Source organism: Zosterops lateralis, assembly GCF_965231275.1.
Source record: "Zosterops lateralis genome assembly, chromosome: Z".
NCBI classification, from domain to species: domain Eukaryota; kingdom Metazoa; phylum Chordata; class Aves; order Passeriformes; family Zosteropidae; genus Zosterops; species Zosterops lateralis.
In genome coordinates this window covers 43,505,110-43,748,902 of record NC_139800.1, presented here as the reverse complement: position 1 = coordinate 43,748,902, position 243,793 = coordinate 43,505,110, and the positions used below count along the sequence as shown (strand labels likewise).

The window sequence follows — 243,793 nt, the reverse complement described above, 5'->3', positions numbered from 1 at the left end:
TCCAGGATCTTGGAGCTCATGAGAACCAAAGTAATATTAACAACACCAATAATATTAACACTACTAATACTAATGATATACTCAGGCCGTGGGAACCCACGCCACAGGAAAAGGCACTCTTAGCGGGGGAGCTGTTAACTGTCGAGGGCAGAAACAGAGGCCAGAGCGGGGGCAACGGAGAGGGCTCCCATCCTGTCGGCACGACACCCCGGACCTCCTTTGCACGCCCTCCCCTCTGGAGGAGACGCCCGGGCGGAACGGGGCTGGTCCGGCGCTCCGTGGCCCCCGTCCCGGATGGTGCGGAGCCACGGCCGGCGATGAGACAGCGGGTCCGAAGGCACCGGGGCATCCAGAGATCACCGAGGCTGCCGGGGCAGCCCCACCGCCCCGCCCCGCCCCGCCCCCGCCCCGGCGGGCAGGAGGGTCCCCGGCGGGCGGCGGGGCCGGTCCGGGTGCCGAGGCCGCGGCGCGGGGGATCCTCGAGAGGCATCTAAAAAAATCGTTTCCTTCCGGAGCGGCGGCGGCGGCCGTCAGTTCTCCGGCGCGGCTGGGGCGGCGGCGGCGGCGCCCTCCGGGGTGAGGCGCTCGGCAGCCGCGGAGCCGGGCGGGCGCTGCGCGGGGCCGGGGCGGTGGAGCCGAGCGGTGGGAGGGGCGGGGAGGGACCAGCCGCGGCGGGGACGAGGTGCCAGCGGAGCGGAGGCGCCGCCGCCCGCGCTCCCGCCCGCAGAAGTTTGACTGGGGAGCGGCGCAGCCGCCCGGGCCGCCGAGGCGGGGCGGGGACCCGCGGCCGGAGACGCCGCGCCCGAGGCCGCCGCGGGACGGGGGTCGCCTCCAGCGGGACGCCGGCGGCGGCAGCGCCGCTCCGAGAGCCGCCCCGCCCGCGACATGGCTGCGCGATCCCGGAGACCCTGGCTGAGCGTGGTGCTGGGGCTGGTGCTGGGTTTCACCGCCGCCTCCTGGCTCATCGCCCCTAGAGTGGCCGAGCTCAGCGAGAAGAAGCGGCGCGGCGCCAGCCTCTGCTCCTACTACGGGCGAGCGGCGGGGCCGGGGGCGGCCCGGGGCGCGGCGGCGGCGGGCGGGCAGCAGGCGCCGGCGGGGGCAGCGGCCGTGCTGGGCGGCACGAGTTTCAGGAGCAGCCCCTGGGAGCTGCCGCCCGCGGCGGCCGAGGGCACGGTCTCCGGCCCCGCTGCCGGCGGGGAAGGGGAGCCGGAGGAGGAGGACGAAGGCGGCGAGAAGCGGAGCGGCCGGCCTGGCGGCAGCCACAACGGGAGCGGGGACTGGGGGGGCGCCCAGGGCTGCGCCAAGCCCCGCAACTTCCTCTACGTGGGGGTGATGACGGCCCAGAAGTACCTGGGCAGTCGGGCGGTGGCGGCGCAGCGGACGTGGGCGCCCTCGGTGCCGGGCCGCGTGGAATTCTTCTCCAGCCAGGGCTCCGCCGCGCCCCCCGGGATGCCCCCGCTGCCTGTCGTCGCGCTGCCGGGAGTGGACGACTCTTACCCGCCGCAAAAGAAGTCCTTCATGATGATCAAGTACATGCACGACCACTACTTGGACAAGTACGAGTGGTTCATGCGGGCGGACGACGACGTCTACATAAAAGGTGACCGGGGTGCATCCTGCCCGCGGGAGGCAGGGAGGAAGGGGAGCGGTGTCTGCGTGCGTGGCGGAGTTCCACAGTGGGTCGGGAAGAGATTCGGTTCGCGCCTGGGACGGGGAAAGCATGGGGTTCTTTGACCTCCCGCTGCCCCGCCGGCGTTTGCTTCCATCCCCGGTGTGCGGGGCATGGGGAGCCGCCCCATCCCTGAGGGAATCCCGACGTGCCCGGGGCGGGCCGTTTCTGCGGAGGCCGCGACTCTTTGGGGAGCCAGAACTGCGGGTTGGACCACACCGGGCACGGCGAGCGGTCCCCTGCATGGGCGAGTGGTCCGGTGCCGCCGTCCCCGCCCTCGCTGCTGTGGCGATCCTCCGGACGAGCCTCCGCTTTGGGCCGGCGGGGCCGTGCAGGATCCACGACCTGCGGGGTGTCTGGCGATCTCCCCTCGCCCCGGGAGCGGTGCTGCTGTCAGCGTTATCAGCTCTCCGCCTGCCTCCACCCCGGGCTGGGCGAGCGCAGAGTGAAGCTGCTGCTGAGTGCAGCGGGTGCCTCCGGGCAGCACCAGCCGTGCTCCCTTGCGAGTTTCATAGCACGGTTAGGACGTGATGTTCTGCACCCTGCTTCCTTTTGGTCTGCTCTCGGGGCTGGCCGCGTTCGTGCTGTGTCCCGCGCTGAAGAAACGGAAGGTGAAGTTGAAAGCATAAGTCCAGGTTGTGGGCTTGCTTGCTTACACTGTTGTGAGTTCGTTGGTGGTGGCTATACCCTTCCCTGTTTGTCACTTAATTTTGAGTCGTTTAATAGGCTATCTGCTCATCAGCTGTCATTCACCTGTCAAATATTTGCAGATGTCCACATGTATATATGTATATGCATTCAGTCACAAATGTAAAGTTGTGTTTTCTTTGACCTCATTTCGAAGTTGTACTGAACCTGTCTTTAATTGATTACATGGTCCCAAATTAAACTTGTCCAGAAACTTTTAATTTCAAATAAATATTAAACAGTTTCCTAAAATAACTAGCTAAGGTATTTGGAGGAAACTGTATAAGCTTTGTAGCACTGGAACTATTTGAAACTAGCAAGAGTTTTACTTTATTTCCAAGGATTAGTTCTGTAATCAAACATGTTTTTCTTAGTTAATTTATCTTTGCTCTGGTATTTTCAAAAAATAATCGTATTAAAATCTTACCTAATATTTCCCATCCACTCAATTTCCTCTCCAGCCTGGAGCTATATTGTCCAAATTGTTCAACTTTAGGGACTTTTATGCTAGCGAGTGCTTTCCATCAGTATTGTTTGAACGGAACAAAGTTCACTTTTAAAAATTAAGTTTTGACCATGTTCCAGCTTTTGGCTGTAAGGAAAATGTCATTGTAATGTTAATTTAAAACAACCTATGAACTTTTCCAAGAATATTTTCTGTGAGGTGTAGGATATTGTTTTGGAGGTGATTTCCTCTGACAGTCTCAAGTACTTGTTATATTTTTTATAAAATCTTGAAGTACAGGTGGCTGGCAGAGTAGTCAGAGACATAATAGTGATCTTGTCTTTTTGTCAGGTGAAAAATTGGAGGAGTTTCTTCGCTCACTGAACAGCAGTAAACCTCTGTATTTGGGGCAGACTGGTCTGGGTAATATTGAAGAACTTGGAAAACTGGGGCTGGAGCCTGGAGAAAATTTCTGCATGGGAGGGCCAGGAATGATCTTCAGCCGAGAGGTTCTCCGGAGGATGGTGCCACATATAGGTGAATGCCTTCGAGAAATGTACACCACTCATGAGGACGTGGAAGTGGGCAGGTGTGTCCGCAGGTTTGGAGGAACTCAGTGCGTTTGGTCCTATGAGGTAAGTGACAGTGTAAATTGTAGCGTACTTTTTGTTCACAGAGTTTTTCATCTTGCAAGGTAAGTAGCTGTATCTGTAATCTCTTTCCACCTTACTTATCTTGCAGTGCTTGCATCAGAATGCGAACTGCAGATTCTAAGGAAAAAAGAGAGGAAAACATTCACGACATACTGCTGTAATCATATTTTTTCTACTTGCGTTGCGTCTTATAGTTTTTGTTGGTAACAATTACTGCAGCTATGTTGTAAGCGTTGCTATGCTGTAATTTGCTACAGCATTACCTAGAGAGTTTCAAAACAATCCTTGATAGGCAACTGTTGTATTTGATATACATACTGTTCAGGACAGGTTGTTTTAGGCAGATATTTTCAAGTTTGGATAAGCATGAGTCATATTTGCTTGATCTGCATCACAGTATCATAAAATATATTCTGGCATTTGAAGAATTGCCTGTATTTTCTTAATTACTCAGATGTATTTTATTCAAGTTCATTATTGACAAAAGCAGAAAGAGGTGTTTGGTTGGTTTTTTTTTTTTTTTTTTTTTTTTTTTTTTTTTTTTTTTTTGTACAGAAATGAAATTTGTTACACTGCCTTTCTAAGATACAACTTTAATAGCATTTTTTTTAGCATAGAACATAGTGTTAAAATGGATTAAGAACACGTGCAGTGTAACAAATTTTCCTATGCTGAAGTAATTTTAGGAACAAATTACTTCATTCAGTAGTAGCATTTTCTAAAGTTATAGAGATCTGTTGCAGTACCCAAAAAAATTATCTCCAATGCCATAACTAAAATTCATGCTGATTTCTCTGGAATTATTGTGGTTATTTGCATGACCATCTTTGTAGATAAAAATAGGCTGAGCATACAACTACAAGAAAGGGTAAAGGGTGAAACCTAATATGATGAATATTATTTCACTTATTTTGACCAATTCTTTAGTATTATTATGTGCTTGCTTTTGTGGCACTCCCTCATTAATCAGGAAAAATCCATTTTAATGGGCCACAGAAAGAGATTATGTGTTATTTAGTGTCAAAAAGTCAGAAAAAATAATTAATTTTGTGTAATTTCATTTTAACGAAAGAAAATACTACATGCTTCGTACTAATTAGGTAGAAATCTTAGAGGCAAATCCTTTTTACTTCACAACAGGGAGATGCTTTTTGAGATGATTTCATTATATGTTGTAAATGCCTCTGTGAGATAATACACATCTCTATGAGATAATGTGTTGCTCTGGCAGAGCAGGGAAGGCATTTATGGTGTTGATGAAAATCCATGCAGAACTATATGGGACCAGTGGTTTCTAATCAGACATCCAAATTCTATGGTATGTTGGCAGCCTAACCTTACACACTGATGTGTTTGGGCTTTGTCTGTACAAAGCTATTTTCCAATCCTTTTGTGCAGGTGATGCTTGCGGTCTGTTTCAGGTGACAGCATTAAGATTCTGCCTTGGCAGTTGTATGATGGAAGGGATTTTTGGTTTTGTTTTTATGGCTTGTCTTGAGAAATCTGTGGAAGGGAAGGAAACTGATAGTATTGTTACAATGGTTATAATTTATTTTGATGTTGAATGTCAGGACATGTTGGCATCAGGCACTGATCTTAAGGGGGATGGAACAAAAAAATACAGTTTTAGAGACTGGTTTGTATGACTGCCCCGAAGTTCAGCTTTCCATGGTAAGATTGAGGCCTGAAAACAAACTTTTTGAAAAAAACTCATGCTTGTATGGGATCTGGAATAGAGAGACACCAGACTTAGTTGTCAGCTGCTCTTGAAGGACCTAGGTCTATGTGATAAAGAATAGAAGAAAAAAGTGTTGAGCATTGCAATAGCCCCTACTAATTTCTGGCCAGTATTTCTGTCTGATTCTGAAGAATCTTTGACTCTGTTGCCAATGCAGAAGCTGCTTGGGAAATGCAGATGATTAAGACAAAGCTGCTTAGGATGTTATCCCAGCATTAAACCTATTTAGATGGGAAGGAGGGAAATGGGGTGTCTGGAAAGAGAAGCTGCATTTGTGCTTTGACATGGTTTGTGCTTTGCAACAGAATGATACTCTACCTGAGTGGATCGGTTGCAGATTGCTACATTATTTGGTGAAAAGAGTGATTTTTTTTTTTTTCCCCTGGGGCATTGAAACTGTTTCTGTGTGCTTTTTCACTCCTGTGTTAGATCAGAAACACTCTCTGTGTGCTAGAAGGGGAATATTCCTTCAGATACATGTGTACAAAGTCTAAGATTGGGGCCAGGACTTCCTGTGTAACCAGTTGCACTTTCGTCCTGAAGTCCTCTTATTCTATGTAGTATTAAACTGAGTCCCGTTGAGCTGCAAGATTATTGTGAACTTAGTTGATTTTGATAAGATGGATAATTTGTATTTATGATGATAATTTGTATTTATAATTTGTATTTATGATGGATAATTTTGTATGTATTGGTAAAGACCAATGTAAACTGGAAACAATTACATTAAAATTCATAGGAGCTTTGTAGCTCCAGAAGAGTTGAACACTGTTGCCTTATTTTTTACTAGATTTCTTTTCTAAAAACTGGACTGGAAAGTCGAAGACTTGCTGAGAAAACCTGAAATGCTTGATTTTTGTTGTGTGGCTCAGCTGGTGGAGTTGACTGGCTGCCTGTCAGAGTTTGTTCTGCTGCTGCTTAGGGTTATCCAGTAAGCATATGGTAGCTTATATGCATAATATGCTTGCTGACAAGAAGAGGGTAACAACTTTGACATTTAAAATTTTTAAAGTTTTTTGTTGTTGTTGTTGTTGTTGTAAGAATGAATTTAAAAAAAGAAATTTATGAGGCTGAAGTGAGCCATTCTTACATTTTGAGCTTTCTAGAGTTAAATTCTAATTCTTCTGGATTTGAAGCCAGGGCTAAAGATTGGGTCTCCCACATACCAAGTGACTCACAGCTGAGGAGATGAGCCTCTCTCTCTGCATCTGATGATGGAGCTCCACTCTAAATAAAGAATTAGTTGTTAGATTGCTGACGGAGTGAATCTAATGACAATGTTTTTAGAGTCCTTGCAAAAAATGGAGGACAGAAGGAGGAGGGCACTCAGGTTAGTGTCTCTTTTTGGTTGCTGTCCTATTCTGCTGGACTTGTGCAGCCTGGTGTGGAGCTGAAAAAGAGGCAGGATCCACTTTTCTGAGCATGAGCATCAGGAGAAAAAGAGGTGGTTATAGCTAGAAAAGTGTCAAACTGCTGTATTGACAGCAGCTTAGATTCAAATTGTCTGGAAGCAACAGCTGAATGGTAGCCTGAATCACAACCATTTCCTTGCTTCATGAGAAGGTATCTGCTAGGAGTGTATTTTGGATGGATTGTTTTCTTTCTACAGAAGATCCACCCTTATTCTAGTTTATTTTTTCGATTATGTTTTAATTTATCCTTAGTTTTGATAATGCCGTAATTATTGAGGTATAATAAACCTGACAAATTTGTCCAAAGTATCTCTGTAAAAAGTCTCTTAGCTTTTGTAAGGTCATGGCATCTTCTGCTTCCCCAGATCAGAAAGTAAGGATTAAAAGGGCCTTTTGATTTGTTTTCAGAATCCATATTTCAAACTATCACTCTCTCCCACTAATTTTGAAGCCTTCAAATGTTTTTATTTTAAAGGAATGAAGAAATCAACTTGATTTTAGTTAGTCATATATTTTCTATTCTTTTGAAAACAAAAATATAGTTTAAAAGCTGAGATGCTGTGTACTTCCTCATTTTGCTGTTTAAGAGGGACTTTAGTATAGAGGATGAGTTGAAATAAAGGGCTGATTGCTTTATCTCTCTTTACTTCCCCCCTTTTGTTAAAATATATTTTGGGTTTCAGAAGACCATTTTGTAATTTAAAACCTGAGGTTTGAACAGATCAAATAGCGTAGTTCCATAAAATGACTAAATAAAATGCTATGTATGAAATAAGTGGCTGTAACAATTTAAGAAGATATTTTCAGGGTGTAAATACTATCAAAGAATGCGGGTTTTTTAGAAAATGAAAAGTGTTGAATGCAGCATAAAACATTTAAAAAAATTCATTGGTGTATTTGTAACATATATTCAAATGATTGCAAAGCTTTTCTTTTTATAGCCTTTTTCCTCTTTTTATGGATGAAAATCACATCACATATCTTAAGACAGAAGAGATCCATACAGATTATCAAGTCCAGTGCTTGCTATGTTCACTTTAGAGTTAAAAACTGTATTCCTCCAAAGGATCCTGTACAGGATATGTCCTATCCTATTGATCCTTTGGTATTGTGAAGGTTGATGTTGAAAGAAAATATGGTACTTTGTACACACAAATAGTCCACATAAATGATATATGTATTTTTCCATTTGTTTTTTTTTGCCCTTTATTTCCAAAGTTCAAGGACAACCATATACACAGTCTCATTATTGCAACATTCTTTTAGTAAAAAAAGCTCTCTATTATCCTATTTGTTATTGATTCCCAGTAGTTGCAGTAAATATTGCAGTAAATTTCATGGGAAAATGCCTCTTTGGATCAAGCTGTGTACTCAGAAACTTTTCCTTTACAGTGCATTGGTATTTTGACTGTCTCTGGTGGTACTAAAACTTTGTAAACCATTTAATGTGTCTTCCTCTAAAAATACTTTATATTTTCTGTTTTAATTTAAGTTTTCCTTCCTGATGTATTTTAATCTCTCATTTGATGCTTTATCTCTCTCCTTGGTGAAGATCAGTACTAAGCTTTGAGTTCAACCTTGCACCAAACAGAAGCATTAGAGATGTGTGTGCCTTTGATGATGATAGGATAGTATTTTGCTCATTTTGTGTACTGGAATGATCAGTCTTGAAGCAGCAGTGCCCACCTCCACTTAAGCTGTTGAATTTGGACATCATCATTAGGTAGTTACATAAATGCAGCCAATACTTAAAAAAAACCTCATGAAAGCATAGAGTGAGCTATCAATGATCCTAGAATAAAAATGCGCAGAAGAGTGGACCCTTGCAGTAGGGATCCCTGAGGCTATATGAAGAGAAGTCAGGTGATCCCAGAGGCCTTAGAACTTTTTTGCATAAATGGACGTTTTCTGATACAGGATTGCTTAACTGTTACCAATATCTAGGTGATTAATGATGTTAACTGTACTTTTCAGATTTCTGTATGTGGTTCTCACCTGGTTAGAAATGTGGTTCTCACCTGGTTAGAAAAATGAGTTCTATTTTCATACTATTGTAGTATAGTGTTTCTGTGTGTATATGATGCAAATAACTGTAGGTCCTTTCTTGCATAACCTGTTGCTGTAACCATGGTGCTAAATCGGGTCATTACTCTTGCCCTGTGTGGCTCTGTCTGGTCCTCACTTGAGCTGCTAGACCTGATTGTGCTGTGCAGACTTTCTCTGCCTCTCTACATAACCTCCTGTCATTAATTTACTCTATTATGTGGGGAATTTGGGGACACTGCCTGAGGGCACTGCCTCTCTTGGGTTCATGAACCCTGGGGGCTCCTTGTCATCTTAGCCCTTCTTGATCCTGCCATGGTCAGCTTGGCTGGGAAGTTGAGGAACGTCATGGTGAGAAAGCAGTCATCCCTGGTACTTGCATGTTTCTGACTCATAAGTGTTTCTTTGTGTGGCTCAGCACAAGAACAAGAGCTGGAGATACCATTTTTTGGTGTCTTTATTGTGACAGATGGCATTCCCATAGCTACCACAGAGATGTGCAGGAGATCACACAAGCCTATGGCTTTGGTCCACTGTGTGAGGGCATCTGATCTTTGGACCCAAGATCTAAGAGGGCCATTGCTCTAATTGAGTGTTACGGTCTCTTACGCTTCTGTCTTGGTTTCAAGTTCAGCATCCTGTGTTTTCCTCTCTTCCCCAAGAGGAAATATTACTTGTGCCTTTTTGGAGTTTTACAGCTGTGTATTTGTGACACCTGGTGCTGAGTTACCAAGTTGCTGAAAGACTCTAGGGCATCATTTTCATGTTCCTGGTGTGAAGAATGTGTGGCTACACCTTCCTTCCAATGTGTTTTTATCCAACAGCAGCCCTTTATGTGGAGGACTAAGTGGTCTAGGTAACAGCTTTTGTTTCACTTGCAAATGTTTGAATATTCTTAAAGCACGCATTTCAAAAATTTTCCTCTTTAAGAGTAAGCTCTTGTTTCATTTACCAAAGCATCCCACAGACAAGATGAAAAAAGGTTTCTAAATTATTAGAAATGTGTCTTTAGTTCTGCGTATGGGTATCTTGAACCATGTCTCAGTGTCTCTGAATATTTAAAACTGACCATGTTTGACTTTTTGCCCTCAAGTTTGCTGTCATTATCTTGGAAATACTTCCTCAAGATTTTTGTGCTATTTAATATATATGGATGGTACTTTCATAGATGTGTAGTGCAGAAGTCTAGGTATTCAAGTGTTTAAATTGTCTGTCATGAGCTGATGCAATTGTGGCACAATTATTGTGAGAGATATTTCATTTAAACCCACCAGATCATCAGTCTTTACAGTGCCCTATTACTGTACAAGGAATAAACTTGATTTTTAAAATGAGAGTAACAGATGAATAACTGCATTAGTGTCAGCTTTAACTGAATTCGGGAAACAAAGCAAGATGAAACTCTTGTTTACTTTTTTCCCTGAAAGTTTTCTGTATCTTAAAATCAAGTAAACCTAACCACACAGGAAGCATTAGTTTGTATAGATGTTTCCAGACTTACCTATGCTTTCAAAGTTTTGACTTTCCTGTAAGTTCTAAAATAACTATGTTTCTTTGCACATGCACAGATCTGATCATGGTAATTGGTCATGTTTGACTGACAGTTTTGCTAAACAGTCCTACTTCAGCCTTTCTGAAGATGGTTAGTTGAAATGAGATAGTAGAGACTTACTTAAAGTGTGTTTAGGCTTCTCAAAGACACATATATTCCACAAGTTGTTTCCTTCTGCTCCCTCCTGACCTCTAGGGTAGATTGGTTTTGTTACTTATTCTGAGCTATTCTTTCTATCTCTTCTCATCCCAACTTAGAAAAATCTCACAGAGCTAACGTTTTCCTGACTTTGACTTTCTAACTTCAGGTCTTTTGAGATCAAAAGGCATACTTCTACTGTAACAGGAAATGCTCACAAAAGAGAGAGGCTGGAAGTTGTAAACAAAGGGAGTTACAAAAATTATTTGAAATAAAAGCTAATTAAATGTACTCTTGAAACTTAATGGCATATTACAGTACGATATGTCTTTTTTTAGAAGAATACATTTTGTAGCTACTCTTCTTTGGGAAGAGTATCTTTCTTGGGAGTTTTCAGGTAGACAACTAGGCATAAAACGTGACTGGATCATTTGAAGTTTTCTTGCTTTATTTTACAGTTCTCATTACCAAAGCACTTGCCAGCTCTTTTCAGTTCTTAGGTGAGAAGGCATATATTAACTCATTGTCAGCATATGCTGCTGTACCATATTCTCTCCAATATTTTTTTATTTAGTTACTTCATTGCATTGCATAACACAAAATACTTGAAGAATACCTCATATATTAAAATTGTAGCAAGAATTGCCAGCTTTGAGGAGTTTATTCCATCAGACCAGTGCTGGATGCTGATTTAAGCTCAAGATGAGTGCCAGGTTGGTCACTTTTTAGTGCATATTTGGATCTGGGGAGCAAATAAATGTGTAGTTCCACCCGCACTGCAATATTTTTAGCTTCTGGTATTACTCTAAGCAAAGATTTTTGGCGTGCCTGTAAGAAATCCTTTAAAGCATTCATATACTTTTGAAAAAAAAGAACATCTTGAACTAGAGGTATAATTTTAGGAAATTCTGGAGGAGGATAAGCTGCCTGGTAGCTGATACAGACTTCTTGAATGCTGTTTTATGTATGATTTAGTCTTAAAATGAACCTAGGAAAGGAGTTAGCTTTTTTAAAATGTAGTGGTGTTGAGATACATTTCCATTATCTTTTATGTAGTACTCTTGAGATACACTTTCAACACATTATTTGAAGTTTTACCTTTAGTAAAATGAACACTTAAAGATATTTTAAAAAAGTTTTAAAATAAGTCTTCTGGAGTATGTTGGTTTAACCATACAGTTGAATACTGTAAACTAAAACCAGAGGTTCTGACTGGATAGATTGTCTATTTGGTTTTAATTTTTAGTTTGTGATATTTTATTTAGAAACTTGAAACTGTTCATTTTAATAAGTTTAAAATAGGATGGTAAGCTTTTTGTTTGGTTGGTTTGGGATTTTTTTTTTCGTGTGCGTGTACTTGTTACTTTGAAGGACTTTATGCTTTCAGGAGTGCTTTAAAGTGCTTTTCAGTGCTTTTAAAATATTTGAGTCCCTAAACTCTTTTGCTTTTTTAAAAAATTACTATTTTTTACAAACATTCAATGGCAAGTTAACATCTGAAGGACAAAAATCTGATCACCGGGGACACAGCTTGTTTTAACTTTGTATTTGGTAGTATAAGAGAGATGCTTGTTCATGGAATCCTTTCTGGGTACAGCATTTGTGAACAAGCTCCTCATGGTGTATGAACAAATGCATTGAAGAAATGCAGCATTTCTTTTATGGTATATGTGGCTGCAATGCAGTGGAAATATATGTATCCTTTGCTGCTACATGAGACATACACTGTAATTCTGCATGCACGGAAATGTGCAGATATACATATGCATATGTGTAAAGCTTGTGCGTAGGTGACAACCAAGCTTTCTGGGGCATCAGTGAAAGTCCTTTGGAGAATGAGCTGTGCTTCTAAGTCGTTAGTGCAGTCTGTCTACTGTAAAGCTTAAGAATTTAGCTTTCAGATTGTTCTATCTTTCCAGTTAGATCTGTGTCTTTCTGTTCTGTGTATATGTATTTTTTTGCCTTCAATTTAACATAGTTTATTTAGCCTTCCTTGAAAGTATTTTCTTTACTGCTGCAGATTGTAGTGCACCTTTCCTCATAATGACTGTTCATCACAGAAAGGGCCCATCTTGTGGACCAACTCTTATCCTACTAGAATTGCACAAGTTCACATTGTTGACATGTGACATGACAAAACGCAATTAATTTTTATGCCATTTTTTATCGGTTTGGGGCAAAACTTTAATTGGAAAGTGCAGTGAATTCCAGAAGTCAGGGAATTTAGCTATAGCAAACATAGCTGATGACTAAGCTTTTAGGAAAGTGCTTAACTCGGCATGTGAAACAGTTTTGTTATGTTCTTTTAATATATTTAATTGTTCCTTTTAAATAATCTGTTAGGTATGAATCTGTCCTGCTAAAAGGAAGGGAAGCAAATGCTAGTATTCTGCATTCTTCTGTGCTGTATTTTTGTGGTTTCTTTTTTATTCATTTGGTAGGGGGAAAAACTGCACCTAACTGAGGGTAGTTGACTACAATAGAAAATATGGTCAAATGGTACAAAATAATTTTGAATAATATAATACTTAGGGGTCCAAGAGGGCCATATAAGTGTATATGCAATTCTTTTGTGAAATTTAATGCTTGAGTCTTGCTTAGAGTTATGGAGTGTGTCTGTTACATCCTTGCAAAAATTGATTATTGTTTTTACTTTCAAGAAAGAATTCTGTACTAAAACTGTGCACTGGGCATTGCTCCATCTTTGCCATAGAAGTTGGTGCTCATGTCCCCTCTTCCAAATCTGTTAGCCTTAGTTTTTAGTCTGTGAAGTCCAAGAATAAACACATTTCTGTTCTTAAATTCCTAGCTATGGTGTGGTGCTGGCATGTATGCTTGAACGTGGCAACTCTATCATTGGAGTGAATTATAAAAGATATATAGTCTTTGTGGGGCAGAGAGCCTTGAATGAGCTAAGATTGTCCTTCTTTTTGCAGTATGCTTATCAACTCGTCCAGCCTGAGCTTTCTAACTCATGGCTGGAAAAATGTTTTGAACAGTTATTATTTTGGCTGTAGTCCTCCTAGAAAAACTGACTGCCCATGTCTTGGAAGGGTGAACGCTTTAATGGGTAAAACACTGGATGGTTGAGCCAGACTGTTGTGGTGAATGGAGGTAAATCCTGTTTGTGACTGATTGCTAGCAGTGTTCCCACAGGCTTGATTTTGGTGCTGGTCCTGTTTAACTTCTTTATTGATGGTCTGGACATGGGGATTGAAGGCACCCTCAGTAAATTTGTAGACTACACAAAGCTGTGTGGAAGTGTTGATCTGCTCGAGGGTAGGAAGGCTCTACAGAGACCTGGACAGACTTGGTAAATGGGCCAAGGACATGAGGCTCATTAAGGCAAAAAAATGCTGGGTTCTGCATTTTAGTCTCAGCAAACCCAGGCAGTGCTACAGGCTAGGGGAGAATTGGCTTAGGAGGTGCTCAGCAAAAAGGGACTTGGGGGTCCTTGTTGAGACCCAGCTGAGAGTGAGCCGGTGTGTGCCCAGGTGGCCAAGAAGGCCAATGGCATCTGGGCCTGAACCAAGAATAGTGAGGCCAGCAGGACAAGGGGAGTGATCATCCTCCTGTACTTGGCATTGCTGAGGCTGCACCGTAAGTCCAGTTTTGGCCCCCTCCACACCTGCAGGACATTGAGGTGCTGGAGCTTGTCCAGTGAAAGTCAGCAAGGCTCCTGAAAGGACTAGAAAACACGTCTTATGATGAATGGCTGAGGAAGTTGCATTTGTTTAATCACAGGACGAGGAAGCCTCTGCATCTCCTGGAAGGAGGCTGTAGTGAGGTGGAGGTCGGTCTCTTCTACTGTGCCTGCAGTGAGAGGATCAGAGGGTATGGCCTTCAGCTGAGACAGGAGAATCAGATTAGATATTAGAAAAAAGTTATCACTGTTAGGGTGTTCAGGCATTTGAATAGGTTATCCTGTGAGGTGGTGAGATTGCTTCTCTGGAGGTGCTTGAGACACATCTGGGTATGATGCTGAGTGGTGTGCTTTATGGGTTACAGTGCTGGGTGGATGGTTGAACTTGGAGGTCTTTTCCAACCATGAAAATTCTGATTGTGTGAATGCTCAAAGCAGGGGAAGGAAATACTGGAAGGAGGTGGGTTGGAATGACAGACTGACTTGCTTTTGAGTTTGGCAAGTTAGAAAACAGCTACTACTAATCAGCTGCTTGTGACTGGGTTTCATTCACACAAGTAGGACTTCTTTTGTGAGTTTTTGCCTGAAGATAGGATGTGCTGTTAGTGTTCTCTCTCTCTGTGTAGATGTTTCCATATATATATGTTGTGGAGGTATTTATTTATATTTTTAAGTATAATGCAGGTTATTGGCATTTGTCTTTTTACTCCACTTTGGGGAGCGAATAATGGTAAAGACCATTAAATACTTGTCAGTTTGTTACCAACTTTTTCTGGGGACTGTTTATTACTATAGCAATTGTTGTGCCAAGAACTATCTGGTAATATAGGCCCCTCATCCCCATTTGAGAACACAGCATTAGAATATTGTTATGTTTCTGTTAAATATGCAGTTATTTTCTATAGTATTCACTTACTGCCTGTATTTTAATAGTGTGTTGAGGGATGTGAAAGTACTTAATCATCCACACTGACCAGAATAGGAGTTCCATTATCTATGTATAGTGTTGATAAAATGCTGGTAAAATTTTGTTAGTTCAGAAGGGGAAAAATCTAACTGAGGACCTCAGAATAATCATGTTAAAATATGTTCCTGAATGTAGGAACAGTCAAATTTTTCATAGTTCTGAATCCTGGTGGTACCTTCTTTTTTATATGAAAATATGCTTCAGAAGTAGCATTCCTGCAGGGCAAGTCCAGAACTGCAGGAGCTTATTGCACATCTCAATTTAAAAGAACTTTGCTGTTGCTTATTGGAATGTTTAGTTTAGTACTAAACTCATAGTTTTAGTAAAACACTTTATTGTTAATTTTTCATTGCTAAACATAATTTGAGGATCTACTGCTTTCCTTGGAAATGGCCTCCAAAAAGGTTTTTTTGAAGGTTCTGTCATAAATCTGTGACATGGCCAACAGAAACAAAACGATCTGATGTTTTTACTAGTTTTAATAGCCATGTTACCTTCAGTGTAAGTACACTCTGTATTCTTTCCAACTTGAAATAAAAAAAAATGTGATGCCCTGAGTTGGGGGAAGACAGGGATTTTTTTTTTCCTTGTTGAGTTTTACTTGGTTATTTCTGTCTGATCATAATTATATTAGTCAGTTTGGTCCAACCTTCTCTGCAAAGGAGATACTAGCCTGTACAAATGAAGTAACTTTTTGCCCTTGTCGTATCCATAATGACCATGTAGATAGGTAACAAAAATAATTGCTGGGTTAAGTATTTAGTTATATGGGAAAAGAAGCTGTAGTGAGTATTATAAAAATGGAATTGTAAAGAGTTGCTCTGTTACGTTTTTATAAACAGTTGAAAGAAAATTTTTAATGTTTCATCGTACTCATTGTTTGCTGGGGAAAAATATGTAACAATGAGAGGTGTTAAACAGAGTTTTTGGCATCTGTTAATCAATACAGATAATAAACCAGTAATTCTCTTGTAATTAACAGATTGAAATTTCCATTCATTCACAGACTCTGAGGAGGTATTTAAGATACCTTCTACACATCCTACAATTACTTTTTTATAAACACATTGAGCTCTGTCTAAAATAATAGGATTTTCCATTTTAGTTGTACTGTGCCTCTGGAATATTGTATAAATGCAGTTTCCTCAATAAGTAGCACTTCAAACTTATTTGAGGCAAATATGCAGCCTTTTTTTCTTCAATGAGCTGTTATTTACTTTAAAAAGCTCTTGGTTTTTTCCCCTTGTATCTATGTTGATAAGGTACTACTGAGCTTTACTTTGATGAGGTATAAGGATTCACAATCCTCTTGTTCCCTTAATCACCCTTCCTTTCATTTGCCTCAGTTTCTTTTTTTATTTATTTAAAAGTATGATCAGGAATATGTATGGTACTATGTGTGGGAACTTACGTGTAACTTCTACTGTGTCTCTGGATTCCATTTATCATTTTTAAGGCTTTGTCACTCTGTGAATTCATCACCATTTTTCAGTTGGTTAGTACTGCCAGGTCAGTGTCATCTTTGGCTCTTTTCACCTACTGAACTTCTGACTGGCAGAACATTCCAGTTGTGTTAAAATTTACTAGTATAGTAGTTGCATTGTTTAATCCTGTTGCTATTGGAAAACTGTGCCATCCTAAACATCATGTTGCTATATCAGCCAAAAACAGCCTTTTCTTGTGTAAAGGGAATGTTCTTGGTTCCCTCTGTGACCTCCACAGCAAAGGCAGATGCTATGGTAGTATGAGCTTAAAGTCATACTTCAGTAGTCTTAAGCTGCACCAATGGAATTATAGGTTGGAATTAGGAAAAGGTTTTTTACAGAAACAATGATAAAGTACTGGAATGGTCTGCCTGGAGGGAGAGGTGGTGGAGTCACCGTCCCTGGATGTGTTTAAAAAAAGATTGGATGTGGCACTTGATGCCATAGTTTGTTTGAGGTTTTAGGCTTGGGTTGGACTCTGTGATCTTGAAGTTCTCTTCCAACCTACATATTCTGTGTGATTCTGTGTGAGAGGGAATGTATTGTGTGACCATGTCCCATGTGGAAAATGCCAGCTGTTGTGTCCAGTTTACTTGTACCTCCCGGCAGGCCAATAGTTAGTGAACAAGAAAGGTTTCATTTCATAAACAGCTAAGTTGCATTATGGTACTTGTTGAGGGCTTTAATTCCAACTAAAGGAAGTAATTCAGTGCCTTTTAGAAGGAAGTCACCTTTTGGTTTTTCAACTTTATCCTCTGTCATTTGCCACTTTCTTTTCTGCTGTTCATTGTTAGTTAAATGACTCCAAGTAAACATGATCAGAAACCCCCAAAGGATTATCTTTGAACACTGGACTTCCTTTTTCAAATCTATTACGTGAATCTAAAGCTGAGCATCTATAGAAGACAAACATACAGTAATTCCCATTTTGCTCTGCACCCTTTGTAGCGAGAAAAAATAAATGAATACTGGAGTCTGCTGACAGAGTTGATGTTTCTGGTTAAAGCATGTTGACTGTGTAATACAGGTCCTTTTGTGCTAAGAAGTTGTACCTAATTTAGAAAAAAATCCTGTATGTACTGTTCATGAATGCATTCATTCAGAAGAATTGAAGTGGAAGATTCCAATTAATTGTTTATGATAAAGGTTGAAAAAGCATGTATATGTGTGGACACACAGGTGTGTGTGTATGTAGATATGTATATATATATGACAAACACTAAAAGGGTGTGCCACTGCTTTGCAATTTAACAGCTTGAGGTGATTTCCTTGAAATACCTAAAATAATATACAAAATCTTAAAAGAGTTTTTTGGCTAGGTTGGCAGTTATTTTCTTGTGGAAACAAGACTTGCATAAATGCATGGATTTTTTCCAGTCTTGATGCTTCTTCAGAGCTTTTAAACTTCAGTAATAAGTAGTAAGTATACATGTGTTAAATCTTATGTGCGCCTTTATTCCTTAGGCAGTTTAGTTCATGCCTATGTGTTAAGGTTGGCATCAGTCCTGCAACTGATACCAATCAAATGGCTCAGTCATTGCAGTGTAGAAGCAGTCTGGTCCTGCCAGCTCTGGCAGCTTTCTTGGAAGAGAGTTGTCAACTTTTGCAGAACTTAGCTTTTCCTAAGTAAATAAATTAATGCAAGTTGTAGACCTAAAACTGCCTTTGGCGTCTGCATGCAGTGATCTGTGTTACATGCTGATATATCCTTTGGTATGAAAAGATATGTTTTCAGTGCCTTTTTGACATTCAAAGGATAAGAAGAGCCATAAAACTTGAGGAAGCTCTGAGGGCCCTTAGTACGTGCAGGTGTTAAAGCTCCTGTCGATGAAGGGTGTTCTGAGCTGAGGTGAAATCAGTCCACATTCTCTCTTTGTCCTGATAGAAATCACTATCTTTTTATGTCCTTCACTTACAGCTGTAGCAAGGAGCCTGTGGCTTGTACGAGAGAGGCGGCCCTTGGATTTGTCGTAGTCTGCAGCAGCTTTTTTGTGTTCTGCTTTTGGGTGACAGAAAACCATGTAGGGGCAGGAAACTGACCAATGCATTTGGTTTAAGAGGACTCATTTCTCGTCTGGGGAGAATTTGTCTCCTCTCCTACCTTGCTGCACTTACTCTCTGTATGCATCTCTTTAGCCTACTTTGTGGGAAGTCTCTTCAATTTAGAGTTCGATTAAATGTATGTCACACACTGAATATAGACTTATTTTCTGCCATAAAATTGCTTCCTTGCTCAGAGCTTACATTCCCTTCATCTGCTGTCTCTTTCTATGGATTTGCCCTTTGTGTTTTGTTGCCACTTGGTCTTGTTTGCAGTAAAATTTTTCCTCTGACTGTTGCCTCTACTTTTGAAATGACATGAAAGTCTATAAAACCATACAAAATTGCTCTGTGGTACTGTGGAAGTGAAACTGTTTCAGTAAAAGCTGTGATCTGTCTATGAAAAGAAAAAAATCTTGCTAATGAAATAGATGTGCAAGGCACACATTTTAAAGGAATGATGTGGGCTGTTAATGTTTTTTTCAGTGGTTTGAACACACATACAAAGGGGAGATGTCATTTTCAGTGCATGAAACATTAATCACTTTTGGAGGTTATTAAGGAGAGAGTATGTTTTTTCTGTAGCTTTTTTTACACCAAGGTCTCAGAAAAATAGTTTTTAAGTAAGCTGCTTTCTTCAGTCAATAAATATGTCCATAGACACTTCTCAGCTATATTGTCTTCCTCAAATCTTCAGCTTTTTAAATTAATATATGTATTTCAGAATACTGCCACCATTTCCAGAGAAAGTCTTACCATTTTTTAAAGGTTTTGTAGTTTTGTAGGAAGCTGACAACTGGAAGGTAATTCTCTGAGGTTGGGTGGAGTATAGGCTAATGTTGTGTCAATCTGGTGCACTCTATGCTGAATTGAAAGGGTGAGAGACACCAAGTTGTTTTTCCTCACACAGTGATAATGGCATTGAAGATGGTGTTCTTCCTTCTTTCTTGCTACCCCATAGTGCTGAGCAGCTGAATGCCATTACCTGAGGTGTTGCTTTGACATCAGACAGATTTTAAGATAAACTCAATTTTCTTGGGGCTTCCTGTGCACCTATGTCTTGAGTATTTTTTTATTGTTTCTATTATTATTTATCTTCAGTACCTTTTTTCAGTGGCAAAAGGTTGTGTAAAATGCTGCTGAACTCATAAGACCAAATTTTTTATACTTACCCTTTTTGTTCACTCATTATCCTTAGTTCTTCAGCTCTTAAATATTAATGACACATAGCATTCTTTGTTACAAATTTTCAAAACCTGGACAATGTAATCTTCATGGGACACATCTTCAAAGTTTTGCCTAATAAGAGGGCAGTAATAGCTTTTAGAAAGCATTTTTAATGTTTAATAATTTCATACACATTAATACCATAATGTTCTCCAGATGGTGAAATCACAAAGCAATAAAAATGCTTTCACCGTGGTAATGCGTGTGTCTCCCTGAATGCCTGCAGCCATGTTCTCTGTTCTAAATCTTTCAGATGCAATCAGTTAAATGTGGTTAGTTCTCAAAATTAGTTGGATGGGAGACTTATGGAAGACATTAGGTGATTGAAAGAAATGATCTTGGCAGTACGTGGTGCATTTCTCACTTTCTTTAATCCACACTTGGGAATGCCTGCAGACCTGCAGTGAAGAGTGAAGCTCCTGGGGTACTGCTTGCTGAGATACTTCCTCTAGAAGAGCTATCAATCGTGGTTCGGGCAACTAATGACCCAAAGAAATCCCATGTTAATCTGCTTGACAATCTTCATCTAACTTTTTCTGTTTTATGGTCAGCCTACATAAATCTCTTTGAAAATTGTTGCAGTATTGCCACACATTATTAACAATGTTAATTTTATAGCTAGATGGATTCTTGTCCTGTTCAAGAGCCGAACTGTTCAGGGTTCTACAGAAGTGATTAGAAAATATTCCAGTGTTTAAATGGTTTATGGTCTTCATCGAGGTGACTTTTTACTCTGTGTCTGCATTGTAAATAATCAGTAGTAGGCAAAGCTGAATTGTTTGTTTGGATTGTGATCTGCTGGTGCGTGCTGTTGGTCTCGCTGCAGAGTTTCTAAAACAGGATTGTGAAGTGTTTCTGAAATGCAGGTACAGAAAAAAATACACCCTTCAAGAGGGTATATGCTCTCAAGGCCAGGTACTGGCAAAGCCCTGCAGTGTTAAAGAGCTGGAAGGGATGGAGCTTCACATGCCTGGCTTGGACATCTGCACAATCATCACTGAAGATGGGAGGCAAGATTGTGGAATGTTTTTATTAGGCAAAATGAGGATACCTGAACAGATGCTCAACTGAAAAATTTTCTATGAGTTCTGAAGAGATAAAAAAGAGGGCAACATGCAACAGTCTTACCAGTCTCCTGTATAGGGAGAGATAGATGTGACAAAGTGAGCGTGAAAAAGGAAAGTGGACAGAAAGGAAAAATGTGCTCATCTACAGAGACCTAAGACCAAATATATCCAGTCTGGGGTAACATGTATAGTCTTGTGATAGGGTCTTGAAGTTGAGGACTTTGAACAAAGTGCTGTTAGAGCTGAAAACAGAGGGAGGCTTTCTGTGTTTGTGAATGATTTGTTTCCAGCTAAGGAAATATGTTTGGGGCTCTTGTAGGTAAATGAAGAAAGGATAAATTGGAAGAACTACTAAATGCTAATAATGTCAAAATGTAGTGGTAGTGATGATGGGATGTTTCAAGCAAAATTAGTGTTGCAATAGTTCAGACATGATATATATTTATGGAAGAAGCTAATGTGCTCTCACTCTTTGAAAGATCCTGTTCATTGAGGGTTCATGCCAAACTTAAAGGACACTTGAGTCAACTGCAGTTTTAATAACAAAAAGGCTTCTCCTTAAACAGCTTTTAAAAAGTGATTTTTTTTTTACAGTTCTCCTGGTTAGTTTAATTTCCTTTATTTGTTTTATAATTAATTTTTATTTTTATAGCTTATGTGATAGACACAAATCAACACAAAATTAATAAAGATTTACAAAAGGCAATGATTGATATGTGCAAGAGTGAGAGTAATTTTAGGTGTATGAACCTATATTTATAGGAATTTGCTACAATTGCTTGTTTGGTTTTTGTTGTTGGTTTTTGGGTTTGGTTTTGGTTTTTTGTTTGCTTGTTTGTTTCCTTTTATTGGTTTTTTTTTTGTGTTGTGTTATTTTTTTCCCCTGGTTTAATGGACTAGTGCCAGTACTCAGGCATCCTTGGTCTGTAATTTCTTGGGACAATAAATCCTCAGTCTTTCACTATTATCTAGATTACCAACAGGAAGTCGCATCAGTCTGTGCATTAGGCTGATGTTGTTGTTCATCACCTTCACTTTCAGAATGCACCACTGTGTCTTGCTTCCTAGTTGGGTGCTGGACTGAAACACTGAGTTCCAGCACCTGCTTGCCTCATGAGCTAAGTCAGACAGGACAGTGTCTGTCCTGTTAGGTCTACACCTGATTAGGTTAATTTTCTGTAAAAGTTTTGGTATGGGTCCAGTCTGAGTGTGCAACAGGGGAAAAGTATAAAAATGTCAGCTTTTATGACTCCCTATCAACTTAGGGTAATCATTTATAAGTGGAAGTTAGCCCATATTAAATACCTGTCAGGCTCATGTTTTCCCTCAGGTGGTTTTCAGGTGCTGGATAAAACTGGACCTCTTCTTCCACAGTCTAAATGCGTAATCCAAGTCAAGAGCACCTCTGTGCAGAGACTCTGGTACCAACCATTTCAAACAGGCTTCTCAGACCACAGGGTGCAATATGGTGTTTGTAGCCAGGATTTTCAAATTAATGGGATTTTTTTCTTTTCTTCATTGAATGCTTCCCATCTTGCATGAGATACGTTTTGTTTTCAGTCAATCTATTCTCTTCCTATGAAGAATGTCAATAGAAAAATATAAAAGAACTGGAAAATATGTTCCTGTTTATTTTGTTAGATTTACTGTTTTGCCGCTTGGCAGTCTCATAATCGAATTTCAGTCACCTTCTGATTCTACTTACTGATTTTTTTGACACATCTTTTTTTTTAAACCAGTGTGTATGTTATGCTATGTACTATCATTTCATAAAGGCTTTCAGCTGAAATTTGTACTTCATTTCTATCAACAGTTATTTTCAGTAAACTTATGGGAAAGCAGCTCAGTTTTTACTGTGCTACATTCTAGAATAAGTGTTCTAGAATGTAGCATAGTGTTCTGCCAGTGTGAGCTAAAGGTAAAATTTTGATGCTTGGCAGATGTGGTTTTTGCAGACTATTGTGTGCTGCACAGAGGTAGTTGGCAAACCAACTTCAGAACAGCTGTTGTTGAGAAGTCTTTAGTTTACAGATTTACAGTGTTTTTAGTAGTTTGCCTAAAGATAGTTGCTTTAAATATATCAATTGTGTGTGATTTATCATAATCAATTTTAGTAATTCCTCTCTGCGTACAGTTAATAAAATGTAATTTCCTTTAAATATTTGCTAGACAGATGATGTTAATTTGTCTGTTCTCCATCCCAGCAATTCAAGAGCATTATAATGGAAATAGCCACCCAACATGAAAGCAAATTACTATATCCTAAACCAAAAAGCCTATAAAGCCAAGTAGAGACAAATTAGTTGTGATTTTTCCCTATTGTTATAGTCCACAACACTTCCATTATGCCTGTTCATCTATCAAGGAAAGCTCTTTGGGAGGAAGCACTGTGAGGAAACTCTCCATCAGCACATCTGTCAGTTTAGGAAGTGGTAGGATACATCATCAGCTGTCTGAGGAATGCAAAGGAAAAGGCAAGAGCCTTCTTTTTGGCAGCTGGAGAGGGGAAGGAATGTGTTTTGCCTTTCTAGGCATGCCAGGTGTAGACTGGTATGTGGTAGTTTTTCCTCCTTTTTGCCCGTGCATTGGCATCATCTGAGACCCTCATTGCTCACAGGAGAGTCGTTACAATCTGGACAGTCTTTCACTTGCTGTAACACAGGAGGAAAATTAAGTATTCCTTTGTGAAGGAACTGGGGAGGACCATGAAATAGAGGCTTTTCTGAATGCATTTTTCTTTATTCTCTGACATTGCAACTCCCTGGCTTTGCCAATCAAAAAAAGGCAGGTATGATTTGCCTTGAAAATTGTCAGCTCCATAAGAATTAGGATTTTATTTTTTGGTTCCAAACTATATCTGCATCATATACATCCTAGATACTTTAAAATATTGAAAATGGCATTTCTGTCCCTGACTGACTTTCAGTTGAATATTTTTACAGACATTTATTGTGCCATTTTGTCACACAAAGTGTAGGGGAATCAGGATATCCTTTAAATGCAGAGCATACATATTTTCCTCGATGTTTGAATACTCTGAGAACTTTTCTGCTTCATGATTGCATTATCAGAACCGATTAATTTGAAGTTTTATTTCCACCTTTTATTTGTAGTCTATACTAATGGTAACCATGTTACCAGCATACTTCCTTTGACAAGGAAGTATGTAAGCCAATGTAATTTAAAAGAGGCAAGATTTCTCTGTTGAGCAGTAACAGTTATTTTATTCTGTCCAGGTGCAAGAAGAACATGAATGTATATATAATGAACATGCTATTTATGGAAAAGTACTTCTGTGACTGCATATGTAAATATCTATTATGTCATTTCTTCATTGACTTTTTGTTCCAAACTTCTTTTCCATAGATTTTGTACTGGTCATGACATTTTGTTCTTCCTGAAAAAGTTGTAGTCCAACACTTTTTCCCCAAGATAGTGAGACCCTGTAAAAAAAACCCTCTGTATGGATGACAAACTGCATTGAAGAGTTTAGTACCACATGAGTAGTGTCTTGATTTCAGCAGCTTTACTGATAGACTAGGCTTTACTATGTGACCATGTGCTACTTTTACGAAGAGGAATCCTTCAACCTTTTAATAAAATATACTTTGTTCAAAGACAAGCAGCGCATGGTAATTGCCTTACTCAAACCCCTAGCATTCATGAGTTTTACTACTGTGGAATGACAATGTGCTTTGGATGCTATTTTTTATTATTTCTTCTGATCCCTGGGACAAAGTGCTGTAATTTTTCCCATCTGTTGTTGTGTTTCTTTTGGTTCTTAAATACTAAGTGTTCTTCCACTGTGCCTAACACTTTTCATAGCAGTTTCCCAGGATCTTTAAATATTTGATACAGAATCTTTTATTATAACAAGAATTGAACAAGAATGAATTTATCAGCTTTCTCTCTACAATTTATCAGGTTAATTCACTGGCAGTAGTTTAGCTATTATAATTAGATTAGTTTGATTTTGCAGTGCAGTTCATAGTTAGTAAGTATCATGTGCTTTTTTTTCCTGTGCCATCTCTGAAAGAGTTGTCATTATGATTGTGTTCTCTGAGAAGGTTGCAAAAATGGCTATTCTCATACTACTTTCAATTACAGAATTTAAAAAGACTGAAAGTAAAAACCTATTTAAGAAACTTTTTTCTGTATTGTTCTACCTGTTCTCAGCTTTTAACCTTCTTGGTACTTTGCTTACATACGCTTTGAAGTTTGCTTTCTGTGTCCATGCTTATGTTCTTATGTTGTAAGAGTTCTGCTGCTTCTTCTTAGTTACGTTGTTTTGTTTCAGTGTGCAAAGAAACTTGCTTTTTAATGTTTTTTAAAGTAGAGGAATACATAAATCTAATTAATTTGTTTACATTGTTGCTGGAGAAGATGGAAATACTTTATAGCAATTTCAAGTGTTAAAAAAAATGGAAATTTTTCCTGTAAAGACTGAAGGTGATCTTTATGTCAATATTCTTTGTGTTCAGAAAGTAATTACAAGTGCAAATAATTTTCTTTCTCTACATGAAAAAAGGGGAAGATCAAAGTTTGAGAGAAGCCCTCTTTCTTCCCAGAAAGCAGTTCATGTTTAAATTGGTTTCAAGGCATGTTATTTGCAGTATCTACTTAGCCTTTGGCTGTAACAGTCATGTTTTTGTTGCTTTAATTTGCATACACAAAGTGAATTTTATTTCAGTCCATTACTATGGCATAAGGGTAGGATATATTAGAAAAATGCACTTTAAATATTTGATTTCAAGTGAGACAGTTCTTATTTATTGCAGGAAATTTAGTAAAGCTATATGACAAAAACAATAGCAAGGATAATCTGTTTATTATATGTTTTCTCCCAGTGATTAAATAGTTTCAGGCAATCCTAATTGTGAAAGCTGCTTTTCAATGTTGAGTTTGGAAAAAAAAAACCAACAACCAAACATTAAAAAGAGTGTTTTCTGTAATTTTATGAATTTCTCCCTTTGCAAATTTATTTTTCTCAATATTTTGTCAATATTTATTTATACTAACAAAGTTTTTGAATAAACTCCTCCTTCATTCTGCATTTCTCTCAGTATTAAAACACTATTGGTTAATATCTGCTTGGAATTAAACTTCAGGCTCATAATAGGTGTGGAGATCTGACAACATAATGTAAACTGGTGATGATAATTTTCAGGTTCTAAGAAATGTCTAAGATTTTTGTTTTTTTTCTTATTCAAGCTTATATTGAAAGTTACACTTGTCAGTACTTGACAAAATTTACATGCTTGATATTTTCTCCAAGGTCTGAACTACTGATTTGTTTGTGAGTATTTTTAGGATTTTTTTTTTTTTTTTTTTTTTTTTTTTTTTTTTTTTTTTTGTTATTATTATGCTGGATTTGTACTTCATTATCTGTCATGCTACAGCAGATTATATAGTTCTCATGGAGGCATGATGATAATTAATAATTTATAGTCCTTGAAAAAGAATTGTAATATTTGTATTTGATAATGATAGTGCAGTGCCGTTTTTTACATTTCCAGGAAGCATATTTCTTCTGACATCTCTTTTAAATTTTTGTTTGATATTGTAATGGAAATTTCCACTTTCCAACAAATACCTAAAGGAACATAGATTTATTTGTTCAGTTTAAGTCTATATGCAGAAGGCAGTTAGTCCAATGTATTCTCTGTTAATTTCCTTGACCACAAAATCGCATTAAATACTGCTGGGGTTAGTCAGAGGATCATGGCTTGGTGAGGGCCCTGCAGGACTGGTTGGTCTACAGAAGTAAAATGTTGGAGAGGGAAAAATAAATGTTATGCTTATCAGCTTGTATCATGAGTAGTAATATGGCTGTAGGTAGTAAATTAATGTGGTAAAAAGTGGTTTTACCTGTACCTGAAAGCAGGTTTGGTTCATCTGCCTGTGGTAGATGAATGGGGAAAACAGTAAAATAGTAAGAAAAAAGATGGAGAAGGCTTGGATTGTAATCCTGTTTGAATGGAAGTACTCAGGGTTAAGGAATATGTGGAAAAAGTGGATAAAAAGATGCACTTTTTTTTTCCTTTACCAGAAAAGAAGTAATCAGTAGAGGTCTATTCTGTCAGTTACAAGTGCAGGCCTGTCATTTACTATTTAACAAGAAAAGGAAATTTATATTTTCAGTTGTAGCAATTCAATATTAATCTTATTTAGTAATGTAAATTATTTTATAAGAAGAAGTATATAACAAAATGCACACTTTAAATATTTGATATCATGTTAGTTTTCAGTTTTAAAATTCATTGGGTTTTGGTGACTAGACAGTAGGTAGTACGTAGGAACTAATTTTGATTTAGTTCAAAAAAGACAATAAAATGCTGAACTGTCAAGGATGCTGCCTGATGCTGGGGAGATCCGTCCGTATTATTCCTTACTTGAGTGAAATGTCGTAACATCAGTTCTATCTTTTCAAGTATAGATGATTCTCCTGCACAAATATATCATGGTATAAAAATATTTGTACATTAATAGGCATGTTTCTTTAAGTACATTTACTCTTGCTAAAGATAGCTATGGACCAGGACAGGAAGTAATTTGAAAAAAAAAAAAAAAAAGTAGGAAAAAATGGGTTATCTTCATAGTTTCAAATATTTGTAGCATTAAAGTTATGGCATTAGAATTTCCCAAGATATTTAGAAAAATTGAAGTTTCAGCATTCTTAAACCATAAGCAGACAGAAAATAAATGTGATTTAAGTTTGAAAAAGGCAGAATGATATAAGTTAGTAGCTTAAATACTGTTTTAAATTAGAGTGGAGTCTTGTACAAAATACATGAAAATGTCTAATTTTCTGTAATGGTTTTAAATGGCATACATTGTTGGGTTGTGTTGATTGGATGTTTCTTTATAGTTTTCATAAACTTTGTTCAAGCATGAGACAGGATTATAGTATTTTTCCTGTGCTCTTATGCCCAACAGACCCACTGTTTCATATTTTTATCTCAAATATTGCTAGTGTTCTCTAAGTAAAAAGTAGTGTCAGTTGTATAAACTCTTTGACTTGGAACATTTTATTGATATTAAATTGCAGCATTATTTTGTCTTTAAGAAGTTGGTCAGACTTCTCTTTGTCAGATTGGATTTAAATCATAGACTCAGGGGTATTTTTCTGTCCATTTTGTCGTCTTTTTTTCTTCGCATTGTAGAGAAAACATGTAGTTAATTCACAAGACTATTAGGATGTACAGCTAGCAAAAATGGTTGTCATTATATGCAGCAAACTCAAGTGTTTTAAAATACGACAATGCAAAGTTGTCATCAGAATGAAAGACTTCCTGTCAGAACCATGTTACCTGTCAGTAATATATATTGACAGTTAATCGTCTTAGGGTGTGGTTATGCAGTGTTGATGATCAGATATCAGACTCATGACTGTTCTTGCTGTTTTGAAGACATGTGAGCTTCACTTCCCCTTCCCCCCATGAGAATATCCTATCCCCTGTCCCTCATATCCCCTAGCACCCCAGTTACATTCTTAAATCCTATTGACAGGATCCCAAGTGTATGATTTCTGTATGAATATTTCCTCTATCAAAGCTTCATACCTTATTACTCAGAAATAATAGTGTTGTTTATATAAATAATAAAAGATTTAAGAAAGATGCCTGCATATTTTTATCATATGTAGTGAGTACCATGAAAAAAAAAAAAAAGCGAACAGGATGGTTCATAAGAACTACATTTTTCTTGTTACAGGAGCAAAATCTCCAAGCCTCAAATAATGTGTGTACTTTGATATATGATATATGCAGAAAAACCTCACTTGATTGGTGTGGTGCTCCAAAGATAGTTCTTTTTCCTCTCTAAAGGAGAAGAAAAAAACCTGCTACACTACCCGGAAAGAAATTTTCAGGCACAATTTACCACACTAATGTACTGTACAGGCTGAAATCTGTTATAACTTGATTTCAGACACAAGTCTGGTGAAGATTGAGTGAGCAAGAACGCTGACTCTGTAGATGAGTCAGATCGCCTCTTTATGGAAATCTTTGTGTTACTTAAATTTATGTATGTGTTTTACAAATTAGTCTGAGGAAGTGAAGACTAAGAAGGGCTTTAAATACAGAAAACATCAATTTTGATCAAAATTTGAGTTGTGTGCATTTAATAAGAAGAGATTAATTAGTTGAAATTGAGTTACTAGAAAAGCTTATGTTTGAAGCTCTTTCAGTGAGCACATCAAGTGTGGTTTCTCTTTTTCAGAGCTGAACCTATTTTAAATTGTTCAAAAGGGCTTATCTGTTATTGACATCAATGTTTGTTCCAGGTGGATATTGTAAGTGCCAGCTGTTGCATTTTTAAGTACAGATGGCTGATCCAACTTCATCATTACTAAATGCTTTGACATTGTCCTCTGTTGTCTTTTGGTGACTGGTTAGCTGTTAGAGACAGCAAATGTCTGTATATGTATTGATTATAAATTACTGTCTGTAATGAAACTTACAGTAAGGGATCTTTCTTAACTGCATACATACACAGAAGCAGGAGTGTGAGTCTTGTACTAAGTGCTGCCATGTATTTCAGACTTATATTTTAAATCACACAAATGTTGAACACACAAATGTTTTAAGACATGACTCTACTGAAGTAGTTTACTTAGTATGCTTTTTTAAAGCTTTTTGCAAATTGGAAGTTATTTGAAAGTTATTGAAAGGTGTTCTATCCATTCTAATCACTTTCTGAAAAGAAAATCAAAAATATATTAAAAGTAACAGTATTTTAAGTTGCTTCAAAAAGGATGGAGTGATCTGTTACAAACTCCCTGTTGATTAAATATAGCCTAGTTACTGAGGATTACTCGGGTTGATTCCATTTTTTTTATATCTCCTATACAACAGGGATCTACATCATCTCTTGAAATAAAGCAGATGCTACATAGCTGTACAAATTACTGTAGCTGTAGCAGCAGCCTCCCTCTAGAGTGTGTTGAGACAGAAGAATGAAATGAAGGCACTGCTGTGAAACAATACACTTCTGAGATCAGTAAAAAACTTACGAGATTTATCTCCCTTTAAATGGATTGCTTCTGGTATATAAGCCAGTTAAAATAATCCTTCAGCATAAAAGGACCATTTAATGAAATGTGGTCAGGTAATATGACTTATAATAAATGTTTGATGTGAAAACATAAAGGGAACATAAAAATGTTTCAAAACCCAATGGAGCTGATTTTTACTTTTGTGTCTCATATAATAAAATTAGGAAAGCTGTGTCCACAAGTGTGCTTGTTTAAAAAACTGCCATTTGCTGTTAAGGAGCTGATGTACTTTTATAGGCTTGGAAGAGTAATAGAGTGATGTGACTGGAAGAGTCATGAAGGGACTGTGCAATATGTTATTGCAGGAATTTCTAATTGAATTTGTGATAATGAATTTCTAATTGAATTTGTGACCATGATCCTAATCAAGGCTAGATATTTACATCACCTGCTGCTCAGTCTAGAGATTACTTCCAGTATGGGATTTGGCTCCCTAGTAGCCAGTTTAGGTGTCTACCAAATTCTGGGACAAATTAGTGTGAAAAGGCTTGTGTTGTATTCTTGGCATTTTTGAGCCCTGCACTAGATTCAGTTATTGTGGTGTGTTGCTAAATTACTGTCAGTAGAGCAAAAGGAAGCAACTTAGTGTACTTAGAAATCCTTCTTAAACTGTTCTTTGAAACTTGATTCTGGAAGCTTCTGAATTAGTTTGCTTTCTAAAATGATTCTTCATTTGGCAGTGAAATAAAAGCATATATACAAAGCAAATGAAATCTATTAAAAACAATTAAGGTTGCTTTGTCAAGCACTTAAAACTTGAAGCACCAGGATGCAATTTAAATGCATCTTACTTGTGTTAAAATAGAATTTCTAATTATAGACTTGCATGTAGGTGTTCTTTCAGTGGAAAAATGTAAAATTTTGCTTTGAAGGATTTTAATAAAATTGTCACAAGCTGGTGGAGCATTCATTGCTGAACAGTTACATTTACCTTGGTAAGGCAGCACATCGGATTTCTTTTGTCTCTATTAGACATTTCATAACAAATTACAACCATCTTGTTATGTAGACTATAAAAACAGGCTTTAATAACATGCTTTCTGAATAGGTTTAGGTAACTTAAAAATGCCTTTGTGGACTAATTGTCTAATGATGTTTCAAATTAAAACATTAAATCTATCAGCCGTGGTTTGTGGACCACTGATTATTTTGTAGTCAGCTGCATCTTTGAATAAAATAGAGAATTTGTATCACATCATCTAAAGTTGATCTTTTATCTCTTCACTTCCTGTGTCATGTGATGAATCATTATATATTTCTTGACTTTGAATTTTTGAACACATTATAGCTTTGACAGCTCATAAATGTAAAATTACTTCTACAGAAGTATAACAGGCACTCTTTGCTGACAGTGTCAAACTGAAGTGCTGCAGGTCTCTGCATCTCAAAAGATAACTGACTACAATCTGCTTCGTCACTTCTGTTTGCATTCAATTCTACTGAGTTGCCCTTCAGATAATGCTTTACAAGCTAGAGGAAATTGAGTATTGGTTATAACAGTAGAGTATTCTCAAATAGCTGGAACTATTCCTTCATAAAACAGTATCTTCAGACATGTGTACATTTATTTTATTTCATTTGAGGGCTTTGTCTCTGTCCAACCTAGAACTGTAAAACAATAAAATTTTGTTGTTATAAGAAAAGTGTTCAGCAGGTTGAAAATACATTCTTCTGCTTCTTTGCATGGGAGATAAATTTAAAAATAATTGGCCAAATTAGGTTTACTTTTGTCCTGTGTTTTATTTTATTTTATTTTATTTAGTTGTTGTTGTTGTTGTTTTTGTGGGGTTTTTGGTGGGTTTTTTGTTTGTTTGTTTTTTGGGTTTGGTTTTTTAAAATTTGTTTTGTTTTTTGTTTTTTTTTTTTGTCCAGCAAACTTTAGAAACATGCAATGCTAAAGGAGAAAATTGTTCTTATTCATACATTCTGTGGAGGACTGTACAATAGCTTTTCCAGCTAGATGATGTGACATGTGTTGCACTGTTAGAATGAGTTAGAATAGAGAGCCAGTGATATTTTTGAGGAGTTAACAATTTTTGTGTTATTGGATTAAAGTTTAGGTATAGATGTTTCATTTAAGTAGGTGTCACATTCAGCATAGCTGAATTACTTGCTTTTGGCTGCATTAGTAAAAATGAATTAAGAAAGTATTGCAGACTAACATTACTGTGAAACAAGTGAAAACGCATGTATATTTTTTATAGTTTTATAGCTTTTGATGTATAACCTTTTATAAAAATCTATATGCTGAACTGGAATCAATGCATTTTAAAGCTGTTTGTTTTAGCAGTACAGTATTTAAGACATTCATCTCTGTGTCTAAGCATCAAATTTCAGTATTACAGTCCCCTAATCTTTTGCTTGCTAAATCAGTAAGCAGTAATCACCTTGGGAATACTTCCATGTTCTTATGAGAACGTTGTGTGTCTGTTTTATTATTTCACATACTCACTTTCCTTCATGATCTCACGGTGATGCAGCTTTTTAAAGGATTGTTTTGGCTACAGTTAAGAATTTAATTTTTCTAAGTCTTGCACAAATGCAAGCTACTTTATTGTATAATCAAAGAATACTTTGCATTGGAAGGGAGCTTTAAAGGCCATCTACTTCAGCTTCCCTGCAATGACAAGGGACATCTTCACAACTAGGTCAGGAGCCCCATCCAGACTGACCTGGAAGGTTTTCAGGGAGAGGGCATCTACCACCTCTCTGGGCAACATCCTCCAGTATTTCACCACCCTATTGTGACAAACATCTTCCTTACATGTAGCCTAAATTTACCTTCTTTTAGTTTAAAACTGTTACTCTTTGTTGTATCTCCACAAGCTGTGCTTAAAAAGTCTGTGCCTGTCTTTCTTGTAAATCTCATTTAGATACTGGAAGGCCACAATGAAGTGGTCCCAGAGTTCTTTCTTCTCCAGGCTGAACAACCCAACTTTCTCAGCCTTAAGCTATTGGAAAGGTGTTCCATCTGGTTGTTTCTGTGGCTTTCCTCTGGATTCACTCCAGCAGTTCCAAGTCCTTCCTGTGCTGGGACCCCAGAGCTGGATGCAGGGTTCCAGCTGGGGCCTCACCAGAGCAGAGCAGAGGGGCAGAATCCCCTCTCTCCCCTGCTGCCCACCCTGCTCTGGATGCAGCCCAGGACACATTTGGCTTTCTGGGCTGGGAGTGCCCATGACTGGGTCATGTCCAGCCTCTCACCCACCACTTGGTCAGGCAGGTCTTGCCCTTGATGAAGTTGTGCTGGCTGTCTCAAGTCACCGTTCTGTCCTCCATGTGCCTTAGCATAGCCTCTAGAGGGATCATCCCAGACACCGAGAGGAAGCTGACAGGTTGGTAGTTCCCAGGATCCTCTTTGCTACCTTTTCTAAAAATGAGTACAGTTTTTCTCAGTTTTTTTTTTCACCAGAGTCTTCACCTGACTGCCATGGCTTTTCAGGTATAATGGAGAGGGGCTTGGTAACTGTGTGGAATCACAGAGTTGTTTATTTGGAAAAGACCTGTAAGATCATTGAGTCCAGCCGTAAACCCAACACTGCTAAGTCCACCATCTTTACATAATTGGACACCTTCTCTATGTTCTTCCTTGAAAACCTGGTCTTGCCTTCACCACATCTGCATTTGCTTTGTGCCCTTTAGTTTGACCAGCTGGTCTGTGCTCATCCATGCTGGTCTGTGGGCTTGTTTGCCTGATTTCTTGCTCCCGGGGATTGCACTCTATGGAATGTGTTCTTTAAGATCTGCCAGGCCTGTTCTGCATCCTGGTCCCTGATGGCAGATTCCCTGGGGTCCTATTGACTAGCTCCTTTAGAGGATGGAAATTTGCTTTTGTGGAGTTCAAGACTTTCTTTCCTCTCCATCTCGCCCTCAGGTCTGCAAACTTCACCAGTGCATCTCTACTTCACTCCAGGCTTGTCTCCAGTCTTGGTGCTCCCAAGTGGTCCACTTGCACTGGTGACCACCAGGTCCAGCCTTTTATGCCCTCTGGTAGGAGAATTGATTGCATTTCTTAAGAAGTTATCCTCCATGCATTCCAGAAGTCTCCTGGATTGCTCACCATGCAACCTCTACAGTAGATTCAAGGTGGTTGAAATACCCCAGCAGGACAAGATCCTGCAAGCCCTTGATTGATTTAGATTTATTTCCACATTAATTATTGATATTTTTAAAATTAGATTGCAATCTAGAAGTTATGTGTTGATTTAGTACTAACATAATGTTACTAATGAAGACAACAAACCATGATTTTTTGACATTCGAAGTATCCGATTATGCCTTATGCTCAGCTCTATCTTTTTATTGTTCTCGTTACTTGATGTCTATCTTAGATGTTCAAGTGAAACAGTTCTTTAATAAAAAAAAAAGCAAAAAGTGATAGAGAACTTGCAGATTTCAGTGACTTATCTTCCATTACTAAAATGAATTGACTTGTGCAGTCTTGAGAAAACAATCCAGATATTTTTGTGGCAGTACATGTGTGTTCTGTTTGGCAGTCTGAATGCTGGAAACATGAAGCAACCATTTTGTAAATATTTAGCACTCTTACCACCATTTTGAAATGAAGGAATCAAGGAAATAGCTTGTGAAATCTGAAGGATAAAATAGCCTTAAACCAAGCAATTTTGGCAGGAAAATGCAAGAAAGTAAACACGTACTTCCTGTGACCAAAGTATTTAACCATCTTAGATATGTATATTTATCTGCCTATTTACCTATCTATGCATGTATATATCTGTGTATGTACAGTGGCTCTTATTAAAATAAATGATTTTACACTAGAGGTCCTAAGAGCTTCTGCTCTAAAGAAAGAAAATATTTCTTTTTCATATATCTCCAAATCTTAAAACAGATACTAAAATATTGGTTCCTAATTTTTCTAGACTTCTGTGGAGAAGAATATATTTTTATATTGTGATTAGGAATACTTGGGTATATAAAGATATGCATGCCTAATATCTATTAATGTTTAATGCTACTATACATTTTCTCCTAGGTCAGTATTTCTTAGCTTCACTGATTTCAAGACACTCATCATATTTGTCTGACTTTTTTCTAAGGGAATTTCTTTGAAGTAAGTGATCAAAAAAACCCCCAAACCTAAAAACCAAAGCCAACCAAGCAAACAACAACAACAACAAAACCCCAAACCACAACAACAAACCAAAAAAATCCACCCAAACAGCACCCCAAAAGCAACAACAAAAAACACAATCCCCCACCCCCCCCCAAAAAAAAAATAATAATAATAATAAAAAAAAAAAAAATATATATATATATATATATATATCTCCAGCTTCTGTGCTGCAGAGATTATGAGGGTTTTTTTTCTTTGAGGCAAATCTCCTCTAAGATTTCTTTGTGTTGTCCTGTTATTTCAGAAAGCTGACAACAATGCATTACAATAATTGAGTTCTTCTGGTGGCACATTCTGACTCACCTACATTTTTGGCAAGACAAATATAATTATGTTAAGTTGGAAGGATGATACCTGATGTCCCATTTGCAAAACCTCGTATCTGTCCTGTTTGAAAATGTCGTGTCTTGGATGAGCACTATGGAATTCTTTCTGTTCTCCCACAAACTCTGCTTGCATTGAAATTTTCTGGGCATCTCATTGTTTTAAACAATATTTTTAGAAGAATTATGGAAGATGAATATTCATGTCAAATGCAATGCTAATTAGTAATATGCTGGCATTTTATGCTGTCTGTTAAAAAGTGTGCTCGGATATATTTCATTATTAATAGAGGAAAAAAATCCTGATGACTGGATATTCCTTGAGCTGAAAAGAGAATCCCAACCAGTTTATTTTGGATGATGGCTGATCTATTGAGCTAATATGGCAATTATTTCCTGGATTGTGAAGATAACTAAACTTTCTATAATGTCTAACTTAAACAATCTCAGCATAGTCCTAGGTTTAATGATACACAAATCTTTTTTGGTGTGTGCATAATGGCCATCAGTGATTTTAAGAATTATGTGGCAACAATACAACGTTTGCAGAACTGTAATTGATTTGGCTTCCTTGTTGGGAATCCTGAAGTTATTCATCATCTGCAAAAATCATGCCTCAGCTGTTCTTGTGTTCACTTGAGGCAAACATGAGAGTTTTGGTAAGTCATCTACTATGTGAAGTAGACTTTCCCATGAGGACAAGCAATTTTCCAAACAGTGCAAATTGGTATTTATAACAACAGGATTTTTTTTACACTTTCTTCCTCTTTAAACAATTCAGGCCTCCATTTGTGTTGTGGGAAGTGTGAAACATACTGGTATTTCAGCCAGTACAAGTAGCTGATAACCCATTGCTGCATTTGAAGATGTGTGATAGGCACAGAGGGCAAAAACTGTTCATATGTGGAAACACAGCCATCGCTTTCCCCTTTCTCCTCACCTTTTAAGAATTGATTTCTGTGGCAAGTTCTAAGTAAGTCCCACTCATGTATTTGTAATTAATTACAAACATGCTGCTAGCAGTGTGTGTGGCAGGATGCTCATCTCCAAGCAAAAACTGAGAGAACCTCTGAGATGTCTGGAGGCCTTTCTCCCAAGGAGAAGTGCTAGGGGAGGAGTGCAGTGTGGCCCTGAGGTTGTCATGAGTGTCCAGGCTTTGCTCCAGAGGCTCAAGCAAGTACCTGTGAAAGATGCAGGCTGAGGCCAGGCAGAATCAGAAGCCTATGTGGTACTGGACAGGCTGAAGAGGAAACAGAGGAGGCCTTTTGTGACTAGTCCCTGATGGTTGATGCTACTCTGAGTAAGGTGCCACAGATCCTGGTGACCCACAAGAGCAAGAACTTTTGTGCACTCTACACTCTCCTGGATGAGGTGAGAATATAATCAGTGTGGCCAGCAGGTCAAGGGAGGTGATTCTCTCTGGTGAAACCCCACCTGAAGCCCTGCATCCAGCTGTGGGATCCCAGCACAGAAAGGACATGGACCTGTTGGAGTGAGTCTAGAGGAGGCCACCAAGATGATCAGAGGGACACAGCACCTTTACTGCAAAGAAAAGCTGTAAGAATTGGGATTGTTCGGCCTGGGAGTACTGACTTCGAGTACGTCAAAGGAGTCTGCGAGGAAGATGGAAAGAGACTGTTTGCAAGGGCATATAGTAACAGGGCAAAGGGGACTAGTTTTAGACTGAAAGAGAGGGCAGGTTTAGATTAGATACTAAGAATTCTTTACTGTAGGGGTGGTGAGGCACTGGCCCAGGTTGCCAGAGAAGTTGAAGAAGTCCCATCCCTGGCAATATTCAAGGCCAGGCTGGATGGGGCTTTGAGCAACCTGGTCTAGTGGAAGGCATTCTTGACCATGACAAGGAAATTGGTCTGGATGGTCTTCAAGGTACCTTCCAATCCAAAACATTCTTTGATTCTAGAATATCCTAACCCTTGAAGATGCCAATGAGCAACCTCTAGAAGGAGAAACCACACCCACAGCACACGTTAGAAACCATAAAAAGAAATGATGAGTGCTCATTGTGAGTATCTCTCTGCAAAGGACTGACCCTTTTGTCAGCCTGGTAGGCATTTACCTGAAGTTTGCTGCCTTCCAGGTGCTATGGCTTGGGATGTGGTCACAAGACACCACAACCTAGTAGAAACAGAGGTTGTTGTGCTTTGTTCTTCTCTCACATAGAATGAATGACACAGCAAACCAGGACTTGGGCAGAATCAAACAACATGGTGAAATTCTGGCTGTATGATTGAAAGGGATTAGTGATCAGGTTACCTGCTGCTCTCTTTACCAGTAAGAGGAAGAAGTGTAGGCAGGAAATGTTAGAGCAGCAGCAGGACCAAGGTCTGAGCACTTGACTGTGCTTGCTGTGGTTGGCTACCAAGAAGCACTTTACACAATGCCCAGATTGGCTTTTCTCTCCCATGGCAGACTTTGGCAAGCCAAAGGCCTTCTTGGAGCCTGCATGTGATGGAACCATGAACAAAATGCATGGGGCAGAGACTTTGGCCTCTGTTACTTATCTCCATTTGGATATTGACCCATTGACTGCAGTATTTTCTCTTTAGTTGCTGCTGTCCAGCCAATTTCTTGTCCGTAGAATAGTTCATGCAGAAAATCTGTGTCTCTCTCCAGTTTCTTGGCAAGGATGTTGTGTAGAACTGTATCAGAGGTCTGCAGAAGTCTAGGGAGATACTGTTACTCTTGCCTTATCCAGCAACACAAGTCACTCTGTTGCAGATGGCAAGCAGATTAGTCTGGCACAGTTTCCACTGGTGAAGCCAAGTCGGCTGACTCATATCACCTCTGTGTCTACCATATGCCTTGGCATAGCTTCCAAGAGGATCTGTTCCATGATCTTACTGGGCTTAGGATATTTCTGAGGATCTCCATTTTACTCCTTTTAAAAATGAGTGCAATGTGTCTCTGTTTTTGTCACAGAGCACTTCATCTGGCTGCCAGGACTACTCAAATATGCTTGAGAATGGATAGGTGTCTACATCAGCCATTTCCTTCAAGAACCTGAGGTTCATCCTATTGAATTCTGTAGTCTTCTGCATGTTTGAGTTCCTCCAATGATCTTACAATGATAAAGAGGAATCGACTCGCCCTGTTCCTGCCTTAAACTTCTGAGACTTGAGAGTGTGGGGGGAGTACCTGCCTAGGAAAATGAAGGCTCTTGCTCTGTATTTGCAGCATCCTGTTTTTTCTTTCCCCTTCTTCCTCCTCCCTACTCTGCTTGGTTAGCATCTGGTAATCTGGATTGATTCAGGACACAAATAGTTTTCATTTTTTTTCTGTTTCTCTCCATCCCACCACTTCCCTTACCCTCTATTAAATTTTATGAGCTAGCCTTAGCCTTTAACTTCTTTCAGATCTGCTTGAATACAGCCTGCTTTTGTTCTTGGATTTGGGATAAGTAAATTGTAGATTTAACTAACATTACTTCATGCTGCTGAACACCGCAGTGATGCAGTCTTTGTCTGCAGCAGTGCTGCCAGCTTTTGTAGCCTGCTTTGGTGGAATGTTGCAAAAAATGTTATAAAGATATTAACTTCAAAACATTTTTGATGTGATATCCAATAACAGATTGGAGATAGAAGTTCTTAGTGCATTAGAATTTCAAAAGTGAATTTTGCACCCTCCTGGTCTTAGACTCTTGTTTGCTTCTGTGATTCACAGTGAAATATTTTCTGTAGTGTATCAGTATTGTTGGCATTACTACAGTCCTGTGTATTTTCAGAGCAAATCTTCTTGCTGTAAGTCTATCCATCATTTCTTCAGTGCTGATGATAATCACTAAATAAGATATAAACACAATCTTGAAAGATTTCCTCTTGAATTTATAAACTGATGCCATTTTAAGATGCTTACTTTCTGCCACCTGCTACCACTTTTCACTTGATATAAAATTTTTCTGTTTATTAGGACAAGCCAAATGTGTTGGGAGTTCCTTAGCAAAAGGATGTTAAGTGTCAAAAAGACAGAATTACAGTAGACATTTTTAGGCCTTTATCTGTATATCTTTAACGGGCTTGTGATTTTTGTGAAACAGCTATTGATTTTACACTAGACACTTGGTGAATGTATAAAAGATAGTAAAAAGACACACTGTCTAGACAGCTGTTTTTGTCCTTAAGCATTGCATTTTTTCATTGGCAGATCTTAATTAAACAGAAAGTTTAAATTTTGCCATGATAAAGGCCTGAACGGTCACAGCCAAAATTTTCACTTTTATTTGGAATCCTTTTTATTTAGTCTGTTGTGAAGTCATTTATCTCAAAATCTTTGTTATATTCTGATAGATGAAAAACAGCAAATAAGAATTCAAGATGTGTAAAACCTGACAAATAGATGCCTGTTAATATTAAATTCTACCCAAGCTGTAAGTGATGCTGAAAGGCTGTTAAAAATTGCCACTGTGAGTTATACTGTAATATTTTACTGTGTTTTAAAGGCATGCAGTTCAGGATATAATTATACAATTTATAAAAATGTGTCAAGGAGTATGCTGTGCCTGGTTAGCCACATCATTTGTGAGAAATTTTCTATTTTGTACTTGCTATGGCTATATATTTAAACTTGATTATGCTGTATGGTTTTAAAGGGAAATGGGTATATTTTTAATGACCTAATAATAAATAATTTAAAATTTCAATTAAGTGGAATTCAGCTGAAATTTCAAGGAATCATATATTAAAGGCAGTGTTTTCTTAGCATAAGGATGTACTGACTAAGTAGGATTATCACACTCTACAAATCTCTTGGAAGGCTCAAGACTTTAGGTGGCACAGCATAAGGAGAGTTAGGTGGAAAGTTTAAAGCAGGGGCAAAGATAGCTTGTTACTGGTTGTAAGCCCTAAAAAATATGCTTACTAAGGTCTTGATATGATCATTCTGTACCGGTTGATGTGTTTAAGTGGACTTGGCAATGTGGGGGTAACAGTTTAACGTGATGATCTGAAATGTCTTTTTCAACTAAATTCTATGATTTTATGAAATACTATAGATGCGATATAAAGTAGGCTGCAGAGTTACGAATGAACTACTTTAAATTTTAGGCAAACTAGTTATGTTGCAAAGACAAATGAAACAGCAGTGTGGTCTGGTACGAAGGAATAAAATCCTAATGAGTTAAGATTGTATTATGTTATAAAAAAAGAAGTTTGGGAACTCAATAAAGTGCAGGTGACATGTTGCCTTTGAGCTTGAAAGAACATTTGCTAATGGTATTTTTAAATCTGCTCTTGCATTAGAAAAAAAGGGCAAAGTAAAGAACAAAAATGGTACTAAAAGATAGGACACTCCTTCCTCTTCTTCCTTTATTTTTTAAAATAAAATGTGGGGTGGATGGAAGAACTCTTGATGCATCTTCATTTCCATACTGTAAATTGGTAGTAATAGCATAATAATTTATTGCCTAAAAAAAAGAGGAAATAGAGTGTTGGAAGAAAAGAAATACTGATGAGACCCTTTAAGTAAAGTTCTATTAAAAAAATCTTTTTTTTTAATCTGCAGAGCATCATGGCTCTTTTTATATGATCAGTTGTTTGTATTTGGCAGTGATCCTTAAGTTCTGCAGAAAAATAATAGCCTCCCAATTGCATTTCTAATGAAAACTGTTGTGACTGTGCGTTACCTTTGGTTTCCACATTACTCTGCTAGGATCACTGTTTTTCTACTTTGAATCTGGACAGAAGCTCAGAGATGATGGGGTGAAGTCTGAGAACTGTATCCACTAGCACCAGGATCCTCAGTAATGGAGAAGCTCTGTTTGCCTGAAAAGACAAAGAATGTGGCCTGGAAACTTAGTGAAAAACTCTGAAAGCAGTATCAGGATTGAAAAATGGGAACCTTATTTTAAGGGCTTTTGCTGGAAGAAATAAATTTTTGATGCAACAGATTTGAGAGGATTTAATAAATGCTGCTGAGTGGAGATAATCTTATTTTTCATAGTAATTTTGGAGATGGATAGTGCCTATCTTGGCTCTCAACCTGGACTAAATTTGCAATACTTTCAGCTAGGAAAGCTTTTGGTCTACTATCTGAGCAGCCTTTCCATGGAATCTGTGAAAAAAGATACAGCGAACACCCAAATGCTTTTTCTGAGTCACATTACCCAATCACCAAATCAAAGCACCAAATGCTTTTGAGTCACACTTAAAGGTAATTTCTTTCTGAGGCTTGTGTCTCTGAAGGATTGTGAGTTAAAGTCATTTCTTCGTATAATCATAATCCTCATCCGCATGGTTTTCAGTTGGAAAAGTCAACACTGGGTTTAGGGATTACATCTGAAATACTGCAAAATTGTTTCAGTGAGCTAAATTTTGTAATATTTGAGCTTTCAGTTCTTGTGTGTAGCTCATTCATATCCGTGAATAGAAAGAAAAAAATAAAAATCAAGTGATCTCTTTACATCTGAGGAATGAATACCTACATGAGAAGTATAGCTGATGAAAACAATGAAGCACAGCATTGAATCACAGTTACGATCTGAGAACAACAGCTGTATAAACTCAGATTCAAAATAAATTCTAATATTATGTTTAGAATGAGGAGACCCAAAGCATTTTAATCACTTGCAGCTGAGATGTAAGCCACAGAGAGGCTTATAATGCTAAAGTAGACGTTACCATTTTCCAGCCTTGGACTCTTCCCAAGGTTCAATGAGTTTCTTAACAGAAAAAATAGTCAGAAAAATTCACCCTCTCTTGTGAAGTGGCACATAAATAGTGTTGGGAGACTTTTTTCCCCCAACAACTGCAATTCTAATATTTTGATCCAGTATGTGACTATTTTAAGCAAGTCTCAATTTGGTCAACTGGAAGTATGTGTGGGAAATTGACAGTAGCATACTTCTGTTGGCTGGAGTCACAGTGGTTGTTGACTGACTAGACAGTGTTTTTCCAGCAACATTGATCAACTGGTATTTCCTTAGCACTTAATATTTTGTATTAAATCATAGTGCTGGGATTTAAAGCAAAGTATCTAACACAAATGTCATGTTTTCACTAGAGTAGTGGGTCTTTGGGAAGTTTGTATTTTAGACTCGTGAAGAAAAATCAAATTGCAGGAACTGATCAGCTTGGATCATTATGATATAAAAATTTCAGTAGATCTTTCCTGCTCTGTTTAAAAGGAGTGCTCAGCATACTGTGAAGAACTGAAAAGTACTTAAATATATTTTGTGGGCCAGAACAGGGCATGTGTTGTGTTTTTTTTTCCAGTCAAGTAGCTTAGCTATGAGTATGCAGACTCTGGTTTATAGTGTGTGGTTTTCATTTTTTGGTGAGTTCACGTAATTTTCACTTAGTTAATTGAGCTAGTGGTAGAGTCATCTTCTGCTCCTAAATCAGGAAGTTGTGACATTTTTGTTTCTTGAGTTCTCAAATGAATTGGCATTTGGAAACTAATTTCAGCATTAGGTAAAAAGAATGTAGTGTGCCAAAATAAGCTTTCAGTCAAACAAGGTGTATCATTCAGTCTAAAACTAAATACAGCCATGGTCTGCATTTGACGTTTTCCTTTGGGGAAAATGAAAAAAAAGCCGTCACCTCAGACCCTGGAAAGTTGATGGAATGGCTTTTACCATGGATGGCTCATCCTGGAGGCCATGTCTAAGCATATGGAAGACAAGAAGGTGATCAGGAGTAGTCAGCAGAGATTTGTTAAGGCAACCTGATTGCCTTCTATGGTGGGACAACTGATAGATGAGGGGGGAGAGCAGTGGTTGTTGCCTACCTGGACTTCAGCAAGGCTTTTGACAGTCTCCCACAATGCCCTATAAACAAACCCAGAAGTGCAGGCTGGACCAGTAGAGGGTGAAATGGGTTGATAAATCACTGAGTGGCAGAGCTCAGAGAGTAATGATCAGTGACACAGAGTCTAGTTGGAGGCCTGTCACTAGTGGTGGCCTTCAAAGGTTGAAGCTTAGTCCAATATTGTGACATCTTTTAAGAGGATGTAGCAATGTTGGATGCCAGAGAATCTGGTTATTTAAATTGAGGTGGCAGGAAATGATTCCATTTTTGTGCATGAAAATAGGATAGTCAGATTAAAACAATTACATTTGTAAGGTTTTGAAGAACTATTATAATTTTATGTAGCCATTTATGTGTAAAGTTTTGTAAATTGTCTTTAATCTCTAGTCTACTCCCTTTGATGAGAAGACATATTATGGAAACAATAATAATTGGATATTAAAACATCCAACTCCTGTAACATTGCAACTATTTTTGATACTAGAATTCTGTTCTGACAGCCTTGAGGTGATAATAGTAATTATTGGAAGACTGAGCAACTGCATGTGTAGTGCCTATCTTTACTGCTACTGATTGTTAGTGGTTTGCTTCTGTGCACTTGAGAACTGAGTTTTATGGTTACTTCTGTGAAGCAACTCCACATTCTGATAACTGACTCTGCTTTGGCAGAAAGAGAAAGAGTGCTTGCCACAGATAGGATTAGTAAAACCTCAGGATTATACAGAGAGAGATGGAAGCAGGTACATTGTAGAATTTTTAGCTTGATTGTAGTACGATTAGGTTTCAAGCTTCTTTCAGCTCTTAAAAGCTTGTGGGCTTTCCCCAGTCAGCCACAGCCTCTCCTGCTTTTAGCTGGAATGATCTGTGCTCACTGGTCCCTAAATCAACTGAAAATCCATTGTAATCTGGGAAGTAGAATTATTTTATCACTTAAGTAATTGGGGCATATTCAGGAAAGACATCAACGAAAGATCTTTAATCCTTCATTGATATTTGTGCAGGGCAGTCTTAATTGTGTGAATTGTCCATTGAGCACTTTCAAATGGAGATGTACTGTAAAAATTGGCCACTCAAAGACAACTTTAGAAATTACCGCTTCACCATCAATCTTTTGGGAACCACATCCTGCTGTTTTCTATGGACTTTTGTGAAGTTATTCTGTAGTTTCCTGACAGTATGCACCTTAAAACAAGGTTGGCCTAGTTATATGGAAAATTGGAAGTCACTGTTTTAATCCAAAAGTTCGAGTTAGCATATGCTGTTTCCTCTTGTTCAAGCCATGTCACAGGTCAGTGTACTGAAAGATGAACATGGAGTATGGCAATCAGAACACAATTTGAATATTTTAACTGCAATATTTGGCTTTGATATCATGGCAAGTTAATAAGAGGTCAGTATTTTGAAACACTAAGACCTGGTTAAAGCAAATCTATGACCTGAAATATGGAAAAAATATTCAGGTAGTCATGTGATTCTTGGTATCTTATCAAACCACAATAACTCTTCAAGTATAATTTCAGAATGTTTGTCTTTGTTTATTTATTTCTTAATTTGGAATTTTATGCTTTACTTGTGTATATGCAGCACAAAACTGCAGTATATTCTTCTTTGTTACAATACAGCTTTTTATAGAAACATCTACACATGTTGTAGAGATTTTTTTTTTGTGATCTCTGCCAAGGAGAAACAAAAGAGGTTTGTTTTTTTTTTTTAATTTTTAAATCTGTGGCCTTCTATAGTTACTCAAGGCTTGTCTGACAGCAGATACTTCACAGCTGTTGGCTTCTTTTGCAGAAACCTCAACACTAAACATCAACTCTCTTATGTTTAGCACAAAAACTGAGGTCTGGATTCTCTGTGGGATGAACATATGCTAAAGGCTGTGATGTGAATTCTCTCCTATGTGTCTAGGTCAGCAAAATACCCTAATCACCTGATCTAAGGTGCTTGCTTTGTTACGGTTCATGTCTGAAGGCATTTATATTGGCAGACCTTAGTAGCTGTCATTCATAATTGAGGCTGTTTGGATTTAATAGTGTGTTTCAATTATGCAAATTTTGCATTACTTTTAATGCCAAACCTGTCACAGTAAGATTTCAGGCATATCACTCTCTTAGTGTTTTATCTGACTGACTTATCATACTGAGGCAGGGAGAAAGCAGGGAAATTTTTGATATTGCAGTTCTTGTTTTGTTTTCCTTAAGCTCTTTGTCCTTTTGATGAATTGTGCGGTGAACATAGGAAAACTTGTTGGAAAACTTGCAGGAAAACTTTTCCACAAGTTGGGAAAACTTGTTCTTTATGATGTTAGAAGCCCAAGAGAGTCACTTCTATGGTCAGAGTAATTTTATTTTTTTTAATGAAGGTGTCTTTCTTGAAACCTTGTAATTAAAGTCTGATGAGAAAACAATAACTCCAAATATGTCCCTCATCTTTCTTGAGTATGTTATTAGTTGGCACAGACCTCCATACAGTTAGGTGTACAAGGGCAACTAGTCACTAAGGTCAAAGATGATAGCTTTTGGCATTGGAATGCAAGTCCTAAAGTGCAGAAAAGAGGAAGAAGAAAGGTAGGAAATAGAGTAACAGTTTTCTGCAAGGTATGAGGCAGAAGACTTTTGAGAAGTTTTTCCAGTAGGGTAAGGTAAAGAAAGAAGTATTCAAAATAATGGGATGACTGTGCAAGTTCAGCATGACATTATGGACCTTTAAACCTGGTCTTTGATACATTTCGTCAAGTCTTGCAGAAGTTGTTTGTAATGTACTTGTTTTTCTTTCAAAACTGAATTTTGTTACTCTTCTAGCAGTGTGTTTCTCTGTTACTTATTACCTAGGTTAAAGTTATTAATATTTTAAAAACTTTTTGAATCTGAAACTTCTCTCAAGAATGTGAAACACACACCTTAGGTTTCCTATATTTACAGCTACTCCTGTTGCTATTTAAACAATTACTCCTGTTTTTTGTTGGGAAGACTTATATTTTTCATTTGAATCTCTTCCATGGTGCATTTTATGAAGTTCTTAATAACTGTCTCTATCAACTAGTTACAGCTTTTTAGAGAAGCAGCCTATAAAGCAATGACTTTTTAAGTGACAGCCTTGCAGCTGTGTCTTGTGACCCATGTGTCTGTTAATGGCTTTGGTAATACTAGAAAAGTTGTATGTGTATATCAGAAGTGAAGGAAAAACTAGTGAAATAAAAAGAGGAAGAACACTGAATTTCATTCATTATGTATGAAGACAATAATTAAGTAACAGTGAGTGAAAAGTAGCAAATTTGCATTTTAAAATTGTAAGCATAAAAATACTAACTCGGGGAAGAGGAGGATCAAAAGGAAGCAGTTTTCTCTAGGTGAATAGCAATTTCCTGCATGTGATTTCTTGATTTTACTCTGAAATATTAAAAAATTATTTTATTCAATGATAAAAAATTAATTTTTACTCAACTGAATTTTGAAATGCTGTATGATTATTTTGACCTTAAAACATCGTGCTTATAGAGAATAAATCTCTTGTTAACATGTCTTGCACTTTCGCTTGCTGGATGACATTGGATACCCCTAAACAGTGCAAAGCTTCTGCCAGGAAAAGACCATGAAGTTTGTCCAAAAAACACAGATCCAAAGCAGGCTGTTTTCCAAAATCTGTGACATTTTTGCATAAAAACCAGGAAACTCACATGAGCCAAAATTATTCTCATCTTGAATACTGAAGGCAATTTTAACTAGAGGAGACGCTTCAAATTGGAAAATAGTATATTTTGTCTTTTACTAAGTAATATTTGCCTTGATGTTAAAGGACAGATATTTCCAATGTGATTTCATAATCACAGTACTTCAACACAGTGCATAGCTACTACTATTAATTTCATTTGATTAGATTATTTTTAGTTTCACCATGGAATGGAATTTAGAAACGTGGCTTTTTCTATCACTTTTAATTTTAGTACGTGCTAGAGAGTGAGATATTAGAGCATGCAAATTTTAAATCCAGCTGAGGACATTGGCAAATTACTATATTGTAGAAGCAGATGGAAAATTGATCTTTCATTCAGCTCAATAAAATAAAAAGTTAAACCTTAATGATAATCCTGCCTGCTGCTGCTGTTGTATCAACAATTATGCTACAGCTATGCCAATGACATTTTTCATGGAGCAGTGTGTCAGTGACTTCTGTCCAGTGACAAATTGTCCTTACTTCACTCTTACAGAGATATTTCTCTAGAAATAAAGAAGTTAATTTTTATTAGACATTTTCTTGCTTGGAATATTTTTTTCCTTTTTTGTAGTTAGTCATTGCATATATCAAGGGATTGCTTTGATTTTTAACAATTGTTTGTAGCATTTGTAACAAATTTTATTGCTAAAAGTTTTGGGAATGACTGCACTATTTATTATAAATGTGGGAAATTTCATCATTTTTAGAAAGTATAAACCATGTTACTAATAAGTTCCATTATTTGATTTAACTGATTTATATCAATAATATCTACATATTGATTTTTATTTTTTTTACTAGATATAAGCTTTTTTTAGCGTTTCTGCAATTGAAAATGAAAAATGGGTATTGATGGGACTGAAGACTAATGAAAATTAATTTCTTTCCAGAATCTTAGTGTTTCCAGTTGGCCTTTGGATTTTGATTTTCACTTTTCCCATGGATCAAACACTTCTGCAGAAGAGCAGTCTTTTCTTACAGAGCAATAAGATTTTTTTTTTCCATTCCTTCTAAAAGGTCTCTCATTTGTCAGCCTTTCATCCCTTTTTTTTAATCCCAGGGACTGGCCCAGCACCTGGGGTGCCTGATTTGATTCTCTAGAATTCAGTGAGATGTCTATTGGGACTAGGATTGCGAGAGGGTGCTACGTGAATAGTATTCACATTTACTTGATTAGATGGATACATAATCTTCTTTTGTGGCTCTGTTGGGTATAATTGGTATAGATACTTGGGCTTTGCAAACTCTGACAAATTCATTTTCAGGAATCTTACACACATCTGCTCTCATTTGTCTGGGATGTGAGCATTTTCTTCTGCTGCAAGAATGGTATTTTCCTTTTCCTGTAATCCCTCTGTGTTTCTTAAGTTCAGCCCTGTGTCTTCAGAGTTATTCCATTTTAAATTATTTCAAGGTAACTTGAAGTTTAAATTATTTCAAGGTGTCTCTTGTGTTTTCTAGATAATTAAGGATATAGATGTTACATGATTAGTATAGCAACTATTATATATTGTTTCTCAGCTGGGGTTTTCCCTTTTTTAAAAATTTCTTTTGGATGCTCCCTGAATGAGTAAAAGATGTGATTATTTTAGCTGAATTAGAAAATAATTTAATCTTAATGATGTTTCATAATTTTCAAATACCGTTTCTTGAATATTAGTGGCTTAATTCCTATTTGGCTAACTCCTCAGTAAGGAGAAGATTTTGCAGAAAAATATGTGAAAACATTGTTAAGTATAACTCAGTAATCCTCTTATATAATCTTGCTGGAGCTTAACTTAACTGTGTCCCTCTGACACAATTGTATAATTACTACTTTTTGAGCAATCCTTTCTGAGGATTTAGATCAGTGCAAAACTGTGTTTCTTGCAGAGCAATACAATACATGTTTCAAAACTATAACGATATTCCAATTCCATTCAAATACCTTGGTATATAAGTTCTTTTGTACTGCAGACTTCAGGATAGTAGAGAGCTCCATGAAGTAGCTAGGATAACAGAGGTGACAGCGTGAAGTTTGTGTGCAGTAATGTAGCCTGCATCACATGAGTTTTGGTAAGTTATTGGAGGGTATCATAGAATGCACTGTAATTGTAAGCCAGAAATGTCCAGTTATGTTTGGGGCTGGTGCAGTATAAAACCAGAATTATAGTAAAGTACGGCAAGAACCTGAGCAGTCGAGAGAAAATAAGATAACCATTTATATTCCTTATTTCTGTGATGTATAGTAATTAACTCCTGTGATCTTCTTTCACAATCAATTTCAGCACGGAGAGAAATCCTGAGATCCTTCTTCTTTCCCCTTTGTTGCCAGCACTACGGAAAGGTGTAGGAGACTGCTTTTCAAGCAGTTGTGTCTGTAATTATGCTGGTCCATTTATAATGAAGGCATGAAAATCAATGTGTTCACATCTGGCTTAATAAGAGTCCTGGTAAATCTTACGAATTATCAAGTGATCCCCTCAAATCTTCCTTTTACTTCAGGACACACAGTTGCAGTTGCAGAGACATCCACTGCCATGTTTCCGCCTGTGTTAGATCCAGGGCAAGATTAGACTTCATTAAGTTACTACAAGGAACAAGATGTTTTAATCTTGATAACCAGTTCCTGAGGTTTAATTTTATTGCTCAGAACACAAGCATAATATTTAAGTTTGTCTTTAATCACTTAAGTCCTTTTGTCCTCTAGAAGATGCTGATATACTTGTAGTAACTGGCAGCCGCTAGACCATGCTAAACTTTTTTCTCAAAAGCATCATGTTGGAATTGGGGTATTGCGTCATACAAAAATTTTGTTTTCCTTTAAGATTGAGCAAAGTGAGGCAAGTTTTAGTAGCACTTTATGTTTCCTTTTTCCTTGGGTAATTTTTAAAAGATTTTTCCCCTCAATGAACTCATTTGTTATTGAACTAAAGCCTCAGTTTAATGTAATGTTTTTAGAAGCAAAAGACTTCAGAGAAGCCTTACTGTTAATAACTGACTGTCTGATCTATTTATTCTTCCTCTAAAAAATGCATATCATGGACTGGAGCTTCTGCATCTGAAACTGCTGATTAGATCCATCAGTTCTGTAATTGCTGAAAAGGTGAAGTTTAAAACTGCAGGCTGTGAGTGTCTTCTTCAGGGCCTTTTACTGACTGCCTGGAACTTAATAATTTTACGTATGTACTATCTGTACAGCCCAACAGTATTTTCTGCTTAGATTCTGCAACAAGTGGCTCTTGGAGCTTTACTCATGATTGTATATGCAACATAATATTAAACATGACTAATGGATTGGTATCACAGAATGTGAGTTTTCTATGATACATTTCTCTGCTGATTGTTGAAGATGTCTGTATTTATTCCAAATGGGTTGCACTCAGAAGAGAAAAACATTTAGTAACGTTACTTTGCCCCCTTTTGGGTCCAAGTCCCAAAATAAATGAAATAAGTAGTATCTTCTTTCAGGATAAACACAAACTTTCTGAAAACATCCTAACTTTTTATTGCTATTACTTTTACTATTATTTTATGGTAATCAGTCTTATTTTCCATCCAAGCACCCATGTTGTGAAGTTTTCTCTGAGACCACACAACCTGTTCACAGACATGTTTAGATTGGGAATTGCATGGCTTTTCAAGTAACAGTGGTTTAGTGCTGTTTTCTCAGCACTAAATCACAAATATGTCTCTATCAACAATAGCAAATCACAAATATGTCTCTATCAACAATAGCAGTTCAGTGGTAGCGGAAGGAGATCTACTGCTACAGGCACCCATCTACTCTAATGAACACACAATTACACATTTTACTTACTCAAGAAGTTACACTGTGCTGTCAAGAGTCAGTTACCTGTCCTGAGAACTAGTACAAAATCAGGCTTCTGAAATTAGCTGAGCTCCAGATCTAAAGAGAAAAAAAAAATAAAATATTTGTGGTTTTTAATGTATGTTTAAGGAGAGAGGAATTGATGGTAAAAGAGGTGGCAGCTAGGTAATATGAAACATGAACACCAAGACCAGAAAAGTCTTTTAGTGAAGCATAAAACTTTGGACAATATTGTTCAGCCTTTCCAGGCAAGTGCATTAATATATTTCTACTTGATCATATAAATTCATATGGACTTTGGAGGCTGACTATACATCACAGTAAATTAAATAGTTTCTTGTTTTGTAGTTCGGTCTTTCTCTACTTTGCTGTGTTAAAAAATGTATATGCACATATGTTCATGTACAAAGCAAATGTAAAGTATATGCTGGTGTTGTATTCTTCATTATATTAGATTTGGTTCCTTTGATATCTTTCATGAGATTCAATGTAGTCTGTAAGATGCTAATTTACCATTTGAGTCCAGAGGTAGTGAGAGTCATAATTTTCCCCCTGGAGTTGAAGTTATTTTTATTTTTTTTAAATATAAAAAAAAATCTAGAGAATTTTGTTCTGTTCAGTACATTACCTTGATGCAAATTTTTTTTGTTCAAATTACTTTTAAATTGTTTGCCTGTGTAGGTGCTTTTTAAAAAAACAGCTTTTGGAGCCAGTAAATTGATCATGTGTCTGCAGGCTTACTAGTTCAAAACAGCTGTGTAAGGATGCTCTTTTTAGCAATCTCCTACTGACTTTGGTGGTCAAGGGAAGGAAAAGCAGTTTGCAGAAGCATTTGAACGCAACCATTTCACTGTTATAGACAGGCAGCACTTCAGAGTATTCTGATGTTTGACAGGGATGTTTGGCACTAGAGACATTAGTATTTTTAGCATACCTCTTTGTGGCACAAGCTTTGTTTTGTGGAAAAGGATTGGAAGATAAATGTATCTTTACAGGTGCTCTTACTGAAAAGGCTAAAGAGCCATTAATTTTATTATTTCTTTAGTAAAGTGTATTAAAAGTAAAAATAATAATAATTTCATTCTAGAGAAACTGCTGGCAAAGTTAAGGGTAAAATACATCTGGGTATCTGTGGCATGACATAAAATCTTCATATTATAATTATAATTGCCGTGGTCATCCAGTACAGAATCACAGAATGGTCTGGATGGAGAGGACCTTAAAGGTCTTCTGCCCTGTCATGGGCAGGGATGCCATTCACTGAAAAGGTTGCTTAGAGCCACATGCAGTCTAGCCTAGAGCGCTGTCAGGAATTGGGCCCTCTCCAGTTCTCTGGGCAACTTGTTCCAGTGCCTCACCTCACCACCCTCACAATATCTTCCTAATTTCTTTTCTTAATTTCTAATTTAAATCTCTCCCTCCTTAGTTTAAAACCATTCCCTCTTGTCCTATCACACTCTGCCTGTGTAAAAAGTTGCTTTTTCTTTACAAAGAAAGGGGAATACTTTAAATACTAGCAGATCCTTGCTGTAAGGTCTCCCTTGAGCCTTCTCTTCACCAGGCTGAAGTACCAACAGCTGTCTCAGCCTGTGTTTGTTCAAGAGGTGCTCCAGCCCTCTAGTCATCTTCATAGCCTCCTCTGGACCCTCCTCTAAGAAATCCATGTCTTTCTTGTGCTGGAGGCCCTTATGCTAAACACAGCAGTCCAGGTAAGGTCCACAAGGGCAGAGTAGAGGGGAAGGATTGCCTTGCTGGGCTGCAAGTGCACACCATTGGCTCATCTAGAATAATCTCAAGTCCTTCTCCACAGGACTGCTCTAAGTTCTACTTCCAGTCTCTACTCATGACTCTGATTGCCCTGAACCAGGCAGAGAATCTTGAATGTGGATTTGTTGAATTTCATGACATTGTCATGGGCCTGTTTCTCAAGTTTTTCCAGATCCCTCTGGATGACATTCCATCATTCTGTTATGTCAACAGCACCACTCAGCTTCATGTCATCTGCAAACCTGCTGAGTGTGCACTCAATCCCACTGCCTTTTTCATTGATGTAGATATTGCAGAGCACCCATCCCAAGAGAGAGCCCTGAGGGACATCACTTCCACTGGCCTGCATCTGGATATAGAGCTTTATACCACATCTGTCTGGCTGTGTCCATCCAGCCAGTTCCTTATTCCCCAAATAGTTTACCTTTCAAATGTATGTTAAAGGATTTAGAGAAATCTAGGTAAGATTATATTAGTTGATCTTCCCTTTGTTGGCTGTTGCAGTTCCTCAGTCACCGAAGGCCACTACGTCAGAGGTTAGTCAGGCAAAATTGGGGCCTATTAAAAGCTTTTTTGGCTGTCTTGGATCACTTCCTTATCTTGTATGTACCTTAACAGGCTTCTGTAAGAATCTACCCTGTGATCTTCCCAGGCTCACTGTCACTGGACAGTGACCGGTCTGTAGTCATTGGGTCTCCCTTTATGTTTTTTAAAAGTAGAGGTGGCTGCCATGACTTGTCAGATATGATTGAGAGGTGTTGCAGGCTTGGCAACAACCTTAGCCAGGACCCTGGGATGCATCTCATCAGACCTCACAGACTTGTGGGTGTTCGTTTTCCTCACGTGGTCCCAAACCTGTTCTTTGTTTACAGTGAGAGAGATTTCACTCCCCCGATACCCACTTAGACGTTCGTGGGCTGGAGAGAAGTGAGAAGCCTGAAGTGGTTTAATGAAGTCAGTGAAGACTGAGGTAAACCCCAGCCTTCTCCATATCCATTGTCACCAGTTCTGCCTTCATGTTTACTGAGATTGTATATTCTCCTTGGCCTTTCTTTCCTGACCAACACCCTTAGCAGAATCCTCACTTGGTGTTCTTCACATCTCTTGCGAAGTCCCATTATATCTGTGCCTTAGCTTTTGTTATCCCATCCCGACCTATCTGAACCATATCCCTCTACCTTTCCAGGTACCTGCTTTTACTGGCTGTGCATTTCTTTCTTATTCCTCAGTTTTCCTTTGTACCTTACAGGTTTCCAGTTTGTGTTGCTTGATTTCCTGAACATCAGGATGGAGGGTTTTTGTGCTCTAAGAGAAGTGTCCTTAAAAATTGCCAGTTCTTATCAGCTGCTTCGTCCCTAAGGATAATTTGCCAAGGGATCTCACCCACTAATTCTTTGAGCACCTGGAATTCTACTCTTTCCAAATTTTGGGTCTTGACTTTGCTCTTTGCTAGGCCTGTGTTCCTCAGGATCACAAACTCATCAAGGGTGTGGCCACCCAGACTACTCTGGACTTAAAGCCTCTAATGAGCTCATCATGTATGAAGAAGTGAAGAAAAGTGAAAATTAAAAGCTAGAATTTCTACTTGGTGCTCATGTTTCAGGATGTAATTTCTAAATTTAATCTTTAGGTCTTTGTAAAACTTAGAAAAAAATTGCTCCGTGACTGAGATAAAGGACAAAATCATAACTAAAAATTAATGACAAATAATTAATTATTGGGATGAAATAGTTCTCTCTAATGTTTTTTAACATAGGTTTGTGCATAAACTTAATTTGTGTATCAAAAAATGGAGTATTTCTAGTGCCTTAATATTATCTAAACCTAACTTCTTGTGTGTAGTTGATTGCTGTAAAAATACATACTCTCATATGACAGACTCTGCCATTGCAAATACCCATCCATTTTTTTAATTTTTAAGGAAAAAATGGGGTTTTCTCGGTGTGAAAAGACCAGCCTGTCTTTTAACATTATGTCTAATGAATACACAGTCTATTTATCTAAACCAAAAATAACTGAAATGCAAAATCAACCAGACTCTACTATGGTAGTTGTGGTTGCTGAATTTAACATTGCCTTAGCATGAGTGCAGTGATTTCTATATTTAATCATTTGTAAATTAGATCTACATTTCTCAAGCTAGAAATTCAGAGCTAGTGCATCCTTAGGGTCTTAATCTGTTTTTATTCCTTCTCTTGTTAAAGTGGAAAATTTTATGGGTCTATTGTGAGAGGGACAAAGGTATTAATGTGTGCGAGGTGTTCTTTTAGCTATGCTCATTGCAGAAGAGCATAGGAAAAACTAATCATTTTTAGTTGAGAACATAATTTATGGGTTACACTGTAAAACATAAGGATAAAAAAAAAAGTAGTATTTTTTCATCCTATTTTTTCAACAACCACAGTACCTTTTGTGCTTTCATTAAAATGTGAGCCCTTTAGGAGAATTGTATACCCAAGATTGTATTCTGTGAATACCTGTGATCCAAATTAAGGAACCTGCATACTCTTATTTCCTTGTGATCTTATGGAATGTTGGATTTGCTACTGCAGTCCTTAAAATATAGTATAAAATATTTGTCATTTAAGAGGTCTTGTTTTGCACAGTAATTTTTCCTAGAGGATAGCAGAAAGCAACATCACATTCACTCAGTTTTTGCTGGATTTTAAGTATCTATTTTCTGCTTTCAGCTTTGCTAAAGCAGTTCTCAAGTATTTTGATACGATCAAACAGTGTTTTGTTTAGTTGGCATGACCTTTCCCTTGTCTGGCTTCTCTTCTTCTACAGAAAGCATTTATTCTGAGGTAGGCATTGACAATTTTCATGCTGAAACTTAACGATCAAGAGTTGGCTAAACTTATATTCCAAGGGAGGAAGGGGTGAGCTAAGTGTTCCTTATTAGTAGTGTTTTATGATAATACACACCACTGTGCAAGTGGCATGACAGCAGCCAGGTGGCTGTATTGGCCTTTCGTCTACAGCAAAACCAGCATCAATCCCAATGTGCAAATCACAGATGGATTTCTGAAGTATTGTGTGGCCTGAGCATGCAGACAACATCCACAGCATGGTTTTTTGTGCACTTTTCTTTACAGGTTTTTCTATCCAGTTAATAAGATATTGGAAATTAAATAAAATATTGGAAATTTTGTCAGTATACCAGACAAAATCAAGTTGATTTGTATGATTCTTTACGCAGGATTAGGTAGTCTTTTAATCACTAAAGAGCAGAGAAGGTGCTGTATCAGCATATAATATTCAAGATGGTAAACATAATGTTATTGATAAAGTATCTGGTTTATATTTTCTTAACAATAGAGCAAATATAAGTGGTATATTTAGTAGCTTCTACACTGGGCTATCTTACTTTTCACTTGACTTTGGTTTCCTGCACTTTGCTGTTAATATGACATTTATCTTTACATTTTAAATTGAAGAAATATTTCTAGCATTTTTAATAAATAGTTTTACAGTAAATTATATTGTAAATATTTAAATGAGTATGCTTCCTTAAAATACTTTTAAAAAAAGTCTATGATTAGTAGCTTTCCTGTCAGGGATTGGTGTGTGTTCAAGCTGCTTATCTCAGCTCTTAGTTGGATTCCTTAAATTTATAGGATCAAAACAACCACCGTATTAATGGCAAGTAATGTAGAAGTATTTAAGACTTGTAACAAAGTGTATTGCAAGAAACTTGGTGGTTCAGCCTCTCCTCCATCCACCTCACTATCTGCTTATGCAGCCCATATTTCATCAGCTTTTCTCTTAGGATCGTTTATAAGATAGTGTTAAAAGCTTTTCTAATGTCAAGATAGACAATATCAATTACTCTTCTGTTGTCTGGCACTATCATTGGTAGCTGCTTCTTAACTGAAGATGAAGTTTGACAAAAGAACTTTTCTCAATATTTTTTGAAAATAATGCAAAGTGAGAAATGATAGAGTATGAGAGTCACTGTCATGGAGGGCTATTGAGAGAGCTGGTAGACTATAGCTACCAGATAGGCTTTTTTTCCTGGGAAATAAAAATGGAATGTAGGAAGTTCAGTCTGGTAAAAAAGAATGAATCAGTGAAGATTGAAAAAATAAATATTCAAGAGAAACTTCAGGAAGAATCAACTCTAAGATTGTTAGTGAGTAACTTTTGTTTCACAGCCAGCCAGCACAGAGGAATGAGTTGAACTCAGAATCCCAGAAACATTGATGTATCTGATCCAACCACCCTGTTTAAACAGGGGAGCTGTTTTCCTGGGACCACACTGACATCACTTTGTAGATCTTCAAAGTTGAAGACTCCACCAAGTCCATGGGTACCTTGCTCAGGTGCTCAGTCACTCTCACAGCAAAGAGTGTTTTACAAAGTTCATGCAGCATCTCTTATATTTCAGTTTGGACCCGCTGTCTCTGGTCCTACGACTGGGCACCAGGGAAAAGACCTGATCGTATTTTTTATTATCCCTTCATTTCAGGTATACCTTCACCACCACCTCTTCAGGGATTTGCATTAAAAATGTCTTTGTGCCATTACATACTGTAGTTGCACATTCGGATAATTTGAGTGGTCAATCAATGTCACTGTACTAGGAGAGCAGTCCCATCCTGTTCTGGTCCAGCTTAAGTTACTCTGAGTCAGAAGCTATGTCTGCTCACTGGAAGCATCAAAGTAATGACATTGAAGCATTAATATTATGAAATGGCTTAGTAGAGTTCAGTTGGCTTACCTTCTGCTTGGAAAGATATCAGAATTAGACCAAGGTAAGCAGTGGGTACGCAGTTAGAGGTGAGTGAATTGTGAAGGGGAAAGGAGAGAAAGGGCCATTATGTTTGATGGTAGATAACTATTAATTTAGTTAAGTAGGACAGAAAAATTACTCTCTGATAAGTTATTCTGAACAATGACAGAATCAAAACAGTTAAATGTAGGAAGAAGGAAGAGTGTGTAATGACTAGAGAAGAAACACAAGTTTTAAAATGAGGGAGCTAATTACAGTGTCAGTTTATTGGATATCTTGTAAGTGATACATGTTTTAAATAAAATATAAGGCAAGTATTTGATTGTTTTAAATGTAGTTACATTTTTGGGTACATTGCAGTTAGTTTTTTTGGTAAATCAAATAAATTTTAACAGTGTTTCAATATTATGAGATATATTAGAACAGCATAACTTAGTACTGAATGAAAATAGAATTAGCAATTTATTTTTTTATTTAAGATGAACCCATTTTTCAGGATTACTGCTTTAAAAGCAGCTTGTTGTCCACTGTGTACACAGTGCAACGTAAATTTCTGACACATTCTGGATGGGCAAATCTTCATGGCTGTTCTTGGATTTACATCAGAATTTGAAGTAGTGACTCTCTTCAAATATTCTGATTTTTGTAATGAGGCATTGGCTCACTTTGTTGTAATTCAGCTCTACAGAGCCATACTTTGTTCATTCAGCAGTTTAGTCCCTTGCCTGCCAAGAAGATCCTGATGAGTTCCAGTTTTCCTTTTGAAGAACAGAAGCACTTGAATACTGCAAAACAAACATGCTTTCAAATTGATTTTCACTAACGGCTGCCAGGTTGTCTGTTTTCCTTTGTCCACTTCATGATGAAATAGAATGTATTTATACAGAAGACTTTCTTTGGTTACTTAGATAGATGCAGGTAATATTTAAGAAATGGCTTCTCCATTTTACCACATCTGTTCAACTTTGTTTTGAACAGGAGTGGTTATTTCTATCCAAGCACTGTCACTTCAGACAGTATTCCAGGCAAGTTTTGTTTTTCACAGAGCACATATAAAACCCCTGGAATTCTTGGTCCTAGCAATCCAAAATCATTGTATTGGTTGATAGTCATGCAGATTTCATACTGTCGTGTTTTGTAGTGTTGCTGAGGAGAAATCTGTGAATCAGTGAGGTTGGTAGCTAAATCTACTGTGAAACTTGAAGCTTTGGCAATTTTAAGGCAACATAGTATTTTAATACCGCTTTATCACATAGTAAAGTTTTATATTAACTAGTAGGAAACCCAGAACTTTGTATTAGTTAAGTAAATGCACACATTGGGTCAATAAATAGAGGTCAGTGTGAATAAACATTAATTTCAATGAACCTTATCTTCCAGTCCTTTATCCAGTTATCTGAGCAAGTACATTTACTTCATGAATCATGTGTAATTCAGTAACATTTTCTTTATAAGTTATTTTAGTGCTTTGATTATACTAAGTACACTTGGATTCTTTCATGTATATTGTCAAGAGGATCTAGCAGTAGATAAGAAAACAAACAGAACAGCTAAAATTATTAAAACAATGGTGTGCTTTTCCTCCCCAATTTCTCTGAACCAAAACTGTAAGGAGTTTTTAACATCATATTATGGTGACTGGCTTGCTCCTTGCTTCCAGCCATTGCATTAGAAAAGAATTCATGAACCACTTCAGTCTCAGAGTACAGTAATCACTAACACAGTGAGCTCTATCTTCATGATATCACAAACAGAAATATGGCTTTATTCCCAGAAGCAGCATTGTATTTTGAAAACAAGATATTGTGCCTTCCCTTAGAGAAAAATGCTTTTGTGTATTAAATAATTATGGCAACTATATTGAACTTCATTTTCAGTATCAAGTTTCTTGTTAATACTGTTTTTCATACCATCTGTAGAAGTATATATTATGCCTTAGATTTTGTCACCATGGGATGACGTTTCCACAAGGAAAAAACACCCAAACTTTTAAATTTAAGTAATTTCTATTGTGTTTTGTTCTTACAAGTGGTACTTAGGAATAATCATATTTTTAAGACATAGAATTCTGGTTTCATAATTCTGAGATTGTAGGTGATAGGTGATCAGATGTATTTAAAATGGTAGGTGATTTGATTCAACAAAAAATGTTTTCTCTTTTGAAGCCATGCTAATGCTCTGGGTATTTTGCGTGCTGTTTGTTTCAATCTGCTAATTTATTACATTTCTGTCCAAGAAATTGGGCTGTTAACTCTTTTTGCTATAGAATATGTGGTCTCTTTATCCATTCTGTCATATAAACGCAGGGTATTTCTCATACCTAATAACATTTTATAATCCTTTCCTTGTTTTGTGTGTGTTCAGCTGCAGTATATCAGCTATGTCTACACTGACTTCCGATACTGTTTTTGGTTTAACATATTTGAAAATCTTTAAGGCCTCTGTGTGTTCTCCTATATGTTCTAATTCTGTGGGCTGTTTTGGGACTTCATGCCCCTCCCTGCTTTTGCTCTTTGTCTGGTTAATCAAATCATACTTCCTATCCATCTCTAAATTATCCTTATTGTTTATTTTATTGGTTTTTGGCACTTGGTTGTTTTTATTTTTTTCTTCTTTCCCCTGTGTAAAAACAAAGAATTTTTTTTTTCCTCTGGACCTTGTTCATTTGAAGGTGATTCTTTACTGCAGTGTGCAGTACTTCAAGTGCAATTGGTGTTGGAATTGTCACACTACGTTTCTTTTATCAGAGACTGATATCAGGGAAGAGCTTTATAAAGTATTTTTTCAAGTTCCCTTTTTCCATTATTTTCATATTTAAACTGGATATTACTTCCGCTATTACTCTGCATTTATTCTGACTTTTCACTATTATTTTTTCTGTGGGTTTTTTTTATTTATTCTTGCCTGTATTTTTGTCAGTCTTTAGGACCTTGTCAGTATTCTGTGTCTTCTGATTTCTCCTCTCCTCTTTATCTTGTGGTTTGGTATATTTTCTTTCTAGCTCCTTTAAAAAAATTGCGAGTTTATATTATGGTACTGTTTCTCGTGATCTGCATCAACTTACATTATTTTCAATGTGTCAGTCTTCTCTGATACTGTTCATATATACCCCTACAATTCTGAACTGTGTAGCAAAAATAAAAGAAAGAGCTTTTCATTGACAATCTGATTCCTGTCTATTTTGCCTCCCGTTTCATATAGGGTGAGGAAGTTTTTCTGTAGTATTAAAAGGTTTATCATTCTCCATGCTGACTTCACCTATATTCTTATGCTCTTTCTTACTTCAGTGTTTGCCTAAATTCTATGTAGTCAACAATCTCCTGTCACTTCATTTCATATTATTTGTCAAGAACTATTCTAATTTCACTTTTCTATCCTTTTATCAAGTTCTTTATTTCTACCTACAATTCCTCTCGTTGAAGTGAATGAAGACATTGAAGCCTGTTCTGGAATCAGGGACTGTATGGTCTTCCCTCTGTAAAGTCCTGAAAAGTATGCATTTCCTTTTCAGAACTGTTTTTTAATATGTGTACTTCAGTGTTTTTCTGACTTACTACCTTTAGGAAGACAGAAGGCTTTTTTTTTATGATTGTTTTGCTGTTATTGTTTGCGGGGGTTTGTTGGTTTTTTTCGTGTTGTTTCCTAGGAGAATAACATTTTAGCTAAATCTGCTTCTATGTTTTTTCCACTCTACTGATATTCCTCCCATCAGGAAGCGATTGTAGACTTTTCGCACATCTTTTGTGCATCTTTGACACTTACATGTTATGTAACACTGAGATTTGATAATTTGTTAAACCTAAATTCTAGTCACTGATTGTTTATTAATCTGCTTGTTTCAACAGGAACTGGAATTTCAGTCAAGCTTTGTAGTAGGTTATTGCAGGGCTGCTTTTTTGAGGGGGGTTGATTTTATTTTTTTGACTGCTTGCCATAAACAATAATAGTTCCAAGTGTTAAATGCTTTCATTTGTGCTGCCTCCCTTGTAGCAATTATCAGTGTAGGTTGCAAACACTGTCTTATAATCTGTAAAATGTTTATTTGCTGTAAAGTGTAAATTACAGTGAAATGGTACTTTTACAATTAAAATATATTTTGATTAAAAAAAATACCCTGCTACTCACACTAGTAGCTCTTCAGGTGGTTTATGTTAGTGCTAATTTTTTTTTTTTTTAATCCTAGCTCTGACTCATCAAAAAATATTTTCTGGCTGCTTGTTTCTTTGAAGATGTAGGTATAAGAGGATTCACAGTGCTGTGCTTCTCTGAGAGACAGAGGGATTTGGTTTTTTTGGCTGCCTCATTAAGCATTTCATTCCACACCTTCTTTTGAGTTGTCTCTTTAATCAGCTCCAACACACTGCTACTTTTTGAAACAAAAGTACAAAAATATTGGCATTTTTTCTTCCAATGGCTTAATCAAGGGCATGTTCTTTCCATCTAGAAACAAGTCAAGAAATAATAAATATCGGACTCAAAGTTGGTTTTTCCAGATACAAATTGAAAAGGACCATTCCTGAGGATTTTAAAGAAGCGCTGAAAAAGTTTGTCATTGACTCTACAGCAATGTCTTAGCACAGTCTTCTGTCATACCTGATCTAGTTTATTATCCTGTGCAAGATAACATAATCTGTGAGTAACCTAGACAAAACTAAAAATATATAATTATACAAACTGAATACATTGATAATGATATGTGGTTTATTGAGAACTTATTGAAGCAATTAAAAATGCCTAAAATTTTGTGGATGTAAGCATAAAGCAAAAATGTCCTATTATTTAATCTCCTGTTCTCTCCAGGACATCTAGATTGCTGAAATATTTTTGATACTTAATGCAGTACACAATACAGCATTATATTGCTCAAACTTTAAAAAAAAAAATCATCTGAGTTTCAAAGATGTACTTGAAATCTCTTTAATTAGAAATGAATGTCTCAAAAATATGCATATTCCACTAAAATGTTTTGAATTTGACTTGACACAGTTTAGGGAAAGCTATTTAATGACACGAGGATTTAACAGTTTTTTAAAGGCTTCGTAACTTTTCTGAAGATTTTTTTTTTCCAAATTGCTATTATCTTCAAGTTTTAGTAGCAAAGTGCTTTATACGGAGGCTTTCATTGAATGTAAAAAAATCTCATAGAATATATTCAAGGGAATTTTTTTTTAAAGCTTGCTTTTTTTGTGTGTTTTGTGCAGATATTAACTTTAAATGTCAGATTTAGTTTTCTTAGCTGAATGTTAAGATGCAGCTAGATTCATTGGTTATTTTGTATGATTATTGTAAAGTAGCTTAGTTGGTGGCTGCGAGGTGTGAAATGGTAGGCATGGGGGTCAGTACTGAAACAACTACCACATTGTTCAACCACGTAAACAGTGTCAAAGTAGATGCCTGATCAAAATTTTACGAAGTTGATGTCTAGACTGGGCTCAACCTCCTTTTGTCCAGCATACTGCTTTAGTTGGAACACGACAGTTCTTCTAATTTAATTATTTCCTCCCTGGAGCTTTCTGTTTCATTATATAGTGTTTTAGACTTTCTCTCTGAGTAAAACATTTAGGTATGAATATTTTGTTATTTACTATTTCATTACTACTTTATTATTTACTCTTTCTGCCCTCTTTACTTGGTCTGTCTACATTTTTTTGCATTGGGAAAATTAATCCATTTTTTCCACACTACTAGGTTTACTAGGATACAACAACTTTATTTTACAGCCCTCTTTTTTTGGATTCTCAAATTATTTGTATTTTTGAACCTGAAACTCAGTGGCATGGGATTTAATTAATTAGTTATTTAGTCTGTAGTTGAGTTGAGTTGTTTCTTAAATACATGTCAGCCCCCATCAAATGTAGAGGAAAACTTCTTGTGGCTAATTTGGTGTTTGGTGAATATCTTGAAAAATAAAACACTTGAGATTTTTACATCTTTTTAAAGACTGTATTAGCACACAGAAGACACACTCGAGATTTTATGGCAGCTATATTACCATTATCATGAAAAGAGTATAAAAGCAGCAGAGTTAAATGCTGGAGAATAATTAATTCGTCTGACTCTTGGATTGAATTTTAAAACAAAGTGAAACAACAATTTAAAGCTTCCATTTTGAGGCTTTTTCAAGCTGGCTTCATATTTTCTAAATTTATGTCCTTGTAGTTCTTCCTTCACTATTTTCTTTCCCTTGATCTTGCTGGGGTGTTTTTTTGTTGTTTGTTTTGATTTGAGTTGTTTTTTGTTCGTTTGGTTTTTTGGTTTTTGTTTTTTTCTTCTCCTAACACTGAAAAAAATAAGAAATCCTACACTTGAAAACATTGTTCCCAAAAACCTGGGAAAAAAGTATCCTTATTAATTAGCAGAAATGGAATAGTTTTGTATTTTGCTTTATAATTTGTTTTCTGGGTAGTGTGGTTGAAGTATTTCAGAACATCATTAATTCAGAATGACATTTTTTATTACTTTTCTGTGGAATTGCCTGTTAGAAAGAGTTGTATTGTCCTTCATTTATGGTAAGACAAAACTACCATATATTAAAATTGTATTAGTTTTCACTTCAGAAGAGTCTTTTTACTATTGTATTTAAATATCCTTACTTGAAGAGTGATTTGATATTAGAGTGGATATAAGAGTGTCTATATCAAAACAAAACATGATGTATGAAGTTTGTACTGTGGACTTTATCTCCTTGGGGCATTCTGTTTGGTCTTTAAATTTTCATTCAAATTTTATGGTATATAAAAATTTAATTTTCGTTTTCTTTTTAAGATAGTGTTTCAGTTTCAAAAAAGTTGAAAATGTTGAAAAGTTGAAGTTGAAAATGTAGTCTTTCAGGAAGAGTGTAGTTTTAGGGTTTTTTAAAATCAGATATTTAAATTTTTATTTCTATCAGATATTTGATGTACTGAAGTTATGTGCACAGAGATTATAGAAGAAGATGCATTTTGCCAAATAATTTATTTCATTGTTCTTTGCTAGTGAGCTGTACCCTGAATAGATTCAGAAATAAATTGAATTTCATGGCCTTCCACTGCATAGTACAGCATTGCTTTACTTGTTGATGGTTAGTGACAGAAGTATTTCTGCTTTATATTAATGTTTTGAAAGGACATATGTTTAATTTATAATTACTTTGGAGAAATAAACTCTTTTCCTGAAAATCAAATTTTTTCTAGCATTTGGATGACTATTGGTGCTATTAAAAAACTCCTCTTTTGTGTCTATATTCATTTAAGGTATTAAATACTTCCAGCATTGTAGTTTTGGTGCTCTCTGTACAGTGTCTAGCACATGGGCCATTGGTTAACTATGACAGGCTGCATAAGTATTTAGGGTTTCCACCTGTCCTTATTTCTATAGAGGCAGCATAAAGCAGCACATTTGCACAGAATTGATTTAAGGACAAAATATTTAGAAAAAGATGGAAAATTCAATAACATGAATAAAATACATTGATATATCTTGCATCAGAAAGTTTCAAATTAAATTACAGTATTAGAAAAAAAAAGAAAGTGCCTTTATAATACTTTTTTAAAAAAATATTATCTGTTAGTTTGTCTGGTATCTTAAATAGAAAGCAATTTATAAAGCACTCATATCTCTACTATTGCTTGGTTGAAAAATATGAAAAATAGGCACATATACATGAATTTGATTGTGCACCAGAGGAAGTCTGTTGCTTGTTGTTTCATGCCATGAAATAATTCTGAAAATTCCAATGAACTTTAGAGGAAAAAAAGGAAAAATTATTTCTTTCCTTTTAAAATAATTTGAATTAATATGTTTGTATTTTTATTATTTATAATTTTCCCCAGCTTAATATCTATCCAAATAACAAAATATGTTCCCACTTTTATCAGACTGTTTATTTTTAGTACAGGCAATTTCCTTCCAGTTTCCACTGTTGGTTCTGCTGGTTTTGGCAGAGGTGAAACCCCAAACCCTTTCTTCATATCATTGTGTGAAATTAATTTTCAAATTTGCATTAAGATTTCTGTAACTATTTTTTAATGCAACCCATTAGTCTTGACCATCAGGCTAACAGATAGTAAGCATTAAATTTTATAATTCTGACTTGAATTTGACAGAGTTTGAAGTAAATGCAAGCTAATATTTTTTTTCTCTTAGCAGTTGAGGCTCCTCTTTTGACTCGTATTTCTGAAACTAAGACCCAGGTCTTCTTACGTATTTTTAACCTTTTTCAAAATGTCAGAGCTTGACTTCATATCCTGCAAGTCAGAAATGTGTGTTTAAGGATGGTGGGTCAGGTGGTGTTGATTGTATTGAGTTGTCTTTGGGAAGAGAACATGGATACACATTATCCCTGTACATGGCAGGTTGGGCTGAGTGGAGGGGCGTGCGATGCTCACTGTCTTTTTTTTTTTTTTCTTTCTTGTCTTGATACGCATTGAATTTCTGACTACTGAGACTGTAAGCAGCACATTATCTCTGGAACCGTTTAAGCAGTTTAAACCCCCTGTACACGCCACACCTTCATTTTGTGGCCGGGCAAAGCCCTAACAAAGTGAGCAGAAGGAGACATGAGCCACTGCTTGATGTCCTGACTGTCCTTGCAGAACAGCTCAGGATATCTGCAACTCACCACTTTTCTCCTGGATTTTCTCGAAACCTTAAAGGAATAGGACTCCTTTTTTAGAAAGAAAAAACCTGAGTGATTGGTGTTAATGCTTATTCGCCAGCAAAGCATTCATTCTTGCACTGAAAAAAGGAAAAGAAATGGTCAGTAAACACTGTGCAATAAAATAATTTATTACTCTTAGCTCTTTCAAAGTACACAGATTCATTTATGTGGTTGAGCCCCATACACAAAGTAGCACCAAGAAGGTAAATTGTTTGTCCCATAAGCCAAATGAGAAATAAAGAAGTTCTCTATATTAAATAATTTCAAGGTGCCCTTGTAGATGCAGAAGGGGCATTTAGGTATATTGGTTCACAGTGTTAACAATGTCTGGAGTATGTGCTTTTTAAGGGATAAGCTGTGGGATTTTAAGCACTTTCTGTTTTCAGCAGTTATAATTAAAGGTTTTTAATATTAATTACAGTTACTTTTATTCAAACCTAACTTTATTTTTAAGAATGCATTTTTTCAATTTAGTCTGGTCTGGTCACACTTTTTTCTCTCACAGACTAAATGTGGAGTCTGAATTGAGTCTCCTTAAAAAATATTCATAGCTCTGTGGAAATGAATTGAGGAGTCAAAGAAAATTTCAGTAAAAGAAAAGGGACCAAAACATTAAGATATGACAGGGAAAAAAAAAAAAAAAAGGTAAAAAAAAGGCACACGCAAAGGCAGCATTCTGCTAAAGAGAATTGTAGTAACTTCAGTGTCAATTACAAATAATAGCAATAGATGATTTGTTCATAGTAGGTTTGATAAAAAAAATATATTTATTTTTCCTTGGTGTAAAGGCAAATAATACCTTTCTTATTAAGATTTTTATTTCAGTTTGAATGATTTCAATAACCTAGCTGCCTCAGGATAACAGAAAATCTGCTCTTGCTTTCTTTCTCAAAGTACAGATGATAATTTCCAGTTCCCTGTTTTCTCCTAGGAAAATTGAATTTAATCGTGATTTATTCTACAGAACCTTTAAAAACTCAGTTATAAAATTCAAATGGAGGTTTTTTTAATAAATAGTATTTGTAACCATGGATTTTAAAAGACACTTGACAGATATTTCTGGTTTAATGCTGAAATAAAGAATCAGATTCTGTATTTTCTTACAGCCAATGACTATGAATCCTGCAAGAAAAGTGTTATAATAATGAAAAGAGTCACAGGAAAATCAAGTATAGGAATAGAGTGAAAATGTCCCCGCAGTCAATAACTTTACATTTTAATCTACCTTTCTTCACCACTTTGATTTGGAGATCAGCTAGCTTGTGCAGCTTGGCAGATTCCTCCTTTTATTTACACGTTGAGAAACACTAACTTTTTTCCCCCAACTTTATATGTATTTGTATTTTAAATGTTCTTTGATGACAGTTGCTAGGGGTTTTTTTCAGTTCCTACATCAACTTCCTCTGTAATAGTCTAAATTATTTGGAAGCAAGCTTGGGAAGATGTACTTAATTTTTGTCTGATGATTACTTATAATAATGAGAAGGTGCAAGATTAGATAGTGTCTTGTTTTTTACATATACTTCTTTTATTTACTTTTTTCTTGCTTTTGAGGAATCCTGCTGAATACTTGACAATAGGGGTATGCTTTTAAAAAAGACTTTACAATAGCTGTGAAAAAAAAGAAAAAAATCATGACTTCCATTGTGTTTGGACAGTGCCCAGTTCTCTAGTGTTCCAAACTTGGAAGATCTCTAGATGTAACCAAAATTATGCAGTCACAGGTCTAGATTCAGAGGATATGGGGCTGCTTTGCAGAGCTGCTGTTTGCCAGAGGTTGCAGAGCAGCATTTGTTAGCCTGCATACATTTTAAAAAGTTCAGTCCTTCAGTAGGGGTAAGAAAATCCAAGGAACATATATTTTATGACCTTACTTTGGAAATTCTGATTAGCTGCAAAATTAACAAAACTCCTGTGTCTTAACTGTCAACGGGCTAGGAAATACAGTTCTGTTGTTTGTTGTGGGATTGATCAAAGTAAAATGGTAAGAGTTTTGGTATGAGGAAAATTATTAGAGTCAGATGTTTAAGAAGCCAAGGGACATCTGAAAGTTCGAGAAGAGCAGTCTGTCAGACATGGGCAGAATCCACATTTAGATGTGACACTTAGTCAGAATAATAAAGTTTCAGAAATTAACAGTCAAATCTGAAAGTTTTGGTGATGCCATGTTGCATCGTTTGTGTTCATTCAACAGACTTTGATTTTCAATCCTAACTTTTTTGCATGACTGTCCATGTGCAATATATTGGTTTCAGCCATTCATATTATCTGCAGGTAAAGATTTTACTGTAATTTAATATCTCTCAGTTTAATCCCCAGAAGTTACTATATGTTTCCTTCTGCTTTTTAGGAATGTTATTGTTAATTAACATTTTAAAATTTTTATTTTCTTATATGTGGTAGAAGTTTTAATTTTATTTTTAGCACTAAGCTGATTCAGCAAATAGCTTGTAAGGACTGTATGTATTTATGTACATATGTATATATACATGGTGTGCATATATATGTGTGTATATAAGTGTAGTAGTTTGCCAGCTTCTAGAATGAAGTTGGTTACTGGTGTACCACACAGCAGTTTAGTACAGAAAATGGAAAAACAACTTTACAGTTAAAAGGGAAGGGCTGTTTTATGCTACAGCATATGTTGATTCAGCTTGGAGTTGGGATTGGGGTACTGATTTTGCTAGATTTAAAAGGGAGAGGGCATGAAAGGAATGAATCTGCTTTTTAATTAAGTCTGCTGTGTAGCTGGATTAGATGCACTGTAAATGCACAGATACCGATGTAGAAATTGAATGTTGGGATTCAATCTGAACATAATCTCTGATGATGTTTACTGCTGGTACAACTTAGCCGGGCTTTAGTGGCATACTTGATCCTTAATTCCTGACCTTGACAACTGTTTCTGAAAAATATATGATTTTTCAACATTTTCCTTCTGCAGCCAGTTTTGCTACATGAGCATTGACTGAATGGGACTTGAGGATGAGAAGAAATTGTTACACTGTGGATACATCCATCTACATATCATCTCACTAAAAATGCTTTGAAGTTTCTATTGAAAATAAGATTTTCAGTATTCAGATTCAGGTTCAGGGTTAATAAGTAAGACCAGAGCAGTAAGAGAACCAGCAAAGTGTGTTTCCCTAAAGAACTATTGCAAATACTGTATGTGTATCTCTGTGTATATAGGTATACATATTATTAATTAAAATTAGCCATTGTTTATACCATGTTCAAGACAAATTATGCATCTTAAAACTGACTCTTTGATTCCTTGTTACATACTTGCTTCAATAAATCAAATATGCAGTTATTACCTTTTAATATTGTTTCTGCATAAAGATATGATGATGTTCAGCACTGATATGACAAGCATTTGCTCGTATGGAAAGAGCATAAGGAACAACTCATTAGGGATGCAAGAGCCTGTGTTCAATGAAGCTGTATCTCAGGCTTCACCATTTCTGAAAGCAAAAACTGAAGTAGTTGCCTCTCTGTCAAACTTGTACCTAATGTGTATTGATGGTGAAGGACCATTAGCACAGAGAATTCAGCTATTAGTTGTTTTCTGTAGGGGTAGGTGTAGGATTTTTGCAGGCATCCCTGTAACACAACTGCAACACAGAGGTGATTATGAGACTGACACTAAGTCTGGTGGACAGGATAGTGAGGAATTTCCATGAAGCTCAAAGATTCAAGGAAGACAATAGTAACATTCTTTTTCATACTTTCTGTTGAGACATTTTGTAGAAATTCAAAGTATAGAAACTTTCATTAAATTTGATTGGTATTTACAGAACTGTGTGGAAACCTTGCATTTCCCTATTTGATTAAATATGAATATTGTTTAAGGAAAAGCAGTTTGCATAAAATCTAGGGTGAAGTTGACTGTACATGTCAGAGAAAAACCTGTCAGATCTTTTCTTTGAAGGCCGGTGCTGTGAGTGTGTCAAATCAGCACCAGTTATATGTTAGCTTGTGATAAAACTACTGGCAATTTTCTGTAACGTACTAAAGTGGTTGCTGCTTTTCTGGCCTTCTGAAGAATTATGATTGATGTCTGCTTTTTTTCCCAGAAAAATAAGTGCCTGTCTGTGCCCTTCATAACCCTGTGGTTAATGCCCTGTAAGTTGCTCCTCATGAGAGGTCGCTCTGTGTTGGTGCTGCTAGCCCATCAGCAGTTACGAGGGAGTTAGAGAAACTCTGCCACAAGAACTGAGGCTTCAACCCCCGGCAGCAGAATACTCTGTCTAGCTTCAAGTAATGGCACCAAAGTAAACCCAAACCCACTTATTTCAGATAAGTGGTAGCATCTCTTCTGTCAGCTGAATCCTGCATTTTTTTATTAAATAGGACCCATTTCAGCAATCATGCTGCATAAGCCCCTTTGATGCTTTGTTGTTTTGGGCTCTGCATATTGCCCCAGAGATGACTGAAAAAACCTGTCTGCTATTCTAGGCATCATGTTAAAATAGCTGTCATGGGTGTATTGCTGGTTGTGCAGGTCACCCTTGAAATGCTGTAATGTGGAGTGTCTGTGTTCCTCACAGAGTATTAAGGAATTTTAGAGAAAAGTGATAAAAAATTCCTGTGTATTTTCTGCATGGAGAAATGATAGTGTGTTTGTGTTTCGAGTCAGAAGAAACCAGTCTTAAATTCCAGTCAAATCTTGGTCAAGGATCAATTCCAAAGTCAGTGTCAAGCCTGTACATACTTCATGACTGAGCTAAACTGAAATGTTGATTTTTGTTCATTATTTTTTCTGAATCACTTTTTATGAGTGAACTATATGAGATTGCATGGCTCTAACGTCTGAATTACATTTATTTTTATGTTCAGAATAGCCTGCATATTCTCAGGAGAGGTGAAGGTATTTGGTGACATATCAGAGGATTAGAATTCATTTCATGGTGGCTGTCAAGCCTTTGAAATTTGATTTTGTTCTGCAAATACAGGTAAAATACGCTAACATCAAAAGAATATTTCAGTGAAAATTGTTTAGAGGTTTGACTGTATCTGTATTGCATCAAGTAAGTAATGACTATTTTACTGCCCAGTACCTGGCACTTTTTTTCCACTATTACTGTCTGCGGATGTAGGTCTGATTATCTGGGGGTTTCCCTACCCATGGATATGTACACAAAAGACTAGAAGAGAAGGAATATAAGATCTCTATTAACTGTGACTTATTTTGAGCTAGGCAACATATGAGTTTGAGGTATTAATTCTGCATTTAGATTCTTTACATAGTTATTTTTTCAATTGCATTATTATAGTACCATTAATTACCATTAATTTCTGTTTAAATATTAATATATACATAAAAACCTCCTCCACTTACACTTGATCTCCTTTTGCCACATTGCCTACCATGTTTCTTATAGCATCAAGAAACTTATTTGGGATTTTAAAAATTGGCAATGTTTTGTTAAATAGAGTTGAAATGTCACATACCATAGCATTCCATATCTGCAGGAAAACCAAACAGTAAGACAGAAAATTAATTTATTTAGCAACTCAGCTGGTATTCAAGGGTTTAGAAGTTGTCTCTCATGTAATTCGGTTTCCCTAATTTAGATGTTTAAAATCAGTGTAGTTCTGCAAGTAGCTTTTACTGTACCCTGGTTCAACAGCAAGTGTATACCTTTGTCTCAGAGTCAGGGGAGCCTCTGATGTTGGAATGGCCAGAGGAGGAGTAACTTGCTCATCTGCTGATGGAAGGGAGGATTTGGACACAGGTGGTCAGGCTAAGGCTGCCTGGACTCAAATCAGCCTAAAATGCAGTGCCACTGCAACCTGCTGTGTGTAATGCATTTACATAGACTGCTTGACTGTTTTACCACTTTTATCACTCCTGAGAGTTTGCATTTTTCAGTTTGTAGTTACCATATGGATTTACCACAATAGATAAATTTGCTGTGAATAGGTCAAAATGCTTAAGGGAGTTTGTTGGTTTTGATACAGATGATACAGGTTTTATTGTTCAGTTAGACCTAAGTAAAGATCATTTATTCAGGCCATGTCCTGTTGATTCAGCCAGACTCTGATTCAGTGAGTGTTACATGCTCAGGCCTCTGAAATCCGAACTTAAATTTCCACATGAAACAGGTTTGTCTGAAGCTATACAGACTAGCTGAATTTCTAAATTTCTTTCACAGATCTTCATGAACTGTCAAATGTTTGAATATTTTAAATGCAGTATCTTATTACTGAAACAAGGATTATTTTTAACTTTTTCACTGTTTTCAGTTGGAAGGGATCATAACCTTCGTGTGAACCTGTGGTAACTTGGGCACTGTAATGCTTATTCACATACTGAATTATAAAAGTATCACAGCACCTTTCTCAAACTACTGTACGTATCTCTTACAAAAAACCAAGCATTGGCCTCTTAATTGAATTTAATCAAGAATCTTGTAGGATATCTTAAAAAGAATGAAAGTAAATCACTGGAAGTTCCAAGTAAAGTCAATTTAAAATAAAAGAAATAAAGTATCCAGGGGTTTGCTAGATGCTTGTGTTTCTCTAGTCATCTACAAAATCCTTTGCATGAAATGAAATTTGGAATGCTACTTTGTATGAACTCTTGGTCAGTAATTGTAGAATTATAAATGGTTGGGTTTATATTCTTTTCATTTATTCAAGCTTCTACAATTCTGAAAGGCACAGACAAAACTGAGAATAAATGAAAAGTGTACACTTCTTCGCATTTCATTTCTGCCTTTTCAATCTGCTTCTCAGATAGATCAGGGATTCCTGCTCCACTGAATTAAAATGCTGTGCTCTAGAAAGAATTTTGATGGTATAAAAGCAACACAGTTTTATTTTTTCATAGCAAGCTGAAATGAGATTTTCTTTAAATATAGCTGAACTGCATACAGAGTGCCTACGATGTTGCATCATACTTTCATTATCTATTAAAAAGGCTGGTGAGCTCCATATTAATTTGATTGCTACATTAAAATTGTATTTTGGTATTTGCAATCGCAGTACTGGGTAAAACTCCTTAAATGATCCACAAAAAGGAGCATGTTTCTGCGTGCTGTTACAGAACAGATTAAAAAAAATTTGTGAATATATGTTTTCTCAACCTCAATTGTATTTGTTGTCAGGTTATTGCAAGTCTTTGCAATACATTTAAGAGATTTCAGGATAATTGGATAGACTCTTGCTTTTTAAATTTATGTCCCAAAATGTAGTTTTACAGAATTGTGTTCGATTTGATTTTTAAGAATTAGCTATGAGAAGATGTTTTCCTGATACAATTTCACAATTTTAGGAAAGTGTAACAGAAACTAAAAAGATAGTTGCTATATTATATATAGTATACTTAATGTATTTAATGAAACTTGTGCAGTATTTCAACTACTATGGGATATTTATTTCTTTTAAGGGAATATTTGTCTTTTTTGAGTTTTCTTTACTAATATTCAGTAGCAGAGCAAAACTAATAACTGGTGTTCCTGTAAGTGTTTCTCCCTACAGCATCTAGATCGTAGCAAAGTTTCCTCTGCTTATTTTTTTGCTTAGTTGTGGTTTTGTTGAGGTTTTTTTTTTTGTATATTGCATGTTGTCCATAGAAAATTCTAGATGAAAAAGAAATGTTCATAGAAGAAGAGAATATGCAACATGGCAATGAATCTTTGAATGTTTATAATCCTTGTAAAATCAGTCATACCATCTAAATAATAATTCTGTGTACTACATGGGCAAAAGAGAAAGGGAGGATGAGTCTGGATACTTTAGAAAATATACAGGCATACAGTATTCTAGTTAAGAATATGTGCAGTTTGAAGCTTTTCTATTATAGATAACAAATAGAGCTCAACATCCTAGAGGCAAACATGTATGGGCACTGACAGTTTGAATAATTATCTTCACACCATGCTTAACATTTCATATTGTTTTAATGTAGAATGTAGTTTGTTGATTTGGTTGTGGGGTTTTGTTGGTTGGTTGGTTTGGTTTTTTTTGGTGTTGTTTTGTTTTGGGTTGTGTTTTTTGTTGGTTGGTTTTTGTTTTGATTTGTTCTTTTTTATTAAATCAGACCACATGCCTAAAATTCTTATCTAGAATTGCAGGAATGAAATTCTGGACAAGCTGTGGAGCTGGGAGCAAAACTTAGCTCCTTCCAAGGCAGAATTTAATTGTAAATGCCAAAGACATGCAGTCATCAGGCTTTTAAAATACTCTTGGGCGTGACCATGTGAACAGTGCTGGAGGTCTGGACATTTTAGTTATTTGAAGGCTTTGATTTTTTTAGAAGGACAGAAAGAAATATTATGGAGGGTTAACTTTTTAAATGTATTTTGGTGTCAACTGCTATTGTGTATCCAAGAATAATCACTGATATTAAGTACAATACAGATTGAAACATTTTCTGGGTTTTTGTCCTTTTTTTTTTTCCTTTATTAGTTAGTGTATGTAAAATTTTTCTTCATTGAAACACACCAAATAATGTAATGATTTCCCCCTAAAACTTAAGCATTGTCACATATTTGTGAAGAACCATCTGCATGTGGTCAGACTAATAAAGAAGAGGAAACTGGACCTTTGAAAAAACTTACAGCAAAGCTGATCTTACCATATTACTCCATTCCCCACCTCTTCTTAAGTGAGAACCAGTCTAAACATAAAACATCAGTGAATTAAGCTAAAAGTTCGCATTATAATTAATCTTTGCTTACTACCCAGAAAAAAAAATAATATTTGATTTATGCTAAGAAATATTAGTGTGGAAGTGCAAAAGGCAGTGAAATAGAATCAGGATAGTGTAATCTATACTTGAATGTGATAGAAGCCATACAAAACTGTTTCATTTTATTTCTTCAGTTGTTGCTTTTCAGCCTAATTAATCAGTCTCTGATTAATGAAGGGCTTGTGAAAGTCAGTATTCTTCAGTACACTACCTCTTCATTAAGTGTGTTTCTTGACATGTTAATCAGTTCATGAAAGGAACTTTGCCCAAGTGACTTGGCAGTTTTGCAGTCTAGAATATTAGCCCTTGGAATTATCCAATTAAAAGTACACTTTGTTTTTCGACGTTAAGACTGGAGCATGGGATATTTTGAGAAGAGGAGGCAATGCTATTTAGATAACTGCCATAGGGTAGCTGTTCCTTTATTCATGAGCCATCAAAAGAGGTGAACTGCGTTATGTCTGGGCTGCAGCTGGATTGAAGTACTTTGTTCTACTATAAGTCTAGAAGACCTAAACAGTAATTTAGTTCATACTTATACTGCAATAGGTCAAAAGTTCTCTTTTGAAAACTTTGCTTCAGGCTTTTCAAAATCTAACAGATCAAGATCTTTGTGCCAAGATGTCCTGAAAATCATGTGCTTTTGTTTCATTTCTGAGCACATCCTATATTCACAGCAGTGAATACAGTTCATTGACCCAGAAAGGCTTTGATGGCAGCTACTGGGTACTTGAAGCAAACCTCCACCAATTAAAGCTGTGCCCCATGAAAGATGAGGGAGAAAATGCTGACAGTACGTTGTTCATGAAAAGATAAAGGATAAAAAATAGTGGTGTGTTGCTTTCTGTAGCAGAGGCTTCTTTTCTGCCTCTTTTTTCCATAGCTGTTTTTACTTATGTGTTTGGCTTAGGCTATTAGCATAATAAAAACAAGCGCTCTTCTAAGGAACTACTTGATGAAGGTGAATGTTTTGACAGTAGACATTGGTGCTATTAAAGCTACACAGGCTGATAGGTGCTTAATAACTTTCTGTGCTTAATCTGTGCTTAATAACTTTCTAAATCATTAAATAACTATGCAGCAACAAAATACACGTTGCAGAAAATTGTATGTATTTGCTATCTTTTTGCTTTTGAAATTAATTTTACTGTGTCAGGATTAGAAGCCTGAGCCACCCTTTTATGGAAACCTCATCTTTCAGACACTTGAGCTCATGTCATTTATTATACTGTATATTAAATATTTACTATCCAGTGCTAGATTGCACTATATGCACTCTGTGGAAAAGCATTCTCTCCAATACGTTCAACTGAACTAAGCACAAGTTTGTGGAATGCACTTCCACTTTTTTACTTTTATTTCAGCTTCTTAATGTCTACTTATCTTACACTACTTATGTTTTTAATAATGAAAACTTTAATTAAATGAATGAAACCCACAATTGTTTAAAATATAAATGAAAATTATGACATCGCAGAGGCTTTACAGTGCCATCCCACACCTTCACCTCATCTGCATGATAGTACTTTTGTGGTTTTTATACTTTATCTGTTTCACTTGTGCAGTGTTTTTGAGATTAAAATATTTTGAAAAGTTGAGATTTTTGTAAGTGTGTGGGCTGAGGGCCATTACTTCCTATTGCTGTTGTCATTTCAGGTAAGGTTGCTTCTCTGTGTGAGTATGCTGTCATGGGAATTGTATCCTGTCCTGTTTTAATGAAAATGAGCTGGGTACACTTAAATTTAAATAAGCAGCCTGATAAATCAAGGGGTCAGAAGTCTCTGGCAGTGATGGACGCACTGAAGTGGTATTGCAGTCATGTCAGCTGGATTAGCTAGCCTTAAAGGGAGGTCTGACCCTAAACTGGCTGTTAGCTTTGTCAGTCATACTTGATATACACAGCATGAGAAATTGATATATTTGATTATACTGCCTTACAAGGATGAAGCTGCTTAGCAGATAGTGATTTTCCTTTTGCTAGTCAGAGTATAAACATTGAAAGTTTGTGCTTCCTAGAAACTAGTACTATTGTATCCGTGATTTTTTTCAGGTTAGAGCAGCTCATTAGCCTGTAAACACTTACAGATATACAGGTAGAGAGAAATTGCAGGGAACAAGACTTACTTGTTTCATTTAGAAACAAGTCTCTATGAAAGTTGGGCTTTCATATCTATTTAGATAAATATCTGCAATGTAGAAGCAATTGTAGTGTTCTTCTCCATCTAGGATCTGTAAGGCAGCCTGAAAAATAATAATGGGAAATTAAAAATAACAGGAGAACATTTCATAAGTTAAGTCCTTACATTCAATGAAGCAAGTTTTCTGTGAGTAGTAGGTACACACATTGTTGGTTTTGCTATAGGTATAGATTAATATTTATTTGTTGATATTAAGAAGGTGCTTAAGTGTCTTCTTGTTTAGTTCTCAAATAACTGATCTAAAATCTCTATGTAATTGAAATTAATTTTAATGATTAACAACTCTTAGCTGTTTACCACTTGGATGTAAATTCAGTGCATTAGTTATGATAAAAATATTGTTTATAATTACAAAATCTCTGTATTTGACAACTATTTCAAATGGCAGTTTTGATAATGAATGTCTGGATTCAGATATATGAATGTGAAATACTCTTTAAGAACTTACCTGTAGGGGGGGAATCTCTTAATTAACCCCTGCTATTTGTGTGTGTCTATTTTAATCTAGTTCCAAAGAAGATTAGAAGGAGCATATTTTTATTTTTATAAATATATATGTGTGTGTGTGTGTGCATGCCTGTTTATACTTTATACAAAAAATTAAATAAGAACAGTGCTTTTTAAATACTAGTTTTAATCAGTAGACTTGGCTTCAATACACTGTCATAAACTGAGAATTAGTTCTTTGTTGAGGGTGATCTGGTTAGTCTCAGCGATATTCCACTTTTATTAACTATTTGCTTTAACAGCATGGCATTTATAGGAAGTACAAGAATATTTTTGCAATTTATGTTATTCCATTTCTGCTTTGTTGCGTATAGGATATATTGCTTTTATCTCCAAATTGCAACAACCCTGGAGCAAGTTCTGAATGTGGTTTGTAAAAATGCAGTTATGAAAAAGGTAGATCTCAAAAGATAGTATTTTCTGTTGCTTTCCCCTGTACTTTTGTAAAGAATGGCCAGATCCTTCTCAAGGACGTTTTATTTCTGTATTTTCAGTCTTATCAATAGCCTAATTCATTAAAAATGCATAGCTGCTTCAGCATATAGGCTGCACTTACTCCAATAGACAGTGGTCTGATGAAATGGTTCACTTCTAGGAAATGACTTAACAAACTGAGTTTTTTTCTTAAATGTTTTCACAGTTGCCATGAACTATAAGATGAAGAAGTTGATATAATCTTAAGAAATGCAATTAGAAGAAGGCTGTGCATATTTAACAGTGGTATTATAAAGGCTTCAGTACAGAAATTATATAACAAAACATACATTTAAATTTAAAAATAGTGAAGCTTTTAAAGAAAAAATTAAAATAAATCACAATCAATGTCTTCATAAACTGCTTGGTTTTTACTGTCTTCATAAGTATGAATCCTTGCTGTTCTTGTAAACTTGTTAAGTAACATGATTGACAATGTCTGACACAAATCAGTTTCTTACTGTCTCAACTGTTAACAGCTGGTTTATCCTCTTGATGTGTAAACTGCATACTTGGAACATAAAGAGCAAAAGCTGAGTAGATTGACCTCTCTGGATGAATGAAGAGGATGATTAATCTTAGAATATTTTTAGAACTTCCTAGCATAATTAATTTCTATTTTGGATACATAGTTCATCTCTGTGGCCCTGGTAAACTTGTAGCATTAAATTAAGGTTGTATTTTTTATACTCTGTTGAGAAGAGTTGCTGAATCAAATGCCTTTCCTGTGAGACCAGATAGGGAAATTTGGAATTTTTTTTACCTAGAACTTCTTTCTCAAAGACTGAAGTAATAGTCAACTACAAATGAAATAAAAATATGGGTTTATGGGTTTAATTTTTTCTTTTTTATTAGAAAGTATTATGAAGTAGCACCTTTTATTGGCTAAAACTTGTCATGTTTTACCTTTATCTTTATAGAGATATTACTGATGATGATAAGCTGTTGTAAAGGTGGTACTCCTTGTTCTTCAAGCATTCTGGGTAGTTTTGAGCTGGTTCCACAGTAGAGAAAATAAGGAGAGTGAGAAACAATGAAGGTCAGACACATGGCAGTTTGTTACTTATTCCTTCTTCTGTACTGTTAGGATGAAAGGGACAGTAACAACATCAGAGCTGCAATTGTTTAGATTTGTTTCTTATTTATTTATTTATTTATTAGTGACTCTTATGATTAAAGTTGAAAATTTCCAGGTCAACTCTTAGGAAAAACTGAGGAAGAAAAAAAAATCTTCTATGCATGTCCTTTTTTTCCCTCTCTCATTGGTATATATGTAATGAAATTTAGTGGAAAAGTATTTTATTTAATTCCAGAGTGGGATAAGTCTTCCACCTGTTTTCTGTGCTAGTATATGTAAGGAAGGTTATTTATATTTGTCAGTTGCAGAGCCATTCATTCCAATCATTGTTTCTTCAACCATTTTGTGTTTAGGTTTATAACATGATGTACATTGCCTAAACTTTACATCTCAGCCTTGCCACATCACCACATGTAGGATAATAATATTGCTTCAGATATCAAATTTAGGTATCTTTGTGTCTAGCCTTCACATAAGAATTCTTTCATGCTTAGTTACCTGCCCTTTTGTGTTGCAGAATTCATTTGCATGAGATCTGATTGTTTTATAAAGAGATGAGTAAGGAACATCTCATTTACCTTGCCGCTTAATAAGGGATGCTAATATTGATGTTTTTAAAACTTCTGTTGTATTGTTGGTCTATGGAAGGACTGACTAAATTTTAACTTCTGGGAATGAATGTTGTAAAGTTTGGCTACTGAGTAACTTGAAATTCTTTGCCAAAATTGTTATGGTAATATTATATCACCCCATTTCACATGTATTTGGCAAAATCTTAACTTGATGACATTAGGTAAGTTAAATAGAAAACATGAACCTAGGCAAGGAGGTTTAAAAGGTATCTTCTGATATATTTTTGTCTGCTAATTGAAGATGTTATGTATTAGTGGAGAACTTCTTTGTGGTTTCTTCTCCGTCTTACTGGTCACCAACCTTAAAGGCAATAAAATTTTTATGTTACAGCAGCAGTTCTTGATAGGGAAGACCTGCAGAATACTTGTGTTGCTGTTACTCCTTGAGCATGACTGTCACTATGAACAACTGTATCTTTTATCACAAGCCATGTAGGCTAAGGAGAGGCAAGGTATGGCTTAAAATTTTTAAAGGCAAAACAGTGACAGAAAGACACATCTGGAAAGAGTAAGGATAAGATTCTTGCAAAGCCAATAGCAGATTAGAGCAGAAACTTCAGAGCCAGAAAGGTTTCAGTAGTCATGTTGCAGCTACTGTCCTACAGCCTTGAAAAGAGTTTTTGGTGGGTAGAAACTGTGAGAAGCATTGTGTCGAGAGTGCCAGAGGAGAAATTTTTAAGATAGTCTTTTTTCAGAGATTATTGAAGTTGTCAACAAAGCTTAAGGGCCATTTTTGCAATTTATACATAATTTCAATTCTTACGGATTAGCTATTTCTACAGAAATGGAGTTTGGATAATTGTCTGCTCTATGGTATACACAGATTTCTCTGTATAGGCAAAGCTGTCCAGCAGCTATCCACGTTTTAGGTAGCAAATATAGCCCTTCATGTCTGTTCTCTTTGCGTCTTTGAATGATGACTGTTTCTTGTGGGAAGGCACTGGGAGCTTCTTGTTCTTAGGACAGTGAAGAAAGTAGGTTGGCATCAGACAGAGAATACATCATATATTGCTAACAGAAGTTTTTTGAGGATTACTAGTAAATAGTATAAACCCATAGCACTCAATACAGTACAAATTATCCTTAATATATTCTCATTTTGGAAGAATATGCTCTCTGAAGAACATAATTTTTCTGGTAGCTTTTTAAAATGTAAACTGTAAATTTTGTTATTAAGAATTCTTATTTAAATTCTTGCTTGGTAGCAGTGAGAAGCAATGAACAGTGATAACTGCTACAAAAAATAAACTGCACCTTGATTTTGGAAAACAAGTGTGAGGGCTTATTGATGTATGTTATAAAGCAGTGTCATTCAGTACAGAGACATGTTTTCCCCACTTTTAGGTTGGTGGTGGTCCAGTTCACCTCCATACTCAGACAGTCTGGATTTTGGGATGTTAGGCTGTTCTGTAGGACAGAATATTTCCTGTTGCTGGCTCCTTCCATCAATAAATGCCAGTTTATCTCATCCTACTGATGATGTTAGTTCAGTGAGAGAACACAGACACTGAAATAGCCAGATGACTCGAAAGTAAGTATTTTGGTCACTGTTAAAGTTTTAAAACAAATGGCATTTTGACTAAATAGGTTTTTAAGGGAAGTGTCACTTTTGCAAATCAAAAAGGGATAATATTAGCCTAATTATAGCCTACCTAGCTCTGCTTAAATTTGGATGAATGCTTTTATTATTAGCCCTTGAAGATCACCCCATAAGCCCTTAAATTTAAGTGCATTTGTGCTGCTTTGTGTTAACTTGAAAGCATCACTTCAATTCAAGTCAGCCTAGATATCAAATATCTTGGCAGCTTTCAGAATCTGCATAGTGGTAAAAAAAATAAATTAAAAAATCCTTTCTTAAAACCAGATGGAAGGTTGTAGTGCATTGTATGTTACTTTAGGAATTTATGTGTAGCCTTTCAGACTTCATGGCAGATAAATACATGGAATTCTGACCATTCCCAGTCTTGCTGCAAAAATTTTGCTCCTGTGCTTTTCTGTGCAAGTCTGTCAATATTTGATCTTAAGACACCTTATAGAAGGAAAGCAGAGAAACATGATTCTTCCTATTATTTGGTGTTACGTATGTAAAATAAAAATTTATCTGTAGGATGTCCGTTATTTTGTCTGATTTTGTATGGGTTTTTAATTGATTTTCTTTAAAGCTGTTGCAGTGAGATAGTTTTTTCAATATACTGGCTGATCATAAAAATGCTTAATGCCTAGAGTTTTCAACATTAAAAGTACCTTGTGGAAGAAGTATAGAACTGTTTTTCAGTGTTAGTACTGGTAAGGACATCTGAAATGTTAATTTAAAAATACTGTAGTTGTCTTCGTGTCTGTGTAGAGAATGATGATTGTAGTAGGGAGAGTTCATTTGGTTTTGATTTATAAGAAATACCAGATCTGTCTTTATTTGCCACTATTTTCAGCAATGTTAAAATTTGATGTCAACAGGTTCTTAAACTTGCCAATAGAAGGCAGAAGAAAATCTTAAAATTAATTTTAGAAGGAGATTGTGTTGCTCCTCTGTTTAACCTAACTGCTTTCTAAAATTGGCAATTGTCCTTGAGTGTACTCTGACATGAAGTATTTTGAATAGTAGAAATGTACCTGTTCATTTCCACAATGTCAGGTTGTATATTTAGTGTACCTTCGGTAGCTGGGTTTCAGAGACATTTGTTAAAGATTTTTATGAAAAGAACTATGTGAAGTGATTCTTACAGCTTTTATCTTCCAGATCAATCTATGCAAACACACTGAACAGAAGAAAGTCCTTCAGCATATTTCAGAGCACTGTAACAAATCTCAACTAGCCCTTCTTCTCTATGACATCTGTAAAGAAAACACCCAGGAAGAGATTGTATTACTTACTGTACAGTTGCATTGTCAGGATTTTTCATCTACAAGCAATGTAAATGTATAATATTTTAGAATATAGAATGGTTAAATGCAATTTGCTACGGTAATACTGTATTTGTGTGGATAGTACATTGTTCTCAGTCATCTATTGGTATGCTTTAAGCATGATGGTAGAGGCCTCTGTTGTGCAGAGTATAATTGTACCATATTAAAAAGGTGTAGGAATTTTGACAGTGATATTTGGGTAGAATAAAAACAACAGAGCTGAGTACAGGATTCAAATAAAGTTAATTGAAATGATGTAATGCACTTCAAACTTTTACTGGAAATTTTCAAAATCTTTTAAACTTTCAGAGAAAGTCTGTGGTTAAGTTTGCTTAAATAAATTCTTTCTTTTATCAGTTGGTCTGCAGGAATAATGAAAGAACTATATTTCTAACCTGCTGTACTAAAACAACATAAGTTCGTGCTTCATAGAATAACTATTTTTCTGTCTTTACAAGAAGACATAATTTAATTGCTCAATCATTTGCTAGTTTTATCCTGCATAATTTTATTTAAATTTCAGATTGGATAAAGTAAATATGGAAGTGTCTGCAAAATAGAAGTCTATGAGGTTGAATAACATTTCCTGTTTTCCTACTCTAAATTTAGGCTTTTATCAATGTAGAGTTAAGTTTGTCATCCATTGAGTGGATCATGTAGATGTGATGATAAGGAAGCCTTAATATTAGTTCTTAAATGGTGATGTTAACCTGGTGATTAATTTTTAAAAGTATTTGTTTCTTTGGCATACTGTATTCTTTCCAGTAAGTCTTCCCTCTAGCATATTTTTTTATTGTTAACAAATTGAAAGAAACCCCTTTAGTATATTTTAAGATTTATTGAAATGCATGCCTGAGAAAGCCTGCTGTTTTGCAGGCAACAGCCAACAGCCTTAAAATAAACAAACTCTCCAGAAAATCTACCTTAGCTCTCAGTTGTATATTCACTGCACAATTTAGTGATGTTTGTAGTCACAAATGTATCCTTAGCAAATGCAAAAGGTATCTCAGTTCTAATGTCCTCCCAATTACTAGAACATAATTTTAAATTTTCCACTTCCCTCTATTTCCAATTAGTTATTCACAACTTGCCAGTGTTATCTCTTTAGGGGAAAGTGATCTCATGATGCTGCTACAATAGACTAAGGACTTACAGAAAAACATCAAGAAAGTTGTTGATGCTATTTCAAATTTTGGCCTTAATTGTCATTCAATATTGTTGTAACTCTTGTAATCTTTAAATTAATGCCTTATCCTCTGTTGAGAAAACAGAGAGGAATATTTTCACTGCTGCAGAAGATTTGTTCTGTTGGCTTCAACATTAATCAATCGGAATCAAGTGGAATTTTCATTAGTGGAAACTGTTTCCTTATCCTGTGCATGTCATGCAATTTCCAGTGTTATATCCAAGTACTTTTTTTACCTAGACACAGGAAATGTATAGTACTTAGGAATGCATAGATGGAACAAAGGATAGCACGTAATGAGTGACTGCTGTGGTTTAACCCTAGTCACTGAAACTAGCAGAGTGAACCAAGTGTTTGCAATGTGAAACTTAATGTCTGTGCCATAGTTCATTCCTTATAAGAGAGACAATTACCAACTTATTCTCATAACACACACTAAAAAATTGTGAATTTTTCCTCTGTACTTGCTGAGGAAAATGTGGTGAAGATTAATTAATATGGTGTTTAAAAAAGTAATTTTAAATCACCTACTGAATATGATTATATATATCAAGAGTCCATTCCCATGTTGATAAACAGTATGAGTTTCCATCCTCTGACACTTATCACTCACAGGCTGAATCCCTTCAACAGTGGTGTTGCCTTGCAAAGGGGCTAGAGTTCTTTATCTCCATGTAAAGATACATGTACTCTCCTTCCCCCAGTACATACCTCCTCTTCACTTTGTTTTACTAATAGCAGATTACTTGATAATTCAAGCCAGGGAACAAGGCTGTTGTTTGCCTCAGAGGAAACTGATGAGTGAATTCAGAGAAAAAAAAAAGGAAATTTGGGAGCTGGAACAGGTTGTGAGGTAAGATAAGAACCCTCCATGAAGGAGCTGCTTGAGCTACATAGCACAGGAAATAGACCTGTTGCTGCATATTCCCAGACACCTATGAGAAGGGAAAAAAAATTGTCACGATTTGCTCACAGGATGAACTATGGCTTGACAATATCTCAGGCCTCTTGTATATAACCTACACTGGCACTTTACTCTCTACTGTTGGTTTTTGGTTTGTGGCTCTTTTAATCTGATTTTATTGGTTTTACTTCAAAACCTCACTATTGCTTGGCATGTGTGAAATATCATTTGAGTTTCATTTGTAAGGTGTACAGTAGCATAAGTGCAACCTGAATGTAACTGTGAATACTCAACCAGTATTCATTTTACAAAGGTAAGATGTCCCTCATCTTAAATAAAATATGTGAACATTACTGCTATATTTTAAAGCATGGCAACCCTAGTTTCCAGGTTATCAACCTCTGAGTGCAGTTGGCAGTCTTACTACTTGAAATTGATGTTTTACCAGAAGATAAATTATAATGAGTTTGGAACATGGACAGGAACATGAAACATGAGCAATGGTGGGGGTTTGTTTTGTTTTGATGATTGTTTGTTTGCTTGTGGGACAGGTTTGGTGAAAGTGTAAGTTGGCTTTTGAATTGGTTAGTCCAGAGGAGACAAGACTGAGTGGGCAGCTCACTAGTGAATATAAATGTTTCAAAGGTGGGTGCCAAGATAATGGTGCCAGACTCCTTTCAGTGGTGTCCAGTGACAGGATGAGGAGCAATGGCCGTAAACCAAACCACAAGAAGTTCCACCTAAACTTCTTTGCACTGACAGTGTCAGAGAACTGTAACAGCTGCCAGTCTCCCTCTCTGGAGACATTCAAAACCCATCTGGACACGTTCCTCTGTCACCTGTTCTAGGTGATCCTGCTTTGGCAGTCGTGTTGGACTAGATGATTTCCAGACTAGATGATCTCTAACTATACTATGATTCTATGAAGCCTGTAAGCTTATTTTCCCAGCATTCTGGAAAGTCAAGTCAGTGTCATTCTCTTGCTGCTTTCCATTGGTCTTGTGAAATTAATCATTGCTTTATATGGTATTTTGTGCTTCCTCAGTTACCGTAATCTGTAACCTCTTGAGTTACTTCCCTGTGGATTCTTTTCTTTGCTCTCCTATCTTCTGCTAATAGGGTTAATATCTTATCTTGTTATTAGGATTTTAATACTTATCTTGTTATTAGGATTATGTTATTAATTTTGCTATAATCTATGAATTATGTTATCTTGAACATTTTTGTCAGTAAACATCAACAGAAGACTGGGAATTATTACAGCTGGGGCTGAAAATTCAGTATTTATTCACTATCTCATATCTTAGCTTACTTTCTTCACAGGTAAGAATTTCCCCATAAAGCTTTCAAGTTATATAGTAGTAAGTACCTACTTATATCTTAATATAACTAACCATAAAACTTTATTACACATATTAGTTAAAGCTCAATTAAATGTCTACAGACAATGTCTTGTTTCCTTGTGAGGACAAGCAGATGGTGCTGTACTGTGTGCAGTGCTGCCTTGCTGCCAGATGTGGAAGAGAAACCACTTTCCAAGGTTAGTCAGATCCAATAGTTTTCATGTTGGCTTTGCATGACTACCTAAGAACTAGATTTTACATAATTTATAGATTTTTATATTCCAATTTAGTACGAAAGTTTTACTTCATGTTTTATTTTCCAAATTATTTGAATGCATACAATCTATAGGCATTTTATTTTTAGTAGTTGTCTCCTATTAGTACCATCTAGTTTTCTGCACATAGTGAGTAAAAGGTATTTCCCTGTATGTACCTTATGTGTATTATCCTTGTTGTCAAACTTACTCAAATAGTGGATCTCATCTTCATGTCCTTCTTTTTTTGAGAATGTGGTGCATTAGAGGAACTGGGTGGGGGGAAATCCTGAAACACGCCTGCCTGTGTGCTCTTGGAAGCAATTCTGAATTGGCAGATGGAAAAGAAATGCAGACAGAGAAAGTTGCATGTAGAAGGTTATGTTAAGATGAACTTTTTGTAAAGTCAGATATGAAAGGAAATATGAATTTGGGCACGGTTCTATTTTTTAAAAACGTAATAAAAGATTATGATAAAAGAAAAATTATGTTTATACTTCACAATTGCAATCTATCCCTTTAATTCCCTCCTATGTTCCTGTGCTTCTAGTAGTATTGTGATATTTTAGTCTTCAGTACATTTTACTTTTTACACTTGTAACAGTTCTAAGACACATGTAAACTCTGAATTCATTAAGGAAAAGAACATCAAATTCTTTAATGGAATTTTCTGTATAAAAATAAATTCTCTTAAAACTCATATATTTCTTTAGTTTTTTGTCTTTTTTTCATCTGTGACTTTCTTATGCACAAATTCTTTCAATTAGACATTTAAATATACATGTACCAATTTTATGGCCTAGTTCAGTGCTCTGTTTCTCTGCATTACACCCAACTCATTTTGGATATTTACTAACATTTGTCTGTTTAGTGACTTCATGCTAGAACAATAAGAATTTTTAAGCTGCAAAACTACCAGATTAAGATAAAGTACTCTCCTGATAACAAAATATGTCAGAATTTGACTTTTAACACTTTGTTAGTACACACCTGTAAAAAACTTGTTGTTTTTTTTTTCCTCCTCTTTTTTTGATTTGCAAAGTATTTAAAGAAATACAGAAGAAGTTTACAGATGGAACTATACCTTTAGGAAACACAAGTCAAGGACAGCTGTATTACATGGCAACAGACATGAAGGGTTACATGTGACTTAATTTTTACTCACCTGATTATTAACGTGTGACAGTTAATTAGAAACACTCCTATAATATTTTTTTTTAGTCTCTGTTATTTTAGGGTTTTTTTAAACTTCAGATGAAACCCAACTCAACCAACCAATAACCCACAAACCCTAAACCTAAATGTTAGACTTCCCCAATTGCTTTTGAATTGATTGTGCTTTTCATACTCATCTAGGGCAGTCAATGTGTTGCTTTAATCAAACCTTGCTGTAATGTTTTTATGGGTAAAAATTTGAAAGAGCTTATTCTTCAGGGATTTTGTCATTATTGCTTTATTCTAATGTTGCTCTCGTTTAGGCAATGATGCACTTATGTATGTGTTTAAATAAGAGTTCTGAGTGTTGCATTCAAAATAACATTTTTGAATAAACAGTCTTCAGGACTTTAGGTAGTTTGTTTTCTGGGGTCATCTACCTGTTAAGCAGAACATACAGTGAAATAAAGGTTCCAAAATATATAGGATTTAACTGCAGTCTCTTTCATAATATAAAATCCTTGTACAATTTGACGAAGGTAGATGTCAGACAAGTGGAATAACCCTCAAGGTATCCTTCTTTAGATTTCCATGTTATGTATGTGTCACAATTATAATGAAGTGTTTCTATTTATTATTTATGCATGGCAGTCTGATGTGATTATCTTCTGTGTTGAAAACACTTTATGAGAGAAAATTCACTGTAAATAAATGTAACAGACTTTCAAAAATCAACCTTAGTCTACGGGAATATTGGAACCATAGATTAAAAATAATACATTGGAAATAATTCTTTGTCCTTTGAGGGAATTGTCTTTATTGCGTTTAGAGATTAAAATTAATTCCTCCAAGCTTTCAAAAAACATACACAACTTACTTTGATTTTCTTATCATATTTTGTGTTTAGTATGATGGCAATTAATTATAATAATAATTATTAATAATAAAGTTTTAGTTAAATAGATCTAGATTTATTTAGTATCTGCAATAGCTATAAGGAATCACTGTGATTTTAATAATGTGTTTGGTCTGTGAGACCCGGAAGCCTGGTAGACCTGTGTCAAGCCTAAAACTGTGGGAAACGTTGAGGAATACACCTGGCACAGGCAGCTCACTTTGCAAGTTCAGGACACAGACTGAGATGCAGGCTGAGTTCTGAGTGAGAGCCCACAGAGACAGGAAGCTGTGAGCTGCTGACCTTTTGGCACAGCAAAGCTCAGGAGCCACCAGCCAGAGGGAGGGACACTGGAGACACGGCAGGAGCCCAGGGCTCGGGGAAGAGGGAGGTTTGGGAGACTTGAGACTTGCACACAGCCTGGACTGTGAGGGTGCAAAAGCCCCGGGGTTCCTTTGCTCGGGATCCTCCTTGGTGGCACCAGCTCAGGTTGTTTGTGTGTTACTGTGCTGTGAATAAATTGTTCTGTGGAATGAGGCATCTGAGGCCCTGCCTTGGGAAGTCTCTGTGAGAGTGGGGTGACTCAGGTGGGGCTACTGTGGGCTCAGTATAGCCCCACCCTGCAAAGGGACTCTGGTCCCAACAGTGACAGCCTGACACTGGGACTGCACTGCCAGAGGCTCATCAATGGTCAGACTGGGAAGTTTCCTTAACAGGAAAACCCTTTCTGTGGTCATAAATCTTGATTACATGTCTATAATTAACAACAAACCACTGATATTGAGCTTTTAAAAACATACTCTCATTCCCCTCCAGTCAGGATTTTAATTGTGGAAAGAGTATACTCTTAAAGTGAGTCTTCCAGTCACAGCTACCTATTGCATCATTGCCTTCCCGACTTAATATGTTATAACTACCATGACAAATCATGCAATATTATTTTTTAGGTCTGAAAAGCTCTAATATAATATATTGGCCAGTATACACATACAGCAAATGCAGAGCTTTATGTTGAGTAATTTTCAGCTTGATAGCTCTGTGCCATTGCCTCAGGCTTTTCCTGCAGCTGACTGAAAGCTTGACAAAAAGGAGTTAGGTTATGCTTAGTGGTTCCAGAGTGTGAGTTTGCCTGCTAAGACACCTGTCTGGATTTTAGCTGGTGTAATGCTGCAGCCAGAAGCAAAGCACATCAACAGCAGGTGGTGTAGCTCTGGTGCAGAACCAGAGAGCTGTCAGCAGAATTGCTTCAATGTCTTGAGCACAGCACTGAGCCTCCTCCTTCAGCTATGCAGAAGCCAAATAGCAGCAGGCCATAGAAGTGTGACTCTCTCTGTACCTACCACAGCATCTACAGACATTAGAGGGCAGGTCCTTAAGTAACAGGACTGTGGATTGGAAATGAAAATTGTTTTATTTTTTATTGTCATTCTCACAAATAAGTCCTGTTGATCTGTGCAATAATAAGTGCAGCAATCCATAGATTTAGGTATTTAGAGTTAATTTTTACTGGGAATAAGATGAGTAACTAAAATACCTACTCAAAATTTCAGCACTAAACGTTACTCTATACCTATGTATTTTCCTGTGTGTGTATTCATCCACAAAAAAATATTTCTAATTTCCCAAATATAGTATTTTATTTTAGAAGATAACTGTGCACAGAATGCCCGGCACTTTGTATTCTTGAGATAGAAGCTTTTTTTTTTTTTTTTTTTTTTTTTTTTCTTTAGTTAATTTTTTGAGATTGTGTAGAGGTTTTTTTTCCCAAACTCAAATTTTTGTGATACCACATGATGGAATTCTGGTGATATATCAGCAAGGTGGTATCATATGCTCCATTGATTTCAAAGAAGTAAGTTACATGCAAGTTAGATGTTGTCACCTGCCTCTAGGGCAGGTTTGTTGTTCACAGACCCTTTGGGGTGGATTAAAGCAAATTGATTCTAAACAACCAATAAAGGAACAAAAACAAACTTTAGTAGAACAACTGCTTTGACAATGTAACTGGAAAAAACCATAATTGTCTGGAAAAGGGTGGTCTGGGGTGTTAGATCACCCTATGAGAAGAAAATTGCCAGGAGAAAACCAAAAAAAGATAGGAGAAGATTCTGGAAGTCTGGTGGTGTTGAGAGGAGAGGATGAGTGTATGTCTGTCTGTCTATCTGGGTGTGCTTGGACAGTATTTCAGAGTACACCCTGAATTTTGTGGCTGTTCTGTGGTGGCTCACGGTGTGGAAAAGACACCAGCATTAAAGGGAACACTGACCTTGCTCTGCAGGATGAATTGCTTGATGGCAATTTCTGCTTTAGCTCAAAACTAGCTTGTTTAAGGTGAAATTTAGCTTTAAGGTCCCAGTGGTTCACTACAGATGTTCTTTTGTAACAAAACAAATAAATCCCTAACAAACATGTTGTCCTCCAGAAGGAAGACTTGAAAAAGTCCAAGCCCAAGCTTGGAAATGCCCAAGCCATGGAAGCACTTCTCTGCAAGACACTCAGCCAGGAGAAAATGAACAAACAAAACAAAAAGCAAAAAAACCCTGAAGTTTATCAGCAGGAGAGTGTGACACAAGTTGTTTGCCTCCACCTGCCTTTGTTCTGCCTAATGTGAATCTTCTCTGCAGAGCAATATTCAGCATGGCAGGAAACAGAAAATGTTATTTTCTGTATGTTCACTGGGCATGTAGATCTCCTTTGGCAAATTCTTGCATGAGATACAGTTGCAAATATCTTTCTTGGTGGATTAGAGAGATTTGTATGCTGAACAGAATGAAAAAGAAGGAACTCAGCTTTCTCTATATTAATTCACATAGAGGATGAATGAGCCTCTAAATTAATGCATGTAGAGGACCAATGTTCTAAGAGGAGCAAGGAATCCTGTTTTAGGTAATAAAGAGTTAGGAACAGTTTTCTATGACCAAACGGCCTATCCAGAGTTTGACCAGTTCTCACTCTTACCTAAGCTGAACACTTTTCCTCATATCTTTTGCTAAGTAGATCTTTTATTCATTGACCCTAATGGGAGCTGTTCATCCTTAAAACAAATTCTTGCCTTGTGTGAAGTTAGTGGTGACATCAGAGTGATGGTCATTGATTTCATTTTAGCTTTGTTTGATCCTAAATTTCCCACTGGAAAGTGGGAACTGTTATTTTTACTCTCAGGTCAAGCAAGTTCACTCTTTCTGCAGCTCATAGTAGCATATGAAGAAAAACAGAGCTACCAAATGAACTTCAAAGGATCAAAAATCTTTTTTAATTAATTCCTCTCAAAGTTTAGGGAGGAATAGCTTGCAAAATGAATCTAAGACAACACAGTAGTTACAGCCTTACCTAAATTGCCCCAAGTAAAAGCTACATTTCAGGCTTAGTGAGTTTGAGTGGAACTCCTAAAGATTCACTGCTGGTATATTAATAGCATGTTTGAATGTTTTGCTATAATGGAAGCGAGGAAAAAGGCTGGGAGGAAGCTTGAAAATATGTGCTCGGAAGAGTTTCAAATTACTTTAAAAACTATGAACTGCTGCAATACACAGTGCATAGTCTATTGCTTCTTTTTTCAGGAGACGATACTAGAGTCAGACTGGTTTATAGTAGCCCTTCCTTGAATACCATCTCTAATATTAAAATATTCAATTTTTAAAGAAACCATGAATCTTTTATATTTTGCATGTTGAGATCTACAGAGAACAGTAACAATTCTTTCTGTTAGTGATACAAAATGGAACACAGCAAATAAAACTCTCTTTTAAAGTGATACCTATTTTATCCAGTTGTTCTCAGTTTTATCTGATTCATCAGTGTGTTTAATTTCCTGTTCTCTATAAGCCAAAAAAAAGTTCCTTGGACACACAAAATGTGGTGTCTCAGCTGCTCTTTGTAATATTTTTTTCCTGCACCATCTTCCTAATCTCTTTCACTGAAGCAGTAGTAACTCAGTCAGACAGTATTCAGACCATGATATTTGCTCGTGAACAGTTCCAGCATAATTTTGTCTCTTCACATGCGACCTTGAGAATCTAATCTATATTAATAGCTTTCCATTTCAACTAATTTTTGTATCAATATTTAATTGCTTTCAATATTTGAGGTCTTTATGATAGATTTTTTCTTTCATTTAAATATAGCATCTATAACTATTACAGGCATGCTACCTATTGGTATTCAAATTGGTATTTGTCTGCTTGCATATCTTATCAGGAAAGCTTGAAAGTGAGATAATACTGGAGGGTCAAATAAATCAGGATGATTAATGGTGTAGTGCAAGTTTTAAGTAGCGTGATCTTTTAGGTGAGCACTTCTGAACAAGGTCTTACGTTCCTTTTTTGCTTACAAAAGTGCAGAATAGGCTTAATAGGCAAAGGAGAACATCTTCAGAGATGGAAAGGTACAGGTGGGAATTTTGTGGTCACATACTTGTGAGTCTGCATAATGGCTTGCTGTGCCTCAGCCTCATCAACTCAGCTTCTTGGACTCGTACTGTACTGGGTGGAAAAAGAGGTCTCCGTATTCTTTAAGGTGATTTGTGGAAGGAGGCTAAATTCGGCCTCAAATTTAGGCCTAATTCCAATGTCTGTCTTTAAGAGGTGCTTTTCTGATTCCTTCCACTCCTGTTCTACCCACTGTATGAGTTTATAATCTGTTTGGTCAAGGATGATAAGGAATTAGATGCTGGTAGTGTGACAGGCCCTTATACTCTTTCTTGTAATTGTTTCTGATTCTGTCACCTCCCATTTCAGGCTGGGGATTGCTAGAGCAGGGGCCTTCACAATGACAGGCTTTGCTGTACCAACATCCTACTTCTGTGGGACCTCTTAAGGTCTTACCAGCCTTGTAACAGATGATTGAAACGTCATCTAATTTAGAGTAATCATGTTTTCTGAAAATATTTGATAAATACCTATATGTAAATGATTGTGGCCATGAGTGGGATCTATAGAGACTTCTATAACTTGGTCTAAACTCACAGTACAGAGGTGGCAAAATGCCATTTAAATGCTGTTCAAACCATACTACATTAGAAAAATATGGCAGTACTGCAAAATCTCTTAATGCTCTTTCACAAAGGTTCTCTTAGACCTAAAGAATGGCAATGTCTGGTTTCTTTCTAGAACATGGCCTTTTCTGTAGCTGTGACTTCTACTTGCACAGTGCAGACCTGATTTGCTGTCAAAGTTCAGTGTTTGTATACATTCAGAGTGGGCTGAAATGATGGGAGGGTGGGAAATCTGAGGCCTATTGGTGTTCATAATTAAAGTGGTTTAAGTTGAGTTAAGCCTAAATTTCTTTATGAATTTTTATTTTGGTTGTAGTGAAGTTCGGTTTCAATAGCCTCTGTTAATAAGGAATGCATTTGGATAGGCTGAATTCCTGCTAGTATTTTTAGCACTTTCACCAAACTGTTAAAATTGACTTTTACAGAAAGCATCTGCTGTTTTAATAAAGTGGAATGTTTGTAATGTGTCTGAATCCATTCCTGTGTCGGGTGAATGAGCCAAGAAATATGCCCTCTGACAATAACCATGCCAGTAACATAAACATATTAGTTAGCTATAAATCCAGATTCTACCTGCCTTAGCTGAATAGCTGAATGTTTTATTAGAGTACCTATTAAAATGTCCAGACCTTACCTGCAATTGTTGGTCATTGATTTGGAGCACACTAAAGTGCATGAAGGCTGTTTTCTGTACGATATGAGTGCTCTGTGTTCCATGATGACAGTCACATTGTGACGTTTTTACATCACCCTGAAAATGTGGATAAAATGGCTGAAGCTTTTATCACTGACAATCAGTTTATAAAAGAACAGAATGGAAGAAACTCACAATAGTGTGTCATTATGAATCCTGAATGAGAGTGACATTAGTGCCTGAGAAGAGCGGAAAAATTGGTGAAATGGGGAGATTATAGTGATGAGTTTGTAAGTGTGATTTCCAGGTATCCCTGTTGAAGTGGGTGCTTCCAACCTCCCCGATGCACCCTTAACCTGAATGTAATAGTCCCTCTCTGAACATGAGCTGCAAGAAGGGTTCTGACAGGTGTTATCTCAACACCTAGAAGGCTGTTGCTTGCCATTGATATCATGATGGTTCACCTTAGACTTCTCATGTCTTATTGGGCAGGATGTGCTGGATTGTATGGCTGCTGCCCATATGCTGGAGAGCTTGAGCTCTTGTGGGTGATGTAATATTACAGACCTTTTACCATTTGGTTATGAATGAATGGCCATATGTTGTCTGTCCTTGGGATTGTTTTAAAGAAGAAACTTTGGTTTCTCCCCTTTACAGAAGAGTCAGTAAACAGGGCCAAAAAAAGCAATGGGAGTTAGAAAACAAAGTTTAGTGCCTCTGAACAAGAGTTTTGTAGTGGTCTTCAGGAGAACAAATGTAAGAGAGAGAGAGAGAGAGACTTTGTTCTGGCTGATGTGTAAAGGCTTTGATTACTTCAAGAGTAGATTCAGAACTTCTTAATGCATGAAAGGCATTCCTCTGGGAAACCATGATGTTTTTTGACCTGTCTTTGTATTTTAGAGTCAAACAAATATAGCCTTTGAGTTAGTACCAATTTTTTATTGCTGACTTTTGGGTTTGAACAGTTCAAAAAACTCCAAGTTTACTGGAAGTCCTCCAGAAGAAACAGGGTATTTTTCCAGATACTAATGATTTATACCACTTATTCACATGTTTGAGGGGATTTGGTTTGGTTGGTCTAAGTTTTTTTATGGTTTTCTCTTGCCCGAGATTTCAAAGCTGGTGGTTCATGTGGGCTCGAGGGAGTGATCTTCCCTCTTGACCCCTGAAGGATTTAGGGCCTGCTGTCTGACTCTGTGTTCTGTGTTGAGCTTGGTGCTCGGTGTTCGGCACGAGAATGATGAGGAGTCTCAAGGTCTTGGTTTTCTTGGTTTCTTGTGTTGTTTATTAGTTCTTTTCTTAAAATTCTCTGTGTCCAGCCAAGATGTTCACAGCAGCCTGGACAAGATGTGACTCCCCTCCTGTGTCCAGCCAAGATGTTCTCAGCAGCCTGGACATGAGGCGACTCCCCCGCCCCGTGATGGGAGGTTGCTACCTCTTATACAGATAACTAACATTATTTACAATTCTATGCCAATGTCTATCACCTATACTAACAGGGTCATTTCTACTTAGACCCAATCCATTTAAACTACTTTGTGCCCACGTCACTACAGAGGATGGATGCCAAGGGAGAAGAAGAAGAACCCAGGGCACCGCCCTAAAATCTCCATTTTGTCCCTTTGCATCTGCATTCTAAAAATCCAAAACTACAAAATCTGCCTGGTGATAAACTACACTACTCTCTATCACACATTTGTGACTTGCAATTCTTCTCTCTGTTAGATGTTTTTCACATTGACCAAAATGAAAGATTGTGTCTTCCTGGGCTCTGTGCCAGGCAAACCCCCCTGCACAGACCCCAGACCCTCTTTTTTGGGTCCCAGGCCTCTCTACCGAGGTCTGTGACTTCCCAGGGTGCCCAGAGGGATGCCCTGGGCTCCAACAGGTTGGATTTAGTTTGGTTTGGTCATCTTTTTTGTTTTGTTTTGTCTTGTTTGTTGTTGATACTACTTAAAATTCAGAAGCTTTTCTTAAACTGTATCTCTATAAAAGTAGACATTTCTATATAGAAATTATTATCAGATGAGCCCTCAGACATTTTTAGAAGGATATTTTTATAGTTCCCTCTTATATTAGGGAACTATACCTTATATTAATAGGTAATATTTTTACCTAGTTCCCTCTTAAAATATATTTATTATTCTGTTTTTTCCTTTTAATATGGCTACATAAATTTTAAATGGCTGAATTTAAGATACAGAAATACAACTGTGTGAAGGTCATCTGACCTTAAAGGATTCAGTTCATTGGGGCCTTCTTAAGTCGACTTAGACCACCTCCTCTGTAAATTTAAGATCATGAAAATATGTTCTTAAAAGTCTCCTGGTTAGAGCAGTCTTAGCATATCATGTTTCATGACATCATATAATTTTTCCACTGTATGCATAGTTGAAAGGCCTGTTTCTAATGCGCAAGCAAAATAGCCTTGCTGCAGATTGAATCCCATTCCTCATAGTCTTTCCCTGGAGGCCCAGTAAATACGAGGGAAAGCTGCTAGCCACATTCTTCACAGTGGTTTTCTTGAGTGCTGGAAGGTTGCTTCTTATTTTTCACTTATTCTTCTCTTCGTAGTTTCTGTTTTCTTCAGTTAGATTGTGTTTCCAGCATGAGCTGAGTTTCTGCTTTCCCCAGTGTCAGTAGGTAGTTGGTAGCTTCACTGAAAAGTTGATGTCCGTACCTGAAGATAACAGTCAAACTCACCCAACAGAGTATGTTTCAGAATGGATTTTTTTAGATCCTGTGATCCCTTTACCTATATCTAAACATGATGGTCAGCATAGCACATATGTTCTGTCTTCTGAAAGCTGCATGTGTAAAAACAACAGCAATTTAGGCTGTGAATCAGTTAAATTAAAAAACCCTCAAACAAATTTTGTCTATTTCCTACATAAATAAAAAGGATTCTTTATATGTATTATCTCTTCCATGAGGAAGATGATCACCTGTATTGACTGCTGTTGGCCTTGATAGGGAAAACTCTCAACATTAATTCTTAGAAAAATAAGGCTTGTACAAACCCCAAAAGATCACTTAGTTTGTGCTTTGAGGATCAATTCCTGTGTTATTCCCAATAAAGTTTTGCTTAAGTTGTTTTTAGATGCCTCCTTTTAGGGACATCCCATAACCTTATTAGGAAGTCTATTTCAGTAATAATCCAAGTTCATTTTCCTGCTTTTTTTCTCCTTGTTTCTCCCGTGCTGTGGTTTAATATTAATATCCAATCCACTGTGGAGATAAGGAATATTGCTTTGCATCCAACAGCATGTTTCTTCTTGGTTTTATTTCAAGTAGGGAAAAGTGTTAGATTTAAGGATTGCACCTCAACTAGAATTTCTGATGGTGGGTTCTGTAAAAATTATTTTCTACTCTCTCATTTAGGCTTTTGAAAGATTTGTTGGAAAACAGTATGATCAGTATTATGCAGAGTAATTGATTGCACCTAGATCACTAAATTGCTTGTTGCTTTCTTCTTCCCTTACCACTCTATGAAAAGATTGGACACTGAGTTTTAGTTGTGAGAAAGAATCATGATGTTGTATATAGCCCATGTGATATATTGACATTTTTTTCTCCTTTTGATGCCATGTCTGTGTAACCTCCTCCATTTCTCCATCCTCTGCTCTGGTTAATGTCTACTATTCTTCCTATTTGCTTTCTTGTTAGAGCTTTCAGTTTTCAACAGATACAAAGGCCATTGTCATCATTCTGTTCCCACTGGCCTAAGTGACTTTGTTAATGCTTTCTGATGTAATTAACTAAAACATCTTGAGAATAAACGTGAAATCTGATTTTTGGACAAAGCTGCTCTCTTGAGGAAAAAACTATTTTCAAGTATATTGAAAAAAAAGGTATTAATTCTGTGTGCATCTCACTGCTCCCAAAATCTACATTTCTTCTCCATATCATCACATATGCTATCATCAGATTAGCTCCAGACAACATGCAGCTACCCTGTGTTGGAAGGGCAAGAGTGGGGCGTGTTTTAAGGGTGGTTTGGCTTTGAGTTTTCTGAATTTTTTAAAAGACTATTGATGGCCACTATGCAACAGTTGCTTTACTGGGTCTAGAGCACTGGATGCAAATAACTATTAAAGAATTTTTGCTTTCATCTGTTTTTGACATGTTAAAATACCAATACTTCCAAAACTGAGTGGCTGAGTGAAAATCTGGTTTTTTAGATAATTAAGGAACAACTGTTCATTTTTTTATCTATCCTTTTTTTGGTTGCTGAATTCTGTGTCTGAATGCTTTGTAGATTTGCATGTTTTCAAGATGAGGAAGTCAGCCATCTCTCAAGGTGTCTTGAAAAAGATACAGACTGCGTATATCAGTTAAATTTTTTTACCAGCTTATATTAAATTCATTCTTTCATCTAAAGTGAGTATTGCATCATCATTTCTTTGCTAAGCCTATTGTTTCAACCAAGTACTCAGTGGATTGCACTTTAGTTGAATTACACCAGGAGAAATTTAAGTCTTTGCTCAGATATACCTATTGACTACAGTTTTGTATAGCTTAGTAAACCCAGTATGTTCACAATGAGTAAAAGTTTGTGCAATATGCAGTTTTAGGGTCAAGCTTACCCTTAGCTAACTGGCCCAGCTGTCTACAGACAAAAGTAGAAAAAGAGGTCATGAACAGGCTTTGTGATGAAATATGTTGTTTTGCCTGGAATATAGAAGATTTTCATGCTGAGAAAGTGTTTGGACAGTATTGTTCTGGTAGTTACTCTTGTAAAACCAGAACCACGTTTGTTAGCATTCGATAAAGTGTAGTGGGTTAGCCTTGGCTGAGGACAAAATCCCACCCAGCTGCTAGCTCACGCTGCTCCCTCAGTGAGTGGGGGGAGAAAAGACCAAGAGTGTGAGATCACTTAGTTGTCATCATGAACCAAGTAAACTCAGCTTGAGGGAAATTAATTTCATTTACTGCCAATTAAAAAGACACCTCCTTCTCTGACCTTCGTGCTCTCCCTGCTGCTTCTAACTCTTTTGGTTACCTCTTTCTCTGTCCAGTGGTTTTGCCTGTCCTTAAACGTGCTTTCACAGTGTTACCAGAAGCTGTGGATCTGCTGGGGGTGGTTGGAACTGCCAGTACAGGCCCCCGCAGACACATGGCTCTGCACAGCCCTCTGCCACCAACACTGACACAGACATCACATAATCCCAGAATGCAGACTCTACTACGTTGTGTAAGAGCCCAGCTTTGGAGCCAGCACACTATCATGAATCCCCACAGCACACTATGATTTTATGGCAGAGAGAAGACTGCAAGCTGTATGGAATTTCCTTTTAGGTGTTTTTTGGTTTTGCTGTTTGGTGGGGTTTTTTTAACAGCACAATGCAAGTTTGCTCAGCTTTCATATGGGAGAAAGGAAATCCTTTTCTGTTTATAAAGATACATTTTATTCCATGCTTAAAAACTGATCATCTTGCTTTTCCACAACAGACAGATTATAAATTGATTTAGAGATTTCTTCAAGTAATAAGTTTGCAGTTATCACCATAGTACTGGCTTTAGGATGGGTATTATTGTGACTCTCCACCAATATCATTGCTAATAATCCTATCAGAGGTCATTACTATTGGTAGGGCCCTCTGTAAGCCTATTTTTATGATATTTTAAGGTATTTTTAATATCTCAAGTTAACTGTGGATAAATGCAACCTGATTTATTGAGCTCTCTGCTCTTAAAAGTTGGACCTCTGCTTTGAACTGCAAGGTCTTTGTCTCTTCTGGGAGACAGAGTGAGACTTCATTTTTCTAATGTGTTATTTTAGCGCCTTTAAATAATTGAAACTTTTTTTTTTTTTTTTTTTTTTTTTTTTTTTTTTTTTTTTTTTTTTTCCTTAGAATTCTGTAAAAAGCATACAGAAATAGGCAGCACTTGCATAGCACATGTCCAGCATGTGTTATTTGAGCGTGTTGTCATTTACTGTCAGGTTCTGCAGACAGCAGCTGCGGGTCATTCCTGCAGGATGAATAAAATGGTGAATGGCAGATGCTTGAAAAAGCAGAGTAACTGCAGGATTATGGGAGTCTAACTAAGCAGGTCCTATCCTGAGACATACAGTTGGCAAGTGTATTTTTAATGTCATAGATATAGAGTGTGTAGGGTCAGAGGCTGTTATATGCTCTTTAAATCACTTAGGTGATCCATGTGAATTTCTGCTTGAAGCTCTGGAACCAACTACTTTTTACCTCCGAGTGGAAAAATGAAAAACACCTGGGATAAGCTGCTGCTTATCTGTTGCATAGTGAATCTTCTAGGGAAAGTGTGTATGCCTCAGATGTTGAGTGCTTTTTGTTTTTATGAAACTGCTGTTTGCCTAGATGCCCTGCCTGTAAAGTAATTGATTTTTGTCTTTGGTTGCTATTGTGTTCATCCTGTGCGTTTGATAGCAAAGCAGGTATGATTATCCATGGATTTGACAAAAACGAACAGCAGAATCAATCTGGTTCCTCTTATAGTGATGCTATATATAATGTGTGTGTGTATACATATGCATATGTACATATATGTGTATATATACATACACAGAATTGAATTGTAATTTTATGGCTAAAGTACTTGTAATTGCAAAAGATTGTTATGTATGTTTATATATTTAGTATTCTGGGAGCTCTTGTGTCTGGAAAAGGGGTAATGTAAAAGAGTGGTTATGTGTAATTTTTTTTCCTCCTTTGAGATTTGAAACTCTGGTATCTGATAATACTACCATAAAATCTGCAGCTATTTCTCTGTGCCTTCTTAACACACTAGCTGTATTGTTATAGTCAAGCACTTTTAGTAGACTGGAACTGTGTGGTAAGGTTTAAAGGTTAGGAAGATACTATGTTAGAATATAGCCTAGTCTTTTAGAGTCTGAAATCTAACCAACACATAGAAAGATTACACAAAGATTAGATTTCGTTGAATCGAATCTGGATGAAAGAGTCAAACTAGTGATGATTTTTAATAGGACTGAAAAGTAATCAGGGCAGAGAAGTAAAGTAAGAATTGAGCAGGGGAATTGCAACATTTGTTTATTGATTGACACAGATTCTGAAAAATAAACTAAATACTTTGAAGAGTGCGCTAAAATACATTTGCGCTTTTACACTTGTTGGATATGGACACTATTGAAATTTAGATCTGGAAGAGGTCAATTATCTTAATTTTTAAACTGAAGGAGATTTATATACAAATTTGGGCTAGAAAGAGTATTTGGTGGTAAATTCAGGCAGATGTTGCCCTAAATACTTTTGTTCTGTTTATAAACAGTGAATGATATCTACCAAGAATGATAGATTTGCCTTCAATCTTGCAAACTGCCTTAGAAATTGAAATAAGCTGAATAATTTGACAGTGCTTTCACCCCTTTCCAGAATATTTTTTTAATGATCCTATTTATTTTGCTGTCCTTGGGTTTTTTTGTGGAGGCTTTCTTGTATACACGCTTAAGACCTTAATATCGTCTTTACTGTAATATGTATGGGTTTATATTGTTCACAGATGTTTATATAATGTGCAATAAACATTAATCTGGCTAAGTAGTATCATATGCTCTTACTAGCTTTTTCTTAATGCTTTATTTCTTTGTCTTTGTCTCTTCTTATTTTATCATCATTACTTGTTCAGTTCTTCCAATTTTTTCTCATTTTAAGCTCTCAGAAATTTCAGTGTTCTCCACCTCCATTTTTAAGAGTCAAGTCAAAGGCAAAAACTTATAAAATATACTTTTTAAATGAGTCAGTAGTATCCTCTTAAACATGTAGGCACAAACAGCCCCATATTACACTGTTTTCTGAATTGAGTCAGTCATGATCCCTGCCTTACAGCCACTGATGAGAGTTTATGGTATGTTTTATTTCTGTGACTCCCAGTAAATGCTGAACCTCTTAGTGGCTACTGTGTTAGAGTTTGTTCTTACAATCACTTCGTGTGACCACTGGTAGTTTCCTCGTATGATGACTGAAGGTTGTCTTTTGATTCACACTTTCCTAGTGATATATTATGTGACAAATGTATTCCATGCATTTCATTACTATAGTCTTATTTTGTTGTAATTATACTGCAGTTTATTTTTCAAAAAGCAGGTGTTTTTCTGTCATCTCCTAGCTAACATATGCAGCAAGCCCTGTGTTTATGGTGGTTTGTTTATTATTATTTCATAGGTAGCATATACCTGATTCTAATACTTAACTTTCTGAGTAAAAAGGAGCCTTTGTATGACTATAGTGTATGACCATTTTATAGTGACCTGTACATTTTCTGATGCATTGTAAAACACAGTATAAGATTCCAGGACAGAGTTAGACATAAGGACAGTTAGTTGGACTTTTGACTAGCTCACGGTAGTAGATTTCAGCCAGAATTTTCAAGCATTAGCTCAAAAATATTATGTCATCTCATAATAGGATCTACAAATGTGAAATTACGTCATTTACTGTAAAAGCACAGACTATTTGCTTATTTTGGCTGCTGGCCTTGGTCAGTTTTATCCAAACAGAAGAAACTTTGTTCGCCTTGGAGGTTTCATGGTTGCAGTTCATCTGCATTTGATCTTTGCACAAGTTGTGGCCATTCTGTTTGTTCTTGTCTTTATAGCCTAGATATTTTGTGATAGGTCTGCAGCAAAAAGTGAGAGATTACTGTGCTTGAGAGTAGCACAATGCTCTCTGCATTTCATATAACATTGAAGGTTGATACTGTACTTAAAGGCGGCTACAGAGAAGGAGAAGCTTTTGCTCAGGCAAAAAGAAAAGTTTTTCATTCAAATTTTTAAGGACTTCCATTAGTGGTTTGATAAGACCTTAATTTTTTTTAATTAGTAACTTTATGAAATATTTTCTGTTTTAGATCCTATCATGTCTGCTGTAGACTGGGGACAGCTGTTTTGCAGTTGTCAGATATTTGTCTCATATATTGCTGGTCATTTCCTCTTGCATGCCCATGGAAAGGTTGTCTTGTTTTGTCCTTTTGTTTAAGGAATGACAGTAGATAGTCATCTTCCCTGCAACCTTCTCATTTTAAACTCGTTTCAAAGTTTGGAAACATCAACATAATGTCTTGAGCATAGCTTGTTTTGTGGGCTGTTTCTGAGGGGTTCTGCAAGCTGATACCTTGGCAGCTCTCAGTCCCTGTTTGCGCCTTTGTTGTGGAGCAAATTTTTCTATAACTTGTTTTTGTAAGTGTATTTTCTTGGGAGTCACATTAGCATCTTTCTGTTTAATAATCCACTATTAGTTTTATTTTTTGGAAGAAAAACTTATTAGAGCTAAAAGGGAAGAATGTAGTTAAAATTAATCAGAACTGTTACAAGGAAAATGAAAACTCTCAGCCAGATTCATTTGCATCCCTTGATAAGATTCAGATTTGATTAATAATGATAAATTGTGTGGAGCTAAAGACTTTTATTAACTGCTTAATACCACTTGGTATAATTTTACTTAATTGCATTGTATGATATGAACAGAGTATATGGTAAAGCTATTAAGATACAACTAACAATGTGTCAAAATTTTAACAGAGAAATGTATAGGAACTAACAGATTAAATATACTATTTTATATACAGAGATTTTGTTCCTCCTCTGTTTAGAATGTCTATACTGTCTACACACTGAGAAAATCTAAAAATTTTCCATTTCATAATTTGAAGACAGGTGCAGAGTTTAAAAAAAAAAAAGATATCAGGCTCAGCTGTATTCTATAAACAAAACACCTGTCACCTTATCTCACAAAGGAGAGTCTGCATTTCTTTGTCTCTTACTCTGTTTTCTGGGAAGAAGTTAATGAATTCTTCTGAATGCTTTGAAACATATTTCCAGGTTTACTTCTTGTTGTTCTCCCGCACTTCTTTCCCCTTCCTCAGAGTGTAATTCCTCTGCACAGCTGAGAATAGGAAGTAATTTGTTTTACAATTTCTACTACAGATCTGTCTTTACTTCCCTTCTCCCCCTCATTCTTTCTGTGTTGTTTTTTGTTTTTTTTTTTTCCCTTGTGTGGAATGATGCTTGTGGCCTTCTTGTTGATTTCAAGCCTTTCTTGACGTCAGATTCCTACCAGGTACCCAGTCTCAAGTGTAGCCTGTCAAAACTTCAGCAAATAATGCCAATTTGAGTAACTGGTGATAGACTTTGGTTATAGTCTCCTATCATTTGGGCTCCATTGGTTAACCAATAGATTTAGATGTCAGACAGTATTTTTATACATCTTTCATGTTTAGCAGTGTATACGGTCTGACTGAAGGTCTTGTGAAACCCAGCGACAGTTGTGTGGGTTTCATAGTGACCAATTTTTTGGTTTTCTGGTTTTAAAACATAGAGGCTTGTTTCCTTATATTACTTCAGAAGATGGTAAAACACAGGACAAAACATTGTCTGAATCAGCTGTCAGTCTTGGTCTTTGATAAAATTGGAAATGTGTTGCACTTTCTCCAAGTAATCGCTTTAGAAGTTCGATTGGTTCTGAGTCCTCTTTAGAGCTGTATAAGTAGGCTCCTGGAGCATTCAAGTCAGACTGATTCTCTGCTTTTTAAATTACTGTTCTATATGGTGAAGAAGACTAAAGAAAGGTGCAGTTAAATGATAACATAAGGTCTCCTCTAAATAACTGTCAATTGTGTACTCACAAGAGAGAATTAGAAATACATAAGCCATGAACAATGAAACAGAATGTTGAACACATCTTATGTACAGAAGAAATAATTTTCCCTTCTTTTAACTATTCATTGGTTCTTCCTACTTTCAGAATGTCCAGCATTATTTGTTTTATATATGTATATATAATGTGTTAAAACCCACAAATTTTAAGTCGTTCTGGGGGAAGCACAGAATATACACAGAAGTACCTCCATCTTACATTCTTCAGGCATTCCTGATTCCTTTTCTGTGAATACTGCAAATCTTGTGTGGGTAGGATACTCTAGCATTTTTAGGATAGTGAGAGAACACTCTTCAATCCCAAAAAGCGTCATAAGTTACAAAGGCAAGCAAAAGTTGAAACAAGATTGATTTAGACTGGAAACAAAGCACAGTGGTTAGTAATGAAGGCATTTTTCTGTTGAAACAGATCTGTTGAACACCTGTTATGTGTTTGTAAGCTTTTTTCCTCCATATCTTTTAAGCTTTACAGTGTTTTCAAAAGCTGTGACTTAATTAGAAATTTATTGTGTTTGCTCAGGAATTTCCACATAAGGTGTTGTCAAATATGCAGGAAAGCGAAGGCAGATTGTCACGATGGTGCTGGTTAGCTTCAGTATCTGAGATCCTATTGGAAGGGGGAACAAGGAGAGGTTGATGAGGACTGCTATTAGGCTGTTCGAGGTACCATCTCAACAACTTTCAGGAAAGTGGTTCCTGAATCCATTTCCACAATTGATAGTGTCGTATAGTCTCATCTTTACTTTGAAGTGCCCTGTGACTGCATATCAGAGTTCCTCAGCATCTGATTTGAAAACTAGTGGCATTGCTTTGTTTCACTCGAGTCCCAAAACTGCTGGTGGCAATCATGATAATGTGGTGGTCAAGGACATCATTAGAGCTGGCCTTGGAAAGTAAATCATAGGGAGAAAAACCTAGCAGGGTGCATAAGGAAATGTTAAATCCATTGTTTTGTTAAATATCGTCAGACAAACTGACCAAGAGAGAATGTCTGAGTTTCACTTATGCCAGCTACTGTAAAGATAGTGTGAAAGTATATCCAAGTGGTTGTTAGTACACTACAAACCATTGTAGAGCTTTCTGCTGTTTTAGACAAGTACAATTAATTTCTGGCAATAACTGACAGATTTCTTGTGTGTTTAAACAATACTTTCCTTAATACACTGCAATGTCTAATTATTTTTTTCCAAGTGTCTTAGTTCTGGTAAACTAAATGAGCTAAGAAATTCAATTGTATTAGTGTCAGCCTCTCACTGAAAAGGACTAAGCAGTCATACAGGGTTTGGGTTTTCAGGTACTTGCATCTGTCAAATAATTGCTTCTTAAAACTTTCCATTACTTCATTAAAATACAGAAATGAGGGAAACTACTAAATATTTCCAGGTTTTAAGGAAGATTTGCATTTTTTACTGCCTCCTGTATTTTTTTTCCTTCAAAGAGTTTTTTTGTTTTGTTTTTAATGAGACTGCTCTTAACATTCTTTTGGAAAATCTTAGACACGGAGGGAGGAACTTTTTTGACCTGAGCTATGCTTGAGTCTTACCTCTGTGAATATGACTTTCCTTTCACTTCCAGACAAGAAGCAAGAAAGTAAAAGAGCAACTACACAAGAGGAAGAGAGGAACAGGAAAAGACAGGGAAAGGAAACAAACACTAAAGTCTCACATTCCTTGAGGTAGTTTGAATTTAGGAGAAACCCTTGCATGAGCTTAAGCTTGTCAGATATTTGGGAGCCAGTGTAGTGATGGCCAAACAGTATCATGGTGCATCTAGAGGTATATATGTATTTGCACACAGTGCCCTTTGCTGCTGATGTTATTTATTAAATATCTTGTTGCAGTTGCCATTGCTCTACGCAAACAGAACAAGGCTGGGATGAGTGCCTGGAAGTATTGCCTTATATGTAGGCATTAGCATAAGTTTGAAACTAATTTCAGGGATATTTTGGAGGCCCAGATCTCTGTTTAGTGCCATCTTGCTTCAGTTTTGTCATCATATGACCGGTGTGAAGTGTCACCAGTAGATTTGTGGTGACATAAGGAACTGTACAGGAGTTCCTCAAACTGTAGTGACTGAATCATGGAACAGAGGTTCCTTTCATTTTTGGTTATCTGCTCTTATTCCCTGCTTAATGAATACTTCAGCTACAATGGAGAAGATCAGCATTTTTGTAACCCAGTCCATTTCTGGCATGAATATAGGTAGTTTTCAAAATTTTGAAGACACTTTTTTCCATTCTAAAGCAAACAAGCGCACATTCACACCCTCGTGCCCCCAAGACACTCATTAAACAATCTCTAACAACAGATTTTGCAGTAATACATTTCTATGAAGCCACAAAGGTTTTACCATCAGATCTCTGCCTAAAGCAAATGAAAGACATGACTGATTTCTCTGTGAAAGAAGCAGGGGACCAGTAGGGAGTGTGATGTGTTAGCACACTTATTTTGGTAAGCATTCTGTACATGTGAAGTGTTCCCTAATGGAAACTTGAGGTTATTAATTCTTAACCACGTTTGTCACACAAATCTGATATGCTGGAGCGTGACTGCAGAAAAAGTTTAATAAAAGTTGATGATTTGTGTTAGGAAGTCTGAAAGAAAACCCGAAGTGTTCTCCTTCCAGTGGAAAATCTGTAAATGCAATGATGGTTTTTTTTGATTTTTCTTTTCCATGTGTAGAGTAATTGAAAATGTTTTTCTCTATATGTTTTTGGCATGTTAGAGTAGAGGTTAGTTGCACAATAAAATTTTTTTCAGAATTTCCTTTGTGGCACCCAATGTTAGAGTCCTGAAAAAACAGAGGTAGATAACTATAAACCTTTTGGGAGGTACAGATTGTTTATGTGTCTTTTCCTGATGAAAATGTTCTTGGAGAAAAGAATGTTGTTTATGGTACTGAAACACTAAAACAGTGTGTACGGGAAATAAGTTTTCACATAAATTCACATAAATTCCGTAGATATTATTGCTTTCTGGGGAAAATACTTTGTATTATATTCTGTGTTGAAAAAACTCTTGTGATCTTTAATGGAAGGTGACACTTAAAATAGATACATGGATGACAGGTTCGGTTTTATGTATTCTGCATTTTTACTTGTAAAAGAGCCATTTTCAGTACAACAGCTGTAATGGAGAGCCATTAGCCCCTTACCTTGCCTAAGGATGGGAGTCCAGTAAGGGATACTTGCTGCTGGGGTGAGCTAGTATTTACTTAGTGATTTCTAGCACAGTTGGAGAGAAAGTGATAATGAGAACTATTCCAAACAGTATTTCTGCGCTGTGAACGCTGGAAAGGATTTTGAAATATACCTGAAATATACCTGAAATGTTAAAAAATATTTTTTTGAATATATGAAAAATATATTTACTCATTGTTAGGTTACTTCAGTGACACATTTTGATGGTATCAGAGAGCCAAGTTAGTACAGCAAGCTAATCAGAAAAGCTGAATGAGCTCCTTTCCAGCATGAATATAACTGCGAATTGGCAGTGGACATATGGGGCAATGCATATGATTTTTCCCCGATTCTCTTTTCTTTTTAATTTGATTGTCCTCTAACTACCCGTGTTTCATTTAAGAATTGTTTTTGTCTTGAAAACTTGTGTTTGAGTTTCAAGAGAAAAGTCAGATAACTTCTGATGCCTTTATTTTAGTCAGATGACATAAGAAATATTGTCATAATTGGGAAAAGCGAAAAAAAGCATCACCTCTCTTTTTCTTTCCTTTCACCACAAATGTGGAGGTGACTGATTGAAGCACAGTAACTCTACTATTAAAGTTTCATAATGGAAGCAGATGATAAGGCAAAAGGTAATAGAACACGGTTTTCTTTTTGCCTGTGGTTGCTCACACGTAACTGGGACCCTTTTGCTGCGGAAATGGTGCAGATTCTCTGCAAAATCATTTAGGTGGAGTGGGCTGAGATTTCATCCCTAATGCTTCTGCTGCACAAATTCAGCCTATTTAACAGAGGAAACTACAGCGTCTGGCTGTGAAGACATAAGACAAACATGGGAGTTTTCTTAGGTGTGGTCCTTGAATGATTTTATGATTAGAGAGAACCAAGCCCCTTCATGTTTCCTTATGAGATTTTGTGAATATCCGCAACCCACTGTTCTTGGTGGGTTAACACCAGATGTTTATTGTGCTGTGTTATTTTTCTTAAGGCTTGGAGTATAATTTATATTAGATTAAGTATCTCCATTAGGTATATCTCAGTATTGAAACATAGTGTGAGGTACTCTTGTGTATGAACCTGGAAATGTGAAAACACATAGGATTTTCAAATCTGAAACCAGCAATTTCTTCCTAAATAATCCTTATTCTTTGGTGAAGATAGGAAACTCTGACACTTAATGCATATATAACTAATATATATAACTAATATAATGCATATATAACTAATACTCATTTTCAGCATAATTCCTTACATCAGTTTTTCAATATAGCACATGAATTCCAGTCTTGTGTTACCATTACAGTTTTTTTATTAACAATGCAAATAGTTGAAAATGTGGTTACAATGAAAAAGCATTTAATTTTTTTCTTTAAAAAAAACCCAAGAGTTTTTTTGTGGGGCAAAAGTCTGCAGAACACAAGGAAAACAGTTTTGAACAATACGTTGCATTATTTTGCTTGTAGATGATATTAAAGAACAATTGTGAATACAATCTACAAGATTGCTGTATCTCAAGTTACATTTGCAATACAATAATAATGATTGCTATATTGTTGGAGGACTATTAGTTGCTCTCAGCTATCTTTTAGCTGAAAAGAAAATTCAGTTTCCAGAAAATAGTTTGGTTGTTTGGGTTTTTTTTTTTTCTTACAGTGTTTTGCATATGAGAAGCAAAAGCTGAGAAAAGGCATAAGGAGGTGAAAAAATATGACTATAAAAATCATGCTTTGATCAGATTAGGTATAGCAGCTAATACAGAGTTTTTGCAAAATAGTTTCATTATAAACCTTCTTTTTCCAACATTGTTGGTTGTATTTATAACAAGGGAACTAAGTGAAATACAACACTGTGTTTTAACCATAACATCTAATAGTATCTGAAGATGTCTGACTGAAATGGCTGTTAAAATTTAGCTCTTTTTATCAGCTTTTGTTCTTCTTGAGCTTTTGTGTGTATGTGTGTGGTTACGCTCAAATTAACATGATCTGTGCTCATTATAAGCCTATTTCCTTTAAAGTTCTTGAGTGCTTAGTTTTCTAAGTTTATCCATCTAACTTCATAATAAAAGTAATCAGTAACTTACACTTCCTGTATTATTTATTTGAGATATTCCTTCAAGGAAACAGTAATTTAAGGAGAGATTTATAAGCAGAGACTGATGTGTGTGAGTGTGGGCTTAACCATATGTTACAGCATCGCCAGTTGTTTATATTGTATGTTGAACAACCACTTCAGCAGATTTCCAGCTCCGGTGTCACTCCTTAAGGTTATCAGAGTCTACAAAACAAATCTAAATAATTCTGATCTTGCATGCAAGAATCCCCCTTCAATTTTATGATGTCTTAAATTGCAATGTTCTTTTTAAATGTTTTTGACAGAGAAAAGAAGGAATGGGTGTCTAAAAGGCAGCTCTGTTACAGTAGCAACCCCAAGAAAAGGCAAAGGGGGAAGTAGGGGTCAAGGGAAGTGATGACCTATGAGATTCATAGATAGCTAGTATTTCCAGATATGATGTTAAAGTTTATCTTAATTAGTTCTTGTCATATTTATCTTCTAGTCTAACTGGAACACTTCCTCCTGGTTTCTAATTTTCTCTCTTGAAAGTTTTGCATTTGATTTAGCTACAGTAATTGCAGAATATTGAACAAATTATCTAAGGTTTTGACTTGAGGTATGTAGGGAAAGAATGAGAGAAGTCCATGCTTCTATGTAATAGTCTGTGAAAGTGTCAGACTAGCTTTAGCTTCAAGCTTGGGCTGCTCTGCATTTTCATAAAAAATTAGCTCCTGGTATAAACTTAATGTGTGTTTTTTGTAATATATTTTATCTTCATCTGCATTATTTGAAAATCTGATCCCACATTTAGCTGAAAGTAAGTCCAGGTTACTCTCTGTGTGGGCTATACAGGGCAAATTTGATTTTCTGGTTTAGAAGTTGAAAATGGTGTTGAATATTTGTTTTACCAGGATATCATTATAGAACCAGTGTTTTGTTGTGACTAGTTTCTGAAATAGTCTCAAATCTGGAATAATTTTATTCAGTTATTCCTGGAACTCCTGTTTTTTCAGAACTTGGTCCTGTATGCAGCTCACCATTGTGCATTGATTGTCCTGTGTCTGCAGTGAGACATCACAAATCTGCAGCAATGGTCATAAGCAATGTTGTTTATATCTGGATGTTTCTTAAGTCTTATCATCTGAGGCCAGAGTGATCACCTAAACTAAATCAGTTTCTTATTTTGAGAAATTATTAATTTAAAAATGCTGGATTTCTAAATGCTCTTCTCTGTTTTTTTTCATGCTGGAATTTACTATATTTCTGTTTGTTTGTCAGTGAGACCTATCTTGTTGAGCATCTCTGTAAGTGTTTCCTGCAAAGTGCTATACTTTATCTGTTATGTGTTTGTCTTTTCTTGGTATCTTGCTTTCTTTTTTTTTTTTTTTTTTTACTTCAGTATTGAGATTTCTAAAGAATCTCAAAGAAGATGGTTGTGTTTTACTGCTATTTAAGTAAGGAAAGCTATGATCTCATGTTTAGGTCTAGAAGACCTAGGAAAAGAAGGACTTGTGTAGGGAAATAAGAACTTTAGTATCCTTTTACGTTAGGTAACACAGGAAACCCAACCATGTTGCTTTAAATAGCTGAGATGTCTCAAAAAAGAAGCAAAACATATGGCTTTAGCAACTAAAATAAGTGGAATGAGAACTTCTTGGAAAAAAGAAATCCTTCAGAAATCAGATTTGAAATGGTGCAATAAATGGTGATTTTGCGAGCAACAGGAAACACCACTGATTTGGAGCTGGTTTAGAGTCTTCTCAGTGCTCCAGCCCTTGGGCAGAGTTCTCACTTCAGTTACTCAGGACTGAATTACTCACCTGCAAATTGCATAGGGCACAGAGCTGATCCTCTGCCAAGCTGGCTCAGGGCAGGCAAGGTGTACTTGCTCCAGTGCCTTCACAGATACATCCCTGTGGCTTCCAGGTGAAGTGGAACAGCTGCTTCAAGACAGTGCGGTTGATGCTTGGGTTGATAAACCTGCAGCTATCAGCACACAGGCCCATGCAGAAGCACACCCACACAACACCACTGCATATGCACACACCCCCATTCTTGTTGCTGTCTAATCCTGTGTGATCTGCCTTATCTTTTGTTGCAGGAATCCTCTTTCATGCCATTACTTGAGGTAATGAAAGAGGACTCTCATTGGTCTAGCCTTTTACAGATTTTCTGCACAAAATTTTGTGATTTAAGTTAAGCGATCATTAAACTAATGTCATGCAGCTCAGGTCAACATGTGAAAGGGAGCCCTAAAAACCACAGAGTGCTGACAGCTTAACAGTAATTGAAGGAAGTCTTGGAAGCTAGAGCTAAAGAAGTGCTTGAGATCTCAATCAATCATGCTTGCTTCAGTATTGATTCATAGGATAACTGCTTTCACTTGGAGTAGACTAAGGAGAGTAATTGAGGTATAATAACCTGAACTAACTACTCCAGGAAAGTCTACCAATTTGGTTTGACAAAGCCAAATTACGTAAATTTGCTTGGTAAATCTTTTTATTTTTGGAAGACTTACTAATGCTATCTGATAACTGATGTTATCATATAACATTAGGAAAACGTGTTCTTAATCTAAAATACAGATCAAGTACAAGTGGTGGGTTGACCCTTTGGTGCTCCACCAGAGCTTCTCTATGCCTCCCCTCAGCTAGACATGGGAGAGAAAATAGGACTGAAAGTTCCCGGATCAGCAGAGGTGCAGGGAAGGATCACTGAACATATTACAAAAGTGCCATGGACAAAAGTATCTGTTCAAGGGCATTAATTTAATTTATTACAAATCAAATCTGGTCAGAATAATGAGAAATAAATCCCAATTTTTTTATAAGTCTTGCCCCCAGCCCCTCCATTTTTTGCAGGTTGAACTTCACTCCCGAATTCCCTACATCATGCCACGCTGTAATGCAGCGGGACAGGCAATGGGGATTGCGGTCAATTCATCACACATTCCTCCTCAGGAGAAGGAGTCTCACACTCTTCCCTAAGTCCTTCCTACAGGCTGCAGTTCTCTGCCAGCTGCTCCCATGGGCCTCTCCCAGGGGGTGCATTCCTTCAGACACAGGCTGCTCCACTGTGTGTCCCCCACAGGGTCACAAGTCCTGCTAGCAAGCCTACTCCAGTGTGGGTTCCTCTCTCCATGCATGGTACATGCCCTGCTAGGAGCATGTTCCAGTATGGGTTTCCCATGGAATCACAGCCTCTGCTGGGCACATTTGTCTGCTATGACATGGAATCCCCCATGGGCTGCAGACGCACAGCCTGGCTCACCATGGTCTTCCCCACAACCTGCATGGGAAGTGGTCTTCTTCGGCACCTGGATCCCCTTCTTCCCTCCCTTCTTCACTGACCTTGGTGTCTGCAGGGCTATTTCTCTCACATGTTCTCATTCCTCTCCTCTGGCTGCAGTTGGGCAGTTTTTTTGCTCCATTCTTAGATGTTATTCCAGAAGCACTGCAACCGTTGCTGATGGGCTCAGCCTTGTCTTGCAGCTGGATGGCACTGGCTCTGTCTGACTCTGTGGTGGGAAGCTCCTGGCATTCCTCTCACAAAAGCCACCCATGTAGTTCCCCCACTACCAAAATCATGCCACGTAAAACCAATGCAGCACAACAATCTACAGACTTGCAGTTTTTCCTTGGTTGATAATTGCAGTGAAAAAGATAATAATTTAGTTATAATAAACCCTGTGTTCTTGGTCAGTGACGCAGTTCAGCATATGAATTGGCCAGTTCTTCCAGAAGGATCTTCTCAAGTTGTTTCTCTTTCTAATGAAACACTTCAGCTCTCATAAGGTGGCTTATGAGTTCTTATCTTCCACAGCAGCTCTGCTATGAATTAAATGCAGCTGCTGTTTACGAAGAGTGGTATAATAGTTTTTGCTTTCTTTTGGATTTTGCTTGGTCAATTGTAAAAATGCCCTTTTTTGAGTGAAATTCAATTCCTTTTATGTCATCCAGTTAAAAAGGTATGTGCGTTCTTGAAGGCCTTTCAGAATTTGGATTGATAAACATATTAGTTTGTGGTATTATTACTGCTTGTACTGCAGCTTTGTACATTGTTGCTTATACTAGGAGTGTCAGTATTTAATTGTAGTTATTTCTCAACAGTTGTTCTTGGAGAAGGATATGATTTGCGAACATAGTAATAAGTGCTTATGACATTTTATACTCCACTGAAATTGCCTCACTTATGTAGAAAACATAAGATTTAAAAAAAAATCAAAAAATATCTCGCCTGGTAAAGCAGTTTTACTAATCCTGGTGAGCAGTTCTAAGGAGTTAACTATACCATTTTCCTCAATTTTATATATATTCGCATAAGTAACTTTCCAACTGTGAATTGTGAACTGAATCCATTGTACTATGTCTTTACTGTTGCTGTGCTTGTTTATGACTGTTAAAGCACCTGTGTAATTTAGACAGGGTTATGTTAAAGTCTTATGTTAAAGAATGTTCATAGCAGGACCCACTTAAGGTTTTGCAGCATTACTAAAAAAAGACACATTCTAAAGGGGAAGTGCTGCCACTTTCTCTGCATCTGCAGGATTACATAAAAATCAGAATGAGTCTGTCCGTGTTGGAACTGAGAATTTTACTAATATCATAATGTTACAAACAAATGTGACAAACTTTTTCTAAGACCCTGAGATAGAATTTGTAAATATGCAAAGACAATAGCAATGCATTTGGCAAGTTTTATGCAAAATGAGGTGGACTCAGATATTTACTTAATGTATTTAATATTAATACTATTTTGTCGCATCAACAAAACTGAGTTTTATAATTAGCTGATAAAATATAGAGGCTAGTAAAGGGAACTGCAGTTACAGTTCTTACTCTCCGCAGTTTGTTTAGTTATTTGTGACATGTCCTAGCTGTGCTGTCTTTAAACATCACCACTTTCATTAAAAAAATGAAGTTATTTTCATTCCTCAATATAGACACAAATTCAGTATGTATGGATGAATCTCTTACTAAAAAGGGAAATAAATCAGTAATTAAACTGCACAGATGGAATAGAGATAATTAAAATATATATAAAAATTGGCTTTACAAGCCATAGAAAGAAACCCATTTGTTTTAAAAGAAAATACAACCAAGTATAAAATCAGCTTGACTCGTAAGATTTTTTATAGCTCTTGAACATCTGTGCAAAACACTTTACTAGTGTAAGTAATGATGGGTTTGCTTTTATCAGCAAATATTTCATTTACAGGAGTAGAAGGCTGTAAATGCAATACAAACACTGCTGAGCCCACAAGTCTAACTTGGAATGCTTCCATCGAAAGTTTATTACAGAGGTGCTGCTGTTCTGCTTTGAGGGTTTTATTAGTGCAGGCTCCTGTCTCCTCATCACATCCTGCCTGAAGGTCATGAGAACAGTCCTCTTTTGCATAAACATGCCTTCTGAAGAAAACAGTATGTAGGAATTAATTTTGTGAAATAATTTTTATTACATTTCATTTTCTTCCAGATTTTGCTTAGCAAGATATATATATCTATTATATTTTATAGATATTTTAATATATTTTTATAATATATAATATATGCAATATGTAATATATGATGTGTAGTATATAATATATAATACATAATATATAATACATCAATATATTATATTTTTATAAATTTTCATATAAATATTTTATATTTAAAATATATATATATATGTTGCACCACAACACTATATTGATCATTGTCTTCTACCTTTCTTGGATTTTTTTGTCTTTCAAGGACTTAAACTTATCCAGCGAATAAGTCCATAGTCCAGGGAAGCTGTTTTCCCTCTTGTTTTCCTCAACTGTCAGATTATGAGGTTTTCTTCTACATTTTCATCACAGTTCAAATCTGTAGTAATGCATTGCAAGAAAAATGCACACACTTTTGTATCTAGTGCCTGTAGTACCTGAAGTGGCCGATGTATTTCTGTATACTTAGGAACACAGCTGGTACCCAAAAGGTTCCTCTCAGAATATATCTGGCCAAAACTGAGGATAGCTAAATTTTCAAGTTAACTGTTATCTGCAGTAAAATGTCTAATTGTCTTACTTTTCTAATAGAAGGAAATAATTTTTGTGTTTTCCTATCTAAAGCATGTAACTCTCTGATGTGAAATAAGCATTAGATTGATCCAAATTTTGGCTGATGCCAGGGAATACTTTTTCTCTTAATGGGTTAAAAGACCTCCCATGACTGCAGTATAAAAGTTGTCGCAATTATGGACACGAAAAGACTACACTCACCCGTTCGGTTGAAGTGAGGAAAAAGAGACAGTTTATTATGGTTTAGGGTTTAAGTAGGATTGGGAACTTGGTTGAGGATTGGTAGGTGAAAAGAACATCTCTTTGACTTCAATGGTCAATTCAGAAGTTTATCACAGAGAGGAATGAAAACAACCTCCATTGTTTTAAGAGACTGCAAAAGAAAGTATGTAAACAATCATTAGAAAGCTAAAGATTAAAACAACAAAAAGTAATAGAAAATTAGATCAAAAGAGAGAAGCATATATAAGTAAAATGCTGAAAAAGGTATGAAAAATTTCAGTATTTTAAATCTTTTTTTTTTTTTTAAGTTGAGCAAAGTTTTTAAAATCTTTACACAATTTAATTAGTACTAGAACAGCTACTAATCTAGTAACAGACCCTGAGGAATCTATAGTGACAAAATTGCTAGGAAAATTTTGCAAACAGAATGCCTCAGTCATCATGCTTAGACTTTTGATCAGGCATTTGTGTGTCTTTTGCTTTCCTTTAGAGCAGAAAGAAAAGTTAATTCTGTATAAGAAGCCCAAGTTAGCTCTCCTCTTTCACAGGCATATGCAATTATGCAATTAGTATAGCCTGCACTAATTGTTTTGATGTTAATTATGGGCTGCATAAATCTTCCTATGAAAAGGCTTTCTTTTCTTTGCTTATAATTCTGTTAGATTTGAACCATTAGATCTAAAATTTTCTATGCCATGAACAGATTTATCCAAATTTTGTAAAAAATATTGTCCTTTGAGGAACAAGATTAGCAGTGATGCCTTAGGAAGGCTGACCTGAAACAGAGACTGGACAAAGCTAGAGAATAAAGCAGGTATTTATTGAAAGGCCTTTAGGGCACGACTTGGGCAGGACAAGACCCTGACCAGGGCTACACCCAAGGTGGACTAAGAGTGGTCACAAAATGGACCACTGGTCACAAGGTCGCACACTTTTATAAGTTTTGGTCCATTTGCATATTGGAGTTTAATTTTCCAGTTACAGCTTCAGATTGTGAAGTCTCATCCTTCTTGTTCCTCCCTTCAGTCCATTGTTATTAATGCTTTTTTGGCCTGAAAGTTGTCCTCGGTCTTTAGCAGGAAAGGATTTGTTTTGTCTACCTACTCTGTGAAGAGAGTTTGCTAGCACTTAATATGAGGCTCAGAACTACATCCCTAGGCAGCACAGAATCCAAAAAACATGAAAGCTAAAGCTTAAGGCATCAGGGGAACTATATTGCTGATCTGAAAACAGATACTCCTCCTAACAGAAAAATTGTTTCACATTTATATTTGGGTTAACTTTACTCGTTACTTCAGTGCAGTGATTTAAGGGTGGGAAGGGGAAGGGACTGGAGAGGAGAAAAAATCACATGAGAATACGGATAGGAAGAGAATGACAAAGCAGGCACTGCAAATGGCAGAGGAGCTTTGGCCAGGGCTTTAAGCAGAAAATACAATAGGAATGACCACAAGTACCAACAGAATTGGGGACAGAAGATATGTAGGGCTTAGAGCATTCACCTTCTGCAGCAGACAGTCAGAGTTTTCATTCCTGACTCCTTTCTATTCATCCATAACTCAAACCAAACTGAAAGGGTTTTTTCAAATTTGCCTTCATTAATTCAAAAATTAAGCACATTCAGAGGATTTAATTGTTTTCATTAATAGTAGCAGCCAGGAGTCTAAATGGCCCTACCTGACTATTTCTGACCCAGGCTTGAGCCTCTCTGCTTTTAACTTGCTAATCTTCCAGCTCTAGGTTGCCATGTCCCACACCTTTGATCCTTAACTTTATTGTAAAGTGCAAAATTGGATAAGAGCAATTATTTCTGTAGAGATGGATGGAATAATGGGTACTTGCTTTTAATTTTTGGGGGTTTTTTTGGCAAGAAACAGAAAATTACACACATAATTTAGTAAAGAATGGAAGCATTGAAATTTCCTATGCTTAGAGACTGTGGAAAGTCAGGCTTAATTCTTTCATTGCATCAATGTTTTTGAGTTTTTATAAGAGAAAAGGTATGTATGAAGAGAGACATAAAGCTTTTGTTAGACCTACTCAGTATAGGTGAGAAAATTTGGTCATAGAAACCCCCTTCAAGTCTGCAATACAACATTAACTTCCAATTAAGTACAATTTGAAAATAATTATTTGGCACTTTCATTACATGAAATCATTTAGACTGGCTAAGAAAAACTTCAGTGAGTAGGAGGGAGTGTTAATTTATTTATTAATTAATGTGATAATTATTTATTTATTAATGTGATAATTTATTCCAATGGGATGTTGTGCTATGGGTGGTCTTTTTGTTTACAGAGGATGAAAATTGAATTATATTATATACTTCTAAAATACAGTAACGTAGTATTTTTCTAAAGGAGCCTGTGTTTCCTAACTTTGGAATCTTTTCAGATTTGCACTCGGCCTTTGTTAAACCTCATGAGGTTCCCATGGGCCCAAATGTTGAGCTTGTCCTGGTCCATCTGGATGGCATCCTGTCCTTCAGATGTGTCAATTCAACTACACCACTCAGCCTGGTGTCACTTGCAGACTTACTAAGGGTTCACTTGGTCTTGATGTCTGTGTCATTAATGAAGACATTAAACAACACTGGTCCCAGTGAGGGACACCACTTGTCACTGATCACCATCACGACATCGAGCCATTGACCATCGCCTTCTGAATGTCACCATTGATAGATGCTTTAAACATTCAAGAACCCACTGACACTAAAGAGAAAGAGACCAAATTTAATTTCCAAATAAAAGATAGCTGTTTCTTATTCTTGCTTGCTGAAACTCGGGAAACAACTGATCAGATCAGCATATTCACTATAGTGGTAGGAATACTAATGATTATATCTGTAACTTCTAGTTTTAGTCCATTTTGGCTTACTAGGAGGAACTTCTAGTAAGAACTTTTTTTAATATATTTTTATAGTAAGAACATTATTCTTTCTTCCTTTTTGATAGGATTATTGAACCTCATATATGGGTGAGGTCGTTTACACATTTTAGTATATCATTCTCAGAAGGCAAAGGCTACCTGGTTTTGAGGCAGATACACTTGATACCTCAACTCATCAACCCATCAATAGCTCCTCTGTGACTTAACTACTACTTGAGTATCAATATCCTTTGTGACCTAACTACTGCCTGCATTCTACATCTGTCTTCAGTCACAGTAAGGGAAAAGTAATTTTCTTGCCACATATTTAAATGAACTTATTTCTGTTATCGTCTCTCCCAAAAGTTCTTTGGCGCTTTCTCCATTTTGTTCAGTATTCTGAACAAGCATTGTCAATCTCAGGAGCAGACTGAGGGAGGTGATTCTCCCCCTACTCTGCCATTGCAAGTCTCATTTGGTGTACTGTGTCCAGCTCTGGAGTCTTCAGCAGTCTTCTGTCTTTCATGAACAAAGACATCAGCCTGCTAGAGGGAGTCCAAAGAAGGGCCACAAAAATGATCTGATGACTAGAACTCCTATTTTACAATAACAGGCTGAGGGAGCTGGGGTTGCTCAGTATGGGGAAGAGAAGTCTTCAGGGAGACTTCCTTTCACTTTCCAGTACATGAAGGAGACTTACAAAAGGAGGGCAAACAACTTTTTACATGGGCAGATAATAATTTGATAAGGGGGGAAGGTTTTAAACTAAAGAGAGTATTTGATTAGATGTTAGACAAAAGTTCTTCACTCAGAGGTTGGTAAGGTTGTCTAGAACAGGTTGTCCAGAGCAGCTGTGCATGCATCATCCATGGAAGTGTTCAGGGCCAGATTTGATGAGACTTTGAGCAACCTAGTCTAGTGGAAGGTGTCCATGCCAATGGCAGAAATTTAGAACTAGGAGGTCTTTAAGGTCCCTTCCAACCCAAACCATTGTATGATTCTATGACTGCCTAATTTTACTTTTTACAGGATTTGATATGTATAGTAGTAACAGTAGTAACAGCTCTCTGTAGGCACACATCCAAGCAGATAAATGTAATAAACACATTAGGTGGGTTTCAAGTAGCTCTCAAATGTTACTTCAACCTGATCATAAATGAAAATTGTGTAAGAAAGAGTTTCTCTTAATATATGGTGTCACCATTGTTATAAAATAGAACTATTGGCCACCATGACAGAGTAGTTATTTGCTTAATATTCATCCTATTAAAAAAAAAAAAAAAAAAAAAAAAAAAAAAAAAAAAAAAAAGGTGATGTTGTCCTACAGAAATAGCCTCACCTATGCATAGTTCTGTCCTCATTCCTTCAGGGTATTCTAACCTTTTACAGTAAGAGACAAGAGAACAGTAAAATGGATTATTGTGCTTTGTTTCACTTTTTACTCTTCTTTCCTTGTTCTCTTCTGTCTTATGTACTCCATTCTAAGCACAACTCAAGGCAATCAACAATTTATTAAACACTAAAGAAATCAATTCCTGAATTATTTAGGTCAATTGGATTGAGGTCCTTATTGAGGTTTAAAAATCTGAAGTCCTTAATACTTTTTCTGAATTATTTTCCCCCAGAATTTTCCAAATATATAAGTCTCATCTATTTTCTGTACTCCATGGCACCTCTGTATTTGTTATCTTTTGGAGTTTTTTGTTTTGCCTTGTTTGATTTGAAAATCTATAGTGAAGACAGAACTGCTTTCTATATATTTGATTATTCTGTGACAGAATATTGTGTGAAAAGAGTGACATAATGTAAAAGAAGACATAGTGCATATAAATTACGAATTCCTTAATAAGTTAAATCACCAAGCTAGACACACTTCAGTGATTTGTGAGAAGATTATTATTACCAAAGAACCAATCAGTGAATGTATGGGTCTTTCATTGCCTGGAAAAGAAAATAGTTTCAAATCTATGACTTAAATAGGAAGGTAATACCACTTTTTTCATAACACAGGCCTTCAAATCCCCATTAAAAGCATTAACATTTTCAGCCATGAAAAGACATGAGATAGTATAAAATGGGCTTCAAATTATCACTGTCTAGCTGAAAGACATTTTCTTTTTACTAATCAACTACACTTCCCAATTCAGAAGTCCAACAATGAAGTATCTTGTTAAGGATATTTAATAATACTGGGAAGATGAAGAATCACTGTTCAATCTTAGATCTCCTGAAATATATAACTCAGTAGGCTTGGATTGTTTTTTTTTATTATTCTTAATGTAAGAGCAATTCTCGGTGATGCTATAAGAACACAGTCATATTAATTAATGTTGTATTTTCATACCGTCCAGTCAGAAAGCTGTGCCTGTGGAAAAGTATAATGGAAATATAATTAGGATTTTGTCTAAGGAAAACATTGTAACAGACATCCTGCCATGCTTATGTTATTTTAATTGGATGTTTAGCTCAAGGGCGTTCATAATTTAGCATAAATTTTAATGGTAATATCATCAGCTGGAAGGAAGCCATACTTATCTCCCTGATTACACCATAAGAAATTAAATCCTAATTTGGACATCCTTGTTTTAATATTCTTTTACTGACATGGCAAGAAGTGAAGACTGCAGGTCATGCAGGTTGACAAGCAGGTCATGCTGTTCAGTGTCTCTGGGTAATGACTCAATGTAGTACAAGTGAAAAAAAAATTAAATTAAAAACCAGCTTAAATCTGGCCTATCATGCAGAAATCTGACCAGGATGAAGACTGATGAAAAGCTTTATAGTCAAGGGATTGACACAGTATTACCAGAAATCTTACTGTACTGATTTTGATTTTTCTTTCTTTGGAAGAACTTGGATGTCTTGTGTCCTCTAGTTCAGTCATTAGTTCCCCACTGGTGAGTTCTGAGAAACTACTTTTAGGTGTACCAGCCACCAGAACCAGGTTAGTCATTCCCAAATTTTGAAGTCGTTACAAATTTTATGGTTAACTTTCCTATAAGAATGATGGAATATTTAATTAGTAGGGATAGATTAGAGATCCTTGGTCCATATTAGGTAGATCTGCTGGCACTTCTGCTTTCTTACTTAATATGAGAGCTTAAAATGTGACTTGGCAATGCATTTAAGTGTTCTCACAATGTGTTTACCAAAAAAGAGTTCATTTTTCACCAGTCTGTGTTTATTGTTTTGTTGTCCAAAGATGTTGAAAATCCTGTTTTAAGAATGTTAATGTGATGTGATATATGATGTGATACATTTTTTTATTAAATATATTTCCTTGGAGAAGCTATTAACACTGTATTCTGTAGGCTTGATCTTTGTGGTGAGCTTGTGTTGACACCTTCCTATGGGCCATTATGAACTACCAAATTGTTTTTACCCTGAATCAGTAAGGATTCTCATTGCTCTTGTTCCTTATAATATCATCTTGAATATTCTTTTTATCTGTTTAATCCTTTTAGCTGCATGGTAAGTTCTGAGTTTCAATAATTTTAAAATTAAATAATTTTGATCTCCCTTAAGTACTTTTTCACACACATTTCTGTTTTCTCAGATTTTGCATCTGCTGACTTTCTATTTCTTTGTCCTTGTAAGAAATATATGTCTGATTTATGTTAATTGTTATTTATAAATTATTCATCTTTCTTTTATTGTTACTGCATGACTCTGTGTTTCCTCCATAAAGTTAATATTCCTAGCACTAAAAAAATCTCACTGGAGGCAATTCTTAGAGGCTTTGCTCCCAGTATCCAACTCAGTTTTCAGCTTCTGGCTGGGAAGGATATATCTTCCACCCAGGCAAGCAAGACCTGTGCATAGCAGGAATACAAAGTCTCACCACTGTATGAGTGAGCAAAGAGGGGAACATAGAGGGAATTGGCTGATACAGCTGCCAAGCTATTGTCCATGATTTTTGAAAAGTTGTGACAGTCAGATGCCATCTCTAAACTGGAGAGAGATGGATTAGATAGGTAGATGGATCAATGGGTAAGGATGGATCAATTGGCTGAGTGGTGGCATCCAAAGAGTGGTGGTCAGTACCTCGGGATCCTGATGGAAGGAGGTCAGTGACAAGTGATGTCCCTCAGGTGTTTGTATTGGGGCCTGTGCTATTTAATGTCTTCATTAATAACACTGACATCAGGATCAGGTGCACCCTCAGCAAGTCTGCAGATAGCACCAAGCTGAATGGTCTGGTTGACACACCCAAAGATGGGATCCCATCCAGAGGGACCTGGGCAAGATCAAGATGGGCCCATGAGAATCTCATGAGGTTTAACAAGACCAAGTGCAAGCTGCTGCACCTGGGTCAGAGCAACCTCTGGTATCAGCACAGGCTGTGGGATGAACAAGTGGAGAACAGCCCTATGAGAATGACTTAGGGGTGCTGGTGGGTGAGAGGCTGGACATGACCCAGCCATGGGCACTTCCAGCCCAGAAAGCCAAACGAGTTCCTGGGCTGCATCCAGAGCAGCGTGGGCAGCAGGGGAGGGAAGGGATTCTGCCCCTCTGCTCTGCTCTGCTCTGCTCTGCTCTGCTCTGCTCTGCTCTGCTCTGCTCTGCTCTGGTGAGGCCGCGGCTGGAACCTTGCATTCAGCTCTGAGGTACCCAAAAAGATGGCATGGACCTTTTGGATCAAGTCCAGAGGAGAGCCACAAAGATGATCCAGAGTGATGGAGCATGTCTCCTAATGAGGCTGAGAAAGTTAAGGTTGTCCATCCTGGAGAAGAAAAGGCTCCAGCGACACTTTAGAGCAGCCTCCCAGTACTTGAAGGGGAGCCTACAAGAAAGCTGGAGATGTACCAGGGCATGGAGTGTGAGAAGGGGGAATGGCTTTGAAACTGAAGGATGTTCAATTTAGATTAGATATAAGAAAGAATTTTTTTTTACAATGAGGATGATGGAACACTGTAATAGATTGCCCAGGGTGTTGGGAGATTCTCCATCCCTGCAAACATTCAGTGTCAGTGTGGATGGGGCTCTGTGCAACCTGTTCTACTTGAGTATATCCCTGGTCATGGGGGGGGATGGACTAGGTGGCCTTTAAAGCTCCCTTGCAATTCAACTATTCTGTAATTCTATAATTTCCTCTTATCTCCTACAGATAAAAAGATACAGGACCCAGAGAGGGGCATTTCTCACTGGATCATTGCTTTAATGATTCAAGATTACCACTCATCAGTATTTTCTGCTGTGGGTAACCCCTTATCATAGCTCTAAGTCTCCCTGGCCCTTTCCATAATAAATATAAATAAATTAAGTCATGGCTCAGTGTTTAAACACACTTCATTGTGCTTGTGTAATCTATATCAAAGAATCACACAGAATCAGTGGGTTGGAAAAGATCTTTGAGATCATCAAGTCCAGCTTGTGACCAAACAACAGCTTGTCAACCAGACCATGGCACCCAGGGCCACATCCAGTCATTCTTTAAACATTTCCAGGGAAGGTGACTCCACCACTTCCCTGGGCAGCCAATTCCAATAGCTAATCACCCTTTCTGTGGAGATCTTCTTCCAGATGTCCAGCCGAGACCTCCCCTGGGGCATCTTACAGCTGTGTCCTCTAGTCCTCTTGCTGGTTGCCTGGGAGAACAGGCTGACTCCCACCTGGCTATACCTCCCTTTCAGAGAGTTGTAGAGTGGTAAGGTTCACCCTGAGCCTCCTTACTTCCAGGGTAAACACCCTCAGCTCCCTCAGCCACTCCTCACAGAACTTGTGTTCTAGGCCCTTCTTCATCAGCCTTGTTACCCTATTAGTCTGTCTGTCCTAGCTAATATGAAATAACACTTTTTTTCCCCCTTGGATGCTGTCTTTCAATTCTGTGCTCCAGCACATCCCTATCTTATCACCTAATCTTCCCAACAGCTTTTATAAAGCCAGATTTTGATGACAGTTTGAATAAATATGCAGACTTCAAAGCAAATCAAGTAACTTTAAGGCTCTTAGAGTTCTAAACAAAAAGTCACTGCTCTGCTACAAGTGTTGATCTTATGTGATTGCCTGTTTTTATCTTAATATGTTCTTCCTTGTAAGTCCTAGATAGGCACTAGTCCTGATTTTTTTCTCTTTTTTGTCTGCCAATTTCCATTACCCTTTATCTCTTTTGCTACCTCAGGTTTTGTCAGTATGTTGGATTTATTACCAGAAAACAGGAAGTGAAACAGCTTGGCCTGACCTTGAAGGAAAGAGACTAGTCAGCAATTTAAGGTATCCAAAAGGCTTCAAGGTAGCTTTAGGTCTCCAAAACTTTGCTTCCCCTATAAACGTATTTATATTGTCCATTTTGCTGGGTAGTTTTAGAAACTTATATTACCTCTGTCTCGCATTCTTGGCTCCATCCTTAGATCAGCACTGCTAAAAGGTGGCACTGAGTTTTTATCTGATGTTGCCTAGATGAATATAATTTAAAATGGATTCTGCAGATTGAATTCTTATTCTCCGTCTTTAAAAGGTATAATCGAGTATCACTCCTATGCTAAGCTTCTGTGTTTTCCAGTTATGTATATCTCTTGATAATGCTTATCGTTTCTTTATTTTGTGTGGAAAAAATCTATCCAAGTAAGGCAATGGACTAAGGAATTAAAATACATAAACTAATAGTGAAATACTGCTAATTATGAATAAGCAAAGGCATCCAAGGCCAGGTGTTTCCTACACTGTTTCTATTGTAGATGTTTACTCATTATTGTAAAAACTTGTGTAATGTATGCAGACAGTTAATTTGTTTGATTGATGGAGTATTTAAACAGAATTTATGGTATTACTTATAGAAGTTATGGATGCCATTTTTTATACATTATTTCAGTGTTATGTGATAGTGCTGGAATATAAATCTTTACTTAATTGGCTATGCAAGCATTTATTGAATTTTTCTTTGAATAATTAAATTATTCAAAACCTTCTTTAAAGGGTAAACCCAGTAGTTTCTGAAGTGTATTCGCAATAGAGTGATAACTTCTTGAGATTAAAAGAAAATAGAAAACTGTAGCTGGTAAACAATAGCAAGGGAAGTAAACTGCTTGCCTGTGCCTCAAAAGAAATAAAAATTTAGATGCATAATTATGGTTTGTGTTGAAATATATAGGGAGTTATGAGACTTTTTTTTCCAAGCAGTCTTATTTTTTCTTGACTTCTTGACATTTTAAACAGTTTTTGTCATTTCAGTGCTTGAAGTAATTTTTATTAGTAATATGATTTACTGTTAGGAGTTACAATTATTTCAGACATGAAAAGACTTCTTTTCAGATCTGCCTGTACTGAGAGGAAAATATCTCTAGAAGTATCAGGCAAGTGACAGTGAAGGCAAGGACAACATTCTGTTGTTTCTGCTCTGCAGATCTATTTAGATAAGACATCTGAACAAACTCTGTATTGAGAAACTCACCAAATTCCCTCCTTTTTGTTTCTAGTCTGCAGGGGATGGCAAACTTCAGTCTCCTAGCATTTCTGCCTGGGATTGCTGCTGCTCTGGCTAGGGGTCCTTGGGCACTTTTGGGCTGATCTTCTGTTTAGTTTATAGAAAATTTGCGATTTTCATTAACCTAGTGCTTTTTTATTATGGTCCCCTGTAGCTAAACCCCCCTATTCTGGCTACCCGAACATTCCTGATATGGCTCAATTTCCCAGTGGGAGGAGGTGGGTGTAGGTAAGACTTATGTTGCAGTGTTGGTAACAGCACACCATCAGTATTCACTTGCTGACATAAATACAGTTTCTGACAAAGCAAGCCCTATATGCAGCAGTACCCTGCCTTGTTGTCTTTACTGTTCAGAAGTGTTTTGTTATCAAAGAAGAGATCTGCTGGTGCACTGCATTCTTCTATATGTGGCAAGATATATTTCCTGATCAAGAAGTTCCTTTCAGTTTATCTGATCTTCCCAACTTCAGCATGGTCATATAAGTTAATTAATTGATCCTCACTACTCCCCAGAATAGGCTGGCATCCCATCTGTTTCCTCCCGTCATGCTTTCTATTTTGACTTTGTGAAATTACTCCTTCTTACTAACTTCTATGGGTTTTTGGCCTTTTCAGACAACATAAGCAAACTGCTGTTTCTCTTCAGGTGGAACTTTAACAGCTTTACTTTGCCTAAGAAATAAGCATTGAGTATTCTCATTTGCTGTTTGTATGGTAGGTGTGCATCCAGGTCTTGTTAGCCAAAAAGAAACACTATATTCTCCACAAGATGTTGTAGTGCACTCTTTATGGCATTACCTGTGTGATTCTAACCAATCTGCCAGCTTTTTAAAATGCATGAAAGTTCAGCTAAAGAAATTGCTGTTGATGTCATTTTGTTTAACTGGACTGTACAATACAGTTGTTGAGACCATGTGTTTCACCTTCAGGTATGTTGTATTCATCTTGTAGGGCTCCCAGTGTATAATTTTGGGTATATATAGAACATGTGGGGGGAAAAAAATACATGTGAATAAATTGAAGGGTATCAAATAAACACAGAGGAATTATTATTTTTTTAATATGTCTATGTACTTTTCACAAATCTACAGAAGAGTAAGACAGTCCCAAGAAAAGAGGCAGGTGAAAAACTTAACTGTAAAATAATGGGAAAAAAGGATAAATGAACAGGCAAAGTAGCATCTCTTTAAGGCTGAGTTGCTCAAAATAATTTTGAATCATGCTATGTATTTGCCTTTGCATACATGCTGTATAATATGGGTCATATCATACAAATTAAAACCTATGCTGAATTGTCAGTGTTTCCAGTCTCTCAAAGTTTATATTTTTGTGAAAAACTTTTGGATGAGGTCAGGTGCGGAGTCCTTAATATTGATTCTACAGTAGATATTGCTACCACTCTGTTCCTCATCCAACTATGATTTGTAATATAAGTTTACTAATTAATATGGAATTGTAAGGCTGTGAAGTAATGTAAATTTAAGAGAACACAGAGATTGTCCGGTCCAGTCCGTTGGTCTTCAAGCAGGATCTGTTTCAAGACTGGAAATCAAAGTTCCATCAGGTTGCACTGGATTAACATTACTTAATAAGTTCCAAAACTTCATGTATTTGCAAACATAAGTGTTAGGAGGTGACAAACAGATGTGATAGAATGCCCATAGAGTGCAAAAGTAATTCATATTTACTAACTCTTTATTAATATTTGAGACATAAGCTTAAAAGGAGAACTTTTTTGGTACAAGACTTGAATAGATAAATCCTCTAGTTATAATAAAGATGATTCTATTATTTCTTTGAGTATTAATTAAAAGTGAAGTTCTGTTTCCAAATAGCTGTGGACTTCTGGAAGGATAGGGCTATTTGGTTTTGCTGTCTTGTATCAAAATGGATTTTATGGAAACTTAGGTAAATCTGAGGGTGAAAGACAATAAAAACAGCTGAGAAAAATATTAATTACTTTCATTTTATCCTCAAATTTTAGTCTCAAACAGTAATACTATTAAAGACTCCTAGAATAATAGGAAAAAACTTTTGTGTTCCACTAATTGACTTAACTGATGGGTAGTAGATCACAACATTTCCATTTTGTAGACTATAATGATAAATATACTGTGATTAGTAAACTCAAATGATTGTTTTCAATTAGAATTTTTCATTTAGAGAGAAATGTGACTAACTTGGATAGCAGAGAAGTACTGCAGTTTAACTCAACACTTAGATCTCAGTATTCATAGTCCTGAAGCTTGATCTTTTAAAAATTTTTTGGAATAATTAGAAATTAAAATGGCTTTTTCTCAAAGTTTTCTTCAGCATTTGAATTGGTGAGTTACTTCAAAAGTAAGGATACTTAGGACTCAGAAAGTTCTTTCAAGCTCCTGATGAGCAAAGTAAAATGTATGTTTTCTGTAGCAGGTAACAGGTTTAGGAAGGCACAGGCATGCAGATTCTTCAGGAAGATTGATTCTTCTAAGGGAAGTCATAAATATTAGGGAACCCTTTGTGTCAGGCTGTTGTTGTTTGCAGAATAGTCATCTCCCAGTAGGAAGAATTGTGTCTTGTAAAATATCTCTACATTATAAGGATTTTTTCATGAGCCAGGAACCTCATACTTTTTATAGCTAGTGTTGTTACTGGGGCAGGGGCATGCAGAGAGCTACTTTCTCCTGCTGTATGAAATTGTCCTCTCCCAGTATTTTAAGATTACCCACTCAGAGTACTTGAAGCATAAAGGCTGTAGAAACATTAGTTTTATATATTGCACTGCAGGAGAAAATCTTTCCAATTCTTCATCCAGTGGAAGAGGTTTCCTGCATTGAACATAGCAGGTTTCTGAGTGAAGCAGGTTACTTTCCCATGTCAGGCGACGTGACAGGAGTGCAGATGGTGTGCTGAGCATCCGAACTGGTATCAGCTGGTGTGATAGGGGTGAAGTCATCACATGAAGCAGGTTGCACAGCCTCAGGCCATAACAGGGTGTTAATTCTGTGGCTTCAACTTCGCTTGCTTAGTTTGTGAAATGGGTCTGGATGGACAAAGACTCTCAAACATGGTCTCAACAAGTGAAAAACAGAAAGGATACATTACCACTGTTATTTTTTAGGAATGGCTCTAGCCAAGTGTGAATGAAATACTGTCCCAGGCATCTTCATAAACCAAACTACTCTCTTCTGTAACACTGTGAAGAGTGCTGAGTATATCCATGCTAAAAAGTGTTCACCACACTAGCTGCTAGTATTTGGATGTTTTCTTTAGATATGTGGAGTTTTTTTGTAGGAGGGAAGGCTTTGAGGATAAGCTAAATGTAAACATATGAGCACTACTGAGTAGAAGTGAAAAGGACGTGATTTTTATTGTTATAACAACAGGGAAATCTCTCAGTTAAAATTTCTTCTGGGGAAATTCTGTAAAGTGGGGTGTGTTCCTTGTTCAACTCTGGTACTACCCACAAGGTACCCAAAAGAAGCAAAATTTCCAGTTTCAATATAATTTGTATATGTGGAATCAGCTTTTGTGCTTATGCACTTCAGAGAATAATTACAATATTCAAATCTTTAGTCAGATACCCAAATGCATGAGTCCATGTTTTAGAAAAGTTTATTATTAAACAAATATACTACTTTATGTTACAACACATAGAAACAATTTAGAAATTATGATTAGTCATCAAATCACTTTTTCATGTTTTTTTCCCTTCATCCAGAGGGCAGAACTTGGTATTTCTGTCTAAATATATAACCTTAAGGACTTTTTCCATTTTGTCTGTTGTGTACATTGAAGACTAATATTTGACAGATTTAATATTTTTGCCTCTATATGGCCAAATGTGTCACATAGTGAGAAAGGGACAGATTATGAAATAAAAGTACTTACACACTTTGAATACACGTGCTATGTAATAGAGTTAATTGTAACGTTCACTTAACTTAATGAATTATTCCATAAGCACAATAAAATTTTAGTAATTCTTATTTTGGTAACACAAAAAAATTTGTATGTGTGTTCTGTTTCAATAATCATTGTAAACTCCTTTCAGAACTATGCTTAAGGGTTAAGAGGTTGGCAAAATAACTTCCTCTTCTATTGCTCCTTTAAGTTAATAATTAAGCAATTTTTTCAAATGCATATTAAAAAAGTATGTGTTTTATAGGAAGAAATACTGGTAAATGCTCTGGTGCATTGCTGCATATGAGCTTTCAGAAAGGTTTGGTGTCTTGCACTGAAGATGTGTTGGTATAAAAGCTTAGACATTACTTTTGTGGTCAAATTTTACAATGTTTTTAATATATAGTATGAATTCTGTAAATAATAAAGCATGGGTTTCTTATAGAAAACCCTAAAAAGCTAGGGTTTCTTATAGAGTGCAGTTCTTATAACATCATGCAGCTTATAACTAACTAGTAGACAATAATGTAGTCTGTGTTATTTTAACAATGGAGTATTTTAGTGACTTGATACAAATGCAGAAAATATTAATTATTGATTTATTATCTTTAAAATGGTGAAATACCATTTATTAATAAATTCTTTGTCTGTCTCATACTTTATGAGATATGCCGGGGAAGGATATTTGGTTGTAAGGGAGCTGAAGCACCCTTTGCAGCAGGGCAGTAACCTTGGCACGAGCCGGTTTGGAAGTATGCCCCTGAGGTCATGGGAGATTTGGCTTCAAGGCAGGTAGATTGCTCCTTTGCTTGATGTTTGGGAGTCAGAGAACAATTTTAGCATTTGGAAAAGTTTTTATCTTCAAGCTGTTACCTAAGGAAGCACACATGCCCCACCAAGATGTTCAAAAGGACATGAAGTACACATATGCTGAGGGTTGTCAGCTGGATGTGATAACGGCAATGCTACTGTGGTAAATCACCTTCTGTAATGAGGCAAACAATGGCAAACCCACAGATGGCTCTACCTGCAGGGGTATTAGTTTAATGCCATGGAGGCCATGTTCATCTCCCAAGACTCATGGTGTATACATGTAGCTGGTCTCAGTGCACTTTTTGGTGTTTCCCTGGGTAGCTCCCTGATGATGAGAACCTGCTTTTCTCTGCTGAGCTTCTCAGTGATTGAGTGTGTAGGAACAACCACGAGTCTGAACACCACTGAATTACATGAAGCTTAAGCTATGACAGGAAAATTACTTATATCTTCTCCATGATCAGTCATCCTTTATCATCCAGAACAGGAAATGGGTCAGATATTTGGCGTTATCAAAACTGCTGAGTCAGCCATTTCCATTTCACATCCTTGTGGAAGGATTGGCAGTGCTTAGGGGGCTGTTGTTCATTGTAACTGGATCTGTTACTACCACTTTCTTAACCTGTCATCCCTTCCACCTTACCCTGGTGCTTCTCTTCTGAAGGCTGGTTTGTTCCAAAGAAGGGGGTTAGTGACACCAGGCAGTCCAAACCTGAGGAGTCCTGACTGTCAGCCTACCTTCCTTAAATCTGCTGACTATTAAAATGCAGCCTTTTCCACAACTGTTCCACTTAGATAATGCCCAGGGTAATTTAAGACATTTTTCTGTTTCCTTCCACGCATGCTGCTGTCCTTGTATACCAGTGCTGTTTCATTTGTCTGTTTATAAGCTAAATTAGAAAAGCCCTGACAAGTTTCTTTTGCATTGTTTTGATCCCACAGATTTAATAAAATGCAGGTCCAGAATTGTGTGAAATTGTTTGTTGCATCTTTCCGAAATATTCTGACTGATGCAACATTGAGTTTTGTTTCCCTTTTCTGTAGAGGATGCACATGAATTTTCATAATCTGCTCATGTCACCTTACTGTCTGCTAATATTCTTATGTTTTCTTTGTATGTCAATTATTCCCAGTTTAAAAAGTCAGCTTTCCTAAGATAGTCACTCACCTCTTACAACCATGGATATAGCATTATATCTGTTATTTTATTGTAACAACTTAATTTCCATAACTTCTTAATTTTCAAGTTCTCTGGCTCTTATGGGTTATCTGCTCATTTAGTCTTAATGTCTTTGACTGTGTTTCATGAGCAGTGTTCCAGATTTTGTGCTGGCATCACTAGGTACAACATTATTCCTTAGAAGCTTCTGTAATAACTTCCCTTGGAACTGATAATTCCCAACTTGTACATAGCTTGTTATTGCTTTTTTGTTATTGCTTCTCTGTTATCTAGATCCTATGGATTTCATAATTCCAGTCTTAATCCTTATCTTCTCCAGGCTGATAGTATTTTTCAGAGCACCAAAACTGACTTGCTCAGATCAAGTCTTCTTGTCCAGAAACTTAGATTACCTGCAGCTTAGTGTTGCATTTTATTATAGTACATATTATTGAGACCATCCTAATGTGCCTCTAGTCATCTGAGTTATTTTTTAAGCACTCAAATTCCTGCTGTTCAACAAAACAGTATCATCTCAAACGCATTAGATTTACATGTGTACTTCATATGGATGAAATGTGCCTTGAACTCACTGAAAGTTAGTGCATCAACTAGATTCATCTTTAGCAGAGCTAAACTCTAAAGAGCAGAGGGAAGAAAGACCACAAATAATTCGTGTTCATCTTATTTCTACATTTATTAAACATTCAGTTTAGATAAAATGGTCAACATTTTAGCACTATTGTGGATTTAAGAACATCAAGTAGATGGAGGATTAAGCTTTATGTCTTCTCTGTTAAATGGGAGGAACTGTTCTTAATGCTCAAAGAAAATTGTTTTAATTTAAAAAGCACCATTTTCATTCACTCTTTTACTGTATGATAGTCTTGCAATAATAAAGTTGGTTGGTTTGGGCTTTTGTGTATATGTAATAGATATTTCCTTTTTTATTACATTAGTAAATCACAGTGATTACAATGATTTCAGAGCTTGCAATGCAAATAACTTTGTGCTTGTGTATTTTTCTGCCACAATAATAAATCATTGCCTTTATTCTGATTTCTTTCTTATAATTTTTTTAATTCCTACTTGTAGTTCAGAGTTCCTCAGAGCATGATTAGATCATTAGTATTTCTTGCCAACTTCTAGTTTCAGCTGGCATGGAAAAAGGCAAGCAGAAGTCTGTGCCAACTCTTGCATTAGTTGTGCTGTAAGAATCAGTCAGAAGACAGAAAACTATTCACTATTCTATTGTGACAGAAAAGTCAAAAATTCATGCAATATGAAAAGATGAAATGTTGGACGTCCATGTATTATATTGAATTGAAGACAAAGTCTCCCATTCACTGCTTTCAGTGAATGTAAGTTCGTTGTATCATGTCAAACTAAATGTTCATTTGGCAAAATATTCTCTCTCTGCATTAATTAGTAGGAGAAGCTGAGGCAGGGGTACAGGACAATAAGGAAATATTGTGATATATATTCAGCTGGAATTCCAGAAGTTCTAGATAACAATGACTGTAGCTTGTCACTAAGCTGTTGCCTTGCTCTTTAAAGTGATTCAAAATTTTACCATCAGCAGCTTGCTGTGCCAGTAAGATCTGTGCTTGAGCTATGTGATTATTTCCTTTTCTGTTTCTGAATCTTGAGTGCATTCTTATAAGTGTCATAGTTCTTTATGTGAGAAGAGATGGTACCATTCCTATTAGTTTTTCTTATGGTGCTCACTTTCTCCATTGAAGTCAGGGTTTGCCCTCTTTGGATTACTCCCTTTTGCCTTATTTATTTGTTTGCTTAATGATCCAAATTTGTAATCATTGGCTAGCCTTGGTTAGTGTGTTTGTACTCACATGATGGTTGATGACGAAGTCAACATGACCCAGCCATGGGCACTCCCAGCCCAGAAAGCCAAATGTGTCCTGGGCTGCATCCAGAGCACTGTGGGCAGCAGGGGAGGGAGGGGATTCTGCCCCTCTCCATTGCTCTGGTGAGACTCCACCTGGAGTGCCAGTTCTGGTTCCCCTAGCATGGGAAGGATGTGGAACTATTGTAGGAAGTCTAGATGAGGACACAAAGTTGATAAGAGGTACAAAGACAGGCTGAGAAAGTTGGGGCTGCTCATTCTAGAGATGAGGAAGTTTTGTGGAGACCTCATAGCAGCCTACTACTATCTGGAGGCCTACAGGGAAGCCAGAGAGCAACTCTTCAGGAATTGTATTGATAGAACAAGGAGTGATGAGTACAAACTGAAAGAGGAAAAACTTAGGTTAGATGTTAGGAAGAAATTCTCTCCTGTGAGGGTGGTGAGACACTGGGACGGATTGTCCAGAGAGGTTGTGGATGTCCCAACCCTGACACTGTATTATCCTGACACTGGATAATACTTTGAGCAACCTGGTCTACTGGAAGGTCTCCCTGCCCATGGCACAGGTCTTAGAACTAGATGATATTGAAGGTCCCTACCAACCGTTAACATTCTATAATTCTGCGTTATCAGTTTCAGGTGGGACGATACTGACAAGGTGCCTGGTCAGAGTCTTCAAGAAGCTGGTGGGCTATGGACACAACCATGTAATGAAGCTTCTGATTCACTCTAGACTTGTCCTCATGCTATTTGCTTTTCTTTTCATCACTATTGTACCTCCATGTGACACCTACACAGAATTGCATACTATGTAGACTAGGTTCTCTTTCCAGAGTCCTAACAGCTTGCACAGTCTGACATTCTTCAGGTAGAGTTAGGATTGAGTTCCTCACATGTGCTTTGCATTCATCTACACAGAATTTAATCTGGCGCTTTATTACCTTGGCATTCAAAATCATGAAAACTTTTGCAGGAAGGTTTATTTTAACCATGCTGAATTGTTTTACTTAATACTCAATAAATTTTGCCACTTCCCAAACCCACCTCCTTTGCCAGATAATTTATGACTGCATTTTTCAATTTAGACTCTCACGCAAATCCATTTTTCCAGGAAATTTAGTCATCTTTCCCTTTGCCTCCTGGGCTTGACCACCTTGCTTAGAAATTTCAAAGCAAAGTTAGGATCAAATTGAATTGCTTTCATTTAGATGTTAATAAGTTGAATTGTAAAAAGACTTATTTTTCTTGCAACATTGAGAACAAATTTCTGCACCAACATTAAAGCAGGCTATCTTCAGGAAGTGTTGATGCTTTCAGTGTCATGTTTTGTTTTCTCCAAATTGGGATCTATTATAAGTTTTCACTAACATAACTGAAAATGGATTAGTACAGTTTTGCATATATGTGAGAGTACTGCATTACTGAGTTGATTGAATTTTTTTTTCATTGCTACTTTTAATCTCTTGTTGATTCTCAAAAGTGAAATCATTATTATAATGGAGCATATCTTCTCTCTGATTTCAGTGAAGCATATCAAATGAACACAGGCATCTGAAATTGGAATGTGCGAAAAATGCAGTATTTATGTCAACAGAATATTTCTTTTAAATAAGTGCTGCTAATGAATCTTCTGTAAAGCTGATTTAATAATAAGTCAAGGGTTACAGAAGAATTTGCACAGTTGGAGGACAGCATTTAGCTTTGCTGCAATAAAATGTCATCTGTTGCAAATCTCTTGGATAACAGGCATTTTACTACTTTACATAAAACTTTCATGTACTTAACGATGTAAAATCACATACTTTAAAGGTAATTTATAAGGATATTACTGTTTGTAAATGTGCAAAGTTAATGGTTGTTTTATTTATACTCAAATAGCATTCTTCATTAGACAACTTGGATGAGAAAGCCACCCAAACCACTTCCTCTTCTTTTGTTTTCGACATTACATATTTTCTTTATTTTCCTTTAAGGAGACTTTACTGTGGAATTGTAGATGTAAAAATCATGTGTTCAGCTTTTTGCAGAAAAAGTGGACAATACAAAAGCATACTCACCTTGCAGAGTTCACAGCATACAATTTTAAGTAAAACAGACCAGAAAGGAAGTGTTACTCATAACTGGAGAGATGGAAATCTAGCCAGATCAGCTGTTCCTTTTTTATTATTCAAAATGTAAATTGTAGAGCGAGAAAACTGTTTTTCCAAAGAGCAAATATCATCACCCAGCTCTTTCCTAGACACTGTTTTCCCTTTCAATCTCTAATCCACCTGTCCTGGCAGTGACCATCTCTTAGTCCTCAAGGAAGTATTTCAGTTTTTCCAGCACTGCTAGTTAAAACACTAACAGGCCTGATGATGTTTGTTCCTGATCTCTGTGATTACAATGAAATACCCAAACCCTCATGTCCCTTGTTCATCTTCTCTCATGTAACAAGCAAAACACCCACATTTCAAGACAGAACAGATGTTCTCAGACAGCTTTAGGTAGGAATTCTGTGAATAATGAGTCATGTTGTAACTTTGTATGGTTTTTCACATTCATTTTCACTTTAATATAACAGAGGTACTTATTTTATTGGAGGCAATTTTAATATAGCTTAAAGTATTTCTCAGAATATGTCTATTGCTTTTCTACATGTTATATGACTAACCTTAAAAATTTTAATCTGAGTAATAGTAGTAACCATGTTTGCTCAAGCAGAGGCATTTGGGGTCTGAACGAGATGGGAAGGGCACTCTAGAAGCTTTATATTAAAATTCTGTTTTTCTAAATGTGACAATGTCTATGTCTTGTACATGCTAATGAATTTTACATAGCTTTCATAATTCTTAGCTTTGTTAGGTGTTATTTTACATTTATTGCCCTTTCCCATAGCAAAACTTCCATTCATGAAAGAATTGAAGTAAAATGAGCTAAATGTTGCAATCAGAACTTAGCTCTCTTGATTTCTTCAGTGTATAAAAGACAAACTTCAGTACCCATCTCAGAATCTGATTACAGCTCAAGTTTATCACACATTCCTGAACATTTTCTATCTGATTAGCACATTTTCCTTATATATAAATTACAGACCCATCTGTTTGCATATAAAAACACTCCAGTCTTTTCTCCTTTATCTGCTAGTCATGGGAAACAATGCTCTGGAGTTAGTAGGTGTTAGCAAGGAACAGCGGTTTTTAAATATGTTTATGATATCAATATTTTACTACTCGGTATAATTTCCCATTTAAGAATAAATACTCATCACATTAACAATGAGCTAAGTTGCCTTCTTTGGAGGAAGCTGAGTCAAAAATAGTTTTATGATTTGCTGATAGTTCAGTTGTCATCATAGAAAGTAAGAAGGCCAGATATTTTGGATCCTAGACCTGTCAGCCATAAAATGTATCTATTCACTATATCACCACTACTAAATTGACAGAAGTAGAATGTCTTTTCTTGCTACGGGAATAAATTGGAAATCACTATCACAATCAACTGCCTTATTGACATACTCTATTATATGTGTACTTTACAAAATGTATATTCAAATAGTTTTATTTCAATTATTGAATTCTCTGTCAACATAAAAAAAAGACTTTTGTTAAGGCCATTCAGTTTTTGAATGTTAAGCAGCATTAATTATTTTCATATATCAGTCCAATCAGCTTTGTGCTCCATAGACACAAAGACACAAATGCTTTTTAAAAATGGTGAATGTTGCTATCCTTTCATTACAGATCTGTATTAATTGGGGTTTAGATTGAAGTGAAGTCATTACTTCATGCATAGCACCTATGAATGCAGAAATATTACCCACAGACCTATGCCTAGGCATTTCCCTTAGTTCTGTGATTGGATGAAGTGAAGATAACCCAAGATAGCTGACCTTCTCTTTAGACAGAGGACAATATTTGCTTACTGTGGGCACTACTGAAACTCAGACCAAAACAATGTAATTATTTTCTACTGAATGCTTTAAAATTCTATGCCTAAAAATAACCATGGTCTATAAGAATTGGTAATGATACTAGTACCAATGTGAGTCCTTTTTTTGGGTAGAAGCACTTCAACCTAATGTCTCTTTCCCCCACACCCCTCTCTGTCTTTTTAGATGCAGCAATTGTTCCACGAAAACTATGAACACAACCGCAAGGGTTACATTCAAGATCTTCACAACAGCAAGATCCACACAGCCATAACACTTCATCCCAACAAAAGACCAGCCTACCAATATAGGCTGCACAACTACATACTGAGTCGCAAAATTTCCGAGCTGCGCCATCGGACCATCCAGCTCCATCGAGAAAGTGTTCTGATGAGCAAGCTCAGTAACACTGAAGTAAATAAGGAAGATCAACAACTGGGAGTGGTGCCGTCTTTCAATAATTTCCAGCCACGTGAAAGGGATGAAGTCATTGAGTGGGAGTTCCTGACAGGAAAGTTTCTTTACTCCATGGTGGAGAACCAGCCACCCCGGCAGAGCCTGAGCAGTGTCCTCCGGGCTGCGCTGGATGATACTGTGATGCAGGTCATGGAAATGATAAATGAGAACTCCAGATCTAGAGGAAGGCTCATTGATTTCAAGGAAATACAGTATGGGTACCGCAGGGTAGACCCTCTGCATGGAGTAGAGTACATCCTGGATTTACTGCTTTTGTACAAAAGGCACAAAGGAAGGAAAGTTACAGTTCCGGTGAGACGCCATGCTTACCTTCAGCAATTGTTTAGCAAACCTTTCTTCAAAGAAGCAGAGGAGCTGGATGTAAAAAGCTTGCTGGAGAACACCAACACTGACACTCAATCCTTTTCTTTCCTTTCAAATTCTTTAAAGATTTTTTCCTCGACGTTCCAAGGCACCAAAGACACTGGGAGACACAGTGGCAAGAAAATACATATTCTTGTCCCTATCACGGGAAGATTTGATACTTTCTCTAGATTTATGGATAATTTTGAGAAGACTTGTCTGATTCCCAAGCAGAATGTAAAGTTGGCAATAATTCTCTTCAGCTCTGAGTCGGGACAAGACTCTAGCAAACACATAGAGCTTGTGAAAGAATACAGCATTAAGTACCCCAAGGCAGATATGACCCTCATTCCAATGTCAGGAAAGTTTTCTAGAGGTTTAGGTCTTGAGATGGCCTCATCTCAGTTTGATAATGACACTTTGCTGCTCTTCTGTGATGTAGATCTGGTATTCACATCAGACTTCCTCCAGCGATGCAGAGATAACACTATTCAGGGAGAACAGGTTTACTACCCTATCATCTTCAGCCAATATGATCCAAAAGTAATATATGGAGGCAACCCTCCAGCTGACAGTAGTTTTGTTTTCACAAAAAGAACTGGATTTTGGAGGGAGTATGGATTTGGAATTACCTGTATTTACAAAAGTGATCTACTTACTGCTGGTGGATTTGATACCTCGATTCAAGGCTGGGGACTTGAGGATGTAGATCTCTTTACTAAAGTGATAACGTCTGGCTTAAAGGCTTTCAGGAGTCAGGAAGTAGGAGTTGTCCATATTTTTCATCCTGTTCAGTGTGACCCCAATTTAGATCCGAAACAATATAAAATGTGCTTAGGGTCCAAAGCAAGTACATTTGCCTCTACCATGCAGCTCGCTGGACTCTGGCTACAGAAACATTTGGGTGTCAGGTACAACTGGACTCTCTCCTGACAACTCAGCCTATTTGGCCTTTTTAGGGGAGTTTACCTCATTGCTATTATTTGATTTTGCTGTCGTAATTTTAAACTCCCTCCTTGTAGTCTTCCTCAAAGACTGTTGACCTCAAATGGGATGACTCTGTTGTTCACTGATGTTTCTTATACCTACTGAACTGGTGAAGTGAATTCCTTCATATTTCCTTTATTTGAAATTCAGTCTAGTCATGTAAATCGTACAAGCCCATGGAGCATATTCGTCACAAGAGACTGTATTAGAAAAATGTTGTCTTTCAGCTTTTGGATTCAGTATCATCTTTTTTGCATTTCTCAGATTTGATGTGATACAAATATTTACTGGTGAAGGTACCACAAAAGTGCTTTATGCTTCTTCTGGGGATGGAACTCTATAAGATAAACTTGAGTTTTATAATTTATATGAGGACTTATATGTATAAATGCTACTTTTCTTCATGTTTAGAATTTTTAAAGTAAATGAATAACTATAATTGTACCTTTATTTTTTAAAAAAAGAGTAAAGCCGAGGAGCTACTTGCAAATACAACTGGTACTGGCTACCAAGGTCCTTAAATGTCTTATTATTAAAATTAACTCCTCATTGTTATTCAGTCAAAGTGTAAATGAACTTTATTTTCACAACAAACAGGAATTAATCAAATGCTCATGTGTACTTTGAAGATTTTTGAGCCAACATCCTTTATTTGCAGGCAAGAAGAAATTATGACTCAACATAGTCATTTATGATAAAGTGCAAGCATACAGTGTTCTTACTTTGAAACACATAGTATAAGTTGCTCTTTTTCTATTTAGAATGAGTCTCTAATACATCATTTTCTTTTACATTCCTTTTTTAAGTCTGCACTTCAGTGTTAAATGTTAAAGCTCTATTTTTTGTTTTACATTTTTCATGAATATTGGTACTCAGTAGCAACTTGTTAAAACAAAAGAAACTGTAGAGTAGTTATTTAAGTTTCAAAATTTACTATTGCTGGTCAAAGTTCCTTGCTAATATATTTATATTAGTGGAGATTATAAGACTGTCTTCAGATTTATCTCTCCAAACAGCCTGAAGTTATCATATTGTGGATTCATGAAGTAAAGTATTTAAAGTAATACCAACAGGAAAAATAATAAAATAAATTTCTGTATTTTAAAGAAATGTTTATATAGGGATATATATGTGTGTGTGTGTGCGTGTGTGTATATCCCTATATATAAATATATAGAGAGAGAGTAATTTCAAAGTATGTTCCGCTATTCAGTTCAGGCAGTGATTCGTTACAATCGCTGTTATTTTTGCCACATGCTTGGAACATTTCATGTTATACTGTGGTAACAGCTTAGAGACATTCAGGAAGCCATCAGAATTCAGCTAAGCTTAAACTTAATTCCATTGGATACATCTAATAACCTCAGTACCCTTGATTTCAAACTATATTTCAAACAGAGCTGGGCAAGAAAAAGTTTTAAGCTTTTCAGCTGTAACTGACTGCTTCTGTGTTTCCTTAAAAAGAAAAAAAAAAAAAAAAAACAACAAAAAAAAACCCCAAAAAAACCCAAGCGAAAAAACCACAACTCCCCCCAAACAATTAATATTGGAATTCACTGGCACATCTGTTTGTGTTAGGATATCCAGATAATTTCCTAAGGCATGAAGAGGGAGGTTTGTAGGTCAGTTAATGTCTCTTATCTGTGGTTCTCTGTTCTGGACTGACCAAGCAAAGAAAAAGGCAACTCTGACAAGGATTGAGTAAATTCAGAATTAAACAGTTGGCCATAGTCTGTGATGTGCTTTAAAAAAGGCCATTCCCTTGCCCTGGACAAGGTAGTAATTGTGGTAGATGAGAACAGAGAGAGTAATTCATGTTTGCACCAGCCCTCCTCAAGCAGAGTTCCTGGCTTGTTTTCCTGGAGGCTCTTGCCTTCCTAGCAAAGTATTTTTAGCTCAAATGTCTGACAAAAGAAAAATTCAGTAGCACTTATAATATTGGAAATTGCTTTTCAAATTGAGTGCAAAAGACACACTTTGTTAATTAAATAAAGCCAAGAACAAGGAATATGATATATTTTTAAAATCTCAATAAACCAAGCAACTCAGATTATAAATATCAAAAATTGATTGTCTGTTGATAAATCTTTGTGATGATTTCATAAACAAGAAAAAACCTAATAACTTTCAAAGACATCTAAGGAAATCGTTGTCTGCTGGGCTGTATTCCAGTAATTACTTCAATTACTAAACTTAGTGGCAAGAAAGTATTTGCTCAGCACAAAGTAAAATAGTAGATTAGAACAAGCAATGAAACCAATCATTCAGTGGGGATAAAGATATATACAGAGGGCTTGCAGGATCAGGTCCTACATGATATAAGCAAAATGCTAGTATTTACCAGTACAAATATTTATTTAGTGTCTTGACTGATTCATTTGTTTATATGATGAATTACTTTGTTAAAATCCTGATTATAAATGTTTATTATGAAATACTGCATTTTCTTTTGAAATAACTATCCTGAGATAACTTGAGAACTTGTGTTAGTTTGTCTAAGGAATAATATGCCTTCTAAGGAGATCATATTAAAAGAAGAAAAAAAGCACAAAAGTGTTAGAGTAATGTTATGTATGTATAGATTAAGATGGGAATATGTGTGTTAATCAACTGTTTGCTTTTGTCTAGTCTGAATCATAATCTTGATTGTAAAATGAACTTTCTATGTGTATAATGTCCCTTTGTAAATGTGTGACAAGTGAATTCACAAAGAATATAACAACCAATATTTCCCTCCCTCCCCCCCTCCCTCCCCTGGGAATAGCTTTCCTGGCTTCATTGCTGGGAAGTGGGTTGTGAACAGCTCGCACTTTGGCTTTTCCGACACAGCCATTCTTTGAAATAATCTCAGTATTCAATACTCAGAAACCTCAGAAATCCCAAACCACTGCATCATGGCCTGTTTTTCCAGTCAAAGTTCTTAATCTAATGGAGAGCATTTGCATCTCCTGAATGAAGGAAAAGCATCATGTTGAGCTTTCTAAGACTTGATGAGTGTTACTGTGCATCAAGATACTGGTCCTCCAGCTGAAGAAAGGCAGAAGGTCGGGGGGAGGTGTGAGGCTCAGCCACAGGAGTTGGCACCTTGTGCCAAAGTCATCCCTGTGCTGCCACCTGTGCTGCTACCTATCTTGGAGCTATGAGTCGGCAACTCAAGCCAGCACAAAAGGGTGGTGCTTGCTGCCACCAGCTGCTCTTGATAAGCAAAAGGGCCATTTTAATCAGGGAGGCGTGAAAGGAGGGTCAGAAACTCATTCATTGGGTGGGGTGGTGGGTTGTCTCGTGCAGATCATGTTTCTCACTATCCCCAGGGGAAAAGAGAGCCTGCTCCCACACATCATCTCTGTTTCCTCTCAAAGGGCATTGACGGAAGGGGCAAAACTTCATGAGGCTTGTGGGCCTCATCATATGCTTGGGTCCTCCCATATCCATGGGATATGTGGGGGGAAAAGGTGCCACATGGTCTTCCCAAAATGCAGTACAGAGAGAGGCACCTTCTGCACTCACCAAAGACCAGGTGTGTACAAAACTGCCTTCTGGAGCCTTTGCTCTACTGTGTGCTTGATAATGCCTCAAGACTGTTGCAAAAAATTACGGTGCTGGTAAAATGACTCCTAGGAGTGTACTGCACACCCTCAGAAACTGTGGAGAGTTGCAAGCAGCATGAGTTAAAACACACTTTTTTAAAACAGAGTCAAATAAACAATTTAAACTTCTTCTTAACTAATCACTACAATTATTTCTTAAGATGTAGTTTGCTACATCAAATGTTTGCTTCAAAGAATGATGCCAGCTTTAAGATACAAAAAAAAAAAACCAACCCAAACCCTACACGTGTAATCCATATCTTATTTTCCTGCAACTTGAGATCAGTTAACGTTTGTGGAAAAACCAGGGACTAGAAGTTGGTGAGTCACTGACTGGGGGAAAGGTTTCTGTTTCTGCTGTATTTTTAAAGGAGAATCAAATCAGGAGAAAAAAAATTACTGTGTTAGATCCACACAAAAATCAGCCATGATGTTAAGTAGTAGTGATAATTGTGGTCCTAAACTGCAGCAAAATGAGATGTTTCACTAAGTCTAACTATTTACAATAACTGAGTATCACTGAAAGTTATCATCTGTTATACATCTGTAAGTAACAGGTGTAATCCATTTTTAATTCATTAATTTTTAGAATAATTTTAATTTTCTTCCATCAGCAGTTATTCACTTGATTAATAAGATGACTTTTCATGACTCACTCTCAATTTCCTATTTTTCTTTTTCTTGGGTCTTCCCATTTGCAGTATATCTTACAACGGAATTCAAACTTTCTGAGCTAGTGATATTTCTGTTACAGTTTTATGATTTCACTGCCATTCAAAACTGCTGAACTAGAATATTTTAGTGAATGAGTTTCCAAGCCTACTTCAAATTGTTTCCATTTCCTGTCACTGTAAGTTAAAAGTGTTCTGAATATTATTGCTTCATTTTTTCCTCTGGTCTCCTTCATACCACCAAAGCAAGGAAATGCAAAAACTTTCCTTGCTTGCACCAAAGCAAGGAAATGCAAAAACTTCGTAATGCTTACATCTAGAAAATTAACAGAATCTGAAGATTTGTGTGATATATACTTTTTTTTTCCAAGTCTTTTATCTCAAATTTCAGAACCTTACTTACCAGTTCTGTAATTTTAATAAAAGAAATAAGTTATTTAGATGTAAGGCAGCACATATATTAGCTTCACCCAACAAACTGTTATTTTACATCCTTATTTTCTAGTCACCTTATTATTCAACAGATGTTGCTATTTATAGAAACTTTAAAGATAAATTAAAAGCATTCTTGCTAGTTCAGTATTTACCTACTTTTAGTGGAGAGCTTAACCGTGTAGCCAGAGATCCGAAGATGTACTATATACTGTAGGGTGCTGATTTTTGTTTCTTTTGTAGGGCTGGAGGGAAGATCTCCTCAGCTCTAATAACATGCCTGCAGTGTGATAGTATTCTTCACAAATCAGCTATGTCTAGTGATGATTTTAAGCGACTGCAAAGTTATCGGCTTCCAGCTTCATACAGCAGGCAAGATTTACTGGGCATATCTGAACACATGAGAGACTGACCTTCAGATTCGGAGACTGGTGACATAATCAGGTGGTAGACAAGTGGACTAAATAAATCTGCTGCTGCAACATCTGGGCATGCTCACCGTAAGCACCCCTTTAAAAAGGATGCCCCGGGAATGTAGTAGGTTCAATGGAGATATTCCTAAAACATGTGTATTCTAATTAACATTGATGCCAAATGCTCTTACTTAGAGCAGGTAAACTGCCTTTAGGTGATTTCCTTAAAATAATAATAATAATAATAATAATAATACTTATGCTTGAGATTATTAACATTGTTACTACTTGTTATTTGGGAAGCCTTCATCACTTACTCTCATTCTTGATTAGGGTAATATGGAGTAGCAAACTATGCTTATTTTTCACATCTGTCCATACACTGTTGGCTGAAAGAAAGAAAAGCTAACTAACTGCTTTAAAGATGGTAGTGAAACTTGAACTGTGAGTTCTGCTCGGAACTGCCAGAGAGAGAACTGCTTGGTGTAGTTCAACTTTGAGACCAAAACTGAGACCTGCTACCAGGTAAGGAAAATTTCAGCATAAGAAGTATAAGCCTGAGTTTGTGCAAGGCATCATGGTATCTGGGGATCCATCTTAATGGTTAGTGAGTGATTACTAGGAGCAGGCACGGTGCAGTCTGATTACAGTGCTACCAGCACTTGAAGAAAAAAGCGAGGAATACAGTAAAAAATGTTTCACAGGTGATAGGATAGATAGTAAGGATGTAGATCCAGAGAGGTATGTGTCTTTAATGATTTTAAGAGAGTAGAAGATAAAACATCTTTTAAAGAAGAACTCTGCTTTACTTTCTTCCTGAAAGCTTCTCCCCTTGTACATTCCACTTTTACATGCAGATACAAATGTTGAGACAGTCTGGAGCAGTATCAAAACTATATACCTTCCACACCTGATTTGTTCTGACCAGCAAGCCCATGTTTTCTGAAGTGATAGCTGAGATAGTAATTTTTAGTCCCTCCTCTTCCCTTTTTAGATATGACATACTTTATTATTATTTAACTAAGTGGGATCTTTGACAGCTTTGTGTCACAGATGCTCTAGTGCTTTGTGCTTAAGATGCTTTCGTTTTCCATGGTATATTCATGTATTGCACTGTTACATGATACATCACTGCTTTAAATTATGAAGTTCCTTTAAACAAAGGTTTCTGGACAGAAGTTTTCAGCTGATGTAACCTTGCAACCACAGCTGTGTGGCTGAAACAAAGTACATTTACCTATGGTAATTTATTTGTTGGATTCTTACAATGGCTTTGTTTGGTAGAAAATTCAGAATGAAAATTAGTTACAATTGAATAGTTTTTGTTGACAAAGCTGAGCAAATCTGTTTAAATGGGAACAAGCAATGAGCTATTCCTCCAGCATGTGCTGTTACTGGAGGACATCCAGAAACTACAGGTGTTTCTAACCAAAAAGGTTATAGGGAGATGTTTCAAGTAAAACTGAATGGGAAATGTTGTTTTGCACTTCAGAACAGCTGGTAACAGAAGATTTATCTTGCCTGTAAAAATATATCAGTCATAACTTCTGCCACAGTCAACTGATGTTTAAGGGACAGACGCAAGGGCAGATCCCTTGATCTTACCCTCATGTGTGAAAGGGACCAGAGAGATCAAGATTTAACCTGGAAAACCTTAGAAGATAGTCCAGTCTGAAAGAAGCATGGATGTGGACAAAGAAAGGAGTATGCAAGAACTCAAAGAGAATCCTTTCTTCTTTTTCTTTAGGCTTGACATCATTCTGTGCTCATCAGCAAGCCACCAGGTCTTCCTGGAGTGAGCTTGGCACCAGACAAACAAAGCACGAAAATAAAGCATAAATGTGTATATGACAGGACCAGATACTGGTTAGGTGATGGGAAAGAACGTTTGTGGGAAAACATATAAGGAATCAAGAGAATGGAATTTTTTTTGCGTGTGAAGTAGAAAGATAGTGTGTGTAAGCTATTTTACTAGCCCTGATATGTAGGGGCAAAACTGAATAATTAAAGGACATAGATTTTAAAGGAAGGAGATGATACAGTGCAAGAAATAGAGTACATGTCTAAACACAAAATTTAATTACAGTAGACATTAAAGTATACGTGGAAAAAAAGCACAAGAAATAGAAGGAAAGAAACCATAGGAAGAAAGAAAGAATTGAAAGAGGTTTAATAAAAAGCAACGGAAGGACTAGCATAGATGCAACTTATGCCCTGCACACTGGATACTTTGTAGTGCCATTCAAGAAACAAGGGAAACATGAAAAACATTTCTGTAGCACTGCATCCCACTGCTTTACCTGAGTGTGGATGAGGGACCAAATGCCAAGCTAATACTACAATATTCTTTGTTTTCTTTGCTTTTTATCAGAGCCCAAAATACCTACATTTGTTTTCCTCTTGTTTTGCCTCCGCCCTGCTTGTAATATCTAGTCAGATACTGTGTTGCTGGGATTTGATGTTTTTGAACTCAGTAAAAAATATGGGAGATGTCTTTAATAAACAAAAGCAGTGATAGCAGTACCAATGCTATCACACATCTGGATTTATCTTTTAGTTGTTAAAATGTCCTCCAATTATGAAAAGTTGGCAATCAGGAGAAACTTCTTCAGTCTTGCCTCATCTTTTATTCCCTCACACTTTCAATGTCTAGCATCTGCTGTACTTAGGTACTGATGACAGATACAGAGAACTAAGGAAATCTATCTCCTTTTAATAGCTTCGTACCAATGAACTTAATTTTTCACACAAAAAGTGTTATGAGTTTATGGATTTAAACCAAAATCATATATCCCAGATAAAATTATCTTTCAGAGTCTTTCTAGTTTATTCATACAAATATGAAGTTAGGCAATGTAATGATGTCCTTGGTGTGTAAAACTGCAGAACTACAGCATTTTGTTGCATTAGTTCCCAGCTCCATTGCAAGCCATTTGCCTGTCACTCACTTTAAATTCTGAATTTTATTACCACTTCCCTCAGCCCCTTCTTATGACATCTTGACTTTATTGCCAGGAACAGAAACACAAAACCTTCCCAGATTTAAAATGCATCTCCAGAATTAGGTTTGAAGTATACAGGATTCACTGATGCAGCAAATACTAAAGGGCTCAGTGACAGAGGAAGGCAAAAGTCTTGGAAACAGAGGGAAAACATTGAAGAAGCGGAAGGGTGCCTAGCTCCACAGATACTCCATTTTATGAAATCATGCACAATCACGGAATGGCTGAGATGGGGAGAGACCTCTGAAGATTGTGGAATCGTGGAACAGTCTAGCTTGAAAGTGAGCTTTAAAGGTCATCTAGTCCTACTCCCTGCAATGACCAGGGATATCATCAGCTAGATCAGAACCTCATCCAACCTGATCTTCAATGTTCTCAGGGATGGGGTATCTCCCACTGCCTGGGTAACTTGTTTCAGTAATTTACCAGTCTCATTGAAATAAAACCTTCTTCCTTATGTGTATTTTAAGTCAACTCTCTTATAGTTTAAAACCATTATCCTTCATCCTGTCACAACTGGCAAAAAGTTTGTCCCCATCTTCTTATAGACCCCCTTCAGGTACTGAAATGCTTCTGTAAGGTCTCCATGGGGCCTTCTCCTGCAGGATGAAGAAACCCAATTCTATCAGGCTGTCTTCATAGAGGAGGTGCTCCAGCCCTCTGAACATGTCTGGACATCCTCCAACTCCAACAGTTCCATGTCCTTCCTGTGCTGGGACCCCAGAGCTGGGTGCAGGGTTCCAGCTGGGGTCTCACCAGAGCAGAGCAGAGCAGAGGGGCAGAATCCCCTCCCTCCCCTGCTGCCCACGCTGCTCTGGATGCAGCCCAGGACACGTTTGGCTTTCTGGGCTGGGAGTGCCCATGGCTGGGTCATGTCCAGCTTCTCATCCACCAGCGCCCTCAAGTCCTTCTCCCCAGGGCTGTTCTCCATCTGTTCATCCCACAGCCTGTGCTGGTATCAGAGGTTGCTCTGACCCAGGTGCAGCAGCTTGCACTTGGTCTTGTTAAACCTCATGAGATTCCCATGGGCCCACTTCTTGACCTTGTCCCAGTCCCTCTGGAAGGAATCCCAGCCTTCACATATGTCAGCCAGACCAATCTGCAGACCTGCTGAGGATGCATTTGATCCCTTCATCGATGTCATTAATGAAGATATTAAATAGCATTGGTCCCAGTATGGACCCCTGAGGGACACCACTTGTCTCCATCAGGACATTGACTGCTACCCTCTGGATGCCACCACCCAACCAACTTTTCATCCACTAAACAGTCCAGCCATCCAATCCAATTTAGAACAAAGGATGTTGAACAAGGTGGACCATGTAGAAGTCTTTACAGATGTCCAGGTAGATTATATCCATAGCTCTTTCCTTGTCCTGTGATTAAGTCACTCCATTGTAGAAGACCAGTGGGTTGGTCAGGCAGGAAGTGAAGTCATGCTGGCTCTCTTGAATTATCTTCTCCCCCAAACCCTGCTCAAAGATGGGTAGAATCCACTGATTCGTCTTTCACTTAGTAGTCCAAATTTGTTTGTATGGCTAAGAACTCTGCTGGATTGAAAAACATTTGTGGAGCAAAAACAGTTGCAAAAAAGCTTCTGTCCAATATCTGCTTTGTCCTGCAGCAGTCACTAGAATACTCAATTATACAAATATGTTACAGGGGCAAGACCCAACAATAAGCAGGCAGAAGAGATATGGAGCATCTCAGAGAAGCTTTTTTATTGATATTTCTAAGATAAACTGCTGTGCTGCCATTGTTAAGAATTCAGTTACTGCCAAGGACTGAACTGAGACAGTAAGTTAACCTACCAGTGTGCCCAGAGCTTTCTGTTAAATCCTGGGATACTTACATTGATAAACTGAGCTATTGCATATTTGGGATTTAAACACTCAGGACTGTGATCACACTGCTATTTAATAGTGAATTCATTTGCCCCCTTCATGTGCTTTTAAAATGTCAGGTAATTATAGACAAGACTTTGGCTAACTTCAGTTCCTGCAAAACACACCTAAAGCACCAAAGAGCAATTATAATTTCCTGATGGCAAAAGAAAATATACTAAGGCAAATCTCACTGACTCTGATAGAAAATTTACTGCTATCTATTAGAATTATAGAAACAAGAGAATCCGTGTTTTATCAGTTCTTGAGGGGTTTTTTTGGGAGGGCAGTGACATTTCCTCTGATGAAAGGGAACAAATGGCTCCTTCTGTTACTGCTCTATATAATCTTCCTTTTTTGTCTACTATGGGTCGCTTAAACTGGCTGAATAGGGTGGTCAACAGTAGTGGTAACAAATATATGCCAATTTTTTATCATTATAAGGCTGTCAAACCAGATCAGTAAAGGTGAAATCTCTGGAAAGCAGCAAGTGACCAATTAAATTATTGCTAGTGGCATTTGACAGTTAGGACAAAGAAAAATGGCAGTTTTATGAAGCTATTAAGGAATATCTGTAAGACTGAAGCACTTTTCAGAACTCAGTATAAAATATTCTCTCATCTTTCCTATACCTAAAAAACAAGCAATCTTATAATGGCAAACTTTCCACTCCAGATTACTGTAGCAATTTCAGAGTTCACACAGTCATATCAGTAACTGAGATTGTGTTTAACATGTCTCTGGATTTAGAGAGATTTTCCCTATCACCACAGTGGTGTATTCACATTATCTTTTTGTCTGTGTGCACTTACCAATTTTTGATATGATTCAGACCACATAAAGCCATAACCTGACTTCCAAACAGTCTTTGAGAGCACTTCAGGATCTAAAGAAAGAGCACAATGCTAATGTGATTCCTGCCCAAATGCAAAATCAGTGTGGCATGAAGTTTCTGCTACTTAACATAGAAGCCTAAGGGGTATTACAACAGTAGTAATTACCTTATGATTATTTAGTATTTTCCATTTTGTCCTTCAACAAAATTTGATGTGAACCAGTTTCCTGTTCTTTCTCACACACCTTGAATGGATGAGATTCATTGGGCACAAAGAGAGAAAATTGTGGAACAACTTGCCTTTTCTAAAATTTCAATCAGTTTCTGGGAAACTGAAAAGCAGTCCTTCAAAGCAGGATATGTTTATGTTATTTTGATACACATGCTCATTTCGATATTGAAGAAGGTCTCTATCAAAATGAAGTGATTCAGAAAGTGCTAATTACTGTGAGATAGGATTCATGAATCAGACTGATAAGAAACTGCAGTATGCCATACCCTACATAAACCATAGCTTTGTGATACAATATTTAAAAGAATCAAACACACTAACTTTTAGAAAGGATTTTTTAAATCTGTACCACAGTCATTCAGCCATGAAAGTGAATCACAGTTGCCTCTTCATATGCCCTCATTTTGAGAGTAAGACTGAAGGAATTTATATTATTTCATGGGCCATTTATAGATAAACTCATCTTTACAGAAGGCTTTAATGGAGGATTTTTAATGTTTTTCTGTAGGGAGTTTTTTTATTAAAATGGAAGTCTGCAGAAAACTGGAATAGAGTAAGGGATGAATGTCATTTGGATGACATTATTTGGATGATTAAAGGTACACTAGAGACAATTTGAAACACCTACATTTTCTCAAAAGCTTTGCAGTGTCTTTGCTGTTGTGGCATGGGTAAGACCAACTTTTGTAAAAGTGTAAAAATCATCATCTAGGAGAAAGAGGATTTTGAATGCAAAGGATTGGCTTACTGAACATAATTATGCTGAAAAGTTAAATAAAAAAAATAAAGCAAATTTTTTACATGCTTTTAGGAGCTCTTTATAAAACTGCAGCCTGGTAAGAGGGTGGTGATTTCTGAGGTTATAAAAGGCTGCTCCCAGCTTCAGGGGAAGGATGGCAGATTGCTTGAACAGGTTTGCAGGCAGCAGGATTTATGCAGCTGTTGTAAGAGGAGGACTGTGAACTATCCACTTGGGTAAGTTTTGTTACTGGGACTACAATCCACATCTAAAAGGCTTAGAGAAAGCAGCAAGGTTGGCAGTGCCTTGCCTCTACAGTGTCTGTAGAGCAAGAGAATAGGAACAATAGTTCCTAACAGACCACAGGGGGGCTGTCAGAGGTTGTTAGGGCAAATCTTCACTTCTTGTGAATGGCATGGATCTAGAAAACCCTATGGAGCCACTGACAAGAGAACTGCTATGCTAGGCTCACACAGCTGGTGAGTATACATGGTAGCTATCCTATAGCTGCCCTAATTTATACCAGCACTTGTGTCACTTCTTGTACTGTTGATACCCTACAGGCAACTATGGCACTACATTTGCAAATAGGCAAGTTGTGCTTCGAAGAGGAAAGAAATACAGGAGATCTGAATGCAGGAGATCTGGAAGAAACACAGGGTGATAGAGAGAAATAATTGCTATAAAGATTTTGTGCATTTTCCTTTACCTAGAAGAAGATCCTTTGATATGGCCAAATCTATCACACAGAGAAAGGGTGGAGAAGCATAATGGGAATGTCCTTATTTTTGACTTGAGGAACCTAATGAATTTGGTGGAAGCCATGGTAGAAGTCAGAGTTAAGATGATAGGCGTTAGAAAATCTAGGTAAATCCAAAGCAGAGTTTGCCTTTTTTCATTATGTACTTTCTGTAAACAAAAGTAATGAACTTAGCACCATGCTAGCCACCAGTTTTCTGTATTTCCTAACGTGGATACTGCTTCTCTGCTCTTATGGAGCTGACCTCACCCTCATACAAATCATACCTGTTTCATCATCAACCTAAGATAGTATTGCAAAACTCTATTGTTATATTTTTAAACAAGAATCTTGTACAGTTGTGAGTGGATTCTGCCTGCCACTACTGTCTATTTAATCTTCCTTTAATTCCTTTCTCTTAGTTGGCACATGAGTAGTGGGTCTCTGAGATCCATTCTACTTCTCAGCCTGTGTTTACACTATGTACAATTGGCTGCCAAGTCTGTTCATGAGTTTCAATGAACCCTAGTAAAGAAAACCCTAGTGTGATATTTGTCTTATATTGTATTTGTGTTTCACCCTCCAGTAGAATTAAATATTAATTCAGGATCTTAGGAGGCCACATTTGCAGAGATAATGTTTTTATCTGTAGTATGATAGCCTCCAATCTCTTGCAAGTTATGGAAACCTTAATAATAGGAATATGAACATAAGCAAAAGTTCTGTTATAGAAATGTCATGGTTTGAAAGCAAAATGAGTGAGACACTCCAAGTCAAAAATACAATTTAAAAATAAGAAAGGAAAGTAAAATAAAATAAATGCAATGATACAAAAGACCACTGACAGAGTCAGAATACAGCCTGAGCGGGATGGTGGAAGCAGTCCAGATGAGGTGCTCTTCCTGAAGAAGTGATCCCATAGAAAGGTCTGGTAGCTCTCGTCCTCTGGGAATCCAGTGGGTAAGGGCTGCTTGTACTGTCCCAAATCCCAGATTAGATCCAAGTGAGAATGTTTGGCTCCTCCCCCTGGGCAGAGCATCTCACAATGTGATGATGAGTTGTGAAGTGGGTCCTTGATGGCCCATTAAACAGAGATAGCTCCCTGCAGGGAGTTATCTATGAGTCATGCAGCAAGGCATTTAGTGGGCATTAACAGGAGATAGCCCAGAGGGAGTGGGCCTGAGAAACACTGCTCCAACAATTGAATTCAACACTTCATGAAGATGGTGATAGAATACTTTGTGCACATCCTATACTACAACCCAGGACAAGAAACTTCCAATTGTTTCAATTTACATAAAAATACTTCAGTAACTAGAAATACTGAAAAACAAAAAAGAAATGACTGGACGACCAAATATATTTGCTTGTAGAGAAACGTATCCTTTCCTACCCTGCAATTCACAGTAAGATCAATGAGTTCTGCAGCTCAGTTCCCTTGCAATTTGAAGTGCAATTGAATGGTTCTAAGTCTAGGAGTTTGTACCTGAGAATTCAGTAACAAAATATATACATTCCAGAAAACTCTTCTCTGTGTATAGTTACAGAAGCTTACCCCTGCCACTGTGTAGACCTCACATCTTAAGTGTCCCTCTCACATGCTTAAGACTGCAATTAATTTGGTCATATAAAATCTTTGCACGCTTTTGACTTTCATGAGTTCTGCCTGAAACAGAAAGGAGAGAAACCACACTAGCAGAGGGAATTTATCTTCATGGTTCAGTTTAAAAAACAAACAAACAAAAGACATCAACAACAAGACGACAAACAAAAAACCCCAAAGAAAGAAAACCTTGGAAATACAATTGTGCTATGGCAATTGTCTTTAGTTAAGGTCACTTTGCCTTTGAACTTACTTGTTCTGAAGCTGTCTAATGGAAGTTATCCTCAGAACAATATTTGTGTTTTTAACTCAGTTCAGCATTTTGGTTTTATCCATTGGAAATTAGTAAATGTATCATCCCTCTTTAAGTGTTACACAGCTACAGCTTTTCCTGCAGGCCACTCATGCTGGCAGGGCACTGGGCGTCTGGGAACCCACTCAGGCAGCAGAGAACTGTCCAGGTAACTGGACTGAAGCCACAACTCACTCCAAATAAAATGCAGTGAAGTCTGTTTTGTTCTCCTTTCCCTCCACAAGTGCTGATTCTTGATGTGTCCTACACAAGGCTAAGAGTTGGACTTGATAATCCTTGTAGGTCCCTTTCAACTCAGCATAGTCTATGATTCTGTGCTGGACATTTACCTTTCTTTAACTCATGTCAAACCTTATCTCCTGAAATAACAGAAGTGGGATCCATGGCAGGTACCTAATCATCTGTGTAGTGGGTTATTTTTTTGTCCTGCATTAACTTCATTTGCAGCTGCTGGAGTCATCACCTTCAATTCAATAGGATGAAAGAGTGAAAAAAGGGAGTCTTGTATGTATTTATCAGAGACCACAGAACAAAATTGCAGTAATTAAGAGCCACTCATGAAAGAACCAAGTGTAATACTAATGACAGACTAATGCAAAAAAAAGTGTATTGAAAGCATTTCCATAATTTGAGATGAGCTAACAACTGTGACCAAGTGAGAGAGGGAAGGCAAAGCCTGTTAAGGAGCAGAGCTTCCTGCTCTGTTGAAAGTACCAACTTTGTCTTACCTCCCAGACATTTTCCATGTGCTGTGAAGAGACTGCTGTCTCTAAGACAGCATAGCATATCTTTGTTGTGTTGTAGTTCTGAGTCTGTAAGCAGTCACAAACTCTGATGGGTTTTCATTATGAAAAGTGACAGATACAGTGTCTTTCTTTCATCCCATGAAACAATAGCTTCCCCCTAGCGTTCTCACCACTCTTGCAGAGGCTTCTAAAGCCAGTAAAAATTTAGTTGCTTTGATTGCTGTTACTTTCAACAGAACAAAGGCAAAAATGCTCTCACCATTTTAGTACTGAATTTAACTGTTCATTGAGCAATACCTGACTACATAAAAATGAGAAAATTCTTTTCTTGTAACATTTATTTTCTCTGTCTCTGTTGAGAATGTGTTTACTTTGACTCTATTAAAGAGACATTCAATTATGGGAGGATTATGTCTCAAAGCTAGACCTATAGTTTTGAGACTTGAATCAGGTATCTAGACCAGGTGAACCAGAGCTAATTTCTATTGAAGTCAGTGGTCTTCAATATTTATTTTATGCTTGATTCTCATACAGCTTACACCCAGGGGCTTTGATGTATCCCTAGGCTCTTGGAAGACATTCAAGCCCTATCCCAGAACTCAGTGCAAAAAAGATTAATGTATGTAGTCATTCTCCTTCCACGCTCACCTACCAGTGGCTGGAGGGAGCCATGGGTATTTCTTAGAGAGTTCCTTGTGGTGACCAGCTCAGGCTGCTACGTGTGTGAGAAAAAGCAAACACTGCAGGGCTGCCCTTTCTACTGACCTGGCATCATTATTGGTGTCCTCTGCTCTATCCTAAATGACTTGATTTCATGACTTTACAGCCTTCATTTCCATGTTAATTTAAAGCAGTAGGAAAGGCTATTCAAAAGTGTCTAGAAATGAAAATCTGTAAGTTTCTCTAATTTAAAATTCTCTCTTACATACTAGAATAACTTAGGGTTTTAGCTGAAACCATGCTAGATTCAGCTGGAGTCCTGATAGCAAGGTGGGAACCTTAGTGTATGTTGTTTGATTTGATTATAAATTTTTATTCTCCCCTTTCCCAGATAAATCTGTCTTAAAACCTATTTTTCATTTCTAAGCCATCAAAGAACATGCTCTGTGTCTCTCAAGTTCACCATTGACATTCTTTTGATTGTTTCAATGGGTGTTACAAGCTTTTATTTGTCCACGTAGATCTTTGTTAATTGCTATTTTGGAAATAAAGCATTTTAATAAATGATGAGATAAACAAGAATTGAAGGTAATTTCTAAATACTTTCCAAATCACATTTTTCAGTTCTACCTACAAACTTATCTGTGCAGTATTTTCACTTCATATTTACAATCTTGCACAGAGTTCAGATGACAATCAGTTCTTTGGGGATTCCTATTTGGATTTAAAGGTTTTCTATGGGAAAAAATGTACATATGTATGTAAGTGTTTTCTCTATAAGTTAGATAAGTTAGATGTAGCAAGTGATGTTGGGTTTTTTTCCATTCAGAGAAAAGGGCAAATGTAAATAAAAGTGTTTAATTTTAACATCAGAATTTTCAGAGTTGTCACAGTAGTTAGTGCTGACATTTTTAGTCTTTGCATATTGCCCTTCAATAAGACAGCCTCTGTATCTACAAGAAGTGAGGTCTGAAAAGAAAAGTAGTTACAACATTGCAGTGTCAGTTGGTTGGCAGTACCTGAAAGAATTAGATATACTTGCAAGACAGGCCCTTGGAAGGGCAAGGGAGCAGGGGAAACCTTCAGCATACTTTTTCTGTGACCCCTTTGTAGCTAATTCTTAACTTCTTTGTGCTGGTGCTGGTCCTAAGTGGTAATGCTGTAACATATTTTGCTTACAAAATGAACAGAAATTTCCATCCTGAGCATGGAGCATTTCCAGTATGGCACCTTGATTAACCTGCTTGATGAAAGGCTTCAGAAGTCCTTGAAATGGGAACTATGGGAAAAATAGACACATAATGGTCTTCTTGAATTTCAGGAAGTCCTGACAATTTTTTACAGTCTGACAAATTAAAAGTTACCTTTTTTCCATTTTAGAAATCTAAATGTAGTTATATTAGAGCCTTTCCATATGTTATTTTCTACTTAATAAGAGCACAACAACATGTGTCAAGATCATTCATTTACAAACCAGGTTGATATGTCCCTACCCAGCTCTTCTTGGACAGGAATGCTGTTAAGAAGCCTGTGCATTTGTTTTGTTGTGGAGCAATGTGTTTGACAGTCAACACATACAAGAGAGTCTGGGAAAAATGCAGAATTTCCACACAAAGGATAAAAACATACAGCTTAAAGTGGGGAGTACAAAGGATGACAGAAACATGTTTCCAGAGTTGCCCATGCTACTAAGATCCACACTCCATCTCCATTTTAAGAACATTAGCTTGAAGAGTTTTAGCCACTCATCCGGACACTTCTTTTTGTGACTACAGTAACATTCATGGCTCAGTTCTCTCACATTTCACTATTTTACACTGCCAGAATGCTAGATTTCCTGGACATAAAACACAACAAAAATATTTTTGTTCTGGCCTATGGGCAGTACAATCTTAGTGAACTGAATGGTGGTCACATTACTTAACAATGTTGGGTTAATTTTTCCAACATTAAAATATCTAGATAATGTGAATCAAAATTAATACTCATTACTTTAATACTTGAAACCCCAGCTTGAGTTATTCTGGGGAAAAATAAACAGACTTAAAAATTAGATAAATCAGCACAATACAATTGTTAAATTTGCTATATTTATTTGCAATTCTGTTGACAAAAAAACCCCCAAGAAAACCCCAAAACAACAAAAAAACCCAACCAACCAAAACAAAACCAAAAAGCCCCCCCACAACAACACCAAAAACCAACAACCCAAAAAACCACCAAAACCCCCCAAAAAACCCCATCAAACCAAACTAAAAAACCCAAACCCAGCCCCCAAAAAACAACAACAAAAAAACCCCACCACCACAAAAAAACCAACAAGCCACCAACCTGCCCCCCCCCCAAAAAAAAAAATCAAAAAACCCCACCTCCAAAAATCCATCAAAACCCCAACCACCAAAAGCCAAAAAAAAAAAAACCCAGCCCTTATAAACCATGCTCCCATTCAAAGTACATATAAGAATTACTTAGAAAAAATTAGTGGAGGGCTGACCTCAAAAGGATTACTAGTTTAGGTGAAGTGCCCTGAGGTTCAGATTCCTGTCAAGGCTGTTTGGTTGGGAAATTGGTTGGGAAAAAAATCTCCCCAATAACCAGCCCAAAACACTTAAAATTTCTGGGCATGAAGTAGAAGCATAGTGTGATGCTATATTTAATTATCTTAATTTCTCTTAAATCATATATATGAAAATTGACATAATTCCCACAGACTGAAAGAAATTGTTTTGAATCACCATCAGAAAATGAAGATAATTTATTGCAAAAATCTTCTTCAATCAGAATATCTTGTAACTACATCCTGTATCACCACCTGAGAAGCTCCTAAATTACTTTCATCACTAATATTCAACAGACTGATAAAAAGATGACTTTTTATCAGCAGACTGATAAAAAGGTGACTAAAAAAAGGAAGAAACTTTCCAGATGTGCTCGTATTGCTTGAAACTTCTTACACCTCTATTGCAGATTCAAGGAAAATTGAACATGACTGTAGAAACCACAGATGAACACTCATTTATTTCTCAGTGAACTCAGATTACTCAGGAGAAATGCATGTTCATTCTTTTGCATTGAAAAAAACATGTATGATCCTTTTCAAGTGTCACTTCAGTTCCATCCAATGGAAACAAGTGCAAGCCCTAAGGCCTTCATGCTTATGCTGTAAAATAGCTTTCCATACAATGTTTCAAGTAAGAAGATACTAAAATTATTGTTTGGCATATAACAGATCCTGATTTCCCTGAATGTGTAGAAATTACAAAGGAGAGTTTCTTTGACTGCTCTAGACCAAACAGTGGAAACCTGTGTTTATGACGTTTACTTGAAGTTTATTTGAAGTTTAAGAGTAAATTTGCATCATGGATTTTCATACACAAACTCTCACCAGCCACGGAGTATGGGAAGTATGGGTTTTTCAGCACCAGCAGTAGTTGGGGTCCCAACACCAAGGTGGCACTAATCTGTGCTTGCCCTCAGGACAAAACTCTCTGAGGTTCTTTTGTAGAAATGGTCTTTGCTGCCCTTTCTCTCAATTCTTTACATTGCTTAGTTGAAAATTACTTTCTGTGTAGGGGAACACAGTAAAGCATGTGATAGGCATGAGGTGTGTGATAGGTGTGAAGCTTTTGCATTGGTTGATGATGATCTCATAACTACATCTACAAGACCTCCTGAGCACACAGGCAAATCTGACTGCTGCAAATCTTTGTATGTACAAGATCATTTCCTGAGGCTCTGCAGCACACATTTCTCAGCCATTTGTGTTATGCTCCCCTGCCTTTCACTACCACTACAGGCTTGTTATATTTGCCCAGAAATACATTGTCTGATTACTGATTTTTCTTTAAGATGTGACACAGATTGATTTTCCTTGCATGCAGATTTTCTTGTGCTATATAAAAAATTGATATTAAGATGAATAAAAATGGGAAAAAGAAGAAAGTGTTTGCCAACATGTGCTCTAAATTTACAAGAAAGCTCAACCTGAAGCAATGCTTCCTCTCTTTTTTCTTTGTAGTTATCATGGGCTATTGATTAAAGAACCAAATTATTTTGTAAATACTAGAATACATGTATAGACTATTTTAAAGTTAAGTTTTGGAAAAAAATATTAATGAAATCTAGCAAATAATAATGAAATCTAGCAAATAAAAGCCCCAGGAAAAAAGATGTACCACAAAAAATTTATGACAGTATTGTGATAACAATTATTTTAAAACTGTATCTTGATTGTTTGAGTTCTCTATTCAGTATAAGCTCATATTTAAAAGCTATGCCTCGGCTATTGACTCTGTCTTTACAGCTAGGAAACATCATCTTAATCCCAAAGCAGAATATTATAAAAAGAAGACATTTATTGAGATTTACTGTTAATTTCACTCCTCAAAGATTGCATAACTTCCAATGATTAAATTGTGTATTTTTTTATAAATAACATTTGTCAAGTGTCCAGACAAGCTTTAAAAGCTTTGTGTTTGTGAAAGACTAGCTTGAGCCTTTAAAATCATTGAAGGGAAAACATCTCTAAGTACACAAAAAGTAAAAAGTATTTCTCGGCAACTGCTAATTTTCTTCAATCTTTTTTTTTTTTGAAAGAGTGAGAAGTCACCCATTCATCCTAACCATTTGTACTAGAAGAATCATCATTTTAATATTGCAACAATGAAAATATCTACTTTTAAAGACTTTTTTTTTGGTGGAGAATCTGTTAGCACACTGGCAAATACCAAGCCCTTTGAATACAGCCTATCAATACCTTTCCTTAAAGAATTCATCACCATGTGTCACTTTTTAAGTAAAGAGAGCAGGAGAAAAATAATACTGTTTTTTTCAGAGGCCTAATTCCGTATATCAGAAGTACTTTCTAGAACTTTCAATAATCATAATTCCCTGCTCTGCAATACATGAAACCTTTTAATCCAAAATATCATATGCATGTTTGTTAGCCCTGTCAATTTGTTACAAAAACTCTGAAATACTTGTTATTCTCTTACAATATCTAAATTCCCAGTCACAAACAATTTTCAACAAAATAAAGCTGTGCAATCTCTAGATTTCACTGCCATGAAGCCCTCCACCAGTCAGCACTCGCTGCTGGAGCAATTAGACAGGTATCAGGTCTTCTGTAGTTCAATAGCTACGAAATGACCACTGTGAATGTGGGGAGGAAGATTCACAGAATTCAGAATTCATTCAGAATTCCAGGAGAATCTTCATAATGAAATATTTAGGCTAAATTCTTGACAAGTGGCTTTGTTCAGATCCTGTCCTTCCTTTGAATAATGAAAAAGACGATGTGACTTTTCATGTGTCATTTTTTAAATTATCATTTGTCATACTTTAAAGCACATACTTTAAAGCATACTTTAAAACACTTTTCTTCCTCAGTTTAAAAATTCAATTAAATGGCAAAGGAACTGAATAATCTACTGGTTTATAAAGACAAGCTTATGAAATTCATGGCATACACATCAAAATAGGATGGTAAGAATTCTGTAATATCCCTTAGTTTGAGCTCCTCAGTATGAAAAGTGTGCCAGGTAAGTGATTATTCAGATATCTGCCAGATCTCTGCAAAATAGTGTTTCCAGTAACTCCTCAGGGAGTTCTTGGGAACATAAGTGGCTTAAACCCTTGTGCCCCCAATGCTCTGTAGGGTTTGTTACTCAAATCAGAGTCCCTTGAGGATGAGCAGCAAATGTACAAGGAGAAGTATTCCATACTGCTGAATACAGCGACTCAATAAATTAAGTCACATATTTTTCTGGGTACACATAAGGGGTTGTTTGTAAGTATCACTGATAATATGATATTATGATATGATTGATGATATTATATTCACAAGCTCTCAAAATCTCTTAAAATTGATTCCAAGCTGAGATGAATAGAATTTGTTTTGCAGCTGCTCTTGCCAGAGATCTGTCACAGGATTTGTAGGTTAGTTATTTCCACAGACTTGGTTTTATTTAATGTGCAATAATAAGGAAGAGAGAGAATAAAAATTACTGGAAGAGATTCATATTGTAACAAAATTTTGTCTAGGTGTCTAGAAACTCTTTGCTTGTAATGTTCTTTCCTGTAGGTCTACAGTAAGGTAAATCAGTCTAGTATTAAAGCTTAGTATTAAAGATATACAAAGAATCCTAAACTTTCCTAAGTGTCCTTAGTTAAAATATCTATTCTACCTTTTAAGAAGTGTCAGAAGCAAATTCCACTATGTACAATATCAACAAACAGAAATAAGACAAATCAGCCACAACTATTGGTGGTTTCATACCAATTCAGTGCCTAAGTCCAACACACCTTCATTAACACTATAGTCTCATTTTGTGGACATTAGCAGCTTAAAGACTCTTGGCTCTTAGCAAAAGAGCTAAAATCCAACTGAAGTCAGCATCCTGTGAACATCCTGACTTTTAAGCCATGAATAGTTCCTGATGCTCTCTGTTAGACAAGGATGACGTTAAGAAACAATTCAGAAAATTAAATATAAAAGGAATGAGCTTACAGAGGCAAACTCACTGTCAAGATAAAGTGAAGCAAAGATGCTACAATTGCTCATTAAGTGCAAAAGGATAACATGTTAGGTATTCACAGTATTAATTCACCACACATTCAATAAAGTGCCATGATATGATGAAAAATCTTCAGAAGAAATACAGAAATGATGCCTCAGTTATCTATCTTCACACCATTCTTCAGAGGTCCAGGAACCTTTAGAAAATTTAGGGCAGACTGAAACTCCCACAAGGGAGGAGAATGTCACCATGTGGCCCTCACTAATATAACATCTCTTCTCTAATGAAGAGAAAACCCATGGTTATTGCCACAGGGGGTAATGGTTGTTGACCTCTACAGTGCTCCTGAAGTTGGCACTGAGGTTCAGTACACTGAAATTCATAGCTGAGGTATACTCTAGGCTATGCTTCTATGGTTTCCATTAAGGATGCAGTGGCCAGGGCTTAACTAATGACTGAGAGCTCTTGGAGTGTAATGGGAAGGTCATAGCAAGGAAGAGCTCTCCAGAGGATGTTATGCACAGGAATGAATGGCTGATCTTTTACAAGTTAAATGCATGACACAGACTTGTTAATGAAAATCTGAACTTGAACTAATATCTCGTGGCTTAGAAAAGGTACTCCCTACTTCAGTGATCCCACTGAGACTGTCCAAACTGTGTGTCACATACTTGCTCCCCTTCCTCCCCATCCTCCTCCCTTCTGCTCCTGAAGGTGGCTGGAGAGGCACCAAAAGGGAAAACCATGGGTTGAGGAAACAACAATGAGATAAGAAAGTGAACAGTAACAGCAACAATATTAGTAATAAAAGCCCAAGAGAGGGGAACAATTCACATGTGATTGTTGAGAACCAGCATCACCCAAAAGCCTCCTCCACCACATTTAGTCAAAAAGCAGGACCCTCCTTTCTCCAAAAGAGACTCCTTTCCTCTTGCCCCCAGCAGTCAGGTGAAGTGGTATACAATAACCTCTTGGTCCTAGATATGCCCCCTCCTGATCACTGCAAAAAATTAACCCAGTCCTAACTGGAATCAAGACATAATATTTTGATTGCACAAATGTATTGTGTATCTTGCCCTTTAGTTACCATAATGATTGATAAAGGAAACTGAACTCAGCTGCTAGATATTTTAGTTCAGCTGGATTCACAGAAACAAAGGATGATTGGGATTGGAAGGGACCTGGGGAGACACCTAATCCAAACCCCCTGATAAAGCATGTTCACATAGAGCAGAGTGAGCCAGATTGTGACCAGGTGGATTTTGAATGTCTCCAGAGAAGGAGACTCTGAGCCAAGTTATCCTGATTAAAATTCTTCTCTTTGAAAAGATCCTAAAATAAAACTGGCAAAGAATAAATCATATTTTGTCATCTAGAGGATTTTTTTCTGCAACAATAATAACAACTTTACTAGAAAAAGACTTTAAAATGAATGTGTTTCTCTATCCTCCCCTGCTCCCCTGCTCCTTTTTTACATTTGCTGTGGTATCAGAAGGCAATAATAATGTGGTTTGCTTCTCTTTACAAGACTGGCATCTGCTATCCTTGGAGAAGAGGCATAGTGTTGGATGCTTCTACCCCTAGCAAAAGATTTTGGACATCACTCATGTTGATCAGGGACAATCCCAACTGATCACTGTTCTGACTGTTTTCTTGACTGAGAAATGTATAAGACTCCAAAACCATCTCCAGGGAAGACTCTAATACTAATTCAAGACATGGAACAGATGGTTAAGACAAAATTCTGCTAACTGAATCACTTCCTGATCCTGTATGCATTTCACATCCAAAACTCAATTTCAGCAGAAGTTTTTCTAGGTTCTAGTTTATCACTGGATTTCATTTACGTCTACACCTTCTCATGTGAAAGTTTGATGATAGTAGGCCTTTTCTAAAGGGGGACCAAAACATAAAACACTCAAAGATGGTATCCAGGAGACATAATTGAATTTTCTTATCTTCCTCATTTATGCTTTTTTTTTTTTTTTTTTTTTTTTTTTTAAGATACATATTTTATTTGTTCTTTTCTCTGATCAACAGTTCTGTCAACTATATACCAATTTCTTGTTTCTCATGGCTTTGCTTTCCTTTCAACTGTCTTCTGCCTTTTGTCTTTTCTCCAGATAGTGATTTGGCCTCCAGCCACTGACTTTCTGTTTTATTGCAAAGAAAATATTTCTATCTACTTGTAACAGTGAGACCTAACTTCTTCACTGTTGCTTTCTTTCTTCCTGAAAAGTACTGCCACAAGTACATGAAAAACTACCCAGATATTAATTGCACTTTTTGTGTCCCACTTGCTGGAGCATAAAGGGAAAAAGTAGAAATGTAGTGAAAATCTCAACGTTCTAATGCATAAATTCAAGTAGTTACATATTTCTGTCTTTTGGCAATATTCTTCTCAAAAGACAACAGCCATCTTGTGTTAAAATGTGATGGGCTGGAAAGAGATACTTAGCTGAAAATCAGGATTTCCCAATTAATACTCTATATAGCCTTGGACTACCTCAGGATATATAATAGACTATTAAATATGCTACACACTAGCTGAAAAGAAGAAATTGCACTTAGACTGCTAGAGAGGTATAGTCTGTATGGCTAGCAGAAGTGGCATAAATATGCAACTGGTTAAAATATTAATAACATCTGATCCTGAGCCTTTGAATAGTATTAGGACTACCATAGGAATTCCTCTAAAGGGCACCCAGCTGCCTAGTATCTTTAATCTTACTTTAAAATATATTCCTCTTTTAGTTTAGCTGATATAGCTGGCATGATTTAGTTTCAGTTGCATGCCTAGAATCAGTGAAAAATGCTCCAGCAATTTACCTAGAATAGTTTGAACTGTATTTGCAAGAAACATGCTAATGTCTGTGCCATTGTCCTCCTCCTCTGACTAGTGACGTCCCTGTGGAAGTGATACACTGTCTGTCCATGGCATTTCACTGAGGTGGAGGAGGTGGAGTATCACTACCCAGATTGGCCTGACAGGTCACTACTGTTTGTGGAGATGGAGGATGGGTCAAGAGAAGGAGCTATAGACCTGCTCTGTCATTACCTGCCTCCTCAGAGGATGGAAGCAGTTGATGATGCAATTTACCTTGCAAAATTGGGACAGGCTGGGTATGTAACACATTCCTAGAAAAATTTCAGAAGACTCTTTTAAAATGTAAATCGCTCTTTATTTCTTTGCCCAGTTACTTTACCAATCTAGAGGGAGGGCACAAGAAGAGAAAGTAGAGAAATTGTAGTGCAGATGATAGGAGATTATGTAGTTGCCTAAACCTTAAGCTTTGTTGTCACTCACCTGCCTTTAGGTAAGCAGCACATCAGGATAAAGGCAAGTATGAAATGGAAAATCAAGGTTTTGTTTTGGTGTACAACAGATGATCTAGACAAGAAAGAATATTTTGTGGTCTGTATGCTTCCTTCATGTGGTCATGGGGCTTTTTTTCTCAAGATTCCATGCTAAACTCAAAAATAAATGTCATCCTAATCTCTCTCTATTCAATGAGAACATAAATGAAATATACTACGAGAAGCCTTCAGTACCTTTACTTTAATTTCTTTTATAATGTCTTTCTATGCTCTCAGCTGGAATATTTTTTCAAAGAGGAAAAATATGACCTTACTAATTGCTACATTTAGAGCTACTGCTGCTAAAGCAATTATCCATATAAACTAGACAAACAAACAAAAAATTTGCAACAACTCCAAAGCAGATAACACTTCAATTTTAGAAAGGCAAGAAGTAAAATTCACAAAAAAGCATGTCAGTCTATCTTGAAGCAGCACCTTTGTACGTTCCATGAGGATTCTGGTAGTATTTCACATTATTAACTATCACTATACACATATGGTTGATGTTGAAAAGCCAAACTCAAATTCATTTTATGGAGAAAAATGTATTCCTGCTTTAATTTAATATATCTTTTGTCATAGTTTATTTCAATCTTTTGTTATAATGTGAAAATAAATAAACTGGAACTTCCTGTATTAATGATTTAAGATCTCAAATTTATTTTGTTTGGTTGACATAAGGGATGCTGTCAGTTAATATTATTGCATGTGAATAAAATTGAGTATTTTTTAACCTGAGTGTGACATTTGCTTTGTTCCAGTCCTTGATCACCAATACCAGTGTTAAGGGAACTTCTCTTTCCAACCACCCAGGAGCCACTTCCACACTCGCACCACCTGAGTTGGCACTGAAGCCCCTTGGCACACACCCCACACTCACACAGTCAGATCAGGTTTCCGTACTGGCTCAGCCCCACGTTTCCCACAGCAGAGTCTCTGATGTCCTAGTTCTTAAAAGAATTAAATTGATGCAGCAATTAAATAACAGAATAACAGCTCGAGCTGCCCTCTGAGGAGGCACTCAGAACAAAAGCAACCCTGAGTTTTATATTTGTGTGGTCTTATAGTGGGAAAGTGGGGGGTTTGTGGGCTCCTGCAGTGCCTCAGTGTCCAGTCCCTGTGCCCTTTGCTGTGCCAAAAGTTGGCAGCTCCTGACCTCTTGTCTCAGGCTCCCACCCAGAGCTCAACCTGCAGCTCTCATTTCAACTGCACTCTGAGCCACCTGCATTGAATATGTTCCTCCACACCAGTTACCATGATTATTTAAATACTATCAAGAACGGCTTTGCATTGAAATCAGACAGCTCCCTCAGGCTCCATGGACTTCTGTATATCCAGTGTTTTTTAAGCTCTCTCCAACTTTGTCTTCTTCTGTGAAGGATAAGTTTTCCTTGCTCCAGACTTTGCCTGGGGTCTGAGGGGCCTAGGATTACTGAAGGCTTTTCTTAATGATAAAGACCGAGTCAGAGAAGATTAATATGCTGATCTATATTGTGTTCTTTACCACCAGCTCCCCTGCCCCATTCAACAGCAGGTCCATGTTTTCCCTAGTCTTCCTTTTGCTGCTTATGTACTTGTGAACAATATTCTTCTTTCCCTTCACATCCCATGCTCCTTTCATATTGACCTTGACTTTCATATCCTCATCTCTACAAGATAGGACAGCAACTCTATACTCCTCCTGTTGGACCTTCCAACTATTGTACAATTTTTTTTTTTATGTCCAAGTCCAATCAAGAGCTCTTTGCTCATTCAAGTAGACCTCCTTCCACCTTTGCTTAATTTCCTACTTGATGTGATGGATCATTTTTGAACTTGGAGAACAAGATCCTTAAATATCAACTTCTGAAAGGTTGGTGGAATCTCAAAAAACTGTGTCCATATGAAAAACCAAACGTGATGAGAATACCTGTGGGGACTGTGGAACCAAAGTGGGGTTACAACATGCGTGTCAAAATTATCCCTTATTATTCATCTCACAGGTCAGCCCTCAGCACCAAGTGGCAAAATGTTATTTTTCATACATTGTTGTAATAGCTTTTGATATTCAAAAAAGCAATTTCCATGGCTTTTTTACTTTTTTAGTATGAACATTTGGTAAATTATCCCGAAAGAGTGGTGACATCATCATCTCCTGAAGTAAGGAATAACCATTTAGAGTAGGTACATACTGAGAGTGTCTGGACAAAAAAAGAAAAAAAAACATTTCTTTGCTCATTCCAAATACTCAGTCTCTTCCATTTGTGTCAGCTAACCCTACTTTTTTCTTTTTAATTACAGCAGATGTAGGCTTATTCAAAACTGTTCATGTTTCAAAGGCATGATGGCTATTTTTGCCAGAGTAATTTTCATCAAATTTACTGACTGTATGGTTCATAGTACATGCATCAATTGAAATAAAGGATTTCTAGTGTAAGATTTTCCCTAAAATAATCCCCATTGCAGTCTATCTTTCCCCAGATCTGTGTTTCCCACCATTTTCTATATTTTCCTTCTATACTCTCCCTAAGTATTTGGAAGTAAGTATAAATATATTATATTTATATATTATATTATGATATATGTAAATTTCACATCTGAAATAAAAGTCAAGAATTGATACAGACAAAATTTATTGTATGTTGCCCCTGAATGAGGCAGTGCAGATGGCAGAAAACTTAAAAAAAATCTTTAATACGTTTACTGCAACAGGTCATAACAGCTGGTTTATGAGAAGTGGCTCTTTTCAGTAACTTTGCAATAACTTTGATGTGTTGAGATAACTGTGATCTGTCAGTAGATCTGGAATCATCCTCTTCATGTCTAGGCATGGTCCCATGTGAAGAGAGAACTTGAGTGTTTTGGCCCAGCTCAGGATCAAGTGAATTGAGAAAGTGCTCATGTAGGTCTAGCACTTGCCTCAAACCTAACCTGATCTCTCCCTATCTCCAGCCAAGACCTCTGCCAGAGAAAGGCAGGGGAGAGATATTTTTCTTTACATCTCTTTTGTCCCCTTCTGGCAAAATGTGTTATTTAAGTGAGCTTAACGTCTTTCTTTGAAGCAAGTGCACCAATTTACTTGTGCTATAGTAAGCCGATAAATTGAGACTGGCAGATTCATATGAAGATAAAACAAATCATCTTTCCCTAGGAATTAAGGGAAAGATCTTGTCAGGTCAACTGACATTCTCCTCCTGGAGAATGGAGGACTGGGGGCAGGTGGAGAAAGAGAGAGAGAGGAAAGTCATTGATAATTCAAGGTTTCAGTCTCTCTGACAGCTCAGATGCCTGAAGCTATGTAGTTATCCTTCCAAGAGAAACAGAGAAACACATCAAGACACCTTTGTGAAGGACCCCAATCTGATGGTCAGCCAGGAGTGCCCAGGGATCATTTTGCATCCTGTGCAATGGCCCAAGGGCAACATAAGAAATGTAACATTGAGTCATTATATTTCCAAATACTGGAAAGGCTGCTAAATCAATCTCTTGGAAATTATGAACCATGAGAATTAAAGCTGGCAATACAATTGATTCAGCAATTCTACCTTTGAAATACTGTCTTCCTGCCATTTTTATGTGACTTTCCCCCCCATATTTCTCCATGCATTTTCAGTAATTGTAAAAGCATATCTTTTCACCTTTTCTACTTAAAAAGGAAGCAGAAGGTGGCAGGAGAAATCTGCATGTGCAGAAATAGAAAGAGGCAAAAAGTTGTAAATTAATAGAGTAAGTCTAAGCAAAATATTTGTAAAGTTGGAATGAAAGTGGTAGAGTGAGCCACCTCTTCCTGTCCTAGAAGCCTGTTTCCCCCACTTGGTTGGTTCATCTGTTCTGAAAAGAAAACAGATTACTTATTTCCAGGTCTAGAACTCCAGTACTTGGACAGGTGGCCACTCTGGTCCTTAGAAGGTTCTCTGCTGTGTTTGCCTTATTTTCCTATGGGCAAATCCAGTATGGCTAGGTTGAGATAACTTTCAGTGAGAGCCTCAGCACTTAACCTGGCTTGCAGTCGCTGGTTTAAGCACTTAGTACCAGCTGAGTTAGAGAGCAAGTTAAATCAACCTATGTTAAGCTGACCACTTTAGAGATGTTGCTGGACTGTAGGGTTAAGAATAATCTGGTAAAAAATTGTGATATATAACATTATGTTATTGTCTTTTTAAAATTTCTCTTTTTTGGTAAAAGTTTCAGTTTTGTTGCAATATATCATGTTTCTCAGAAATTTTTGACACCTCTGCAGTCAAATTTGCATAGAAAGAAAAAGAAGTCATCTTGTTTTCCCCACCTGATATGAAAGAAGATAGGGTCTTAATTGCTTTGAATTGCATATTTTTTAAAAAATTAAGAGCTAATTGCCTTTCAAATACCAACTTCTCCACATACTGGAGAACTAATGTGAATCTGTCAGAAACAATGTGTTTTTCGTAACATTTTGAATTCCAATAAGTTGAAGATAATTAAAGTCCTCTTTGTTTATAAAGGGGCTTTTAAATCTGTTAGATGTGTGCCTTTTACTTTCTGTGTGCTTTTTATGTGTTGGTTGATTTGCTTTGGTATCAGTTCAATCTATCTATTTTATAAACGGCAGAGGCTTCCTTTCTTTATGAAGAGTGTTAAAGTTGTTTGGAGCAATTAGCCCAATGTTAACGAGGTAAAGTCTTCTTTTCTCCTTGAAATGCAAAGAACTACTGCAGTGTTGAGCAGCATTAGAGGTAGATTTTGTATTCATAGCTGGCCATATAAAGTCTTGAGCTTTGCAGCAGGGTGATTTTGCCTTTTGGGATATCTAGCAGGGTAATATGGAATAACTAATGTATTTTATCATTTCTACAAAAAATTGGTGAGAAAGAAGGCTCTGTACTTGTTCACAACCAAGGATGTGTAGAGATGAGGATATAGTGCTGTTGTCCCTTAACTTCTATGTAGTGAAAGTTTCAATGTCCTGCCCTGTCCCTATAATGCTGAGTGATAAAGTCCAGGATATATGCCCCCCTCAGGCTATGTTGCATTTGACAGACTCAGGTGATTTTATGGACATATCACTGAATTACTTCTTCTTGAGTTTAACAAGTGCTTCTTCTGGAAGGAGCTGAAGCATCCACCTCCCTGCTACACAGCATAGGAATAAACAAACCAGGTTTTCAGTCTTTTGAGTTTCTTCGAGAGTTGCCACAGAACAACCTGAAATCTAGGAGAATGCAGGTACAAAAAAAAGAGAGGGAGGGCATTCATTTGTCTGAATATTTATTTACTTTTTGTTGGGTGGGGGTTTTTTTCATATTTACACCATCCTGTTACAGCTGTGTCTACTTGTGGAGACATGCTCTTCATGACATGAAATGCTCTTTAAGCCTGAGCACTTTCACTTCACCATCTCTTACAACTGAGGAAGTACCTGAGCTGCTGGGAAGGAGTCCACACCACCTCACTGCACACAGGTCTGTTAGCTGGCATCCACTGCAGTTCAAAACAGCTTCTTGCAAATCTGAATTCTAAGGGAACCTTTCCTCCCTGCAGTAAATACGTCATAGTAGACTGGTACGGCATTGCCAGTCCTTTGTCTGCCCCATTTTTTAAACCAACAGAGCACTGCCATGACAGCACAGGTGATGGTGGGGCCATCTCTGGAACTGGTCATTTTGGGGACCTCAGTTTGTGTCCGAGTTCACCTCTGAATGGTTGGTGTTGGCTAAGGAAGAGTGGATGGAGAGGAGCATTATGGCAAAGCCATTCCTGTGATGGCAGGCTGGCTGTAGCTGCACTTGATCACCCACTGTTGTGAAGACTCTAATGATGAAAACAGTACCTTTTTTTCCTGGGCTCTTGCTGCATGCAACAACCAATATGCCAAGATTTACCTCGCCATTTAGGAGATAACTGGGCAGTGCAAGGGCACATTGGTGGGACTGGTAACAGATGTGTCAGACATCAGGACAATGGAAGAGGAGCACTTTTAATGCCATTGTAATTACAGCACTGATGGCAGATTTTAGCAGGTTATTGACATCAAAAAAATGTCTGTTTATGGGAAAGATAGCTTTAAATGGTGCATATTTGTTTTCATTGCCAACTTCTACCAAGGCAGTAAAAAAAAATTAAAAAGTTAATGCCTCAAATGTGTGAGAAGGCATACAGAAACTCAGTTCAGGTCATAATGATCAGTTTCTTATCCTCTGAAGCCCCTGTAGAATAAAGCAAACAAATAGTACAGAAACTTGAAAATCCCTAAACAACCATTTTGTTTCTATACTTCATTTAATACTAGTTGTAATCTGTGGGGTTTTATGTTTACAAAGATTCTTTTTACAGGAAAGTAAAAGAAAGAGAGATATTCTGCCAAAGGAGATTTTATTAAATCAAGCTTGAGCATAATCAAATGCAATGAAAAGCAAAAGAGTGATAAATACAGACAGCCAATTACATGTACCTTTTAATTTAGTATATTTAATTTCACTGAGTGGCTGAGCTGCCTTAGTGATTCAGCTGTAGCTATGAAAATCGCCTTAAGGTTTGCACACTGACATACTTGATTTCAGCATGACTCTGCCTGGATTATGACCTTACAATGTTATGAAATATGTAAATTAGAACTTCAATGAGTTTTGGTTTTACAACCACATATATGGCGGAAGGCTTAAAACACAAAACAGAACCCTGCATAACAATTGGATGATATGTTTACTTAGAACAATAAACAATCTTGGGGGGTTTTTTTGTTAGCTTTTAGTCCACTTCTCATTATTGTCCACCTTTGTTTTTTGGGGCTGTGTCAATGAATTAAACCAAATGTGCTGAAAATATCTGCTCCCAAAGTAAACATAGGATTTCACTGGAAATTCGGTGCAGCTCCCATTGCTTTCTCTGCTTGTCAAATTTGCTGGAAATAGCAGTGGTGAGATTTAACTGATGAAGTGATATAATTATTCCTTTTAATTGCTCTCAGCTAGATTTTTGAAGTCCTTCATCAAATAAGAGAGGCTGGCTGAAAAATTATAAATGCAAAGAGCCAAGGACTGTGTTGTCCACTTTTAATCAAAATCCCTTCCAAAATGTTAAAAAAGATATTTCAATTTTTTTTTCTTTACTAATAGAATCTTTTCAGAAATTCCACTGAATGTCCTAAGACCTAAGCGAGTTAGATAATCAATTGTTTGGCCCTGTTTTTCTTTGTAGCCAATCATTTCCTTCCCTTGATGTCACACTGGTATTTTGCTGTAAACAAACTCTTAAGAAACAAATCTAACCTTTCAGATTGTGGTTGCTAATTTTGCATGAAAGTTAATTAGACTTTCTCCATATGTGTGTCAGAAAGCATATCTGAGAACATCTCATGTACCTGGGAGGTATGAACTATGCTAATAACAATAAACTAAAATCAGGCCAAGCAAGGAAGTTGAAGTGTTAAAAATCATGAATTCCATTTTGATATTTCTTTAGACCATTATTCTACATTCACGAGCCACTATATAAGGGAGGAATCCTTCTCCATCTGAAAGTCTTGGCTGAACACATCTAGCCCAAGAGAAGAAGAAAATACCCACCTCTCTCTTTCCATTTAGTGCTTCAAACAATTTCAAACTGTTGGATTAAGCATGCTCAGAGAATGATATCTACAAATCTCCCTCTTCTGTGGCTCCCCCACCTTAATTTTGAGTCTATAGAAGTCAGCTACAAGTTACTGATCTGTTTCTTCCCCAAATATTATTCCATTGTTTTGTGTTGAGGCTTTAGAGATTTTTCTTTCCCTACAATGCTTTGGAAACCAAATACCTGACCTCACAGTAATTAATTTGTTTTACCTACCTCATCACTCTACTTGTCCAAAACAAATTTCCTGAAAACTGTAGTGGAAGCTACTGCTTTACATTACATTACTAGTAATACTTGAATTCTTTCTGGGCTCTGTATTTCTGAGGTTTTTAAGATTAAGTGGAGAGGGATAAAAACAAAGTACTGTGGCTTGTTTTGAAATTCATTTGTGAAGCTTTTTTCCAATAATCCTCCTGTTTGCTGATGGCTTGTTGATTTCATACTTCTACTGGAAGAATTTATAGAACTTAGAGACTCCCAGTCCTTCGTAGACTTACCTCTTTCCACTTCCAATAAAACTATGGATTTTCAGATGTCTTTGAGGCAGAACACGTCCTGCTTCCCCAAACAGTGGGCATTGGACCTTAAAATGGCTTGAATCACAGAGGAAAACTTTTGTCAATAGTGAAGCAGATAATTTAAACAATTATTAAGCTGAAGATACTACATCCTTGGTAAGTTGTCTGTATGAAATAAGTAACTTTAGTTTTCATGGCATTTTCCAGATTCTGAGTTATGGGTCTGTCTGAACATGCCATTTCTTTTTGGAATATATAAGGAAATAAATATTTTCACTGTTATATACTCAGAAAGCAACTACATTTGCTTATACTGTTAAAGAACATTGAAGTTTTAAACAGAGACCAAGCATAGGAAATGTTGGTCCCAAAGACAAGTATTCATGAAGGCATTAAGACATGAGAAAATAAATGAAAAGGCACAGCTAGAATGAAATTATAACTTAAGCCTTGATTGCTGTGACCTGCTTTAGTGCCCAACTGATCTGCCCAAAAGAACAATAAATGCATATTTTTCATTTATTTTTAGAAGAGCAACACTTCAGTAGGCTATTTGCCTTATTGCAATACATTTTACAGTGTAACAAAGAACAATAACTTCTACTGTCACAGAAACACACACAGCGTAAAAGATGAACAGGACCAATGTAATTATGGTTTCATTCATGATGTGAGGTGGTGTTTACACCTCTAATAAGCAGGAACTAGAACAGCATCAGACTCCCAGGACTGAGGACATGCCCTGTGATCTACTTAAAATGTAGAAAACTGTCTATAATGAGCTGTTTATTATCTTTTCAGATTATGTTTAATATTGCATAAAGTCGTGTTCTATGGTTCATTCTTTGTTATAAGACTAATGCATTCTGATATATGTGTTTTCTTCTTCTGTCAAGGAGATGCTATGTGCAGTCTTTGCCTTTATTAAAATTTCTTGCATCATGTGCTGTACTTGAGGAATAGCTCTTGACATAGTTCTTATTCAAAATACTCAAATGAAGTGAAAGTGGTGATTTAAAAGTGACTGCTTGAAAACAGCCATATGGAAACAACAACAGTGTGGTTGAAGTTGGAAGGAATCTTTGGAGATCATTTAATCCAACTCCCTGCTTAAAGCAGGATAGGTGCAAATGGCTTTAGATTTAGTTTTTCTGGCACCAACCCTACACTCTTGGACAGTGTAGATACATCTAGATACATCTTCTGGGTCACCTGTCCCTGCTTCTAGCTCCAGTATGCTTCCTTGTTTTGTTTGATTCTAGTCATGAATTCACTTCTCCTGTCAGTCTTGCTTGATTTCTTGAGCCTGAAGAATGTCCTTGAAAGCCAGGTAATTCTTCTGAACCCTCTGTTTTCTATGTCCAGTTCCCATGGGGTTCTTCCAAGCCAGTCCCTGAACAGGTCCAAGATTATTCTTTTGTAGTGAGGGGTTGTGATCCTGATATTTGCAATGTTTTCTCCTCTCAGGTCCCTGAACTCCAGGCTCCCTTGGCTGCTTCAGTCCATACTTCCCTTATGTTCCCATTGTCCTTGTTTGTAAGAATCATATCCAACTAAACACCTTACCTCATCATCCACTCCTCAGTCACCTGTCTTAAGGAGTCCATTAACTTCAGACACCCCTATGACTGCTTGTGTTCTGCTATCTTGTTCCTGTAGCAGATCATCTGGGTGTTTCCAATCCCCCATGAGGACCAGAGCGTCCAAGTGAGAGTCTTCTTCCAGCTGGCTGAAGAAGCCTTATGCATGTCTCACTGTTCAGGAAGTTTGTAGCAGACATCCACCACAATGCTGCCCACAGTGGTTTGCCCTCTAATTCTGACCATAAACTCCCAGAAAGTTGACCACCTGTCCTCTGTGTGTCCCTGCTGCTCTTTCCCATTCACGAGAGTCCTTCTCTCAGTGCCAGCCTGTCCCTTGAAAAGGGTCTGTGTCCATCCATTGCAGCACTCCAGCCATAGGAGTTTTTCCACCGTGTTTCTGTGATGCAAGCAGGACTGTAGCCCTGCTGCGCACACAAATCTCCAATTGCTTCTGCTCTCCCTCATTTTACCTGCATTAACATGTAGGCACTGCAGAGAGACCATGATGATTTCTCAAATAAACTGTTAGAACTTCCCACACAATGCTCCCTAATTACTGGAAAAGTAGTGAAACAAATTAAAAATGGGTTTGTTTTTCATTTTGTCTAGGACAAGGCTCTTGGATTTTACTTATTGGCATTATTCCAAAGGATGCTATTAAGTCCTGTTAGTTGCTTCATGTAAATTAATTTTTCTTGTGTCTGTATAGAAGATATCCAGTAATACCTAAGTGAGGTAACTGTGCCTGCTTGACAGCCTTTAGGGGAAACTAAGTCTGATAAATACATATATTTGTTATATCTGGGGTTTTTTTGCCTTAAAACACACACACGTTACAGAATCACAGCATGTTTGAGGTTGGAGGGAACCTCTGGAGATCATCTGCTCCAATCCCCCACTTCAGCATGGAAACCAAGAGCCACACAGAAGTGTTTATACATCTTCTAGCTTTCGAGAAAGCTGCTTATATTGGTAATGCACCTCAAATTGGAGAAAAAAAAGTGGCTGGGTATAAAAACACTTGAACATATTATCACTAAAATTCTTATTCTACAAAAAATCTGCTAGTAACATTAGGGAAAAAATTATTAGGACATTAATAGAAACAGGAACAATATCTTTGTATGAAGTAATTTACCAAATTACCAGCTGCACTGGTGATTTATTTAACTTGTGTCTCTGATTTTTCCTGAGTAATGTCCTTCTTTGTTGCAGAAATGGAAAGTATACCATGACTCGTTGAAGGATAAAAAAGACATGAAAAAGCCTAGGCAGTAAAAAAATGAAACAAAGAATGAAAGAGTGATTTTTCCAGTGACTTCTGTAGAAGTTCCTTGAGATTTATGAAAATCCTTCATCTATAAATTCTTTTTATCCAAAAGATGGAAAGCTAAAGCAAATATCAAATGCAAAACATATTTGTTAACAAATGGTTATGAAAATTATGTATCTAGCTGGAATTTACTATGAATAAATCTTTAAAGAAAATTTAAAATATAAGAATAAGTTGTACAATACAAAAGACACAAGATATGCCTTTGAAATGAGAATGTAAATTAAGACACAAACCCAGCATAATTTCAGCATAAGTAGGAACAGAACAGATCTAGATTTACCAATTCCTCAGAGATATCATTTTCAGGCCTTTCATTCCCTTATAATATTATATCATTTCTTGATCACATTCAGTGCCTGACAGGGTCTAGGCTTTTGCCTGTGTAGAGAAACTTGAGAGTATTGAAACACAACTACATACCTTCTACACTAGTTCTTTGCAGATAGCACAAAATTATCCAAACAGCTGCATTTAAGGTTCCCAGGAAGAGCTAAAGAAAGTATGGTTTATCCTGTATGACTACAAATGAGAGGGCAAATCCAATTCAGCATCCATAAATGCAAATAAATGCACTCAAGTAAGACTAACCTTATCTTCACTTCATAAGGTACTCTAATTACTTGTTACCTTTAAGAAAAAAAAAACATGGGCCCATTATAAACTGTTCTCTTAGGAGCAGTTTCAGAATTGGTTAAAAGGATGAAGCGAGCTCAGAGCTTTCCTGGGAAAGAAGAAGAGAAAAATTAAGTGAAGAATAACGTGGTGTGTATACAACCATGGGTCCTATAAGCCTAGGACAAAATCTTTAGTCATCAGGCTGTGGAGGAACAGAGTACAGGAACATTTGGAATAGCACTTAGACAAAGTAATGGAAGGCAGTTATGATAAACATCAAGTGTCTGGATGTATATGTAATTTTCCAAAAGTTAAAGATGTTAATCTCCATTAACCTATATTCTTTTAGGCATTTTCCTTAAAGTCATGGTTGTCAGCAGCACAAGGCTACAAAATATTTCATGTATTTCTATTCACAATATCTCCAGAACTATTTTACATCACATACTGAAATGAGAAATTCAGTATTATCTACTCAATCAAGAGAAGGAAAGATGATATATCATCAAATCATATTTTGCCCTCTATTGAGAATAAAGGTCTACAGGGAGAGCCCTACTTGTCCTCTCCATTTTGTCAAAAATGAGGTGAGAAGCTAGAATTACACCTGTGAACACCTCATCTTTTCTCCAGAAGAAAAAGCAATGGCAGTAAATTTAGAGAGCATCACAAAACATAAACCAGTATAGAAATTATATATAATGAAAAGCATATGAGGAGAATGTCTTTTATCACTGTAGTAGGTTCTTATGGTGCCAAAAACATGAGATTTCAAGGATTTTTATTTGGGAAGGCCATTTTCCTCTGTGGCTTCCAAGCTGTTAGTTTACAAATTCCTTTTCTAAAATGTCACATTTATTTCTGAAGTGGCTTTGATGTGAAACATTGTCTAGTTGGGTTTTTTCTGTATTATGGTTGAGTACTTCATTTAAGGTAATTGCATCTTTTGATGTACTGTGATTTTGCATAATTTTATTAGTCACAGAGTAAAACCATGGAATTAAATTTTAAAAAAGAACCTTTGTAAGCATGTTTGACTGCTAATGATGCCCATGGAACTTATTGGTATTTAGAATATAATAGCATACCTGCAATGTTCTGCAATACAGATTTGCATTAAAATTGTACTGATTGAGTGCCATACATCAAATGAAGATGTGACCCACTGCAGTGCAGATTTTAAAACTGTGATTAAAGGAATATTTGGAATATTTTTTCTGACCTGCTCACCCGAGGGGAAAAAAAAAAAAAAAAAAAAAAAAAAAAAAAAAAAAAAAGCACAAGCTGTGTGACTACATTGAAGTCTTGAAGTCCTTAATACAACAGCTAAGTGTTCTGCAAACTATCTCTTCAAATGTAGCATTTACTGAGGGAATGATTTTTTAGAACTTTTTACAGCTGGCTGTATTATATCCAGAAGGATATAACTTCTTAGTAAGTTAGAGCAAGAGTATAGTGAAAATAAATAAAAGAATTGCTGATTGCTATATCTGTGGTGCACCCTGTGACATTTTGATATTTCATTCCTACTTCGCAACAAACAGTCCTAGAAAATGAAAAACAAATTTAGAATAAATAGCCTTTGCCATACATAAAGAACAGATGAAACCTCCAAACATTGCTACCAACTCTCTTCACACTCTGAAATTATTTTTAGAAGTATTTCTTTGACAAAACACTCAATTTCTGTTTCACTGTTACTCTTTTTACTCCAAAGTCATGCCCTGCATATGGATACCACTTAGATAAAAATTGTGTCCCAAGGCAATTGTCACTCTTCTCTGCAAAGGAACGTCACACTAAGTTACCATATATATTACTCCTTTATACCCTCAAAGTATTTGGGGCATCTGCACCGGGAGATTCCACATGAGTACACCCTAAGTATTTTAAAGACACTGCCTAGTAAAAATAAAAGATGTGCTGAAGATATATTTGGTACATTTTTTTGAGTATCTAACCCTTTAGAAATCCAGTTTAAATCTTACGTTCTGTCCTGTGATGAGCGGCCTCCCAGCTGCCAGTTTGGTGCCCATCTGGCAATAATGCTCTGAAACAAACAGTTTTCCTCTTGTTGTCGTCATGGTTTTGCAACCGGACACTAATATACCCAGGCAGACACTGCATTCACTCTCAAGAATCTTAGCATCTAGTGTAAGCAGCCCAATTTCATGCTGTTAAAAAAGAGATTGCTTTCTGCACATTAAATCAGGTCATTTTCCATACCTGCAGTTAGACTTGGTTATACAGTCTGGTAACAGAGATACTGGAATCTATCAAGCTGGAAGTAAGGCAAAATTGCCTGAGGTGTTGTGGTTCGTATTACATATGAATAAATAAAATTTAACTGTGAAAAAGTTTTAGGTAGATGCCATCTCTACAGTGGAAAAAGTCTATAGTTTTAAAAATGGAACAAATTCTTCAGATACAAGCTTAACATTGATTAAGATAAAAAAATTATACAGATTAGTTATGTACAGTTTCATAAATATTTAGGTGCTCAAGTGCAATAGCAGTTCCTTTCTGTAATTTCACCAAATGCATGTAAAATATATACAAATGCAATGTACAGCCTTTGTCTAGCTTCCTAGTGAAAATCTCCAACCTTTGAAGTATGTAAATTCTTATAGCTGTTTTGAGCCTCCTAGAGTAATGCTAGCCTGGGACAATTCATTGTGAGTTTCATGGCATTTGATGGGTTTTCTCTCTTCAGCTGCCATTCATGGATTCATGAACATGTGAGTCTTGTCAATGAAATAATAAGAGCTTCAGTTTGCAGCCAACAAAAAGAGCCACAAATATATATATAACACTGAGTTTGACAATCCTGCCTTCTTATGCAGGGTCATTTATTTTTATGTATCAAACATCAGTTTTTAGTGAAATTTTCTCACTCCTGGTGAAATGAGAAAAGTGAACACATGTGAAGGACTTTTTTTCTTTTTCTGTCTTCCTTAGTGAAGGATGTTGAACCATTTTTTCTTCTGCTTCTTCCTAAGTTGTGTGTTCAATGTTCCATAAGAAACATATTATTAGAGCAAGATCTTACTCTAATATTCAGCTCACATTTGATAAACATAGATGCATAAACAGATGCAGTCTTCCTTATCTAGCAAATAACTCTGATAACTTGGTCCTTCTTATTCTCATTTTTGGCTCATAAATTTTTGCATATTATAGCTTCCACACCATAATATAGGATAGCAGATTCTTTCCTGGCTCAATGGAGCTGGTCAAAAGCCAAGACCAAGTATTTTGTCCTATTTAAGAAAGAACTTTAACACAGTTTGGGGTCTGTATGAAATAAAAGAATAGCTCTTGTGTATTATAGTATTGATGTCTTCACCAGTCAAGCATGTAATATAAAATAATACAATATTGATTTTCTCCTTACTACTATGTTAACTTTCTTCTTATTTGTAGATGCATAGAGTAAAAGAGACTCGAATATGTAATTGCTGGTGACATTTTGTCTTCCCATTCCTACAGGAAGCAGTTAGGGTAAACTGCTACATATGTTGAAGATTACAGTATACTGTTTGAAAGCATGTTGTGAATAATTTCCTCATAATTTCCTCAAGCTCCATCTAATATCTAAAAGCAAAGCCTTGAGGAATGTTCATGTTAACACATTGCAGCTTGCCAGCTACAGGAACTGCTCTGGAAAATCCCTGTATTATCAAAATCCAGGTCAGAATGGTTATATAATTTCAAAAGGAAAAGCACATTGACCTAAATCTAACAGCTTAGTAGCAGCATAATATCCTGAATGATAAGACACCTTGGATTTTAAGGAGAATAAGAGTATTAGCAATCCTTTGTATTTTTTCAGTTTCAGTCCTGTGTATTTTTCCAGTGTAAACAGTTCTTTTTCCAATGAAATAGCAAGAGAACAGAATCAGATGGGCCCATTTGGAATAAGGAAATTCTTACATGGAGTAAGGAATGACATCCTTGTTTGTATACCTGTACATCTGTTACTCTTTGAAAAACAGAGTGTTAGGTATGAGAATCATACCAAATCTCTTCATATTGCTAGCTCCAGACAGCTAGAAGATATAATACATTATATTGTGGTATTTTCTGCACAGCACAGGCAAAATCTGACCATTCTGTTGCAGTGATATTGGAAAACAGCAAAAAACAAGTTTCATTTTCTCTTTCATCACACAAAATGCCCAACCCCAAAACATGGTATGTGGTTTTTTTGCACTTTTGCTGCTTGTGAGAAATGTGAACAGACCATCTTGCATCATCAAGGACTGGTGATCAGTAATATCACTTCCCCTAGACAAAGTCTATTTGGTTGTTATCTCTGATAAAGCTAGCTTTTCCTAAAGGTAGCTGCTTATGATTTAACTCTGACCACCTTAATTTAAACTTGAAGCAAGTACTCAAGCAGCTATTTGAAGATTAATCTTGCTACAGTGCTTGTCTGAATGTGTATCCACACATTTGATGCTCTGCTATGAGCTGTGTTTCTGAGAGCTACTTCCCACTTGAACTGGTTGAAGAGAACACTTACTGGGAAAGCTGTCCATTATTTCAGATAAGATGTATTCCAGCAAGGGATGCAGTGGAGCTCCAGTTCAATAGAGAGGTGCCAAAAGAGAATGAAGATATCAGGATTACAGAAAAAGAAAACTGTTTTTGATTTATGTTTTTAGTTTAAAGGACGTGAGAGAGACACCTGGCACAAAGGGCTTTTACTGTTTTGTTTTGGCCTTGTTTGTTCCTGTGATCAGGGCCTTTTAGCACAGAAAGCCTGAAATTTTAAGCCTCCAGAATTCCAACAGTGAGTGGGAAATATTCACAATGAGGCAAAATTGTACCAAATTGTTTAATTGACACACATGAGCATCACCTTTTTCATGAATTTTGCTTTTGTGTCTGTTGTTTGGGGTTTTTCTTTTCTTTATCTTTTTTTTTCTCTTTTTTGTATTTGTCTTTTCTTTTCCTTTTGTCTTCTGCTATCTTCAAGAGTAATCATATTTAAACTAAGAGGAATTTGAAGATTAGGATATGTGAATTGCTCTACCAGATGATTTTGAGATAGCTAGCTAGCTAGCTAGATATAAAGCAGAAATGTTATTCAACTGCATTAGTACCAACAAGTATTTATTAGATATGAAAAATAAGAGAACAGATAGTTTAATGGTTATAGTCCTAGATATAAAAGTTATTTTAATAGTGTCCCTGAACTATCCTCAAAGTTAATAAATAGGGCAAGACTTAGTTTTAATTTTAAGATAATTAATTTTATGCAAACATATTTTTTTACCACTCAATCTGTTTTATCTGGGGTGCCTAGTTAATAGATATAAAATTGTCCTTCTGCCATTTATGTGAAAACCTAATAAAGTTTGATAAAAAGTAAATATCAGTAAGAAAAACATTCTGATTTGGGCCAACTATGCAAAATATAATGAAAATAAGATGAATAGATTTAAGATTACCTTATGGAAGTGGAAAAGAGAGAGAGATTTTCCTTAAAATCAAGTAGAGTACAATCCATGGTAGATCAGAGACCTGACACATGTACACAGACAGCAAAATTTCTGTCAGTATTCAGAACAGTAGACTAAAATGAGGAATTTGACTTCATCCTCTTTTGTTTGTTTTCTCAAGTACGCATTTAAAGGTTCATTGCAAATATGCATGTCAATGTTTACACGCAGAAAATGTGTGTGGATTAGTCCTCTGATTCTTTCTATGTTATAGTTTTCTTGGCGCAATTTCAGTAAAAATTTGTCTTTATGGTTACTCATTGCCTTGAATAGATTCTGATTTTAGACAGAATTAGTTTTGCATTTAAGAAAATGCAAAACATTTCTTATAATTTTTAACCATATTCTTTAATTCTTTTGATTTTTCAAATATAAGATATGCTTACCAATGATTCTCCATGTACAAAAGCATTGTCTGTGTATGCCCATAGGGACAACTGTTCTTAATTACTGCAATTTGTTAAAGAAGATTCCAGGCCCTAAATCCTGAGGCAGAGTCAGTTTTATTTCAGCTTGATGTCAGTGCCTCCCAAGGGGGACCCTGAACAAGGAAATCTGTGGCCCTTTATGCCCCCACAGTCTCTGCACTTGATTCTCAGGCTCTACACATGCCCTGCACGCATCTTTTGGTCCAACAGGTCAGATTAATGGTCAGGAGTCTTCTAACACCACTGGATTCCTCCTCCATGTTCACACAGGCGGGCCATTAATTGTTCTTATCTTTCAGCTTGGGATAGGCTTTGGGCACGCTGGGGTCACAAGTCTTGTCTGAAAAGTAAACCTGTGTTTTCTCCCCTGCTCAGCCATTCATGTTAACAGAGTTCATTTGAAATTTACCTGTCTCAAACTTTGAGCCAAAGCTAAGTTTTCAATTCAACTTAAATCTACATGATTAAGTTCTAATATTCTAGAAGTAAAGTTGCTTTAATCTCATCAATCTCATTTTGTGTTACAGTGTAATGGGCATCTTGCTTAATTAGAATTAGTATTATCGTTAGATGTTTTATTATGTTGTATAAAAGCAGTGTGTTGTAAATTAAGATCTAACTGAGACTCAGGAGCCATGACAGAGAAATTTTTTTGTCTTATCTCCATTCCTAGTTAGAAATGCCTATGAGGAGCTGGTTAAATTAATATATAGCAAGCTGATAATGTAAAAAGTCACACATCTTTTTCTTTTTTCTTTCTTTTAAGGCTTATTATTCTCTTCATTGATCTAGATGACTGTGTTCTCACAGAAACTATTGATGATCTGTCAGAGGCATGGCCGAAGTGCCAAGGGGCAGCAAGAGGTAGCTTTCAATGCATGCAAAGCCAATCATGATAGCCCAGCATGCATTTTTGTGATTTGAAGTGGATGGAGGGTCTTGGGTGATGGAACCTGGCCTCTGGGAGTGCTTGCAGCATGGCAGATGCCGTGTTGCTAGTGGAGGTGGACATGCATGCCCTAACATGGTACAAACACAGGTTTTAGTAACTGAGAGCAAAATAATGGCAATTGCTTTACAAGTACGACCAGTAACTTGGGACCAAACCTGGAATTTTTCATAGTAAAAGGTGATCTCGAGTCAGTGTTCTTGTGTGGAGAAGGATGGACAAACTGGGCCATTATTCTGTTATTTAAGCTTTTATTAATAATCTTATCTCATACTTACTCATGGGTTTACTATACAATTAAGCCCCTCTGCAGATTGGCTTATGGCAATAACACTGGAAGGTTTGGATTAAGTTTGGAATATGAAAAGACATCAAGCATTAGCAGTTTTATGATTGAAGTTCTTCATTACATGTTTGAGTTTTTTTGAATAAATTATTATGATTTTATAATTTAAAATGTCAAATCTGGTATAACTCTGGAAAAAATATAAATACATTTTAGGCAGTAATGAATTTATTTTTTATCTCAGTGGAATTATCAATGTGTTTTTGTATAAATGCATAATGCTCATTTCACATTGCTTTAGTTTATGTTGTTCCATGATTCTTAATACTAGATCAAAACACTATAGGTCGGAAGGCATTTTTTTCCCAGGCAAAAGCCCTTCTACTATGGAAATGCAATTATGAATGGAAAATTTTGTATAGACACATCTTACATTGGGAAAGTGATTCATTTGTTTGTCTGGGTGATTTAGAAAGTTTGTGAGTGATTCAAAAACTTTTCCTGTTACTCTCTGTTGTGCTTCTGCTAGAGTTGGGAATTTCTGGCTTAGCTTGTTCAGGTGATGTCACCTAAAATAGCAACGGCTCTAGGTGCCTATCTCCATTAGACAAGCACTGCTGAAATTTTAGGTTTTAAGTTTCTATTATTTAAATGAGATGATGTCTTAGAAAGTTTATTACTCCAGAGAGCTTTGAGTCTACTTACAGACACTTGAAGGGCCTAAAGAAAAGGCTCCATAGACTATTTTAGGATCTTTATGGAAGAGGAGAGAACCATTGTACCTGGGGTCTTGCCTTCACTCTATTTTCTGCTGTGTTGTAATTGATGAGGAGCCAACACAACTACAGAGGTCAGGAGGTCTTGTTACAATATTTGAACCTCATGTGACAGCTGTGAAAACAGCAGTATAACTTGACCTTCTTTATTTTTTATTAATTTTAAGGGAAAAAACCAAACCAAACCAACAAACAAACAAACAACAAAAACCAACCAAAAAACAAAACCAGTGAATTCACCTCTCAAAGATACTTAAAGTTTTTCAGGCACCGTCCCTTTGATACCTCTAAAAAATCCTCTACCAAGGCTGGGAACAGAGAGATGGATGTTTCACAGGAATGCTGGTGGCATCCACAACATTCATTATCTGGTCTCTACTGATTTTAATTTTGCTTTCATTCTGCATAAGCCCTCTACCTGGTAGGAGCTTCTTCTCACAGATTCCTAAAGCTAGTCAAGACTGTTTGTGGAGACCTGTGGGCCTGTTAGAGGACTTGCTGGGCCTATGCCTTGGAAGAATGCCCCCTAGACTTCAACCCCTTTTATGGACCCCATTTTTAACTGATAGGTTGTCAATCAACCACAATGCCACACCCCCCTGTTGGCCCATTGGCCGTTACACCCCTGGTTGACCTTATGTGGTCAGTTTCGAGCAGTGCCCTTGTTCTTTGTAACCCCATTGGATTGTACCCCTAGCCATTTACCCTCCTGTTTTCCTATTGGTCAGTCTACTCCACTTTCCCATCCATACCTCTTGGTAATTGGTTGCTACCATGGGCTCCATCCCCCTGTGCACCTATATAAGCCTGGACCCTCTAACTGTGACTGTCTTTGCCTCTGGACCACTTCAGTATCTGGGTGCAATAAAAAAACCTCTGGAATTCTATGCAAAGAACCTTGCCATCCTCTGTTGTCAGTAAGTTACTTGTGGTGCACGTGTGTGTGAATGATTGCTGTGCACCTGCCAAAACACCTTCTTCATGGAGATGCTTTTGGAAGGTTGACCCATATTGCAACAACTGCCTTTCTAATTCTATCGTTTTCTTCTCAGCTTTAGAGACATATGTTAGAAAGGATATAAGGTTTTTACTTCTATAGTGTGCTTTGTCTATACTTCACTGGCAGTTTTGGAGATGTGGGTTGGATTTTGTGAAAAAGTGGGAGTTTTTTTTTCTCAGTTACCTTTAGGTGTGGTAGTATTAGAAATCGACCGATGAGATTTTTCTTATTTTTAAATTATAAGTAATCTCTTCAACTGAAATTAGTTAGGAGTCAGTAGATGACTATTAAATTCAGGATCTTTATGTGCTAAGCACATCTAGGTTCATGAGCTTTCCTGTTGTATCCATTATAGAATGCATTTCTACTTATTCCCAAAATGACTTGCAACTGTAAAAAACAAACTCAGCTTTCCAGACTTCCCAAAATTGCTTTTGGATGTAGTGACAAAGGGATCATCTGCAACACTGCAAAGAATCCCAGCAATACTTAAAAGAATCCCAGCAATACTTATTATATTTTTCTGAGTTCCAAACAAGCTAATTGTTGCTGTGTGTCTAGTCTAGGGGGAAAAAATTAGAAAAAGGTTAAAATCTTGATTATAAATTTTGAAGCAGTCTCATTTTAAAAAAAGCAATAATGTCTTTCACAGTGAGATTCCTCATTTAGCTGGAATAGGACACAAACTGGGAAGGTATGGGAACAGAAATTGTGATAAAAACCAGTCTTTTTAAATTCCTTCTGTAGAAGGAATTGTTTTCTCCCTCACATCTCCTTCCATTAAAATTCTACTAGGTTTTCTGCTCAACAAAATGAATTTAGCAAAAAGCAGGGCCCTCCTTCTATGTGCTCTAGGAGTTTACCTTCATTCTTCTGTGAGCATTAGTCAGCAAGTTACTTCTAGCTTGAAGATCCTTTCTGCTGTGGAAGTATTTTCAGTACTTTCAGGCCTGTTCCAACACTTAATAAACCACAAGAGAGACTCGGCATACTTGGATCTCATTAAATTGACAATCTGTAGATTGACATTTGTTCTTTGTGCAGTTCACGTGTGATGCTATGATCATAAAATGCGATATCTCTCATTGTAATTAGTTTTCTAAAACTTCCTGCTCCTCTTTTCCTACATGTCATTGTCAGGAAATCATGAAGTTATATTTTATAATGTTGACCTTAAGTTATTAACTGAAATTTAAATGAACAATTAGCAAGATTTAAGACAGAATTTTTGCTTTAACCTGAAAAATCAGAAGATAAACATGTGTAGTGCATGTCCCCAAAGTATTTTTTACAAGCATCCTTCCTCTGTATTTCTGGCTTTATTTTTAAAGATTAAGTGCGTCTGTTACTGACTGCAATTTTTTTTCATGAAATTAATTGAATTAATAATTTGATAATTTAATATCATCAGATTTTTGAAGTGCCAGTATGTCTTAGACTGAAGAACTAAGCAACGTGTGTCAGTGCAGGAAGGTGTTCATTGACAGTTACTGGGTTTTGGGAGGCCAAGATAACAGTGGGTTGGCACAGCAGTGTTTAATGCAAATGTAATGCTAGTAGTTTATGAATGAGTTACTGTATTTTCAATATCCTAGAAGTACTGGAAACAAATAAAGTACACATCCTGGAAGATACATCTATGTAAGAAATATCAAATACTTCTCTTTTTCAAAACAGAAGCTAATATATTTGGTTCTTTCAACTAGTTTGTTTTCAATCCTTGCTCTCAGGTGTAACAGTCAAAGCTGAAAAAGCACTTTGTTTATTGGTGCTACCAAAACCATTGCATTGACAAGGTGAGGTTCTTAGTTATACAAACACCAGGGACAATTAAATTTCAATTGCAATCCATCCAGTCACTGAAAATTCATTTTTCAGCTATTTTTAAACTCACTGCTGGAACAGTGTGACAGACTTAAAAATGCTTGTAATCTTGCAATGATGCATGCTGTCTCTCCTGGTCTGGTCATACTATACTAAGCAGAGATCAGGATGCTTCAAGGGTATAAGCAGATTAATGTTTAAAACTGATGTATCACATAGCAAATCTGTAATGAGCATTGTACTAGAATACTGTAGTGAAATGTAGGTGAGGTGATAATTCATCTATTGTAAACACATCAACTTAGCAGTGTTAATTTATTTTTTGGGTTAGAAAGACATAGTCTCTAAAGAGAAAGGGTTTTCTCTTAGTAGTAGTTAATGCAAAGGTATTTCACACCCTTTTCATTTTGGAAATAAAAGTAGTTGGCTCTCAAAACAGATCTCTTTTTTCTATTTGTTTGTTGTATTGGTCTCCTGTCATGCTGAAGATCTACCTCATGTAAGATTACTCACTTTATACATCTTGATGTATCAGTTGTTGAAGGATAACTTTCTAATAGCTTGGATCTCTGTGCAAATGAATTGCCGAATTTTAGCATTGGAGTTTCTGTGATTCTCAGGCTGCAGCCTGCCAGAAATGTGAAGTCTGTCTGTGGTGAAGGTTAAATGGCTGTGTAGTATTCTCCTAGAGCAATTGTGTGAGCCTGGTGGTATACGTGTGTGGCCAGAATTATGGATGGGCTAATGCACTTTTCAGGGTACATGTTTTTTACGAATGTCTATAGTGGTGGAGTGTGTAGGACTTGCTTTCCTGGGGACACAGCTTTAGTGCATTTCTGCTTTTACATGCAAGCGCCTTCCAAGTCAGATTGATCTGTACAATCTTTTAATGAAGCCTGATAAAAATAGTGAGGTGAGGTAGGAGTAAGACAGATGCCAGTAGACAGACACTCTTGCCTGCTCTGAGATGCAGCTGGACAGCTTCTAGGGAAAGCTATCTTACAAAACAGTGCATCAGTTCTTCCAAAGAATCAGGCACACACCTCCACCTGCCATGCACACAGAAAACAAAGAAGGCAAGGGTATAGTTGGGAAAGGACCTTCGCTTCCCTACTCTTGAAGACATGTCTTTATTTGACCCAGGCGATGGATAAATTATTCAAGAATAATTAATCTTAGAGAGATATTAATCATGTAATACAACCAATGCTATTGTATTTTTTTTAACCATCATCACGGAGGATTGCGGAAAGGAACATGATGTGAGCATATTTGTCCTCTGTACTTGGATTTTGAATAAAATAACATTCTTCAGTTAGTTCCTGGAGATTATGAGAAGTTTATCCAATCTTTTGTTTTTGAGACCTAAAATAATTCTGAAAAATTCCACAAATTAAGTTTTATTAGCACCTACTTGGGTTAATTAAGTCATAAATGAGCATTAACCCCTCTTTTCCTTAAGGACACAGTAAACACAAATTGCTGTGTGTGTTTACTGTGAAGCTTATTCCTTTCTCTATAGACTGAGGCTTGATAAACATTGCTGAGACTAGGATTAGATGTGCTGATCAAAACGATGTGATATTTTGCCTAAATGCAAGGGCAGCGTTATTTTGTGCCTGTTTCAGAAAGAAAGATACCTAATACACAGTACATGGGCGCATTCCTGTCACTGTGCTCTGCACCAGCCACTTGCAATGAATCTATTGAGCAGAGGACAAGAAATCCATCCACATACAAGCTGAAGAAATAAAGCAAATTCATGACTGTGTCTGCATCTGTTTCTGGAACATATGCCATGCAGCATATAAAACTGACTGATAAAATAAATTTTGCAACCAGAAATTGTGTGAGTTGGATGTAGTTATATGGAAATTATAGCTTTCATGCTTCTGACTCCATTGTCTTTATTTGGTTCTCAGGTATAAGCCATGAAAAAACTGAAGCAATTGTCAGTGTTAAGATTTTACAGAAAATGGTCCACCATAATATAATGGCAGCACCTTGCAGACAAGTCTTGGTTTTGTGGTGTGGTTTTGGTTTTATCAGTTTTATGTATGTATTTGTTCCTTGTATTAAGTTCATTTTTATAAGTTATAATGGTTTGCCCCATGCCACCCTTGTTCCACCCTACTGGTTTCACCGCAACCCCAGTTATGTGTCAGTCAGAAGTCATCTAGCCCCTGGGTCTTGTCTGTCACTTTGGGGTCTCTCCCAAAAGTCTGGAAAGTTCCAGTAAGGACCCCAAGTGATTGGACAAGACTTGTCACCCCACCCGAGTTATTGATTTGTTACAATGTATGTCATTTACGTAGAGAGCCATGCCCCTTTGGCCCCTGATTTGTCCCCAGTTAAACCCATCCCTGAGTTCCTCCCCCCAATAAAAGGTGTTTTTATATACCCCAATAAAAGGGGTTTCTTGCTTTTTTTCCTTCGCTTTTTCCCCCCACTGCTTCTGCTGAGGTGTGTCTGCTGGGGCAGATACCCTGATGAATAAAGCCAGCAGTTAACCCAGAACAGCCTCCTCTTTTTTCCTGCTGTTGTTGCTTCACTCCTTCAGGCAAGCAAGAACTCACAGGGGTAGGTGAGGTTCGTCCTGCTACCGAGCCGTGCCCTTTACTGTCGAGGTGTCAGGGCTGGCCGAGGCAGAGACAAGACACCTCTACGAGGCTATTTTTGTACAATATTTTTTATCTAGTATTTCTTGAACACCTCTGCTCCATCAAACTAATGGGAAATAAGATTTATCTGTCTTTGTTCTGATACATTCTGAAAGCCTCTTTTACCTCCACTATGACTTACACCATTAAAATAGGTGTAAGTCTTGATTAAATCTTGTGGTTAATGCTTTTCCTGATTGTAAGTTCTTAATACACACTCTTTGAAGTTGAATAATGAAAATACCTGGTTTATTCTATTGTGTAATCTGATTTAAATGTGATATTTTATTCACAGCAGGGGTTTTAGACCAAAAATCAGCTTAGAATTGGTGATTAAACTAAAGCAAAAAGGTATCAGTTTTTCCTGCCATATGTTATATTTTCTTCTTTGGGCGGAAGGGAGGAAAAATATTTTTAGTGTGTCAGAAGGTTTTAGTGTGTCATAAAGTTTTAGTGTACCATAAGGTTTGTTGTTTTATGCAGTCATATGTCATTACAAGGAAGCATCAGGATTCTTTCTTGTTTTATCTTTTAACAGAGAAGCCATGAATGAGAGCTTCCCTGGACTAAAGCAACAAAAATATTTTTGCCTTGAACACAGATTACCGATTGGACATTTTAGCTCTAAAACTTGGGAAGAACAGATGAAAGGATGAATTACTTGATTGCTGATTTCAAGACTTAGATTTAAAATCTCTAGCTTTAGATGACAGAAACAATGTAAACTGCCTTGTAGCCTGAGTTTATTGGGCTCGTGAGGGAGAAGACTGTACAGTTCAAACTGTAGCTTTGTCACTGTTTTGATTGTTCCTTTGTTTTTAGGTGTGTAGATGGTAAGTCAAACCAGATTGACAACCCTTTCTGAAGTTTAATGGTTTAAACCATCCACAGATGGCTTTTGTAACTATCAGGGCTATATAGAAGCAAATTAAGTCAACTACACACTAAATGTGAAAAGAAGTAGCCTAGTGGAATGCCCCCCAGATACCTTATCCTCAAAGTCCATTTCTAAAAAGTATGTTCAAAACAGGAGCATGTGCACAGCAAGACATAAAGGTGTTGAATAGACAGTGACAGGAGGAAGAAGAGGCAGAGGACACCTCTAAAGTATGATGGAGAAATTTGCTGAGAAGACCCTTTACCTAATGTTTAGAAAAATTGATCTATTGCTAGAGTAAGCATCTGGCAACTGAATTTATGGCAGAGGAATAAGGGTGATAAATCATATTCAGTGGGGTTTGAAAGAAAATTCATTAGACAAAACAACACAATATCAATAAAAACAATTCACACTGGAAACAAAACACAGCAATGAGGGTCAGAAAACACACAGCAGAAATATGGCTACTTGTTAAATTAAACTGTCCACATAATGGAGTTTCAGATAGAATTTGGCCTTCTTGGCCTTTCTGTGAGAAATGTGAAAACTACTTCAGATCATGTCCTTTCCAGCCAGCTATTATAGCCTGAAAATGCTAGGCTTTCATAAGACACTCATAATACTGGCAGCAATTGGGCTCTGTTGAGGTGGAATAGAGTTATAAATTTTAGGTATTTACAGAGAAGAAACATTGTTAGCAAAGCCATTCTGTCATGGCCCTGATACAGCAGCAGTACAGGCACAACAAAGCCTCTGAGTATATTGTTCCCTATCTAGATCAGCATATTATGCTTTCATTTCAGTCAGGAGTTGCAGAATTGGGTCACTGCAGCTCCCTTGGATTTTACACTGTGGAGAGAAAATGCTGAAGGTGTTCTGGCAGGTTCAAGACCCCAGAACCTCTATGTTGTTGAGAGGTTCTGAGGCTGCTTGTAGCACAGCTGGCTCAGTGTTAGACACGAAGCTGTCAGAGTTTCCCCCTGAGACAGTTATGCTGTAGATGGAAACAGAAAGCGGGAATCAAACTAAGGTCAACAAGAACAGTTTCCAGAGGTGTTGAGGGGGTGCACAGTCCTTGACTCTAAAAAATTACCATATCTACAATTTCTTGTATGATTGAATCCTTTGGAGCTTCTGCTTTTGATTTTCTCAAGTTTTCTGTGATTAGGAGGTAATTGCTCAATCAGTAGAATATAGTAACATCATAGAAACCCAAGAAATTCTTGTGCAATAAAGAAAAAGAAATGCCCATGAAATTCTTCATACAATAGTACCAGTTAAAAATGAAAAAGGAATTAAAACTTTATTGTGTGAAATATAAGCTGGAGGTTATCTGTAAGGAGTGATAGGAAGAAGACACTGTTTTCTTAAAAGTGGTGAGAATTCAGTAAGAGTCTGTGCTCACAGCCCAGAAAACCAACCATATCCTGAGCTGCAGTAAAAGCAGTATGGCCTGCAGGATGAGAGAGTAATTTCTGCCTCTCTAGTACTGCATCCAACTTTGGGGTCCCCAAGACAAGAAAGATGTGTATCTGTTGGGAACAAGTCCAGAGGAGAGCCATGAGGATGATCCAAGGGCTGGAGCACCTCTCCTGTAAAGACAGGTTGAGAGAATTGGCATTGTTCAGCCTGGGTAAGAGAGAGCTCCAGGGAGACCCCACTGAGGTCTTCTAGTACCAAAAAGGGGCTTTTTTAAAAAAAAGATGAATGATACAACAGCAGACTGAAGGTTTTTAACTAAATGAGGAGACATTTAGATTAGATCTTAGGAGGAAATTCTTTACTGTGAGGTGGTGAGACATGGGAAGAGTATTCCCAGAGGAATGGTGGGAACAGGAGTTCCCTGTTCCTGGAAACTGTTCAAGGCCAAGTTGGATGGGGCTTTGAGCAACATGATCTAATGTGTCACATCCCTGCCCATCATGGGAGGATTGGAACTAGATGATTGTTAAGGTCCCTTTCAATTCAAAGCATTCTATCAGTCTATGATTTTCATTATGAAATACATGAATAAATTTCCTTGGCAGTGTTCAAGTAATTCAGTGTTAGACGGTACTGCATGTACTCTAAACTTTGTATGGAATTTCCAAAGGTGTTCCTCTGGGAAACAGCCCTCTCAAAACAGGAAATCCCATGAAAACGTGGATATTTCTTGTCCTTTCATTGTGAAAAATTCCATGTGTTGCATCTGGTTTTTTGCATGGGCACAGGGCCTTTTGGAAAAGGAGATAAATAGGCCTCAAAGGAGGGTGTAGTGTTTCCTTTGCCAAAATTTAAGTGTCACAACTACTCTGACAGCCCCAGCATAGCAGTCTGGTGCTCAAAGACCAGTTTTCTTAGGAATGCAGTCCTGAAATAAGTAGTCTGAACCTTGTGGCAGTGTAATGTGTTTTGCACTTGTTATTTTACACTTAGAAGTATTGTGGAATTTCCTAGAAAATAAAATACTTACTTCAAAATGTGGCAGATGTGCACAAAACCAGATGCTATTAAAATAAGAATGGATTACTTCCAGTTGAGATGAATTTTTACTGCTTATTAGCACTTAAAAATAAAACCACTTCCTCCATGGGTTGTTTGATGATCTTTTAAATATAATAATAAACCTGATGTCTTTAAGAAAGAGAAGTTACTTTTCACTATGTTTGCTATATTTTAAGTATTTGCGGTATTATAAAGAAACCTTAATTAAAAGAAATGGTGTCTGATTGAGGCTGACTTGAGCATTACCTAAGGCAGCTGAATACACAGAAAGAGGGCAGGTTGCTGTTTATAGCAGAAAGATGAAAACAACTTTCTTTGAGAAGACCTTTTATGAAAATATATGTGGACTGGACAACAGACCTAGTTTTTATTTCTGATCAGCCCAAATATTGAGGAAGTGGTAAATATTGTGTGCTGGCTTTTAAGGTGAAAATTTTCTCTTTTGACCAGTGGGACTAACTATGTATCATTCTCTTAACCTTTATCCAAGGCAGTGGTTGAGCAATATCACAGGCAGCATAATAAGGGTCCATCATTAAATGAATTAGAAAGGCATAATATTTCAGCTAAAAAAAGAGGTGAAGAGTTAGTAAAGGCTCTGTGGATGCTGACAGCCAGGTCAGACAGGAAGCATCAGATAAAAGCCCAAGGAGTTAATGGTTCTTTCTCTGCCTGCTGGTCTTTAAAGTTTTATTTATTTTCCTTTTTTTGTTAATTAGGTCTTTAACAGGAAGTTGCATTTGAAACGTGACAGTATTTGTCTATCAGCAAAAAGGGTTATTTTTTGCGGCTTCTGGACACAACCAGAATCTTGTGACTCCTTCTGACTTGTAGTTCGTTAGCTTGATGCTTAGGTAACTGCAGGGCAAATAATGTCCCTAAATTCATGAACACTCAAACAGTGTGCTGACTCCTCAGCTCATTATATGGCCTGCTGTTTGGAAAACCCTCACAGAATGGAGAAGGTAGCTAAACATTGTTACATTGCAAAACTGAAGATAATTGCAAGTGCTACTTAACATACTAAAAAAACCATTCCCGAAGACATAGCCTCCAAGAACAAGCTCAGTGAAATATAACTTCCTGTTAAAAGGACTAGGTTAGGTACAACAGAATGTTATCATCCTTTAGTTGAGTAAGTTTAGGTACTCGAATACAGAGCTGCAGCATTTCATGTACATTCAGCAGAAAGTACAATTAAGGAAAAGATCAAAGCAATCAATTGTTTTGTTTTTTTAAAAGTACAAATTGAAATATTCTTAGGAAAGAAGTCTTAGGTTTAAATGCATGTCAAAACTGAGTTGATTTATTTTGAAATAAAACGATCTTAACTGCAAAAAGACCTTATTTTAGAAATCCGTGTGTATTCATTGTAGGCAGAACTGTTTATGCATGCAAAAGTGAGTAAAAAAAGGATAGTTCTGATTCTCCGACAAAAGACTGACTGAATGATTTGATGAGGGAGAGCAAGCACTCTCAGTTTGATATTCCCTGGCAGTATTTTTTCTTCCCAAGAGAAACTGTTCAGCCTGGGATGTTTGTCAAAATATTTCCTTTCCAGCAAAACCCACTCTAAGTTTCTCACAGTATTGTCGATCCCAGAGAAAACTGCAGAAGAATCTTAATTTACACAATTTACCTGCAGACACTGCAGTTAGAAATCAGTAATATGAGGGAAAGGCAAAAACCCTAAGGTAATTATTTCTTCTTAATCAGCATGTCCTGCCTGCAAGATGTTTGCCATGGCATTAGCATTGGCAGGCATTGGCAGAGCATTAAGAAAATGCTGAGAAAATAGAAGGGTATACCTCCTTTATTGACAGCCTTCCACCTTGGGAGCTGGTAATCAGCTCAGTGCACTTGGTGTAAGACCCTGTCACCTCTCTTGAAGTTTCTAGGAGCTCTGTTGTATTGACACAGCATGATTCACACAGTGCAAAGTTACTTCTGGTGATATGTGAAATGGATTTTGCCCTGTTATTCCTGACCAGGTGACCCTATCAGTAAGAGCCTGTCTGCTTCAGGGTTGCCCCTGTTGGAAGCTTCAGCACTGAAGTCAGAATGAGCACAAGTTCTAACCTTTAGATCTGTCTGAGCAGGGAAATGGTGCTTGTGCAGTATAGAGAAGCTATACTTTTATAACAATTTTTGTAAGTGTGTGGTGCCTGCTCATGGCAACAACAGAGGAATTTCATTTTGATCTGCCTCACATGTTACCAAACAGTCCATCTTTGTGTGCATAGAAGTCTTATGGTGAATGCTTTTGAATAAGTACTACTGATATTAATTGTCGCAGTGTAAAAATAACCTTGACAATTTACTTAAAATATACTCTTATTTTGCCACATGTTCTTCTCCCTCACAAAAATCACTCAATCTAATTTTTACCCCAAGACTATTTTTATATAAAAAATCTCATTAAGTTGCAGATAAATGTTGCAGATTTGACTTTCTCATTTCAGTAGTGCTGCCATGATCATGATGATTACTTCCCCTTTGACATTAAATGACAACATTGGAATTTAAAAAAAACATAATGGGGGTCTGTTTTTATTTTTAGCATATATAGTGCACTTTATTCTGAAGTCTTCTGAAAGCCATGTTTCATGTGACCTTCCAGTGTGATAAACAGCTCCATTAACTGCTGAAAGGCCTGTCCTGAAAGTCATTCAACACAAGAACAGAGCATTCATCTCTATTCCATCTCATTTCCATAATCCTTTTTAACACCTAATGCATAATAAAAAAAAAATTCAAACTATTTATCTAGCATTCACCCTGTCCTTTCTCTCCTTCTGCTCTCATCTTGCTATTTTGCAGAAATGATTTATCCTCTAGATGAACGCCTTAGCATTTAATTACTTCACAGGAAGCTTAACTGAGATATGAATAATCCAGTAATAGAGGAGATCCATTCCTAGAGCTTCTTCTTCTGTTGTCAGCATCTGATTTGCTAACACTTGTCAGGCACTTGCTGATGACTAGAGAAATAACTAGTTGTTACTGATATCAGAAGAAATTCAAGGAAACAATATTTCTAAGGTATAACATCTCTGTTTCTATAAATATCAGTTCACTACAGCTTTTAAACTGAAAGCTTAGTTGTTTTCTTTTTAAATATATTAAAAGGTACCAAAGGAGACATTTCATATTTACTTCGATATGAAATACTTCTGGGAAATAAGTACAGGGAAATACTGGGCAAGTCTGTCTTCTAGGATAGTTTGCTTTTAAATAGCTTTTAAATTTTATTTATAATCATCTTTATTTTTAAAATTTATTTAAAGATGTTAAAATAAGTTCACAAAGCAGTTTAAAGATACATTCAAGAAGGTATTATCTATTGTAGTTAATAAAATTTGGAGTCACAGAGAGACAAAAAGGAGTTATGTTTGAATATGAAAGAAAACTTGATTAAAAAAAAGTTATGCTTTATACTAAAAAGCAGAATATGTCCACTTAGAATCACATAATATCCTGAAACGGAAGGGATCACTGAGTCCAACTCCTGATTCTATGCAAGGCAACCTACTTCACACCTAAGTCCACTATAGAAATTCTTCTTGAACACAGGAAGACTTGGGGCCATGACCATGTCCTGGGGGTAGGCATTTTTAATTTTCAGTAGGTTTAATAAAGTTTTATCTTCCGAAGAGCAGCCTAGTGGCTCAGTTAGAGTTAACATTTAGTTTTATTTTTGTTTTAGTACCTGCATGCATACATTCAAATTCTTATCACTTGAAAATTTATTGGTATTTCAACTAAACCCCGAAAAATCAGATATAAAAACATAACCACTTTTTTGTTGGAAGTATCTGATATGGACCCCTTTGCATTTTCATTCTGTATTGCTGAACTGCTACTGGAGAGAAATTGTTCTCAGAGTCTTAAATTTGATTTTAGTAATACCCGTTTAAAGTTTTCTGATTTAATCTACCTCTTTAGCATTTATGCAAAATTGATTTCTCCTTCAAATGCTGAGGTGGGTGTTCGATCCAGCTAATTAACCTGCATATCTGTGGCACAGTGGTATCTGAATATGTGAAAGAAACATTCTTGTTTCCTCTACAAACACCATAAAGTCAACAACTAACATTACAGTAATAAATGTATATAAATAAATCTATCTAATTCGTAATGGCAGGAAAGACTGATGCATGGGATCTGATGCCAGATTCCCTTAAAACAAATTGGATCTCCACTGTAGAAATTCTGGTTCTTACAGTTTCTTTCAATTTTCTTCTCAAAGCTCTTGTTCTCCTAGTATGTTAGGGGAGATTTTACCCGTCATTTGAATACTCATGGTTTCTAGGTAAGAATGGATAACCTATAGTCACCAAAATAACTATAACAATCTGTTTTATACTGGGACATGGTATCCATTTTTGTGAGGTTCATCAGATCCTAATGGTCCATCTGCTTTCCTAGCTGAAGGGTGCAGGCTAATCAGGGTGTACCTGAGGGGCTTTTTCTGCACATACCAGAAATTGTATTTGTTAGGTATCTTTAAACTGTTTTCTGATCAGGCCTGCTACCACGATGTATCAAATAGTGCTTCTTCAGAGGGGAGCCTGGCATTTAATCAGTTAACATTAATGGAGCAATAGGAGAATTTTGATTACCACTCAATGTTGTGTAAGCAGCAACAGATGCTTATTACTATAAACAGATGACTCTTATTATTATTTCAGATAGTCAGAAAACCATATGTCTCAAGCCAGGAGACTTCATAATTTTATATACGTGGCAGCAATTTGCATGAGAACCTCTTTTTTCCTCATTAAATTACTGTGAGGTCATTGCTGTGGTCATTTATACAGACAAAGCACTTGGAAAAACAGGCAGTGCAAATTATATGTATAATAAAAACATCAAATCTCCAAATGATTGCAATTCACTTGGAAATAATTATTATAGCTATGGTTGGTTAGTTTTTGATTTACGTTATGTTTTTCCAACAAGTTTAGTAATAGTAATTAAATTTTGTGTTGCTTGATTTAACTATTGAATTTATTCCTGAAATAGATTGACTTTAAACTCTTTCTGAGCTTATTTAAAGATTTTATGTTTCAATAGGAATCTTCCTATCCATCTATCTGAATGTGGTTTTAAAAACCTAAAACAATTGCAGTAGATAAGATGAAGAATGGAATATTAATGAAATAATGAGTAGTTCAGAAATTACCTTTATTGTCTATTCATTAATGTATGTACAGAAGTAATGCTTAGTCTGAGCTTGTCAGCAGTTAGGTTTGTTTGGGATGAGAATAAAAACTTCCCCTGCATCTGGCTATATAACCCAGATATTAAAATATTTTTGGATGTCTTTTTAAAAGTAAGTGTAGTACTTTCTAAACAATGCTTTCATTACTTATATACATTTAAGAAATACTCTTTCTTATGCTGAATTTAAAAGTTATGATAAAGAAATACTCAAATAGTATCAAGACTAATGTAAACAAAGTCAGTAACAAAATAAGTACCTATACAAGAAAAAATAGAAAACATTGCAAAGCACAAGTTCCAGAGATTGCTATCATTTCTTCATCTAGAATGTGCATATAATGAAATTGATTATTTGAACTACTAGACCAAATTTAAAAAACAGTTATTCTGAGTTATCCTCTCCTATTTTAACAAGCTGAAACATAGTGTAGAGGCTCACACAGTATGTTCTGTACTGATACAGACAGAAGCTAATTCAGATCCCAGATTGGAAAAAAAAATATTTATAAACTTCTCCTTTTGTGTGGAATTTGAGCAGCAGGAGAAGGCAGAGCCAGAGGCTGCAAGAATACACCTTTTTAAAAATACTTGTCAAAGTCCAAGTCCATTGGAAGTGATTGCAACCTGACTGACTTTGCGCTACAAAGATCAGTAGAAATTGCTTTCCACCAGAAAACTCAGCAAACAAACACAACAAACCAGAAATAAAAGAAAACTAAAACTGAACTGCTTAAATTACTCTCCATTTCAAATCAATGTGCAGATCATGTGAAATGTCAATATCTGGTTAAAGATCAGAAACTGCAATAACCTCTGAAAGCCTTCCATTTGCTCCACTTAAACTACCATCTTAAACATTACATTCTCACTGTTGTTTTTGCGAAGAAACAAAAACCTGCATCTTGGATTTCTAAGTCCTTGTCTCATCATATTTGAGGAAAAATATAAAGTGTGACACGAATGGACTTTTTATTTTCATTTCAGCTTCCCATCAAGGTATCCCTTTGAACAGCTATTGCCCATTTTTAGCCTCAAACAAGACTAAAAGGATGACAAAGTAGAAATATGTTCAGAAAACTTAGTAAACTCACATCCTGTATCTCTTCACCTATTAACTATCAATCCCCAAAGCAGGGGCTTTTAGACTGTATCCTGTAATATTTCTGGACTGCATCCTGTGTTATTTCACATTCAGATGAAAGAAATATACAAAAAAATAACGCTTCTTGGATAAACCACAGGACAAAGTAGATTTCCTCAAGATGTTCAGAAATTTTTTAGAAAATTTAGGTCTTTTTATCTAATAATCTTCATTGAATATAGCACACTAAATTAATACTGTGCTCTTACTTATTACAATCATTTAAGTCTTCACCTACCATGAAAGCTAAATAACAGAAAATGAGAGAATCAAGATTCTCATTCAAAATCCTTAATGAATCTGACAGTACCAAGTTGTTGGAAGGCCCTTAAGTCTTACCATTGCTTTCTTACTATACAAGGTGTTTTTTTGCATCTGAAGGCTAAAAATGTGGGTTGCTACATTGGAAACCAGGAAAGATTTAGCAAGTGGGATATTGAAACATTTTATTTTTCAAGTGAATGTAGTGACCCATCTCTGACCTAGACAAGTTTAGGGCAGGAGAGCTGAGACATAAATGTTTTATCTACCAGATGCCAGTACCATTGGAGTATGTGAATTTCTCTCCTGGGCTTTGCCCGCAAAGTCCTGTCTCACTTCTCTGGATGTTAGAACATTGAGACATTTATCCCAAATTATAAGATCTAAACTGTCACAGGATTTCATTTTGTTAAAGCCTGAAAACACAAATTATAAATGCTTGGGAGACTAAAAATAATTCAAGCAGAGAAGCACAGCAGAGAAATTAATTAGTTATGCCCAAAAGATGCATATTAACAGCACCTTTGGAGTGGATGGTGAATTGTGCTTGTGCTTTCTCTGAAAGGTATTCAGTATGGTAAGGAAAAAGACTTTTTTCTGCTGAGAGTAGTGTGAACAGGCTGGCTGGCCTTTCCTTTCCAGAAAAGAGCAAGCCTTGGAGAGGACTGACTTACTGACTCATAGAAGTGTTCAGTGTTTACACATTCAGAAGTTTGGATAACAGCTTTTGTAGGGAGTTCATAGAGGCTTCAAACAGAAGGCTAGAATAATTAAAGAAAAAAAAAAACTTTCCATAAGCTCTTGAGAGGATTTTCAATATTAGGAGAACATAGCAATCAAATAGCTTTCTTGGCAGAGTACCTTTAGAAATCACACTGCTGAAGAAGTCAGAGAGTTATTAACATGGCTTTAGAATTATCATCCAAAACCACCCTTAAGTCACCAGCAAAGCTTTTTCCTTCTTTTCCCTCTAAAACAGAAATATTTCTAAAGACAGAAACTGTGGACATTGTTCTGTTGCACCAGAGACATCATGATTCCCCTTCTTCATGTGAATTACAGTTAGGATTTTTTCATTATCCCCATGTAAGTGTTCAAACCCTCTCAAAACTCAAGACCTCCAGGAATGGTACTTCTTCCTCTTTGACATAAGAAAGGGAATTAATACACCAGCTTAAAACTGTACCACAAAAATAACTTCTGATACAAAACTAACTATAATCTGTTTTCAATGTACAATTCTTCATGTGTGGAAAGTGGCTGATAAGCATAATCTACAAAAATCCTCAAAGCCATAGTGCTGCAATGAAAGGTATGGTTTTCAAAAGAAATCAGCCTCTTACTAACAGTACCAAATACATCACAGTAATAATCATTTTGTTGTTAAAGCATTCAGTGGTTTGCTTCTCCAGCTTTTGAATGACTTTTTATTGCTGTACCTTTAGTAGCAATTAAAAAAAGTAAAAAAAAGTGGAATATGAAATTTATAAGTTCAGTTGCAAGTTGCTATAAAAATAGTTCAGAACTTTAATTCTAAAAAATACTCTTAAATAATTGTCACTTGGCACAGGCATTGCCCAAGTCTATGAGGTTTCTCATATTGCAGTGTAGCTGCCTTTCTTTCCAAAGAGATAAAAAAGCTGTGCAGTTGCTGCATATTTATGATCATTACAATAAATACAGTTGTTGCTCTGGTCTAAGCATTTTTGGGTTTGGGTTTTTTTTTTTGGCTAGGAAAAGTAGTGTTTCATAGAGTGCCAAAGTAGGAGTTCTGCAGAGACACTTAGAGGCTTTAGAGCCTCTAAGTTTTAGACTGCAGATTTTAATTTGATTTCAAGTAATACCACACAAAGGAGTGATGATCAAGATGAATCTGAAAGAACACAAGAAGACTGCAGAGGCTGGGGGTGGGGAACCAAGCAGAACAAACTACACAAGTTTTCCATATGTAAAGACAGGGCACATGGGTGTACAGGCCTGCCTTACAGTCTATTTCTTTTATCTTTTTTTTTGTTTTGGTTAGGTTTGGTTGTTTAGTGTGGGGTTTTTTGGTTGTTGTTTGTTTGGGTTTTTTTTTTTTTGGGGGGGGGGGGGGTTGGGATTTTGGAGGGTTTTTTTGGTTAATTTGTTGCTTTTGTGGGTTTTTTTCCCCCTTATTTGGGCTTCTTTTTGTTTCTGCTGGCCAGTTTTTAAAATTTTATTTTCACTTTCTGTTACACAGAAACAGCTTCTTTAAAGTCATACTTTTCATTCCAATTTTCAAATTATATGAAAATAAGGGACAGTTGTACGGTTCTTGCATATTGCTTATTAGCCAGTCTACTTGCCCTTATGTAAAGGCATAATTTAAGAAGTGCCAGCTTGTTACTTGATCTTCCTGTGAGTCAGAGAGCTAAAATAGCTGTAATTATCTAACTGCTTTGCAACCCCTTATTAATTTCCAGAATGTAGTCAGTTTGTTAATAAGAACTTTGGTTTCTCAGAGGATTGAAGCAATCACTGCAAAAATTGTATCTCTACCAATCTCGTCTGACATGTCATTTGTCACTGAAGAACTTACCTACAGAGGAAAACAAAATTCAAGAGTCTTCCTGTTTTATTCTCTCTACACTTTTGGATAGCTACAATAAGACAAGAAAGAATTTAATTCTAAGTGCTGGTTTTGATAAGGAAGTAAAATAAAAACCTTCAGTTTCCGAGCTAAATGATTTCATAGCATCACCAAATGGTCAAAGGAAGTGATTGTCTTGCTCTGCTCTGCACTCGTGCAGCCTCAACTTGAGTAATGTGTGCAGTTTTGAGCACCACAATATATAATAGACAATAGGTTCTTAGTAAGTGACCAGAGAAGGCCTACAAGGATGGTGAAGGGTCTGGTGGAGAAGTCTTATTAGGAGTGGCTGAGGTCATTTGGTCTGTTTTGTCTGGAGGAGGATTCAAGGAAACAGCATGAAGCTGAGTGAGGGGAGGCTTAGGCTAGATATTAAAGTTCTTCACCCAGAGAGCGGCTGGGCACTGAACAGGCTCCCCACGGAAGTGGTGACAGCACCAAGCCTGGCAGAGTCTGAGTAGTGTTTGGGCAAGTGTTTGTCTCAGGCACAGGGTGTGATTCTGGGATTCTTTGCCCTGTGCAGCGCCAGGAGTTGGACTTGATGGCCCTAGTGGGTCACTTCCAATTCAGGATACTCTGTGATTCTATCCTGTGATACATAATTTTGTAGCTTCTTGTCATTATGAGACCAGTAGGGATGTGGGTGACCTGAAAAACAAGATTCTGAGTCTAGCTGATGCTGTATTCAACATGCACCATTGTGAATGTTGTCAGTAGCACTTGAGATTTCCATTGTACCCTGTAACAAGATTTGACTGCTTATGAAGACATTAGGTACCTTCTCTACAAATTTAATTATTTTTCTTTAATTTTGAGCAACAACATAAACTGACAATATTTATTTTCTAAGTAATTTTCTAAATTGTTGACCAGAATATAGAAAATATTTCTCTATTTAAGATCCAAAAGGGTTTCTGTGTTCTGTCCTCATGCAGACTGATCAAACTCCAGTAATTTAATTTTTTTTTTACCTTGGCTTCAACTATGAAAAAAAAAATTACAAAGCAAGGTTTAGAATAGTGAACTCTGCTGAACAATACCCTCTAACACAAGATCATATATTTTTATTATAAACACATGGCATAGCAGTCTAGATTTCATACTGGGAGGAGCAGGTTTATCAAAGGAGTTTGGTTGTTTTTGTTAACAAAGCCAAATTAAGACCATGTGCCATCAATCCACAGGAGCATCTGTACCTGAAAGCTGTGCTTCTCACTGGTTACAGACAAGAAACTGTAAAATGAGAGGCTTCACTCTATTTCTAGAGCTAAATTCTAGTTTCCAGCAATTTTTTAGCTCTCTGTGAGCTAGGAGTTGGAGCAATACTCAATATCTCTGTGATTTTTCTACCATTCACTCACCTAACTGATGATTAACCTTCTTATGTTCTGGTGTCTTGAGCATCTTGCAACAGTGAGTTCACAAGATTACAACATATGCATTCTGAAGAACTTCAATCATTCTTCCTTCTCTCCTTCAGGAATTGGTACACATCTGGCAAAATCTTCCTCAATTGCTTCTTCTTAGGACAACAAAACTTTGTTTAGTTATGTGGAAATTTTTCTACAACTCTAATAAATCTTGGCACCTTTTCATTTTATTGTACTTGTATCCTTTTGATAGATTCACATGCAGAACTTAAAATGCAAGTGTAAGGGGAAAGTGTATGGTATAATTATTTTGTTTTCTGTCTTTTCCTCTAAGTTCATTTTTCTTTGGTTACTATAATGAAATAAGTAGATATTTTCAAAGGCCTTTAGGTCTAGATATTTTTTGAGTCATACAGTGATAACAGACAGCTAAGAAGCAATTGTTACGTATTTATGGTTGGATTCCCTTTTTTTTTTTTTTTTTTTGAAAGGGAAGTTAATTTTAAAAATTATTATAAAAGCAATGGAAATATCTAGAGCTATGTAGTGGTGTCAGTTTGCATATTTTTGATTCCCAGCCAATGCACCAATTTAAATGTGATGGCGTGAGTGCCCGCTAGAACTATTTACTCCTTTTCTGCTGTGACATAGGATTAGGAGAAAAGCAAAGCAGGCTCAAAATTTCAAAGGTGTAAAGAAAACTTTACTAAAAAAACTACAAGACAGAAAATCAGAGTCAGAATAAAACCTTCAAAACCCTCTTCCCCAATAGCTTCTTTTCTTTCTCATTGACAATGTGCAGAGGTAAAATTTGGAACTTAGGTCAGTTTACCACCTCTAAAAATAGTTTTTCAAAAATTCTCTCAGGGAGAGACGTCTCTTTTGGTCTGCCATGGAAACTCCCCCACAAGAAAAACAGTTCTCTTGTGGCTTTTAATTCTCACAAATAGCAGCCACTCAGGAATCTGCATTTGTGAAGTCCCTCCCGTGTCATACAGCCTTCCCACAGCTATATTATAGGCCATGTAAACTCATGGGGCACCATTTTAAGGATGAGCAGTTCAAAAGCAAAAGTTCTCTCTATCTCTCTCTGAGATCATTTTATCTCTAGGAACAGAGCTTTTCTTCTTCTCTTCCTGGAGGCATATTTTCATCTCCATCTCATCTCATCTCTCTGCCTCTCTGTTCAAGCTTCTCGTAAGATCACAGCTACTTTAATATTTACTTAGTTCACCACAAATGCCTTTGCTCATATCTGTAGTTTGAACACATCTTCATCTCTCCAGTACATGTTTTCCATGACTTAAAGGGATATATAGTATATCACAGTCCATCACCATGGTTTTACAAAAGAATTTCAGTCTAAAGCCAAGGCATCTTCTTGTTCTTCTTCCATCTAGGATGTGACTTCTTCACTAACATTGATGTCTTCATATTGTCGCTCTCTCTCATCACTCAATCATCAGAGTGATGTCTTCACTCTGTCCTTTTCTCTCACTCAGAGAAGATTCAATGTTTTGCAGTTTTCATCTGTGCAAGGATAGAGTTAATTTCTCACCCGGGGCCTGCAGAGTGTCATGACGATTTTTTTCTGGACAGTGTCCACCCTGGGCTGTGCCAGGATCTCGGGGGCTCTGGCTGCAGTTCAATTCAATTCCAGCTGCAGGGCCACTCTGCACAGCTGCAGAGCCATCCCTTGTCTGGCCGCATCATCTCTCACACGGCTGGACCCACTCCCTCGGCACGGTGCCTTGGTAGCAATGGCTGGGGCTTCCCCCCTTCCTCTGCCCAGCAGCTGCTGGCACTGGGAGGATGAACAGCTAAGCAGGAGGATGCTAACAGCTGCTGAGGGCCAATCTGGCTGGGATGGGGCCTTCTCTCTTCCCCTCCTCGTGCCCGGCACCACTGGGCCCGGCCCTGCCAGGGGCCCAGCCATGGCAGAGTGCAGCCAACCCCAGCAGAGTGGGGCCAACCCCACCGGGGCACCCTCTTACCTCTTTCCTGGAAGGAAAAAGAATTTTCCCGAGGTTTCTCAGGTTTTAACATAGGTATTTACAGAGGTGTATCAACTTTCCAGTGGCCTAACAAGGTGTCAATATTCAAAACTAGTCACTGCTTGGTTTTGCCACAGCTTTTCTTAGAACACATCACTTCCATGAGTGGCCTCTTTTCTTCACCAAATGTCAATCAGTGCAAAACCAACACAAGCTAAAATGAAAGACTGAGAAATGGGAAAATATTGTAGATAAACTGACCACATTTTCTTATTATTTTGTGGTGAAGTTTTAGCAAGTGGGCAGCAATAAGAGTAAAGTAAACACAGTTAAAATTAAACACCACAGCTGAATAAAAAAGCAGCATCAACCCAGAGTCTCTACTTGGAGACACACTCCATAATCAACTTTTTCCTTGAATAGTAGGTAACAATTTTGAACATCTGAGTACATCTTCAAGTGAAGTTTCTACTCACATGAAAATTTTTTCAGTAATATTAATAAAAGCTTCATTGACAATCCAAAAATTTGATGTTTACATAATTCATTGAAACATTTAGAGAAGTTTTTTTTAATTTAATTTAGCAGACTAGCAAATCTGTGGCTTGGGAATATATATTGTATATGCCTGAAGATATGCTTTAGCGATATGGTGAATTAAAGCACTTGAAATAGTCATACAGCTCAGTGGAAAGAAAAGATTCTTGAGTTGTGTAAATTCCCCTATTTTCTTTATAGTTAGATATAGGAATTTCACTAATTTACATAATTTGATAATTTGATCTCCCTTAATTAAATATATTTTTCACACCTCTCAAAAACAAAATCTGGAGTGAAATGCAGTCAGCCAAATCTTTGTTGTAATTTCAGTGTTTCCCAGGAGGGATGGCTTAAAAAAAGAGAATCCTTTGAGGAAAAAAGGGTTACCCTTGTAATCTGGGGTTCAAATAGCAAGTCTAAAATGAGCATTTAGCTTAATCTCAGCTGTTTACTTGCAAGTATCCAGTTATTTAAACACATTTCACAGCACTTTAGGGCTTCACTGCTTACCTCCTTGCTGTACTGCTAATCTGCATTCTCCTTCATTGATACGTGAATCAAACCTATATTTTTTCAAGAAATTCTAGCATATTTAACAAAACTCGTTAATTCTAAATCTTAAGTAATACATGACACAGAACAATTTTGGATTAAATTAATATTAATTATCAAGCTTAAAAACCAAAATGTGCATCTTGTTTTAAAGCTGATGAAACTTTTAATTAGCATAGTGCAAGACTGTGTTGATGCTAGAATTCCCATTCAGATTAAACACCAGTCAAAATAATTCTTCCATTGAGCTTATTTTATAATGTAATTATCAGTTTTAACTAATACCTTTGAGATGGACAGCCTCTGTAAGGAGCTACTCCTTAAAATATACCGGTGCTTTCACTGTATTTTACTCTGGTGTTTCTTGCACTTGAACAAAGAAATGAGGCAAACATAAAAAATGAACTTTTTTTTTCTGAACTAAAGGTAGTATTTGAGCTCAGTTAGCATTTTCTCTATGAAGACCTGCAATACATTACAGAACTCGAATTCACGAAAACATTAGCTGTCAAAAATGCCTAGATATGTCCTATGGATTGTAGTATGCAAGATACGTGATGAGTATATATGAAAATGTAGTAGACTTCTTTAAAAACTATAATTGTTTATAATAAATGCAACTGTATTTGAAAGGATTAATAACATCAATTTCCTTGTTGGTTGTAGAAAACAAACAGCGTATGGAATGTTTTTACTAATTGCTTTGCATTCAGCAGAGTGCAAAGCCTCCTAATCAGGCCAAATTAGTGAATACTCTGTGGGCTAATCAAATTTTTTTCTGTATAATAACAAGATAATTTGCACCATTTAAAGGCTGTTAGCACAGCATATAATTCTGCATGATGTTTTTATTCAAATTTATGTACTCCAATGTCTTGTGTATCCTTTCTTAATACACCTCAGATCCTAGAGATCTTTTTGATTTCTAAAAAGAATGTTTGCTTTCTTTTCTTTTACATTAGCTTGAAGCTGATGTATCTATAACTGAAAGAATGCACAGGAAAAAAGGAAATCAGTGATCTTCATAGGATTTAAGTATTCCTTAGTCTACCTGAAATTATCATGGATGTTCTAGCTTTATTAATGCTCCTCATGGTACAGACTTTTCCCTCAATATTTTAGCTCCATTTTATATAGAATAACTAGTGTGACAAATTTCTGCAGCTGCCCTATAAATGGAAAAGTGTCTACTTTTCTATAAAGAGACTTTTATTCAGCCCTTTCACTGAGACTGCCTATGTTTGGATGTTATAAATAAATACAGAACTAGCTGAATAGAGAGTTCTACAGGATGGAGATAAGATATTTCTTGAAACACATATTCAGAGGTTTCTCCCTACCATTAAATTTTCTCCTCTGCAAGCAGGAGTTATTTTATTTATGTGTGGTCCATAGACCTAAGGATCTGCAGTTAGACATATTTTCACTGTATTTACCATTAACTCCAAGCAACTGTGACTGGTATGTCTTAGTCTGGGTCTGGGTTTTCTCTGCTACTGGGAAATTTAGGAATCACTCATCTGTATGCACATCACTTTTCTGCATCTCCCATGTACTTCTTACTGTCACAATCTCTGCCGCTGACTCATGCTCTTGATTTCTCAGGTAATTCTATAAATTACCATTTAAATACCTAGCTATGGCTTAGTTCAGTATGTTTCCTTACTTTTTTAAATCCTTGCTAAGAAGTCTGATAAACATGCTGAGAATTCTTAGCGAAGAGACAGCATGAATGTCTTGCTATTCCTCAAGTATTTATATCCCTATTCATTACCTCAAACCAAGGAGCCTGAGGAGCATCAGTTCCCACAAAAAAGAAATTATACAATACTCGCTTTCCTGTGAGCCTATGAAAAATGTTATCAAGATTTAAAATTTTGATCTCTGGGAAGTTAATGGGAATCTCATTCTCCACCAGGCCCATAATTTTATCCCCCAAAATCACATCAGTTATGTGTGGGACTGAAGCAGTTCTAGCAGATTTTACTTAATGCAGTCAGCTGCCTTTGAGCTAGGGTCCCTACAGCCTTTGTTACGTGAGCCCGTGATTAGGGAGAATCAAGAAACTTTTAGCCAAAGCTGAGAAGAAGCCTATATTGGAATCAGCCCTAGAGCATGGAAGATGAAAACAGCCAACTGATACAGCATTGGTGCAGAGAGGCATAAAGAAGGGAACGTCAGCTGAATTTCTACCTGTGTAAACTGTCAGGTGCACAGGTTACACGCTACAGAGCAGTTTCCCTCACAAACGTTGGAAAAGCTCTGTCAGGACAGAGGCTTAAGTGCAGGCAGATCTTCAGATGGTGGAAGCATTCCTTTCATGCCTCATGCCCCAGGGAGTGCCTAGAGACTCTCTCTGACTGGAAAGGATGGCTCTTGTCCTGTGGGAGGTGTGCCATCTTGCAGGAACTGTGCCTCCAAATGGAGGAGCTGTAGGGGACAGTGAGCAGTCTGCACAGCATCACAGAAGGTGAAAAGGTGATAGACAAGGATGTTTTACAAGAATAACTATGCCCCTACTGTTGAGGTACAGGCACTGTCCATCTCTAGCATAAGTCAAACTTTGTGGGAAGGTAAAGGATGAAGTTGGTGACGTCAGGCACAAAGAGGAACACTTCTGCCCTGCCTAAGGGCTTACAGCTACAAAGTAGATTCACTGCCTTTGGAGTTGAAGGGGATCCAGATGTGTCCATGAACTGACCTTCCTGACACTAAGCCATTCATGACGGTCATGAAAAAGTAGCAAGTCATTGAAATGACTGATTTCATGCTGCAGGAGAGAAAGTGACCAATCTGCCAAACTAACGTACCATCTACAGGTTTGCTCTCTGCTGGGAGCTCAGATCTGAGATATTCTGGAGGGACTGACAAATACTTTCTGACCCTCAAAATATTATCCCCTTCATTCTTCAGTGTGGGTACCACTGATGCTGCCAGGAAGAACCTGGACAGTATGAAAAGTTATTTCAGAGTTCTTGAGGTTAAGGGCATGGGGGCCAAGTGATGTTGTCCTCAATCCTGACAGTGAGGGTAAAGTAGTAAGGAGGAGGGCACTGATAACTTAAGTTGATAACTGACTGTGATCTATTGCTGGTGACAGAGATTTAGGTTCTACAGCCACTGGGCACTTTATGCAGACTATAACCTTCTTGAGAGAAATGGACTTCACCTCACTAAGAAGATCAGAATTATCTTTGCCAGCAGGATGCCTGAGCTGGCAAGGAGAGCTTAAAACTATGAATGATAGGGATGCAAAAGAGTTACTAACAACTGTGAGAAGGAATGATGAACAGGCTTAATGAGTAAGGATCACAGAGGGATGTGGTAAGAACGAATCACAAAATCAACAAAATGGGAATTAAGCAGGTTGCCTCCACCACTTTGCTAGTAAGCAAGGAAATGCCTATAAGGTACCATTATGGAGAAATCTTAAAAATTTCTGGGAAATCAGTTTTCTGGAGTGCCTCTCTGAAGAACCTCTATACTCAAGCATGGAGCAAGAGTAAGAAACAAATGACCTTCAGATCTCGGGGCATTTGCAGGGCTTTGATCTTGCTGGGCTAACAGAGATGGGATGACTTTCCCTAAATGAATTGTTTCAGTGGAGGGTCACACACTATAGGAAAGACAGATCAGCAGGATAAGGATGGGGAGGTTGCCCTTCATGTGAGAAGGCATCTGGGGTGAATGGAACACTGCTTGAAGTTCAACAGAGTCAGCAGAATTTATGGATGAAAATTAAAGAGAAGGCAAGTAAGAGTGACAGTGTGGAGTGTCTCTCGTGTAGGCCAACTTCTGGGGAAGAAAAAGAAGATGAAGCCTATACAGACAGAAAACAAACATTCTCAGGATCAGATCCTTACTGGAGGTTTCAACTAACTTTATGTCTACTAGAAAGAAAAACTAGGAGGACATAAGCAAACAAAGAGGATTGCCATGAAAGGCATTCATGACAATTTCCTGACCCACCTGTAGAGAAACCATCCATGACAGATGCAGTGCTGGATTTCATACTCAGAAACTGTGAGGATCTCTTGGGGAATGTAAAGGCCAAATGTAGCTTTGGCTGTAGGGACCATGACATAGTGGCGTTCAGAACAGGAGACAATAGAAGGAACAGTACAAAAGGTAATATCATTACCCTGTGGCAATCATTACATTGCCACAGAACAGAATTTTACCTCTTCAGAAATGTCCTTAGAAGGGTGCCCATTTCCAGGTCTGTGAAGGAAAGAGAAGATGATAACAAGTAGTCAGCATGGAATCACCAAGGAGGAATCTTGCTTCACCAACCCAACCCTTCACCAACCTTCTATGAGCCTTCATCTTACAAGGAAAGCCTGGAGCAAGCAGGGCTTGGGGAAATCTTATCCATGTTTGTATATACACAGAGAGGATACAAAGAAGATGGAGCCAGACCCTACCCTGTCGTGCCTTGTGACAGGACAAGGGCAATGGGCACAAACTGAAAAACAAGAAGCTCTACAGAGCAATTGTGAAATCCATGTCTACTGAGAGGATGACTGAGCACTGACACAGGTTGCCCAGAGACACGATGGAGTCCTCCTTCTTGGAGATCTTCAGAAGTCATCTGATCATGATCCTGTGTGAGTCATTCTGGGTCCATCCGATTCAACCCCCCTGCTCAGTTCAAGCAAGTTGGACCAGATGAGCTCCAAAATTCTCTATTAATCTTAGCCCTTCTGAGTTCATGCACACATGTGAATTTAAGAAATAGGTTCACAGAATCACAGAGTCATTTATATTAGAAAAGACCTCCAAGACGATTGAGTCCAATCTTTGATAAGATATAGATAGTTCTGTAGATCCTAACAGAAAGATGATAGGTAGGAATATATTCTGTAATGGATTCTCATAAAATTGCATTTTATTTTAGGTCAGGCGCTCCATATGAATGGAGGCAGGTGTTCATTGGTGATTTTTCTAAGCAGTATTTGTGTATATTATTGTCTCCATGGATGTTTTGTACCTGCATAATAGCCCTCTACATGGGAATGGCTGGCTATTCCCATGCTCAGGTGTGGATACATGACAGTATGAGCTGACATGACAAAATACACAGAGGAGGCATGCCCAAAATTCTTCGTAAGTCAAAGGAAGTTTTTTAATTGCCTACATGTGACAACTAATATTTTTCACCTTGCTATCTTGAAAATGAAAACCCTCTGGTGTGGCAGTGCATCGATCAGTCCTGATTCTTGTTCTACATTTGTTTGGCATATTTTATTATATAGATTGTTATTTGGTTCATTCCTTGTACCCCTCTCCTGCTTTCCCTTTGGTTCATCCCTAAGTTGTTTACCCCAAAGTCGTTAAATGTCAATCTTTTGTTATATAACCACCTGGTCCTGCCAGTCACCCTGGGGCCTCACCCCACCTCTGGAAAGTTCCAGGAGAGGCTTTGGGTGATTAGTCAGGATCAGGGGTTCCCCCTCCTGATTTTACTTGTTTGGCTGCTGTGTTTGCTTGCCACTCTCCGAGCTACTCCCTGATCCTTCCCTATTGGTCCCCTGCTCTGCCCTCCCCTGAGATCCTCCCCTCCTTAAAAGCGACTGCACACAAGTGCTCATGGTGTCTCTCGAGGCATGGCCCTGGGTGCTAATAAACCCCAGTTGGTTCACCTCAGAGAGTCCCATCTCCTTTCTTCTGGCACCGTCGCTTTGGTTCTGCTCCTTGAGCTACAAGACCCCAAGTGTTGCAGCGGTGCCAGGGCTGGCCAGAGCTAGCAGCACAAAGGCAACCACTGCACTCTGGTATTTTTGCTTCACAAAATATTTAATAATAATTATTCATACATGTGAAACACATGTACTACAAAATTTTCTGTTGAGGTCCCCTCAGGCAATGAATGTCAGAGATACTTCGGCGAACAAAGGTATATGTTGGCTCTCTGTTATGAGGTTTTGCAGCTCTGTTGCACAGCTGGAGCTCCCCTACCATAGCAGTGAGACACTGTGCATCAAGATTGGGTCTAGTTAGACTGGTTATTAGACTTCCTGCTTTTTGGACTGTGAATACAGGCATGTTTCATTGATACTAATTTTTTACATTGCTGGTTCTAAGGAATTGGTTCAGTGGTTTATCAATCAAATTGCAATAACTTAATCCCAGACATAATGATTGTGTGTGATTGTCTCTCAAAGGTTTTAGCTGTTTATAATAAGATTTTCCTCTCCTTCCATTCAAGAATAGAGTTGTTCACTTACCATCTTTTTGTAAACAGGATCAGAAAAGTAGAAACCGCAGAGAATCCAGTTGTTTTTTAAAAGAAGTGAACTGAATCTTGTGGATCATATATGTCACCTTGGATTTTTTTATCTGTAGGTTTATGTGATGACAAAGAACTACTGTGAAACAGAAACAAGAGCCTTCTTCACTTCACTCTTTGTTGCCCAGCATATTAAGACTCCTTTTGATCATTAGTCAAATCCATAATTTATTGAAGACACATGTCTTAATTTAGGAATAACTATTTACTTCTATTGTTTCCCTCACACTTTATCAGCACAGAAAGCCACCTTATATGTCATTACAAATCTCTTTTCTAGGATATATCTAACCATTTTTAGACACATTGAATACTTAATTTTGCATAGACCATAATTTTCAAAGAAGATAAATTATTTTTAAAATTCTATCTCTTCCATAAAAGTGTGTTTGACATCCATATTTAAAGGAATAAGGTGTTTCAGAATGCCTGGTTTTTGGTGTCCAAAATTTTGAGGCACCCTGGAGCAGAGCTCACTTCTGAAAATAATCTGTGACAATTGAAATTTAAGAGGTTTGTTAGTGATTTTTAAAATTTATTTAGTAGGACTTTGGTACTTAAAATAATTTCTGTATTTATCATCAAGAGGATTTTTTTTTATTCCCTTAGAAGATTACATAAAATTCCTACGAATACGAACAACAGTTATAAGTCCTTTATTACCTTCTTGTGATCTTATTATGGATTAGGAAAGCTAGTATTCTTTCTCCTTTGGCTCTTCCAATTTCTTCAATATACAATAAGGTAAATAATTCTGACCTCCTTTAGGCAACTGCTTGTTTTTGAGACTAATAGAATCTATTTTGAGTTATGTACAAAAGCACCACATTTGCTGTCTTTCTTCATACACTTTTTATAGTCATATGGCAGAGCAGTGAACTTAAAAGGAATGAATGCTTCTTTTCCTGTTATAATAAAGAGATGTTAAGGAGACACAAACAGGTAATAGAAAAGACAATCACCAGAAAATAGGAGCTCTAACAAATAAATGATTCGCTGAATAAGTGAAGGAATCAATGAATGAGAATGAATGAAAAGATAAGTCCAGTGGAAGTAATTCAGCCAATGTCCTACAGGAAAACTACCAGCCAGTTTCTGCCTATTTGCTGGTATGCTCTAAGAATTATCTTATGAACGGGGCATTTAGTTTTATTCTAGGAAACAAGGTGGGTACCAGGCTGTGGCCTTTTAAACTTGATCTGTTGGATGTTGGTAGTTTCCCTGAATCTTTTACGAATTGGTAACTAGCATATCCCCTTCTCCCCTAAGAAATGGAAGAAATAGAAGTCTGTCTGCATTCCATTCCTACCTGTGATAATTCAAAAATCTGTGAAGCACAGACCACCTCCACTCAGAGGAACTCTATTTTAACTAAATATTCTTGGAAGATTCTGAGATGTAAATGAATGCAATTCTTATATAATAATAATAAAAGAATTATTATATTAGTGAGTAGAGAGATGTTCTTTCTGATTCTAGTTTCCAAGGAGATGTGCTTGCATTTAGTTTCAGGTGCATTTTATATGAGACAGTAATCAACTTAAGTTTGATATTAATCTGGCTCTTTCATGTCTTTTTTTGTCTGCCTACCTGTAGCTTATTCTCTTTCAATAGATAATTAAAATCGCTCTACAAAATTGTTAAGTATTTGCATGAAATAACTGTTATATCTCTAGGATAGACCTGTTTACTATTGTGTGCAGTTTCATCACTTTCTCCATTGTTCTACTTATATTCTTCAAGACCATTCTTTATTTCCTTACATAACCTGATTTTAATCCTTGCTTTCACATCTGTTCGCTTCCCAGTGTCTCAGTGTCTCCTTCCCAAAGCTGCATCACTGTTTGTGGTGTGTCTGTATTTCCATCTCTTTTCCAAGCTCTTTTTCTCTGCTGTTGCTTTGCTGTCTTTCCAATTGCTTTTCTATTTCTTTTTCTAATAGTAACCCTTTACTCTTTTATAGTGCTAAAGTCCTTTTTTTTTTTTTGGTCTTTTTTTCAGGACAGAGTTTGTAGCTGTGGACAGATATGAATCTGTTTACAGGCAATGTGCAGTTTTCCTCAGGAGGCAAGCTATAGATTCTTATAAGCTTCATTTCTTCGTTATCTAGCTAATATTTACTTCCTGTCAGTGTCATTATCATTATGATAAAATCCAGCAACAATCTTTGTTCAGAAATTCATCTGAATCCCCTACAGTTTTTGAGTCACATACAAAAAACAAATTTTAAATCAAATGCCATGTCTACTGTTAAAAATGGGCAGGAGACAATGTTTATCTCCTTAAAATGCCTTCATTGATCAGCTCTCAAAGGGGTAGCTCGAGGGATGGTTTGACCTTTCGCTGCTCTTCCCGGTTCACCCTTGAGGAGGAGGTACTGTTCAACACTGCAGAGCAGGGAGCCCCGCCCTCGCAGGTGTTCCCAGAGCTCACACAGGTTGGCCTGCTCCCCGGGTGTCTTCCCCTTCTCGGACACTCTAAAAGTTACAGCAAGATATAAAAAAAACGTTTACCAACGCTTTAGGGCATAGCCAGTTCAGTACTGTCCTTTGTGGGTCCGAATTTTGCATCGGTTTGTCTTGGCTGGGGATTTTTGGTGCCCATTATGTTCTGGTTTACAGCGGGGTTTCATGGGTGTTCTACTGATTTCCATGCCAGCAGGAAATGCCGGTGGGACACACGCGGGCAGGAATGCCGATGGGGCGCACATGGCACTGGCACTGCTGGAGAGCTGGCGCGGCGGCGGGGGCGCACAGCTCTGGGGCTGGGGCTGGGGCAGACCCCACTGTCAGGAGCGCGGGGCCATCGGTTTCAAATTTTCTCCCTGCCTTTGCAGGGAGACTGAGGAGGTGGCTCTTCACTGCTACACCACAGGGACTTACAATTACAAACCATTTAGAACATGAATACACTTATTATGCAACAATTAAGAGGATTTTAATACTTTAAACTTTTAACATATAACCAGGAGTCTTTTAAACTTCATTTCTTTCATCGACCACACTGCTCTTCAAAAACCCTTCAGAAAGGGAGACCATTAAAACAGATGACATTGAAAGTGCCAGTAATTGGTAAAATAAAATAGCGTAATTATAAACTGAAATTTCTGGTTTTGCGTACAGGAATATTCCTCCTAACTATCACATTTGTTCAGCTTGTTCATTTATTCCTGTCACTCAATGAATCACCACATCAGTGTTGCTTAAGAAAATCAGACACTGTCACTCTTCCGACATCTCTGCAGCAAAAAATGGTGCAATATATTTAATTAATGAAATTAGTTTTTAAGGCATTCAGTATTAATAGAATAACAAGTAAACCCACAACTAGAGTTCAGAAGAAATTTGCAGGTGCTAATGCATGTTCCAAGTTAGAAGTCTGTACTGCAAAACTGATTAAATGAAATCACAAAAAAGTTAACATTGGAATGCCATATTTAAAAAATATTTCCAAAATCAATTATTCCTGGTACTGCAAAAAATGGTTCAAGCATCTATGTATTCATTAAATGCATTAGTATTGCAAATATTTTGTAGGAGAGAAATTACTTTACTCTCGGATATATTGTTGAGCCCTATACAACTATATAGCACTCAGCAATGTATACAAGAGCATAGTGATTGTATTTGAAACATCCAGATGATCACTATTCTTCTGAACTTGACAGAAAATTCCTTTTATAAATTAGAGCCATGTAGGTTTTGGTGAAATAATTGTAACTAAGTAACAATTTTTCAGTTTTATTTATACTACATTTACTTTCTTACCTAGCCAGAATTTTTTCAGATGTTGCTGTATTTTTTCTATCACATGCAGCATTTTGTTTTCACTGTTTCCTAGGAACTGTCTTTTAAATGCTGCAAAAACTGAATCATAGCAATCTAACTTTATTTGTATAAAACAAACAACAGTCAAAGTGCAAACCTGACTGGCAGGTGAGTTAAGATTAAAAAAAAAAAAAAAAAACTACAATAAATTTCTATATAGTTATTGTTCTATTAGAGTAACAAATTACATGTGTCAGATAAACGAGATTTATCTCTTTAATTTTAATACCAATGCTTACATGTTAGAATGATCACTCATCTCCAAGTCACGTTTTCACAGAATCACAGAACAGGTCTAAGGCACTACAGTGAACCATCTGGTCCAACCTCCCTGGTCAAACAGGGCCATCCTGGAGAACACAGTGCACGCTTGTGTCTGGATAGATTTCTTTTTTTTTAATTTCTTTCTTCCAGTCCTCAGAAACCTCTCTGAATTGCCATGACTTTTCAGGGATGATTAAGGCAACCTTTGCCATGGTGTTTACAAGCTTTCTCGGCATTTGGGAATGCATCTCATTTAAAGCCCATGCACTTATGGATGTCAGGATTGCCTAGCTGTTCCATAGTCCAATCTTCGTTTGGCTTGGGGAAAGGGAAGTTTTTCCTTCCAGCTTTTTATTAACTTGTCTCTTCTGTCAGAGATTCCTGAGGGCTGATCCTGTCAGTTAAGACCAGTGCAAAGGAGGCATTCAGTAACTTTGCCTTCTCTGCCTCCTGTTATCAGGGTTCACCCTTTGTTTAGTAATGGTCCCATATTATGTTTTTCTTTTGTTATTGATGTATTTGAAGAAGCTCATTGTCCTTGATATCTTTGGACAGATTTAATTCCAGATGAGCCTTGGCCTTCCTTGCCTCATTTCCACTTACTCTGAAAACTTTTCTGTATCCATTCCAAGTGGCCTGACCCTGCTTTTATCTCTTTATCTCTTATCTGCTTTTATCTCTTTATCACTTACGCTGCATAATGACAGAGGTTTTTTTCATCTATGCAGGTCTCTTGCTCCCTTTGCCTGATTTCTCGCTCATTGGGCTGCTTTGCTCTTGAACCTGGTATTCTTCTCAAGCTAAGGACACTATGTTATCCAGGTTCCTTTGCTGTGCAAGTAAGCTTGCTCTGGAATTTGGTGTGCCTGAAAGTAACAGCAGTTGTGCCTAATAAGATCCATTTTTAAAAGAGTATTTCAGCCTCCAACTGTGTAGTACCACAGGAGGTGGGCTTTGGTAAATCTCCATGTCTGTATGGGAATTGGCATAACTGACTAGTTTCTGGTTTTCTTTGTTAGAGAGCAGTGTAACAGTGCAGATGGCTGAGATTTATAGTTCTCCAATTATCCTGACCTGGCAATATTCAGGAGAGGAGAACACAAAAGCACAGGACCCACAAATTCAGAAAAAAATTAATCAGTGGCATAGAGTAAATTATGTCAGAAAAAAGGGTCACCTATTTCATGTGTATGAGTGAGGTGAATGAAATCTATACAGGAATGTTTGTGGTAGCTTTTCTGTTTATCTGTGTTTTTCTGAACCATACGACTAGATATGAAAATCCTTTGCCTCAGAGAAATAACTAAAGAATCAGAGCCACAATGAATCATATGCAGTGAGACATTCATGAATGAGTTAAATTCATAAACATCTCACCTAATTAAAGCATAGTTCTTTTCTTTTTTCATATGCCTGAAATGCTGTTATTTTCTTGCTGATTTTCTGAGAGACTGTACTTCAAGGGCAGCAGTGGAGATGCCAAATGTCATGATTTGCTAAGTCATTGCTCAGAATAAGGCCCTTCCTTGCCCTGGTTTTGTATGGAGGGTAAGAACTGAGCCTGACTGGATGAGAACTGTGGCATTAATGAACAGAAGACAGAAATTAGATGCCTGCATAAGTGACAGATAATAAAAGACCTGAAGCAATGCTGCATTTATCCTCCAAATTAGAGCAGTTTTACATTTCAATCATTCCTACATGTTAGAATTTATTTTTCAAGCTGGCAGGACTCATCACACCTTGGACATTTTACAAGGAATAAACAAAAAAAGATTGTCCCTTTGGACAACTAGATTTTCTCTGGTTGTCCCAGGCCCCAAAAACCAAAGTCTATGCACCTAGCTCAAAACCCACTGAAGGCTACTTTCTCATTTGATCTAAAAGCAAAGTTTCTTCTTGTTTCATCCTCACAAGAGAACAATAATTCTATTGGCATCAATGTTTGGTCTTAATCAACCCTGAATAAAGCTTTTTCCTAATTGCTGTTGTGACAGAGAGCAGCCTGACCTGTGCTCAGGACTTGTTCTTTGACATCTGAAATGTTTCACTAAAATTTTGTCCACAATGATCCACATGTTTTAATGTAGAAAATAAATACATTTAACTAAACTTGTAAGCAAAAGCAATACAGAAAACCTCTGATGATAAATGAACCAGAATGGGGTTGTCTGAGCTAGGGTTCTGAGGGCGCATCTCAGTGAAAGCCTGGACCGGCTTATCGCTGTCAGCACACCAAGCTGTAGAAAGAGATTGCAGTTGATCAGATGTGTTAGGAGCCAAAACTAAACCTATAAACTTCTGCAGTAAAGCAGTCTTCATCTTGTGGTTGAAGCAAAACAAGGGATCTGGAAACAAGTCTGTCTGCTATATCCACATCCCAGGCCAAGCCCCAGATTCTGCAGTTCCCCTAGGAAAAAGACTTCTTTTTCTTTCTCATTACCTCTGATTTTGAAATTCAGAAATGCACACATTAAATAGATACATTATCTTTTTCTCCTCAGCTGACCTATGGCATTCACTGTAAAGTGTCTTTTCAGTGCACAGGTTTACCTCAACCCATGCAATTTTTTAAAATTTGATTTTGCATCATGAAAGGAATAGATAACTCCAATTTACAAATTCAGCTTTGAAATTGGAGAACTGCAGAGTGAAGCTATTGGTTTTGACCCAGTTTCAGTTAAATTAAAAGTTTTTGTATAGACGTGATCTATCTAATTGCTGTTCTCTTCTTGCTCTACTTCAGAGTAACACTGTGGGCAGTCAAGAAATAAAATCTGTGCTTCACTTTTCACCCAGAGGATGAAAAACAGGAGCTAGGAAAGTTTCATAAGAAAAAATATTGGTCCTTTGTGTAAAAGAGTAGGAATTCTTAATTTTCTTTTTGGTTGAACTGATCTCAGTGACACTTTGCTAGAAAATTTGAGACCCATGAAAGAATTTATTCCTTCTCTCTACACATATACTCACTGGAATGATTCCGAGTTAGAGATTTCCAGACAATGCAGATTACTGCTGACTGGCTTTCCTTCAATCCATATGTGTTTTCTCCTGAAGTAAGTCAAAGCAGACCTGAATAGTAGCAAAAATTAATCTGGTGAGGCTCTCTTAAATGGTCAGGATTTTCTTCCTGTTATATTCATAACTGACAATCTCCTATAGACAGCAGATCTTTGACAAATTGTATGTAGAGTGGAGAAGACTTCTTAAAAGCAGCAATGATATTAGCTTTTCTCTTCATTGATACATGCTATGGGACTCTGGAAATAAAATAGGCCTTTGCATAGCTTAGCTGTGTAGCCTTTTCCCCACTTTGTAGACAGAATTTGGTTAATTTATTCTATTTAAACAGTGGTGCAGATCCTAAATATTAATATCATACAAGAGAGACACATTGTCATAAGTAATCTTGTTTTCAGAATGCATTTAGTTTAATTTTTAAACCCTGGAACTGCCTTCAGGAAAATGGATGTTCTGACAAATGACCTGCAGGAAAATTCATTGATTGATGACACCCAGTACATGTACCTATCTTCTCAAGCCTCATGCTGAAAAGCTTTGCTTGTTTCACAAAAATACCATTTCAGACTGATTGGATGCCCAAAGAGAGCACACGTTGTTGTGCTTTCAGGTTTGACTTTGATTGATTGAAGAAGTCAGGACGAAACTATCAGATGCAGCAGGTATCAGCAAAGTATCCACAACTTCCAGAAACCAAACTGCTGAGAAGTCTCATGATTTGGAGGATGGGGGCAGGGAGGCAGAAGGATTCTGTAAGGACAGGGAAATTAAACAGTAGGGAAAGCTGTGCTTTCCCATCTTGGAGAACCTGGTACATCACCTTTTATCTGGATGCAAGAAATAGTGTGTTCTCTCTTCACATAGTAGCTACTGAAAAGGCTATGGAATAACAATATATGAAAGCAAACAGGAACAGGTAAACCTATTAGCCAGGGCTGATAATTCCACAGGTGGAAAACAGCTGCTTCTCAGTTGTTTGCCAAAAAGCCTACCTTATTATTTTCATGGATTAGAAAAATGTCTACAGTTATGTTGTTGTATAATTATCTCTGAAATCACTCCAAATATATACCATTTTGTAATGTGATACTTTGAATGCAATTAACATATCCAAACAAAACTGCTATTTCCTGAACGAAATTTTTCCTGCCGAAATTTACAGGACTCTTTGGAGCTTTGTAGGGTGACTTCCGCTATGGTCTACTCAATTGATGTGAAAAATTCAGCAGAGTTTGGGTTTGTACAAAAGACCACTACATCCTGAGAAACAGTTTTTAAATGTTATTTGCTACATGAAGAAATATGGTTCTGCATTGCATATAGGTAAAGCCTTATAAAAATAAGGACTTTTTTACCCTTGTAAGATCATGGCTCAGGCCTGATCTTCTTAGGCTAAATAGAAGGGAACTATGGGAGAGTGACTCAGCTGGGATAGGGGTAGAGAGGTGTGAGAAATGTGAGAGACGTGCTGTGTGACTGCCGCATGTCCACATCAGGGTGTGTGGTGGTTGGTTGACTTGGGCTTGTTGTGCCTTAGAACTATGTAAACTGATAACCAGCTAACTGCTTTAAAAGGCCAGGTTTTTGCAATAAAGCTGCTCTCCTTTGCACCTGCCTGGAGACTCTGCGTCACTTAGCTTCATACAATTTAACTTGGGCACTTCACTTCATGGAGGCATACAAACTAATATATATATAATAGACTGAAGATAAGTGCAGAAAAATGGGCACCTGTCAGGGTATAGGAACATCCTTCCAGTGTTCCCCTGGCTGCACCCAAGCAAAGTATAGCAACTGGACCATGTTTGCCAGCTGCTGGCTGGACAATTTGACTAGATTCATTGGATGATCAGTGTCTAGAGTAAGTAGGTCAGAAGAGTTGCCTAGGTGTAACTGGGACAGAATTTTTCCAGTGCATATATAGAGATTTGATCAGATTAAGAGAAAAAATTCCTGCCTGAAGTTCATATGCCAGAGGAGCCTCCTTACTGCTATTCCAGAAATAACACAGCTGCAACAGCTGTTGAGATACTGCAGTCCTATTTTCACCTTCTGAATCATCTCAGAAACCCAGAAAATTCAATAAATTTTGTTGCACAAATACCTTTTCATTTGTTTATTCCAGGGACATATTTCTGTAGTCATTGTACTGAGTCTAGCTGGGATCAAGTTAATTTTGTGCATGGCCAGCCTCGCAGAGCTGTGCTTTGCACTGGTAGCTAGAAGGGTATTGATAATGCACCAGAATTTTCATTACTGCTGAAAACTACTGGCACAGCATAAACACTGTTTCTCTAACATTCTACCCCAGTCAGTTGTCTGGGGTTGGGCAAGACCTTGGGAGGGGAAACAACCAGGACAGCTGACCCAAACTGACAAAGGGGTGCTCCATAGCAGATGATGCTGACTTGGATATAAGTGCTAAGAAGAGAAGAAAGAAGGAGTGGCATTCATTATTTCCAACAGTGGCATTCTGGAGCAGCCACTACCCATGCTGAAGCCCTCCTTCCCAGAAAGTGGCTGGACATCGCATGATGGTGAGAAGCAGAGAATAATTTATTTTCCCTTCCCTTGTGCATGTGTACCTTTTGCTTTTGCTTTAATAAATTGCAATATCTCAACTTACAACTTGTTTTCCATCTTATTTTCTCTCTCCTATCCAGCTGAGGGGGAGAGTTAAGGTGATAAAGTGGCTTGGTGGGCACCTGAAATCCAGCCAGGATCAACCTACCCACATTCTCCCACAACCATTAGAATTTTTGATCATAGTCTCTTATAGACATATCAGCTGTACATGGTATAGTTTGTCATTATGCACAACACAGCTCATCTTATGTTCTTAGCATTAAGGAATTAAAATCTTACCATGCCAAAAAGCAAAAGGGAGTGACATTTAATGTGGTCATATCCAAATCTTTATGTATGATGGATAAGCTTCTGGTACTACACAACTGGGGCAGTTGAGTCCTTAGAAGGGTAGCTTACATCTCAAGGAGAGATCTACACATAGGCAGTCAAAAAGAGAAAGTTGCACATGAAGTTCCCCTTCTGGTTTTCTTTAAGGCCATTTCAGTTCATGTTCCTTTCTTCTTGGCACTGCATCACCTGATTAAAGCCAAATAGAAAATAGCTCCATTCTTTATCTGTTTTATGCAACAGACACAAGCATCCTATAATAAGAGGAATTATTTTCCTATACTTTCTTTAAAGCTCCTTTTTGTTCCACAGTGCTTACAACAAATGACTGCATAGTTAACAAGCTGGATGTCAGCTCATCAACAACAGCATATTTCTGTTGGTACCAAATTTCAAAAGGGAACACAACTGTAAGTGACCTGTCTACAGTCCAGCGAGGAGTAAATAAGTCAGTTTTTACAGATTATGCTACAAAGATTATCCTCTTATTTATGTATCTTTGATATATAAATACCAGGCTAGGACCACAGAGATGCCTGGCCTGATGCTGAGGTGATGGCTTTGGTTTAGGATCTTCTGTTAGTTACAAGACAGCTGTATTCTCAATGCTGCTAGATTAAACAAAGCTTCAACACAAGCCTCGTAGTATATCTAAGCCTTTTGTTTGCAATTAAAGGTAAAATCTAGGATGGAGTTAGGGTTCAGATCAACAGAAGATACTAGCTTTAGATTAAACAGTTTGTAGAAATACATCCTCTGTGTGTACCCTCTATAATGATAATGATAATGATTGAAGCATCTCGTGGTAGGACAGTGAGTCAATAAATGTGCGTAAATGAATTTAAGATAGGGGTTGGGAAGGACAGCAAAACTAAGCCTGAAATGTGCAAATATCATTACAGGTAAGTTGAAGTCAGAGTCAGGAGGGACTGCTGGGTAAATCCTGAAATTATATTTGGTTTCTGCTTCATACAGATAAATAATCTAGAATGCAGAATTTCAGTTCTGCAAAGATGGCATTGGAGGTAAGACTTAACTGCATCTGAAGCTAGAATATCAGACATTTCTCATTTTGAAAGAACTAGACTGTTGATCAATTGCATTGTAGGCCTAGTTCCCAAGAGCTTCCAAGTGTGGGATGGAAGTGTTACAAAGCAGCCTACACTGCTTGTGTCTGAAAGCATAATACAGCTCACTAGATTTTTTAGCAGATCTGGAAACCTGCAAACCTGCAGTGTGACAGCCCAAGCAAGTTCCTCATTTATGCCTGAGATTTTATTTTCCATGTGAAACACTAGAAGTACTTTACCAGAAATGTCATCCCAGAGTTTTTCTTGTCTTCTGTTGTGGTCCCGTGTGTGGATGCTGATGTCACCAAGGTAGCTTAAATTGTTCCTTCAGTATGTTTTACCAAACCTACCCTAGGAACTAGGTTACTCCATGCTAAAGACAATTTATTCCTCTCCATTCCAGCAGATTACTACTACAATACTAAAATTGTAATCTTAATTGCAAAACAAAGATCTAATTACACAAAGGCAGAGCTGTGCTTCACCCCTTACTCAAAGCTACAAAGTCTGTATAAAGAATGGCACCTTTGCTTTTTCCTTTCACAAGACTTAAAAACAAATATAATTTTGTTTCAGTTTCTAGCTTAGTTTTGTTTCTACTTACTTAGCTCTGACAATCTGTTTTTTCTGTATAGTATTTTGTCTTAGGGTGAAAAGTGTAGCATTATATAATGCCTCCCTGTGGAATTCTTATGCTTCTTCAACATAATATTGCAATGTGTTTTCTAAATTACCTTGAGGCACTTTGACTCAAAATAGTGGTATGTTTCTATTCCCTGGATCATAAATTTTTATCCTGCAGTGCTGTCCTTTATAGAATGGCTAAACAAGTGAAAATTGTTTCTAATTTATTGGTTCTTGTACCTTGGTAGCCTAGTGAAGTAATATATTCAGATTTTTGAGTCAGCTGGAATGTCACACCAGTTACAGAAATACAAATTGGTCAGCACACAGATGAGTGTGCCATGAACAGATGCATAAGATCTCCTATCAGTGCAGTGGCTTTTCTAGCCAGGTGTATGATTTCTTTAGGCTGATGCCACTAATTCTATGAATGTTCTCAAGAGGTCATTCAGGTGTGTCATTCATCCTAGTGAATATACAAACAACCAGAGCAAACAGCATATGTACAAGAGAGCAGTCACCTGTGATATGTTTCTTGCTGCCAACTAGTAGAAATGAAAGAACTTTCCCTAGGAAAAGGAGTGTAAGATATCTATTGTTGTTCTGTTGCCAGGCACAAAATCAAAGTCTGCTTTACTTTCTCTGCTTTTTTTCAGCAGTTAGAAAAGGAGGAGAAGATGTCTACTTGCCTTGATATCTTGTAAACAGTGGTGCAGTAAGATATTTAATGTACGCCGCTAGATGATAAATCAGTGATCAAAGCATTCCTTTGTGTTGAATGAGCAATCTGGTCTTTTGTTTTCCAATGTTCTTTTCTTAACTGACTTTACTGTCTGATAAAGACAGAGCAAAATCATTAACTTATGAAATGTAAGAGCAAATTGTAAATAGAACTGCTAAAATTCTTGTTGGGTGTATGTTTGCTTAGACTCTTTTCAGGACAAAAGGAATGTTTAAAAAGGTAGGAAATCTGAGGATGCGTGACTGGATATTTTTTAAGTTGTGAAATTCTCAGTTATTAAGAATGGAATGGGCCATCTACACTTCTTACTTTTTTTTTTTTTTTTTTTTTTTTTTTTTTTTTTTTTTTTTTGGCACTCTAGAAATTTTCATTGTCTGAGGAGAAAGGCTTTCTTATTCTGTCAATTTTCCACCAGTAATAAGGTGATATACATGACTACCATGAATTTAGTATGTTAGAATAACTCTTGCAATTGTCGCCATGTTTATTGAATTTTATGTTTACAGAGTAAATTCTGCTCATATATAACTTTAAAATAAATACATGTAGTGATGATGTATGAAGTAGTGACTTCTTTGGGGATTTTTTTTCTGTTTCACATTACCTGTGATATGTGGTTCAGATGGCTGGAAAGTAATAGCTTTGAATTCACCACGGCAATGAAAATAAACCTCTTTTCTATCTTACTGTCTTTTTACAGGGATTGCTGCATGATGCAGGTAGATTGGAAGCTCCAGAAAGAAAACAATTTTTCCACTATGCTGGGCTGTACGCTACTTGATAATGTCTTATGGCAAAATGAAGGTTTGAGAGTTGAAATCTATTATGGGGAAGTTCCTTGGTTTATTGCAGAGGTAGTATTTCTCTGTCCTGGAAGCAGAGAGTAGAGAAGGAGAGCAGAAAAAGGAACATTACCTTTTGTGTTCTGAAAAGTTTTGGTGAACTGCAATTGCCTTTATCTTACAGAAACGTGTGCCTCTTAAAGGTTTTTCTGTTCTTTCAATGAGCAAGTACATTTGCTTAGAGAGAATAAAAAGTTTAAATAAAGAATAATAAAGTTTTACAACTTATTTAGCACTTCAGAATCCAAATATTGTCTCTTCCTGAAAATGGCTTTTATATGCAGCAGTAATTTTCCTCCAGCTCCATTTTCTGGCAAGGCTGGTTTGGATGATTAAAAAGGGGACATTTTACTACATTTTTTTACTGTAACATTCTACCACTTCAGTGTTTCTAAAATAGCTCACATAATTTATTTTATGGTTGAGTTAGCAGTGACTAGAAATATAAAGGAGTGACATCATGGCTTCCTGCCAGGAAAAAAAAATTAGTAAAAGTAAATGCTGAAATGTTGTAAATGCAAAAGGCTTGCTGAAATGAATTCAGTACTGCCTGTGGTAAGGAGCAAAGGTGCAGCTGGGTTTGAGACTTTTTGTTGTGTGCTTTTGTGGGGTTTGGAGGGGATTTCTTGGTTGGTTGGTTGTCTATAAATGAATCTTGAATCTCTGCAGCCTTTAAAAGACTTGGTAAATTTCCAGTCCATTGTTGAAAGTGACAACAGCTGAATGGCAGGGTAAAACAAGCTATTCCAGTAAGTTTGATATAATTCACTCCTAAGAATTTAAAGCACAAAGAATGAAATGTATTATCAAGGTTAGAACTCCACTTAAGGAATTGCGTTAAATTGGCCCCTCTCGTGTTTCTCATCTTTCAGGGTTTAAGTATTCTCAACTCAAGAATAAAATGCTAAAATAAGTGTTCTGTTGTAAAGAGATTAAAAAAAAAAGTACGTTTGACCTCTATATGAAGCATTGACCACTTTATTTACAAAAACTTAAGCCAGATTTTACTGTATCTATTAAGCTATAAGATTGTGGACTGCCTTGGTAAGGTAAGGGAAAATGGATATGTAAATTGTCAAATTACATGCTCTTTCTCGAAACAGTTGAGAGGTTTAGTCTCAACTTTCTTTAACCACAGAGGAACCATAAGAAGACTTTTCTTTATCAAATAGAGCTGGATGGATACAAATAATAAAGAAATAGCTGAAATGAAAGGTGAACACCATGTTATACTAGCAAGTCTCTTGACCAGTGCAGAAACTACTAACAGTGAGCTGCTCTTACAAAGCCTTGTGTAGTGAATACAAATTGCCACCTAAGGGGGGAAAAAGGAAACAAAATAGGAAAAAACAAGCTGCAGAGTTCAGTGTTGACTTCAGACTGTATTAGCTCAGACTAAATATTATGCACGTTTTAAGATGTTGATACTGCTTCTTTCTTGATTACTCAGCCTTAGGTTGAAAGGGGCTTTAAAGATCCCCTAGTTCTAGCCCCTCCTCATCCTGGGAGACCTCTCAGTATACTGGGTTGCTCAGAGTCCCCATCCAACCTTGCCTTGAATTCTTCCAGGGATGGGGCACCATAGCTTCTCTGGCAACCTGTTCCAGTGCCTCACCATGACATGAGGAAAGAATTTCTTCCTGACATCTAATCTAAATATCTCCTCTTTTACTTTAAGATGTTTCCCCCTGGCTTATCAGTTTCCATGAAAAGATTTGCTCTTGCTCTTTTCTGTAAGCCCCATTCAGACACGAGGCTGGGCTAAGGTCTCCCTTCAGCCTTCACACTCCAGGCTGAAGAACCCAAAATGTCTCAACCTCCCATCACAGCAGAGGAGATCCAGCCTTTGGATTGCCTTTGTGGTCTCTTTTAGACTCATCCTAGTAGGTGCAAGCTTTTCTTGTGCCAAGACCTCAGAGCTGTGTGGAATACTCCAGGTGAAGTTCATTGGGGCAGACTAGAGGAAGAGAATCACCTCCCTAGACCTACTGTGTCCATACCTTTTTAGATGGAGCCCAGGATACTAGTTTAGTGGACTACATTGCCTTTAGATTGCTTTTAACTACTTTTTCTTAGAAAAGTACTGTTTTCTCAGTAGTAGGCTCCCCAGTCTTATCTGATAATAACACTCTTTTTTCTCTAGTGTTTTGAGTGATTAATCATCTGTTCTGAAAGAATTTATTTACCTTTTTCCAGTTCTTAAAAATAAAAAGAATTGATTGCACTTTTTTCATATCAAGAACAAAGTACAAGTGAGCCTTTAATCAGGCTGTCCAACTGTTGGAATAGAAAATGTTTTTGTCATCAATTAGTATTTTACAACTTTAAGGAAAATGCTCTATATCTTTGCAAGCTAATTCAGGTAATTGTTCACCTAGCTCACTAAAGATTTTACTTGCATCACAAAAATATGTGTGGCAAAATATCACTGCCAGCATAGTACTTCAGAAGGTAAGGTGATCATCTTCATAAACTCCAAGAAATATAAAACGAAAATCTTGTTTGTTAAAGACAGATTGCTCTAACAAGGACTTAGGGATTATGAATTTTCCTTAATGCAGTTTTGCGGTATTGGCTTTCTGTTGCTGATATGCCAATTCTGTAATCAGTCATATGGATAGTATAATTTAATTTAATAAGCTTGGTGTTTCTAAAATTTACAGCACTATCTTAATAGACATAACTATTTGCAAGATCAGAGTTTAAGTATCAGCAATTACTAGATGCTGATGATACTGTATCAAATTACAGAATTTTATTACAAGCTGGTACAAATGTTTATTACAGCCAAGTATGCTTCGGTATGGAAAATACTTGCGAGGGCTATTTCTGTCCTCTTTCATGACAACTCAAAATTCTAAAGCTTCATCAAATTCAACAGAGAAATTAGAGGATAAGGATAATTAGAAAATAAGATACTTGAATTGACTTGCAATTCCTTTGAGTCACTCAATTTAGCATTTTACAAGCTAGTTTACTCTATGTCCACAGAGAAATCATGGCTCCTGGGGAAATGGTGGAATTAAATAATACCTGTGTTCTCTTGTGTCCTTGTGGTGAGCCAGAGTATGTTCAAGATCACTCTCTTTTTAGGTGATGCATGGGCCTGTGATATATTTATCTGGGTCCAAAAAGAAGCAGTAATCTTACTCCAGAGCTGCAGAACCTGCATGTATTTTTCTTACTAAATTTTGATATTTGTATACATTCTGTATGTTGCTTACATAGAGAATTGCAAATTTATAATGTTTATCTGCTACAGAACTAAAGGAAGAAGTTAGTGACACTGCAGGCACCTTGCTTTTATAACTACATGGCTGTGTGCCTTGTTTTGAGTAAAGCGGGTGGATGTACTCTAGGTGTGGAATGACTTTCTTTCCATGTAGAGTGACAGAGATGTGACAGGAGTTATGCTCCCTTTACAGCTCTGAGTGAAGCTGCTGGTCTTGTGGGTACAGACATTGCCAGTAGGTTCCTTCATAGCTGTGCATTTGTGACACTTGATATCACCTGTTTTTTCCTTCCAACTTGCATTTTTCAGTCACCAAATCGTTTGAGATATATACATACATGTATGCATATGCTGCTCCCTATGCTACAGCGCAGCACTGCAGTACTCTGTCTGGGTATGTTTATTGGCCTGATATATCCAGGAGCTCAAGCCTGGTGGTCTCATCAGACTTTTTTGTCTGTATGTTTTATGGCCATAGCTATAGTACTCACTTTTCACATGATACTTCTAAAGCAGAGAAGAGATTGTGGGTGTTACACATTCCCAAAGATAAAATTACATAAATTTCATGTATTTCTTTCTATAGGAAGAAGAGTAAGAAGAGAGGCAAGGTTTCCAGAGATATTAAATAATCTTGTCCAAGGGATTTTTTTTTTAATTCTTAATGTGTGCAAGGTCAATATGTAAATCAGGATAAAAAACTTAGATGGCTGGTTGCTGCTATACAACCAACTTCTATTGTCTAGCCACATAAAGAACTACAGAGAGAAGCTAGCACTCAGCCTGTTATGTATATAACTGAATTGCACTAAAAGATATGTATTAGGAGCTCAGTGATTTTGTCATTTAACTCTTGTCATATTACCTACTATTTTGTGCATCAGGGCCTTGTTAGGATGTAAAGAGCACAGTTGCTTCTTTCAAACAGTTAACCACTTCTGTGGTTAAGACCACAGGAGGACTTTACCATGAGATAAGCACAGAAGGGAGTGACAGGACGGTGCTATGTCCAGGCCTGATGGAGGCAAGATCTGGATAGAAACTACTGAGTTATTAATCTAGACGAAAATTTCCATCTTTGCAAACTGTGTAAAGAAGCAGCTGCTCACACACAGACATACCACTGGTCAAACAAAGATCACTTCAACATATGGGACAGATGCCCTCTGTGACCATCAATGACCCCTCTCCCTTGCCCCCTCCCCTAAATATGCTTCCATGGATACCTGGAACTTGGACTGTAGAATAAGCCACCATGCCTGGAACTTGAGGTAAGATAAAGGTGGTACTATTGTCCAGGTGTTTTCCCAGACTTAGGAGATTAACAAAGCTTCTGGGGAAGAATGGTTCACTGATGATACACACAAAAGAATGCACCACAAGGAAAGCCAACTGCGCTAAAATCAGCTCCAAGAGTGTAAAAAGTAATTCTGTCAAGGGGAGATTATGACCACTTACTCAACAAACCCACTAACTGAAAAGAGAAAGACCAGGTATGTACACTAATTACCATAAGAGAGGGAATTATTTAACCTTAAGAGAACTGTGGAGACAGTGAGCATTAATTCCTTCGTTTGCTAAGATGTATAAATCGTAACTTAGAATTATACATTACTGGCATCTTTGGCAGAGGATGGCTGGACACCAATTAATTTTTAATTATATGACTTGTAAAAAACACTTGAAACAGATCTCTTGAAAAGGGATGGAAAAACATTGTTAGATTATATTGTAACTTTGATTTTGGTCAGAAAAATTTCCTTCTGAATTTGCATATTTGGGAAAATGTACCCAAAAAACATGCTTGTACAGCAGTTTTGGAGCCAGGGGGTGCTGCAGGGATGACTGGCTGTGTAGGTAACACATGCAGATTTCTCCTAACCGAACGACTTTGATTCAATGCTGCACAGAGCTGAGTTACTTGAGAACAACAACTTAACATGTCTCTTCAGTAATTTATTTTACCATACTTCTTTGAAAGTCCAAACTGATAGAATAGACAAGTGTAAAATAAATGAAGAGCCACAGACAGACTGTGAAAAATACTTATATAAAGTTGCATTAATAAAAGGGAATTGGGAGACCGTATCAAATTAGGAAATGTTAAAAAGACTGAAGGAAAGATATAGAAGAAGGAATTAGGCAGGAGAAGACAAGAAAAATAGGAAAAAAATTTAAACCTTATGTTTGGAGTAATTTTGCTCTGAACTGAAGTTCTTTCTTTGCAGTTCAAATAGATGCAATTTCTGGCACTTCTTTGCCTCACCCCCAGAGCCCCTACCTTTTTGCTCAAACATACACAATTGTAGTGCTTATTCTGCTGTTTTGTGGCAATTGATGTGTTCATGTGTAACTTGCCCAGACAGTTGGCTGAATATATCTGGGGCCAAAAGATGTCTCTGTGTCTCATGCAGTGGATTTTCACATACCAACCTGGTACAATCATGCTATAAGAGTATGTCACAGAGGAGGGTGGCTTTTAAATGGTGGCTTTCTAGAGCCCTCTGGGTTGTACAAATTTGGTGAGTTGACCCTGTCCAAAAGCCAAATGGCCACCAAAGCTACTCATCTCTTCAACTGCACAGAGGAGGGAAAATACAATGAAAGGCTCTAGGGTTGAAATAAGGACAGGATAGGGAATGGGGACTAATATCATTCTATCATACATTGTCTCTGCTGCTCCTTTCTCCTCAGAGGCAGGACTCCTCATCCCTTCCCTGTTCCAGCATGGAGTCCTGCCCATGGGATGCAGGCCTACATGAATTTTTCCAACATATGTTTTTCCCTTGGACTCCAGTGCTTCATGAACTGCTCCAGTCCTCCCACAGGATGCAGTTCTTCAGCAACAGAGTGTTCTAGCATGTGTCCCATGTGAGGTCACTAGTCCTGCACCAGTGCAAGCTCTTCTCCACAGTTTCACGGATCCTGACAGAAGCCTGCTTCACCATAAACTGCCTGCAGGCTCAAAATCTCCTTCAGATGTCCTCCTTCTGCAGCATGGGGTCCCACTGTGGGCTGCAGATGGATCTCGCTCCACTGTGCACCCCATAGGCTGCAAGGGCACAGCTACCTAGCCATGGTCTTCAACATAGTCTCCAGGGGAACCTCTAGTCATCCAGCACCTGGAGCACGTCCTGCCCCTTCTTCACTGCCCTTGGTGTTTGCAGGGCTCTTGCTTTGATGTGTTTCACTTCTCTGTTCCTTGGATGCAAATACTCCTGTGCAATAATTGTTTTCCTTCTTGAATGTGTTACTCCAGGGATGCTACCACTGTGGATAATGGCCTCAGCCTTTGGATTTGTCTTGGAGCTGACAGGGATTGGCTGTGTCAGAGTCTTGCAGAAGTCACCACTGTAAACCAGCCCCAAAACCTCAGCCAGGTGAGGTTCCTGTTGGGATGAAGTGTGCACTGTGGCTCAGGCAGATTCGTTATTTGGAAATGCAATGGCATCAACGTTCAGTACTAACTCTCAAAAACTATAGATAGGAACTGAATTTCTTTGTTGTGTCATAGGACAGAATGTGGCACTTTCAGAGCTTTTGGAAACACTGATTAATATGTGTGGTACCTTGAAGGAGAAAGTAGAAAACTCTGATTATCTTACTAACTATGAACACCTTACAATCTTGTTGGGGGATTTTGGTTGGTTGATTTGGTGGTTTTTTTTGTTTTTGGTGATTTTTGTGGGTTTATTGTTTTGTAGTTTTTGAGAGGTCTTTGGTGGTTTTTTGTTTTGTTGTTGTTTTGTTTGGGTTTGTTTTGGTTTTTGTGGTTTTTTGGTTTTGGTTTGTTTTGGGGTTTTTTTGTGTATGTGTGTGAAATCAAATTAAGATTTGAGGTCAGAACACCATTGTTTCAAAACGAAAAAAAATAGATATACATTTATATATGAGATTAGTACAGGGACTATTTAAAAGTCTTTTGTTTCAAGACCAAGTGGAGATGGCTTATAATGAATCCCTGTGACGGCATTTCGCATTTGCAGTGGATAGAGAATTGGGAAAAGCATTGCATTATAATTTTGTAGAGACCCCTTCAGATTAATAGTGTCTAACACATTATGATTGAGATTATACAAAGGCACATTTTCAATATTTTATATACCCTGATGATAAGATCAACTACTGTCCTTAGTTACATCATACAACTGAGTTTTGCATCTTTTTTTTTTCCAATCCCTTGGGAGTTTAGCTTGTATTAACTTATGAAAAAGTACATTCTTATTGTGTTGTTCTGCTACATTTATAGAAAGCTATTTTCACTTTTGCAAAATTTTCACAGTTTTTCTTTTGCTTTTTTAACTATTTTTATCATGAAAGCAACTCTTCTTGCCTCTCAGATGCTCATTTCTAAGGATTAGATCTCACAAATGTTCATTGTATATGAGTTCTCAAGTAGATACTGCACTTACTCCCAGGAATAGTCCAATTAAGTCAAAGTACACCTTGGATCAAATCCAAGACCCATTAAATCAGCTGAAGTGTTTCCATTTACTTCAAAGGATGCTGGATCCAAGCCATCACATCTGCAGCTCTCCAAAAGTACCACTGCCTGTCTCAAATACACCTACTTAAATTCAATTAAGAGTAGAATAAAAAAGAAAATGTGATGACACTCTGTGCCACAAAAAATACTGAAATACTATATTATAAGGCATAATTAAAAAATCCAAATAACCAAATTCTGTAACAAACATGATGACAGAGGCAGATTTCTTGATTTCAGTCAGTTCTTGACTGAAATCAAGAACTGATTGAAATTTTCCAGAACTGCTGTCACTCACATCTTACTCATTTGATTCGTTGATTCATCCAACTTTCATTTACATATATACTGAAATGTGGATAAATTATCTTAAAAGTTTCAAAATAATTCATTTGAATTGATCATAAGAAACGCTAATTACTTCTGTAGTCTTAAATTCAACATAATAGGTATTACCTGAGTTGAAAGATTCATGCATTCTTCTTGTTGTACACGCAGGAAATAATTTAATAAAATTTCCTGAGTTTTTTTTAATATTAAATTATCTCACGTAAATGGAAAAAAATGTGGAAGAAAGTTTTTCTGTAGGTGCATAGTTCTTCACAGCTTTCACAATAAGATTGGTGTTAATATCTTTAAGCTCCATTCATAGTAATCTGTGACCTACTAAAGGAGATTTCTGTCCGTTATCAAGAGATGTTAAAAAATAATTAATCATTGTAGATTGCTAGATCACTTGCTGGTTATTGTGTCAGTAATTCAGAAATATAGAACATTAAAAAAAATCTCTTTAAAAACAAGCAAAACAGCTTTAATTCTTCTGTCCCTACATAATTTAGGTTTCAGCCTGTACCATTTGACAACTTTACTCCCATTACAGCCAGAGAAGACTGTTTTTCTAGATCAGATTAAGTCTGGAAATTAACTCTCAGGAAAGAGTGAGTCCATTATGGTTAAAAAGAGATATCTGAAGGAACCATGTCCACAAGATATAATATTTAATTGACTGCCGTAAAATCAATGGGGCCATGGAACTAAATTACTAGAATATACAGTCATGCATTTCAGGACAGATAAAGAACTTCTCTGACATACATTTGAATCTAATAATTTATTTAAACTATTTATTTCAGAGATTAATAGAATCTCTCTGACAAAGAACAGATATAATGCTGTCAACAGTATCACAAAATCTTTCTAATTATAAGGACTCACACTGTAAGCTGCACAAATTGCTCACCTGAACATTTACCAGTGAAGTCCTATTGTCCAAAAGGAATGGAAGAAAAGACATTTTGCCAGTTGTTTTCAAACTAGCACCGGGCAGTTCTTGATTAGGAGAACTAATGTGCATGTCTGCATATGAAGTATCAGTGAGGGCTGATGAACATATACTTGATTTTAATATTATTCCTGCAGTTACACTGCATATTTCCAGTAAATAACTTCTACAGTGACATTCAGCCTCTAATTCTGTTTTCCCAGGGATTGTTTATAACTTTTATAATATATGTCATTATTGGAACTATTTCCTGAAAAAAAAATTGTACAGATGGATCTTCATTTGCAAACTTCTCAATGAAGTTTCTTTTAGATATCTGTTATTCCACATTCAAGTCACTGGTTCATCTGGGCTGGATGTGTAGCTTACAAAGAAACAGTAAAGTAATTATTAAATCAGGTTATTTTAAAGTACGACTTAGATGTCTTAGGTAGCCCACTATAATTTGACCAGCATATCCTATAACATAATTGAGGATGCACACCCAAAAAACTGAAATGCAAACCAATTTTCCAGGCAGAGTATTTTGCAAAAAATAAAATAATAATAATAATAAAGTTTAATAGCATGTAGCATGACTTTATTTTGAAAGTTATGGCAAAGGGGTTCCAAAAGCTACTTACAAATGTAAGAGCAATAAAGGGAAGAGGTGAGGTCCATTCCTGGACTATGTCCAGGTCTGATATACCTGCTGCCCACAAAGTCTAGAATTTCTTTTTATCATGACATTCAAATTTTATGAAGTTTCACCTGTCTTAATATAGCTCTTAACTTAGTTATATATAGTCAATGCCTCTAACAAAATAAACACCACCAATATGAAAAAAACATTCTTTAACATAGAGTGTCTCTACTCTTAAACCAAAGAAAAAATTGTGCAACAATAAGAGAAGTGGCATTTTCTCTTTATAAAGTTTAAAGTTTAGCAGGAAAAGGACGGAATGTGAGGCTTGATAGCATAGGGCTAAAATGTTTCTAAAAATCATGGGAATTGTATAGAATAGATTCTGGGGAGGTAGAAAGAAAGATTGGGCCTGGATAGGCCTGGGAAAGGGAACCAAAACTATGTAGGCCCTGGAAACGAAGGTTGGGCTTTGTCTTTACTAAATCATGTGAAACCGCACCTGCATAATCATCATATGATCAGTGATATGATTGTTAATTGCAATGATTGTTTGGTAATTGAATATGATTATTGTTTATTCGTAACAAGAATCATGAGAAGCCATGTTTGGGGGGCCTGATGAAAACTACAAGAATTCATACAATAGAACAATATGGATTTAATAATTAGTATGTAGTTACATAACAAAAGGGTATAAAAACATGTCCATCTCAAATCCATGTTGGAGTCAGATTTGGGTTTGTACCCTGTACCCCTGATTCCCAGAGCTCTTCAATAAAAGCACCTGCATATAATCATTCTGTGATTATGTGTTTCAATGCTAACAGGCTTATGGAAAAAATCAGCCAGAATGCTCACTGTTGTACAACTTACAAACGGGTGAAACAGTCTTCTATTACAGCTTGTCTGTCTGGCTGTCTGTAATATGCTCTTACTCTTGCTAGAGGTAATAATGGGAAAGTATTAAGATAAAAAATGAAGTGGCTTATAATAAGAATATCCTTATTATTACACATCCTGCAGTATCCTCATAAAACACCCAAGCAACAAATAATGATCTTTTATTTAATTATGTTAAGTAGGTATTCTAGAATTGACAATGTAGTGGCGAAAACTAAAAGGATAAGCTCAGATTTTAATTGATGAACTTTGGCAATGGTTAGTGCACTAAATATGAATACATGCAAACCAAAAAGTGTATTCTGAATGAGAATGAAAGGCAACTGCTTTGACACCAAAAGTTCCGTTGTTAATAGCAAATGGAGAATATTAATTCAACTAGTCCAAATAAAACTCAGTATTCACATTCTAGATCAAAGATCAGAGCTTCCATCCATTTTTCTATACCTCTATATCAAACTCCATAGTGAGCTTATTTAAAATGTTGGATTTAAAATAAATTTTTTAGGAACTTAACAACCGATGTGCAAAGAACATGTCTCCAGTTCTCCTCCTATCTCTTTACCCCAGTCTAAACACAGGCCAAATTTAAACATTCTCTGTTGCAACTTGAGCATTTGAATGGCAAAAAATAGTTAACAAAATCAAAAGGACCTTCTCCCTTCTCTCTGTCTGTCTTCATTCATACTCCTTCTGTTTCTGTGTGGTGGTTGTTGTAATTATGGCATCAGGTCTTACAAGTATTCCTGTCCTCTTCTGCACAAGTGCAGAACAGATAATGGTAAAGACCAGTGTATGGCACTTGTAAAAGAGGATGCCATGAATGTATTTTGCATGCTTCTCTGCAGAACAAGGAAGGAAAAAAACAAGCTTTCCTTCAAAAATCCCATCATTTAAAAACAACAAAAAAAGCCTCTTCTAAATGAATGGCAGATGGATCCTGCATTAATACACTGTTGTCACTTCATATTAGTGCACAGGCAAGACACAAAAGTGGTAACTAAAAGGCAAACAAGAATATTGTGCATATATTGAAAGAATGTACTTATTGGAGAATGGGACTGGAACACCAAGCACAAGTTCTTTCTAACAATTTTAGGTATTTCCTTAGTATTAGGTATTAGGTATTTTTCTTAGGAATCTTTCTCTTCATCCTGGAAAATGCAACAATTTTATCCATCATAATAAACTTGTGACTCATTAAATAACTCATTTTAATTCTTCTTTTAAAGAACTGTGGTTTGGGCTCTACATTCTCTGTATAATATGCTGCATTTTCTCCCTGTAGAAAATATTTTTTTTAAATATCTTGCTCAGTTAAGAGCATAAGGGAAAATACACTGATATGTAGATGGTTTTTCTACTGTGGTCCAAGTTTATAAAACACTGTATCACTGAAAACTGTGTTATTTTTCCTTGGTTAGATTTTTGAAAAACATATTGCAAACTGAGAAGGCTAGACCAATGTGAAAAAGAAAAAGTCATTATTACTCAAAGCTGATTTTTCACCCTGCCTTCGGTAGGTGAATTTACTGTTCCTTAATGTCAGTTTGATGACACAGAGAGTTGGAATCTTGTATTTGTTCAGAGCACACAGGTGTCAGGTCTTGCTTTGGAATCATATCTCATATCCTTGAATGAAGCATTACCATTCCTACAGACTCATTGCAGTTCATAATGTTATCTAGGTTATGAAAACAGAATTGTGAGGAAAGTTTGAATGGTTTAAAGAGGCCTATCTCCTACTTCAAAACACTGTTGCTGCCAACCTTGAGGAGCACTAGCTGCCATTCTGCACCAGCACTCCCAGTATTCATGGGAAGTGAGATCATGTAAGGGAATCTATATCAGACAACTGACAAAATGTCCCTTTCCCCTTTTCTACTCCTTTTCTCTGGTGGGGTGGCTTAATTTCCAGTCTTAGGTAAAGGTATTTTTCACTAGCACAGCAAGAAGTCACTAAAAGTATGCTCTGCTGCCTCAGTGACAATCTCCTACATCATCAGACTGTCTAACAACACTTCTTTTGTTTTGCTTATCAATATGTACGGTGCTGAAAACAGAAGAGATTTGTGCTTTCTCCATTGCGGCTGTGAGCTGCCACCTGAAAGATTTTAGATTTTATTTCCAGTCACGTAAATCTTTAAAAGTTTTTTTTGCATCTTGTTTTTTTCTTCCCTGCTTCTTTGCTTTATTGGTGATCTTTGTTTATGCACTAGTAAACAGAATCCAATTTTTAAAATATTACCTCGTAGGGATAGTTTTCAAATATTACTTGCTTATGGAAGTGTTGGTGCTTTTTCATGCTCACAGTAGAAGTGTTTCCTGACGTTCCCAAGTTCTACACACCTATTTTGTGTTCAGCCCATATTGCTACATACTCACCCTTAAGCATGAGTATAGCCAGCAAAACTCATGCAGAGGACTAATATGCAGGAACACAAAACCATGGAGGTAGTAATACATCTAGAAAAAGTATCAATGGACATCTGCACACCCTCCTGTGGAACATGTGACCTGCAAAAAAAGAATGTAATTTCATCAGAATTCAATATATGCCTACCTTTTATTTTTATTGTAACATCTACAGAAGCCCATTTGTTAGACCCACATGTGTGCATGAACTCAGAAGGGCTAAGATTAATAGAGAATTTTGGAGCTCATCTGGTCCAACTTGCTTGAACTGAGCAGGGGGGTTGAATCGGATGGACCCAGAATGACTCACACAGGATCATGATCAGATGACTTCTGAAGATCTCCAAGAAGGAGGACTCCATCGTGTCTCTGGGCAGCCTGTGTCAGTGCTCAGTCATCCTCTCAGTAGACATGGATTTCACAATTGCTCTGCAGAGCTTCTTGTTTTTCAGTTTGTGCCCATTGCCCTTGTCCTGTCACGAGGCACGACAGGGTAGGGTCTGGTTCCATCCTCTTTGTATCCTCTCTGTGTATATACAAACATTGATAAGATTTCCTCAAGCCCTGCTTGCTCCAGGCTTTCCTCGTAAGATGAAGGCTCATAGAAGGTTGTTGAGTTGGTGAAGCAAGATTCCTCCTTGGTGATTCCATGCTGAGTACTCTTTATCACCTTGTCTTCCTTCATGGACCTAGAGCATATCATACATTCACACAGGGTTTCTGACACTTCTGCCTGGTTAGCTGCTCTATAAGAGGGCTTGCACTTGAGCCTGCACATTATGATCCTTGAATATTGACTAGATTTCCTGGACTTCTATTCCCTCCAGGATGTCACTCTGTTGCACTCTTCCAAGGACAATTTTTAAGACATCAGATTCTGCTCTGCTGGAGTTCAGGGGTGTGATCTTACTTTCTCTTGTCTCCTAGTTCTGAACCCCACCATGTCATAGTCCCTACAGAAAAGGCTACCTTCAGCCATTACATTCCCAAAGAGACCTTCCTGGTTTTGGATACGAGAACCAGTCCTGCACCTGTCATGGTTGGTTTCTTTACAGATCGGTCAGGAATTTGACCTTGATGTTCTCCTTGAACCATCTGGATTGCTTATGTACTACTCATATTCTCTTGCTACTACACATTAGGATAGTTGAAGTCCCTTGGAGCCTGTGGACCCACATCTGTGTGAGGCCTCATCCACTCATTCTTCCTAGTCATTTTGTTCAGCCTAACAGTGCAAATCAAAGAGGATTCAAAGATAAAAAGCTATTGTAAGATGTCTTGCCAGATCAGATAGCTTGAAATTTATCAGACTTACTCTGTGGGATGTCCAGCATGGTCTGATTTTCATTCTTGTCTGTGAACTAATGAGATTTAGTGTAGTGACTGTTCATTTTAGAGACCTTTGTACTCAGAGATTGATAACTTTGTGAATCAAAAATAATCTTCCAAGACCCATATCATCTCAGTGGTGATGTCTGTCTCTGGATGCTGACAGATTATTTGCTTGTTAGAATTAGATGTAAATATTACTTCCTTTATAAAGAAGGAATACTGATACATTTGCTAGTGCTGCATGGCTACAGGTCCATTGTAGCTTCTGAATTTGTCGGTTGTTTAACTTTTGATCGATTTACTTTGTGGTGAAATATCTGAATGGGCTTGTTCTGGTCTTCTATCACAAGAATTTCTTTGGTAGGGTCATGTCTCATTTGTCAGAATCATCACTTTATGATTCCGAATCATTGTGATGATCAGTCTGATTTAGAGAGTAAACATCATGTGACCAATTTTATTCTTATCTTTCTATTACAATTGTCCTAATAGTGGACTTTATTTCACAACATCCAAAGGTTTGTGACCAAGCATTTTCTGGATCCTGAAAGGCTATTCAGATGGCATAGGGATGACCCACAGAAAGTAATGTAAAGACCAGCTCCACTTAGACATGCCTCATGCCTCATTTTTTAATTTACTAGAAACCCCAACAAGACTTGGACAATTTTTTTATTTTTTTTTTTTTTTTTTGCATTGCTTCCTCTAAAGCATCCTATTCAGTGAGGTATTGGAAGCAAACAATACTAGGAAAAAGAATCTGTTCAATACTAAAATTCATTATACCTAGGAATCTTTATTTGGACCAAGTCTGTGGTGCTAGGTAGTGCAGCAAATTGCAAATAGAAAGAGATGAACCCAAAGATCCTAAGATTAAATATAAACTATCAATAACTGTGTTCTATCCTCCTCCTCTCCTGTCTGGTCAGATAGAGAATCACATAATGGCTCAATTTCATTCATGTTGGAACAACTGAGGTCTTTAGTTAGATTTGCATTTAACACTTTCAAGGACAAAACTGCTGTTTAGTGAATAAAAGAACAGTTCCTTTAAGGAGTGCAGTAGTCTTGAAAAACATTGATAATTCACGACGTCTTATGAAATTATATTCAAGATACACGTCTCTAGCTAGAGACTGAAGACATGATGAGCATTTTTTTATTAATAACTATGTAACTAAGGAGTGAGATGGTATGGCGTCTGTGGTCCCTGCTGTAGATATAACTTAGCCAAAATCTTGCGTACAGCATGGAAATCAAGAGACAGGTCACCTTTTACACAGGAATTACGCAGTGTTTAGTCCATTGTAGTGTGGAGGGAAACAGCCCAGCAACTCTGCTATATATTAAAGTTACAGCTGTAGCCTACAGGGAATTATTTACTGAGAGATATTTAAGAGGTTTTTATAACAGACTCTTTAAGAGAATAGTTCCTCCCCAACCTTATGTGTAATACAGTTATGGGGAATTGCATGCAAATATCTTAACATTTCTCCAGTGTCCAGGTCACCTTAGTTGCTGAAAGTTTCAGTGGCCCCTCAAGGCCCATTTTATTAGTTATGAGACATTAATCACAAAAATGCAGAGACAGCAACTGATTCCCAGCACTGAATTTAGTGGGAAGTACTACAGGCCTTAAATGTTGGGAATAATTTCAAATAGAACCTTGAAGTTGTTGTTTTCTTTAAAAATCCCATTTTTCACACTTTATGAAAATTAATCCTGAACATTTCAAAGGGGCATTTGACCACTCTCCACACTTTCTCACTTCAAAAGAAATGTCTGGTGATGTGAAGTCAGTAGTCCTGTCATGGCAGGCATCAGTCAGAACATGTGAAAAAGACAAAGATGGTGATCTTTCAGCGTTTCTTTGCAAAATTGGAATTTGCAGTAGATTTGGAGAAATACCCAAGTTCTTGCCTACCTCTGCAAACTTGCAATCACTTTTTATGGTGGCAAAGATGCACTCAAATGGTGATATTAGTGGAAAATTAACTTCACAGGAAAAGATAATGCTCTCTTTCAGTGTAGACTACTACAAGACCACTATTTCTGGTTTATTTTTACTTCATTGCATGATAGAGCATATTTAGGTATAGCCAAAGTTGTAAAGCCGCAGCTTTATTGGAGTGTTCCAAGAGCTATTTCAGAAGGAAACCAACTCTTCTAATTTATTTTTAGTGTGCAAAATAGTCTGTGATAATGGCTGCCTATTCTGGAATTTTAGCCCTACCTGTAATTAAATCTTTTTTCTTCCATGGTGCTCTGATGATGTCATGTGCCACTCAGAATCATTGTATTTAGGAAAGGAAAGTTCTGAATTGAAGGAACTACTCAATGCAAACACCAGTGCTTTATCTCCTAAGTACTTAAAAGATGAGACTTGAAATTTGAATATCAACTATATATTTGTGTGGGTGAGTTATTATATTTTCAGGAAAGACTGCTTCAAAGTAGCAGCTTCCTCAAGTTTTCTTAAGGACCATGAACTGAATGATTTGACTATAGCAGCAAAGATACATGCAATTCAGGGAAACTCAGTGGGAGCATTAGTTTTTTTTCCTTAACCTCTTTCTCTGTTTAGGAACTTGATGTACAATAGGGCTATCGTTCAATAAATGTAAATGTTGGATTTTTTTTTCTGCA

The 243,793-nt window shown here is 37.1% G+C and overlaps 1 protein-coding gene across 1 annotated transcript; it reads left to right on the top strand.

The window, feature by feature from the left end:
• Positions 1 to 885: 885 nt before the first annotated feature.
• On the top strand, positions 886 to 142,144 carry CHSY3 (chondroitin sulfate synthase 3; the record flags this gene model as incomplete). The annotated part of the gene is made up of 3 exons (XM_083883015.1): positions 886 to 1,600; positions 3,153 to 3,436; positions 137,818 to 142,144. 3 exons carry the CDS (start codon positions 886 to 888, stop codon positions 139,381 to 139,383), a joined length of 2,565 nt encoding a protein of 854 aa, XP_083739141.1. The 3' UTR covers positions 139,384 to 142,144.
• Between the last annotated feature and the right edge of the window lie 101,649 nt (positions 142,145 to 243,793).